Genomic DNA, 279,557 nt, shown 5'->3' with positions numbered 1-279,557 from the left:
TGAAGTGTAAAACTCCTTCTTCCTGCTCCTGGGAGCATATATCAGGGCGTCTGAAGTGTAAAACTCCTTCTTCCTGCTCCTGGGAGCATATATCAGGGCGTCTGAGGTGTAAAACTCCTTCTTCCTGTTCCTGGGAGCATATATCAGGGCGTCTGAAGTGTAAAACTCCTTCTTCCTGCTCCTGGGAGCATATATCAGGGCGTCTGAAGTGTAAAACTCCTTCTTCCTGTTCCTGGGAGCAGATATCAGGGCGTCTGAAGTGTAAAACTCCTTCTTCCTGTTCCTGGGAGCATATATCAGGGCGTCTGAAGTGTAAAACTCCTTCTTCCTGTTCCTGGGAGCATATATCAGGGCGTCTGAAGTGTAAAACTCCTTCTTCCTGTTCCTGGGAGCATATATCAGGGCGTCTGAAGTGTAAAACTCCTTCTTCCTGTTCCTGGGAGCATATATCAGGGCGTCTGAAGTGTAAAACTCCTTCTTCCTGCTCCTGGGAGCATATATCAGGGCGTCTGAAGTGTAAAACTCCTTCTTCCTGTTCCTGGGAGCATATATCAGGGCGTCTGAAGTGTAAAACTCCTTCTTCCTGTTCCTGGGAGCATATATCAGGGCGTCTGAAGTGTAAAACTCCTTCTTCCTGTTCCTGGGAGCATATATCAGGGCGTCTGAAGTGTAAAACTCCTTCTTCCTGTTCCTGGGAGCATATATCAGGGCGTCTGAAGTGTAAAACTCCTTCTTCCTGTTCCTGGGAGCATATATCAGGGCGTCTGAAGTGTAAAACTCCTTCTTCCTGTTCCTGGGAGCATATATCAGGGCGTCTGAAGTGTAAAACTCCTTCTTCCTGTTCCTGGGAGCATATATCAGGGCGTCTGAGGTGTAAAACTCCTTCTTCCTGTTCCTGGGAGCATATATCGGGGCGTCTGAAGTCACCAGCAGCTGTAAAACTCCCCAAAAACACAACCCTGGTATTTATTTAGTTCCCTTTGTGTGAAAGTTCCTCATTTAACGAGCCGTTCTGATTTTCATCTCTAAAGTACGTCACTCCTGTTGATAAAAGGCTCTTTATGAGACGAGGACGCCATCATCAGGTATTCAGGTCAGACTCGGCAAGAACAACCAGCCAGAAAAGCCAGAAAAGAACCCTGAAGAACCTCTTTTAAGGTCAGTTTTTGTATAATCTGAAAGGCTGAAAGTATCAGATACGATTTTAGACTTTTCAAGTCAGTGGGGACCCACTGTGGCATTTTCCTTTAAAGGTGACATATTCAGTAAAAACTCCTTCTTCCTGCTCCTGGGAGCAGATATCAGGGCGTCTGAAGTCACCAGCAGCTGTAAAACTCAACCCTGGTATTTATTTAGCTCCCTTTGTTTGAAAGTTCCTCCTTTAACGAGCCGTTCTGATTTTCATTCCTAAAGTACGTCACTCCTTAAGTTGGCTCCGCCCCCTCTGTTAAGCCCCGCCCACTCACCTCCACCCTGCTGGACGGATGAAGCCAGCTTCTGGTGGAAATGTTCTGCTGTCAGCTGTACTGAGGAGCATGCATCTTCCATCCAGCAGCAGCCTCAGAGGATATAAGAGCCCAGTGGATAAACTATATCTGAGGCTAATGTTCCAGCAGAGTTAGCTAAAGACTGTGAATGTGCAGCAAACACTTTTCATCCCACTGTTTTAACAACTTGGTCCAGTTCAACGCTGGACTGAAGGAACTGAGCCACAAAGAGGATCAGTTCCAACTCTCAGAGCCTGAACTTCAGAGCAGGGAAATGGAAGCATCTGAGAAATAACTCCTCATGGTTTATTTACTGATTTATTTCTTCCTTTTGCAGATCTTCGGCTAAATAACAAAACATTTCATTTTGTTATTTAATGGCTTTCATATTTTCTGTTCCCAAACATTTGACCCCTGCAGCAACAACACATTTCAGCTGTTTCTGATTCTGTTGCATCGCCCCCTTCCAAGAAGGAATAATACAAAACAACTGGAGGCCTAAAGATGGATGATCCTCTTTGGTTGTGTCCACCGATGAATGCAAAGGTAGGAACCGCGTGATTCTGAACCTGTGATTGGATCGGGGGCCAACATCATTTTATTATGTCCTGATGCATAAAAACTTTAAAACCAACCGTTTAACTGGTTTAAAATCTGAGTTTTCACTTGGCTCTAAGCCCCTCCCCCCCATCTTCTCTCTGATTTAATCTGTTGGTGTGCTGGGGATCAGTCCTTTTGAATGGTTCAGCTCCATTTCAGACAGATGGTCGAGCATTGGACACGATGCAGAATTCATCTGCTCTTTCTGCCGGTTTCTCTGCAGAAAGAAGAAATCTTTCTGATTGGAAAAGAAAAGACTCAGGGTCACAAATCCGATGGTCTTTCTTCACACCTGAAACATAACATGCAGGTAAAAAGAGATTCTGAGAGGCCCGGTTTGTCTCTGATTTATGGGCAAACGCCAACACATCGATCAGAATCTAAAATTATCAGAGGAGCAGAGACGGGAGGAAGAGGAGGAGGAGGGGTGAGACCTGTCAGATGGAGAAAGGGCAGAGATGACAGGCTGAACGCCGACGCACCATCTGTCCCGTGACAAAGACTCGTCACAATCAGCGTCTCTGCGCACGCCGTCCTTCAGCCGCAGCCCGTCCTGACCGACTCCCACGCTGCACATGCTCAGACCTGCAGACTTTAAGCAGACGTGACAGCGCGATTCCTTTCATTAAAACATTCACAGGAGTCTGAGATCCATCAGGACACCATGAACACATGAAGTTGTGGCGATGCAGAAGAAAGACGAGCAGAGAAGAGAGGAAGTGAAGGACGACACCAACGGCATCTTTCCACCATCAATCTCACGACATCCCAACTGTTTTAAGTCTGTTCTCAGGTCTCAGGTGTAGCTGCTTCGCGTCTCTTTGCTTCGCGTCTCCTGTTAGTGCAGTTCGTGCACCTGTAGTGTCAGCTGTCTTCTTCTTCTTCTTCTTCTTCTTCTTTATTTAAAAGGCATCAGTACCGAACAGAAAGGTTCTCCCTTAACCCAGGGGTCGGGAACCTTTTTGACTAAGAGAGCCATGAAAGCAAAAAATTTGGAAATTTATTTCAATGAGAGCCATATAATATATTTTAAAAGTGAATTAAACTAAATGTCAGTATAATAAGCCTCTGAATTTATTAGCATATTATATTAGCATATATTAGCATATTATTTATTAGCATACTCGCCATCTGTGAATGGTTTTCCGTTCCTCACTATTGCTAAAGATCCAGCAAAGCTAGCAGAATTATAGTCACCTTGCCGGGTTGCTGCTGGCTGCTTGTACCCTGCTCAGTAGCTCTAGCTTGTACCCTGCTCAGTAGCTCTAGCTTGTACCCTGCTCAGTAGCTCTAGCTTGTAACCTGCTCAGTAGCTCTAGCTTGTACCCTGCTCAGTAGCCCTAGCTTGTACCCTGCTCAGTAGCTCTAGCTTGTACCCTGCTCAGTAGCCCTAGCTTGTACCCTGCTCAGTAGCTCTAGCTTGTACCCTGCTCAGTAGCCCTAGCTTGTACCCTGCTCAGTAGCTCTAGCTTGTACCCTGCTCAGTAGCCCTAGCTTGTACCCTGCTCAGTAGCTCTAGCTTGTACCCTGCTCAGTAGCTCTAGCTTGTACCCTGCTCAGTAGCTCTAGCTTGTACCCTGCTCAGTAGCTCTAGCTTGTACCCTGCTCAGTAGCTCTAGCTTGTACCCTGCTCAGTAGCTCTAGCTTGTACCCTGCTCAGTAGCCCTAGCTTGTACCCTGCTCTGTAGCTCTAGCTTGTACCCTGCTCAGTAGCCCTAGCTTGTACCCTGCTCAGTAGCTCTAGCTTGTACCCTGCTCAGTAGCTCTAGCTTGTACCCTGCTCAGTAGCTCTAGCTTGTACCCTGCTCTGTAGCTCTGGCTTGTACCCTGCTCAGTAGCTCTAGCTTGTACCCTGCTCAGTAGCTCTAGCTTGTACCCTGCTCGGTAGCTCTAGCTTGTACCCTGCTCAGTAGCTCTAGCTTGTACCCTGCTCAGTAGCTCTAGCTTGTACCCTGCTCAGTAGCTCTAGCTTGTACCCTGCTCAGTAGCTCTAGCTTGTACCCTGCTCAGTAGCTCTAGCTTGTACCCTGCTCAGTAGCCCTAGCTTGTACCCTGCTCAGTAGCTCTAGCTTGTACCCTGCTCAGTAGCTCTAGCTTGTACCCTGCTCAGTAGCTCTGGCTTGTACCCTGCTCAGTAGCTCTAGCTTGTACCCTGCTCAGTAGCTCTGGCTTGTACCCTGCTCAGTAGCTCTGGCTTGTACCCTGCTCAGTAGCTCTTGGCACGCTTTCTTTCTGCTGTCTCCTGCCGGGTATTTTGATGCAAAGGTAGCATGGCGCGTGTCGAAGTGCCGCTTTACATTCGACCGTTTCATCGAATTTTGTCTTTGCAAATTAGACACACCGCAGAATTTGCTCTCTCCACAAAGGCGAATTCTTCAGTCCATTCGGGGGCCTGAAATGTACGATACTCGTCATCTTTTTTTCTTCGTGGAAGGGTTAGCTTTGAGCTAATGACCGAGCAGACTGATTCAAAAGGGGGCGTTTACCTGTTTTACGCTGCCAACGTAGTCCAGTATCATCCAATTAAAATAATGGACAATTGCTCCTGCAGCCCTGAACAGGACATGAAAAATCCATGGATGGATTAAAACAAGTGAGAATATTTAGTTTTATCTGCGAGCCAGATGCAATCATCAAAAGAGCCACACCTGGCTCGCGAGCCATAGGTTCCCGACCCCTGCTTTAACCCTTTAGGCGCCAGAGGTTTTTTTTTGAAAATCCTTGATTTTGACAAATAAATTTCAGAAGGCTATATCTATATTAAAACTGATAGGAGATGGAGACTTTCTGTAAATTAGAGAAATGTTAAGGATGACCCAAAGTTTATGTAGGAAGCAAAGTTACACACCTATTTTGCATATTATGACGTCATGGCGTGGCGGCCATCTTGGATTGTAGAATTTTTATGACATTTTCATGTTTCAATGATGAAATGCAGCCTTTTTCCCCAAATGTGTCCCTATGAATGTCTGTGCTATATTCAATATTCTATATTCAATGCGCTAGACAATGCAAAATGTTCAGGGAAATAGCAAAGAGTAAACCAACACTGTAAATTATTTCTAGTAAATGCACATGAGCGATAACCATTAATTGTTAAAAGCAGCTGAAGCTCTTTCACAGTTTTTCTTTGGACATTTTCTGCTTTTTCCCTCATCTTCAGTCCTTGTTCCTGAGCATTTTCAGTGTTTTTTCTTTGTTGAGCCACTTAACTCTGAGCTATGAAGCATTCAGGCAGGAAAAAGGCTCCTAACTCAAGGGATGAACCAGTGTTGTGTCGACACAGAACAGACAACTTAGCAAAGAAGCCATTTTAAACTGGATCTTTAGGCACTTTGTTACCAGCAGCCTGTCACAAAGACACATCATTTGTTCCCATTTCTTTAGCTGCATCTATGAAAAACAGCAAAGAAAACACAGTTTGACAGACAGAAAATAGGATTTCTGCAGCAACAAGGTGATTCCCAAAGAGCTATTAGCTGAAAACTTGGCATATCTCAGATTTTAAGCCCCAGTAGATGATACCCTGTGTAATTAAACGTGTTTCTCAGATAATTTATCTTCCTTCTCTGCAGAATCTCGTCATTGTTCAAACATGTGCAGCTGAGTTTCAGCAGAACTGAACATTTCTTCTGTTTTTCCTTGACAAAACCTTTGATATGAACAGTTTTGAGGATGACTAACTCCTGCAGTGGGTATTTAAAAGAAAAAAGGAATAAATGCAGCTTTCGTGTGTTGCTTATTTTCATGAAACTTGCATCATATTTTGTATCTTTGTGAAAGTTCCTGTTCTTTTTGCCTGTGTCATATTAATAAAAGCAGCTTGAGTTCAGTCATTTTGTGCCACAATAATCTGAGTTGTGGGTTTACTTCATATGATTTATTTACTTTGATTTATTAAATCACATTAAATATTCACATTCCTAATATCAGTTCATTTTCAACAAAGAAATAAACTTGATAAATGAATTCTCTTCCCAGTATAAACACACAATGAACATATTCAGTATAGATATATATTTAAATATGCATGGAAGTGAATTATTATTATCTATTCCTCCACTTAATGGCAGGATGGTTGATTTAGTCCAGTTTATTGAGTAATCTGATATATTTGAGAGCTGATGAAGGAGCTTTATCACTTATTGCAGTGAACTGGAGGTAAAATAAAATGTTCTCTGCTCTGAAGCTCATCTTCTGATGGTAAATGGAAACATGGATGTCTTGGATATTGTGATTCTGCCGCATTTTAACCGCTGAAGGTGCCATGAATAATGCAAATAGTGGTGGAGAGATTGGGCATCCCTGTCTCACTCCTCTGTGTAAAACGAATGGTTTTGATATTATTCCATTCCTTATAATATTAATATTATTATAGACGGGAAACATCTGAGGGATAAAACACTTTAAGGTGTAAAGGGTTGATCTAACTCCTCTAATAGAAAACACGTAAAGCAAAGAGAAAACGGATGAGGCGTGAATGGAACTGGCTCCGTCTGATTAGAGCAGGTGTGCGTGCAGGTGAGCGCGCAATCAGCGGGACCCTATATCAGTTGCGGCTCACTGCATCCTGGACAAACTGCGACGCTGGAGTCCGAACTGAGTTGTGTTCGGCTCCTGAGGACTGGAGACGCATCCCAACAGGTAAGAAATACGTTTTATTTGGACACTTTGGCGCTTCTGGGTGGTGTTTCTGTGCTTGTTTATGACGTAAAGCTGCGTGTTAACAGAGCTTTAAAGCAGCTCACCTGCAGGTTTGAGAGGGGCCCTCAATCATTTTCTAATCCAAGGCGGATCATAGCAGAACAGCCGCTTTAAGTCCGCAAAATGCGTAAATTCGCCTGTTTGTTACAGATAAGCCGATAGGTTAAATGTTTGAGGAACTAATTGTTGCAGGTTACAAAGAGAAATGTTTTCATTCACAAAGGGAACCGATGACAGGAAGTAACACATTTTCCCTCCAAAAGCTTGTATTTCCCGCGTGCTCCCGCAGCTTGTTTCCTGTTTCCAGTGAGCCGCAGGTGCACCTTATCTTATTCCCTCTTTAATAAGTCCAGTTTACATGTTAACCTGCTTAAAACGGGCATTTTAAGAATGCAGTTTGTCTTAACTTCAGACATCCTACATGAGACTTGAAGAGCTTCCATGTTGACACACCTGCGCTGTAAAGCGCGTGCACGATAAGATCTGATCAGCTGTTTGCATCTGATCTGTTTAATTGATTATTATCAGCGTCACTAAACATGCTTTAATTCATATTGATCAGTGTAAACTGCTGTAATGCTTTATCAGCAGGATCATCCAAACAATCAGCGGGATGGCTTCAACTCCTTCAGAGTTCCCACACAAACTCGGGCATTTGAACTCATCACTAAAGTTCCTCTTCTGGCTGCCTGTAAAATACAGAATAAAGTGGCTCATAAAGCATTAAACTGTTTGGGCCCTCGGAACATCAGTTACATCCAGTTTTATTTATAAATCACCAAATTACAACAAATGTCTCCTCAAAAGCTTCAAAGTTTCAGCCCAATTCATGAAATTTGAATTGATCCAATTCATACAGAGACAACTTTTTAAAAAGTAGCCGACAGATTGCACTGAAACTGTTCTTTGGTCCAATGTGTCTGAACTTGGTGTAACGTCTTGGTTAGATGTGGTTTTAATGCTCTGATTCTCATCAACAGAACTGTGCTGGACTGACTGCACCTGAACGCATCGCACAGTAAGCGGAGACAAAAGGCAGAGAAAGAAGAACCAGAGGTACTTACATTCTGTTTAATTTGATTTCATCAAACATTCCCTGACTGGTTATCGGCCTTTTGTTGGGACCGGATAACCCGTTAAGGTTCTGTTCATGGCTCAGCTGACATTTTACATGAATTCTGAGAATTTGCCTGAAGACAAGATGGCTGACGTTTAAAGAAGGCATCGAACACACCTAAAATGGATCAATTATTGGTCCCAAAGTTAATGAAGCGCTTTAACTGTGTCCGTTCAGATATTAAGTCAAAGTCAAATTTATTTGTAGCACATTTCATATACAAAACAATTAAAGTGCTTTACATAAAATAAAATCTATGGAAGTGAATCGTGACCATAATTTAAATTAAAACGCATTTGCAGAAATGCTTTTTCATTTTAAGAATGTGGCTGCATTATTGGACTCATAAATTAAATTGATAATCAATTTTTTAATTTTGTTCTTCAAGAGGGCTCAATCGAAAAGAAATAGACATTTTCAGATTTAATTTTCAAAACAAATTTCCAGCAAATAGATACCAAAATTCAATTTGAAATGTAAAATTTGAAAATTCAAGTCCATTGAAAGCCATTTATTGAATGGTTTAAAAATAAAGGAAATGGACGACCATCCTACGCCGAACAGCTCCGCTGTTTCCTTTATTCTTAAACCATATAATAAATAGCTTTAAATGGACTCAAACGGGATGTTGATGGTTGGTCGTCCTCGTCCCATTTGAAGCTCCACAGCATCCAGCCGTTCCAGGACTGAACAGGTTTACTGGCAACCTCATTAATGTGTAAATCTGTGACGGCAGAGTATGCAAGCTCTCCGACTTGTTCTGCTCGGCCACAGGCATCAGATATATTATTAGATTCTACCTGCTCAGCTAATTCTAACAGTGTTTGCACAGTTTGAGGGAGCGCCATGATCTGTGATGCGTCCTCTAAAGACCCGGCAATTCAATTCAATCAGTTTCCCGACATATTTGGCTGTGAAGCAGAGCAGGGTGTGAGAATCTCATGAAGACATCATAATGAGGTTGTTTGAACATTTTTAGGGGGCGCCACTGAGCCATTTAGCTCCAGTCACACACAATATTATTTACATAAGTATGAGGTTGTCAGCGTGGACGTGTGTAACATTTCATGACCTTGCAACGATGATTTCCAACCACCAGCAGGTGGTGCTACAGGCGAGTGTCAGTTTGTGCTTATGTATGCATTCAGGGCGGAGTCCCGGGCAAGCCTATGAAGTCTGGTGAAGATCGGACAATGTATGGAGAAGTTACAAGTGACTTATTTGGCCACCAGCAGGTGTCGCTATAAGCCTGTGTAAATTTGGTCTTAAGTATGTGTTCTGGGTGGAGCCCAAGTGCAGCCTATGAAGTTTGGGGTAGATTAGTTAATGTTTGTGGGAGTTAAAAGCTTCTGTTTGTCATGGCGAGCAATGCCCAGTCGTCAAACTTTGAGGCGTTGCCACGGCCGCACGCTTTAAGGTTTGAGAAAGATTTCCATAACTTTTAGTCCCCCATGGGTGGCACTGTTATTATCGCGCTCTGCAAAATGTACAAGTTCTTAATTCTAATGAACCTGTTGCCCCCATTTCTCCCCCATACCCCTCTGACCTCCTCCATATCAACACCCCTTCCCGGCCACTTATGTCAACCTCTTCTATAAGCCTCATGCCTTTGTCTTGGCCTCGGGCCCTTCACCCTTTTTGGCCGCCGCGCCCTTCATCCTTCTTGGCCTCTGTCCTCTCGCCTCTTGGCCGCCGCGCCCTTCATCCTTCTTGGCCGCAGGCCTCTGTCCTCTCGCCTCTTGGCCGCCGCGCCCTTCATCCTTCTTGGCCGCAGGCCTCTGTCCTCTCGCCCGCCGCGCCCTTCGCCCCCTTTTTGGGCACTGAGCCCTCTTCTTTTTTTTATTTTTCATACTCACAAAGCTGGTGTTTATATTTGGGTTCTCGCTGGTGTCCGTAGTCTTTTATAAGACACACTGTTATTATCGCGCTCTGTAAAATGTACAAGTTCTTAATTCTAATGAACCTGTTCCCCCATTTCTCCCCCATACCCCTCTGACCTCCTCCATATCAACACCCCTTCACGGCCACTTATGTCAACCTCTTCTATAAGCCTCATGCCTGTGTCTTGGCCTCGGGCCCTTCACCCTTTTTGGCCGCCGCGCCCTTCATCCTTCTTGGCCGCAGGCCTCTGTCCTCTCGCCTCTTGGCCTCCGTGCCCTTCACCCCCCTTTTGGGGACTGAGCCCTCTTCTTTTTTTTTATTTTTCATACTCACAAAGCTGGTGTTTATAGTTGGGTTCTCGCTGGTGTCCGTAGTCTTTTATAAGACACACTGTTATTATCGCGCTCTGCAAAATGTACAAGTTCTTAATTCTAATGAAGCTGTTGCCCCCATTTCTCCCCCATACCCCTCTGACCTCCTCCATATCAACACCCCTTGCCGGCCACTTATGTCAACCTCTTCTATACGCCTCATGCCTGTGTCTTGGCCTCGGGCCCTTCACCCTTTTTGGCCGCCGCGCCCTTCATCCTTCTTGGCCGCAGGCCTCTGTCCTCTCGCCTCTTGGCCACCGTGCCCTTCGCCCCCTTTTTGGGCACTGAGCCCTCTTCTTTTTTTTTTATTTTTCATACTCACAAAGCTGGTGTTTATAGTTGGGTTCTCGCTGGTGTCCATAGTCTTTTATAAGACACACTGTTATTATCGCGCTCTGTAAAATGTACAAGTTCTTAATTCTAATGAACCTGTTCCCCCATTTTTCCCCCATACCCCTCTGACCTCCTCCATATCAACACCCCTCGCCGGCCACTTATGTCAACCTCTTCTATAAGCCTCATGCCTGTGTCTTGGCCTCGGGCCCTTCACCCTTTTTGGCCGCCGCGCCCTTCATCCTTCTTGGCCGCAGGCCTCTGTCCTCTCGCCTCTTGGCCGCCGCGCCCTTCGCCCCCTTTTTGGGCACTGAGCCCTCTTCTTTTTTTTATTTTTCATACTCACAAAGCTGGTGTTTATATTTGGGTTCTCGCTGGTGTCCGTAGTCTTTTATAAGACACACTGTTATTATCGCGCTCTGTAAAATGTACAAGTTCTTAATTCTAATGAACCTGTTCCCCCATTTTTCCCCCATACCCCTCTGACCTCCTCCATATCAACACCCCTTCACGGCCACTTATGTCAACCTCTTCTATAAGCCTCATGCCTGTGTCTTGGCCTCGGGCCCTTCACCCTTTTTGGCCGCCGCGCCCTTCATCCTTCTTGGCCGCAGGCCTCTGTCCTCTCGCCTCTTGGCCTCCGTGCCCTTCACCCCCCTTTTGGGGACTGAGCCCTCTTCTTTTTTTTATTTTTCATACTCACAAAGCTGGTGTTTATAGTTGGGTTCTCGCTGGTGTCCGTAGTCTTTTATAAGACACAGTTATTATCGCGCTCTGCAAAATGTACAAGTTCTTAATTCTAATGAAGCTGTTCCCCCATACCCCTCTGACCTCCTCCATATCAACACCCCTTGACGGCCACTTATGTCAACCTCTTCTATAAGCCTCATGCCTGTGTCTTGGCCTCGGGCCCTTCACCCTTTTTGGCCGCCGCGCCCTTCATCCTTCTTGGCCGCAGGCCTCTGTCCTCTCGCCTCTTGGCCGCCGCGCCCTTCATCCTTCTTGGCCGCAGGCCTCTGTCCTCTCGCCTCTTGGCCGCCGCGCCCTTCGCCCCCTTTTTGGGCACTGAGCCCTCTTCTTTTTTTTATTTTTCATACTCACAAAGCTGGTGTTTATATTTGGGTTCTCGCTGGTGTCCGTAGTCTTTTATAAGACACACTGTTATTATCGCGCTCTGTAAAATGTACAAGTTCTTAATTCTAATGAACCTGTTCCCCCATTTTTCCCCCATACCCCTCTGACCTCCTCCATATCAACACCCCTTCACGGCCACTTATGTCAACCTCTTCTATAAGCCTCATGCCTGTGTCTTGGCCTCGGGCCCTTCACCCTTTTTGGCCGCCGCGCCCTTCATCCTTCTTGGCCGCAGGCCTCTGTCCTCTCGCCTCTTGGCCTCCGTGCCCTTCACCCCCCTTTTGGGGACTGAGCCCTCTTCTTTTTTTTATTTTTCATACTCACAAAGCTGGTGTTTATAGTTGGGTTCTCGCTGGTGTCCGTAGTCTTTTATAAGACACACTGTTATTATCGCGCTCTGCAAAATGTACAAGTTCTTAATTCTAATGAAGCTGTTCCCCCATACCCCTCTGACCTCCTCCATATCAACACCCCTTGCCGGCCACTTATGTCAACCTCTTCTATAAGCCTCATGCCTGTGTCTTGGCCTCGGGCCCTTCACCCTTTTTGGCCGCCGCGCCCTTCATCCTTCTTGGCCGCAGGCCTCTGTCCTCTCGCCTCTTGGCCACCGTGCCCTTCGCCCCCTTTTTGGGCACTGAGCCATCTTCTTTGTTTTTTTATTTTTCATACTCACAAAGCTGGTGTTTATAGTTGGGTTCTCGCTGGTGTCCGTAGTCTTTTATAAGACACACTGTTACTATCGCGCTCTGCAAAATGTACAAGTTCTTAATTCTAATGAACCTGTTCCCCCATTTTTTTCCCCCATACCCCTCTGACCTCCTCCATATCAACACCCCTTCCCGGCCACTTATGTCAACCTCTTCTATAAGCCTCATGCCTGTGTCTTGGCCTCGGGCCCTTCACCCTTTTTGGCCGCCGCGCCCTTCATCCTTCTTGGCCGCAGGCCTCTGTCCTCTCGCCTCTTGGCCGCCGCGCCCTTCGCCCCCCTTTTGGGCACTGAGCCCTCTTCTTTTTTTTTATTTTTCATACTCACAAAGCTGGTGTTTATAGTTGGGTTCTCGCTGGTGTCCATAGTCTTTTATAAGACACTGTTATTATCGCGCTCTGCAAAATGTACAAGTTCTTAATTCTAATGAACCTGTTGCCCCCATTTCTCCCCCATACCCCTCTGACCTCCTCCATATCAACACCCCTTGCCGGCCACTTATGTCAACCTCTTCTATAAGCCTCATGCCTGTGTCTTGGCCTCGGGCCCTTCACCCTTTTTGGCCGCTGTGCCCTTCATCCTTCTTGGCCGCAGGCCTCTGTCCTCTCGCCTCTTGGCCTCCGTGCCCTTCACCCCCCTTTTGGGCACTGAGCCCTCTTCTTCTTTTTATTTTTCATACTCACAAAGCTGGTGTTTATAGTTGGGTTCTCGCTGGTGTCCGTAGTCTTTTATAAGACACACTGTTACTATCGCGCTCTGCAAAATGTACAAGTTCTTAATTCTAATGAACCTGTTCCCCCATTTCTCCCCCATACCCCTCTGACCTCCTCCATATCAACACCCCTTGCCGGCCACTTATGTCAACCTCTTCTATAAGCCTCATGCCTGTGTCTTGGTCTCGGGCCCTTCACCCTTTTTGGCCGCCGCGCCCTTCATCCTTCTTGGCCGCAGGCCTCTGTCCTCTCGCCTCTTGGCCACCGTGCCCTTCGCCCCCCTTTTGGGCACTGAGCCCTCTTCTTTTTTTTTATTTTTCATACTCACAAAGCTGGTGTTTATAGTTGGGTACTCGCTGGTGTCCGTAGTCTTTTATAAGACACTGTTATTATCGCGCTCTGCAAAATGTACAAGTTCTTAATTCTAATGAACCTGTTCCCCCATACCCCTCTGACCTCCTCCATATCAACACCCCTTGCCGGCCACTTATGTCAACCTCTTCTATAAGCCTCATGCCTGTGTCTTGGCCTCGGGCCCTTAACCCGTTTTGGCCGCCGCGCCCTTCATCCTTCTTGGCCGCCGCGCCCTTCATCCTTCTTGGCCGCAGGCCTTTGTACTCTCGCCTCTTGGCCACCGTGCCCTTCGCCCCCCTTTTGGGCACTGAGCCCTCTTCTTTTTTTTATTTTTCATACTCACAAAGCTGGTGTTTATAGTTGGGTTCTCGCTGGTGTCCGTAGTCTTTTATAAGACACACTGTTACTATCGCGCTCTGCAAAATGTACAAGTTCTTAATTCTAATGAACCTGTTCCCCCATTTCTCCCCCATACCCCTCTGACCTCCTCCATATCAATACCCCTTGACGGCCACTTATGTCAACCTCTTCTATAAGCCTCATGCCTGTGTCTTGGTCTCGGGCCCTTCACCCTTTTTGGCCGCCGCGCCCTTCATCCTTCTTGGCCGCAGGCCGCAGGCCTCTGTCCTCTCGCCTCTTGGCCACCGTGCCCTTCGCCCCCCTTTTGGGCACTGAGCCCTCTTCTTTTTTTTTTTTTTTTTCATACTCACAAAGCTGGTGTTTATAGTTGGGTTCTCGCTGGTGTCCGTAGTCTTTTATAAGACACACTGTTATTATCGCGCTCTGCAAAATGTACAGTTCTTAATTCTAATGAACCTGTTGCCCCCATTTCTCCCCCATACCCCTCTGACCTCCTCCATATCAACACCCCTTCCCGGCCACTTATGTCAACCTCTTCTATAAGCCTCATGCCTGTGTCTTGGCCTCGGGCCCTTCACCCTTTTTGGCCGCCGTGCCCTTCATCCTTCTTGGCCGCAGGCCTCTGTCCTCTCGCCTCTTGGCCACCGTGCCCTTCGCCCCCTTTTTGGGCACTGAGCCCTCTTCTTTTTTTTTTTATTTTTCATACTCACAAAGCTGGTGTTTATAGTTGGGTTCTCGCTGGTGTCTGTAGTCTTTTATAAGACACACTGTTATTATCGCGCTCTGTAAAATGTACAAGTTCTTAATTCTAATGAACCTGTTCCCCCATTTTTCCCCCATACCCCTCTGACCTCCTCCATATCAACACCCCTTGCCGGCCACTTATGTCAACCTCTTCTATAAGCCTCATGCCTGTGTCTTGGCCTCGGGCCCTTCACCCTTTTTGGCCGCCGCGCCCTTCATCCTTCTTGGCCGCAGGCCTCTGTCCTCTCGCCTCTTGGCCACCGTGCCCTTCGCCCCCCTTTTGGGCACTGAGCCCTCTTCTTTTTTTTATTTTTCATACTCACAAAGCTGGTGTTTATAGTTGGGTTCTCGCTGGTGTCCGTAGTCTTTTATAAGACACACTGTTATTATCGCGCTCTGCAAAATGTACAAGTTCTTAATTCTAATGAACCTGTTGCCCCCATTTCTCCCCCATACCCCTCTGACCTCCTCCATATCAACACCCCTTCCCGGCCACTTATGTCAACCTCTTCTATAAGCCTCATGCCTGTGTCTTGGCCTCGGGCCCTTCACCCTTTTTGGCCGCCGCGCCCTTCATCCTTCTTGGCCGCAGGCCTCTGTCCTCTCGCCTCTTGGCCGCCGCGCCCTTCGCCCCCTTTTTGGGCACTGAGCCCTCTTCTTTTTTTTATTTTTCATACTCACAAAGCTGGTGTTTATAGTTGGGTTCTCGCTGGTGTCCGTAGTCTTTTATAAGACACACTGTTATTATCGCGCTCTGCAAAATGTACAAGTTCTTAATTCTAATGAACCTGTTCCCCCATACCCCTCTGACCTCCTCCATATCAACACCCCTTGCCGGCCACTTATGTCAACCTCTTCTATAAGCCTCATGCCTGTGTCTTGGCCTCGGGCCCTTCACCCTTTTTGGCCGCCGCGCCCTTCATCCTTTTTGGCCGCAGGCCTCTGTCCTCTCGCCTCTTGGCCACCGTGCCCTTCGCCCCCCTTTTGGGCACTGAGCCCTGTTCTTTTTTTTATTTTTCATACTCACAAAGCTGGTGTTTATAGTTGGGTTCTCGCTGGTGTCCGTAGTCTTTTATAAGACACACTGTTATTATCGCGCTCTGTAAAATGTACAAGTTCTTAATTCTAATGAACCTGTTCCCCCATTTTTCCCCCATACCCCTCTGACCTCCTCCATATCAACACCCCTTCCCGGCCACTTATGTCAACCTCTTCTATAAGCCTCATGCCTGTGTCTTGGCCTCGGGCCCTTCACCCTTTTTGGCCGCCGCGCCCTTCATCCTTCTTGGCCGCAGGCCTCTGTCCTCTCGCCTCTTGGCCGCCGTGCCCTTCGCCCCCCTTTTGGGCACTGAGCCCTCTTCTTTTTTTTATTTTTCATACTCACAAAGCTGGTGTTTATAGTTTGGTTCTCGCTGGTGTCCGTAGTCTTTTATAAGACACACTGTTATTATCGCGCTCTGCAAAATGTACAAGTTCTTAATTCTAATGAACCTGTTGCCCCCATTTCTCCCCCATACCCCTCTGACCTCCTCCATATCAACACCCCTTGCCGGCCACTTATGTCAACCTATTCTATAAGCCTCATGCCTGTGTCTTGGCCTCAAGCCCTTCACCCTTTTTGGCCGCCGCGCCCTTCATCCTTCTTGGCCGCAGGCCTCTGTCCTCTCGCCTCTTGGCCGCCGCGCCCTTCGCCCCCTTTTTGGGCACTGAGCCCTCTTCTTTTTTTTTATTTTTCATACTCACAAAGCTGCTGTTTATAGTTGGGTTCTCGCTGGTGTCCGTAGTCTTTTATAAGACACTGTGATTATCGCGCTCTGCAAAATGTACAAGTTCTTAATTCTAATGAACCTGTTCCCCCATTTCTCCCCCATACCCCTCTGACCTCCTCCATATCAACACCCCTTCCCGGCCACTTATGTCAACCTCTTCTATAAGCCTCATGCCTGTGTCTTGGCCTCGGGCCCTTCACCCTTTTTGGCCGCCGCGCCCTTCATCCTTCTTGGCCGCAGGCCTCTGTCCTCTCGCCTCTTGGCCGCCGCGCCCTTCGCCCGCCTTTTGGGCACTGAGCCCTCTTCTTTTTTTTTATTTTTCATACTCACAAAGCTGGTGTTTATAGTTGGGTTCTCGCTGGTGTCCGTAGTCTTTTATAAGACACTGTGATTATCGCGCTCTGCAAAATGTACAAGTTCTTAATTCTAATGAACCTGTTGCCCCCATTTCTCCCCCATACCCCTCTGACCTCCTCCATATCAACACCCCTTCCCGGCCACTTATGTCAACCTCTTCTATAAGCCTCATGCCTGTGTCTTGGCCTCGGGCCCTTCACCTTTTTTGGCCGCCGCACCCTTCATCCTTCTTGGTCGCAGGCCTCTGTCCTCTCTCTCCTCTTGGCCTCCGTGCCCTTCACCCCCCTTTTGGGCACTGAGCCTTCTTCTTTTTTTTATTTTTCATACTCACAAAGCTGCTGTTTATAGTTGGGTTCTCGCTGGTGTCCGTAGTCTTTTATAAGACACACTGTTATTATCGCGCTCTGCAAAATGTACAAGTTCTTAATTCTAATGAACCTGTTGCCCCCATTTCTCCCCCATACCCCTCTGACCTCCTCCATATCAACACCCCTTGCCGGCCACTTATGTCAACCTCTTCTATAAGCCTCCTGCCTGTGTCTTGGCCTCGGGCCCTTCACCCTTTTTGGCCGCCGTGCCCTTCATCCTTCTTGGCCTGCAGGCCTCTGTCCTCTCGCCTCTTGGCCACCGTGCCCTTCGCCCCTCTTTTGGGCACTGAGCCCTCTTCTCTTTTTTTATTTTTCATACTCCCAAAGCTGGTGTTTATAGTTGGGTTCTCGCTGGTGTCTGTAGTCTTTTATAAGACACACTGTTATTATCGCGCTCTGCAAAATGTACAAGTTCTTAATTCTAATGAACCTGTTCCCCCATTTCTCCCCCATACCCCTCTGACCTCCTCCATATCAACACCCCTTGCCGGCCACTTATGTCAACCTCTTCTATAAGCCTCATGCCTGTGTCTTGGCCTCAAGCCCTTCACCCTTTTTGGCCGCCGCGCCCTTCATCCTTCTTGGCCGCAGGCCTCTGTCCTCTCGCCTCTTGGCCGCCGCGCCCTTCGCCCCCTTTTTGGGCACTGAGCCCTCTTCTTTTTTTTATTTTTCATACTCACAAAGCTGGTGTTTATAGTTGGGTTCTCGCTGGTGTCCGTAGTCTTTTATAAGACACTGTGATTATCGCGCTCTGCAAAATGTACAAGTTCTTAATTCTAATGAACCTGTTCCCCCATTTCTCCCCCATACCCCTCTGACCTCCTCCATATCAACACCCCTTCCCGGCCACTTATGTCAACCTCTTCTATAAGCCTCATGCCTGTGTCTTGGCCTCGGGCCCTTCACCCTTTTTGGCCGCCGCGCCCTTCATCCTTCTTGGCCGCAGGCCTCTGTCCTCTCGCCTCTTGGCCGCCGCGCCCTTCGCCCGCCTTTTGGGCACTGAGCCCTCTTCTTTTTTATTTTTTTTATTTTTCATACTCACAAAGCTGGTGTTTATAGTTGGGTTCTCGCTGGTGTCCGTAGTCTTTTATAAGACACTGTTATTATCGCGCTCTGCAAAATGTACAAGTTCTTAATTCTAATGAACCTGTTCCCCCATTTCTCCCCCATACCCCTCTGACCTCCTCTATATCAACACCCCTTGCCGGCCACTTATGTCAACCTCTTCTATAAGCCTCCTGCCTGTGTCTTGGCCTCAGGCCCTTCACCCTTTTTGGCCGCCGCGCCCTTCATCCTTCTTGGCCGCAGGCCTCTGTCCTCTCGCCTCTTGGCCACCGTGCCCTTCGCCCCTCTTTTGGGCACTGAGCCTTCTTCTTTTTTTTATTTTTCATACTCACAAAGCTGGTGTTTATAGTTGGGTTCTCGCTGGTGTCCGTAGTCTTTTATAAGACACACTGTTATTATCGCGCTCTGCAAAATGTACAAGTTCTTAATTCTAATGAACCTGTTGCCCCCATTTCTCCCCCATACCCCTCTGACCTCCTCCATATCAACACCCCTTCCCGGCCACTTATGTCAACCTCTTCTATAAGCCTCATGCCTGTGTCTTGGCCTCGGGCCCTTCACCCTTTTTGGCCGCCGCGCCCTTCATCCTTCTTGGCCGCAGGCCTCTGTCCTCTCGCCTCTTGGCCGCCGCGCCCTTCGCCCGCCTTTTGGGCACTGAGCCCTCTTCTTTTTTTTATTTTTCATACTCACAAAGCTGGTGTTTATAGTTGGGTTCTCGCTGGTGTCCGTAGTCTTTTATAAGACACACTGTTATTATCGCGCTCTGCAAAATGTACAAGTTCTTAATTCTAATGAACCTGTTGCCCCCATTTCTCCCCCATACCCCTCTGACCTCCTCCATATCAACACCCCTTGCCGGCCACTTATGTCAACCTCTTCTATAAGCCTCATGCCTGTGTCTTGGCCTCGGGCCCTTCACCCTTTTTGGCCGCCGTGCCCTTCATCCTTCTTGGCCGCAGGCCTCTGTCCTCTCGCCTCTTGGCCGCCGCGCCCTTCACCCCCCTTTTGGGCACTGAGCCCTCTTTTTTTTTTTATTTTTCATACTCACAAAGCTGGTGTTTATAGTTGGGTTCTCGCTGGTGTCCGTAGTCTTTTATAAGACACTGTGATTATCGCGCTCTGCAAAATGTACAAGTTCTTAATTCTAATGAACCTGTTGCCCCCATTTCTCCCCCATACCCCTCTGACCTCCTCCATATCAACACCCCTTCCCGGCCACTTATGTCAACCTCTTCTATAAGCCTCATGCCTGTGTCTTGGCCTCGGGCCCTTCACCCTTTTTGGCCGCCGCGCCCTTCATCCTTCTTGGCCGTAGGCCTCTGTCCTCTCGCCTCTTGGCCTCCGTGCCCTTCACCCCCCTTTTGGGCACTGAGCCCTCTTTTTTTTTTTATTTTTCATACTCACAAAGCTGGTGTTTATAGTTGGGTTCTCGCTGGTGTCCGTAGTCTTTTATAAGACACACTGTTATTATCGCGCTCTGCAAAATGTACAAGTTCTTAATTCTAATGAACCTTTTGCCCCCATTTCTCCCCCATACCCCTCTGACCTCCTCCATATCAACACCCCTTGCCTGCCACTTATGTCAACCTCTTCTATAAGCCTCATGCCTGTGTCTTGGCCTCGGGCCCTTCACCCTTTTTGGCCGCCGTGCCCTTCATCCTTCTTGGCCGCAGGCCTCTGTCCTCTCGCCTCTTGGCCGCCGCGCCCTTCACCCCCCTTTTGGGCACTGAGCCCTCTTTTTTTTTTTATTTTTCATACTCACAAAGCTGGTGTTTATAGTTGGGTTCTCGCTGGTGTCCGTAGTCTTTTATAAGACACTGTTATTATCGTGCTCTGCAAAATGTACAAGTTCTTAATTCTAATGAACCTCTTGCCCCCATTTCTCCCCCATACCCCTCTGACCTCCTCCATATCAACACCCCTTGCCGGCCACTTATGTCAACCTCTTCTATAAGCCTCCTGCCTGTGTCTTGGCCTCAGGCCCTTCACCCTTTTTGGCCGCCGCGCCCTTCATCCTTCTTGGCCGCAGGCCTATGTCCTCTCGCCTCTTGGCCTCCGTGCCCTTCACCCCCCTTTTGGGGACTGAGCCCTCTTCTTTTTTTTATTTTTCATACTCACAAAGCTGGTGTTTATAGTTGGGTTCTCGCTGGTGTCCGTAGTCTTTTATAAGACACACTGTTATTATCGCGCTCTGCAAAATGTACAAGTTCTTAATTCTAATGAACCTGTTGCCCCCATTTCTCCCCCATACCCCTCTGACCTCCTCCATATCAACACCCCTTGCCGGCCACTTATGTCAACCTCTTCTATAAGCCTCATGCCTGTGTCTTGGCCTCGGGCCCTTCACCCTTTTTGGCCGCCGTGCCCTTCATCCTTCTTGGCCGCAGGCCTCTGTCCTCTCGCCTCTTGGCCGCCGCGCCCTTCACCCCCCTTTTGGGCACTGAGCCCTCTTTTTTTTTTTATTTTTCATACTCACAAAGCTGGTGTTTATAGTTGGGTTCTCGCTGGTGTCCGTAGTCTTTTATAAGACACTGTGATTATCGCGCTCTGCAAAATGTACAAGTTCTTAATTCTAATGAACCTGTTGCCCCCATTTCTCCCCCATACCCCTCTGACCTCCTCCATATCAACACCCCTTCCCGGCCACTTATGTCAACCTCTTCTATAAGCCTCATGCCTGTGTCTTGGCCTCGGGCCCTTCACCCTTTTTGGCCGCCGCGCCCTTCATCCTTCTTGGCCGTAGGCCTCTGTCCTCTCGCCTCTTGGCCTCCGTGCCCTTCACCCCCCTTTTGGGGACTGAGCCCTCTTCTTTTTTTTATTTTTCATACTCACAAAGCTGGTGTTTATAGTTGGGTTCTCGCTGGTGTCCGTAGTCTTTTATAAGACACACTGTTATTATCGCGCTCTGCAAAATGTACAAGTTCTTAATTCTAATGAACCTGTTGCCCCCATTTCTCCCCCATACCCCTCTGACCTCCTCCATATCAACACCCCTTGCCGGCCACTTATGTCAACCTCTTCTATAAGCCTCATGCCTGTGTCTTGGCCTCGGGCCCTTCACCCTTTTTGGCCGCCGTGCCCTTCATCCTTCTTGGCCGCAGGCCTCTGTCCTCTCGCCTCTTGGCCGCCGCGCCCTTCACCCCCCTTTTGGGCACTGAGCCCTCTTTTTTTTTTTATTTTTCATACTCACAAAGCTGGTGTTTATAGTTGGGTTCTCGCTGGTGTCCGTAGTCTTTTATAAGACACTGTTATTATCGTGCTCTGCAAAATGTACAAGTTCTTAATTCTAATGAACCTCTTGCCCCCATTTCTCCCCCATACCCCTCTGACCTCCTCCATATCAACACCCCTTGCCGGCCACTTATGTCAACCTCTTCTATAAGCCTCCTGCCTGTGTCTTGGCCTCGGGCCCTTCACCCTTTTTGGCCGCCGCGCCCTTCATCCTTCTTGGCCGCAGGCCTCTGTCCTCTCGCCTCTTGGCCTCCGTGCCCTTCGCCCCCCTTTTGGGCACTGAGCCCTCTTCTTTTTTTTATTTTTCATACTCACAAAGCTGGTGTTTATAGTTGGGTTCTCGCTGGTGTCCGTAGTCTTTTATAAGACACACTGTTATTATCGCGCTCTGCAAAATGTACAAGTTCTTAATTCTAATGAACCTGTTGCCCCCATTTCTCCCCCATACCCCTCTGACCTCCTCCATATCAACACCCCTTGACGGCCACTTATGTCAACCTCTTCTATAAGCCTCATGCCTGTGTCTTGGCCTCGGGCCCTTCACCCTTTTTGGCCGCCGTGCCCTTCATCCTTCTTGGCCGCAGGCCTCTGTCCTCTCGCCTCTTGGCCTCCGTGCCCTTCACCCCCCTTTTGGGCACTGAGCCCTCTTCTTTTTTTTTATTTTTCATACTCACAAAGCTGGTGTTTATAGTTGGGTTCTCGCTGGTGTCCGTAGTCTTTTATAAGACACACTGTTATTATCGCGCTCTGCAAAATGTACAAGTTCTTAATTCTAATGAACCTGTTGCCCCCATTTCTCCCCCATACCCCTCTGACCTCCTCCATATCAACACCCCTTCCCGGCCACTTATGTCAACCTCTTCTATAAGCCTCATGCCTGTGTCTTGGCCTCGGGCCCTTCACCCTTTTTGGCCGCCGCGCCCTTCATCCTTCTTGGCCGTAGGCCTCTGTCCTCTCGCCTCTTGGCCTCCGTGCCCTTCACCCCCCTTTTGGGGACTGAGCCCTCTTCTTTTTTTTATTTTTCATACTCACAAAGCTGGTGTTTATAGTTGGGTTCTCGCTGGTGTCCGTAGTCTTTTATAAGACACACTGTTATTATCGCGCTCTGCAAAATGTACAAGTTCTTAATTCTAATGAACCTGTTGCCCCCATTTCTCCCCCATACCCCTCTGACCTCCTCCATATCAACACCCCTTGCCGGCCACTTATGTCAACCTCTTCTATAAGCCTCATGCCTGTGTCTTGGCCTCGGGCCCTTCACCCTTTTTGGCCGCCGTGCCCTTCATCCTTCTTGGCCGCAGGCCTCTGTCCTCTCGCCTCTTGGCCGCCGCGCCCTTCACCCCCCTTTTGGGCACTGAGCCCTCTTTTTTTTTTTATTTTTCATACTCACAAAGCTGGTGTTTATAGTTGGGTTCTCGCTGGTGTCCGTAGTCTTTTATAAGACACTGTTATTATCGTGCTCTGCAAAATGTACAAGTTCTTAATTCTAATGAACCTCTTGCCCCCATTTCTCCCCCATACCCCTCTGACCTCCTCCATATCAACACCCCTTGCCGGCCACTTATGTCAACCTCTTCTATAAGCCTCCTGCCTGTGTCTTGGCCTCGGGCCCTTCACCCTTTTTGGCCGCCGCGCCCTTCATCCTTCTTGGCCGCAGGCCTCTGTCCTCTCGCCTCTTGGCCTCCGTGCCCTTCGCCCCCCTTTTGGGCACTGAGCCCTCTTCTTTTTTTTATTTTTCATACTCACAAAGCTGGTGTTTATAGTTGGGTTCTCGCTGGTGTCCGTAGTCTTTTATAAGACACACTGTTATTATCGCGCTCTGCAAAATGTACAAGTTCTTAATTCTAATGAACCTGTTGCCCCCATTTCTCCCCCATACCCCTCTGACCTCCTCCATATCAACACCCCTTGACGGCCACTTATGTCAACCTCTTCTATAAGCCTCATGCCTGTGTCTTGGCCTCGGGCCCTTCACCCTTTTTGGCCGCCGTGCCCTTCATCCTTCTTGGCCGCAGGCCTCTGTCCTCTCGCCTCTTGGCCTCCGTGCCCTTCACCCCCCTTTTGGGCACTGAGCCCTCTTCTTTTTTTTATTTTTCATACTCACAAAGCTGGTGTTTATAGTTGGGTTCTCGCTGGTGTCCGTAGTCTTTTATAAGACACACTGTTATTATCGCGCTCTGTAAAATGTACAAGTTCTTAATTCTAATGAACCTGTTCCCCCATTTTTCCCCCATACCCCTCTGACCTCCTCCATATCAACACCCCTTCCCGGCCACTTATGTCAACCTCTTCTATAAGCCTCATGCCTGTGTCTTGGCCTCGGGCCCTTCACCCTTTTTGGCCGCCGCGCCCTTCATCCTTCTTGGCCGCAGGCCTCTGTCCTCTCGCCTCTTGGCCGCCGTGCCCTTCGCCCCCCTTTTGGGCACTGAGCCCTCTTCTTTTTTTTATTTTTCATACTCGCAAAGCTGGTGTTTATAGTTGGGTTCTCGCTGGTGTCCGTAGTCTTTTATAAGACACTGTGATTATCGCGCTCTGCAAAATGTACAAGTTCTTAATTCTAATGAACCTGTTGCCCCCATTTCTCCCCCATACCCCTCTGACCTCCTCCATATCAACACCCCTTCCCGGCCACTTATGTCAACCTCTTCTATAAGCCTCATGCCTGTGTCTTGGCCTCGGGCCCTTCACCCTTTTTGGCCGCCGTGCCCTTCATCCTTCTTGGCCGCAGGCCTCTGTCCTCTCGCCTCTTGGCCGCCGCGCCCTTCACCCCCCTTTTGGGCACTGAGCCCTCTTCTTTTTTTTTATTTTTCATACTCATAAAGCTGGTGTTTATAGTTGGGTTCTCGCTGGTGTCCGTAGTCTTTTATAAGACACTGTTATTATCGTGCTCTGCAAAATGTACAAGTTCTTAATTCTAATGAACCTGTTGCCCCCATTTCTCCCCCATACCCCTCTGACCTCCTCCATATCAACACCCCTTGCCGGCCACTTATGTCAACCTCTTCTATAAGCCTCATGCCTGTGTCTTGGCCTCGGGCCCTTCACCCTTTTTGGCCGCCGCGCCCTTCATCCTTCTTGGCCGCAGGCCTCTGTCCTCTCGCCTCTTGGCCGCCGCGCCCTTCGCCCCCCTTTTGGGCACTGAGCCCTCTTCTTTTTTTTATTTTTCATACTCACAAAGCTGGTGTTTATAGTTGGGTTCTCGCTGGTGTCCGTAGTCTTTTATAAGACACTGTTATTATCGCGCTCTGCAAAATGTACAAGTTCTTAATTCTAATGAACCTGTTGCCCCCATTTCTCCCCCATACCCCTCTGACCTCCTCCATATCAACACCCCTTGCCGGCCACTTATGTCAACCTCTTCTATAAGCCTCATGCCTGTGTCTTGGCCTCGGGCCCTTCACCCTTTTTGGCCGCTGTGCCCTTCATCCTTCTTGGCCGCAGGCCTCTGTCCTCTCGCCTCTTGGCCTCCGTGCCCTTCACCCCCCTTTTGGGCACTGAGCCCTCTTCTTCTTTTTATTTTTCATACTCACAAAGCTGGTGTTTATAGTTGGGTTCTCGCTGGTGTCCGTAGTCTTTTATAAGACACACTGTTATTATCGCGCTCTGTAAAATGTACAAGTTCTTAATTCTAATGAACCTGTTCCCCCATTTTTCCCCCATACCCCTCTGACCTCCTCCATATCAACACCCCTTCCCGGCCACTTATGTCAACCTCTTCTATAAGCCTCATGCCTGTGTCTTGGCCTCGGGCCCTTCACCCTTTTTGGCCGCCGCGCCCTTCATCCTTCTTGGCCGCAGGCCTCTGTCCTCTCGCCTCTTGGCCGCCGTGCCCTTCGCCCCCCTTTTGGGCACTGAGCCCTCTTCTTTTATTTATTTTTCATACTCCCAAAGCTGGTGTTTATAGTTGGGTTCTCGCTGGTGTCCGTAGTCTTTTATAAGACACACTGTTATTATCGCGCTCTGCAAAATGTACAAGTTCTTAATTCTAATGAACCTGTTGCCCCCATTTCTCCCCCATACCCCTCTGACCTCCTCCATATCAACACCCCTTCCCGGCCACTTATGTCAACCTCTTCTATAAGCCTCATGCCTGTGTCTTGGCCTCGGGCCTTCACCCTTTTTGGCCGCCGCGCCCTTCATCCTTCTTGGCCGCAGGCCTCTGTCCTCTCGCCTCTTGGCCGCCGCGCCCTTCACCCCCCTTTTGGGCACTGAGCCCTCTTCTTTTTTTTATTTTTCATACTCATAAAGCTGGTGTTTATAGTTGGGTTCTCGCTGGTGTCCGTAGTCTTTTATAAGACACTGTTATTATCGTGCTCTGCAAAATGTACAAGTTCTTAATTCTAATGAACCTGTTGCCCCCATTTCTCCCCCATACCCCTCTGACCTCCTCCATATCAACACCCCTTGCCGGCCACTTATGTCAACCTCTTCTATAAGCCTCATGCCTGTGTCTTGGCCTCGGGCCCTTCACCCTTTTTGGCCGCCGTGCCCTTCATCCTTCTTGGCCGCAGGCCTCTGTCCTCTCGCCTCTTGGCCACCGTGCCCTTCGCCCCCCTTTTGGGCACTGAGCCCTCTTCTTTTTTTTTTATTTTTCATACTCATAAAGCTGGTGTTTATAGTTGGGTTCTCGCTGGTGTCCGTAGTCTTTTATAAGACACTGTTATTATCGCGCTCTGCAAAATGTACAAGTTCTTAATTCTAATGAACCTGTTGCCCCCATTTCTCCCCCATACCCCTCTGACCTCCTCCATATCAACACCCCTTGCCGGCCACTTATGTCAACCTCTTCTATAAGCCTCATGCCTGTGTCTTGGCCTCGGGCCCTTCACCCTTTTTGGCCGCCGCGCCCTTCATCCTTCTTGGCCGCAGGCCTCTGTCCTCTCGCCTCTTGGCCGCCGCGCCCTTCGCCCCCCTTTTGGGCACTGAGCCCTCTTCTTTTTTTTTTTTTCTTCATACTCACAAAGCTGGTGTTTATAGTTGGGTTCTCGCTCGTGTCCGTAGTCTTTTATAAGACACACTGTTATTATCGCGCTCTGTAAAATGTACAAGTTCTTAATTCTAATGAACCTGTTGCCCCCATTTCTCCCCCATACCCCTCTGACCTCCTCCATATCAACACCCCTTCCCGGCCACTTATGTCAACCTCTTCTATAAGCCTCATGCCTGTGTCTTGGCCTCGGGCCCTTCACCCTTTTTGGCCGCCGCGCCCTTCATCCTTCTTGGCCGCAGGCCTCTGTCCTCTCGCCTCTTGGCCGCCGCGCCCTTCGCCCCCCTTTTGGGCACTGAGCCCTCTTCTTTTTTTTATTTTTCATACTCACAAAGCTGTTGTTTATAGTTGGGTTCTCGCTGGTGTCCGTAGTCTTTTATAAGACACTGTTATTATCGCGCTCTGTAAAATGTACAAGTTCTTAATTCTAATGAACCTGTTGCCCCCATTTCTCCCCCATACCCCTCTGACCTCCTCCATATCAACACCCCTTGCCGGCCACTTATGTCAACCTCTTCTATAAGCCTCATGCCTGTGTCTTTGCCTCGGGCCCTTCACCCTTTTTGGCCGCCGTGCCCTTCATCCTTCTTGGCCGCAGGCCTCTGTCCTCTCGCCTCTTGGCCGCCGCGCCCTTCGCCCCCCTTTTGGGCACTGAGCCCTCTTCTTTTTTTTTATTTTTCATACTCACAAAGCTGGTGTTTATAGTTGGGTTCTCGCTGGTGTCCGTAGTCTTTTATAAGACACACTGTTATTATCGCGCTCTGCAAAATGTACAAGTTCTTAATTCTAATGAACCTGTTGCCCCCATTTCTCCCCCATACCCCTCTGACCTCCTCCATATCAACACCCCTTCCCGGCCACTTATGTCAACCTCTTCTATAAGCCTCATGCCTGTGTCTTGGCCTCGGGCCCTTCACCCTTTTTGGCCGCCGCGCCCTTCATCCTTCTTGGCCGCAGGCCTCTGTCCTCTCGCCTCTTGGCCGCCGCGCCCTTCGCCCCCCTTTTGGGCACTGAGCCCTCTTCTTTTTTTTTTTTTCTTCATACTCACAAAGCTGGTGTTTATAGTTGGGTTCTCGCTCGTGTCCGTAGTCTTTTATAAGACACACTGTTATTATCGCGCTCTGTAAAATGTACAAGTTCTTAATTCTAATGAACCTGTTCCCCCATTTCTCCCCCATACCCCTCTGACCTCCTCCATATCAACACCCCTTCCCGGCCACTTATGTCAACCTCTTCTATAAGCCTCATGCCTGTGTCTTGGCCTCGGGCCCTTCACCCTTTTTGGCCGCCGCGCCCTTCATCCTTCTTGGCCGCAGGCCTCTGTCCTCTCGCCTCTTGGCCGCCGCGCCCTTCGCCCCCCTTTTGGGCACTGAGCCCTCTTCTTTTTTTTATTTTTCATACTCACAAAGCTGTTGTTTATAGTTGGGTTCTCGCTGGTGTCCGTAGTCTTTTATAAGACACTGTTATTATCGTGCTCTGCAAAATGTACAAGTTCTTAATTCTAATGAACCTGTTCCCCCATTTCTCCCCCATACCCCTCTGACCTCCTCCATATCAACACCCCTTGCCGGCCACTTATGTCAACCTCTTCTATAAGCCTCATGCCTGTGTCTTTGCCTCGGGCCCTTCACCCTTTTTGGCCGCCGTGCCCTTCATCCTTCTTGGCCGCAGGCCTCTGTCCTCTCGCCTCTTGGCCACCGTGCCCTTCGCCCCCCTTTTGGGCACTGAGCCCTCTTCTTTTTTTTATTTTTCATACTCACAAAGCTGGTGTTTATAGTTGGGTTCTCGCTGGTGTCCGTAGTCTTTTATAAGACACACTGTTATTATCGCGCTCTGCAAAATGTACAAGTTCTTAATTCTAATTAACCTGTTGCCCCCATTTCTCCCCCATACCCCTCTGACCTCCTCCATATCAACACCCCTTGCCGGCCACTTATATCAACCTCTTCTATAAGCCTCCTGACCCCCCCCCCCCCCCCCCAGGAGTCTTTATTTGACTTTATTTTAATGGTTTGCTGTGACGACTGGACCTCATTAAAATTTATTATCAGTCAGAAAGAACCAAACGGTCGTGTGAGTTGCTGGTTAGTCCATGAAATAGGTTTCATTCGGATCTGGGATAAAAGGTATGGCACACCTTTTCAGGTTCGATCTAGATCTCTAAGGTTACTGGGCTAACTTGACTTTTCTTTCAGGTTGGATCTGGATTCCCCCCAGGAGTCTTTATTTGACTTTTTTTTTACAGGTTTCCTGTGACGACTGGACCTCATTAAAAGTTATTATCAGAAAGAACCAAACGGTCGTGTGAGTTGCTGGTTAGTCCATGAAATAGGTTTCATTAGGATCTGGGATAAAAGGTATGGCACACTTTTTCAGGTTGGATCTAGATCTCGAAGGTTAGTGGTCTAACTTGACTTTTCTTTCAGGTTGGATCTCAAAGGTTAGTGGTTTAACCAGATTTTTTTACAGGGTGTCTGAGTGACGACTGCACCTCATCCAAGAAGACCCATCCGTCATATCAAAACCGTTTAGTTGCTAATTTGTCCGTAATGAGGCCGTGTGGCTCGTTAAAGACCTATGGCCCGACGAGACAAGGCAGCTGACATCGTCTTTAAAACTTACCTATCATTTCTCTTACCTAGGATGTTACCGTGAGGCTGTTTGGCTCATTCAAGACCTAGAGCCAGACGAGACAAGGCAGCTGACATCGTCTTTAAAACTTACCTATCATATCTCTTACCTAGGATGTTACCGTGAGGCCATGTGGCTCGTTAAAGACCTACGGCCCGACGAGACAAGGCAGCTGACATCGTCTTTAAAACTTGTTATATCTCTTATCAACACAAGACATCTTTTGTCGTCTTTGACTCTTATCTAAGATGTTGCCATGAGGCTGTGCGAGTTTGTTCAATGACCTACGGCCCGACGAGACAAGGCAGCTGACATCGTCTTTAAAACTTACCTATCATTTCTCTTACCTAGGATGTTGCCATGAGGCCGTGTGGCTCGTTAAAGACCTATGGCCTGACGAGACAAGGCAGCTGACATAGTCTTTAAAACTTACCTATCATATCTCTTACCTGGGATGTTGCCATGAGGCCGCGTGTCTCGTTAAAGACCTACGGCCCGACGAGACAAGGCAGCTGACGTCATCTTTAAAATTTACCTATCATATCTCTTACCTAGGATGTTACCGTGAGGCTGTGTGGCTCGTTAAAGACCTACGGCCCGACGAGACAAGGAATCTGACATCGTCTTTAAAACTTGTTATATCTCTTATCTAGACAAGGCAACTTTCGTAGTCTTTAACCCTTATCTAGGATGTTGCCATGAGGCTGTGCGAGTTTGTTCAATGACATACGGCCCGACGAGACAAGGCAGCTGACGTCATCTTTAAAACTTACCCATCATATCTCTTACCTAGGATGTTGCCATGAGGCTGAGTGGCTCGTTAAAGACCTACGGCCCAACGAGACAAGGCAGCTGACATCGTCTTTAAAACTTACCTAATATATGTCTCATCAACACAAGGCAACTTTCGTCGTCTTTAACTCTTATCTAAGATGTTGCCATGAGGCTGTGCGAGTTTGTTCAATGACCTACGGCCCGACGAGACAAGTTAGCTGACATAGTCTTTAAAACTTACCTATCATTTCTCTTACCTAGGATGTTGCCATGAGGCCATGTGGCTCGTTAAAGACCTACGGCCCGACGAGACAAGGCAGCTTACATCGTCTTTAAAACTTGTTATATCTCTTATCTAGACAAGGCAACTTTCATAGTCTTTAACTCTTATCTAGGATGTTGCCATGAGGCTGTGCGAGTTTGTTCAATGACCTACGGCCCGACGAGACAAGGCAGCTGACATTGTCTTTAAAACTTACCTATTATAACTCTTATCAACACAAGTCAACTTTCGTAGTCTTTATCTCTTACCTAGGATGTTACCGTGAGGCCGTCTGGCTCGTTAAAGACCTATGGCCTGACGAGACAAGGCAGCTGACATCGTCTTTAAAACTTACCTATCATATCTCTTACCTAGGATGTTGCCATAAGGCTGTGTGGCTCGTTAAAGACCTACGGCCCGACGAGACAAGGCAGCTGACATCGGCTTTAAAACTTACCTAATATATGTCTCATCAACACAAGGCAACTTTTGTCGTCTTTAACACTTATCTAAGATGTTACCGTGAGGCTGTGTGGCTCAATCAAGACCTACAGCCAGACGAGACAAGGCAGCTGACATCGTCTTTAAAACTTACCTATCATATCTCTTACCTAGGATGTTGCCATAAGGCTGTGTGGCTCGTTAAAGACCTACAGCCCGACGAGACAAGGCAGCTGACATTGTCTTTAAAACTTACCTATCATATCTCTTACCTAGGATGTTGCCATAAGGCTGTGTGGCTCGTTAAAGACCTACGGCCCGACGAGACAAGGCAGCTGACATCGTCTTTAAAACTTGTTATATCTCTTATCTAGACAAGGAAACTTTCGTAGTCTTTAACTCTTATCTAGGATGTTGCCATGAGGCTGTGCGAGTTTGTTCAATGACCTATGGCCCGACGAGACAAGGCAGCTGACATCGTCTTTAAAACTTGTTATATCTCTTATCTAGACAAGGAAACTTTCGTAGTCTTTAACTCTTATCTAGGATGTTGCCATGAGGCTGTGCGAGTTTGTTCAATGACCTACGGCCCGACGAGACAAGGCAGCTGACATTGTCTTTAAAACTTACCTATCATATCTCTTACCTAGGATGTTACCGTGAGGCTGTGTGGCTCGTTAAAGACCTACAGCCCGACGAGACAAGGCAGCTGACATCGTCCTTAAAACTTGCCTATCATATCTCTTACCTAGGATGTTGCCATGAGGCTTTGTGGCTCGTTAAAGACCTGCAGCCCGACGAGACAAGGCAGCTGACATAGTCTTTAAAACTTACCTATCATATCCCTTACCTATGTTTCCATGAGGCTTTGTGGCTCGTTAAAGACCTATGGCCCGATGAGACAAGGCAGCTGACATAGTCTTAAAAAATCTATCATATCACTTATCAAGGATGTTGCCGTGAAGTGTGTGAATATTTTCAGTTGAGCATGTGACTGAAACCCATCCGTGGGTAAAACCTGTTGTCCAGTAGCCTCGGTTGGGCCATCAGAAATCAGAGTAATCAGGGGCTGTGAAGGGGCGGTCACTCCCCTCTCTGAAACCACTTCTTGGTTATCTCTCGGTGGGCGGTCCTCTCACTAAAGCAACAGCTTTAAAAACTCACTACAGCACACTGAAAGTATCGGAACTGCAGGGATAGAGCCTTGTGTGTCTGCTAGTGTAGGTTTTTCTAAGTTTCTTTGCTAAGATCAGTACTTTCTTTGAGCAAGTGACTGAAACCCATCCGTGGGTAAAACCTGTTGTCCAGTAGCCTCGGTTGGGCCATCAGAAATCAGAGTAATCAGGGGCTGTGAAGGGGCGGTCACTCCCCTCTCTGAAACCACTTCTTGGTTATCTCTCGGTGGGCGGTCCTCTCACCAAAGCAAGAGCTTTAAAAACTCACTACAGCACACTGAAAGTATCGGAACTAAAGGGATAGAGTCTTGTGTGTCTGCTAGTGTACGTTTTTCTAAGTTTCTTTGCTAAGATCAGTACTTTCTTTGAGCAAGTGACTGAAACCCATCCGTGGGTAAAACCTGTTGTCCAGTAGCCTCGGTTGGGCCATCAGAAATCAGAGTAATTAGGGGCTGTGAAGGGGCGGTCACTCCCCTCTCTGAAACCACTTCTTGGTTATCTCTCGGTGGGCGGTCCTCTCACCAAAGCAAGAGCTTTAAAAACTCACTACAGCACACTGAAAGTATCGGAACTGCAGGGATAGAGCCTTGTGTGTCTGCTAGTGTAGGTTTTTCTAAGTTTCTTTGCTAAGATCAGTACTTTCTTTGAGCAAGTGACTGAAACCCATCCGTGGGTAAAACCTGTTGTCTAGTAGCCTCGATTGGGCCATCGGGAATCAGGGGCTGTGAAGGGGCGGTCACTCCCCTCTGAAACCACTTCTTGGTTACCTCTCGGTGGGCAGTCCTCTCACTAAAGCAAGAGCTTTAAAAACTCACTACAGCACACTGAAAGTATCGGAACTAAAGGGATAGAGTCTTGTGTGTCTGCTAGTGTACGTTTTTCTAAGTTTCTTTGCTAAGATCAATACTTGCTTTTAAGCAAGTGACTGAAACCCATCCGTGGGTAAAACCTGTTGTCTAGTAGCCTCGATTGGGCCATCGGTAATCAGGGGCTGTGAAGGGGCGGTCACTCCCCTCTCTGAAACTCCTTCTCGGTGGGCGGTCCTCTCACTAAAGCAAGAGCTTTAAAAACTCACTACAGCACACTGAAGGTATCGGAACAGCAGGGATAGAGCCTTGTGTGTCTGCTAGTGTAAGTTTTTCTAAGTTTCTTTGCTAAGATCAGTACTTTCTTTGAGCAAGTGACTGAAACCCATCCGTGGGTAAAACCTGTTGTCTAGTAGCCTCGGTTGGGCCATCGGAAATCGGAGTAATCAGGGGCTCTGAATGGGCGGTCACTCCCCTCTCTGAAACCTCTTCTGGTATCTCTCGGTGGGCGGTCCTCTCACCAAAGCAAGAGCTTTAAAAACTCACTACAGCACACTGAAAGTATTGGAACTGCAGGGATTGAGCCTTGTGTGTCTGCTAGTGTAAGTTTTTCTAAGTTTCTTTGCTAAGATCAGTACTTGCTTTGAGCAAGTGACTGAAACCCATCCGTGGGTAAAACCTGTTGTCTAGTAGCCTCGGTTGGGCCATCGGTAATCAGGGGCTGTGAAGGGGCGGTCACTCCCCTCTGAAACCACTTCTTGGATACCTCTCGGTGGGCAGTCCTCTCACTAAAGCAAGAGCTTTAAAAACTCACTACAGCACACTGAAAGTATCGGAACTAAAGGGATCGAGTCTTGTGTGTCTGCTAGTGTAAGTTTTTCTAAGTTTCTTTGCTAAGATCAATACTTGCTTTGAGCAAGTGACTGAAACCCATCCGTGGGTAAAACCTGTTGTCTAGTAGCCTCGGTTGGGCCATCGGTAATCAGGGGCTGTGAAGGGGCGGTCACTCCCCTCTGAAACCACTTCTTGGATACCTCTCGGTGGGCAGTCCTCTCACTAAAGCAAGAGCTTTAAAAACTCACTACAGCACACTGAAAGTATCGGAACTAAAGGGATAGAGTCTTGTGTGTCTGCTAGTGTACGTTTTTCTAAGTTTCTTTGCTAAGATCAATACTTGCTTTTAAGCAAGTGACTGAAACCCATCCGTGGGTAAAACCTGTTGTCTAGTAGCCTCGATTGGGCCATCAGTAATCAGGGGCTGTGAAGGGGCGGTCACTCCCCTCTCTGAAACTCCTTCTCGGTGGGCGGTCCTCTCACTAAAGCAAGAGCTTTAAAAACTCACTACAGCACACTGAAGGTATCGGAACAGCAGGGATAGAGCCTTGTGTGTCTGCTAGTGTAAGTTTTTCTAAGTTTCTTTGCTAAGATCAGTACTTTCTTTGAGCAAGTGACTGAAACCCATCCGTGGGTAAAACCTGTTGTCTAGTAGCCTCGGTTGGGCCATCGGAAATCGGAGTAATCAGGGGCTCTGAATGGGCGGTCACTCCCCTCTCTGAAACCTCTTCTGGTATCTCTCGGTGGGCGGTCCTCTCACCAAAGCAAGAGCTTTAAAAACTCACTACAGCACACTGAAAGTATTGGAACTGCAGGGATTGAGCCTTGTGTGTCTGCTAGTGTAAGTTTTTCTAAGTTTCTTTGCTAAGATCAGTACTTGCTTTGAGCAAGTGACTGAAACCCATCCGTGGGTAAAACCTGTTGTCTAGTAGCCTCGGTTGGGCCATCGGTAATCAGGGGCTGTGAAGGGGCGGTCACTCCCCTCTGAAACCACTTCTTGGATACCTCTCGGTGGGCAGTCCTCTCACTAAAGCAAGAGCTTTAAAAACTCACTACAGCACACTGAAAGTATCGGAACTAAAGGGATCGAGTCTTGTGTGTCTGCTAGTGTAAGTTTTTCTAAGTTTCTTTGCTAAGATCAATACTTGCTTTGAGCAAGTGACTGAAACCCATCCGTGGGTAAAACCTGTTGTCTAGTAGCCTCGGTTGGGCCATCGGTAATCAGGGGCTGTGAAGGGTGGTCACTCCCCTCTGAAACCACTTCTTGGATACCTCTCGGTGGGCAGTCCTCTCACTAAAGCAAGAGCTTTAAAAACTCACTACAGCACACTGAAAGTATCGGAACTAAAGGGATAAAGTCTTGTGTGTCTGCTAGTGTACGTTTTTCTAAGTTTCTTTGCTAAGATCAATACTTGCTTTTAAGCAAGTGACTGAAACCCATCCGTGGGTAAAACCTGTTGTCTAGTAGCCTCGATTGGGCCATCGGTAATCAGGGGCTCTGAAGGGGCGGTCACTCCCCTCTCTGAAACTCCTTCTCGGTGGGCGGTCCTCTCACTAAAGCAAGAGCTTTAAAAACTCACTACAACACACTGAAGGTATCGGAACAGCAGGGATAGAGCCTTGTGTGTCTGCTAGTGTAAGTTTTTCTAAGTTTCTTTGCTAAGATCAGTACTTTCTTTGAGCAAGTGACTGAAACCCATCCGTGGGTAAAACCTGTTGTCTAGTAGCCTCGGTTGGGCCATCGGAAATCGGAGTAATCAGGGGCTCTGAATGGGCGGTCACTCCCCTCTCTGAAACCTCTTCTGGTATCTCTCGGTGGGCGGTCCTCTCACCAAAGCAAGAGCTTTAAAAACTCACTACAGCACACTGAAAGTATTGGAACTGCAGGGATTGAGCCTTGTGTGTCTGCTAGTGTAAGTTTTTCTAAGTTTCTTTGCTAAGATCAGTACTTGCTTTGAGCAAGTGACTGAAACCCATCCGTGGGTAAAACCTGTTGTCTAGTAGCCTCGGTTGGGCCATCGGTAATCAGGGGCTGTGAAGGGGCGGTCACTCCCCTCTGAAACCACTTCTTGGATACCTCTCGGTGGGCAGTCCTCTCACTAAAGCAAGAGCTTTAAAAACTCACTACAGCACACTGAAAGTATCGGAACTAAAGGGATCGAGTCTTGTGTGTCTGCTAGTGTAAGTTTTTCTAAGTTTCTTTGCTAAGATCAATACTTGCTTTGAGCAAGTGACTGAAACCCATCCGTGGGTAAAACCTGTTGTCTAGTAGCCTCGGTTGGGCCATCGGTAATCAGGGGCTGTGAAGGGGCGGTCACTCCCCTCTGAAACCACTTCTTGGATACCTCTCGGTGGGCAGTCCTCTCACTAAAGCAAGAGCTTTAAAAACTCACTACAGCACACTGAAAGTATCGGAACTAAAGGGATAGAGTCTTGTGTGTCTGCTAGTGTACGTTTTTCTAAGTTTCTTTGCTAAGATCAATACTTGCTTTTAAGCAAGTGACTGAAACCCATCCGTGGGTAAAACCTGTTGTCTAGTAGCCTCGGTTGGGCCATCGGTAATCAGGGGCTGTGAAGGGGCGGTCACTCCCCTCTGAAACCACTTCTTGGATACCTCTCGGTGGGCAGTCCTCTCACTAAAGCAAGAGCTTTAAAAACTCACTACAGCACACTGAAAGTATCGGAACTAAAGGGATCGAGTCTTGTGTGTCTGCTAGTGTAAGTTTTTCTAAGTTTCTTTGCTAAGATCAATACTTGCTTTGAGCAAGTGACTGAAACCCATCCGTGGGTAAAACCTGTTGTCTAGTAGCCTCGGTTGGGCCATCGGTAATCAGGGGCTGTGAAGGGGCGGTCACTCCCCTCTGAAACCACTTCTTGGATACCTCTCGGTGGGCAGTCCTCTCACTAAAGCAAGAGCTTTAAAAACTCACTACAGCACACTGAAAGTATCGGAACTAAAGGGATAGAGTCTTGTGTGTCTGCTAGTGTACGTTTTTCTAAGTTTCTTTGCTAAGATCAATACTTGCTTTTAAGCAAGTGACTGAAACCCATCCGTGGGTAAAACCTGTTGTCTAGTAGCCTCGGTTGGGCCATCAGAAATCAGAGTAATCAGGGGCTGTGAAGGGGCGGTCACTCCCCTCTGAAACCACTTCTTCCTCAGATCATCGGACCCCCTCCTGTGGATTATCGGACCCCCTCCTGTGGATCACTGGACCCCCTCCTGTGGATTATCGGACCCCCACCTGTGGATCACTGGACCCCCTCCTGTGGATCACCGGACCCGACCTTTCAGGGATCTCAGGATGTCGCTGGCTGTAAGTTTTAAAACTTTCTCATCTGAACTTCATTTCTGTGGATAAACGAATAATAATTTTCATCATTTTTTAATGTGAACTGTTCTGATTTATAACTTCTAGTTGGGACCAATGGACCTGACGGGACCTGCAGTTCTGAAGAAGCTTTGGATCATGGATTCCACAACTTTCTGAATTTGTGTTTAACTGAGAATAAATTGTGACTTTTTATTTCTGTGTTTTCTCCTTCTTTTAAATACAAACCAGCTGCTTTATCACATCATGTTCTCTCCAGCTCTCCAGTTTGAGGCCCAAAGAGAGCAGATGGTAAAGGTCATGAACAGCGTCTTTATCCCAGAACTACATGGTGAATTATGGGCTGGAGGAGGGTTCTGAGCTCCCTACTGTCTTTAAACATGTTGGACCTGCATCTTTATCACAAACATGCTGATCCAGAGATGGACTCATGGGAGAAGATCTGTGACTTTGTGCCTCAGAAAGCTCATTAGAGCCTGAACTTCAGAGCAGGTTCAACTTATTCATCTTTAACACAGTGAAGCTCTCACTGAGCGGTGCTATGATGCTGGTTATCAGCTCAGTAAGGGTTCTTGTGAACAGTACATGTATTCATTTGGGTTTAGATTTTCCTCCTGAAGAAGGAACAAAGGTTCCAGAAGAAACCTCAGATCCATTTCACTGGGAGCTCGGCTTTAAATGATGCTCATGGTGACCTTTGTGATGACCCCTTAGGCCCTCTTGTGGTTGGTTGTGGTATTAATGAGTGTCTGTTTGTTCTGCTGGGAGGTGATTTGTGTGATTTAGGACATCTGAGGCTCCTTCCCTCTTATTTTGGCTGCTTTAGTCCTGATTTCAGTCTGATTACCCTCCTCTCCACAGATGCTGCTATCTTGGTTAATGTGTTGCTATAGTTTAATTTTCTGATCTATTTGCTCATTGTTTTCTTTTTTTGAGGCTGCTATTTGCACATATTGTACTCAGTTACTTGTTATTTTATGTTGGCTTTATTTTGTCTTACTTTTATTTATATTATTATATTTTATTTATTTTATTTATTTAAATGATGTCCACAGCCCATAATACAAAGCTTTGATTTGGTGTATTGATTCAGTCTGATGTGAGTGAATAAAATGATCCTTTAACTTGAATTGATGGTGTGTCTCTGTTGTTGTGTCCATGTGAGTCGGGTCCAGATGTTGTTCTGTTTGAGTCTTAAAACTGTTTAAAAGCATTTTAACCATTCAGAGCCAAAGCTTTAAAGTCCTTCTGAAACCTGAGGGGGGCTGAAAACTAACAACTGTCCACTGAAACTTTGATTCTCAGCCTCTGAAGAAACTAAAACATGAAATTCAATAAAGACGGACACATTTGAGCAGTGAAACCTCTTTTTAAACCAGACTTTGGCGTCGTGTTGATTCATTCATATCCAGAGGAGTTAATGGTGACTGCAACACCACAGCATCTCAGTCAGGCTGAGGTCTGGACTCTGACTTCTGCTGTAGATCTGCTGCTGTGTTTGGGATCTTTGTCCTGTTGATGAGCCAGTTTCAGCCCAGCTTTAGCTGTGGGACAGATGGCCTCACATCTGACTCTAGAATACTTTGGTATCCAGAGGAGTTCATGGTGGACTCAATGACTGCAAGGTGCCCAGGTCCTGTGGCTGCAGAACCAGCCCAGATCATCAGCCCTCCACCACCGTGCTTGACAGCTGGTATGAGGTGTTTGTGCTGATATGCTGTGTTTGGTTTCCTCCAAACGTGCTGCTGTGCATTAGGACCAAACATCTCCACTTTGCTCTGGTCTGTCCAAAGGACATTGTTCCAGAAGTCTTGAGCTTTGTTCAGATGCAGCTTTGCAAACCTAAGCTGTGCTGCCATGTTCTTTTTAGAGAGAAGAGGCTTTCTCCTGCAGCCCTTCCAAACAAGCCATCCTTGTTCAGTCTTTTTCTAACTGTGCTGCCATGACCTTTAACCTTTAACATGCTAACTGAGGCCTGTAGAGTCTGAGATGTAGCTCTGGGCTTCTTCACCTTGGGGTGACCTTTAACCTTTAACATGCTAACTGAGGCCTGTAGAGTCTGAGATGTAGCTCTGGGCTTTTTCACCTTGGGGTGACCTTTACCCTTTAACATGCTAACTGAGGCCTGTAGAGTCTGAGATGTAGCTCTGGGCTTTTTCACCTTGGGGTGACCTTTAACCTTTAGCATGCTAACTGAGGCCTGGAGAGTCTGAGATGTAGCTCTGGGCTTTTTCACCTTGGGGTGACCTTTAACCTTTAACATGCTAACTGAAGCCTGTAGAGTCTGAGATGTAGCTCTGGGCTTTTTCACCTTGGGGTGACCTTTAACCTTTAACATGCTAACTGAGGCCTGTAGAGTCTGAGATGTAGCTCTGGGCTTTTTCACCTTGGGGTGACCTTTGACCTTTAACATGCTAACTGAGGCCTGTAGAGTCTGAGATGTAGCTCTGGGCTTTTCTGCAGTTTCTGAGCATTTCAAAGTCTGACCTTTCTTTCACGTGATTTATTTAGTGATCAAAGATTAATTTTCTTAAGAAAGATGTCTTGTTCATCCATTCCAGTTCTCTTATAACTGCTATATAACCCCCCCCCCCCCCATGCCATTTAGTAATAGCTGAATGTCCCATTGAGTCCAATAATGCACATTATTAAAATTAAAAAGCATTCTGCAAATGAAAAGATTCGCTTCCATACTTTTAATTCAATGTTGTTTTAAAGTTGTTATTAAATTCTTTTATTTTGGATAATTGTCACCTTTTCTTGTTTTACTATAATTAATCTAATCGTCTTCATTTAATCTTTTATTGACAGAACTTCTTCTGCTTAAAGAACTTTTTCATTTGTTGATCCTTCGAACGTTTCTGATGTTTCACCTTCTTATAAATAGAGATTTATAAGATCTATCTGTGTCCTCAGCTCTTGAATCCCTTGATTGAATCTTTTATTCAGTCTTTCGGTATAGATTAGGACCGGGGGGGTTATTCTTTATTGATACTGTTTTAAAGACACACTGTGATACATTCTGTTAGTAAGAAAAGAACAAATCCTTCCTGACGGATCATTATTGTTTGTATCGTTTTATCTTTCTATTATCCACTCATTGTTCATCACAGAGTTAAATTAGCTTCTTTTGCTTTGATTTATCACTTGTAAAACACTTTTAATTACATTTAAATTAGTTTGTGGTGCTGTTTGACTTAAGTTTGATTGACTGATGACTAACTTGCTTCAGGTGAACATTAAAGTTAAAATAAAGCTGAGATTTGTTTCTGTTTCTGTGTGTTTGATAAAACATCTTCAGGTTCAGTACTTTCAGCGATTAAAGAGACACGAAACCAAACATCAGCGCTGCTGCAGCACGTCGTCGTGCCTTTTTCTTGTTTGTGATCACAGCGACGTCACATGACCTAAAAACAATCAAGTTGATCTTTTCCACTAATTTCATTGCTTTTATCGTTAAGTTTTTGCCTTTTATGTCAATTTTTGTGACACCTTCATTTCTTTTTAAAACAGTAGATGTACCTGGGCTCTGGGGAGGATTCATCCCTCCATAAGACCTGCTGCCACTGATTTTCAGTCCACTTCTTGTGTCATTTGGCACAGCTCAGCCTTTTCTCCCTGTTTCCCTTCCTTAAGAACGGCTTCTTGACAGCCACCCTTCCATGGAGACCATTTCTGATGAGGCTTGGGCCAACAGTAGATGGATCAGCTGAAGGTCCAGATGCATCTCTCAGGTCCTGTCAGGTCACAGCTGGATTTTTTCCTCTTTCTTAAGGACATCACTTTCAGATCCTGTTCATCTGCTGGAGATAGTTTTTTAGGCCTGACACTTCTTCTTTTGTCCTCCACTTGTCCAGTTTCCTCAAATGTTTTAAGGACACACTGCACACCATGCTGAGATATGCCAAGTTTTCAGCTAATAGCTCTTTGGGAATCACCTTGTTGCTGCAGAAATCCTATTTTCTGTCTGTCAAACTGTGTTTTCTTTGCTGTTTTTCATAGATGCAGCTAAAGAAATGGGAACAAATGATGTGTCTTTGTGACAAAGTGCCTAAAGATCCAGTTTAAAATGGCTTCTTTGCTAAGTTGTCTGTTCTGTGTCGACACAACACTGGTTCATCCCTTGAGTTAGGAGCCTTTTTTCTGCCTGAATGCTTCAGAGTTAAGTGGCTGAACAAAGAAAAAACACTGAAAATGCTCAGGAACAAGGACTGAAGATGAGGGGAAAAGCAGAAAATGTCCAAAGAAAAACTGTGAAAGAGCTTCAGAAAGCTGCAGAACTATTGATCAGGACACTTTAAAGGTTTCAGAAAGCTGCAGAACTATTGATCAGGACACTTTAAAGGTTTCAGAAAGCTGCAGAACTGTTGATCAGGACACTTTAAAGGTTACAGAAAGCTGCAGAACTGTTGATCAGGACACTTTAAAGGTTTCAGAAAGCTGCAGAACTATTGATCAGGACACTTTAAAGGTTACAGAAAGCTGCAGAACTATTGATCAGGACACTTTAAAGGTTTCAGAAAGCTGCAGAACTATTGATCAGGACACTTTAAAGGTTACAGAAAGCTGCAGAACTGTTGATCAGGACACTTTAAAGGTTTCAGAAAGCTGCAGAACTATTGATCGGGACACTTTAAAGGTTTCAGAAAGCTGCAGAACTGTTGATCAGGACACTTTAAAGGTTACTGAAAGCTGCAGAACTGTTGATCAGGACACTTTAAAGGTTTCAGAAAGCTGCAGAACTGTTGATCAGGACACTTTAAAGGTTTCTGAAAGCTGCAGAACTGTTGATCAGGACACTTTAAAGGTTTCAGAAAGCTGCAGAACTATTGATCAGGACACTTTAAAGGTTACAGAAAGCTGCAGAAATATTGATCAGGACACTTTAAAGGTTTCAGAAAGCTGCAGAACTATTGATCAGGACACTTTAAAGGTTTCAGAAAGCTGCAGAACTGTTGATCAGGACACTTTAAAGGTTACTGAAAGCTGCAGAACTGTTGATCAGGACACTTTAAAGGTTTCAGAAAGCTACAGAACTGTTGATCAGGACACTTTAAAGGTTACAGAAAGCTGCAGAACTATTGATCAGGACACTTTAAAGGTTACTGAAAGCTGCAGAACTGTTGATCAGGACACTTTAAAGGTTTCAGAAAGCTGCAGAACTATTGATCAGGACACTTTAAAGGTTTCAGAAAGCTGCAGAACTGTTGATCAGGACACTTTAAAGGTTACTGAAAGCTGCAGAACTGTTGATCAGGACACTTTAAAGGTTTCAGAAAGCTGCAGAACTGTTGATCAGGACACTTTAAAGGTTACTGAAAGCTGCAGAACTGTTGATCAGGACACTTTAAAGGTTTCAGAAAGCTGCAGAACTGTTGATCAGGACACTTTAAAGGTTACAGAAAGCTGCAGAACTGTTGATCAGGACACTTTAAAGGTTACAGAAAGCTGCAGAACTGTTGATCAGGACACTTTAAAGGTTTCAGAAAGCTGCAGAACTGTTGATCAGGACACTTTAAAGGTTAAAGAAAGCTGCAGAACTGTTGATCAGGACACTTTAAAGGTTACAGAAAGCTGCAGAACTGTTGATCAGGACACTTTAAAGGTTTCAGAAAGCTGCAGAACTGTTGATCAGGACACTTTAAAGGTTTCAGAAAGCTGCAGAACTGTTGATCAGGACACTTTAAAGGTTACAGAAAGCTGCAGAACTGTTGATCAGGACACTTTAAAGGTTTCAGAAAGCTGCAGAACTGTTGATCAGGACACTTTAAAGGTTACAGAAAGCTGCAGAACTGTTGATCAGGACACTTTAAAGGTTTCAGAAAGCTGCAGAACTGTTGATCAGGACACTTTAAAGGTTTCAGAAAGCTGCAGAACTGTTGATCAGGACACTTTAAAGGTTACAGAAAGCTGCAGAACTGTTGATCAGGACACTTTAAAGGTTTCAGAAAGCTGCAGAACTGTTGATCAGGACACTTTAAATGTTAAAGAAAGCTGCAGAACTGTTGATCAGGACACTTTAAAGGTTACAGAAAGCTGCAGAACTGTTGATCAGGACACTTTAAAGGTTTCAGAAAGCTGCAGAACTGTTGATCAGGACACTTTAAAGGTTTCAGAAAGCTGCAGAACTGTTGATCAGGACACTTTAAAGGTTTCAGAAAGCTGCAGAACTGTTGATCAGGACACTTTAAAGGTTACAGAAAGCTGCAGAACTATTGATCAGGACACTTTAAAGGTTTCAGAAAGCTGCAGAACTGTTGATCAGGACACTTTAAAGGTTTCAGAAAGCTGCAGAACTGTTGATCAGGACACTTTAAAGGTTTCAGAAAGCTGCAGAACTGTTGATCAGGACACTTTAAAGGTTTCAGAAAGCTGCAGAACTGTTGATCAGGACACTTTAAAGGTTTCAGAAAGCTGCAGAACTGTTGATCAGGACACTTTAAAGGTTACAGAAAGCTGCAGAACTGTTGATCAGGACACTTTAAAGGTTTCAGAAAGCTGCAGAACTGTTGATCAGGACACTTTAAAGGTTTCAGAAAGCTGCAGAACTGTTGATCAGGACACTTTAAAGGTTTCAGAAAGCTGCAGAACTGTTGATCAGGACACTTTAAAGGTTTCAGAAAGCTGCAGAACTGTTGATCAGGACACTTTAAAGGTTACAGAAAGCTGCAGAACTGTTGATCAGGACACTTTAAAGGTCTCAGAAAGCTGCAGAACTGTTGATCAGGACACTTTAAAGGTTACAGAAAGCTGCAGAACTGTTGATCAGGACACTTTAAAGGTCTCAGAAAGCTGCAGAACTGTTGATCAGGACACTTTAAAGGTTTCAGAAAGCTGCAGAACTATTGATCAGGACACTTTAAAGGTTTCAGAAAGCTGTAGAACTATTGATCAGGACACTTTAAAGGTTTCAGAAAGCTGCAGAACTATTGATCAGGACACTTTAAAGGTTTCAGAAAGCTGCAGAACTATTGATCAGGACACTTTAAAGGTTTCAGAAAGCTGCAGAACTATTGATCAGGACACTTTAAAGGTTTCAGAAAGCTGCAGAACTGTTGATCAGGACACTTTAAAGGTTTCAGAAAGCTGCAGAACTGTTGATCAGGACACTTTAAAGGTTACAGAAAGCTGCAGAACTGTTGATCAGGACACTTTAAAGGTTTCAGAAAGCTGCAGAACTGTTGATCAGGACACTTTAAAGGTTTCAGAAAGCTGCAGAACTATTGATCAGGACACTTTAAAGGTTTCAGAAAGCTGCAGAACTGTTGATCAGGACACTTTAAAGGTTTCAGAAAGCTGCAGAACTGTTGATCAGGACACTTTAAAGGTTACAGAAAGCTGCAGAACTGTTGATCAGGACACTTTAAAGATTACAGAAAGCTGCAGAACTGTTGATCAGGACACTTTAAAGGTCTCAGAAAGCTGCAGAACTGTTGATCAGGACACTTTAAAGGTTTCAGAAAGCTGCAGAACTGTTGATCAGGACACTTTAAAGGCTTCAGAAAGCTGCAGAACTGTTGATCAGGACACTTTAAAGGCTTCAGAAAGCTGCAGAACTGTTGATCAGGACACTTTAAAGGCTTCAGAAAGCTGCAGAACTGTTGATCAGGACTTTTTGTTTGTTAAATGAATTAAAAAGTTCACTTTTCTTCCCATCTGTGGGATAACCTGAGGACTTCTGGTGCTGCTTCACTGATCTCAGATCAGCTCTGACAGCTTCAGACCAATGCTGCCATCTAGTGGCCAGCAGCAGCCTCTGCGTCACTCTCTGATCCGTCGACCCTCTGAGCTTCTTCCTGTTTTCATGAACTTCCTCATCGTGTGGAAAAACTGCCCGAAAGCGAAAACATCCGGTTAATGAAATGAGTCAGAATATAAGCTACTTTCAACATGAGAAAAAGCCCCTCAGAGGAGCTCATTCTCCCACAGGCAGCTGCTCAAACCATTGGCATCGTCCAACATGTGAGCAGCAGCTCACCTGCAGGTGGCACCGTTCCTCCTCACCTGTTTCTGTTGGTTTGATCCAGTTTACTCCAGCCGAGAAGCTTCTGCTGACCGTCAAAAGGTGTAGAAACAGCAGATCAGGTAACAAAGATCGGGCCTGAACTTCATCACACCTGCAGTCAGTCCATCCTCGGTTAACTACAAGTTTACCACCTGTAAAAAACTAACAACTCGTTTCTTTTAGTGGTAGAAAAGCAGCTTTTAAAGTGGATTCTTTGTATTTTTGTGCTGAAGTGGAACAACTTAAAGTATATTTAGTGCACGGCTGCATGTGCACTGACTGTTTGATCAGTAAAAATAAGTTTAATTACTTTGTTTTATAAAAATACTAAAAACTTCCCCAAATATTAAGAAAATAATGTTCTTATTTTATCATTAATGCGCTGACTCGCACTTTTCTCACATTTCTGTTGGTAAAAATTAGGATTCAATAAAAAACTTTAAGCTCGTAAAATATATATTTAAAATATATATTTAAAGCTCACTGCAGATTTGTATTGATCAGGCTCTGGTTATCTATGACTGTTGGCTGTAGTGTTCATATTAATTCAGCTTTAATCAGAAATGGGAGCCAAGCTTCAGTCAGTTCGTGGACTGATTCATGAAGCTCTGCTTCGGCCTTTAAACACCTGTGATGGTCCACTGCATCACACCTCTGATTTCAGCACCTCTGAATCTGCCACCTGCAGAAGCTCAGAAAGATGCTGCAGATCTTCCTCCAGTCTGTGATGGGATCTGCTTTGCTGCAGTCTGCTGGGGAGCAGCACCAGGATCAACACGCTGATATGCAAGGCTGGCACAGTTATTGGACTGAAACTGGAGACGTTTGAGTCAGTGATGAGCAGGAGAACAAGCTGCAGGGACAGCGGAGCTCGTTCTCCAACAAACTGATGCAGCTCTGCTGCCACAAAGGTTCCAGAAGTCTTTCTGCCGTTCACCATCAGACTCTTTAGCAGTTTGCACATTTCTATCTATTACTTTATCCTGTGAATACACATTTATTTTTAGTATTTTTATATTATGTATATATCTCTTGTCTTATTCTCTATTTTTGTTGTCTTATATAACTTGGTTTATATGTGTTTACTGTTTGTTGCATCAGGAGCATTTCATTTAATGAAATACTTTTATTTGATTTGTTTTATGATTTTATTTAATTTAATTTAATTTTGTTTCATTTTGTATTATTTTTATTTATTAGTTTAATTGTATTATTATATTTTATTTTATTCATTTTATTTTATTTATTTTATTTTATTCATTTTATTTTATTTTATTCATTTTATTTTATTTATTTTATTTTATTCGTTTTGTTTTATTTTATTTATTTTATTTTATTTTATTTTATTCGTTTTGTTTTATCTATTCGTTTTATTTTATTATATTTTATTTTATTTATTCGTTTTATTTTATTCTATTTCATTTCATTTAATTTTTTTTATTTAGTTTTATTTCATTATATTTTATTTTAATTTGTTTCATTTTGTTTTTTATTATATTTTATTTTATTTATTAGTTTATTTAATTCTGTTTTGTTTCATTTAATTTAATTTCATTTTGTTTAATTTAGTTTAGTTTTATTTTATTCGTTTTATTTTATTTTGGCTCCAGGGTGTTCTGCCATGTTTCATCCAGCAGGTGGCGATGTTCCCTCAGTTTGGTCCATCCTGCAGACACTTTAAAGACATCACTTATTCCATCACTAACAGCCAGGTGCACATAAACAAGGAGCTGATCAGTGGTTGCACAGAAACATCCTTCAGGCTTTCAGCTGATTCTCTGCAGTTTTCTGACTCTTCGGTTCATTTTCTGATGAGTTAAAAAGATAAAAAGTAAATGATTCCATTTTCTGAAGCCCGGCATTTAAATTCAGTCCCGACCCGTTTGGTTCAGTGCTGAATCCTGAACTTCTTGAGCTGCCTGAGATGAAATTTGGATCCAGAAAGCTGCTTAATTCACATATTTACAGCTTCTGGTTCCGGTTCATTTGCATCAAACAGGAAAAGTTGCTGCAGGTGAGTCCATTTAAACTGCACAAACATCCCATTTTAAAATAAGCAGCACCAAGTTCTGAGCACGCCAGAAGTTGGATCATCAGAATTCAGCAGCTCGCTCTCCTGAAACTGCAGCTGCTGGCGTCAGGAAGTGAAACAGCCGTGACTCATACTTCCCATCAGACCCTGCCCTCCCTCAGCCAGACAAACTCAGCTCGCTCTGGGCCGCGTTTCCTGCCGGCCTCCAGCTCTCCCAGAGGCTGTCGCACCAGAACCGGCAGAACCGGACCCGAGCCTTCATTTAACCTGAATCATACGAGTGAACTGCATGTTCAGCCTGTTAATGAGACACTGACCCAGCCTGAAAGCTCACAGATCCCGACCAGATCAAGCATCTGCTGCAGCAAGCCGGGTCCCTGGGGGCCCCATCCTGGTACCAGACGGCACAGGACCGCCATCAGCTCACAGCAGCGCTGAAACTGGACTTAACGACCCGGTTATTATTAATCAGCTGATGAAGACGTTGACTTGGATGGACTTCGGTGTCTTTGTTCTGTCTGGTCCCAACGAGGCAGAAAGTTCAGTAATAATCAGACGTCACATTCAGCCCATAGATGGAAACATTGTCCAGTTCCACAGGGATCGCTTTCAGGACCTTTATCTTTTCCATCAGACTCTGACTTTCAGCTCAAATATGCTTCGGAAATTCTTCTGTAATTAAGGCTGAATGTGTTCAGTTTGCTCAGAATCTTCGACTAAAGGCCAAACCTCACTGACCTGATTTGGTTTTTGGGTTAAACGGAGCAAGAAGGCTAATGGGTAACCATGGTAACCATCACCGGAAATATAACCGTCAGTTTAGAGCAATTTATTTAGTGAAAAGTCGGATTATCACAGAACCCGAACTATTTGAACCAATGCTCCAACTTTAATCTTTTAGGCTTTTCTGTGTATTTATTTTTTTTTAAATAACATGAAACATGAACAGAAGTCGGTTGCATCGCCGTGGCAACACGTCTCTGACCTGCTGTCCTGTGATTCCTGTTCATTGGATCAGCGTTAACGGAGTAAAAATCCACACGAGACAGAAATGGTGCAATGAGCCTTTAATTCACAACATGCAACAACTTTAAATAACTTTAAAAGACTTTAAAAAAGGTAAAAAAAAAGCATGTGAGCGCTTTGTGACGTGACTTTTAAAGCGGCGGCCATCTTTTCTCCATCTCACACAAACTGCAGCCTCCTGTTCTTCAGGCTCCGCCCACCTGACCCGTCCACACACCAACAGAACATTAAGGCACTTTGAAGAACGACCTCGATAATCAGAACCACGGGGGTGTCTGAGTCCACTTTGTTAGCGCGCACGTGCTCACGTGCACTGATCCAGAACGGCGGGCAAAGCAAACAGAAGTCAGAAGTTTTAGTGATGGAGATGACGTCACATCGTGGTTCTTTCTGGACCCGGAACAAACGGTTTCGGGTCCAGAAAGAACGGGATAATATTCCCTCTCTCTGGACCTCTTCATTTGGTCACTTCGGATCTTTTCTGGGGACATCTGCCCCCGTTTTTCTGGGTTCTTCTGGGTCTTTCTACTGTTCCTGAGTCTGTTCTCGGTACCGAACCGAACCGCTCGGCCCAAACACTCAAACTTATGAACAGCAGCTGACAGTTTAAATAACGGAAGCTGAACATCTCAAAGGGAAGTGAAGGATGAAAAATGATCATCCGAGTCTGACGACAGAACACGGACAGACGAGCCGGTCCACATCACCAGAACTTCTGCACGTGTTCCGACTTCACTTCACCTCAGACATGGAGGCAGACACACCTGTTACAGGTGAGACCGATTTCCACTGATGGAAGGAGCCTTTTTCGGATCATCATCACTGATAAAAGCTCCCGATGCTGAATGCGTGGCCCGGTTCTGGATCAGCGTTTTCAACATTAAACCCCGGCGGACATCAGCCGACCCTCGGGTCCGTTTCCAGGTGGGAATACCATCATTCAGCATCAGTGGATACATACATGCCAGAATAAATAACGTAAACAGTCTGGTTCTGCCCGGCCCGGAGCCAGAATCAGCCTGATCAGAGTTCATGCTGTAAACAGAGTTCTGGCTCCGGCGGCCTCCTTCTGGGTCTAAGATCAACTTCCAGGAACAGAAAATGCAGCTTAAGGCTCAGAAAATAAACAAGCAGCAATAAAAAAGCTCAAATTCAATCCTGAACCAGTGCTTCAGGTCCTCGTGAACTGGGTCAGAACTGGGTCAGTTCTGTCAGTGCATCAGAAACAGCTTTTCATGTCAGAGAGGCGCCGACACAAAGGAAAGAAGCAGCTCGTGAACATCATGGAAACAACACGTGAAATGTGCCACATGACCGTAAAACTGGGAGGAGCCAAACACACTGTGTGATTCTGGGCCGTCTCTGAGGTCCATTACATCTGGGGGGGGGGGGGGCACTGCTGCTGAAACCACTGCAGGAACGTTCTGTTCCTTTAAATGTACAGTTTCAAGCTCACTAAATTTACTTCCTGAGGTCTGTTACATTAAAGGGGAACTCTGGTGTTTTTAAACCTTATTTCTGGCATGAAATACGTTCATCTACTCACTGAGAACAGTTTGGTGAAAGTCGGCGTCCTTCAGAAGATATTTAGATAATTGGAGATCCATATAACGGAGAGAACGGGGCTTAGAGGATGCAGCCTCTAAATAAGGCATTATCTGTCTTTATTTCACCAATACTTTAAGAAGAATGAATGAATGAACGTGTGCTATAGCTCTGTTAGCTCATAGCTCTGTTAGCTCATAGCTCTGTTAGCTCATAGCTGCTGTTAGCTCATAGCTCTGTTAGCTCATAGCTCTGTTAGCTCATAGCTGCTGTTAGCTCATAGCTGCTGTTAGCTCATAGCTCTGTTAGCTCATAGCTCTGTTAGCTCATAGCTGCTGTTAGCTCATAGCTCTGTTAGCTCATAGCTGCTGTTAGCTCATAGCTGCTGTTAGCTCATAGCTGCTGTTAGCTATAGCTCTGTTAGCTCATAGCTGCTGTTATGTGGCTACTTGCAGCTATAGGAGAGCTAACGGAGGGATTTCTACACAGGCACTCTACTGGGACCACTGAGCTAACAGAGCTATGAGCTAACAGCAGCTATGAGCTAACAGAGCTATAGCACACGTTCATTCATTCATTCTTCTTAAAGTATTGGTGAAATAAAGACAGATAATGCCTTATTTAGAGGCTGCATCCTCTAAGCCCCGTTCACTCCGTTATATGGATCTCCAGTTATCTAAATATCTTCTGAAGGACGCCGACTTTCACCAAACTGTTCTCAGTGAGCAGATGAACGTATTTCATGCCAGAAATAAGGTTTAAAAACACAGGAGTTCCCCTTTAATGTTACTGACTAATTTATCTGATCTTAACACGGTTTTAAACAGGACGTGAAAGCTTATTTCCATGAATGAACATCATGTTCATCTGGATTTGGAGCTGATTTAAACTAGATTGTGTGAACTGAGCCTTTAAATAGCAACAGTTCAGCAGTGTGAGTGAACCTGTTGGGCTGCTGTTATCACACAGTGTGAAGGGCCTTCAAGATACAAACCAGAAGTAAGAAAACAGCCTGTATCTAAAGCAGTTATATTTGTCCAATAAACCCAAACTTCTATAGTAAAACAGTTTGAATCCTTTCAGTTCGATGTAAATCATTCATTCTGTGCCAAGTCAGTGGAAACGTAAGACACATTCAGTGTGACATCAGAAGCATCACACGAAGATTTTTTGGCATTTGATCAACAGTAAGGCAGTCGTTTTAGGATTTCTAACCAAACGTTTAGTTTCATAGACATTTTTTTAGTTTTTTTCTTAGGGTAGAAAAGATTCTCGGTGAATCAAACATACTTTTCTTTCAGTTCTGCTCGAGTCAGTAAAAGTTTTAGCTGCTCAAACATCTGCCAAGCGGCTGCAGCAGTTAAACATCTGCAAGCAGTTCGCTAACTCGTAAACTAGCATAAACCTGGAAAAAGAAAAAAAAACATTTATATTTGTTTAGGTTAGAAGATCCAAAAATCTTATTTTGTCATCAAATGAAACATTAACAGTATCAGATCATTATTCAAATGCAATCATCTGTACTTTAAAGTAACATTTAATAACTCCTGTTGAACAATTATTTTGACTGCCAGATTATGCTAATGCTAGCTTGCCTGCTCAGGCGAGAATGGATTTAAAATTAAAATTTACTTTAAATTTCCTTGAATGTAAACTGAAGCAGTTTGAAACACACAAAATAATATTACTGGTAAAACCAAAGCTTTTTAAAAGAAAGTTTTTAATGGAATAAACAAGATAACAACATTAGCATATTTAGCATATGTAACGCTTTTTTGGTGTGTGCCAAACTTCACTTCAGACTGTCCTGAAAAGTTAGAATTGAATGTCTGGTTAAACACATGAACTCCTTTGTTCTTGATAATATATTTTCTTAATTTAATACATTTTTGCCCATTTTTTGGTATGATCATATCCACAACAGAGTCTTGTGATGCTAGCATCTTAGCAAAAGCTAAAATGGAACTGAATTCTTATTTTCTTTTTTTATGATTAATACTATTATAATAATTATCATTAAACAACATAAAAGGTCCATATTGAAAAATAAGAATGTGTAAAACGTGTTTTGCTCGTTTAGCTAAAGGGTTGTAAGGAGTAAACAAGCTAATATTAGCCAGTTAGCTACTTTTAAAGTACTGTGTCAGGTACTGAAAGTTGGCATCAGATGATTGGTTAGATTAATAACTGCTCCTTTGTTTTGATGTGATTGTTTCTAATTTAAATAAACAAAACAAAACAAATCTACATTTCAGTTAGGTGAAGCTAATATTAGCCTTTTGGGCTAAATCTAAATCAAAGTATCACAATAGTTTAATTCCAACACATCGTATCACTGCTGATAGTAAGGCCATCTTTTCAAGCTAATGAAAGCTAACTAAGCTAACTCTGATGTCCACTGAAACACGACTAATTTATGATCCACAGTCACCTTTTACATCTTTTCCACTTTACAGTTTTCTGTTTACTTTCAATTAAACTTACAGTCAATAAGAATGAAGAAGAACTGGATTTTAATCCTGCTTTCTGTTGGTGCTCAGCAGCATGACACCTCCCATCAAAACTTCAGGTGTGGATTTCAGGTGCACAGATCAATAAATATTCAAACCCACTGAATGAAAACACAGACCAATAAGAATGAAACTCAAAACTTAGCATGCAAGGCTAACAAACAGGCCAAGAGTGGTATTGTGGAGTGTATTTTGTGCTTTAACAGTCACAGAGATTAAAAACTGGTGATCATGCTGTAACTTTTCTATTTGGTGCAGACAGTCAGGTTTTTATAGCATTTTCCCTTTTATCAATCTGTGTTTTCATTGAGCTGGTTTAGCAGATTAAAGCTTTATTTCTAACATTTAACACTTTTATTCAGACAGCGAGACGCACATCTTCCAAAAATAAGATAGACAAGTCCATCTTCTACATTCTTTAATTTAAATTAATGTGTTTTATTCATTTGTGCTTTAATCAGTTAATCCTTTTATTTTATTTGGTTTATTCATCCATTTTTATGTCTTTAATCTGCGCAAACACTGCGTCTAAACCAGGTAAACGTTAGCTAACGTACATGAAATGCATCTATGCTGAATGAATCCACTGCTTTATGAATCTGTGCCGTCTGATTTCCACACGAGAGCGTAGAAACGCAGAAAGTTAAATCAATTTTCAGCCTTTAAAAGGGCTTCTGGAGTAAAGGATGAACACTGAAGGTGGAACTGAATCTAAACAGTGAAGAGTTTGTTTCTGTAAAAGCACCGAGGAAACAGTCTGGAGTGGAAATTAAAGCCAATCTGAGCGACTGAGGCGGTTCTCTGACTCATTTTAGGGGTTTAATTGATTTTAGCCACAAACTGGTCATTTTACCAGTCTTATATGAAACTAATCTTTAACTCTTTAACTGTGACACAGCAGTAAAATCAGTGTTTGAAGGAAACTGTTGGTGTAAACTCTTCTTTCTGTCAACAACACCCACATGAACACTTCCAATAATCTGTTTTCTTCTGCTAAAAGCTTCAGACCTGCTGCTTCCTTCTCAATCATTTTGTGAAGGGTCAGTAAATTATGTATTTCCTATGAACTACTTTGATGCTTTCAGTTAAATCATCATTTTGGTTTATTTCCCACCGATACGTCGGCCCTTTCTGACATTAACGGCTTTAAATATCCGTTAACATGTCGGCATTCGCTCATTGGTCGCGTTCATGGTCCTTAAGACTTAATTCAGACAGAAGATGGATTTTTTCTGCCATTTTTAACTCGCATTTAGAAGACGTGAATGAAAAGAATTTGACTGGAATGTGCCAAAAAATGTGTTTTTGTAGGTTTTTTTGTGTAATTTTGAAGAAGACTTGATGCACAACAGGAAACAATAATATCCCAGTTATGACATCATATCCCAGTTATGACATCATACCCCAGTTATGACATCATACCCCAGTTATGACATCATATCCCAGTTATGACATCATACCCCAGATATATCATATCCCAGTTATGACATCAGTTATGACATCATACCCCAGATATGACATCATATCCCAGTTATGACATCATACCCCAGTTATGACATCATACCCCAGTTATGACATCATACCCCAGTTATGACATCATATCCCAGATATTCCCAGAGATTAAAGTCATTCCTGAAGAAGAGCTCTCATTTTCCTGTTGTGGATGTCCACCACAGCTGTTCTTTTTTCCTGCTCCAGGTTTGTTTCCTGTTAGAACAACTACTTCTTCTACTGAACTACAGCCAGTAACAGCGCAGCCTGCAGCGCCCCCTCTGGTGACGCCACACAGCCGAGTTTATTCACTTCAAACCACGTGTCGGATTCATTTGAAACGTTTCTGTTTTCAGTCCAGACACCTGGAATCTACATTTTCCTGACTGTATCATGGATTTAACACCTATTTATTTCCACAACAGAACCAGCTTTTAAAACAGGTCTAAGTGGGGTCTGTTGACAAAAAGAAGAAGAAGTTACCAACACATTTGAGCTGGAGTCGTATTTTTCTCTTAGTTTGTTTGCTTTGTTAACATGCTAATTATTCTTATTTTTTATCCCCTGAGTAATGATTTGGCATGCAAACAACAATAATATACGAGTCATTTTCAGCAGAACCAGCTATGCTGCGGGACATCTGTGGTCCAACCTGATTAATCAAGCCTCAGGAATATCCAAAGTACAGTAAAAAATGGAAAGAATGGGAACAAAAATCAAGCATATGAAGCTGTAAACTGTCGGGGAAGGAGAGGAAAAGCTGTTTAAAAGGACTTGGGTTTGATTTATGGCACAGAACAGATGGTGGAAAGAGGGTAAAACTGATTTTAAACATGTTTTTCTCCCGGTTCGGAGGAGGATGGAACATGGTGACTGATTGTTTTCACCGCTGCGATGCCTTACCGATACACTGATGGTTAAAATGTGACACAGAGCACCTTTAACATGTATGTTTGAAGTGATTCAGAAGTCCTGTCAGCGTTTACCATGATGACCTGGGATGTTTCTGCCCTGGATCGGCTCCTCTGCAGGATGACTTATGATCCAATCAGGCTGGTTACTGCCCACGCAGCCATCAGGTGTCTTCCTGACACTTTTTACACCGACGCACCTGGAGGGGAAGGACAGGGACACAGAGGCATTATGGGTACATGAGTGAGGGGGGGGCAGCTTGGTTTCCATCATGTGGCTCCAGCTCACATGTCTGCTTATCTCTTCTTTGTGGAACAGTCGCTTCACTGTTGGAGAGAAGTCTTCATAATCTGCCTGTTAGTTCCAGCTAACGCCTGATTAACTCTTTCCTGCATGAAACCAGGCCTCAGTGCGTCCGCATCAAACTCCGGACGTCCTCGGCTCCATGGCTTTTACATATTTAGCTCCTAAATGAAGTGTTTAGTCTGATCTGAGAGGAAGAGGAAGCTGTCAGATGGATATTGGGTCCAGCTCATAGACGCAGGGTGGAAATCTTTGTCAGGTGAGCTGCACATAAACTGAGCCGATCGGTGACTATGATGATGTCAGAGCAGTTCTGCTGTGGTACTGTTGGAGGTTCTCGGCTTCCTCCCGGTGAAGCATCCTGGTCCAGGTCAGTTTGGGGTCCACAGAAGCAGAACACCTCCCCTAACTGTCCCTGACTCTGTTCGACCCTTAAACAGCTTACTGCTGAAGTTTGAAAGGTGTTGCTCACGTATGGTTCACCAGTAAATGCAAACTACAGGTGTGCATGGAGGCTTCTTCATGAAGGTAAAGACACAAAGAAGGTGCAGGACCTACCAGACTGGGGGCCACAGGCCACACTGTAGGACGTCCACAAATTAACAGCCATCAGGAACGTTGTGATGAACCCGAACACCTGCAGAAACACACACACAAGGCAGAGTTTCAGCTTCAGCTTTAACTGCAGCTTTAGCTTTAGCTTCAGCTTCAGCTTCAGCTTTAGCTTTAACTTTAACTTCAGCTTTAGCTTTAACTTCAGCTCCAGCTTTAACTTTAACTTCAGCTTTAGCTTTAACTTCAGCTTCAGCTTTAACTTCAGCTTTAGCTTTAGCTTTAACTTCAGCTTCAGCTTTAACTTCAGCTTTAGCTTTAACTTTAACTTCAGCTTCGGCTTTATCTTTAGCTTCAGCTTTAGCTTCAGCTTTAGCTTTAGCTTCAGCTTTAGCTTCAGCTTTAGCTTTAGCATCAGCTTTAGCTTTAGCTTTAACTTTAGTTTCAGTTTTAGCTTCAGCTTTAGTTTCAGTTTTAGCTTCAGCTTTATCTTCAGCTTTAGCTTCAGCTTTAGCTTCAGCTTCGACTTCAGCTTCGACTTCAGCTTTAGCTTTAGCTTTAGCTTCAGCTTCGACTTCAGCTTCGACTTCAGCTTTAGCTTTAGCTTTAGCTTCAGCTTCGACTTCAGCTTCGACTTCAGCTTTAGCTTTAGCTTTAGCTTCAGCTTCGACTTCAGCTTCGACTTCAGCTTCAGCTTTAGCTTTAGTTTTAGCTTTAGTTTCAGCTTCAGCTTGAGCTTGAGCTTCAGCTTCAGCTTCAGCTGTTTGGCTGCAGGAAGCGACTCCTCAGACGAGCCGCCTTATCAGGGAGAAATTTAAAGCCACTTCCTGTGTAATTAGCAGCAGGAAGGACGGGGAGGTCTGCCGCTGAGGTCTCACTCTGCCTCCAATTCAGAACCACAGACGCCGGCACCGTCTGCCTGAACTGGACCCGGAGACTTTATTTAATCTTCCTCAGTTGAAGAGTTACGTACCGTCGCGACCACCAGCGCCGAAACTCCGGAACTCTTCGCTGCGGCGATGATGGAGGCGATGAAGATGAGGATGGTCCCCACCGTGTAATGGAAGAACTCCTGAAACAGCAGAAAGTTCATCGGATGTCAGAAACATTCCCAGAAAAGCTGGAGAGAACGCTGAGCTCCACCCGGTTATTCATCTGTGGAAGTTAAAACAGGACAGGAGAGGGGCTGGAAACTGGAAGGTGCTGTGGAATGATGAAGATTTAACAGGAAACACGATGTTTCATCACATCAGCAGAAGTTTCTCTCCTGTAAAGTGACTCACAGCTGAAGCTTCCTTCCTTCTTTTGGACCTGGCTGCAGCATGATGAAAGTTCCTGTGAGATAAACTGATAAACTGTGACACAAACATGCAGAATATCCTACAGGCAGCTCACCGTCAGCGGCCAGTTGATGCAGGGCATCTTCCCCTGCAGCCTGAACAGGTGCATGAGGAAGAAGATGAGGAGGGCGAAGAAGAACCACAGCGCCACCACCTCGAAGAACTGGAAAGCCGCCCAGCTGGGCCAGCCGCGGGCGCAGTGGACGCACAGGAAGGTGATGAGCAGCGCCAGCTGGGAGGAAACAGACAGAAGGCACGTCAGCACCCGGAGCGCCATCATTTACCACATCCTGCCGTCACAACCTGAAGTTTCTGCTGATGCGGATCTATCAAAGGAATCGTGAACGCAGCATCTCTGCGTTTCAGCCTGGGAGACGCAGCTTCCACCTCAGCTTCCACCTGAGCTTCACCTCAGCTTCACCTCAGCTTCACCTCAGCTTCACCTCAGCTTCCACCTCAGCTTCACCTGAGCTTCCACCTCAGCTTCCACCTGAGCTTCACCTGAGCTTCACCTGAGCTTCACCTGAGCTTCACCTCAGCTTCACCTCAGCTTCACCTGAGCTTCCACCTGAGCTTCACCTCAGCTTCACCTCAGCTTCACCTCAGCTTCCACCTCAGCTTCCACCTGAGCTTCACCTCAGCTTCACCTCAGCTTCACCTCAGCTTCACCTCAGCTTCACCTGAGCTTCACCTCAGCTTCACCTCAGCTTCACCTCAGCTTCACCTCAGCTTCACCTCAGCTTCACCTGAGCTTCCACCTGAGCTTCACCTCAGCTTCACCTGAGCTTCACCTCAGCTGATTCCAATCACAAACCTCTGGATGAACAGAGTTTCAGCTCGGAGCTGAAGAAGAAGACAATAATCTGTTTGAAGAGTTGAAAAGAGGTGAAAGCTGATGTAAAGAGTTCAGCTGGAGGTCAGACTCTGGTCCAGATGTTCTCACACTTTGGACCTCCTCAGCCAGTCTGAGATCAGACTGTGAGTCTCAGAGAAGCAGAGCCTCACAGCATCTTCTGCTCAGAGAAGCAGAGCCTCACAGCATCTTCTGCTCAGAGAAGCAGAGCCTCACAGCATCTTCTGCTCAGAGAAGCAGAGCCTCACAGCATCTTCTGCTCAGAGAAGCAGAGCCTCACAGCATCTTCTGCTCAGAGAAGCAGAGCCTCACAGCATCTTCTGCTCAGAGAAGCAGAGCCTCACAGCATCTTCTGCTCAGAGAAGCAGAGCCTCACAGCCTTTAAAGCAGAAAACCTTCCAGAATCTGCCTCCTTCACACATCTGTGGACGCCATAAGAAGCCTGGAGCTGATCCAGAGTCTGAACTGACAAAAACCTGCTGAACTCCAACAGTTAAAACAGTTAAATCCAAAATAAAATCCACTGAGGCAGCATGAAACCTCCAGGCATCTTCCTCCAGGTGTTGCTGCACTCGACTCACTTCTCTTTAACTTTTTATCTTAAAATATTTCAGGTATGTGCACGAGGGCCTGCAGCTGCCCTGATGTTCACCTCAGAGGTCTGACTGACTGCTGTGGCATCACATTATCGTCCCCATTGTCCTACGGTGGGGGGGCCCCTCACCTTAGGGCCCGGGGCCCCCCACCGTAGGGCCTGGGGCCCCTGCTCTGTCACGCTGTGTCCGTCTCTGAACTCACATCAGTGCCAGGAAACAATAATCCTCCAATACTGATGAATTATCTGCCCTCTGCCCGGCGCACACACATCAATAATAACTCTAATCATGAGCTTCTGAGAAGCAGCTCGCGCTCTGCCGGTAACTCTTCCCGGTAAAGATCCGCTCAGACTCCCCGTTAACGCGGCTCTGCGGCGCCGGGGTGTCCGTGTCTCCACAGCCGGCTCAGACACGGACACTCCCGGTACACCCAGCCGCACCACCCGCCACATTTCGGGGCGGACGGACTCTCACCAGCTGTCCCATCTTCAGCAGTCCCGGGATGGTATGGGTGTAGCCCATGTTCAGGAGGCCGTCACCGGAAGACCGGACCGTTGTGGTTGTCGTGACGACGGTGTGCGACATGTTTACGGTAAACAAAAACACGGTAAACAAATGTTCTGGACAAGTTAAGCCGCAGCAGAACCACCGTGGGCTGGAAGCTGTCCGTCGTTGTTTTATCACCGTCAAGCTGCGCCGGAGAACCCACCAACTTCCGGTGGGCATGTCAGAGTAAAAGCACTCCGCTATTCACCTCGTAAAGATCAGTTTTTCTGGTATCTGTCTGTTCCCATTAACCATTTAATTTACTTTAATTATTCTGGCCTTTAATAATTAACTGTGTTTGAGTTCAAACTGATCAGTATCACCCACATAAATGATCTGCTTCGTGTTAAAGAAACAACGTCACTGTGAGGCTCTTCGTTTATTTCACTGTAATACAAACAAAATATAATCATAATATATATATAATCAAATTAATACAAATGAGTCCGATGCATACAATGAGAATTAAAATAATCAAAACCAACAGACTGTCTGAAACACCAATCCCCCGTCCTGAGCTGCACGAGGCGGCTGTGGAGAGAAAAAACTCCCTTTTAACAGGAAGAAACCTCCATCAGAACCAGAACCAGGAAGGGTCCATCTGCCTGGACCAGCTGGGGCTGAGAGGACAGGAAAGAGGGGACAACAAGCAGCGTAACACCAGGCCAGAGACACCTGCTGAGAGAGAGAAACACAAGTTAATGACAGCAATGATGTCATCTGTACATGGAGGGAGGAGAGGTGCATCATGGGAGCTCCCCCAGCAGGCTGGGCCTATAGCAGCAGAACTATGGGATGTTTCAGGCTCACCTGAGCCATCCCTAACTATAAGCTTTATCAGAAAGGAGAGTTTCAGCCTGATCTTAAAGGTAGAGAGGGTGTCTGCTTCCTGAAGCCAAACTGGCAGCTGGTTCCACAGAGAGGGGCCTGATAACTGAAGGCTCTGCCTCCCATTCTGCTTTTAGGGGCCTGATAACTGAAGGCTCTGCCTCCCATTCTGCTTTTAGGGGCCTGATAACTGAAGGCTCTGCCTCCCATTCTGCTTTTAGGGGCCTGATAACTGAAGGCTCTGCCTCCCATTCTGCTTTTAGGGGCCTGATAACTGAAGGCTCTGCCTCCCATTCTGCTTTTAGGGGCCTGATAACTGAAGGCTCTGCCTCCCATTCTGCTTTTAGGGGCCTGATAAGTGAAGGCTCTGCCTCCCATTCTGCTTTTAGGGGCCTGATAACTGAAGGCTCTGCCTCCCATTCTGCTTTTAGAAACTCTGGGAACCACAAGGAAACCTGCAGCCTGAGAGCAAAGTGCTCTGTTGGGGAAATATCCAACTGTGAGATCTTTAAGATGTGATGGAGCTCGGTCATTAAGAGCTTTATATGTGAGGAGAAGAATCTTAAATTCTATTCTGAATTTAACAGGGAGCCAATGAAGAGAAGCTAAAACTGGAGAAACATGATCTCTGCTGTTAGATCTCATCAGAAATGCATGGACCATGTCTAATTATGTCTGTTGTCTATTACTTCACCCTGAGCTAAATAAATGCACTTTTATTCTCCTGTGGTAAAAGTAAAGCTGCTTTCATTAGTTCACAATAATATGTCACGAGGAAAAACTACAGAAAGTCTTCACTTTAAAGCACTAAAATATAATTTTCCATTTTCACCTGACTGAATCCACTGGTTAATGATAACTGAAGTGATCATTATTTAAATGAAACAACCAAAAGATGTTAAATGACCAAAAGCATCCGAAGAAGAGACACCACAAAGTGGAAAATCTTAAAAAAGGACATAAAACAATGGAAATATGGACGAGGAAAATAACCAAAAATACTCAATAACATGTTGATCAGAAAGGTTAGCCAACAAAAACACAGACTTACGATTTAATATGACAGAAGAAAAGGAAATTATCCTTCAGAAATATAGAAAATACTGATTTTTTTCGGTTTAATCAACTTCAAACTGATTGATTATCTCATTTTTGATTAGATGCCCCAGTTTGTTACAACATGATGCAGATTTCCAGAGGACAACTCCTGCAAAATATGTCTTATATAAGAAATGATGATGATTAGAACCTAATGATTATTTTAGAATATAAACTATGGTCAATACGGCGAGTTTACATCTTATATCTGCAGCTCTCATGCATGTGAGTCCCTCAGGGACCCGTCCTGGGACCCCCACAGCTTTCCTTTCCAAAGATGAAGAACACGAGGGCTGATCGGGACTTTTGCTCAGATGTTACTGATTCATGATTGTTTGAACAAGCTTAAGAAGAGTTGCTTGAATCTTATTTTCTTGATTTAACTGGATGAAAGTTTCAGTGTGATGGAAAATCTAATCAAACGATAGACTGGTGTTTCCCACCAGAAGAAGGTTTTCTGACCAATCAGGGTTTGTTTTGCTGTCCTGAGTGAGGCGACGCTGGGAGGTGCTTCCTCTTTCTGTCAGGCTTTTATTCTGAAGCGCACTTCCTGTGTGCGCGGGTCTCAGGCGGAGGACTGTGAGCTTTGACAGGTGTCTGCTGTGGAGAGGTGTGGTCTGTGTCAGGAAGCACTGCAGCAGCAGCATCCTGTGAAACATCCAGAGCCCCCGAACACACGATTGTTCTCAGATCAGCAGAGACAACAAACCCAGAGCTGCTGTCAGGGCGATTATCTGCGAATCAACACAACGTGCACACTCACACGACGTGCACGCTCACACAACGTGCACACTCACTGACACAGCTCCCACACATATTTCCATCACCACATGCTCGGCAGCAGCTGAAGTGATCATTAAAGGACAGTTTTACCGTTTATCTGCTGTAATTGCTCCTGTTTTCCATGCAGGATATTACAGGAGTGATGTGTTTTAAAAGATTAACAAACCAGAGGTGCTGTCCTCCCATGATGCACCTCTCACATATAAAGCTCCTAATGACTGAGCTCCATCACATCTTAAAGATCTCACAGTTGGATGTTTCCCCAACAGAGCACTTTGCTCTCAGGCTGCAGGTTTCCTTGTGGTTCCCAGAGTTTCTAAAAGCAGAATGGGAGGCAGAGCCTTCAGTTATCAGGCCCCTAAAAGCAGAATGGGAGGCAGAGCCTTCAGTTATCAGGCCCCAAAAAGCAGAATGGGAGGCAGAGCCTTCAGTTATCAGGCCCCTAAAAGCAGAATGGGAGGCAGAGCCTTCAGTTATCAGGCCCCTAAAAGCAGAATGGGAGGCAGAGCCTTCAGTTATCAGGCCCCTAAAAGCAGAATGGGAGGCAGAGCCTTCAGTTATCAGGCCCCTAAAAGCAGAATGGGAGGCAGAGCCTTCAATTATCAGGCCCCTAAAAGCAGAATGGGAGGCAGAGCCTTCAGTTATCAGGCCCCTAAAAGCAGAATGGGAGGCAGAGCCTTCAGTTATCAGGCCCCTAAAAGCAGAATGGGAGGCAGAGCCTTCAGTTATCAGGCCCCTAAAAGCAGAATGGGAGGCAGAGCCTTCAGTTATCAGGCCCCTAAAAGCAGAATGGGAGGCAGAGCCTTCAGTTATCAGGCCCCTAAAAGCAGAATGGGAGGCAGAGCCTTCAGTTATCAGGCCCCTAAAAGCAGAATGGGAGGCAGAGCCTTCAATTATCAGGCCCCTAAAAGCAGAATGGGAGGCAGAGCCTTCAGTTATCAGGCCCCTAAAAGCAGAATGGGAGGCAGAGCCTTCAGTTATCAGGCCCCTAAAAGCAGAATGGGAGGCAGAGCCTTCAGTTATCAGGCCCCTAAAAGCAGAATGGGAGGCAGAGCCTTCAGTTATCAGGCCCCTAAAAGCAGAATGGGAGGCAGAGCCTTCAGTTATCAGGCCCCTAAAAGCAGAATGGGAGGCAGAGCCTTCAATTATCAGGCCCCTAAAAGCAGAATGGGAGGCAGAGCCTTCAGTTATCAGGCCCCTAAAAGCAGAATGGGAGGCAGAGCCTTCAGTTATCAGGCCCCTAAAAGCAGAATGGGAGGCAGAGCCTTCAGTTATCAGGCCCCTAAAAGCAGAATGGGAGGCAGAGCCTTCAGTTATCAGGCCCCTAAAAGCAGAATGGGAGGCAGAGCCTTCAGTTATCAGGCCCCTAAAAGCAGAATGGGAGGCAGAGCCTTCAGTTATCAGGCCCCTAAAAGCAGAATGGGAGGCAGAGCCTTCAATTATCAGGCCCCTAAAAGCAGAATGGGAGGCAGAGCCTTCAGTTATCAGGCCCCTAAAAGCAGAATGGGAGGCAGAGCCTTCAGTTATCAGGCCCCTAAAAGCAGAATGGGAGGCAGAGCCTTCAGTTATCAGGCCCCTAAAAGCAGAATGGGAGGCAGAGCCTTCAGTTATCAGGCCCCTAAAAGCAGAATGGGAGGCAGAGCCTTCAGTTATCAGGCCCCTAAAAGCAGAATGGGAGGCAGAGCCTTCAGTTATCAGGCCCCTAAAAGCAGAATGGGAGGCAGAGCCTTCAGTTATCAGGCCCCTCTCTGTGGAACCAGCTGCCAGTTTGGCTTCAGGAAGCAGACACCCTCTCTACCTTTAAGATCAGGCTGAAACTTTCCTTTCTGATAAAGCTTATAGTTAGGGATGGCTCAGGTGAGCCTGAAACATCCCATAGTTCTGCTGCTATAGGCCCAGCCTGCTGGGGGAGCTCCCATGATGCACCTCTCCTCCCTCCATGTACAGATGACATCATTGCTGTCATTAACTTGTGTTTCTCTCTCTCAGCAGGTGTCTCTGGCCTGGTGTTACGCTGCTTGTTGTCCCCTCTTTCCTGTCCTCTCAGCCCCAGCTGGTCCAGGCAGATGGACCCTTCCTGGTTCTGGTTCTGATGGAGGTTTCTTCCTGGTTCTGGTTCTGATGGAGGTTTCTTCCTGTTAAAAGGGACTTTTTTCTCTCCACAGTCGCCTCCTGCAGCTCAGGACGGGGATTGGATCAGAGAGAAGTTTCTGTGTTACTTTCCTCTTTGTTTTCTTAGCTCGGAAACTCTTTTTTGGGTAAACTTGGATCTGAACTAATTTGACATTTTATTAGATTGTAATTGGCTTGAATTTGACTCTTTGAAGGCTTTGAAATGAAGTTTGTTGTGATTTGGTGCAACATAAATCAAACTGAATTCAACTTAAATTGGTTTATTGTTAATAAATAGCAGCACAGTGTGATGTGTTGTCATATTTAACTCATTCCAGGATCTTTATTATGTTCTGATTCATAAAACTTCAGGAAGAAGAAGAAGACACAGGATGAACTTTCCTTTTCCTATAACTGAACATGTCGACTGCTTCTGCGGCTCCACGTGTTGGACTGAAGGAAAATGAATTTCTGATTAAAAAATGCATTATATTCTATTTCTCTCTATTGTTTTCTGCTCACAGTTGGAAAGTGAAGCTTTGTGTTTCCAAATGATGAATAATTCACACTGATCCTGCTCAAAATGACACCAAAATGATGCAGAAATGACCCCCAAGAGGCACCAAACAGCCCCAATCAGATCAAAGGGCCACACTGAGAGGATCAATCAGCTGGTCAGAGGTTATTGGTTTGTTCATGTTCAGCGAAAGATTTGCTGCATTTCACACAAAGTGGAACCAGCCTGAAAATAAACTTCTGAACAAGCTTTAAAAAGAGGTTTTTTTCCTCCTCTGACTCACAGGAAGTGCTGTGAAAGAATCCATTTCCATCTGGAATAAAACGATGAACTAAAACAACATATTTCAGGCTAACCTTCAGCATCCTCCAGCTCTGTGTGAATATTTGTGATTTTTACTGTTCACACATGAAGCTTCGGTTCGAGCAGCTGGATGAAATAAAAGATTAAACATCCTTATACTGAGCAGACTAAAATGCTCAGAGATCTAATAAATAATTCAAACTGCTTCTTCAGAAACACGAGAGGAGAAAAACCATCAGGCTGCTGCAGAAGCTGCGACTGGCTGAGCTCGCATCAGAGTTAAAAACACATTAACTGCTCAGATGCACCGCGGCGCAGAAGCCGTCCAAGTTCCAGGCTGCAGAAAGACGGTGAAATGCACTTCCACCTGCTGCCACCAAACTTTACAGCCGAAGCTCTGAGCTTCAGCGACTCGCCACGTCCTCTGCAGTCCGACCGCTGCACTGCTGTCGCTGAATATGTTCCTTTCACACACAAAAAGTCCTCCTAAGTCCAAACAAGCAACCACAAAAACGTGAAATGATCAGAATAAGAAGCTAAATTATATAATGAGATAAAAAAATGACAAAAAGCCTGATGCAAAATCTAAAAATCCATGAAAGAGACACAAAACAGTAAAATGTGAACAAAAAAGGATGAAAAATGACACAAGAATATAATATAATATGACAAGAAACATCACAAAGAGACCCCAAATAACCACATTACAACACAGAGTATGAACAAAACAAGCTGATAAATGAAGAAAATGACAAATTGATGCACAACAAAGAGACACAAAACACAAAATTAATTAAATAAAATGCAAAATAACACAAAAGTACTAAAAAGTGATGCAAAAAGTGACCAAACTATGATCCAAAATTATCCCGGATGGTGGAGCTCCTCCCTCTGGATGAATAAGCTCCTCCCCCGGATGGTGGAGCTCCTCCCTCTTATGGTGGAGCTCCTCCCCCGGATGGTGGAGCCCCTCCCCCCAGATGGTGGAGCTCCTCCCCCTATCTCTAAGGCTGAGCCCCGCCCCCCTCTGCAGGAAACTCATTTCAGCCGCTTGTATCCTCGACCTCCTTCTTTGGGTCAGAACCCAGATCTGTGAGCTCAGGTGAGGGTTGGAACAAAGATGGAGCAGGAACCTGAAAGCTTCTCCTTCCGGCTCAGCTTCACCAAACGGACCGGAGCAGCGCCCTCATTCCTGCTGACGAAGCCCCGATCCGTCTGTCCATCTCTGATCCAACTCACCATCACTCAGAACCAGAACCAGAGATGCTGAAACTGCTCCAGCTGAGGCAGAGACTCAGCCCGACCCGGAGGTTCAGAACCAGGTCCAGAGATGCTGAAACTGCTCCAGCTGAGGCAGAGACTCATCCCGACCTGGAGGGTCCAGAACCAGGTCCAGAGATGCTGAAACTGCTCCAGCTGAGGCAGAGACTCATCCCGACCCGGAGGTTCAGAACCAGGGCCTCAGATCTGGAGGAGCTGACTTCCATCCCAGCTGAAGGTCATGGCCTGAAGAAGCCAACAGAACCACAGTTTCTCATAGTTTACTGTTAGCTTTGATGTTATATCCTCATTTGTAAGTCGCTTTGGATCAAATCTAAATACAGAAACAGAACCACAGAACCCTGAGGTTCCCAAACCAGACTGTGGAGGAGGAACGTTTGACCGGGTCGTTATTTTCTCCTATAATAACACAACCTGTCAGATCTATCTGAAAGGTGATAATGTTCTGCTGCCTCCATGTTAGCGGAACGCACAGCCTGTCTGAAAGGGGCTTTTGTTACCTGCCCTGTTAGTTAAGTGCGGTTCCAGCAGCTGAAGTTGTGTCAGTGTTTCCAGTAAACTGGTGCTGTGTGGGTCTGCCGTAGAGAGGTGTGAAAACCCGCCGATCAGAAAACATCAGAACAACAGAAAGCTGCAGCTCTGAATCTGAGGTGAACGCGTCTCCGTCCGACTGGATCAGATCCAGTACAACACACACTCATGATGAGCTGAAGCTGAAGGTTTGCACACATCCCAGAGCAAGCAGAAGATCAAACATGCCTTTAAGGGCTTTATGGGTCACCATGGAAACTCAGCATTGGATGCTTCACACTTTCAACCACATCCTGGAGTCACACGGTGGGTAAACACACAATGACAGAAATCATTTATTCACACGAGCAGCAGCAGGAAGTGAAGCTGAAACCTGCTGCAGCTCCTCGACTAAAAGTTTCAAACGAGCCGGCCTGAGTCTGACCGGAGGAGTCCGGGCGGCTTCACATCAGCACGGCTGTTTTTAGGTTTCAGGAGCCAGCTGCAGGGGAAGCCTCAGCGGCACCACAGAAGCTGATGTTCAGACACCAAACCGCATATGCACTTTGGTGTCTGAGGCTCTGGGTTTGTGGCGGGTTTGAAAAGAGATCTGAGAGATAAAATATCTACAACAGAGCCCCAACACCCACAAACAGCAGCTGTGTGGATGTTCTGCAGACAGTGTGGGGGTGTTGTCCTGTACTGATCTTCATGTTAATGTCCAACGTTAAAGTAGAATCAAACAAACACTTTTTACAGGATAAAGTCCTTTCATAGCAGCGTGATGGGAGTTTAGATTAAACTATGGCTCCCTCTGCTGGTGACTGCAGAGAAACAGCAAAGCTGGAGTCAGTGAACAATAACTAATCCCTGAGTTCATAAACAGACCTTTCTGGGTTTAGGGACTTAAATTACTGAGTAAAAGTATTGATCCAACACTGTGACTGAAATGGATAAATATGTGGACTGGGGGATGAGTGACAGCACGACATTTAGCTTTTAAATACTTTCTGTCCTTTTTTAGGTACGAGCTCGATGAGAAATATTTTCTAAACATATTATGTTCTATATTATCTCTAATCTGATGTATATTACTTGATGCAACACTGATAAAATCCCATCAGATGAAGCATCTTCAGTTGTTTCTGTAGAATCTTAAGTGAACATCTGGAAATTCAGAGGAGTCTCCTGGTCTCATTCTCACCTGTCTCCTGGTCTCATTCTCACCTGTCTCCTGGTCTCAGTCTCACCTGTCTCCTGGTCTCAGTCTCACCTGTCTCCTAGTCTCAGTCTCACCTGTCTCCTGGTCTCAGTCTCACCTGTCTCCTGGTCTCAGTCTCACCTGTCTCCTAGTCTCAGTCTCACCTGTCTCCTGGTCTCAGTCTCACCTGTCTCCTGGTCTCATTCTCACCTGTCTCCTGGTCTCATTCTCACCTGTCTCCTGGTCTCAGTCTCACCTGTGTCCTGGTCTCAGTCTCACCTGTCTCCTGGTCTCATTCTCACCTGTCTCCTGGTCTCAGTCTCACCTGTCTCCTGGTCTCAGTCTCACCTGTCTCCTGGTCTCAGTCTCACCTGTCTCCTGGTCTCATTCTCACCTGTCTCCTGGTCTCAGTCTCACCTGTCTCCTGGTCTCATTCTCACCTGTCTCCTGGTCTCAGTCTCACCTGTCTCCTGGTCTCTTTCTCACCTGTCTCCTGGTCTCAATCTCACCTGTCTCCTGGTCTCATTCTCACCTGTCTCCTGGTCTCATTCTCAACTGTCTCCTGGTCTCTTTCTCACCTGTCTCCTGGTCTCATTCTCACCCGTCTCAGGGCCTCAGTCTCACCTGTCTCCCGGTCTCATTCTCATCTGTCTCCCGGTCTCAGTCTCACCTGTCTCCCGGTCTCATTCTCATCTGTCTCCTGGTCTCAGTCTCACCTGTCTCCTGGTCTCAATCTCACCTGTCTCCTGGTCTCAATCTCACCTGTCTCCTGGTCTCAATCTCACCTGTCTCCTGGTCTCAGTCTCACCTGTCTCCTGGTCTCACTCACTTGTTGTCACTCAACTTTTCACCCTCTTGGTTGAGGATGTTGAGTGTAAAACATTCCCCACAGGTACTTTCTGTTCTTCTCTCTGCCTTTTATTGTCTTCATGTTAAACATGTTAGTTTGTGGTGTCCCTGCTGTTTGTTCTCGTTTTGTTTTTATCGGCTGAAGAAAATGTTTCTATGCTGTTAAAGAAGAAACGCCAGAACAACAGAGCTCACAGAATAATAACTAACTAGAAAATCTCTGAAGAAATTTTGATGGGTGCCAAGCTGCTGCCCGTCGAGACAGAGAGGCTGTGCTGTGCTGAGAGCTGCTAGTTGCCAGTAAAGCATGATATGATCATAATCCAGTCTGAAATATGAGATTCTGGCTTGTTCTGGTGAAATCCGCCTGCTTTAGACACATAAGGCCCAGCTGATCTGTTCAAAGTAATGGGAACATGTGATTGAGTGCGCCGTATCGCGCGCATTTGTGTTATGAGTGGCTGGCATGAACCTGTTATCACAGCTGATGTGTTCAGAATAGTTGAAACATATGAGTGAGTGCGCGCTATCACCCGCATTTGTCTCGTCAGAGGCTGGCATGAACCTGTTATCATACATAAGGCCCGGTTGATCTGTTCAGAACAATGGAAACATGTGAGTGAGTGTGCATTTGTCTCATGAGCAGCTGGCATGAAGTTGTTATAACAGTTTAACCATGTTGGCTTCCCTGCTTCTGCCCTGCTGCTGCTGCCCGCTGACAGACAGAGGCTGTCATGTTATATTATATTAGGAGCACAGATAAAACAGGCTGGCATAATGCTGTTACAACAGGCCAGCCATGTTGACTCTGCCCTCATCAGCCATCTTGGCTCTGGCTTCATCAGCTGTGATAGAACAGGGCAGCCATCTTGAGTGAGGTCATCATTAGTTGCTATGGGCAACAGCTGTGCCTTCCAACTGTCAAATCTGCACCTCACTTTGTCCCCTTAAAATCATGGGGTTTTCATTTTGAGGCACAAGTCTGGAACAAACGCTCGCTTTTCGAAAAGTAGAAGTCGTATCCGAATAATTCTTTCACCGTGAGCGCCAGAAGGGACGGGGGAAGCCAGCGGTGTCATTTTTATTCTTCTATCCCCCGTGGCTCCTTTTTTATGGCAGTTTTAAAATGAGTTTTGCGACTGATTTCATGGCTCGGCCGTTTTATAATGGGATGGAATGTTCCCTCTCTGCGCTCAGAGGTGATTTGTGAGAAATCTGTGAGGCCCAGCTCAATGACAGTCACATTGGGTGAAAGAGGACTAAAATACCTACGTTTTGATGTAAAATCTATCCAGATCAGGCAGATATTTTGGACATGAGAGGCATTTGTTTGAGAAACTTTTTTTTAAAGATTTTTAGAGTGGGAGTTAGAGTGTGAACGACATGAGATGAGCTCCTCTGGCCACCTAAAACGTAAACTGCCGTTGTGTCAAAGCCGTATAAGCTATTAACAAGCCCTTTACCACAGTTAAAGCTGAGTCTTTCCTGTCACATACAAACTTTGAATGATGTGTGTGTGACGCTGTATGGCTGAGTTAGGAGGCCTCCAAGGGGAGGAGCCTAGTTAAGGCCTTCTCAATGCATTTTCCCATTAGGAATTTGCCCGCTTTTTCCCAATTTTCCAGAATTCCGGTCGAGTAATGAGAGAGAAAAGTCATAGCACACTTCTCCAGATCGGCGCGCACGCAGCGATGTGTTTTTTATTCCAGTCGGACCATCGCTGCGGGAGGAGTAGCGCGCCGAAAAAAAGGGCGGAAACGGGAGAATAATAAGTATGCACAATAGTAATATGTGTGCCTTGCCTTTGGCATTGGCACCCATAATCATAATCATCTTTCATAAATCTTTCTGAGAGATGGAGGAAAGAAAAATCTTTGTTGCATAAATTCAAATAAAACTGGACTCATTTCTCTGCGATGAAGCTGTTTTATTGAAGAAAGTCAAATATTTTCTGCTCTGAACATGAACTCTGAACTTTGTGCTGTTACAGGAAAACTGCCTCAGTTATACCCTCACATCAGTTTGACATTTTCTCCGTCAGATTTCACACAAACACTGAAATGAAGACAACAGAAAACACTTTGTTCACTCCTTCAAAGTGGTATTTGCTGTGAAAATCTTCACTGGTTCTCACATTAAAGCTGATGAAGGATCTCCTGATTCCTGCTGATCCTGGAAATGACCGTTTCTGAGCACCTCAGAACAGACTTCCTCATCTGTTAGTTGATTTAGAAAACAGCAACAACATTTGATCTCTGAAACTAATCAAAGTCAGTGTAGCTCCAGAATAATTTTACATTTACAAAGTGATGAGATGTGAACAGAATCTGTGATAAAGGAAGGTCTGCTGATCTCTCTGTTGGGCTCCATGAAGTGGAAGAGAAACAACAACATACAGACACATCAACACAAGCATCCAACTAACATTTAGAGCTCAGAGAAGTTTAGATTTTCATGTGGAGAAATATTTCTGTGAATAAAACTCATCATTAGCAGTGATTTCCTCCATGGCTGCACAAACACAGGAAAAAGCAGCAAATAAACAGCAAAGAGCTGACAGGATACCTTTATTCCACTTTACACAACTCTGCTGTGTCTCCATAATAATGAGGCATAATCCCAGCATAGAGCGGCTGAGTGAATGTGGTCTGGACTCTGTGGAGCAGAGTCATGGTTCCAGAGACTCTGTAGAAGGACAGAATACCTGCTCTGTGATCCAGGTACACTCCGACTCTGGAGGATACAGGACCTGAGATGGAGGTTTTCTTGTTGTTGTACATAAATCTATAACTGTTTGGGTCACACTCTAATGCCCAAGATTTGTCATTATAACCAAATACACATTCACTCCCACCTCCTGCTCTGCTGATGTTCTTGTATGCGACTGCGACACCAACTCCTCCCCCTCTCCTCTCCACCTCCCAGTAACTACGTCCAGTCAGACTCTCTCTGCTCAGGACCTGCTGGCAGCCAGTAAATCTGTCTGGATGATCAGAATAAGACTGAGGTTGACGCATAAATGTCACTTTTCTGTTCCCCTCTGACAGGAACAGCTCTCTGTTTGCTGTGTTTGGATCCAGTTTGATTTCACATGAATATTTTAAGAATCCAGCTCTGCTCTTTGGTTCTGGTTCTGACAGTAAAACATCCACCTCAGTGCCTCTCAGGGAGATGTTGGTCCATTCCTCTCTCAGGATGTCCTGTAGTTTCTCTCTGAGCTCTGACACAGCTGCTGTCACAGCCTCAAAGTGCCTCAGAGGACGGATCTTGATGCTGGATGAGGGTGTAGACTCCCTGAGTGCTGACACTGAGGGGCAGTTCTGCAGAAACTGGGTGTGATCCTCTGTGTCTGAGAGCTGCTGCAGCTCAGCATCTTTCCTCTGCAGCTCAGTGATCTCCTGCTCCAGCTTCTCCTGAAGCTCTTTGACTCGACTCACTTCAGTTTCCTGCTGGGATCTGATCTGCTGCTTCACCTCAGAGCTTCTTTTCTGGAGGAGACGGATCAGCTCAGTGAAGATCTTCTCACTGTGCTCCACTGTTTTATCAGCAGACTGATTGATGGCCTCCACCTGCTGCTGAAGCAGCTTCACATCTTTCTCTCGGTCCTGGACTCTCTGCTGGATTTGCTGCCGACTCCCCCCCAGCTCTCTCTGCCTCTCAGTCCTTTCTGCTGCAGCTGACACTGTGTCGTGGCCTTTATGTTCCTCCACAGAGCAGAGATAACAGATAGACTTCTGATCAGAGCGGCAGAACATCTTCTTCACCTCATCATGAAGAGAGCAGATGTTCTCCTGGAGGTTCTTGGAGGGCTCCACCAGCTTGTGTTTCTTTAATGGAGCCACATCATAATGAGGCTGAAGGTGATTCTCACAGTAAGAGGCTGGGCAGGTTAAACAGGACTTGATGGCTTTCAGTTTTCTTCCAGAGCAGAAATCACAGGCCACATCTTCAGCTCCAGCATAGCAGTGATCAGCAGGAGCAGCTTGGAGTCCAGTCTTCTTCAGCTGCTCCACTAAAGCAGCTAACATGGTGTTCTTCCCCAGGACAGGCCTCGGTGTGAAAGTTTTCCTGCACTGAGGGCAGCTGTGGATTCCCTTCTGATCCTCTCCATCCCAGAAGCCTTTAATACAGTCCCTGCAGTAGCTGTGTCCACAGGGAAGAGCCACCGGATCCTTCAGCAGATCCAAACAGATCGAACAAGAGAAGCTTTCTCTGTCCAGCTGAACTCCTTTCTGAGCCATTTCTCCTCTCAGATCAGTGACTGAGTCGTCTGTGTTCCTCACAGCTGCTGCACCTTAAAGACTTTGGACTTTAACTTGTGTCATCAGGCTCTAATCTTTCCAGGAGGAGGAGAAACTTGAAATAATATCCAGTAAGTAATAAAAACTGAGTGGTTTTATTCACCATAAAGACATAAAAACAGCACAAAGTTCAGCTCATTGTGTTTGGATCTGATTTCAGAGAATGAACCGATGAACTTTTCTGAGATGATTAACAGGGTAAGAACAGAACCAGCTGCTGGTCACACCCATCATCAGCCTGCAGGTCTGCAGGGAGGGAACAAGGAAACATGGGCAGAGCGGAGCTGCTGTGTTTGAAGACTATTGCTCGAGCTCACTTTAAAAGATTACAGGACAGTCTGCCTGCTTGAAACAGAAAGACAAAGATCTGAATAAAAGGTTTCATGACTAAAAGACTGCATCCGCCTCCTGATGCAGACCGAGACGAACCTGGACTATATTTAATGAACCAGTGATTTCAGGGAAAGAAAGAACTGTGGCGTCTCTGTACCTCACAGTCAGTTTATTACAGATGATGCATGAGAAATGATGCAATAAAACAGGTCAAAAATCCAGAGCAGGAAACATTCAAAGAGCTCCAAACTAAAAATAAACCACATGTAACTTCAACATTTTTGTTTAATGAACCAGAAGAAGCTTCCCACCGTGCAGCAACTGGACTCTTCATCAGATTTCTCACATTTCCATCACAGCTGGAGCTTCAACTGAGAATATGTGACGCCTGAAATTACAGCCGTTCAACTGTTAAAACCAATTAATTCGGTTTGTTTCAGTTATACTCTGTACAAGTCGGATTTCTTTGGGATTCAGTCAGATTAAAAACTGAATCGAGCCCAAAATACAAGAAAATAATCACGACACATCTTTAAAAATGTGGCAGAGAAAATAAATGTGAGGTTTTAAACATAAGTAAGAAAACACTCACTTTCATCAACCTGCTGCTGTGTGGACAACGTGGCGTTCACCTGCGAAGCTGACAGAGACGACTCGTTAGACAAGAGCTCAGCAGCTAATTTACCATGAACACAAACAACAACAAAGCGACAGAAACGGGGCCCACCTTAGGCTGTCACAGCTAACACTTTCACCATAACTGCACAACTGACGGGAAATCATAAACGTGTCCAAAACTATGTTATGCTAGGTTTTGTCCTGACATGTTTAAATATACACAAACAGGTTCCCGTACAAATCTGTAAAATCTGTGTTAATAAGAGCACTTTTTCATGAACTATTAATGAACCTCCTTTATTTACCTACTGGACCTCCTTTGGTTACCTACTGAACCTCCTTTAGTTACCTACTGAACCTCCTTTGGTTACCTACTGAACCTCCTGTGGTTACCTACTGAACCTCCTGTGGTTACCTACTGAACCTCCTGTGGTTACCTACTGAACCTCCTGTGGTTACCTACTGAACCTCCTTTAGTTACCTACTGACCTTCCTGTGGTTACCTACTGAACCTCCTGTGGTTACCTACTGAACCTCCTGTGGTTACCTACTGAACCTCCTTTAGTTACCTACTGAGCCTCCTTTAGTTACCTACTGAACCTCCTGTGGTTACCTACTGAACCTCCTGTGGTTACCTACTGAACCTCCTTTAGTTACCTACTGACCTTCCTGTGGTTACCTACTGAACCTCCTGTGGTTACCTACTGAACCTCCTGTGGTTACCTACTGAACCTCCTTTAGTTACCTACTGAGCCTCCTTTAGTTACCTACTGAACCTCCTGTGGTTACCTACTGAACCTCCTGTGGTTACCTACTGAACCTCCTTTGGTTACCTACTGAACCTCCTGTGGTTACCTACTGAACCTCCTTTAGTTACCTACTGAACCTCCTGTGGTTACCTACAGAACCTCCTTTAGTTACCTACTGAACCTCCTGTGGTTACCTACAGAACCTCCTGTGGTTACCTACTGAACCTCCTGTGGTTATCTACTGATCCTCCTTTGGTTACCTACTGAACTACCTTTGGTTACCTACTGAACCTCCTTTGGTTACCTACTGAACCTCATGTGGTTACCTACTGAACCTCCTTTAGTTACCTACTGAACCTCCTGTGGTTACCTACTGAACCTCCTGTGGTTACCTACTGAACCTCCTGTGGTTATCTACTGATCCTCCTTTGGTTACCTACTGAACTACCTTTGGTTACCTACTGAACCTCCTGTGGTTACCTACTGAACCTCCTGTGGTTACCTACTGAACCTCCTGTGGTTACCTACTGAACCACCTTTGGTTACCTACTGAACCTCCTGTGGTTACCTACTGAACCTCCTGTGGTTACCTACTGAACCTCCTTTAGTTACCTACTGAACCTCCTGTGGTTACCTACTGAACCTCCTTTGGTTACCTACTGAACCACCTTTGGTTACCTACTGAACCTCCTGTGGTTACCTACTGAACCTCCTTTGGTTACCTACTGAACCTCCTTTGGTTACCTACTGAACCACCTTTGGTTACCTACTGAACCTCCTGTGGTTACCTACTGAACCACCTTTGGTTACCTACTGAACCTCCTGTGGTTACCTACTGAACCTCCTGTGGTTACCTACTGAACCTCCTTTGGTTACCTACTGAACCACCTTTGGTTACCTACTGAACCTCCTGTGGTTACCTACTGAACCTCCTGTGGTTACCTACTGAACCTCCTTTGGTTACCTACTGAACCTCCTTTGGTTACCTACTGAACCACCTTTGGTTACCTACTGAACCTCCTGTGGTTACCTACTGAACCACCTTTGGTTACCTACTGAACCTCCTGTGGTTACCTACTGAACCTCCTGTGGTTACCTACTGAACCTCCTTTGGTTACCTACTGAACCACCTTTGGTTACCTACTGAACCTCCTGTGGTTACCTACTGAACCTCCTGTGGTTACCTACTGAACCTCCTGTGGTTACCTACTGAACCTCCTTTGGTTACCTACTGACCTTCCTGTGGTTACCTACTGATCCTCCTTTGATTACCTACTTATCCTCCTGTGGTTACCTACTGATCCTCCTTTGGTTACCTACTGAACCTCCTGTGGTTACCTACTGATCCTCCTTTGGTTACCTACTGAACCTCCTGTGGTTACCTACTGACCTTCCTTTGTTTACCTACTGAACCTCCTTTGGTTACCTACTGACCTTCCTTTGTTTACCTACTGAACCTCCTTTGGTTACCTACTGAACTTCCTGTGGTTACCTACTGAACCTCCTGTGGTTACCTACTGAACCTCCTGTGGTTACCTACTGAACCTCCTGTGGTTACCTACTGAACCTCCTTTGGTTACCTACTGAACCTCCTGTGGTTACCTACTGAACCTCCTGTGGTTACCTACTGAACCTCCTTTGGTTACCTACTGATCCTCCTGTGGTTACCTACAGAACCTCCTTTAGTTACCTACTGAACCTCCTGTGGTTACCTACTGAACTTCCTTTAGTTACCTACTGAACCTCCTTTGGTTACCTACTGAACCTCCTGTGGTTACCTACTGAACCTCCTTTGGTTACCTACTGAACCTCCTGTGGTTACCTACTGATCCTCCTTTGGTTACCTACTGAACCTCCTGTGGTTACCTACTGACCTTCCTTTGTTTACCTACTGAACCTCCTTTGGTTACCTACTGACCTTCCTTTGTTTACCTACTGAACCTCCTTTGGTTACCTACTGAACTTCCTGTGGTTACCTACTGAACCTCCTGTGGTTACCTACTGAACCTCCTGTGGTTACCTACTGAACCTCCTGTGGTTACCTACTGAACCTCCTTTGGTTACCTACTGAACCTCCTGTGGTTACCTACTGAACCTCCTGTGGTTACCTACTGAACCTCCTTTGGTTACCTACTGATCCTCCTGTGGTTACCTACAGAACCTCCTTTAGTTACCTACTGAACCTCCTGTGGTTACCTACTGAACTTCCTTTAGTTACCTACTGAACCTCCTTTGGTTACCTACTGAACCTCCTGTGGTTACCTACTGAACCTCCTGTGGTTACCTACTGAACCTCCTTTGGTTACCTACTGATCCTCCTTTGGTTACCTACTGAACCTCCTGTGGTTACCTACTGACCTTCCTTTGTTTACCTACTGAACCTCCTTTGGTTACCTACTGACCTTCCTTTGTTTACCTACTGAACCTCCTTTGGTTACCTACTGAACTTCCTGTGGTTACCTACTGAACCTCCTGTGGTTACCTACTGAACCTCCTGTGGTTACCTACTGAACCTCCTGTGGTTACCTACTGAACCTCCTTTGGTTACCTACTGAACCTCCTGTGGTTACCTACTGAACCTCCTTTGGTTACCTACTGAACCTCCTGTGGTTACCTACTGAACCACCTTTGGTTACCTACTGAACCTCCTGTGGTTACCTACTGAACCTCCTTTAGTTACCTACTGAACCTCCTGTTGTTGCCTACTGAACCTCCTTTGGTTACCTACTGAACCACCTTTGGTTACCTACTGAACCTCCTGTGGTTACCTACTGAACCTCCTGTGGTTACCTACTGACCTTCCTGTGGTTACCTACTGATCCTCCTTTGATTACCTACTGAACCTCCTTTGGTTACCTACTGAACCACCTTTGGTTACCTACTGAACCTCCTGTGGTTACCTACTGAACTTCCTTTGGTTACCTACTGAACCTCCTGTGGTTACCTACTGAACCTCCTGTGGTTACCTACTGAACCTCCTTTGGTTACCTACTGAACCACCTTTGGTTACCTACTGAACCTCCTGTGGTTACCTACTGAACCTCCTTTGGTTACCTACTGAACCTCCTGTGGTTACCTACTGAACCTCCTTTGGTTACCTACTGAACCTCCTTTGGTTACCTACTGAACCACCTTTGGTTACCTACTGAACCTCCTGTGGTTACCTACTGAACTTCCTTTGGTTACCTACTGAACCTCCTGTGGTTACCTACTGAACCTCCTTTGGTTACCTACTGACCTTCCTGTGGTTACCTACTGAACCACCTTTGGTTACCTACTGAACCTCCTGTGGTTACCTACTGAACCTCCTTTGGTTACCTACTGAACCTCCTGTGGTTACCTACTGAACCTCCTTTGGTTACCTACTGAACCACCTTTGGTTACCTACTGAACCTCCTGTGGTTACCTACTGAACCTCCTGTGGTTACCTACTGAACCTCCTTTGGTTACCTACTGAACCTCCTTTGGTTACCTACTGAACCTCTTTGGTTACCTACTGAACCTCCTGTGGTTACCTACTGAACCTCCTTTGGTTACCTACTGAACCACCTGTGGTTACCTACTGAACCTCCTTTGGTTACCTACTGAACCTCCTGTGGTTACCTACTGAACCTCCTTTGGTTACCTACTGACCTTCCTGTGGTTACCTACTGATCCTCCTTTGATTACCTACTGATCCTCCTGTGGTTACCTACTGATCCTCCTTTGGTTACCTACTGAACCTCCTGTGGTTACCTACTGATCCTCCTTTGTTTACCTACTGAACCTCCTTTGGTTACCTACTGATCCTCCTTTGTTTACCTACTGAACCTCCTTTGGTTACCTACTGACCTTCCTTTGTTTACCTACTGAACCTCCTTTGGTTACCTACTGAACTTCCTGTGGTTACCTACTGAACCTCCTGTGGTTACCTACTGAACCTCCTTTGGTTACCTACTGATTCTCCTGTGGTTACCTACTGATCCTCCTTTGGTTACCTACTGAACCTCCTGTGGTTACCTACTGAACCACCTTTGATTACCTACTGAGCATTTTTTGGTGTGAAAGTTGTCAGCAGACATTTAAATGTTCCATAGATGCCTTAGCTAAACTTTGTAAACTTTGTTTTTGTGCCTTTATCTTCCAGGTATGGAGATGTTTTCTAGGCAAACTTGAAATCTACCTGAAAGTTTTCACTAAGGTTATGACACTCGAATATCTAAATGCATTTACGTATGTGTTAGCTGATGTTATGTTATAACTGGTGTCTCATAGATTTATGGACAAACAGGACTCACAGAAGTGAAGGTTATCGCTGAATAAACAATCTGAAGCTCTTGTGCTCCATCAGTCGGTGAGTTTGAGCTCTGCTGTCGACGATTTTTCTCTTCAGACATCACAAGACAACATGACAATGACAGAAAATATCAGTTATCAGTGTGTAGTTTGAGCTTTGTGACCAAACAGCAGAAAGATCTAACATCTCTTTTGTTTTTCTATAAAACCTGAGGCATTTGCACACAGACAGTCATGATTAGCGTTACAGGTGTGCACTTTATCTCTTAGGTCAGAACTGAAGATGAACTGTGACACACAAGCTGGAGATAAAATAACCATCTTTAAAAGCAGGAAACGGGCCAATGAGGACTGACAGAAACTCACTGAGGCAGTAAATGAGGATCACTGTTACTGTTACTATCATCAGCAGGACGCCGCCACACATGATCAGAATGATTCTCAGACCATCTCCATCTGGAAACAGCCTCTCTGCATCACCCAGACGGCTCTCAGCCCTGCAGGTGAACACCTGGGCCTCCTCCGCCAGGTACGGGACACAGCTGGTCTGGCGGTACGGTCCGGACTCCAAGGTCAAGCCCTGGTTCTCCAACTGGCGCCTGGAGGCCGACAGCCAGATGACTTTGGGTAGCGGGTTGCCTTCGACTTCACACTGCAGCCACGAGGGGGCGCTGCTGTCCTGGTTGCACGGCGTCTCCACCACAGAGACGCTCAGGATCTGAGGCGCAGCTGAAAGATTCAATCGATCCTCCGTTAGTTAAAGTTAAGATTTACGAGTGAAGGAGGACATTTTGAGGGGGCTGATATTCAAAATAAGAACACTTCTATTATGAATATACAAGAAACAAAAGTGCATTGTGGGAAACGGTAGGTGTGACACCTTCATCCATGATAGGAAAGTTGTACCTGGATCCATAAAGCATTTGTACAAATATTACTTAAATAACCAGAGTGCAGGTCTGCTGTTGAAGCTTCTGTGAGTTTCCTGCAGGTTTGTTCCAGGATTCTTTGCCTGTTTCATCCAAATTAAGAGATTGTTGTGTAATAAATGCAGTTTCTTCTCTTAACGTTAAACAGCAAAACACTATAAAGATAATCAGAATAAATTCAGATCTCTAACTGTCTAATCAGACAGCGGCTGCCGGATTTAGTGGTTAGAATAACCTCTTATGGGAAAAATCATGTCTATAATGTCCTAATTCAGCGGTTAATCTCAAGATAATTAGAATAAAAATTATTCAAACGTCTAAATAAGGCATCAAGTTGTTACAAAACAGGACAAGCAGAGAAAAGCTCTTACCGTTTACATAAAGATCAATCTTTTGCTGTAAATACTTTCTCCCCCAGGTTATAGCCTTGTCCACTTCCACTCGACAGAAGAAGGCGCCGATATCTGCCAGCTGTACTTTCCTGATGAGCAGCGACAGCTCACCCCGTCGAGGATCTCCGTTCAGGGAATACTTCGATCCAGGAACCTTACAGGGGTTGGCTGCTTCCACCGAGTCGTTTTTGACTGAACACTGAAAGAAGGGAGCAGGTTTCTGCTCTCTGGCCAGCCATTTAACAGTGATCATCCCTGAGTAGGCCTCCTCTCCTGCTGCGAAGGAGCAGCTGAGGACGGCGTCTTCTCCTCTGGAGGCGGTGACCACTGAAGAAACCGTCATCTTCCAGGAGGCAGAGCCTAAAGACGAGGGCCACACCTGCATGTTTAGGTCTAAAGTCTTAAGAGCAGCTCCAGTCATTGAGACCCCTCCTCTGAGGACCAAAACAGCTGCTGAGTTTCATTCTGACTGGAAATCACTGTTCAGGCTGAGTTTAACATTAAAACATCAGTAACAGGGAAAGGATCACATTCCTGATCACATTCCTGATCAATAAGATGGCTGAGGTTAGAACCTCTAAGTTCAGGGACACTGAGCCAGTGATCTGCTGCCTCCTGGTGTCACTTCAAGGCTTAAAACATTCATTTTTCATACATTTTATGATAGTTTGGGTTATTCTGCCACCAGGTGACTTTGGATGAAGTGTAAAGACGATGCGATGAGCTGCAGAGCGACTGAATTATAGAAAATAAATGTTCCCAGGATACCTTTAGTAGTTTTGCTGTTAATAACACTTTTGCTGTTTTCATGGCTTCTCAACTTTAGGTGTTTAATGACTCGGGGAAATGATCATCTTCCAGGAGACAGAGCCTAAAGACGAGGGCCACACCTGCATGTTTAGGTCTAAAGTCTTAAGAGCAGCTCCAGTCATTGAGACCCCTCCTCTGAGGGCTTAAACAGCTGCTGAGTTTCATTCTGACTGGAAATCACTGTTCAGGCTGAGTTTAACATTAAAACATCAGTAACAGGGAAAGGATCACATTCCTGATCAATAAGATTGGATAGTGGTATCATTGCCACATTTTGTGTGGGAGATCTGGGTTCAAATCCCCTGATCCAGTAGGGGTCCTCAGGCGAGACCCCCTCTGCCTGTCTGTAAGTCGCTTTGGATAAAATCATCTCCTAAATGCATAAACATAATAAGATGGCTGAGGTTAGAACCTCTAAGTTCAGGGACACTGAGCCAGTGATCTGCTGCCTCCTGGTGTCACTTCAAGGCTTAAAACATTCATTTTTCATACATTTTATGATAGTTTGGGTTATTCTGCCACCAGGTAACTTTGGATGAAGTGCAAAGACGATGCGATGAGCTGCAGAGCGACTGAATTATAGAAAATAAATCTAAAAACAAAGACACGAGTTCCCAGGATACCTTTAGTAGTTTTGCTGTTAATAACACTTAATGACTGTTTAATGACTGAAATTAGCCGTTTATCTCACATAAAGGTTCATCAGGAGCTCTGAGGTTTAAGGTAAAATGGTGCGATGAGCCAGTTATTAAGATGTCTGCTGAACATCTTTGGGTTGTTGTTCTTATGGATCAAATCAGATTTAAGATGCTTCAGAGTCGAATGTTTTCCCAGAAAATATGTAATCTGTTATCAATAAACACATAAATCTGTCTGCTCTTCATCAGGATGTGTCGTATGAATCAAAGAGTACTAACAGCAGAACTTAGATACAGAGAAATCTGAAGGTGAACCTTTAAGTTCAGTTTGATCCCGTCCAATCAGAACAGAGTAAAGAGTCTCACCTGAGATGCTCACAGACAGAATAAGGCAGAAACCCTGAGCCTGCAGCCACATCTTCAGCCTGATCAACCTGAAGTTCGAATAACGATAACAGGAAGTGGAACATGGTGAACTTGACTTTTCCGGTCGGCTGGAAAGAAGAAGTGAAAGCAGAAACAGAAGAAAACCCACCTCAGCGCGGTTTAACGGTGGCGTTTTAATGTGGTTCATCAGAAATGTGACCTCTGTCTTTGTGCCTAAACTTATGATCTTTGTGACCTCTGAAAAACCTGGAACTCCGTTTTAATTCTGTCTGTAAACCCAGAGAGAAAAAAGGAGATGATTTTCCAAAGGAACTTTTTCTGAACCCCACGCTCTGACTCACCGTATCCATGACAACGTCACAGGACGGATGACTGACACCCTGAATCACGGATGACTCTAAATTTAGCTGCACAGCTTTGTTTTGTTGTAATATTTTATTTTGAAGCACTTTGGTCAAACTTGGTTGTTCCTAAATCTACTTTATGAATAAATTTACTGAAATAAATGCATCAGGAGGAAGAATCAGTCTGAGAGTCTCAGTTTTTCTCAGTTCAGCTTCTACTTTCTGCTGTCTTAGTTTCCCAGACTCACCTGTATTTGTCCTCAGTCTAGTTTTATTCTGGTTTTATTCTGGTTTTATTTTATTCTGCTTTTATTCTGGTTTTATTCTGGTTTTATTCTGGTTTTATTTTATTCTGCTTTTATTCTCCTCTTTATTATTGGAGTTTGTACTCTTTTCTTTTTTTTTATTCTTTTTTCAGCGCTTCGTTTAGTTTCCTGTTTTATTTTGAAAGTCCGTTTCCTGTTACTCTCGTTCTAGAGTATTTGATGATATTGGCGTTATGTTGAATTCTGGTACTTTAGTATTTCAGAGGCGGCAGGTGAGAATAATTCAAATTATGCAGCTAAATGAGCAGAAATCAGAGGAATTGTTGAGTGATTTCAACTCATCGACTGGCTGCATGTGACATCTTCCAAAAGCACTCAGTCCCTTCAGCATCTGTTGCTTAAACCTGGAATTTAAATGGATATTTCAGAGTTTTTATCATGTGATTTAGTAGAAGATGGCCGTCTGCAGGCTGGATTTTATGTGGTGTCATATTCTTTCCATGTAGTGCTGCAGGTTTTATTGTTTTCCCCTTTGCTTTATTTGCTTTATGTCCTTTTCTTTTTAACTCCAGTGTCTGTACTTCTGTCTGTGTTTCTGATAAATTGTCAGTAAATGTGACCTCATGGAATTAAACCTGCATTATACTAAGAAATGAAGGTAAATTTAAACAAGCAAAACTTTAAGGTGTGAAACCACTGTTTGATGAACCAACTGTCAGAAGAAATATTTCACTAAACACTCTGACAGGAACAAAGTTATCAGCTTCTCATTTACATAATTGTAGTTTTATCACCAACAGACACTTCTGAGAATTTGACTTTCAAACTGTTTAACTACATTTACAAGCAGCCTGTGTTAAGCTCATATTACAACTCATCCATTTGTCTGTTACTGGTTCAAACATTTAACTATTCTCAACCAACACAGAGGCCAAATCCTGACTCCAGGATGAATTCTCTTATAAATTCCACAGAATTTATTTCTAAGAAGGTGAATTAGATCCAACAGAAACATCCAAACACAAAAACAGTGTTTCCTGGTTGTAAGTGACAGAGATACAGGATGTTAAATGGCTTAAATTCTAATGAAGCAAAGCCCTAAATATGGGCTCAGTCATAAGCAAACCCTGTGAGTTAATGTGACAGAATGAGACGGGCTGAACAGACAAATGTTTCACTTTTTAACACAGTTTATGCTGTTCGGAGGCCGAACCCTAACCCTAACCATCAGTTTTCCACGTGTTAAAGCTGCATGACCCAACCCAAAAACATCACGTAATTAATTAAATTGTGTGTTTTTAACTCGTGTTTCTGCAGCGAGGCTCATCGAGCTTTGGGAAGACAGAGTTTCAAACATTACTGTGGTTTTAGATGAAAAACTCAGGACACTTGGAGGCAGCATTTCGACCCTCAGGAACCTTTCAGGAAACCTTTCAGCGGTTGATCAGCAGCTGGAGTTCAGGGCTCAGACAGTAAATCCTGCATCGTCTTCACTGTAAACTACATCTTCCCTCATCAGCAAAGTGTTTAGCGGTGGTTTGTTGTTCCAAAATGCTTTGTGAATAACTCCAGTGTCTGTACTTCGGTCTGTGATTCTGATAAATTGTCAGTAAATGTGACCTCATGGAATTAAACCTGCATTATACTAAGAAATGAAGGTAAATTTAAACAAGCAAAACTTTAAGGTGTGAAACCACTGTTTGATGAACCAACTGTCAGAAGAAATATTTCACTAAACACTCTGACAGGAACAAAGTTATCAGCTTCTCATTTACATAATTGTAGTTTTATCACCAACAGACACTTCTGAGAATTTGACTTTCAAACTGTTTAACTACATTTACAAGCAGCCTGTGTTAAGCTCATATTACAACTCATCCATTTGTCTGTTACTGGTTCAAACATTTAACTATTCTCAACCAACACAGAGGCCAAATCCTGACTCCAGGATGAATTCTCTTATAAATTCCACAGAATTTATTTCTAAGAAGGTGAATTAGATCCAACAGAAACATCCAAACACAAAAACAGTGTTTCCTGGTTGTAAGTGACAGAGATACAGGATGTTAAATGGCTTAAATTCTAATGAAGCAAAGCCCTAAATATGGGCTCAGTCATAAGCAAACCCTGTGAGTTAATGTGACAGAATGAGACGGGCTGAACAGACAAATGTTTCACTTTTTAACACAGTTTATGCTGTTCGGAGGCCGAACCCTAACCCTAACCATCAGTTTTCCACGTGTTAAAGCTGCATGACCCAACCCAAAAACATCACGTAATTAATTAAATTGTGTGTTTTTAACTCGTGTTTCTGCAGCGAGGCTCATCGAGCTTTGGGAAGACAGAGTTTCAAACATTACTGTGGTTTTAGATGAAAAACTCAGGACACTTGGAGGCAGCATTTCGACCCTCAGGAACCTTTCAGGAAACCTTTCAGCGGTTGATCAGCAGCTGGAGTTCAGGGCTCAGACAGTAAATCCTGCATCGTCTTCACTGTAAACTACATCTTCCCTCATCAGCAAAGTGTTTAGCGGTGGTTTGTTGTTCCAAAATGCTTTGTGAATAACTCCAGTGTCTGTACTTCGGTCTGTGATTCTGATAAATTGTCAGTAAATGTGACCTCATGGAATAAAACCTGCATTATACTAAGAAATGAAGGTAAATTTAAACAAGCAAAACTTTAAGGTGTGAAACCACTGTTTGATGAACCAACTGTCAGAAGAAATATTTCACTAAACACTCTGACAGGAACAAAGTTATCAGCTTCTCATTTACATAATTGTAGTTTTATCACCAACAGACACTTCTGAGAATTTGACTTTCAAACTGTTTAACTACATTTACAAGCAGCCTGTGTTAAGCTCATATTACAACTCATCCATTTGTCTGTTACTGGTTTAAACATTTAACTATTCTCAACCAACACAGAGGCCAAATCCTGACTCCAGGATGAATTCTCTTATAAATTCCACAGAATTTATTTCTAAGAAGGTGAATTAGATGCAACAGAAACATCCAAACACAAAAACAGTGTTTCCTGGTTGTAAGTGACAGAGATACGGGATGTTAAATGGCTTAAATTCTAATGAAGCAAAGCCCTAAATATGGGCTCAGTCATAAGCAAACCCTGTTAATGTGACAGAATGAGACGGGCTGAACAGACAAATGTTTCACTTTTTAACACACTTTATGTCATTTGCAAAGAACTCTTAAGCTGTAGTTTTTTCTTGCATCTTTTGTTTTGTACAACTATATTGTAAAAATAATTTAAAACCTGAACTTGTCTTTTTGAGCTGCTGTAACGTGAACTTTCCCCACTGTGGGATCATGAAAGTTTTTATCTGTTTTAAGTAGATTAGTCACTCTTTTATTTTTTGAGCTCAGCAGAGAAGTCGATTTAAGGAGATTACACTCGAGAAAAACGGGTAATAAAATCTGCATTTGTGTTTTTAAGATAAGTCCACACGCTGTGACTGGAGGATCCATGTGCAGCAGCAGGCTGTGCACAGTATAAGAGGCACGTGCACACTCCTGCCACACAGAACGGCAGCCATGGCTCTTCTGAAGCTTCTTCTCTTGCTGTGGGTCGGTGAGTAATCAAGCGTTCTGCACAGCTCCAGCGTTTCTTCACTGGTTTTTCTGTTCATTTGCCTTCTTCTGGACAGAAATATCCCAGAGTTAAAAACATTGCTTTATTTGGACTTTTACTTTTCTTGTTAAGCTGCTTGTGAAGTGTTTTAAAGATGAATCTGGTGGTGATAGAAGCATTTATTCATTCATTTCTGGGTAAAAAAAGACGTTTTCTCATTCAGGTGATGTGGTGATCTCAGGGAGGAATCTGCAGAAGAGGATTATTGGGGGTCATGATTGTGACGAAAAAGAGCGTCTTTATCATGTGTTACTGGTACAAAATAATGGAACACATTGGGGATTCTGTGGCGGCTCTTTGGTCAGTGATAGGTGGATTCTGACTGCAGCTCACTGCTGGGACAAAGGATGGTGAGAAAGTTACGGTTTCATATAAAACATTATCACACTTTTCCTCTGAGGTATCGATCATTAATAGTTGGATCAACAGCACTTCCAAAGAGAAAACAGAATTATTCATGTTCATGATCAGAGTTTTTATCTGTAATAACCAGATGTTTGCTGTGTAGGACTATGGAAGCACATGTAGGGATTCATCCTGAGAGTACAACCAGAGTGACGATGGAAATCAGAGATGATCCTGTAATCTATGCTGATAAGAACGGCAAACATGACATCATGCTGCTGAAGCTGCCTTCCCCAACAAAGATTAAACCTGTAACAATTCCTGACTGTAAAAACCGTCTTAAAGTGTAAGTCTGAAAAGTCTCTTTAAAGTCTATAATGAACGTTTAAAGTCTTTAATGTACGTTTAAAGTCTGTTTAAAGTCTTTAATGTACGTTTAAAGTCTGTTTAAAGTCTTTATTGTACATTTAAAGTTCTGCAGTCTGTTTTCTGACGATGTTCTTTGTCTACAAACATGCATCAATGTCCCTACTTTTATTAATCTTGTTGTATTTCAGTGGCGACAAAGTTCAGATTGCAGGTAATGCAGCAACAACGATGGGCCCAAACAATGAAAGAAGTGAGAATAACTTTGATTTTATGACCACAGTTGCAGGTTTTTTTCATTTCCATGGTACAAAACAGTTTGGATCAGCTTTGGTTTTATTTACATCCAAAACAACTTGCCTGTGAGGACCGAAGAGGATTTACTTCCCTGGATGAGTTTGGGTCAGACTTTCAGTTCAGAAGGGTCTGAATATCATGTGTGCTCCAGAGCTCAGTGTGACCCAGACTGATTCATCCAGGCTAACAGCTGATAAATACTGATAAGATACTGCCTAACAGCTGACTTCTGCCTGCAAAGGAAAACTAAAGCAAATCATTAATTTAAATGAAATAAAATTAAAGCTGATTCAAACTGTATCATGTAAAGGAAAAGCACCGATACGTGATGTTTCTACTGTTTAAGTCCACAAAGAAAAAGGGAGGAAGTGATTTGTTTGTTAGATTTTACTCAGAAGAGTTTTGGTGCTGATCCGGATCCTTTAATGAATCCATTTATTTCATAAAGCAGAGGTTTGCTGCCTCAGGCTGCTTTTCATTGATAATTTAAATCATTAAATATCAGTAACTCCCTTTAAGGAACTCAACTCATATTTATTTTATTCTGAAACATTCTGAATAAACCTGATAAATAACTCAGGATAAAAATCTACAGCTTTTTATCCATTTAAATACTTTTACATGTAAAAATGTTTCATTTTTCCTCATTTTTCCTTCATCTACAATAGAACCAAACTTTACTTTAAAGCTTCAGTGTGCAGACATTGATGTTATTGACTGTAAGAAGCTCAGTGACGCTTTAAAGAGGAACGCCTACCAAAGACGGGTTTATCAAGATTGGTTCTGTGGTCAAACCCCCAACAAGGATGCATGTCAGGTCAGTCAGCCACCGAAGATATTCTGTACAATCAATGAAAAAAAAACATTTTTACATTTAAAGTAATAAACATTTTTCTTTCTCACAGGGAGACTCTGGTGGAGGAGTTCTGTACCAGGATGAGATTTATGGTGTGATTTCTTTCACTGGAGATCACAATAAAGCATGTTCTGAGCCAATTGGCTTCATGGATGTGTGTGAATATAAGACGTGGATAAAAGATACAATTAAAACATGGAAAGAGAAATTAGGAAATAAGATAAAACAGTGTCTCTGGTGTGGCTAAATGGAAACTTTACCAACACACTTATATTGTCAGGACACCAGCTGCTGTTTGACCTTATTGGAAAAAGTATGAAATAAAACATGATTTCCTCCTCAGATTGTTGTTTTTTTCTCTTTATATAAGAAATGAATTCATTCCTTTGTGTTGCTCGTCTGTGTCGATCGTTCAGAGTTATTCAGTCTTACTCTGATGCAACTATCTGTTCTCATGTTATTAACAGCAGGAGCTCTGCTCCTCGCCGGGTTTTTACTTCTCTTTCTGCTGCCGGTGGATTAAACACAAACTGATGGATTTATTCTGCTTTTCCATCATGTTTTACTCAGTTTTTGCTGCTTCCAGCATCACAGACAAAGTGATAAAACAGAAGCTGGAGGGAAGCAGAAATAAAAAAGGGAAACACATGAGTGGAGGCATGTCTGGGAGTTGGTGAGTCACTCAAACTCTGCTGCCGTGTCTTCGCTGGTCTCCTCATGGACGCTCGGTGGCTCTGCAGCTCTCTGAAGATGCTGCTGTTCGTCTCAGCAGGTGAGTCGACTCAACATCTGCAGGAGCTTTCTGTCGCTGTGGCTTCACTGTTGGACCAAAGGTGGGCAGCTTCAGAACAGCTAAAAGGGGAAAAACGCGCAGAAAACGACTTCTTACTTTGAGCTGCAGCAGGAGGAGGCTGCATGTTGCTGTAGAATCTCAGTCCTCCAGGACAGGTGGACTCGTTGCTTCTTGAAGACGTTTCACTTCTTCTCTGAAAGGCTTCAGCTCTAGTTGGTGGCATCAGCTGATGAGCAGTAAAGGAGCCGTTCACTCCGGTGGATAACCAAGCTGGGCCTCAAATCAGCAAAGAAATACGGACCAAACAGCACAATTAGAGAAGAGAAGAAGAACAGGAGCAGACATGTTGTAGTTCCATAAGTGGCAGGAGGGTCAGAGAAACTCAGAGAAACTGCATAAAATACTAAATCCAATTTGTTTGACTCTGATCAGTACCAACGGCGCCAGGATAGATCCTGTTTCTGCTGACGTTCAGCACGGTGAAGCTGATGCTGGCCACCTTTAAAAGATCAAAATTAACAGGAAAATCTGATCTAAGCAGTAAAAGGACCCAAACGTCAGTCAGGTGGTGACACATACGACCTTAAAGGGGAACTCCGGTAAGAACGTCCATCTTACTCAAAGTCCTCGTTCACGTTGTCAGAATCTGATAAATATCCTGCCATGTTGCACAAAACTATCAGCAGCAAACTCTGTGTGAAGTTAGCCGACTGTCACAGAGCACGGAGTGAATAAGCTGTGCTGCAGGGGGCCGTGTGGATGAAGTGGTCCCAGCAGAGTGCCTGTGTAGAAATCCCTCCGTTAGCTCTCCTATAGCTGCAAGTAGCCACATAACAGCAGCTATGAGCTAACAGAGCTATGAGCTAACAGCAGCTATGAGCTAACAGCAGCTATGAGCTAACAGAGCTATGAGCTAACAGAGCTATGAGCTAACAGCAGCTATGAGCTAACAGAGCTATGAGCTAACAGCAGCTATGAGCTAACAGCAGCTATGAGCTAACAGCAGCTATGAGCTAACAGCAGCTATGAGCTAACAGAGCTATGAGCTAACAGAGCTATAGCACACGTTCATTCATTCATTCTTCTTAAAGTATTGGTGAAATAAAGACAGATAATGCCTTATTTAGAGGCTGCATCCTCTAAGCCTCGTTCACTCCGTTATATGGATCTCCAGTTATCTAAATATCTTCTGAAGGACGCCGACTTTCACCAAACTGTTCTCAGTGAGTAGATGAACGTATTTCAGCCAGAAATAAGGTTTAAAAACACCGGAGTTCCCCTTTAAGACCCTTTTTCAACCAGCTCAGAACTGAAGAAGCCTTTCAGGTGAACAAAGAAGAAGTCCGGCTGATCTAACTGAAGTTCTTATGATCAATAAGGTTATTATCGGTGTGATTGAACTCTGGAGGAAAATAAACGGGCGTCACCTTTAAAACTGTTTTTACTTTAATCTGAAACAGTTGAAAGGGAAAAATGCAGCTTGTAATATGAACTCTTCTGGTTTGGGACATTTTTTCCTTTTCAAAAGGAACAGTAAATAATATATAATAATAATATATAGTTCTATGATAATAATAATAATAATTTTGTGGAATTCGAGCTTTAATCTGCAGGTCATTTTGTGGCGTTGGACCTCTTCGCTCTTCTTTTCCCTGCAGCGCTCAGCAGCTCCGGAGATGACGGCTGGTCCATGCATGTGCAGCCGGAGGTCCGAGGTATCGACGGCTACCCGGTGGTGCTGCCCTGCACCTTCAGCCACCCGCAGCACTCCCAGCATTCCTCGCTGCAGGTTCTGTGGCGTCTGGGCCACGGTCAGGGTGCCGCCGTCCTTTACCGCTGCACCAGCCGGGCCGGAGCCCCGGACTGTGTGCCGGGTCCGAAGCAGGACCAGCGCTATCGGCTGGAGGGCAACCCGAGGGAGCACGACCTTTCACTGCGCATCAACGGCGCCGCCCTGCAGGACAACGGCCGGTACTACTGCCGGGTGGAGGTCCAGGGACGAGAGCACATCAGCTTCGAGGACAAGATGGGGACCAGGCTGAGAGTGGAGGGTACGGTCCGAAACATCTCACAGTTAAAGGGTTAAAGCAGAGATCCAAACAGCAAAGTGCAGCTGAGTCTGGAGCTCATTTTAACCTCCTGCTGGGTTCTCTGGGCTCGGCTCCATCACTTGGTTTGGTTTGAACACAGAAGGTCAAAGGTCAACCTTTGGTTTCTGCATCATTATTCTGAGTGAATATGATAAAGCTGACCCAGTCTGTTCTGATAGAAACACGTCATTATAAGAGGGAGATGTCTTTAAAAACACGCCTGAAACGTTTCTGTGATTCATACAGAAAATTATTCCAGTGAGGAAATATAATTCCCATTAAAAGGTCATTAAATCTCCAGGCTTTCAGAACTTCTGCCTGGGTTTGCTTTGCTTTTTTAACCATCTGCTCGACTAACCTTTGGCTTCATGGAGCTCTGAGATGTCCTGTCCTGCTCATCTGGACCCAGCTCATTTGGACCCAGCTCATCTGGACCCAGCTCACCATCGTCTGTGCTTCTGAAAGCTCTGGAAACGGTCCAAATGTTGGCTGCACCGTGTCCCATCACGTGTTTTAGGATGGTCACGGATAATGAGCCCACGTTCTGTTCATTATAAGTCAGACAGCAGCAGAAACTAAACTCCTGTTTGTCTCACCCTAAAACATTTAGTCATAAGTTCTAATGAGAGCGTGTTGGAGCCGGAGCAGTAGATATTCAGTTATTACAGGTTTGAACCGTGTAAAAAGCTCTTCCTGGAGGATCATTGATCTCAGAAACCTGCAGAAGCTGCATCACGTGCTTCTGCAGCTTCTTTAAAACTTGTTCATCTCTAACTCTTGCCCCTCTGCTCCTGTGGCTGCAGCTCCTCCAAAGATCCTGGACCTGTCGGTGGACGGCAGCGAGCAGGCCGGGTTCAGAGCTCTGTGCCGGGTCCAGGGCTCCCCGCTGCCGGACGTCCAGTGGCTCGGTCCGGACGACCCGCTGGAGGGTTCCCCCGTGGGGTCGCTGCCTCAGGGCTCTCCGAGTCGCTACCACACGGTCAGCCAGCTGCGAGACGTGGAGCCGGGCCAGCAGTACACCTGCAGCGCCTCCAACCCGCTGGGCAGGGAGCAGGCCACCCTGTACGTCCTGGCGCCGCGGCCCCCGCCGGCGCTGAGCGGGGCGCCGCCGCTTCCCCTGCTCCTCCTGTCAGTCGCTGTTGGGGCCAAAGTGCTGCTGCTGGTGGGGATGGGGGTGTGGATGGTGCAGGGAGGGGCCCTGCAGGCACCCAGCTGCTGGAGGAAATAATCAGTGTTCAGAAAAGGCAGAATTCAGCTGTGAGATGTTCTTTATGGACATGTGTTGAGTTGAGTTAAAACTACATGGAAATATAATAAACTAATAACTAATGAAACGTCACAAGAGAACTTATTGTGTTATTTCAATGTTTCACAGCAATCTGTGTTTATAGCATATAAAATCATGAAAGAATTCACAAGATTTTTCTTTGATGTAACATGAAATAAAAGGTAATAAAATACTATTTATTCTATTTATGATATTATTTATAATAATATTTATTCATATACTAATTCTTCTCACTTTAATTGTAAAATATGATTTTTATTTACTATAATCTTAATAAATAACTATTCATAAATGTTTATTTTAGGTGAAAAAATACAAAAACAGCACCAGTAATCAGGCTTTTTATGAATCGTTTTGGTTCCTTGATTTAAACCAAACAAAGCGTTTAAATCAAAACTGTTTCACACAGAACTGGACTTTGGGTCTCAGGGTTCAAAGACTTTTGGCTGATACTGAAGTTTGGCTCCATTTTTGGACCATTTGGAGTGTTTCTGTTAAAACTGAGTTGGATAATAACAAAAAACAAAACGGTTTTACAGAAAATAACAAGAAGGCACATAAAAAGAAGGACTAAGGCTGGAGGGTGCTGCTCAAATCCATCTTTCCAGAGTTGTGGGGAGACTGGGAGCCTCTCATCGGGTGAGAGGCGGGGTTCCCTGGGTTCACCGTCCATCACAGGAACACAAAGAATCTGAGAGTTTTCCCTGCATCTGTGTCGTTATTGTAGAAATTAACATTATGATCTTGAATAAACCGAGCATGTAAACAGAGAACAGGAAGGGGCCAAGGACTGAGCCCTGTGGTACACCACACGTCAGCAGAGCTTTTAGGGAAATAAAGCTTCAGAATGACCAAACAGGTTGTATTCGGGAGATATTAGCATCATAAATAAAGAGCCAAAAAACTCCAAAGGCTACAATCAACTAAATTCAAACTTAAAACTGAGCTCTTTCTGCACTCAGCAGCATTCGGTCGGTTCCTAATAAGAGCTGAATCTGGGTTTCTGAAGCTGTTACAGTCACCTTCTCCAGAACCTTTGGTAGATGGAGCCGTTTGGAGATCGATCTGTAGTTCTTTAAAGATTAGGAGTCCAAGAAGGTTTCCAAAGCAGTGAATGAACATGTTTAAAACTGCCAGAAAACATCAAAGTTTACAGATAACACGGCTGACTGTGGGAAATACTTATTTATAGGGACAATATCTACAATTCAGGTTTTACTGGGACCGAAAAATCAGGACTGGAAATTCTGGAAGAATCAGGCAACATCTGAGTTTTGATATTTTTTCACTTTATTAATTATTAATAACATTTTCACAGGAAGTTCAGCGTCAGATTATTACAACAACTATGATTATTACAGGATTATAGCAGTGAGAAGTCAGTTAATGCTTAAAAATTTACATAATTATAATATAAAGTCATCATTTGGTTTTCTAGTTTCACACATTAAACATATTTAATCAAACAGCTTTTATCTGCAGCATCAAAAAACTGAATCATTGTCAAACCAAACAGCTCGAAAACTTCCAGCGTAAAGAAGTGAAGCGTAACAGCATGTCTGACGCTTTCAGGAGGCGCTCATCAGGCACGTGAGAAAACTTCTTCCTGAATCATTTCCCCAAAAAGCAGCTGACCGTGAATCACTCGTTTTTATTCTATTTCTGAATTATTTTACTGCTGTTTGTCCTAAACTAAACAAACCTGAAGGAAAAAGGACTTCATCAATGACACATTTCACATTTCCGTGGTGCTTTGAATGCAGCACGAGACGTTTAGCTGGAAGAAACTCATCTTTCAAAGTTTAAAACACCAAATTAATTAGAGTTATATAGTTAAAAGGTTTACAGTTAAACGTTAAAGGGGCATAAATCTCCTCTTCTTTGTGTTTCAGAGTTTCATCTCACAGAACCAGGGTGATTAAACGTGTTCCTCTTTATCATTTAGAGATAAAGTTCACAGTAAAATAATGTGTTTAAATAGTTTTATCTGGACTCAAACTGCCTTTACAGAAAAATAATTATTTTAATTGTTAAAAATAGTTTTTAAAAGTAGTAAAGAGTCATATCTGTGTGTCCTGATGTAGGTTAAAGTGTTTTTAGGAGGACAGATTCTTTCATTCAGATCATCTGATATTCAAACTGCTGCCACACATTCGACTGTAAATGTCATAAAGTAATAAATAAAATGTAATAAACAGAAAAATGTAATAAACAGAGAAATGTAATGAATAAAATGTAATAAATAAAATGTAATAAACAGAGAAATGTAATGAATAAAATGTAATAAATAAAATGTAATAAACAGAGAAATGTAATGAATAAAATGTAATAAACAGAGAAATGTAATGAATAAAATGTAATAAACAGAAAAATGTAATAAATTAAATGTAATAAAAAGAGAAATTCATCATATATTTCAGCGCTGAACCGTTTTTAAAGGCTTCGCAGAGTCAGGATTTATCAGACTTCCTTCTCCTTAGTTTCATCTATGCTCCTGATGGAGATAATTAATCATTAAAACAACCTTTCTGAGTGATTCTCGGTTAGTTTTATCTGAAGTTTCTGCTCTGAGGAGGATGCAGTGGAGCCTTTGGGTCACACAGGGAGCAGAATCGGATGCTTGTAGCACAGAGGACGGATGGCCTTGCAGCAGTCCTCATCCCTCCAGCCACAGCCCTTGTTTCTTGTCAGGCTCATAACAGCACACTGTCCCTCCTCCACCCCCCCGGGCTCCCCCTGCTCCCAGCCGCTGTAGTTAACGGGAGCATCATCCAGCCAGTACCACTCCCCTGAGGCGGAGCTGCGCCGCAGGCTGATCCACACCTCCTGCGGGCCGCCGTTGGCAGCCTGGGAAAGGAAGCTGCAGACCTGTTTGTGGAGAAACTCGTTTGGGAAACTGACCATCGTCAGGCCCCCGCTGCACGTTGTGATCGACTTCGGCCAACTGCCTGCATCTTCAGGGATGTTCACGACCTCCGGAGCCACGACACAACCTCTGGGGTCTGTGAGAGCCGAAGACAAAAAGCTGAGGACGAAGCTGAGAAGGAACCACAGTTCATGCATCGTGATGTGGAGGCCGAACCCTAACCCTAACTATCAGTTTTCCACGTGTTAAAGCTGCATGTGACCCAACCAAAAAGCATCACGTAATGAATTAAATTGTGTGTTTTTAACTCGTGTTTCTGCAGCGAGGCTCATTGAGCTTTGGGAAAACAGAGTTTCAAACATTACTGTGATTTTACATTAAAAACTCAGGACACTTGGAGGCAGCATTTCGACCCTCAGGAACCTTTCAGGAAACATTTCAGCGGCCGACCCGCTGATCAGCAGCTGGAGTTCAGGGCTCAGACAGTAAATCCTGCATAGTCTTCACTGTAAACTACATCTTCCCTCTCCAGCAAAGTGTTTAGCGGTGGTTTGTTGTTCCAAAATGCTTTGAATGAACCATTCATTTCTCTGTTTTAAAGACTTTACACTTGTGTCCTCCTCACCTGTCACTGGACTGATGATCGGTGCCGGGTTCCCAAAAAGAGTGCCGTTCTGTTTTCCCACGAAGTAGACGCCCATCCTGGAGGAAGCGTGCCAGATGACCGTCGTTTCTGACGACACTGTCAAGACTGTGGAGACGTACTCTGTCTTCTTCATCTCCTGCCAGGCTTCACTCTCCAGAGGATTTCTACCGACGTGAATCCCGTCTTTGGAATCTTTATGGACCACAATCACGGCATAGTTAACCTGCTCTGAGACTTTGGTGACCACATAACAGCTGGCGAAGTCCGTCTGTGGAATCAAAGTGAGGAGTAAACCTGGACGATGGAGGATGGCTGTGCCTGACGTCTCCACCACGGCTGAGTCTGGCTTAAAGGCTTCGACTCTGCTGGATCCCATCTCTGACAAAAGTACGACTGTGTTGTCCTCAGCACCTGTAGCCAGACCTGGAGGAATGGGGAACTTGAGCCTCTCATCTTTAGCTGGCTGCAGCACGGCGTACAGCAGCCCACAGGTGCACTGGAGTTTGAGAGCACAGGGGTGACCGAAGAGGACGGCCACCGGCTTTGCTGCTTCAACAACTCGCAGAGCTTCTGCCTCCTGGAGCCAGATCTGAGCTGCCTGTTTGGGCCGAAGCTTTACCTGCTTTGTCACTGCTTCCCCTGCAACAGTCACCGTGTTTTCTTCACCAGCGTTGACGATGAGGAGTCTGAAAGGACTTCTTTCTCTAGCAGAGACGCCGGCAGCTTCATAGACTGGTGGTACTGGAGGGATGAAATATTTCTTGCCGAGTTGGTCGGCAGGTATAACCAGAGCTGTCTGCATGCTTCTGCTTCTGGAACTGAAGGCCTGGACAACTATTCTTTTGTCGCTGGTGATGTGGAGGGTCTGGTCAGAAAGACTGAAACTCTCATTCAGGTTTTTGAACTCCTTGAGTTCAATGTTTACATCAAAACTGTGCGTCTGTCCGGCCTGCATCAGTCCTGGGTTCTGGCTTCCTGAAGTCAGATTGAGGGTTACTCTCGTCCCATCGTATAAGGCAGTGATCCAGACCTTGTTTTGGGGTCCAGCAGGATGATAGGAGGCGATGTTCTCTGGAAAAACAACAACGAACTCACGGCCAGTGTCGTTTCCTGCTGGAGTCGCTGTGGATTCTGGAAAAACAGGAAATAAAATATGCTGAAGCACAAACTCTACATGTGCCAGAGAAATGTCAAAATAACAGATTTAGCATTTAAATGTGGTACTTAAATAAAGATACAGCAGGAGAAACTTTATTAACCACTGCAAGGATCCATCTGTCCAGTCAGAAGGAAGCAGTGACATGAAAAGATAACTCCTGATGTCGAACGATCCGGCTCAGCTGGTCGTTTACACGCTGGCTCATAACCAACTGAGCGGGACCGAAAAGTTCCCAACTTCATGGTCAGACTGTTGAATCCAATGCTGTCTTATTCATTATAATCCAAATTATTATGTATTCATGCACGGCCAATTTACTTCAGGTGTCTGTGAACGGATCCCAAAAATACTTCAGTTCAGTTGAACCCAAGAAAACACAAATAATTCCAACATATTTGGAAAATTTAGCATAATTATGCATGAATAATTATGGGTGCCAATGCCAAAGGCAGGGCACACATATTACTATTGCTCATACTTATTATTCTTCCGTTTCCGTCAGTTTTTCGGCGCGCTACTCGTCCCACAGCGAAGGTCCGACTAAAATAAAAAACACATCGCTGCGTGCGCGCCGATGGGGAGAAGTGTGCTTGTATTTATCTCTCTCATTACTCGAAAGGAATAGCGGATAAATGGGAAAAAGCGGGAAAATTGTCAATGGGAAAATGAATGGAGAAGGCCTAAAAGAGGAGGATATTGGAGGCCTCTTAACTCAGCCATACAGCGTCACACACACATCATTCAAAGTTTGTGTGTGACAGGAAAGACTCAGCTTTAACTGTGGTAAAGGGCTTGTTAATAGCTTATACAGCTTTGACACAACGGCAGTTTACGTTTTAGGTGTCCAGAGGAGGTCGTCTCATGTCGGTTACACTCTAACTGTCACTCTAAAAATCTTTTTAAAAAGTTTCTCGAACAAATTCCTCTCACGTCCAAAATATCTGCCTGATCTGGATAAATTATATATCAAAACGTAGGTATTTTAGTTGTCTTTCACCCAATGTGACTGTCATTGAGCTTGGCCTCACAGATTTCTCACAAATCACCTCTGAGCGCAGAGAGGGAACATTCCATCCCATTATAAAACGGCCAAGCCCTGAAATCAGCCCACGGGGGATAGAAGAATAAAAATGACACCGCTGGCTTCCCCCGTCCCTTCTGGCGCTCACGGTGAAAGAATTATTCAGATCCGACTTCTACTTTTCGAACAGCGAGCGTTTGTTCCAGACTTGTGCCTCAATATGAAAACCCCATGATTTTAAGGGGACAAAGTGAGGTGCAGATTTGACAGTTGACAGTTGGCAGGCACAGCTGTTGCCCATAGCAACTAATGCTGACCACACCCAAGATGGCTGCCCTGTTCTATCACAGCTGATGAAGCCAGAGCCAAGATGGCGGATGAGGGCAGAGCCAAGATGGCTGATGAGGGCAGAGTAAACATAGCAGCAGATAGCGCGCACTAACTCATAAATTTCCATTATTCAGAACAGATTAACGGGTTCATGCCAGCCCCTGATGAGACAAATGCGCGCGATAGCGCACATTCACTCATATGTTTTCCATTATTCTGAACACATCAGTTGTGATAACAGCTTCATGGCAGCCCCTGACGACACAAATGCGCACGATAGCGTGCATTCACTCATATGTTCTCCATTATTCTGAACAGATCAACCGGGCCTTATGTGTCTAAAGCAGGCAGATTTCACCAGAACAAGCCAGAATCTCATATTTCAGACTGGATTATGATCATATAATGGTTGACCTTCAATTTGACCTTCAACTCTCAGCACATTAACTCATATGTCTCTGTGTGGACGGGCAGCAGCTTGGCACCCATCAAAATTTCTTCGGAAATTTTCTAGTTATATCTGCTTCTCAAAATATGTTGACAACACAAAGCTTATTTATGACATGGAATGGAAATAAAACTAATGAGATACTAATCACAATAAGTATAAAACAGGTTATCCTTCAGTTAGATAAAGAAAAATAAGAGCTTTTATTTTGTAGTGTCCGTCTGATCCTCAGCAGCTTCATTTTGGAGACACAGAGAAGCAAGTTTGAGCCTTAAAATTAAACATTTTTTAGCACTGCTCTTGAATGGTTTAGATTCTTCCTGCCAAGTTTTTCTGTCTGCCTGGATGGATCAGTGTCTCCCTTGTGGTGTTCCTCAAGGGTCTATTTGGGGGCCTATATTATTCTCCTTATACATGCTCTCCCTGGGATCCATCCTCAGAAAATATAACATCTCCTTCCACTGTTATGCAGATGATACACAGATTTACCTTCCACTAAAACAAAATGACTCCCATTCGTTCAAACGGTTATTAGACTGTTACTGGATGGCCTTAAATTTCTTAATTTTTAATGAAAACAAGCCTGAGGTCATTGTCTTTCCTCCCAGTGCTGCTTGTGGTACTCATGGTGACTTCGGCCCTCTTGAGCCATTTGTTAAAGACACTGTAAAAGACCTCGGTGTAATTTCAGACTGCAATCTTAAAATGGATAAACAGATAAGCTCAGTTGTTAGATCTAGCTTTTTCCAGCTAAGGTTTCTATCCAAGGTCAAGCCTTTTTTATCCCCTAAAAACTTGGCTATTCATGCCTTTGTATCGTCCCGCCTGGATCATTGTAACGCCCTTTATGCAGGAACTATGGCAGCCCGCCTTCTTACCAAAACTCCAGCATATTACACCTGTGCTTGCAGCCCTTTCCTGGCTCCCTGTCTGCTTTAGAAAACATTTACATTGGTCTGGCCCCTCTGTACATGTCAGAGCTCATAAAGTTGCAGACATCATCTGGGGCTTGAAGGTCAGCTGACCAACTGCGCCTGGCTGTGCCTCGCTCCAGGTTAAAGAGTAGAGGTTTTTGCACCAAATCTCTGGAACGAGCTGCCATTGGCTCCCTCCCTCGGTGGTTTTAAATCCCACCTAAAACCCATTTCTGTGCCCTGGCGTTTAACTCAGCTTGATGGTCTTATTTCTTTATTTATATGTGTGTGTTTTGTTCCCCTCACTTTCTGTTGTCTGTTCTGCTGGTTATCAGGTCTATTACCTTACCTGTCCAGCTGTTGGTGTTGTTTTTAGTGCTTTATCAATAAACGTGACTGATTCTCTTGTGTGTTACAGGTGAAGACAGACAGCAGCTCAGGTCAGGAAACACAATAAAACATCCAAACTGCACTGAAATAATGTTTGAATGCAGATATCATCTGAAGGCTCAGTCTGATCTTAAAAAGCTGATAAAACCGAAGGCTTCGGGTTATATTCGCAGCATTTATAACCACAACCAATGCCTGCAATATGTTCACCTTTGAATTTGTTCAGTGAATCCAACTCAGTTGGAACACGAGATAAGTTTGTGAAAAATGTGTTTCTGACTCATTCCCAGGTCTGAAACTGCCCCAAAGCGCCCGGGAGCTGAGCCTCTTCAGCATGACACCCAACTCATGTGTATGGCTGTGCACGTGCAGGGCTGTGCACGTGCAGGGGCTCACATGGGCTTTTATAGCAGTGCTGTTCCATCTCACAACTGTAGGGGGAGCCAAAATGAATTGAACGCCTGATATTTTGACTCCTGAAGGGCTGAGAAGAGGAGTTCAGGGGAGTCGAGTTTATTTGTAGCACATCTGCAGAATAATTCGGTAAAAGTTCTTTACATAGAATAAAAGCATTGCAGCGGGGAGCGGAAGAAGCATTAAAATACGTAAAGAATATAAAGAGAAAGAAATAATATGATTAAAATGAATTAAAACAAGCAACAGTCTCGATAAGTTAAAAGATATCGTGCAGATTTCATTTAGGCTGGACTCTGGACTGAACCAGCTGACCCGAGTCCTTGGATCTAAGAGCTCTGCTGGGTTTAAATTCTCTGAACATTTAAGACATTTAAATACAAATGTGCTGTGAGAGTTTACCTGCGTTCAGAGCTGCAGGCAGCAGCAGGAGGAAGAGGAGCGCCTCGGGACTCATGGCGCCGGAAGAAGCCAGAACTTCTCTCTGAGAAAGATGATGCTGCAGTTTCAGCTGTCAGAAGCATCCATTTCAGTAGAATAAATACAAATAAATGCAGTTTTACTTCAGTTAGTTCAGTCAAAACGAATAGTGAGTTCAGTTCATTCCATTTAATGTAAAAGAATCAATTTAATCAGAGTTTAAAGTTAGAATAATTAATTTCATATAATTCAGTTTATTTTACTCAGTTTAACTTAGTTAAAGTGTTCAATTGAATTTAACCTAATTATGTTTTAACTTAATTCATTCATAGAATAAAATTTACTAAAGTCAGATATTCTTTCAGCCTTACATTTAAAGTCAAATATCTCATAGTTTTTACTAAAACAGTCAAATATCTCATAGTTTTTACTAAAACAGTCAAATATCTCATAGTTTTTACTAAAACAGTCAAATATCTCATAGTTTTTACTAAAACAGTCAAATATCTCATAGTTTTTACTAAAACAGTCAAATATCTGCAGGATCCTCAGAAACACAAATGAGCCGTGAAAATAAATTAATCATCATCAAAGAATCTGAAAACGCGTGTAAACGCCGAAGAAGAAGAAATACAAAGAGTAGATTTGACATAATGATGAGTGTGTTTTACAGAGAAAAAGAAGAAGAAGAAGAGCCGTGAGCCTCACCTGCCCGTCAGACTGTTTAAAGAGAAGAAGAAGAAGAGGAGCCGTGAGCCTCACCTGCCCGTCAGACTGTTTAAAGAGAAGAAGAAGAAGAGCCGTGAGCCTCACCTGCCCGTCAGGTGGTCAGAGTGTTTTCCACACTCTTCTTCTCTCCTTTTCTTATGGAAACAGCACGTCAGACTCAGGCTGATTTGCATGCGGTGCACCTTTGTGTTTTTAAGCGGGCTGATGGTCAAACTGCAGCCGAGTTTCAGCTTCTGTCGTCAGAACAAAACTCTGCTGAACTGCAGGTGTTTTGTTGAATCAGCTAAATAGATTTTAACAGGTTAAAGGTCCTGACTAAAGGTTATTTAACACTCTTTTCCTGTTTCGGAGAGTGATGCTGATTCTGTTCAGAACATGTTGACATATTTTAGTTAATTGAACAGAACTGATTATTGATTATTATCTTTCTTTCCAGTGAGTTTGATTTAATTTGTTCTGTTTATATCACATTTAAACATCTTTTCCAGTAAGTTAAGGGTGATTCTCTAAGCTCAAAATGCAAATAATGATCCGTCCATCCATCTTCTATTGCCGCTCAATCTGTCGGGCGGGTCGCGGGGGGTGGAGCTTATCCTAACGGGGGGTGGGGCTTATCCCAACGGGGGGTGGAGCCTATCCCAGTTGTCATCGGGCGAGAGGCGGGGTTACACCTGGACAGGTCGCCATCACAGGCCACACAGAGACGAACTAAACAAACAACTCCACACAGACAGAACCAGCCGGGAATCGAACCTGGAACCTCTGCTGACCACCACAGCACAAATAATGATAATAATTATGAATCTGCCATTGATTGGTGTCCCATTGACAACTTATTGATGATTCTCTGATGGAGTTTGGCCCAAAGCGGTGAGCCACGACCCATCCTTGTTGGAGAGGCTGAACCTTTGGTGGAAGCTGCTTTTATACCCAATCCTGACACCCTCACCTGTCAGCAGGTAACCTGCTGCTTGGAGAAGCTCCAGAAGCTGTTGCTGTAGATTCTATAAACTTTCTGTCTTTCTTTGGCTCAGAACAGCTTTTACTGAGTGCTGCTGCAGCAGATTCTAACACAGAAACATAAATTAAATGTTTTTCAGAGACATTAAAAATCCAAAACTCTTCTTTTCTTGATACAAAAATAGTGTAAAATGTTTTAAAACTTCACGTGTTGGAAATAAAGACACGACGTTTCACACATGAAACCAAATTTAATGTAATTCCATTGAGTTTGTTCACAAACTCGATTCTTTTACAATGAAAATGATAAAAATATCTGAAACGGTAAAATATGGTCACACACAGGATCACTACTGTACTACTACTACTAGATTTAACCACCACAACAAGCAAAAAGAGCCTAAAACCAATAAATATAGTTAACTTTAAGGTCCCCGAACACCAGGAGATGTACATCATCATCATTAAAGAGTTATTACACGTTAAAAACTTAAATAATCAGGTTTTGACTGAATCATGGGTGTTTTTCCACTCAGAACCGTTTAAATCATATTAAAACACACGGTTGGTGGAAGACTTTACAGGAAGTGATGGTGAGGCGGCTCGCGAGGTCTGACTGGGTTCTGGGATGTGTTGCTTTCAAGATTCAAGATGGAAAAGATTTATTTCCCCAACGCTTCCGTTCCCTAACATCACTGGACTTTACGTTTCTGTGCAAAGTCCTGTTGGAAAGGCGGGAAGCAGCGCTGTCTGGGCCAGATGTTTATTCTACCCAGCGGGGGTGGAGCCTATCCCGACGGGGGGTGGGGCGGGAGACAGGGGGGTGGAGCCTATCCCAGCGGTCATTGGGCGGGAGACAGGGGGGTGGAGCCTATCCCAGCGGTCATTGGGCGGGAGGCAGGGGGTTGGAGCCTATCCCAGCGGTCATTGGGCGGGAGGCAGGGGGTTGGAGCCTATCCCGACGGGGGGTGGAGCCTATCCCAGCGGTCATCAGGTGGGGGGTGGAGCCTATCCCAGCGGTCATTGGGCGGGAGGCAGGGGGGTGGAGCCTATCCCAGCGGTCATTGGGCGGGAGGCAGGGGGGTGGAGCCTATCCCAGCGGTCATTGGGCGGGAGGCAGGGGGGTGGAGCCTATCCCAGCGGTCATTGGGCGGGGGGTGGGGCCTATCCCGACGGGGGGTGGGGCGGGAGACAGGGGGTGGAGCCTATCCCAGCGGTCATTGGGCGGGAGGCGGGGGGTGGGGCCTATCCCGACGGGGGGTGGGGCGGGAGACAGGGGGTGGAGCCTATCCCAGCGGTCATTGGGCGGGAGGCGGGGGGTGGAGCCTATCCAAGCGGTCATTGGGCGGGAGGCAGGGGGGTGGAGCCTATCCCAGCGGTCATTGGGCGGGAGGCGGGGGGTGGGGCCTATCCCGACGGGGGGTGGGGCGGGAGACAGGGGGTGGAGCCTATCCCAGCGGTCATTGGGCGGGAGGCGGGGGGTGGAGCCTATCCAAGCGGTCATTGGGCGGGAGGCGGGGGGTGGAGCCTATCCCAGCGGTCATCAGGCGGGGGGTGGAGCCTATCCCAGCGGTCATTGGGCGGGAGGCAGGGGGGTGGAGCCTATCCCAGCGGTCATTGGGCGGGAGGCGGGGGGTGGGGCCTATCCCGACGGGGGGTGGGGCGGGAGACAGGGGGTGGAGCCTATCCCAGCGGTCATTGGGCGGGAGGCGGGGGGTGGAGCCTATCCAAGCGGTCATTGGGCGGGAGGCGGGGGGTGGAGCCTATCCCAGCGGTCATTGGGCGGGAGGCGAGGTTACACCTGTTCCTTATTCATATTAAATCCTTTTGCATGAAGATGGTTATTAGTTATTATTTATTAGGGTTGTTAGACCTTTTAGACCTTTGATTAAGTGTCAGAAATGCCAACAAACTGATTTCATTATGATTGGAGTTTGGTGTGACTTACAACGGATTATTTTAAGTGTTTATGATGCATTTTTCCGCTTGAATTTGACCTTCTGGTTAACTGAATCTCAACTTTAAAGTTTTCAGAGCATCCCAAACCGACTATGATCATATTCTACAAACTCAAACTTCATTAAACTAAATGAACAATCTGAACAATTCTGCCAATCAGATGGGCTTTTTAGGGAACTTTTTCAGATAAAAACAACTTAAAGTTCATCTAAAGTTGCTCAATGGCAGGTTGCAGCCTCCATTCCTGAGTAAAATGTTTGCTTTTTACGTTTAATATGTTTAAGATTTAATTAATCATTTGCCTCTTTTTACCTGCACAAACCAACCATTTGATGCAGGACTAAACACAGATCAAACCATTTTCAGCCAGATGTGAGCAGCTGTGAGTGTTTTATTCATTCTTTTTACTGTCAAAGAGACCTCCTGAACAGCATTTCAGATCATCTCAGCTGTATTTTTACATGAACCAACTTTAATTTTGTAAGCTTTTAAGCCCTTTTAGGCTGTTAAATCTCCTCTCTTCGAATCCTATCAGTTTCAGAACACAGACAGTCTAACATCAGATAAATACCAGCAAATAAATGCCATCAATTTATGTTGTCGTTTGTACCAATAAGCCGATCTGCGGTCATCACGCTGAATAACTGCCGATGTTTGGCCGGTATATCTGTGCCCCTCGGATCCTAAGTGCTTGAGAAGGACTTAGTTTATTGGCATAAGGCCATACTAACACTTAAATATGTAGACCCAAGTGTGCTAACTTTTCTTTTCTTAGGTTTAAGCATCAAAAACAGGTGATTGAGTGTCAGCGATAAAAGCTACGGGGTTGGGATTAGGAAAGTATCCGCTCAAAATGGTCTTTACATTTTTGGATGAAGAGTATTTGTTTCTTACATGACTAATAAAGTTTTACATATGGAAAAAGGGACGATAGAGCATCACACACGGCGTTTTCCCTCCTGTCGGATCATTGTAACTCCAGGAGCTCTGACTGTCTGTAGCACAGAGGACGGATGGCCTTGCAGCAGTCCTCATCCCTCCAGCCACAGCCCTTGTTTCTTGTCAGGCTCATAACAGCACACTGTCCCTCCTCCACCCCCCCGGGCTCCCCCTGCTCCCAGCCGGTGTAGTTAACGGGAGCATCATCCAGCCAGTACCACTCCCCTGAGGCGGAGCTGCGCCGCAGGCTGATCCACACCTCCTGCGGGCTGCTGTTGGCAGCCTGGGAAAGGAAGTTGCAGACCTGTTTGTGGAGAAATTTGTTTGGGAAACGGACCATCTTCAGGTTCCCGCTGCACGTTGTGATCGACTTCGGCCAACTGCCTGCATCTTCAGGGATGTTCACGACCTCCGGAATCAAGGCGCAGCCCCTGTAGTCTGTGAGAGCCGAAGACAAAAACATCTGTTTTCAGTCCCGAATGATGGTTTTAAGGGTCTGTAAGATTAAAAACTGCTGCTCTGCTGTGTTTTAACTCTTTATTCATGCATAACAAGACGAATGAGAACACGACTTGTACTTTGGAATAATCACAGCCTCGCCACGGCTCCAGAGTGCAACTGTTTGTGGTCACATGTGCGACTAAAACTGGGATTCGACCAGGTTTTTCAGGCTCAAACTGTGCGACTAAAACTGGGATTCGACCAGGTTTTTCAGGCTCAAACTGTGCGACTGAAACTGGGATTCGACCAGGTTTTTCAGGCTCAAACTGTGCGACTCAAACTGGGATTCGACCAGGTTTTTCAGGCTCAAACTGTGCGACTAAAACTGGGATTCGACCAGGTTTTTCAGGCTCAAACTGTGCGACTGAAACTGGGATTCGAACAGATTTTTCAGGCTCAAACTGTGCTACTAAAACTGAGATTCGACCAGGTTTTTCAGGCTCAAACTGTCCGACTAAAACTGGGATTCGACCAGGTTTTTCAGGCTCAAACTGTGCGACTAAAACTGGGATTCGATCAGGTTTTTCAGGCTCAAACTGTGTAACTAAAACTGGGATTCGACCAGGTTTTTCAGACTAAAACTGTGCGACTAAAACTGGGATTCGACCAGGTTTTTCAGGCTCAAACTGTGCGACTAAAACTGGGATTCGACCAGGTTTTTCAGACTAAAACTGTGCGACTAAAACTGGGATTCGACCAGGTTTTTCAGGCTCAAACTGTGCGACTAAAACTGGGATTCGACCAGGTTTTTCAGGCTCAAACTGTGCGACTAAAACTGGGATTCGACCAGGTTTTTCAGACTAAAACTGTGCGACTAAAACTGGGATTCGACCAGGTTTTTCAGACTAAAACTGTGCGACTAAAACTGGGATTCGACCAGGTTTTTCAGGCTCAAACTGTGCGACTAAAACTGGGATTCGACCAGGTTTTTCAGGCTCAAACTGTGCGACTAAAACTGGGATTCGACCAGGTTTTTCAGGCTCAAACTGTGCGACTAAAACTGGGATTCGACCAGGTTTTTCAGGCTCAAACTGTGTGACTAAAACTGGGATTCGACCGGGTTTGTCAGGCTCAAACTGTGCGACTAAAACTGGGATTCGACCAGGTTTTTCAGGCTCAAACTGTGCGACTAAAACTAGGATTCGACCAGGTTTTTCAGGCTCAAACTGTGCTACTAAAACTGGGATTCGACCGGGTTTTTCAGGCTCAAACTGTGCGACTAAAACTGGGATTCGACCAGGTTTTTCAGGCTCAAACTGTGCGACTCAAACTAGGATTCGACCAGGTTTTTCAGGCTCAAACTGTGCGACTAAAACTTGGATTCGACCAGGTTTTTCAGGCTCAAACTGTGCGACTTAAACTGGGATTCGACCAGGTTTTTCAGGCTCAAACTGTCCGACTAAAACTGGGATTCGACCGGGTTTGTCAGGCTCAAACTGTGCGACTAAAACTGGGATTCGACCGGGTTTTTCAGGCTCAAACTGTGCGACTAAAACTGGGATTCGACCAGGTTTTTCAGGCTCAAACTGTGCGACTCAAACTAGGATTCGACCGGGTTTGTCAGGCTCAAACTGTGCGACTAAAACTTGGATTCGACCAGGTTTTTCCGGCTCAAACTGTGCGACTAAAACTGGGATTCGACCAGGTTTTTCCGGCTCAAACTGTGCGACTCAATCAGGGATTCGACCAGGTTTTTCAGGCTCAAACTGTGCGACTAAAACCGGGATTCGACGTGGTTTTTCAGGCTCAAACTGTGCGACTAAAACTGGGATTCGATCAGGTTTTTCAGGCTCAAACTGTGTGACTAAAACTGGGATTCGACCAGGTTTTTCAGGCTCAAACTGTGCGACTGAAACTGGGATTCGACCAGGTTTTTCAGGCTCAAACTGTGCGACTAAAACGGGGATTCGACCAGGTTTTTCAGGCTCAAAAAGTGCGACTAAAACTGGGATTCGACCGGGTTTTTCAGGCTCAAACTGTGCGACTGAAACTGGGATTCGACCGGGTTTTTCAGGCTCAAACTGTGAGACTAAAACTGGGATTCGACCGGGTTTTTCAGGCTCAAACTGTGCGACTAAAACTGGGATTCAACCAGGTTTTTCAGGCTCAAAAAGTGCGACTAAAACTGGGATTCGACCGGGTTTTTCAGGCTCAAACTGTGCGACTGAAACTGGGATTCGACCAGGTTTTTCAGGCTCAAACTGTGCGACTAAAACTGGGATTCGACCGGGTTTTTCAGGCTCAAACTGTGCAACTAAAACTGGGATTCGACCAGGTTTTTCAGGCTCAAAAAGTGCGACTAAAACTGGGATTCGACCGGGTTTTTCAGGCTCAAACTGTGTGACTAAAACTGGGATTCGACCGGGTTTTTCAGGCTCAAACTGTGCGACTAAAACTGGGATTTGACCAGGTTTTTCAGGCTCAAAAAGTGCGACTAAAACTGGGATTCGACCAGGTTTTTCAGGCTCAAACTGTGCGACTAAAACTGGGATTCGACCAGGTTTTTCAGGCTCAAACTGTGCGACTAAAACTGGGATTCGACCAGGTTTTTCAGGCTCAAACTGTGTGACTAAAACTGGGATTCGATCAGGTTTTTCAGGCTCAAACTGTCCGACTAAAACTGGGATTCGACGTGGTTTTTCAGGCTCAAACTGTGCGACTAAAACTGGGATTCGACCAGGTTTTTCAGGCTCAAACTGTGCGACTAAAACTGGGATTCGACCAGGTTTTTAAGGCTCAAACTGTGTGACTAAAACTGGGATTCGACCAGGTTTTTCAGGCTCAAACTGTGCGACTAAAACTGGGATTCGACCAGGTTTTTCAGGCTCAAACTGTGCGACTAAAACTTAGATTCGACCAGGTTTTTCAGGCTCAAACTGTGCGACTCAAACTGGGATTCAACCAGGTTTTTCAGGCTCAAACTGTGCGACTAAAACTGGGATTCGACCAGGTTTTTCAGGCTCAAACTGTGCGACTAAAACTGGGATTCGACCAGGTTTTTCAGGCTCAAACTGTGCGACTAAAACTGGGATTCGACCAGGTTTTTCAGGCTCAAACTGTGCGACTAAAACTGGGATTCGACCGGGTTTTTCAGGCTCAAAAAGTGTGACTAAAACTGGGATTCGACCGGGTTTTTCAGGCTCTTTTGTTCCCTCTGCTGCTGTCTTTTTAAACAAATGTTTGGGATCCGGATCTGATTTATCTTGTTTCGGGCTGTGTTGTCCCATCGGGACATTAAAGTTTTACTATATTCTTCTCAGACAAATATGATGACACATCCTGTATTTCAAAGACTGAACTCCTTACCTGGGTTTGGACTGATGATCGGTGCCGGGTTCCCAAAAAGAGTGCCGTTCTTTTCTCCCATAAAGTAGACGCCCATCCTGGAGGAAGCGTGCCAGATGACCGTCGTTTCTGACGACACTGTCAGGACTGTGGAGACGTACTCTGTCTTCTTCATCTCCTGCCAGGCTTCACTCTCCAGAGGATTGCTACCGACGTGAATCCCGTCTTTGGAATCTTTATGGACCACAATCATGGCACGATTAACCTGCTCTGAGACTTTGGTGACCACATAACAGCTGGCGAAGTCCGTCTGTGGAATCAAAGTGAGAAGTAAACCTGGACGATGGAGGACGGCTGTGCCTGACGTCTCCACCACGGCTGAGTCTGGCTTAAAGGCTTCGACTCTGCTGGATCCCATCTCTGACAAAAGTACGACTGTGTTGTCCTCAGCACCTGTAGCCAGACCTGGAGGAATGGGGAACTTGAGCCTCTCAGCTTTAGCTGGCTGCAGCACGGCGTACAGCAGCCCACAGGTGCACTGGAGTTTGAGAGCACAGGGGTGACCGAAGAGGACGGCCACCGGCTTTGCTGCTTCAACAACTCGCAGAGCTTCTGCCTCCTGGAGCCAGATCTGAGCTGCCTGTTTGGGCCGAAGCTTTACCTGCTTTCGCACTGCTTCCCCTGCAACAGTCACCGTGTTTTCTTCACCAGCGTTGACGATGAGGAGTCTGAAAGGACTTCTTTCTCTAGCAGAGAGGCCGGCAGCTTCATAGACTGGTGGTACTGGAGGGATGAAATATTTCTTGCCGAGTTGGTCGGCAGGTATAACCAGAGCTGTCTGCATGCTTCTGCTTCTGGAACTGAAGGCCTGGACAACTATTCTTTTGTCGCTGGTGATGTGGAGGGTCTGGTCAGAAAGACTGAAACTCTCATTCAGGTTTTTGAACTCCTTGAGTTCAATGTTTACATCAAAACTGTGCGTCTGTCCGGCCTGCATCAGTCTGGCTTCTGGGTTCTGGCTTCCTGAAGGCAGATTGAGGGTTACTCTCGTCCCATCGTATAAGGCAGTGATCCAGACCTTGTTTTGGGGTCCAGCAGGATGATAGGAGGCGATGTTCTCTGGAAAAACAACAACGAACTCACGGCCAGTGTCGTTTCCTGCTGGAGTCGCTGTGGATTCTGGAAAAACAGGAAATAAAATATGCTGAAGCACAAACTGAAAGCCTCACTTCTCTTTGTCAGGATACGTTCCTCCAATTATTTTGTGTCAGATTAATCTGACTGGAGTCATGTGACAACAAACTGCATTTATTTATCTTTAAGGTACAGATGAAGAGTCCCTGCAGAAGCACATCTGTGTGTGGAGCTCATGAACATGTTATTGGGACTAAAGGAACTGCATTAGGCTGGTTTAAGTCATATTTATCTGATAGATTCCAGTTTGTTCTTGTAAATGAAGAATCTTCCTCACACATTGGAGTAAGTCATGGAGTTCCTCAGGGTTCTGTGCTTGGACCGATTCTTTTTACTTTATACCTGCTTCCATTAGGTAACATTATTAGACAGCAGGGCATAAAGTCCATTATTATGCTGATGATACTCAGCTGTACTTATCTATGAAACCAGATGAAACCTACAGGTTGGTCAGACTACAAGCCTGTCTTAAAGACATAAAGACATAAAGATCTCTGTGTATGGATTGTAAAATCCTTCTTTCAGCTGTTCTCTGGGTCCCAAAAGAAGCTCAGATTTGCTCTGTTGAGTTTACCTGCCAGGAGGAAGAGGAGGAAGAGGAGGAGGAAGGGCGCCCCGGACCTCATGGTTCTGGAAAAACAAAGAATCAGAAACATCACTTTTATTTCACTAAATCTAATCTCATTTATCATCTAAGAATTTTATTTTTTCATCAACTTCGTGATTGATTCTATTTATTTAATTTAAAATGTTTTTCTGTAGAAATTTAATGATTTTTTTTAATTCAGTTAAATCAAATAAATCAAATCAAATTGAATTAAATCAAGTTTAACCCAGTTGGGTTTGTTGTAATCAATAAATTTACCTAAAATTTCTCATCTTAATTCAACATAACTGTGATTTAATTAATCTAATTAACTGTATAAAGTGGAATCTAATAAATCGGGACATTCAGACATACAGGAACTCGGGACCATGGCCCTCAGGAACTTACCGGAGTGTGAAGTGGTCCACAGCTAATAATAACTGGCTGCCTAAAGTCAGGTGTGCAGGGTCAGAACAACTGAGGAAATAAAACAGTACAAGACATGAAACAGAGATCCAACATGAACTAAACCACATAAAACAGAAAATCTGACACACAGGACCAAAAACCAGTCGGCCGCTTTCTCCCGGACAAACGCTGGAAGGAAGCTGGACGTCAGACACTCATGTGCCTCAGGACTGTGAGGAGATCAATACAGAATCAATCCCAAGAGCTGATCAGTTAACACACAAGCTCACAGAGCTCTGATCTGAACGATCCAGCGAATATCTGACAGCAACCAAAGGTTCAATGCTGAGAAATATCAAACTGCTGCTTTATTTTGAAGGGACAGATTTATTTCTCAGTTTCTTTGATTAGAAAACGGTTTAACAGAAGTACTTTACTTTGAAAATAAAAACGTTTATGACCACAATGACCTTTTATTTATCAGTAAAGCCGTCAGCATGGATCACTTTCAGGTTTTTTGCTCCTTTTTGTGTCGGATGCTCCTGTTTTTTTGGGAAAAAGCCTGAAGCTGCTTAATAAAAACAATTTATGCGTCTTGATTTGTCTTTTTTTATGCTGCTGCAGCCCATCTCCCAGCATGCACAGTGGAGCCCCCACAGATGGACCAGAACCCTTTAAAAGCCTCCACCGGCTGAGTCAGATCCAGTCCCTGATGCTGAGGCTTCTGGGTCTGCAGCAGCTGTTTAAACTCAGTCCTTCTCTTAGTCGCCTTCAACTGGTGCAAAACTCTGCTGCTGCCCGTCTTTAACCAACACTAACAGACCTGTGCACATCACTCCTGTTCTTAACTCCCTTCACTGGCTTCCTGTCCTTCATAGAACTGATTTTAAACTTTTAAAGTTTGGTTTTAAAGCTGTTAACGGCCTCACCCCATCGTATTTATCTGAGCTTTTAACTGTAACCCTGGCAGAGCTCTGAGGTCAACAAATCAACTTTTACTGGAAGTGTTCAGGTCGAAATAAAAGCCCTGGGGTGCCCCCAGGCTCTGGAATAAGCCCCCCCGCAGTCTTATTTCTGACCTGAGCCTCTTTAAATCAGGGCTAAAAACATACTTATTTCAGATGGCTTTTAATACCCAGTAGTATGGTGACACTTTTATATTATCTTATTCAATTTTGCTGTATTTTATTGCGTTTACTGTTATTTTATTGTTTTGTACTTATTCTTTTCTTTATTTATTATCTGCTGTAAAGCACTTTGGTACCGAAATGGATTGTTGTAAAGGGCTGTAGAAATAAATCACATTTACATTCTGGACCTCTGAGTTCCTCTCAGGACCCTCGTCTGGTTCTAGTTCTGCCATCCCTACAAACTGCCTGAGTCCAGTTCTGTGGTGATGGGACCAGATACCATCAGAGTAGAAGAGTCCCTCTCTGAATCTCTAGAGACTCATCTGCTGAAAACACCTCCAACAGGTTTTCTGACTGAACTGAGCCTCCAACGCTGTGTTGATCACGGCTTCCACTGAATAACTCGTGTAAAAATGTTGTTTATTTAGCAGAAGAGACAAGAAAAACAGAGAGGGAAGAAATCTGAGTCTTACCTGTTTATCAGGTCGGCAGCAGCTGGCAGACTGCTCCCCGGCCTCATCGCTTCTTAAGAAAACAGCGCATTTGTCAGTCAAACTCAGGCCGATTTGGAAGATATTTGCATGAGAACAGGGTTTGTGAAGGAGTGATGAGTCATGGTGCAGCTCCGAGTGTCTGGTTGGAACAACAGAAATCTATTAAACTGCAGGTGCTCTGACTTTGGTTTAACTGATCATATGCAGAAGTTATTTAATATCTGTAACAATTACAATTAAACAAATTAAAAATAGTTTTCAGGCTCTTTACTTTAAAGGCAAAAGTAAAGACTGAGGAAATGTTTTTGGAGCTCACTTCGTGGAGATGATATCAGTGGATTATAACTTTTAGAAACTAAACTAACATTTTATAACTATTATAAAGTTATTTGTGGACATTATTATTCCCACTGGGACAGAAATAAACCAGTGACCTGAAAAAGCTGCTGAACATCAAAAAGATGAGGAGTTATTGAGGACTGTTAAAAAACAGCCGAAAAAGAAGATAAAAAAAAGCTGGAAAGAAAGCTCCAGCAAAATAACATCAGGGATGAAAAAGATTCCAGGTTTAAAGGAGAACTTCGGTGTTTTTAAACCTTATTTCTGGCTGAAATACGTTCATCTGCTCACAGAGAACAGTTTGGTGAAAGTCGGCGTCCTTCAGAAGATATTTAGATAACTGGAGATCCATATAACGGAGTGAACGGGGCTTAGAGGATGCAGCCTCTAAATAAGGCATTATCTGTCTTTATTTCACCAATACTTTAAGAAGAATGAATGAATGAACGTGTGCTATAGCTCTGTTAGCTCATAGCTGCTGTTAGCTCATAGCTGCTGTTAGCTCATAGCTCTGTTAGCTCATAGCTGCTGTTAGCTCATAGCTCTGTTAGCTCATAGCTCTGTTAGCTCATAGCTGCTGTTAGCTCATAGCTCTGTTAGCTCATAGCTGCTGTTAGCTCATAGCTCTGTTAGCTCATAGCTCTGTTAGCTCATAGCTGCTGTTAGCTCATAGCTCTGTTAGCTCATAGCTGCTGTTATGTGGCTACTTGCAGCTATAGGAGAGCTAACGGAGGGATTTCTACACAGGCACTCTACTGGGCCCACTTCATCCACACGCCCCCCTGCAGCACAGTTTATTCACTCCGTGCTCTGTGACAGTCGGCTAACTTCACACAGAGTTTGCTGCTGATAGTTTTGTGCAACATGGCAGGATATTTATCAGGTTTTGACAACGTGAACGACGACTTTGAGTAAGATGGACGTTCTTACCGGAGTTCCCCTTTAAGGTCAAATGTGTCACTGAACCACCTGACCTACGTTTGGGTCCTTTTCCTGCTTAGATCAGATTTTCCTGTTCATTTTGATCTTTTAAAGGTGGCCAGCATCAGCTTCACCGTGCTGAACGTCAGCAGAAACAGGATCTATCCTGGCGCCGTTGGTACTGATCAGAGTCAAACAAATTGGATTTAGTATTTTATGCAGTTTCTCAGAGTTTCTCTGACCCTCCTGCCACTTATAGAACTACAACATGTCTGCTCCTGTTCTTCTTCTCTTCTCTAATTGTGCTGTTTGGTCCGTATTTCTTTGCTGATTTGAGGCCCAGCTTGGTTATCCACCGGAGTGAACGGCTCCTTTACTGCTCATCAGCTGATGCCACCAACTAGAGCTGAAGCCTTTCAGAGAAGAAGTGAAACGTCTTCAAGAAGCAACGAGTCCACCTGTCCTGGAGGACTGAGATTCTACAACATGGATGAAGTGGTCCACAGCTAATAATAACTGATGGTGGTAACTGGCTGGGTCAGAACAACAGCCCAAACTGAGGAAATAAAACAGTACAAGACATGAAACAGAGATCCAACATGAACTAAACCACAATAAAACAGAAAATCTGACACACAGGACCGAAAACCCAAAGATTGAAACAGTTCCACACGAAGCAGGAGATGTTTTCATCTGTTATGAGCCGTTATTTCCAAAAATACCCCAAAAAATACGAGTAGATCTTCAAGTCCTGGGACACGAATCATTGGCTTAAGGTTTTAAGGCAAAACACAGAAGCAGAAAAACTAAGTGAACCCTCACTAAGAGGAACTAAGAGCAGCAGCCAGGAGCTGCTGATCAATGCTCTGATTAACTGATCAATGCTCTGATTAACTGATCAATGCTCTGATTAACTGATCAATGCTCTGATTAACTGATCAATGCTCTGATTAACTGATCCTCAGTCAGTGTGAGCAGCTCTATAAAAGCAGGAGTTCTGTCAGTTTAACACGATGCCAAGGAGGAAAGACACCAGCAATGATCTCAGAGAAGCAGCAGCTGCTGCCCATCAGTCTGGGAAGGGTTATAAGGCCATTTCCAGACTATCTGGAGTCCATCATTCTACAGAGAGAAAGATTATTCACAAGTGGAAAACATTCAGGACAGCTGTCAATCTTCCCAGGAGTGGACGTCCCAGCAAGTTCACCCCAAGGTGAAGAAGCCCAGAGCTACATCTCAGACTCTACAGGCCTCAGTTAGCATGCTAAAGGTTAAAGGTCACCCCAAGGTGAAGAAGCCCAGAGCTACATCTCAGACTCTACAGGCCTCAGTTAGCATGTTAAAGGTTAAAGGTCATCCCAAGGTGAAGAAGCCCAGAGCTACATCTCAGACTCTACAGGCCTCAGTTAGCATGTTAAAGGTTAAAGGTCACCCCAAGGTGAAGAAGCCCAGAGCTACATCTCAGACTCTACAGGCCTCAGTTAGCATGCTAAAGGTTAAAGGTCACCCCAAGGTGAAAAAGACCAGAGCTACATCTCAGACTCTACAGGCCTCAGTTAGCATGTTAAAGGTTAAAGGTCACCCCAAGGTGAAAAAGCCCAGAGCTACATCTTAGACTCTACAGGCCTCAGTTAGCATGCTAAAGGTTAAAGGTCACCCCAAGGTGAAGAAGCCCAGAGCTACATCTCAGACTCTACAGGCCTCAGTTAGCATGTTAAAGGTTAAAGGTCACCCCAAGGTGAAAAAGCCCAGAGCTACATCTCAGACTCTACAGGCCTCAGTTAGCATGCTAAAGGTTAAAGGTCACCCCAAGGTGAAAAAGCCCAGAGCTACATCTCAGACTCTACAGGCCTCAGTTAGCATGTTAAAGGTTAAAGGTCACCCCAAGGTGAAAAAGCCCAGAGCTACATCTCAGACTCTACAGGCCTCAGTTAGCATGCTAAAGGTTAAAGGTCACCCCAAGGTGAAAAAGCCCAGAGCTACATCTCAGACTCTACAGGCCTCAGTTAGCATGTTAAAGGTTAAAGGTCATGGCAGCACAGTTAGAAAAAGACTGAACAAGGATGGCTTGTTTGGAAGGGCTGCAGGAGAAAGCCTCTTCTCTCTAAAAAGAACATGGCAGCACAGCTTAGGTTTGCAAAGCTGCATCTGAACAAAGCTCAAGACTTCTGGAACAATGTCCTTTGGACAGACCAGAGCAAAGTTGCATCTGAACACCTGCCTGATGATGAGGAAAACATTTGAGTCTTTTATCCATTCATTTCTTTATATTTTCTGGTGTTTCCTTTGTTTCTGTCGGGTAAATTAAAGGCAGAATCAGTGGAAACTCAGGGCTGATTTCCCACTTCTCTTCAGCTAACGAACTAAAGCTAAAGCTAAAGCTAAAACTGCTCATCTCTTGGTCTTTGTGGGAGTTTCTCTTCATCTCCAGAGACCTTGTTGAATATTAAACTTACAGAGTTTTTCTCTTTTATTTTCCCTAATAAATGTGATGGAGAACTTTTCCGTCTTTTTCTTCTTTTTTTTCTGAGCCACAGTTCGTGTCTGGTTGTTTTTCTGATGGTTCCTCTGTGAAAGGCGTGTGACTCGTGATGTTTAACAGTGATTCTGCAGTTCTGGAAGCAGCAGTAAAAGCTGCTGAAGGCCTCCCGGCTGCTCCTTTCGGCTGCTTTGTTTCCTGAGCTCATCTGGTTTAAGTTTGACAGTCAAATCATTTTGAGCATCACTGTCTCTGAGCTTCTCCTGAATCTCATCCCTTGTTTTTCTGTTCATTTGCATTTACCATCCAGCAGGTTTCAGAGCAACAATGGTGCTTTAATTGCATTCGGCTGTTTGAACTCGTTAGATTTTAGTATAATCATACAGGCACAGATTCACTTTGGACTCAAGCTTTGATCTGATCATTATTTGTATTTTACTGCACAATAACTGCCATAGTTTGAGTTAATATTCCCTGTTTGGTTTTATTGGATTTTGGTTTGGTCTCAGGGTCATTTGTAGTTCCCATGATGTCCACAAGATGGTGCTGTTTCCTCTGTTTATCAAACCCTGAGTGATGAATCCACCGGATCCTGTGTATGTGGTGTTTGATTGGTTCAAATGGTGAATGGTCCACAAATATGAGCTCCTATCATCTTTTCCTCTTTTCTTTCAACCAAATGGAAAAAGTCTTGAGGTGAAGCAAAGCGGAGCTGCAAGGATAAGCTTTCAGGTTCCTGCTCCATCTTTGGTCCAACCCTCACCTGTGGTTTCCTTCAGAGGGGGGCTGGGCTCAGCCTTAGAGATAGGGGGAGGAGCTCCAACATCCGGGGGGAGGAGCTCCAACATCCGGGGGGAGGGGCTCCAACATCCGGGGGGAGGAGCTCCAACATCGAGAGGGAGGAGCTCCACCATCCGGGGAGAAGAAACTCCACCATCCGGGGGGAGGAGCTCCAACATCCGGAGGGAAGAAGCTCCACCATCTGGGGGGAAGAAGCTCCACCATCCGGGGGGAAGAAGCTCCACCATCCGGGGGGAGGAGCTCCAACATCCGGGGGGAGGAGCTCCATCATCCGGGGGGAGGAGCTCCAACATCTGGGGGAGGAGCTCGGAGTAGAGCCGCTGCTCCTCCACATGGAAAGGAGTCGGCTGAGGTGGTTCCTCTGGTTAGGATGCCTCCTGGGAGGAGGCCCCGGGTCAGAACCAGAACCCACTGGAGGGTTTATATATCCCATCAGGCCTGGGAACACCTCGGGATCCTCCAGGAGGAGTTGGAGAGGGTCGCTGGGGAGAGGGATGTCTGGGTTTCCCTGCTGGACCCGTTGGTTCTGACCCGACCTCAGATAAGATGATGAATGGATCCTTAAATCCCATATCGATCAATAACTAATCATCACTCAGTGACATCCTGGAAGTGAAGACGGTTAAAAGACAGTTTGAAGCAGCTAATATCAGAATTTGACACAAGATTTGATGAGATTTTCTGTAACTTCGACCGCATTAAATTATGCTTCCAGTTCACAGCAGGAAACAATGAACACACACACGTGCACACACACGTGCACACACACGTGCACACACGCTCAGAGACTGTAACCCTCGACCTCCAACACATCTTTTATCATTTCCAGCTGCTGTAGTTGTGTAACTGTCAGAGTTTCCAAGGACATTTTTCAGCTAAATGGGGTGAAAATGGTTGTTTGGTCTGAAGAAAAGTTCAGTTTTTCATCACAGAAGGAGTCCTGAAGTGTGCGTATGATTGTTTTCCTTTAATAATCTGAATGTGTGACTCTAATCTTTAATCGGGGGGTAGATTACATGCAGGAAGTCTGCAGATGATCGTGAGCGTAAAATCAGACGTTTTAGGGACATTGAACTCATCACATTTCATAACAAAGATATTCAAACAAATTTTTTGATAAAAAGACAAATTGTGAGAACTTTCTGTCTTTATTCTTGTAGAATTATGATGAATTACGAGCATTTCACTGACTTTTTGAGATAAAATGGATGATATCACGAACAATCTTTACAAATACAGAAATCGGCTGATTGTTTTCCTTGAATACCCGACCTACATGTGTGTGTGTGTCTGTTTTTACTCTGAATGCATGAGTGTGTGTCTTTAATCTGTGTGTAGTTTACATCCTGCAGGAAGCCTCGTATAACGGCCTCATTGTGAGCGTGAAGCTCCGCCTCCTGGTGACATCCTCATAAAGGAGACTGACGGAGGTTTATCGGGCTCAGATGCTTCATCTTCCTCCAGCAACACCAGCAGAAAGCAGGATGGCAGCCTTCGTCTCAGTGAGTAAATCCACCCTCTGCTGTACTTTAACCACTGCTGGATAACATCTGCTCACATCTGGCTGCAGGCTCAGATCTGCTCACATCTGGCTCAGATCTGCTCACATCTGGCTGCAGGCTCAGATCTGCTCACATCTGGCTAAGATCTGCTCACATCTGGCTGCCGGCTCATATCTGCTCACATCTGGCTGCAGGCTCAGATCTGCTCACATCTGGCTACCGGCTAAGATCTGCTCACATCTGGCTGCCGGCTAAGATCTGCTCACATCTGGCTCAGATCTGCTCACATCTGGCTACCGGCTAAGATCTGCTCACATCTGGCTAAGATCTGCTCACATCTGGCTGCCGGCTCAGATCTGCTCACATCTGGCTGCAGGCTCAGATCTGCTCACATCTGGCTACCGGCTAAGATCTGCTCACATCTGGCTGCCGGCTAAGATCTGCTCACATCTGGCTCAGATCTGCTCACATCTGGCTACCGGCTAAGATCTGCTCACATCTGGCTGCCGGCTAAGATCTGCTCACATCTGGCTAAGATCTGCTCACATCTGGCTGCCGGCTCAGATCTGCTCACATCTGGCTGCAGGCTCAGATCTGCTCACATCTGGCTACCGGCTAAGATCTGCTCACATCTGGCTAAGATCTGCTCACATCTGGCTGCCGGCTCAGATCTGCTCACATCTGGCTAAGATCTGCTCACATCTGGCTGCAGGCTCAGATCTGCTCACATCTGGCTACCGGCTAAGATCTGCTCACATCTGGCTAAGATCTGCTCACATCTGGCTGCCGGCTCAGATCTGCTCACATCTGGCTCAGATCTGCTCACATCTGGCTCAGATCTGCTCACATCTGGCTGCAGGCTCAGATCTGCTCACATCTGGCTGCAGGCTCAGATCTGCTCACATCTGGCTGCAGGCTCAGATCTGCTCACATCTGGCTGCCGGCTCAGATCTGCTCACATCTGGCTGCAGGCTAAGATCTGCTCACATCTGGCTGCCGGCTCAGATCTGCTCACATCTGGCTGCAGGCTCAGATCTGCTCACATCTGGCTGCAGGCTAAGATCTGCTCACATCTGGCTGCCGGCTCAGATCTGCTCACATCTGGCTGCAGGCTAAGATCTGCTCACATCTGGCTGCCGGCTCAGATCTGCTCACATCTGGCTGCCGGCTCAGATCTGCTCACATCTGGCTGCCGGCTCAGATCTGCTCACATCTGGCTCAGATCTACTCACATCTGGCTGCAGGCTCAGATCTGCTCACATCTGGCTCAGATCTGCTCACATCTGGCTGCAGGCTCAGATCTGCTCACATCTGGCTCAGATCTGCTCACATCTGGCTGCAGGCTCAGATCTGCTCACATCTGGCTGCCGGCTCAGATCTGCTCACATCTGGCTGCAGGCTCAGATCTGCTCACATCTGGCTGCTGGCTAAGATCTGCTCACATCTGGCTGCAGGCTCAGATCTGCTCACATCTGGCTGCCGGCTCAGATCTGCTCACATCTGGCTGCAGGCTCAGATCTGCTCACATCTGGCTGCAGGCTCAGATCTGCTCACATCTGGCTGCAGGCTCAGATCTGCTCACATCTGGCTGCAGGCTCAGATCTGCTCACATCTGGCTGCAGGCTCAGATATGCTCACATCTGGCTGCAGGCTCAGATCTGCTCACATCTGGCTGCAGGCTCAGATCTGCTCACATCTGGCTGCCGGCTCAGATCTGCTCACATCTGGCTGCCGGCTCAGATCTGCTCAGATCTGGCTGCCGGCTCAGATCTGCTCACATCTGGAGGACTTTTACCCTTTTCTTCTGTGACATGCTGCAGAATTCTACTGTTTTAAATGAGATTATCCTTAAAGTTAGTGTTTTAAAGTAAAAGATGCCGCTCTGAAGTAAGGAAACTTTAAGAGATCTGCATTTTCCGAACGTGAGAACAGATTTGTGGACGTTAGAAACAGTTCTGAGAGGAACTCTTTGCTGGTGGTTTCTGACGAGGGGCAAAGCTGGCGGATGGTTTCAGGCTTTAATGATTTATTTAATCATGAAATCGTATCATTGGGGAAAAACAAGAGAGACGAGGAAATAAAACAAGATGCAGGAAATGAAGCCAAGATCCAACATTAAATCCAAAGTCAGCCGACAGACGCAGTTCATCAGTTTCTCTGTTGAAATAACTCATCTTAGCTGGAAAAACTCAGTGTGACTGAGCACAGCTCAGCTGGCCTCCCCCCCCCCCCCCCCCCCCACACTCTCTCAGTGCCCCCTTTCCTGTCCCAAAAACCTGAAAAACACAACTAACCGGAGTTTACAGCGGCTGAAAACACCAGCGTGCTGCTGCTGCCGTTAAAGGAGGACTAATTAAAGCAGAAGTAGGTCTTTGTTGGCCGAGGGGCCCCCGGGAGCCCCCCCCGGGAGCCGCCCTGCAGACACAGCTCTCAATTTAGACCCTCTGACATCAGCTGATTCAGTCCTGCAGTTCAGTGGATTCATGCAGACCAAACATGCCTGAAAAAGTGCACGTGTTGAGTCTATCTGCAGCTGAGTCTCTGGTGTTAAAGCTCCATCTTTTACACATTTCTGTTTCTGTGTCAGCTGGCCACGTGTCACCACTGTCCCATCACCTCCACCCGCCGTGGGCTCATCTACGGAGACTCTCTGTCGGCTCTGTCCAGGAACCTGAGGGGCCCGGGCTGCCCCCCCGGCCTCAGCCTGCAGGGCCTCCACAGCAGACACCGCTGCAGACTCACCAGGTAACGCACCGACCGTGCAGCAGCTTTCAAACCCGAGCGGAACCAGAAGAGCTTTGCACAACAAGAGCAAGACATCAACCTCAGAGAAAGATGAGAATAAAACACACCAAGAGCTGTGAAAGCTGCCAAACTGGCAGTAAAAGCCACAGTTCAAACAAAAAGAGTAAAAGTATATGAAGGATGAAGAAAACTAAATCAAATTTATGTTAAATAAGCAGCTCACAGTCTGTAAAGGTACCTTTAAAAGCTTTTAAAGTAGTTTAAACTCTTCAAATGAACCAGCTGCAGCATCAAAATGTTTCTGAAACAATGTAGTTTTAAACTGTGAGAAAAATAAGTAAATTTACTGCCTAAATGTGGTCCCGCGAGCTCTTTACTGTTTGAATGTTCCTGTAAATAAAGGATAAATAAATGTCCTGTCCCTCCGCACAGAAACGACCTCCCAAGATCTATCGCTCTGACTCGCCCAAAGCCATCAAGCAGCATGAAGCACCTGGTCCTGACTCACCTGAGGCGGCTGCTGATGCTGAGCCCCGCCCACCAGCAGAGAGGCCTCCGGCTGCCCGGCTGACCTCACGCCTCCTGCAGGTGGTCTGGACTGGAGGGACAGCTGCCGGACACCAGAGGGCGCCAACGACTGTCGGAGCAAGCAGCAGAGCCACAAAAACTGAACATCCTCATCCCGAGGAGGAGGGACTCGGTCAAAAGAAGGAGGCAGGTCGACCTTTTTCTGCTGCGAACATCATTTCAAAGGCTCATTCTATGAGGAAATATCATAACTTTAGCTCTTCATCTGCTCAGAATACAAACCTGAATACACAAGTCCTAATTTAACATTTCCTGGCTGATATTTCTGTGTTTTTATGGCCATTTTAACGTTGCTTCCAAAGCTTGAAATGTCTAACTTCCCATGTTTGTTGCTTTGTTCCATTGTTTGCTGCCATGAAGGTGATGTTGTGCTCATAAGCAGCTTCTGTCCAACACTGATAGTTCACTGGAGAGAAGTCGCTGCTGAAGGTTTTTCACAGAGTTAAAGACTCCAGATCAGCAGCTCTGTTGTGTCTTTTATAAACTTACCTCTGTTATGTGATTAATAACTGACGGAACGGTTATGATGTGGTAGTAAAGAAACAGTAAAGAAAGTAAAGAAACTGTAAAGAAACTAAAGAAATAGTAAAGAAAGTAAAGAAACTGTAAAGAAACTGTAAAGAAACTGTAAAGAAACTGTAAAGAAACTGTAAAGAAACTAAATAAACTGTAAAGAAATAGTAAAGAAAGTAAAGAAACAGTAAAGAAACTGTAAATAAACAGTAAAGAAAGTAAAGAAACAGTAAAGAAAGCAAAGAAACTGTAAAGAAACTGTAAAGAAACTGTAAAGAAACTGTAAAGAAACTGTAAAGAAACAGTAAATAAACTGTAAACAAATAGTAAAGAAAGTACAGAAACAGTAAAGAAAGTAAAGAAACTGTAAAAAAACTGTAAAGAAACTGTAAAGAAACTAAAGAAACGGTAAATAAACTGTAAACAAATAGTAAAGAAAGTAAAGAAACTAAAGAAAGAGTAAAGAAATAGTAAAGAAAGTAAATAAACTGTAAAGAAACAGTAAAGAAACTGTAAAGAAACAGTAAAGAAACTGTAAAGAAACTGTAAAGAAACTGTAAAGAAACTGTAAAGAAACTGTAAAGAAATAGTAAAGAAAGTAAAGGAAGTAAAGAAACTGTAAATAAACTGTAAAGAAACAATAAATAAACTGTAAAGAAATAGTAAAGAAAGTAAATAAACGGTGAAGAAAGTAAAGAAACTGTAAAGAAACTAAATAAACAGTAAATAAACTGTAAAGAAATAGTAAAGAAAGTAAAGAAACTAAAGAAACAACAAAGAAATAGTAAAGAAATAGTAAAGAAAGTAAAGAAACTGTAAAGAAACAGTAAATAAAGTGTAAAGAAACTGTAAAGAAATTGTAAAGAAATGGTAAAGACACTGTAAAGAAATTGTAAATAAACTGTAAATAAACTGTAAATAAACTGTAAATAAACTGTAAATAAACTGTAAAGAAAGTAAAGAAACTAAAGAAACAGTAAAGAAATAGTAAAGAAACTGTAAAGAAACTGTAAAGAAACTCTAAAGAAATTGTAAAGACATTGTAAAGACATTGTAAAGAAACTGTAAAGAAACTGTAAAGAAACTGTAAAGAAACTGTAAAGAAACAGTAAAGAAACTGTAAAGAAACTGTAAAGAAACAGTAAAGAAAGTAAAGAAACAGTAAAATAATGAAATGATCAGCAGCTTGAGGATCAAAATAAGATCTAAAATGTCTTAAAGTCTCTAAAATGTGGAATAAACACGAATCTGTTGCAGCTTCTGACCTTTTCCTGCATCGTTTGTTCATTATTGGCTGTTTATTGCTCCAAAAGTAACTAACAGGTAAGACCGGAAGGCATCATGGGAGTTTCAGTTGTTCAACCTTTAACTAACCAGAGAATACACCGAATGCAAAATTAAACATACACAGATGTCTTTAAAGGGAACTATTAACCATCATAAGCTGTAATGAAACCAGTTTGAGACGCTCAAAAAGATCAAACAATGTCCTTCAGTTCCAGGTGATTTAGCATTGTTTTCCAGGCGTTTCCATTGTTTTTAAGGTGACGGACGGCAGGATGAGTTATTTTCTTTCACGAGCAGGCTTTGACCAGGACTCAGCGCCTTAACTTAACAGGCTGAAACTGAGCTAAAACTGAAGAAATGTGCAGATATTCAGGTGAGTTTGTGCAGCTCAACATTCAGAGATCTGATATAAACCTACATTCATTCACTCGTCCTCTTAATGTTTAGATTTTAAAGATGTTTCAGACCATTTTGAGTGGAAATCAAACTCTTTCTCTCTGAAAGGATGGAACTTGTCTCAGGATTGGAAGTCCATCAGAAGTAAACTCTTTCAGTCTGAAGCACTGATCGTGTTCCAGCAGCAGACGTCTGCAGACACATCTTAGCAGGGATCGGGTGGAGTTATGCAACTCTCCGCAGGTCAAAGGTCGTCTGAAATATTCATTAAAATCCGCTCAGGGCCTCGTCTCCTGCACACACCTTTAATCAGCTTTACATGAGCTGTAATTATTTATCACTTTCTGATCATCAGATGTTCTCAGATGGAGAGATTTCATGATCTCTGATCATCTCTTTATTCTGCTTTCATACGTCAGAGATGTTAGATAATAAGAATTCAACTCAATTATGAGACAATAAGATTTCATATTCCAACAGTTTTTATCAGTTTGGGGATATTTTCTTCACCTTTTCCTTCACTTTTCTTTCTTTTCATGTGAAATCACTTCATCTCAATAAACTGTTTTACTTCTATTTCACTTTTCCAAAAAGCACTTTCACCCAAAACGTCACGATTTATAACATCGAGAAGCAAAAACACAGTGAACCCTTTCTAAATGAGCGCAGATATAAGAGGGAAGAAACGTTATATTAAGAGAGGTGAAGAAAGCAGATTTTCCCTCACGTGTCTGGGTGTAAAACATGGGTTTTTCTGAAGGGAAACCTGGAAAGAAAGCCTGTGAGGGCTGCCAGAGGGCTTTGTGGGAGCAACAATGGCTTTTCTGTAATGAAATAATCTGTCAGGATTATAGCAGCCGACAGGATCAGCGGGAGGAAAACAAACCAAACACGGATCTGCTGCTCAGAGATAAGCCGCTGAAAGACCCTTTGGCTGTGAAACGGTGTCAGACGCTTCTATGATTCACTGCAAATTCAACAATTCTCATTTTGTCTTCCATCGACAGAAAGATTTCATTAAAGTGCACCGAGTTTCCCACAGGAGGAGGATGGTGGTGCGTTCAAGAGCTGTTTTACAACCTGGGAAAAATGACCGCCAAGTTCACAAAGTCTTGTGCTTAAATCTCTGCTTAAAGCAGCTCTTCCAGATGTTTTTATGCCAAGTATGAAATCATAAATCGATGTGACCCTGCAGAACACGAACGTGGAGGCAGAAACTGCAGCTGTCCTCAGCTTTAGTGACCTTTCCATAGTTTTGATCCAGTGAAAAAATCATTTTTAGCTCCAGCAGGAAGCTCTAAAAAGCTTTTTTTAACAAGCAGCAAACAGAAAGAAGTCTGTGAACACAGACTGCCCACCAGCTGAAGAGATGCTCACATGTTTTAATGCAAAAAGTAACATCTTCCTGAGTGTGAGCAGCTCTATAAAAGCAGAAATTCTGTCAGTTTAACACGATGCCAAGGAGGAAAGACACCAGCAATGATCTCAGAGAAGCAGCTGCTGCTGCCCATCAGTCTGGGAAGGGTTATAAGGCCATTTCCAGACTATCTGGAGTCCATCATTCTACAGAGAGAAAGATTATTCACAAGTGGAAAACATTCAGGACAGCTGTCAATCTTCCCAGGAGTGGACGTCCCAGCAAGTTCACCCCAAGGTGAAGAAGCCCAGAGCTACATCTCAGACTCTACAGGCCTCAGTTAGCATGTTAAAGGTTAAAGGTCACCCCAAGGTGAAGAAGCCCAGAGCTACATCTCAGACTCTACAGGCCTCAGTTAGCATGTTAAAGGTTAAAGGTCACCCCAAGGTGAAGAAGCCCAGAGCTACATCTCAGACTCTCCAGGCCTCAGTTAGCATGTTAAAGGTTAAAGGTCATGACAGCACAGTTAGAAAAAGACTGAACAAGGACGGCTTGTTTGGAAGGGCTGCAGGAGAAAGCCTCTTCTCTCTAAAAAGAACATGGCAGCACAGCTTAGGTTTGCAAAGCTGCATCTGAACAAAGCTCAAGACTTCTGGAACAATGTCCTTTGGACAGACCAGAGCAAAGTGGAGATGTTTGGTCATAAGCTGCTGGATCAGGGTTCACTTAGTTTTACACTCTCTGCTGGTGTGATTTAGTTTGTTCCATAAATAATGGGACAGTGTGATACTGACTGTATTTCAACAACAAACAAAGCAGTTTCAGGACATTTCTTTTTCAGATTTATTTCAGTATTATTTGACCATTTTTAAACCGATAAATGAAAATCTCTTAAAAAGTTTCATAAGAATTGTACATTAGTTCTATGTTGATTCTGAATGTGTCGCCTGTAGTTCAATGTAGAGATTATTTTACTAATCTTTGTGCATCATTGTTTACCTTGTGATTTCTGAACAATATATAATATAATATTATATTATATTACATTATATTACGTTATATTACATTATATTACATTACATTACATTACATTACATAACATAATATAATGCACCGTATTTTAGTCCCTGTTGAACTTATAGAACACGTTTTTATTTGCCAATTAACAAGAGGTTTTTCTCTTTAAATGTAGGACAATAACAGTGGTACAAAACGTAGTAAATGTAGTCCATTCATTTCCTCCTCTGACAGCGGGGATAACATTAAGATTTATGGTATAAATTAACTGGTAACTACCAGCCATCAACTGAAAAGACCGAAGCGAAGCTCGCGTGCTTTGTTTCCGACAAGCTCCGCCCACTTCATGTTCCAGCTCTGTGATTGGTGCAAAAAAGACAATCAGTGCCACGTCAACGGATAATGCGGCTGCCAATCAAAGAGGGGGCGGGGTTTGGAGCTGGAGTTAATATATTCCGGGCAGTTGTAAAATAGTGGAGGAGAGAAGCGTTTGTAGAAGTAGAAGTAAACGGCGGTTTGCTAGCTAAACTTGAATGATCCAGCAGCGCGCGGAGGAGAGGAAGAGGAGTTTTAACTGTGTTCTGTGGAGATGGACGAAGACAGCAGCGAACAGATGAGACCGCTCCTCACATCTGTAAGTTCCCTCTCTCCTCTCCGGTGTACCTGTTAGCTGGCGGCTAGCGCCTCCTCAGCGGCTGCGAAGTGTGCCAAAGAGCCGCGGAAAGCGGAGGTTCCGACCCGGGATGGTGTCCGGGGCCAGGAAAAGATCCGTGTGTCCGAGCCCCGCTGTTCTGATCATGTTTGTTGGCGGGGACGTGTTCGACCTGGGGGGAACAAAGGTTGGCAGCCGACCGCTTTTGTTTTTAAAGACCACGCTGATGCCAGGAAGTGAGGCAGCGATGCGGACAGAGCGCGAGCAGCGACATCCCCTTTAAAAACGACGTAATTTTAGATTCAGATGCGCGTCGCTCCGCGTGTTTCTGTCAGAGAATAACACAACATGCACTTCTGATTCTTAATGGAGTCTGCTTTCTATCGGCTTACTTCACATCCACTTACATGTGCAGATGTCGCTGAAATTTCAGATTCTTTACGGGCTTATCTGTCATTTCCAGGACTGTCGGTGTCACATAAACTCTCAGCTTTCAACAGCTCAACACTGTCGTTGGTTTGTGGAGGAAAAAGACCCGGAACTAATGGGGTTTAACTCTTATCTTTCACTTTCTGAAGCCTTCTTTTGGGTCCTCGGTGTGAAAACGCCTCAGAGAAACTGTTGTCGGAGCACGTGGCGATGATGTGATTCGCCTGTAGTTTGGAGAGCATCCTGGTGGTCAGCGGGGAGAGAGGCCTGGAGGATGGAGCTGGCTCTGGTGCCGACCTTTGACCTCTGACCTCTGGAGTGGATGCACATTGGGGCTGTTGTTACAGCAGAGACAGGACATGACTGATGAAAAGTTGACTGAATAACAGGCCGCCTGCCTGAGGGTGAGATGCTGCTCTCTCTCAGTGAGTTTCACATGTACATTTTGGCTCTTTAACAGCACAACGTGACGCCTCTGCTCTCGGTTTCCCTCCTCGGATGAGGGCTGGAGCTCTCACCTTCCAGCTGTCTCATCATTTCTCCTGCTTTGTGTCAGTGTGTCAGACTACACCAGGTTAATTACACCAGGTTAACCCTTTTAACCGTGAAGAAAAGGTCTCAGAGCGCCACTTCTGATCGATAAACTCACACAAATTAGAGTAAAACTCTTTGCTGCAGGCTTGTGTCACAGCTGATTTCCCCATAAAGTCTGGAAGGACTAACGATAACTTGTTGCAGCTTCCCTAAAGTCAGATTTCTGAATGAATCATTTCAGGCGTTAGTTTTCAGTGACTGAAGGAAGACGTGAGCGACCTCCATCCTGGATACCTGCTGCGTGCCGTAGTTTCTGAATATGTAGCTCATCGTGTTCCAGCTCCTCCGTCAGTATATTTGTGTTTTTAAGGAACTGTTTCTGATGGACGTTGAGTCTAAACCAAATATTTGTTTTGGATTTAATGGATTAGAGTCATTGTTCGCTCCCTGCCAGTTTAAACAAAGCTCTGCTGCACATGAGCGGCTGTGAACCGAGCCGGCTGCTGTGAACCGAGCCGGCCGGCTGCTGTGAACCGTGCCGGCTGCTGTGAACTGTACCGGCTGCTGTGAACCTTACCGGCCGGCTGCTGTGAACCGTGCCGGCTGCTGTGAACCATACCGGCTGCTGTGAACCGTACCGGCTGCTGTGAACCGTACCGGCTGCTGTGAACCGAGCCGGCTGCTGTGAACCGTACCGGCTGCTGTGAACCGTACCGGCTGCTGTGAACCGTACCGGCTGCTGTGAACCGTACCGGCTGCTGTGAACCGTACCGGCTGCTGTGAACCGTACCGGCCGGCTGCTGTGAACCGAGCCGGCTGCTGTGAACCGTACCGCCTGGCTGCTGTGAACCGTACCGCCTGCTGTGAACCGTACCGCCTGCTGTGAACCGAGCCGGCTGCTGTGAACCGTACCGCCTGGCTGCTGTGAACCGTACCGCCTGGCTGCTGTGAACCGTACCGCCTGGCTGCTGTGAACCGTACCGCCTGGCTGCTGTGAACCGTACCGGCCGGCTGCTGTGAACCGTACCGGCCGGCTGCTGTGAACCGTACCGGCCGGCTGCTGTGAACCGTACCGCCTGGCTGCTGTGAACCGTACCGGCTGCTGTGAACCGTACCGGCTGCTGTGAACCGTACCGGCCGGCTGCTGTGAACCGAGCCGGCTGCTGTGAACCGTGCCGGCTGCTGTGAACCGTACCGCCTGCTGTGAACCGAGCCGGCTGCTGTGAACCGTACCGCCTGGCTGCTGTGAACCGTACCGCCTGGCTGCTGTGAACCGTACCGCCTGGCTGCTGTGAACCGTACCGCCTGGCTGCTGTGAACCGTGCCGCCTGGCTGCTGTGAACCGTGCCGCCTGGCTGCTGTGAACCGTGCCGGCCGGCTGCTGTGAACCGTACCGGCCGGCTGCTGTGAACCGTACCGGCCGGCTGCTGTGAACCGTACCGGCCGGCTGCTGTGAACCGTACCGGCCGGCTGCTGTGAACCGTACCGGCCGGCTGCTGTGAACCGTACCGGCCGGCTGCTGTGAACCGTACCGCCTGGCTGCTGTGAACCGTACCGCCTGGCTGCTGTGAACCGTACCGCCTGGCTGCTGTGAACCGTACCGCCTGGCTGCTGTGAACCGAGCCGGCTGCTGTGAACCGTACCTGAATCTCAATTTTAGAGTCACCGGTTAACCTAACAGCATGTTTTTGGACGGTGGGAGGAAGCCGGAGAACCGGAGAGAACCCACAGCTCCACACAGACAGACCCAGCCGGGAGTCGAACCTTTAACCTCTGCTGTGGGGCGACGCTGCTGACCGCCCTGCAGCCCCTGCAGCCCCCCTGCAGCCCCCCTGCAGCCCCCTGCTGACTGCCCTGCAGCCCCTGCTGACTGCCCTGCAGCCCCCTGCAGGCCCCTGCTGACCGCCCTGCAGCCCCCTGCAGCCCCCCTGCAGCCCCCTGCAGCCCCCTGCAGCCCCCCTGCAGCCCCCTGCAGCCCCCTGCTGACTGCCCTGCAGCCCCTGCAGCCCCTGCAGCCCCCTGCAGCCCCCCTGCTGACCGCCCTGCAGCCCCTGCAGGCCCCTGAAGCCCCTGCAGCCCCCTGCTGACCGCCCTGCAGCCCCTGCAGCCCCCTGCAGCCCCTGCTGACCCCCCTGCAGCCCCCTGAAGCCCCTGCAGCCCCCTGCTGACCGCCCTGCAGCCCCCTGCAGCCCCCTGCAGCCCCCACTTTCCCTGTAATCTTTGTTTGAACGAGTCCAGCTGAGCGCTTCAGGTGCTCATTCCTGGTGGATGAGTTTGTAAGAGGATGAATGCTGGCGTGAGGAGCGCCATCGTCCCGTTTTGTTCGCTCTCTAAGAGCCGTGCAGTGTCTGCTAAACCCTCAGAGCTGTTACTGCGATTGGACTCTGGATCAGATTTCATGTGTCGCCACCTTCTGTTTCAACGTCACAGACTCCAGACCCTTTTAAGGTTTTTAAGGTGCTGAACAGCCAAAAGATCAGAAAAATACCCAAGATGCTTTTTAAATAAGATTTTACAGAATAACCTGTTTAAATCATCGACAGAGGGCAGAACCACGCTTCAGTGGGAGAGGATTTAAGGTCCACTTGATGCCCCAGGGCAGCTTTTACCCCTGGAACGCTGGCAGGATGCAGGTTTGTCTGTGCTGAGTCTAAAAACTGTAACTTCCAGGTTTGTTGTGTGTATCCGACGCAGTTTGGAGCTTTTAGAGAGTCTCAACCAGGAAGTTTTCCATCTTCCAGCAGGTTTGTGAAGCAGCAGGAGGGTGTTGAGTTGTTGTGTGGCACAGTTTCAGAGATGCAGGAGCACAGGACTCACACCCAGGGAGTGTTTAACTCTCACAGTGATGCAGAGCGCCAGCCGGCTGCCCGTAAAGGGGCGATGCTGCGGGTGCTGCCGTCTCTGCAGCTGCTGTAAACCACAGATGTGTTTCCCTCCAGGCCTCGCTGTGCTCCAGCTGTGAGTTGTTGCTGCTCTGTGAGCATCATCCCTGCTGCTGACTTCCAGCCTGTCGACGCTCCATGGAAACGGAGGTGGAACGTTTTGCTCTCGCCATTCAAATGGGCCTCGGCTGTGAACAATGCGAGCGGCGTGGAGCCGTGAAGCTCACAGCTCTGACGGAGCGCTTATTGTTGGCTGCAGATGGAGCAGGAAGCTTTCAGCCCCACAATAATACCACATTTATTCGGCTCTTTGATGCAGCGGGTCGACCGCTGTCCTGAACCCAGCTGGATTTGGTGATTTTTCATTTAGACGGCCCAAATATGAGGGAAAAATCTTAGTATTTCCATATAAATCTGGAGCTCTGGTCCAAATTTATTAGTTTAAATCTTTATTTTACAGAGACGGTCCAAAGAAGTGAGTCTTCTCTGACCAGCTTCATTATATTTAGAAAACAGAACCAAATGTTCTGAGTCAAAGTTGTTCCAGAGTCCTGTTTCCCTTCAGCTTTGTAAGGCTTTGGGAACTGAGGATACTCAGGGATTTCAGCTGCTCACAGTCCGTGGTTGTTGTCGTCCGAGTCTCCTCCTCGTCCTCCCGCTGAAATAACCACGGACCTCCCAGTAAGAGATGGTCGCATCTGTCTACCCGTGCATCAGTGGCAGATCAGGGTTTGAGCGTCTCTCAGGTTCTTATCTGGACTAAAACTTTGGGTGGACAGAGACAATCCAACATCTCACAGTGGATGATGGAAGCAGTCCATCAGAGGCGTGTCCGGCAGGGTTTTATGGCGAGGGGGCGTAGAGAGGCGTGTCCGGCGGGGTTTTATGGCGAGGGGGGTGTAGAGAGGCGTGTCCGGCGGGGTTTTATGGCGACGGGGCGTAGAGAGGCGTGTCCGGCGGGATTTTGTGGCGACGGGGGGCGTAGAGAGGCGTGTCCGGCGGGATTTTGTGGCGACGGGGGCGTAGAGAGGCGTGTCCGGCGGGATTTTGTGGCGACGGGGGGCGTAGAGACGCGTGTCCGGCGGGGTTTTGTGGCGACGGGGGGCGTAGAGAAGCGTGTCCGGCGGGGTTTTGTGGCGACGGGGGGCGTAGAGAAGCGTGTCCGGCGGGGTTTTATGGCGACGGGGCGTAGAGAGGCGTGTCCGGCGGGGTTTTGTGGCGACGGGGCGTAGAGAGGCGTGTCCGGCGGGGTTTTGTGGCGACGGGGGGCGTAGAGAGGCGTGTCCGGCGGGGTTTTGTGGCGAGGGGGGGCGTAGAGAGGCGTGTCCGGCGGGGTTTTGTGGCGAGGGGGGGCGTAGAGAGGCGTGTCCGGCGGGGTTTTATGGCGAGGGGGGGCGTAGAGAGGCGTGTCCGGCGGGGTTTTATGGCGAGGGGGGGCGTAGAGAGGCGTGTCCGGCGGGGTTTTGTGGCGACGGGGCGTAGAGAGGCGTGTCCGGCGGGGTTTTGTGGCGACGGGGGGCGTAGAGACGCGTGTCCGGCGGGGTTTTGTGGCGACGGGGGGCGTAGAGACGCGTGTCCGGCGGGGTTTTGTGGCGACGGGGCGTAGAGAGGCGTGTCCGGCGGGGTTTTGTGGCGACGGGGGGCGTAGAGAGGCGTGTCCGGCGGGGTTTTATGGCGAGGGGGGGCGTAGAGAGGCGTGTCCGGCGGGGTTTTGTGGCGACGGTTCGTTGAGAGGCGTGTCCGGTGGGGTTTTGTGGCGACGGGGCGTAGAGAGGTGTGTCCGGCGGGGTTTTATGGCGACGGTTCGTTGAGAGGCGTGTCCGGCGGGGTTTTATGGTGACGGGGCGTAGAGAGGCGTGTCCGGCGGGGTTTTATGGCGAGGGGGCGTAGAGAGGCGTGTCCGGCGGGGTTTTATGGCGAGGGGGCGTAGAGAGGCGTGTCCGGCGGGGTTTTATGGCGACGGGGCGTAGAGAGGCGTGTCCGGCGGGGTTTTGTGGCGACGGTTCGTTGAGAGGCGTGTCCGGCGGGGTTTTATGGTGACGGGGCGTAGAGAGGCGTGTCCGGCGGGGTTTTATGGCGAGGGGGCGTAGAAAGGCGTGTCCGGCGGGGTTTTATGGCGAGGGGGGGCATAGAGAGGCGTGTCCGGCGGGGTTTTGTGGCGACGGGGCGTAGAGAGGCGTGTCCGGCGGGGTTTTGTGGCGACGGGGCGTAGAGAGGCGTGTCCGGCGGGGTTTTGTGGCGACGGGGCGTAGAGAGGCGTGTCCGGCGGGGTTTTGTGGCGACGGGGCGTAGAGAGGCGTGTCCGGCGGGGTTTTGTGGCGACGGGGGCGTAGAGAGGCGTGTCCGGCGGGGTTTTGTGGCGACGGGGGCGTAGAGAGGCGTGTCCGGCGGGGTTTTGTGGCGAGGGGGCGTAGAGAGGCGTGTCCGGCGGGGTTTTGTGGCGAGGGGGCGTAGAGAGGCGTGTCCGGCGGGGTTTTATGGCGACGGGGCGTAGAGAGGCGTGTCCGGCGGGGTTTTGTGGCGAGGGGGCGTAGAGAGGCGTGTCCGGCGGGGTTTTGTGGCGAGGGGGCGTAGAGAGGCGTGTCCGGCGGGGTTTTGTGGCGACGGGGCGTAGAGAGGCGTGTCCGGCGGGGTTTTGTGGCGACGGTTCGTTGAGAGGCGTGTCCGGCGGGGTTTTATGGCGACGGGGCGTAGAGAGGCGTGTCCGGCGGGGTTTTATGGCGACGGGGGGCGTAGAGAGGCGTGTCCGGCGGGGTTTTGTGTCGACGGGGCGTAGAGAGGCGTGTCCGGCGGGGTTTTGTGGCGACGGGGTGTAGAGAGGCGTGTCCGGTGGGGTTTTATGGCGACGGGGTGTAGAGAGGCGTGTCCGGCGGGGTTTTATGGCGACGGGGTGTAGAGAGGCGTGTCCGGTGGGGTTTTATGGCGACGGGGCGTAGAGAGGCGTGTCCGGCGGGGTTTTGTGGCGACGGGGCGTAGAGAGGCGTGTCCGGCGGGGTTTTGTGGCGACGGGGCGTAGAGAGGCGTGTCCGGCGGGGTTTTGTGGCGACGGGGCGTAGAGAGGCGTGTCCGGCGGGGTTTTGTGGCGACGGGGCGTAGAGAGGCGTGTCCGGCGGGAGTTTTGTGGCGACGGGGGCGTAGAGAGGCGTGTCCGGCGGGGTTTTATGGCGAGGGGGCGTAGAGAGGCGTGTCCGGCGGGGTTTTGTGGCGACGGGGGCGTAGAGAGGCGTGTCCGGCGGGGTTTTATGGCGAGGGGGCGTAGAGAGGCGTGTCCGGCGGGGTTTTGTGGCGACGGGGCGTAGAGAAGCGTGTCCGGCGGGGTTTTGTGGCGACGAGGCGTAGAGAGGCGTGTCCGGCGGTGTTTTATGGCGACGGGGCGTAGAGAGGCGTGTCCGGCGGGGTTTTGTGGCGACGGGGCGTAGAGAGGCGTGTCCGGCGGGGTTTTATGGCGAGGGGGCGTAGAGAGGCGTGTCCGGCGGGGTTTTGTGGCGACGAGGCGTAGAGAGGCGTGTCCGGCGGGGTTTTGTGTCGACGGGGCGTAGAGAGGCGTGTCCGGCGGGGTTTTATGGCGAGGGGGGGCGTAGAGAGGCGTGTCCGGCGGGGTTTTGTGGCGACGAGGCGTAGAGAGGCGTGTCCGGCGGGGTTTTGTGGCGACGGGGCGTAGAGAGGCGTGTCCGGCGGGGTTTTGTGGCGACGGGGCGTAGAGAGGCGTGTCCGGCGGGGTTTTATGGCGACGGGGCGTAGAGAGGCGTGTCCGGCGGGGTTTTATGGCGACGGGGCGTTTGTTACTCTGGAGTTGGTCACTTCTGACTCCTCCAATGGAAGCAGAGCGGCCTCGGCGGCGCCGGTTTGTGTGATAAGCGAGCAGAGATATGACTCCTCTGCTGGCGCCTCCCCGGAGTCATTACCGTAACCTGAGCTCTCTCTGACTCCTTGGAGATGCCTCCATGTTTGAGCTTTGTCAAACACACCTGGACAACTGAGGAAGTGCAGGGTTAAACAAACACTCCGGCTGTGTTTGCTGAGCAGGTCGTGTTGTTCAAGCGTCCCACGCGACCCGTGTTGACGTCAGCAGACTCGTCCCCGGGCGTCTCGCTGCTCTCTGGCGGGCTGTTAAACTGAGTCCCAGCAGGATGGAGGCTCGGTCTGACGAGACGCAGCAGAGGAAGAAAGTACTGAACAGGAGGAATCTTCTGTGGCTCGTTCACATGGAGTGAAAAGCAAACAACTGTTTTATCTCCTCTGTCTGTCTTTAGGCCTGCAGCAAGTGTTCATTAAAGCGGGAGAATCGGTTTGAACGTTTCTGACGGAGAAGAGAAGCTTGTTTCACAGTAATTCAGACAGTTTCTCATGTTGATGGAGAAGAAACTCCTGAAATTCAAACCGAATGAGCAGATAAGTCTGTTCAAAAAGAGGAAAAGATGCATCTGAAGGTTAATTTATCCCCAAAGATGGTGTTTAAGTTCTAAAAATCTAGAAACAACAAAGAAGTCATGATGATGAAAATAAGAAAGATAATAAATAAGAAATAAAAGGTGGAGCCATCCCCGTCCTTTCTGAGATGAGATATAAACTGATGATGGATAAATAACTGAGTGGAGTTCTTGTTGTTCAAAGATTAAATTAAAAGACCATAAAAGTCTGAGGAATTGGCTCTGGTGGCCAGTGTCTCTCTTTGAGTTCCCTCTGTGCTGCTGGAGGTGGTGCAGATGCTGCTGGAGGTGGTGCAGATGCTGCTGGAGGTGGTGCAGATGGTGCTGGAGGTGGTGCAGGTGGTGCAGATGCTGCTGGAGGTGGTGCAGATGGTGCAGGAGGTGGTGCAGGTGGTGCAGATGCTGCTGGAAGTGGTGCAGATGGTGCAGGAGGTGGTGTAGATGCTGCTGGGGGTGGTGCAGATGCTGATGGAGGTGGTGCTGGAGGTGGTGCAGGTGCTGCTGGAGGTGGTGCAGGTGCTGCTGGAGGTGGTGCAGATGCTGGTGGAGGTGGTGCAGGTGGTGCAGATGGAGCAGGAGGTGGTGCAGATGCTGCTGGAGGTGGTGCAGATGCTGGTGGAGGTGGTGCAGATGGAGCAGGAGGTGGTGCAGATGCTGGTGCAGGTGGTGCTGGAGGTGGTGCAGGTGGTGCTGGAGGTGGTGCAGGTGGTGCTGGAGGTGGTGCAGGACACACAGCTGGAGTCATTTAGTAAACCCCAGCTGAGCTGGAAAAGGTTTGTAAACTTTGAAAAAGGCCACTAGGAGGTGTAAAGATGAAAAACTAAGGACCCTAAACCCGATCCCTGGGGAACCCCTCAACATACTTCAGAGAGGCTGGAACCAACTGAGCGGAGGATGGATGTCAAACCGGTTCCAGGCAGTCCTGTGGGAACCCTCGGTCTATTTAAAAGCCTTTTGTGGTCAGCTGTAATGGAAGCAGGCAGCTCTGTGGGAATGAGCGTGCACGTGTTCTTACACAAGCACGCCCATGAATCATGGTCACATGGACAAAGCCGTAAGTTGTAGTTTTTAACAAGAAGAGTAAAACCATCGTTACGAAGGCCGACTGATTTAGCCACTTTAAAATGTCATATTAAACGTGAAATCTTACCTTTGTTCTGCTCAGCGGTCGTCCGGTTTCACAAAACGTGCACGTGCTGCGTTTGCAGCAAAGTCAGAGAAAAAAAGAGAGGAAAGATGTTTAAAGTTTGGAAGCATTCATTTCTGTGGCTAATTTCTGCTGAAATGTCACCAGAACTACCCGAACATATGCTGAACTGGCAGGAAAACTGCAGCTTTGAGACGTGGAAACTGTCGCTGCAGATGAAGTTAGTTTCACACAACAGCGAGCAGCACTTCTAACGCTCAGGAAAAGCTGAACTCTGATAGAAATGCTTCTTTAGTTGAATTAAAACTAAAGAAGCGTGTCAGAGGAGGCAGTAAACACGGCGCTGAACATCGGGTTCAGCAGATTAAACAAAACGCGAAACAACCTTGTGGAAAAAAACATTCTCTGAAATGTTCTAAAATGTTGAATTTAAACCCGAACCTTTACTTAACGGACAGGAGTCACCAGAACCCGCTAGCACAAGCACAGCATCGCATTGTCCTTAATGTGCCATCAGAGCAGCGAATGAAGTCAAAACGCAGACCGAATCGGCTGCGAATGAAGTCAAAACGCAGACTGAATCGGCTGCGAATGAAGTCAAAACGCAGACCGAATCGGCTGCGAATGAAGTCAAAACGCAGACCGAATCGGCTGCGAATGAAGTCAAAACGCAGACTGAATCGGCTGCGAATGAAGTCAAAACGCAGACCGAATCGGCTGCGAATGAAGTCAAAACGCAGACCGAATCGGCTGCGAATGAAGTCAAAACGCAGACCGAATCGGCTGCGAATGAAGTCAAAACGCAGACCGAATCGGCTGCGAATGAAGTAAAAACGCAGACCGAATCGGCTGCGAATGAAGTCAAAACGCAGACCGAATCGGCTGCGAATGAAGTCAAAACGCAGACCGAATCGGCTGCGAATGAAGTCAAAACGCAGACCGAATCCACAGAGAATGAAGTCAAAACGCAGACCGAATCGGCTGAGAATGAAGTCAAAACGCAGACCGAATCGGCTGCGAATGAAGTCAAAACGCAGACCGAATCGGCTGCGAATGAAGTCAAAACGCAGACCGAATCGGCTGCGAATGAAGTCAAAACGCAGACCGAATCGGCTGCGAATGAAGTCAAAACGCAGACCGAATCGTCTGCGAATGACGTCAAAACGCAGACCGAATCGGCTGCAAATGAAGTCAAAACGCAGACCGACTCCGCTGCGAATGAAGTCAAAACGCAGACCGAATCGGCTGCGAATGAAGTCAAAACGCAGACCGAATCGGCTGCGAATGAAGTCAAAACGCAGACCGAATCGGCTGCGAATGAAGTCAAAACGCAGACCGAATCGTCTGCGAATGAAGTCAAAACGCAGACCGAATCGTCTGCGAATGAAGTCAAAACGCAGACCGAATCGTCTGCGAATGAAGTCAAAACGCAGACCGAATCGGCTGCGAATGAAGTAAAAACGCAGACCGAATCGTCTGCGAATGAAGTCAAAACGCAGACCGAATCGTCTGCGAATGAAGTCAAAACGCAGACCGAATCGGCTGCGAATGAAGTCAAAACGCAGACCGAATCGGCTGCGAATGAAGTCAAAACGCAGACCGAATCGTCTGCGAATGAAGTCAAAACGCAGACCGAATCGTCTGCGAATGAAGTCAAAACGCAGACCGAATCGGCTGCGAATGAAGTCAAAACGCAGACCGACTCCGCTGCGAATGAAGTCAAAACGCAGACCGAATCGGCTGCGAATGAAGTCAAAACGCAGACCGAATCGGCTGCGAATGAAGTCAAAACGCAGACCGAATCGGCTGCGAATGAAGTCAAAACGCAGACCGAATCGGCTGCGAATGACGTCAAAACGCAGACCGAATCGGCTGCGAATGAAGTCAAAACGCAGACCGAATCGTCTGCGAATGAAGTCAAAACGCAGACCGAATCGTCTGCGAATGAAGTCAAAACGCAGACCGAATCGTCTGCGAATGAAGTCAAAACGCAGACCGAATCGTCTGCGAATGAAGTCAAAACGCAGACCGAATCGTCTGCGAATGAAGTCAAAACGCAGACCGAATCGTCTGTGAATGAAGTCAAAACGCAGACCGAATCGGCTGCGAATGAAGTCAAAACGCAGACCGAATCCGCTGCGAATGAAGTCAAAACGCAGACCGAATCGGCTGCGAATGAAGTCAAAACGCAGACCGAATCGGCTGCGAATGAAGTCAAAACGCAGACCGAATCCACAGAGAATGAAGTCAAAACGCAGACCGAATCGGCTGAGAATGAAGTCAAAACGCAGACCGAATCGGCTGCGAATGAAGTCAAAACGCAGACCGAATCGGCTGCGAATGAAGTCAAAACGCAGACCGAATCGGCTGCGAATGAAGTCAAAACGCAGACCGAATCGGCTGCGAATGAAGTCAAAACGCAGACCGAATCGTCTGCGAATGACGTCAAAACGCAGACCGAATCGTCTGCGAATGACGTCAAAACGCAGACCGAATCGGCTGCAAATGAAGTCAAAACGCAGACCGACTCCGCTGCGAATGAAGTCAAAACGCAGACCGAATCGGCTGCGAATGAAGTCAAAACGCAGACCGAATCGGCTGCGAATGAAGTCAAAACGCAGACCGAATCGGCTGCGAATGAAGTCAAAACGCAGACCGAATCGTCTGCGAATGAAGTCAAAACGCAGACCGAATCGTCTGCGAATGAAGTCAAAACGCAGACCGAATCGTCTGCGAATGAAGTCAAAACGCAGACCGAATCGGCTGCGAATGAAGTAAAAACGCAGACCGAATCGTCTGCGAATGAAGTCAAAACGCAGACCGAATCGTCTGCGAATGAAGTCAAAACGCAGACCGAATCGGCTGCGAATGAAGTCAAAACGCAGACCGAATCGGCTGCGAATGAAGTCAAAACGCAGACCGAATCGTCTGCGAATGAAGTCAAAACGCAGACCGAATCGTCTGCGAATGAAGTCAAAACGCAGACCGAATCGTCTGCGAATGAAGTCAAAACGCAGACCGACTCCGCTGCGAATGAAGTCAAAACGCAGACCGAATCGGCTGCGAATGAAGTCAAAACGCAGACCGAATTGGCTGCGAATGAAGTCAAAACGCAGACCGAATCGGCTGCGAATGAAGTCAAAACGCAGACCGAATCGGCTGCGAATGACGTCAAAACGCAGACCGAATCGGCTGCGAATGAAGTCAAAACGCAGACCGAATCGTCTGCGAATGAAGTCAAAACGCAGACCGAATCGTCTGCGAATGAAGTCAAAACGCAGACCGAATCGTCTGCGAATGAAGTCAAAACGCAGACCGAATCGTCTGCGAATGAAGTCAAAACGCAGACCGAATCGTCTGCGAATGAAGTCAAAACGCAGACCGAATCGGCTGCGAATGAAGTCAAAACGCAGACCGAATCGGCTGCGAATGAAGTCAAAACGCAGACCGAATCGGCTGCGAATGAAGTCAAAACGCAGACCGAATCGGCTGCGAATGAAGTCAAAACGCAGACCGAATCGGCTGCGAATGAAGTCAAAACGCAGACCGAATCCACTGCGAATGAAGTCAAAACGCAGACCGAATCGGCTGCGAATGACGTCAAAACGCAGACCGAATCGTCTGCGAATGAAGTCAAAACGCAGACCGAATCGGCTGCGAATGAAGTCAAAACGCAGACCGAATCCACTGCGAATGAAGTCAAAACGCAGACCGAATCGTCTGCGAATGAAGTCAAAACGCAGACCGAATCGTCTGCGAATGAAGTCAAAACGCAGACCGAATCGTCTGCGAATGAAGTCAAAACGCAGACCGAATCGTCTGCGAATGAAGTCAAAACGCAGACCGAATCGTCTGCGAATGAAGTCAAAACGCAGACCGAATCGGCTGCGAATGAAGTCAAAACGCAGACCGAATCGGCTGCGAATGAAGTCAAAACGCAGACCGAATCGGCTGCGAATGAAGTCAAAACGCAGACCGAATCGGCTGCGAATGAAGTCAAAACGCAGACCGAATCGGCTGCGAATGAAGTCAAAACGCAGACCGAATCGGCTGCGAATGAAGTCAAAACGCAGACCGACTCGGCTGCGAATGAAGTCAAAACGCAGACCGAATCGGCTGCGAATGAAGTCAAAACGCAGACCGAATCCACTGCGAATGAAGTCAAAACGCAGACCGAATCGGCTGCGAATGACGTCAAAACGCAGACCGAATCGTCTGCGAATGAAGTCAAAACGCAGACCGAATCGGCTGCGAATGAAGTCAAAACGCAGACCGAATCGGCTGCGAATGACGTCAAAACGCAGACCGAATCGTCTGCGAATGAAGTCAAAACGCAGACCGAATCGGCTGCGAATGAAGTCAAAACGCAGACCGAATCGGCTGCGAATGAAGTCAAAACGCAGACCGACTCCACTGCGAATGAAGTCAAAACGCAGACCGAATCGGCTGCGAATGACGTCAAAACGCAGACCGAATCGTCTGCGAATGAAGTCAAAACGCAGACCGAATCGGCTGCGAATGAAGTCAAAACGCAGACCGAATCGGCTGCGAATGAAGTCAAAACGCAGACCGAATCCACTGCGAATGAAGTCAAAACGCAGACCGAATCGGCTGCGAATGACGTCAAAACGCAGACCGAATCGTCTGCGAATGAAGTCAAAACGCAGACCGAATCGGCTGCGAATGAAGTCAAAACGCAGACCGAATCGGCTGCGAATGACGTCAAAACGCAGACCGAATCGTCTGCGAATGAAGTCAAAACGCAGACCGAATCGGCTGCGAATGAAGTCAAAACGCAGACCGAATCGGCTGCGAATGAAGTCAAAACGCAGACCGAATCGGCTGCGAATGAAGTCAAAACGCAGACCAAATCGGCTGCGAATGAAGTCAAAACGCAGACCGACTCGGCTGCGAATGAAGTCAAAACGCAGACCGAATCGTCTGCGAATGAAGTCAAAACGCAGACCGAATCCGCTGCGAATGAAGTCAAAACGCAGACCGAATCCGCTGCGAATGAAGTCAAAACGCAGACTGAAGTAAACCGAATCCGCTGCGAATGAAACCGAGAAGCTGCAGGAGGGAAGTTGCTCTGCAGGGGAAAGCAGACGCTCGGTGAGCAGCTGTCAGATAACATGTGCTGCTTTTGTTTTGCAGCGTTTCAGTGTGATAAAACGGTGGAAATGTGCACCGTGCTCATGTTGCAGCTTGTTGTTGATTCTTATTGGGATTCCTGAGCTGAGTGGAAAAACACCGGCATGAAGTGTGAGGCACCAAGGGAGAGAAGAGGGTTTCCAGAGTGTCTTTGTAGTAAATGGAAAGCAGTTATCGTTTGCAGATGCAAAACCACAGATTGCATGCAGGCAAATGGTGAAACAGGAAGCTACACATGCACAGAAACCTGAGAGGCCCTCAAATTAACGTATTCTTCTGCAACAAATTGGATCTATCCAACGTTTTCTCCCACAGCGATCAGGACACCAACATAAAGAAAGTCTGTGGAGTAAACTGCGGGGACAACAACAAAAGCCTGATTACTCCAGGAGAGCCGAGCTGTTCTGGTGCAAAGGAACAAAGTCATTCTTCATTTAAGACTTAAATGCTCCCAGTTGCACAGAGAAGAGCCCCTTCTCCTCAGATTTAAACCTCATAAAGACTTGTTTATGCCAGGAAAGTGATTTGGGACTAGATTTAGTGTTTGTTGACTCTGACACAGATGGTGGTTTAGTTTCTCACTCTCAGCTTTTAGCTTTATTGGTGCTGATGTGGCCTTAAAGTGAGACTTTTTAGTCTTAAGTTGTGTCTCTGCTGTTTGGCCTTCATGTAGGACTTCATACCCCAAAGAGAATTCATATTGTTGAAGCATAAACGATATTTAGATGATAATAAAAAGCAATAATCCCAGTTCTGTCCCTTCTTATAGACGGTCTCAGCGACGTATTTCCAGTCCAGCTGAACTTCCAGCTGTCTGTGGTCCTTCTCCATGTAGAGTTGCCACGATGCTCGGATTTCAGACTTGATGCTTGACACCATGAAAGCGTCCCACACACTGAGACGTTCCTCCTTTTGTTCGGTCCAACTGAACCGTACGTTTTCTGCCTCGTCGCCATGGTTACTTACACAGCTTCCCCTGCTTCCTGTTTGGAAGTGGCAACAGCGCTCGTGTTGGTTGAAAACGCAGAATGAGTCACTGAACAACACAATTTACACAAAACAAGACGAAAGACTTCTGATGATATCAAACGGGTTTGATTCTGATGTGAGAAATACCGCCTTAAAACAGCCTGGACTGACTTTCATGACCACCTTAAACCAAACGACTGAGATCAACTCTCTGAGATGGCGTCTTTGTGGCATCTTCAACGTGACAAATCCTCGTGTACGGCTGCGTCTGTGCAGGGTTCACATGACATGTTCCGTCTCTCAACTGTAGGGGGAGACAAAGAGTGGGAGATTAGCCAGATTTGTAGAGTTGATAGCTGTTTCACTAGTTTAACCAGCTGTTTCGCGAGTTAAACTGGCTGTTTCCTGACTTTAACCAGCTGTTTCACTAGTTAAACCAGCTGTTTCACGAGTTTAACCAGCTGTTTCACGAGTTTAACCAGCTGTTTTAGGAGTTTAACCGGCTGTTTCAGGAGTTTAACCGGCTGTTTCAGGAGTTTAACCGGCTGTTTCAGGAGTTTAACCAGCTGTTTCAGGAGTTTAACCAGCTGTTTCACTTGTTTAACCAGCTGTTTCGTGACTTTAACCAGCTGTTTCGTGACTTTAACCAGCTGTTTCCTGAGTTTAACCAGCTGTTTCACTAGTTTAACCAGCTGTTTCACTAGTTTAACCAGCTGTTTCACCAGTTTAACCAGCTGTTTCAGTAGTTTAACTAGCTGTTTCACTAGTTTAACCAGCTGTTTCCCTAGTTTAACCAGCTGTTTCCTGACTTTAACCGGCTGTTTCACTAGTTTAACCGGCTGTTTCCTGAGTTTAACCAGCTGTTTCACTAGTTTAACCGGCTGTTTCCTGAGTTTAACCAGCTGTTTCGTGACTTTAACCAGCTGTTTCAGGAGTTTAACCAGCTGTTTAATTAGTTAAACCAGCTGTTTCACTAGTTTAACCAGCTGTTTCACTAGTTTAACCAGCTGTTTCAGGAGTTTAACCAGCTGTTATAGGAGTTTAACCAGCTGTTTCGTGAGTCTACCCAGCTGTTTTACTAGTTTAACCAGCTGTTTCCTGACTTTAACCAGCTGTTTCCTGAGTTTAACCAGCTGTTTCACTAGTTTAACTAGCTGTTTCACTAGTTTAACCAGCTGTTTCACTAGTTTAACTAGCTGTTTCACTAGTTTAACTAGCTGTTTCACTAGTTTAACTAGCTGTTTCACTAGTTTAACCAGCCGTTTCACTAGTTTAACCAGCTGTTCCAGCTGCTGACTGACAGCAGACCACAGAGCTGTCCGTGGAACAGTGGAAAGGATCAGAAACTCCTCCAGGAAGGGAACTCAGCTCAGAGGCAGAAGATGTTGGATGTTCCCAGTCAGCTGCTCTGAGATTTAGAGCAAGAACAAAGAAGATGAGAAGCTTGTAAAAGGGAAACGTTCAGGTCAAAGAGTCGGGACAGAAAACTCAAAGCAACACGTCTGAGAACAGAAAATGTTCAACTGAAGAAGCAGGAGTTTGTCTGAACTGTAAGAAAGCAGCTGCAGGAAATGGGATTTCCATCCATCACATTTATTGACTCGTTGCTGATTAACCCGGGTTTTGCTCTTGGCCTTTTTGTTTTATGACCCGTGGCTCCGGAGTCACCTGATGCTCCTGACTAAAGTAACACTGTGGAGTTCAGACGCATCAGGAGGGAAGGAGCCGGTTCAGAAGTTCACTTTGATTTGCTCCGTTTGGCTTTTTCCGGCCCAGAAATGTGGATCACATGTCTGCCAGAGGCCCCGCCCCCTGCTCTTCTTCCCTCCTTGCTGTGTTTGCAGACCTCCAGGCCCGCCGGTCGGTGACGCAACGCACTCTGCTATAAATACATGAATCATATCTGAGGCTCAGCTGGCAGCACAGTATTCGCTTTCTGAACCCGGACCGTTGGCAGATCCATTTGTATCTGAGCTGCAGGCTCCCGCTGCAGCTTCTCTCTGCTTTTGGACCTTTTCTGATTCCTGGGTGCTGTTTGGAGCCAGAGGAGCGGTGCTATGGGAGACTTTTGGGGGGACTCTGCCAGTCGGAGGGTGGCCAGAGCTGTGGTATGTATCTGCTGCTGCGGGGCCCGTTTGGCTCTCATATTTGATTTGTTTTGGCGTGCTCGGAGCTCAGAACGCCACAAGTGCTTCGCATGTTTGACTTTATCTTGGTTTTGCAACATTAGAGGAAATGAGGAAGTCTGACAGGAGCAGAGCTGCAGCAGAACCGCTTTTATTCAGCCGATAAGCTGTGGAGAGCGTCGGGAAACCAAAGAAGAAGCTGAGTGTGAGCTCCTGAGAACGGAAAGCTGTTCAGTGCACGCCACAGACTGTCACTCCACCTGCAGCAGGTGTGGTCCGGGAGCTTTCATGACCCACAAACTCATTTTATCCACTGCTTAAATGTCCAAACACTCATTATCTCACACATTTAACACGATAAATGATTTAAATGGACCTGGGACTCAGGGGTTTCCAGAAGCTGAGGTCAGACTTTAAGGTCGTGGAGCGGGAAGTTCTGGACGTTTCGTCCTTCTGTACTTAAATCTGAAACCAGATCCTAAAATCTGAGCCGTCTCCAGATTCCTTCAGGGTGAAATTATATTTTTAGAAGCCTCAAACTGAATCTTTTTCCCAGGTATCCGCCCTTCCCTGCACCTTTTCCTCTTTGTTGTGCAGAAGCAGCTCAGTACGGAGAAATAATCTTTTTATTTGGCTCCTGCTGGAGGTGACGGTTCTGATCAGCTTCATTTCTTTATGTTTTAAATATAAACAGGAAGCAGCTGCAGAGATTCACTGAAACATGTTCAAACCTGAACATAAACCCAGAATCTGAGGCAGAAACAGAGTTTTTCTCAGTTCTCAGCAGCTTTAAAGTGAATCTCTGGTCTGAGCTCCTTTATTCTCCAACACAGCCTGAACCCTCTGAGACCAGCTTTCTGTCATTTCTTTAAGGAGTCTTCAGGAATAGTTCTCCAGGCTTCTTGAAGGACATCCCAAAGCTCTTCTTTGGATGTGGGCTGCCTTTTGTTCCGTTCTCTGTCAGATGATCCCACACTGCTTCAATAATGTTGAGGTCCGGGCTCTGGGGAGGATTCATCCCTCCATAAGACCTGTTGCCACTGATTTTCAGTCCACTTCTTGTGTCATTTGGCACAGCTCAGCCTTTTCTCCCTGTTTCCCTTCCTTAAGAACGGCTTCTTGACAGCCACCCTTCCATGGAGCCCATTTCTGATGAGGCTTGGGCCAACAGTAGATGGATCAGCTGAAGGTCCAGATGCATCTCTCAGGTCCTGTCAGGTCACAGCTGGATTTTTTCCTCTTTCTTAAGGACATCACTTTCAGATCCTGTTCATCTGCTGGAGATAGTTTTTTAGGCCTGACACTTCTTCTTTTGTCCTCCACTTGTCCAGTTTCCTCAAATGTTTTAAGGACACACTGCACACCATGCTGAGATATGCCAAGTTTTCAGCTAATAGCTCTTTGGGAATCACCTTGTTGCTGCAGAAATCCTATTTTCTGTCTGTCAAACTGTGTTTTCTTTGCTGTTTTTCATAGATGCAGCTAAAGAAATGGGAACAAATGATGTGTCTCTGTGACAGGCTGCTGGTAACAAAGAGCCTAAAGATCCAGTTAATGCTAATGGAAAGTGTCTGGATGGAGTTAACATTAAATGTTGTCTTTATCTGGCAGCAAAGAGTGGGACTGACTGCTGTCAGGATCGCTGAAAGCAGCAGCGGCCGCCACATGTCTGCACTTCCTGTTTCACTCGGTGTGATAACAGCCGCTGTGATGACAGGAAGGGAGGGATACTCTGTGTGTGTGTGTCCACCGGTCTGTGAAATCTATATTTAACCCCGATGAGCCGGACGCATCCATCACGCCGCTCTGCGCCTCTCGCAGCTTATTTGGACTTTGAGCTTCTACTTTTCTACTTGTCCCTCGCCGCTTCCCGTCAGGGTGAAGGTCCCGTGATGGAGAGGCTGAGTCCATCAGGACCCTCACTGCCCCCCCTCCTCTGCAAGGGAGCCATTCCAGTCCCGATCCTCCTTTCCTTCAGGGGTGGACAACGTTCAGGAGGAGTTCTGGACTTTTCCTCCTGACAGAACCTGTTCTGGCAGGCTTTCAGGAACCTGTCGGGATCCTCAGCATCTCTGACCCGGGTCTCAGTGGTCCCAGAACTTTGTCCCGGTGCTGCTGTGGAGCGTGAGGCAGCGGTTTCCTCCTCGTCTCGCCTCAGACGTATTGAGGTGAATCACAGCTGTGAGACGTAAACAGGGTTCTGCTCTTTGTCCACCGTGGTTTGTGGATGTGGGTTTTAATCAGTCTGTTTTTGGTCCTGGAAGCTGGATCTTTGAGGGCTTTCCCTCTGATCCTTCATTAGGCAAGGCGAGTTTATTTTACAGAACAATTCAACAACAAGGTGATTCACAGAGACGTTAAAACAGGAGAAATAAAAAGCAGGATTTAAAATTTAAACAAAAGAAAGAAATAAGAACAATAGATAAAATCAGGAGATAAAATCTGATTCCGTTTTGAAACTCAAGCTTATTCAAAAGCAGCTGAAAATAGATGTTTCTTCAGCCTGGACTTAAATCCTGAGTGTTTCAGCTGATCTGAGGCTTTCTGGGAGTTTGTTCCAGACATGTGGAGCATAGAAGCTGAATGCAGCTTCTCCAGGTCTGGTTCTGACTCTGGGAACTGATAAAGAACCGGATCCAGATGACCTGAGGGGTCTGGGAGGTTCATAGTGGGTCAGGAGGTCACTGATGTATTTTGGACCATTCAGAGCTTTATGGACCAGCATCAGAACCTTAAAGTCTATCCTCTGATGGACCGGCATCAGAACCTTAAAGTCTATCCTCTGATGGACCGGCATCAGAACCTTAAAGTCTATCCTCTGATGGACCGGCAGCAGAACTTTAAAGTCTATCCTCTGATGGACCGGCATCAGAACCTTAAAGTCTATCCTCTGATGGACCGGCATCAGAACCTTAAAGTCTATCCTCTGATGGACCAGCAGCAGAACTTTAAAGTCTATCCTCTGATGGACCGGCATCAGAACTTTAAAGTCTATCCTCTGATGGACCGGCATCAGAACTTTAAAGTCTATCCTCTGATGGACCGGCATCAGAACTTTAAAGTCTATCCTCTGATGGACCGGCAGCAGAACTTTAAAGTCTATCCTCTGATGGACCGGCATCAGAACTTTAAAGTCTATCCTCTGATGGACCGGCATCAGAACTTTAAAGTCTATCCTCTGATGGACCGGCATCAGAACTTTAAAGTCTATCCTCTGATGGACCGGCATCAGAACTTTAAAGTCTATCCTCTGATGGACCGGCATCAGAACTTTAAAGTCTATCCTCTGATGGACCAGCATCAGAACCTTAAAGTCTATCCTCTGATGGACCGGCATCAGAACTTTAAAGTCTATCCTCTGATGGACCGGCATCAGAACTTTAAAGTCTATCCTCTGATGGACCGGCATCAGAACTTTAAAGTCTATCCTCTGATGGACCGGCATCAGAACCTTAAAGTCTATCCTCTGATGGACCGGCATCAGAACCTTAAAGTCTATCCTCTGATGGACCAGCATCAGAACTTTAAAGTCTATCCTCTGATGGACCGGCATCAGAACCTTAAAGTCTATCCTCTGATGGACCGGCATCAGAACCTTAAAGTCTATCCTCTGATGGACCAGCAGCAGAACTTTAAAGTCTATCCTCTGATGGACCGGCAGCCGGTGGAAAGACCTCACAGCTGGACTGAGCTGCTCCACTTCTTTGGTCTCAGTAGGACTCCAGCAGCTGAGTTCTGGAGGAGCTGCAGGTGTCTGACTGACTTTTTAAAGATGCTGTTAGAATAATCATTAGTCCCTTAAAGGAGGAGGGAAAGCTTGCAGGTTCTGTTTGTCAGACGGGTCGGTTCAGTCGGCTGCAGCCTGGTTCCAGGGATCCAGAGACAAATGTCCACTTAAAGACTTTGGTAAACCACCATTTTTTGTGGCCAAAAACCCAAAAAATCAACAGCTGCGAGCTGAGTTGGCTTGGAATGAGTTTGAGTGCCGCTCTGCTCGTTTTCCAGATGTTCAAACTCTGTTTCACCGCCAGCTGCTGCCAACAGGAAGCTCAAGCTGTCAGAGCTTCAGCATTCACACAATGAGCAGACCGGCGGTGATGCTGCAAAGCTGCACTCTGGGAGCTTTCACTGCGAGTGTCGTTAACAGCAGAAGAAGTCCCTGAAAGCCCAGTAATTACAGTATGAAGGATGAAAGATCCGCCTGCAGAGCCTTCTTCAGGGGGAGGTGCGGGACCACCAGACCCAGAAATGATGTCTTCCCACGGGCCATCAGACACCGGATTCCCCTCCTGCTCGTTTTGGACTGTGCACCACATACATGCACATACATGCACATGCATGCACATGCATGCACATACATGCACATACATGCACATACATGCACATACATGCACATACATGCACATACATGCACATACATGCACATACATGCACACATCCACCGGACTGTTGAGCTGCAGGAAAAAGGCAGAAAACGAGACCAAACTACAGTAAATATTGGTGTCGCTTTTCCTCACTGGAGACACATTTTGTACAGGAAGGAACTGAGATCTGATGCAGAACTCGACTCTTTCTGGTGAGTTAAAAGCTCGTAATGTTGCTGTTTGGATCGGTGTAGCAGCGAGAGTGAGGAGAGGACCGGCGCTGTGTTGGAAACACCTTAAACACACAGCTGGGGACATTTTTTTCTTGTCATTTTAACGTTAATTTGGTTTAAAGACTCTCAGTTGAAGGGAAAAGTTGACGGTTTGTTTCCTGTCGTCTTCCTGCGGTGTTTCGGTGTCCTGCTGCAGGATCTGATGCTCAGCTGTCACCCCAAGTCCTGTGGACACATGGGGGGCTTTTACCTGAACTCCGTTTCAGGTTTATGTTGTTTATGTTTATGCATTTTTCTGCATTTTTGAATAGAATCGTTGCATCTTTTCTCTTGAACATCATAAAGTAGGACTCATCCAGTTATGTTTATGCATTTAGCAGACGCTTTTATCCAAAGCGACTTACAGGGAGGCAGGTAGGGTGGGGGGGGGCTTGCCTAAGGACCCTACTGGAGGTAGAACCTGTCATGCAGGGGATTTGAACCCAGGTCACCCTCTCAGGTCACAGAAAGGTTAAAGTTGAAGTACAGAAGAGCCTGACTGGGTGTGTAACTGCTGCTCTGCGGCAGCTTCAGCACACACTGAGCTGTGTGTGTTCAGGGAGGAAAGTTTGCCCCCGACACCTCAGTGCAGGCGGGGTTTGATCCAAAGGTTTTGCTCTACTTTAAATCTCAGATAAAAGCCTCCAGCTCTGCAGAGCTTCAACGCCTTCAGACAAACCTGAGGGGGAAATAACTGCCAACGGAGGCTCGTTGTGCGTTATGAGCACTGTGATTGGTCTGTTAACAGAGAGTTAACAACATAGAAATGATTAAATAAGGCAGGGAGGCTGGGCATCAAAGCTCAGCTGCTGTTAGCTGATCTCAGGCTGGTGGACTTTAAAGGTGAATGTCTGTGTTTCAGGGGAACGACGAGGAGGCGGTGTTGGACCAGGGCAAGACCAGCTCCACCCTCCATACCAACTTTGAAAAAGAGGAACTGGAAAGTGAGAACACGTGCACACTCCCACGTGCACAGCTTCTGTCTGAGCTCACAGCCAAACACAGACTAACACCAACTTTAGACTGAGTTTGACTTCCAGAAAGCCAACATGACGGCTTCATGGGAAGCTTTCAGGAGGTTTGAAACTCTGAGAAAATGCTGAAGCTCATTCAGTGTCGACAGAAAGAAATTTGATGTAAAAACAGAAAGAAAGCTTTGGTTTATTGGAGGATTGTTGAAACTCTAGTTCCCCACATTTGACCCGTAAACCTTCAGATACCAGCTTACAGCTTCAAAGTCGTAGCTTTTCATTTTCTCTGACATTATTTGAGTCCATATCAGAGTTGTTGGGTCTCCAGATTTATGAAAACCAGTCAGAAAAGGATAATTTGACTCCTGTGACGGGTCACCTGATCGATTAATTTCCCTCCAGCAGGCGGAGGTGGAAGAAGCAGACAGTTTATAATCCAACGATGGTGAGAGACTGATTCAGACCCTTTGTTCTATCGATTCTAATTATTGATCTTAGAATCACTTTAATTCAGCCGGTTAGCTTGGTTTATGAGAGACGAATGAAGTTTGTTTTTCACAGTTTGTTGGACATGAAGGCGTTTTATGCTATTTTTCCTCTAAAATGAATTAAATGTCACAATAATTAATGTTCTGGAGCTCAGATTCTGTAGTAAAATAGGTTTTAAATGTATTTCCATGTGCAACGGGCCACATTCGGACAGCTTAGCTCGCTCCCACGTCTTCTCTGTTCGTTATTAACCACAGATCTGAAATACTTTATTACTTTAAATTTGCATTTACACTTCAGACGCCTTTACAGACACTTTACAGCCACAAAATATCAGATTCAGATAATAATTCAGTATTTATCTGAAACCGCTGTGAAGTGTCACATAGAAAATAAATATTTGATTAAAAATGATATCTTCAAATCTCAATTAAGAGTAACAGGAAACATTTAAAATTCACAGAATAGTGATTTTATTTTATATCGATATATATCGATATCGTCTGATATTAAAAATAAATAAATATGGTGATTCTTCCCCCACATCGCCCTAAAGCGACATCATTTGTTCGTGTTTAGACAGAAAAGATGCTTCATTAACAGCTGCCTGCTACTGACCTCTGAACCGAGCCTTAAAGGCTCTTTCAGGCTCTTTCCCAGCTTCACTTTCAGCTCGTTTTTAAGAGTTTTGACTTGTCTCGGTCTCTAAGGTCACAGAGCCGTGTACGTGGGCGTGCACGTCCCGTTTGGCCGGCAAAGCCGGAGGCGGCACCGCCACCGAGGACACCGACATCACCGGAAACGACGCGACCGCTCGGACAGAGAAGACGGCTGCGAGTCGCCGTCATACGGTCAGTATTTGGAAGCGAGTCGCCGTCATACGGTCAGTATTTGGAAGCGAGTCGCCGTCATACGGTCAGTATTTGGAAGCGAGTCGCTCCTGGATGAAAGTCACGATGACATAATGTCGTGTTCTCTGCAGACACCCCGAGTCAGAGAGTCCAGTTCATCCTGGGCACGGAGGACGATGACGAGGAACACATGCCCCACGACCTGTTCACCGAGCTGGATGAGCTGGCCTTCAGGGAAGGAGACTTCCGGGAGTGGAAGGAGACGGCGAGGTGAGGACTCACTCCAACCTTTATTTAAACCGCCGTCAGGACGTCTTTTTGTTTAGAACGTCGGGCCTCAGGCGGGATGAACTGAGCTTCATCATTCTAACAGCTTTACTTCAGGCCAATGAGGAGCAGAATCATGAGGTGTTGGCTGGCCTTAACCAAACCAAACATGCAGAGTAATATTTCCACTGCAGAGTAAATGGGATCGACTCACATTTCTGCTAAGTTCCTGCTCTCTTCTATGAATAGGAGTCAGACTGAGAAGTTGAGCAGAGCCAGGAAAGCTGTGTTCACTCAGTGTGGCTTCGTGTTGTGTTCAGGTGGCTGAAGTTTGAGGAGGACGTGGAGGACGGCGGTGAGCGGTGGAGTAAACCCTACGTTGCCACCCTGTCCCTTCACAGCTTGTTTGAGCTGCGTTCCTGCATCCTGAACGGCACCGTGCTGCTCGACATGAGAGCCAACACCATCGAGGACATCGCAGGTGGGACCAGCCGAGTTCACCCAGCGCTGTGCACGAGCTTCTGCTGACTTTAGTTTATTATTATTCAGTTCAATTTAATCAGCTCAACATTTAGTGCTTCTCAAGGTCCAAGAAGGAGCCTTTGCAGCTACATTCCCCGAGTAACTCGATGAGGAAACTACGTATGATGTTGTTTGGTGCGTGATAAATACGATGAAGTACGAATTAGACTAAAACAAATATTTTTACGAATAACATTTATCAAAAAGTTGAGAAAAAACCCAAAACAAAACCGATCCAATGGCCTTTTTGAGCTGATAAAAGCTTCGTTTAACTCCCACCAGCATGCTCTGCTCAGCGTTGCACACGGACAGTTATCACACAACGTGCACGCACACGTGCACGTGCTGCGTTTGGAGCAGCTTGATTTGATGGAGAAAACAATTAGGAGCAAAATCAGAGAAAAAGAGGAAAAATGTCTCAAGTTTGGGAGCATTTCAAAGAAAAGAAAAGAGAAAATAGTGAACAGGGTAAAAGCCAGTTAGCTTAGCACGATAGCACAACATCAATGCTACAGCATCTCAGCAGAAAGCAGCCAATCACTGAGCTGTCTGATAACAGACAAACAAAACAGGAAAATAGGCTTTATTTGGATTTCAGCTGCATTAAAAGAGTTCATTAAGGCAGAGACAGCAGGAGAGAAGCTAACAGATGTTAGCACTGCTGGATGTTAGCTAGAAAGCTAACAGCTGCTGAGTTGCACGGTACCCTGCGGTGGCAAAACGTTACGGTTCCTACTACACTAGAAATACTAACTAACTAACTAACTAACTAACCAGTTTCGGTGATACTCTCACCACATGCTGCTCGCTTGTAAACAAACATGGACTCAGTTCCTGGTTATTGTATTTTCTCCTCTATGGTTTATTATGTTGAAGAAGAAGCATTATTGTCAAATAAATTTTTTTTTTCTGTTTTGTTCTGTTTTTTTTCAATTTTAACTTTTTGATAAATGTTATTTGTTTCAGTCTAATTCGTACTTCACCAGTTTTACGTTTATCACGCACCAAACAACATTATACGTAATTAATTAGCATTTATAACCTGTACAAACACAGTGCAGTTCATAATAAGAATAAAAAAAGGCTGCAGTATCGCGATAATACCCGGAACCGTGATACTTTGTCTGGTTTAGTATCATGGTGACTTATTTTGGACTCTCGCTGTTCTATGGTCCTGTTACCAGTATCAGGAGGACGGATGAAGCCGTTCCAGCTGTCGGTAAATAAAAAGGAGTTAAATAGTCGGAGTAATTATCAGGACAGATGTTTGTAGATAAATGGCTTTTTGACCCAGCAATAACATAAAAGTTGGTTCGTAATGTCAGGGCTGTTCCATTATTAATAATATTAACCTTTATTGATGCATTATAAGAGGAACCCCCGTGCTTATAAAGTGTAAGGAAGGATTATTTTCTAGGATCCAACCAGGGGAAGCACCTTTCGACTCCTTAATCAGTCGAGCAGTCATGAGTTCCAGCTGTCGGTGAATAAAAAGGAGACTGTTCGACAGTAATTATTACAGACTTGGATCATTTGTCCTCCTCCTCACTTGCAGACATGGTGATCGACAGCATGCTGGCCTCGGGTCAGCTGGAGGAGGGGGTCCGGGAGAAGGTGAGGGAGGCCATGCTGAGGCGTCATCACCACCAGAATGAGAAGAAGCTGAGTAATCGCATCCCGCTGGTCCGATCCTTTGCCGACATAGGCAAGAAACACTCCGACTCGCACTTACTGGAACGTAACGGTGAGGCCGCAGAGCTTTTGTCATTCTGATAGTTACTTACTGATCTGTGGGATGCAGCCGGGGAGCTGTGGTCACAGAGCAGACGACACGAGATAAGTATTTATAAGATGAGTTATAAGGTTCTGACTGTTCAGTCACAACAAGTGATGTATTTCAGTTTTCCCACCATTTTTCTCCAAGAAGGTGGTTGGAAATGGTGGCTCAGATCTGACCTGGTAAAGATTAAAGGGACATATTGTGTAAAACTCCTCCTTCCTGCTCCTGGGAGCATATATCAGGGCGTCTGAAGTGTAAAACTCCTTCTTCCTGTTCCTGGGAGCATATATCAGGGCGTCTGAAGTGTAAAACTCCTTCTTCCTGTTCCTGGGAGCATATATCAGGGCGTCTGAAGTGTAAAACTCCTTCTTCCTGCTCCTGGGAGCATATATCAGGGCGTCTGAAGTGTAAAACTCCTTCTTCCTGCTCCTGGGAGCATATATCAGGGCGTCTGAAGTGTAAAACTCCTTCTTCCTGCTCCTGGGAGCATATATCAGGGCGTCTGAAGTGTAAAACTCCTTCTTCCTGTTCCTGGGAGCATATATCAGGGCGTCTGGAGTGTAAAACTCCTTCTTCCTGTTCCTGGGAGCATATATCAGGGCGTCTGAAGTGTAAAACTCCTTCTTCCTGCTCCTGGGAGCATATATCAGGGCGTCTGAAGTGTAAAACTCCTTCTTCCTGTTCCTAGGAGCATATATCAGGGCGTCTGAAGTGTAAAACTCCTTCTTCCTGTTCCTGGGAGCATATATCAGGGCGTCTGAAGTGTAAAACTCCTTCTTCCTGCTCCTGGGAGCATATATCAGGGCGTCTGAAGTGTAAAACTCCTTCTTCCTGCTCCTGGGAGCATATATCAGGGCGTCTGAAGTGTAAAACTCCTTCTTCCTGTTCCTGGGAGCATATATCAGGGCGTCTGAAGTGTAAAACTCCTTCTTCCTGCTCCTGGGAGCATATATCAGGGCGTCTGAAGTGTAAAACTCCTTCTTCCTGCTCCTGGGAGCATATATCAGGGCGTCTGAAGTGTAAAACTCCTTCTTCCTGCTCCTGGGAGCATATATCAGGGCGTCTGAAGTGTAAAACTCCTTCTTCCTGTTCCTGGGAGCATATATCAGGGCGTCTGAAGTGTAAAACTCCTTCTTCCTGCTCCTGGGAGCATATATCAGGGCGTCTGAAGTGTAAAACTCCTTCTTCCTGCTCCTGGGAGCATATATCAGGGCGTCTGAAGTGTAAAACTCCTTCTTCCTGCTCCTGGGAGCATATATCAGGGCGTCTGAAGTGTAAAACTCCTTCTTCCTGCTCCTGGGAGCATATATCAGGGCGTCTGAAGTGTAAAACTCCTTCTTCCTGTTCCTGGGAGCATATATCAGGGCGTCTGAAGTGTAAAACTCCTTCTTCCTGTTCCTGGGAGCATATATCAGGGCGTCTGAAGTGTAAAACTCCTTCTTCCTGTTCCTGGGAGCATATATCAGGGCGTCTGAAGTGTAAAACTCCTTCTTCCTGTTCCTGGGAGCATATATCAGGGCGTCTGAAGTGTAAAACTCCTTCTTCCTGTTCCTGGGAGCATATATCAGGGCGTCTGAAGTGTAAAACTCCTTCTTCCTGTTCCTGGGAGCATATATCAGGGCGTCTGAAGTGTAAAACTCCTTCTTCCTGCTCCTGGGAGCATATATCAGGGCGTCTGAAGTGTAAAACTCCTTCTTCCTGTTCCTGGGAGCATATATCAGGGCGTCTGAAGTGTAAAACTCCTTCTTCCTGCTCCTGGGAGCATATATCAGGGCGTCTGAAGTGTAAAACTCCTTCTTCCTGTTCCTGGGAGCATATATCAGGGCATCTGAAGTGTAAAACTCCTTCTTCCTGTTCCTGGGAGCAGATATCAGGGCGTCTGAAGTGTAAAACTCCTTCTTCCTGCTCCTAGGAGCATATATCAGGGCGTCTGAAGTGTAAAACTCCTTCTTCCTGTTCCTGGGAGCATATATCAGGGCGTCTGAAGTGTAAAACTCCTTCTTCCTGTTCCTGGGAGCATATATCAGGGCGTCTGAAGTGTAAAACTCCTTCTTCCTGTTCCTGGGAGCATATATCAGGGCGTCTGAAGTGTAAAACTCCTTCTTCCTGTTCCTGGGAGCATATATCAGGGCGTTTGAAGTCACCAGCAGGTGTAAAACTCCCCAAAAACCCAACCCTGGTATTTATTTAGTTCCCTTTCTGTGAAAGTTCCTCATTTAACGAGCCGTTCTGATTTTCATTTCTAAAGTACGTCACTCCTTAAGTTGGCCCCGCCTCCTCTGCTAAGCCCCGCCCACTTACATCCACCCTGCTGGACGGATGAAGCCAGCTTCTGGTGGAAATGTTCTGCTGTCAGCTGCACTGAGGAGCATGCATCTTCCATCCAGCAGCAGCCTCAGAGGATATAAGAGCCCAGTGGATAAACTATATCTGAGGCTAATGTTCCAGCAGAGTTAGCTAAAGACTGTGAATGTGCAGCAGACACTTTTCATCCCACTGTTTCCTGTGGACTGGGCTGAAAAACTGTCTGAGATAACTGGGTAATAATCTTTGATTTGACGTCAGAGTGAGCGGCCGGTTGTCTCACAGATGGTAAAACGGACCTTTTTTCGTCAGGAACAGGGAGTCCACTCCTGTTTGCATCGGTTCTGACCGTAGCTGAAGTCGATAAATGACCACTGCAGAGTTGTTTGATGCAGGACTGTTAGCACGGACGTTAGCGGGTGTTTTTTCTGGTGTATTAGTTTAAAAGAGCTTAAAGACTCTTTGACCACCAAAGTATAAAGGGGACAAATGTTGGGGAAATCAGTTTTTCTCATCTCAGGATGTTTATTTAGTTCCCTTTGTCTGAAAGTTCCTCCTTTAACGAGCCGTTCTGATTTTCATTTCTAAAGTGCGTCACTCCTTAAGTTGGCTCCGCCTCCTCTGCTAAGCCCCGCCCACTCACCTCCACCCTGCTGGACGGATGAAGCCAGCTTCTGGTGGAAATGTTCTGCTGTCAGCTGTACTGAGGAGCATGCATCTTCCATCCAGCAGCAGCCTCAGAGGATATAAGAGCCCAGTGGATAAACTATATCTGAGGCTAATGTTCCAGCAGAGTTAGCTAAAGACTGTGAATGTGCAGCAAACACTTTTCATCCCACTGTTTTAACAACTTGGTCCAGTTCAACGCTGGACTGAAGGAACTGAGCCACAAAGAGGATCAGTTCCAGCTCTCAGAGCCTGAACTTCAGAGCAGGGAAATGGAAGCATCTGAGAAATAACTCCTCATGGTTTATTTACTGATTTATTTCTTCCTTTAGCAGCAGCTAACGCTAACAGCTTAGCTAATAAAATAACTCCTCATGGTTTATTTACTGATTTATTTCTTCCTTTAGCAGCAGCTAACGCTAACAGCTTAGCTAATGAAATAACTCCTCATGGTTTATTTACTGATTTATTTCTTCCTTTAGCAGCAGCTAACGCTAACAGCTTAGCTAATGAAATAACTCCTCATGGTTTATTTACTGATTTATTTCTTCCTTTAGCAGCAGCTAACGCTAACAGCTTAGCTAATGAAATAACTCCTCATGGTTTATTTACTGATTTATTTCTTCCTTTAGCAGCAGCTAACGCTAACAGCTTAGCTAATGAAGATGACGTACACCAACTTCTAAGGAGTTCCTGCTGCTCCTTTCTGAAAGATGAACATTATTGTTCCCACATTACTTTGTTAGCTGAAGCTAATGCTAACAGCTTAGCTAATGAAGATGACGTACACCAACTTCTAAGGAGTTCCTGCTGCTCCTTCCTGAAAGATGAACATTATTGTTCCCACATTACTTTGTTAGCTGAAGCTTTCTAGCTGAACGGTTCGGTTCTGTAACTCAGACAACCTGCAGCTGTGTTTAAGGTGTGTTTCCAACACAACACCGGTCCTCTCCTCACTCTCGCTGTGCTAACGTTACATTATCGGCATGTTTCTGATAAAGATGGAGGTCTCCAGGTACAACTGTTTAATGAGGTTAATATATCCAAAATGTTTAAACGCAGTAATTAACGGTTCACATGCATTACTACGAGTTACGCTGTGCACATCTCCAGCTTGGTCCATCACTGTTGATGAGAAAGCATCGTTTGCTAGCATCTGCTGCTAACTTACAGCTAACTGCTAGCTTACAGCTAACTGCTAACCTGTTTCCCTCTGGGATCAATAGAGTAACTATCTGTGTCTATATATAGAACTGGAGTGTTTCTGACTGGAGGAACAGCTTCATATGGGGGGTGGAGGTTGGATTATGACCCTCATTTTCATCTGTATTTAAAATTGTATTAAAGTCAGTGGTTTTACGTCTCATCAGGCTTGAAAGAAAAGCAGATCAATTATGTTCTTTGGTGTTTTTTATTAAACTATGACACATCGGCACAATTATAACTTTTAAAAACCTTTTCTTTTTGATGAAAATGAGATGTTAAATGAACAAATCTATATGAACACGACTTGTTAACAACACATTTTATGATGTGGCAGTTTAGTTGCCTCCTATGGCCTCGATCTAATGACACTTTTGGTGAACTTTCAGGTCAAAAAGCTGATTTGTGAGGACACTTTTATGTGAAAGTCAGAGCCTTATAATCCTCATGGCTTCTGTGTATTTCAGGGAACAGAGATTTTGCTCTTTCTCATGTTTATGTGCTGTTTGTTGTTCAGTCGTCTGTTGCCGGGCAGAGTTCAGAGTCTGTCTCTGCTGATTGGCTGAGGTAACAGGGTGACAAAGGGATGGGTCTCTGATTGGTGGATGGCATCCTGTTGGCATGATAACCAGCATGTGTGTGATTGGAGTGCTGATTCAACTTTGACTTTGTTTGATGAGAGCTCTGCGTTTTAGTTCATTAACCAAATGTTTGTGACCCTGGTTTTCTAACACGGTTTAATATTTACTGGAAGCCTGGTGTTGAGCTCAGCATTGGTCTGTTTGCTCCTGGTCAGCAGCGACCCACCTGCTGACTCAGTCCATTAATGACCAGCTAATCCCATGCTGGCGAGTCAGCTCTTTAAAACCCAAACTCATAATTCCAGGTTGAGGAATGTTCTAATAATGCTGCAACCTGCAGCTGCTCTTGTTGAATCCTGCAGACTCAGCGACTCATTCAAGGTTTCTTACTTCTGTCTGCTTGTTGGGAGTGCAGACCAAGGGTTCGATTGCATCTTTCTCCTCATGAAGTCTGTAGGTGACGACTCACGAGTCGTTTTTTTACCATCTGATTCATTCGGTGTCTCAGCAGTGGTTCTGGTGTGAAAGTAACTCCTGAGATGGATGGTTTTACACCATCAGACATCAGAGCTCAGACTCATCTCCACTCCTCCGCCGTCGTCTTTATTTCCTTTAGTTTAGCCACGAACTTCCCATTGAGACCTGATCTTTTCCCCCAGGGAGTCGCAGGCAGCAGCAGAAAGGTGTAAAAGTACTTCAGTACTAAGCCGTGCTTATTAGTGCTGTTCTGCTGTTTTTCCCTGAACTAAATCCTCTCTGAACTGTTGTTCTGAGGGATTCTTCAGCTGGTGAGGAGAGCGAGGAGCAGCCGGTCCTTTGTCTAATAAGAAATAAGTTGAGCAACGAGCAGACAACACAGATCGAAGGCCACAAACTCCACAGAGGTGCCAGTTTTAGCTTTAGTTCTCGGTCCCAGCGGACCAGATGGAAAGTCTCCTGGAAGGTTCCCCCAAAGCCGGATCTGCAGGCCACTGAGGACCCAACGCTTGGTGCTCACCTGTGGCAGGAAAGCACCAACTGTTGGGGTCCCAAAGGCTCATTGGCTAGATTAACGGACTGATTTGACTCTGGTTATTCGACCTCAGACTGACCAAACTCAGGAGTTCTTATTCAACAAACTCCGTGTTGCCTCGACCGACCTCGGCTTTGGGAAGAGCTCCGTTTCATTTTGGACGCCGATGGTTGCAAACAGCCATGGATCTGGTTTAAAGACCAACTAAAGTTGCAGTAAACAGTGTGTTTATGTCTGTGGTTGCTGCTCTTGGCTCCTTACGAACCTCTAGCTCCCTGCGGTTTAATTTCTTACTTCCTCAGTCCGTCTTAGAGCAAAACTGGCGCCAGAATTACACTTTTTCAAAGACCCGGGTCTCTACACGCGAACCCAAACGTGGGTAACGTTTCTGAGTCCAAGAAGTCTCGTAAAATAAAGGTTTTAAACAATCTAGTTTCCGCTCTCCGCCATCTTTGTAGTCCAAAACGCTCGATCGCCCAATAAATGGACTTTAGGTCAGGCTCAGTTGTGAAATACAACAACAAAACGATTATTTGAACAGATGAAGCCACGAAAGGCTGAGTCTTCATGGGATTTCCTCCACTGGAGTCCATTCATTTGGTCTTTGCTTACGGGGAAGGTTTCGTGCTTTAGAAGCAGCGAGTTTGATGCAAAACTTGAGAGAAACGGCGCTTCCATCGTAGTTCTGCTTTAAAAAGGAACGTTCGACGCGCTGCATTCACAAAAAGGCCGAAGTTCTGGTTTAGCTTTAAATGAGCTGGAGTCTCCTAGTAATCCTAGTCTTTTCAACATGCCTGAAACTCAGAAAAACCTTGAATGATGAAGCTCAGAGAATCCTTCGCTGAGTCTGAGGGAGGAAACACGCTTTCTCAGAGCTGGAGATCGATGGCTGTGATTGATCACTGATCGGTGGCCTGGTTACGAAGCATCTTTCTGTTTCTTCACCTCCTTTTTTTCCTCTTCTTCCTCCCTTCAGGGGAGGGCCTCTCGTCTTCCCATCTGTCCCTCCTCCATCGCTCCCCCGAGGCCTCGTATGACACCTCCACCCTTCCACCCTCCCCCCGCGTCTCCGTCCTGTTTGGCCGCCTCCTCCGGGGCCCCGCCTCATTGCCCGAGTCCACGCCCACGCTGTACCGTCATGGCCGCCACATGTCGGTTCCCTGCCGGCCGGTGCACGCCCCGCCCCTCCCTGCCTCCCACAACGACACGCCCCTCTTAGGCCACGCCTCCTCAGCTGAAGCCCCGCGTCGCAGCTCTGCTCCTGAGTGGCTGATCCCTGAGGTGGTGGTTTACCCCCCCGAGGAGGAGGAGGTGTTCAAGATGGAGGACGTGCAGGAGGAGCTCCACCATCAGGACCAGCGGTTTCCTCAGAGTCTCTCAGGCAAATACTGGCATGGCGTTTCCTGGCGTTTGTGCAGCTGTTCAGACTAACAACAGAAGAACAAACTCTGAACTAACGCATGCAGATTAAAGCGCTCTGTTTTTCAGAGGAGACCTGATGCGTCCTCTGATGACCGCTGAGCGCCATAACACGGCGCTTCGACCTGCGTCTGCTCTCAGGCTTCCACACATGGATGAACTCTGCACAGAGTTCAGATTCAGACCTGTGTCCTGTTTCCAACCAGCTCTTTGTGTTCCAGCAGCCTTAGAACAGCCAGGAAACTACACCGGAGGTTCGGAGCAGGATGAACCACCAGACAAAGTAAACCTTCTAAAACAGAGCCATGCTCCCTGTAGGCCCCCCTTTAGGTCCCTGTAGGCCCCTCTTTAGGCCCCCTTTAGGCCCCCTTTAGGCCTCCCTTTAGGCCCCCTTTACACCCCCTTTTGGCCACCTTTATGCCCCCTTTAGGCCTCCCTTTAGGCCCCCTTTAAGCCACCTTTACGCCCCCTTTAGGCCACCTTTAAGCCCCCTTTATGCCTCCTTTAGGCCTCCCTTTAGGCCCCCTTTAAGCCACCTTTACACCCCCTTTAGGCCACCTTTAAGCCCCCTTTATGCCTCCTTTAGGCCTCCCTTTAGGCCCCCTTTAAGCCACCTTTACACCCCCTTTTGGCCACCTTTAAGCCCCCTTTAGGCCTCCCTTTACACCCCCTTTTGGCCACCTTTAAGCCCCCTTTATGCCCCCTTTACACCCCCTTTAGGCCACCTTTAAGCCCCCTTTAGGCCCCCTTTAAGCCCCCTTTAGGCCCCCTTTACACCCCCTTTATGCCCCCTTTATGCTCCCTTTACACCCCCTTTAGGCCACCTTTAAGCCCCCTTTAGGCCTCCCTTTACACCCCCTTTATGCCCCCTTTATGCTCCCTTTACACCCCCTTTAGGCCACCTTTAAGCCCCCTTTAGGCCCCCTTTAAGCCCCCTTTAGGCCCCCTTTACACCCCCTTTATGCCCCCTTTACACTCCCTTTACACCCCCTTTTGGCCACCTTTAAGCCCCCTTTATGCCCCCTTTAGGCCTCCCTTTACACCCCCTTTATGCCCCCTTTATGCTCCCTTTACACCCCCTTTAGGCCACCTTTAAGCCCCCTTTAGGCCCCCTTTAAGCCCCCTTTAGGCCCCCTTTACACCCCCTTTATGCCCCCTTTACACTCCCTTTACACCCCCTTTAGGCCACCTTTAAGCCCCCTTTAGGCCCCCTTTAAGCCCCCTTTAGGCCCCCTTTACACCCCCTTTATGCCCCCTTTACACTCCCTTTACACCCCCTTTTGGCCACCTTTAAGCCCCCTTTAGGCCCCCTTTAAGCCACCTTTAGGCCCCCTTTACACCCCCTTTATGCCCCCTTTACACTCCCTTTACACCCCCTTTTGGCCACCTTTAAGCCCCCTTTAGGCCCCCTTTAAGCCACCTTTACACCCCCTTTATGTCCCCTTTACACCCCCTTTAGGCCCCCTTTAAGCCCCCTTTACGCCCCCTTTATGCCACCTTTATGCCACCTTTAGGCCACCTTTACGCCCCCTTTACACCCCCTTTAGGCCCCCTTTAGGCCTCCCTTTAGGCCCCCTTTAAGCCCCCTTTAGGTCTCCCTTTAGGCCACCTTTAAGCCCCCTTTAGGCCCCCTTTAGGCCACCTTTAAGCCCCCTTTAGGCCTCCCTTTACACCCCCTTTAGGCCACCTTTAAGCCCCCTCTGACCCAACCAGTGCCGAACAAAGGCTGAATGACCTTTTTAGATCAATAACAGTTAAGTTTGATCTGTTAAAAACACAAACAGCAAAGTTGGTGCCTCTGATGTCACAAAGCGAGCAGCAGCAGGAAGATCCTCCTGACGCCATGTGTTGGGCAGCAGGGAGGTCGCGCTGCTCCTCCTGTGCTTTACTGTCACTGACTCGCCTTCACCGTCTGAAGGTGTCCTTTTAATTCGTTGGGCTTCGGACTGTCTGCACTTTCACGTCTCCCTCTTTTTTTCACCGCTGTTATAGATGTCAGTTTATTCACCCTGGAAGCGTGTTGTTAGCGAGCTGAAAAAGAGTCCTGCTGTTAAAATAAAGACCCAGAGACCCCCTTTAACTGATCAGTGGCCAGTTAAACACGGAGCTTCTCTTTTTCCTCAGGTTTCAGCTGTTAATGTCTCCTGCTGAGGTTGGTCTGCCGGGACGTGCTGATGTGGTGGAAAACAAATGTTCAGTCTGTTAATCTGTCGGTGTGCTAATGATCTGGAAAGATGAGTGAAGCCGTTTATGTGCTGAAGCTTTAAAAAGTCAGGATGGAGTCTGAGAGCGTGACGACCAGCAGAGTCAGCATCACGCAGAGTTCGGACCGGCGTCCTGGGACCGGCGTCCTGGGTCCCGAGTCCTGGGTCCCGAGTCCTGGGATCCGAGTCCTGGGATCCGCGTCCTGGGACCGGCGTCCTGGGACCCGAGTCCTGGGATCCGCGTCCTGGGACCCGAGTCCTGGGTCCCGAGTCCTGGGTCCCGAGTCCTGGGACCGGCGTCCTGGGTCCCGAGTCCCATTTCTTTATTTCACAAAATGTGAAATAAAGAAATGTTCTGCTTTAATTTCACTTTGTGTTCCTTTAATTTTAGAAAATGAATTAATTTGAAAGCTAAATGACAAAGTAAATGAACATGAACACAAACTTAAATGAATTAATAATTTCAAATTTTATGACTTTCTTTTTTCATTTCATTGTAGTGGATTGTTTAAGCATCATGTTTTTAAGCTTCTGCAGTTTAAAAAAAGTGCCGATTCGGCTCGTTTTTACACCGAGGTCAGCGTGGCGACGGCTGTAAATCTGCTCTGAGCTCAGCTGGAGCGGGCCGCTGACATTTCACCTCATGTGTGGAAATCTGCAGACACCAGGCCGACGCAGGCTGTGATGTCACGGCATGGCTGTGATGTCACAGCGTGGCTGTGATGTCACAGAGTGGCTGTGATGTCACAGAGTGGCTGCATGCGGGTGTTTTCTCGGGTTGAAGCGGCGTATTTTGGGCCGTCGTCAGGTGTGAATCGATTCAACTCTGAAAGAAACCGTCGTCCTGATCAGCTTCAGCCAGAAGAAGAGTGAAGGCTCTTCTTCAGGGACAGATGAGCCAAACCCAGACTTTCTGAAACAGAAAAGCAAAGCAAACGGGTCTGATGTGACGGGCAGAAAGTCCTGAACCAGCTGATGTTGTTAGGAGGAGACGGGGGGGCAGTTTGTGTTGCATTCATCATTAAGTCTGTGAGTGAGACTGAGTTCCTGTCCGCAGGTCTGCTGGCGTCGCCTCAGTCGGCTCCTGGAAACCTCGACATCAGCAAAAACGCAGAGAATCGCATCAACGGAGGCAGCCGTGAGAACAGCACCGTGGACTTCAGCAAGGTAACGGCGGCTCGCATCCTCCTCCTGATCCATACCTCCTGATCCATACCTCCTGATCCATACCTCCTGATCCATACCTCCTGATCCATACCTCCTGATCCATACCTCCTGATCCATACCTCCTGATCCATACCTCCTGATCCATACCTCCTGATCCATACCTCCTGATCCATACCTCCTGATCCATACCTCCTGATCCATACCTCCTGATCCATACCTCCTGATCCATACGTCCTGATCCATACGTCCTGATCCATACGTCCTGATCCATACGTCCTGATCCATACCTCCTGATCCATACCTCCAGATCCATACGTCCTGATCCATACGTCCTGATCCATACGTCCTGATCCATACGTCCTGATCCATACCTCCTGATCCATACCTCCTGATCCATACCTCCAGATCCATACGTCCTGATCCATACGTCCTGATCCATACGTCCTGATCCATACCTCCTGATCCATACCTCCAGATCCATACGTCCTGATCCATACCTCCAGATCCATACCTCCAGATCCATACGTCCTGATCCATACCTCCTGATCCATACCTCCAGATCCATACCTCCTGATCCATACGTCCTGATCCATACCTCCTGATCCATACGTCCTGATCAAAAGTCCTGATCAGCTGCAGTTCTTTATGATTTATATAAAAACAGGAAGCAGCTGCAGAGATTCACTGAAACATGATCAAACCTGAACCTAAACCCAGAATCTGAGGCAGAAACAGAGTTTTTCTCAGTTCTCAGCAGCTTTAAAGTGAATCTCTGGTCTGAGCTCCTTTATTCTCCAACACAGCCTGAACCCTCTGAGACCAGCTTTCTGTCATTTCTTTAAGGAGTCTTCAGGAATAGTTCTCCAGGCTTCTTGAAGGACATCCCAAAGCTCTTCTTTGGATGTGGGCTGCCTTTTGTTCCGTTCTCTGTCAGATGATCCCACACTGCTTCAATAATGTTGAGGTCCGGGCTCTGGGGAGGATTCATCCCTCCATAAGACCTGTTGCCACTGATTTTCAGTCCACTTCTTGTGTCATTTGGCACAGCTCAGCCTTTTCTCCCTGTTTCCCTTCCTTAAGAACGGCTTCTTGACAGCCACCCTTCCATGGAGACCATTTCTGATGAGGCTTGGGCCAACAGTAGATGGATCAGCTGAAGGTCCAGATGCATCTCTCAGGTCCTGTCAGGTCACAGCTGGATTTTTTCCTCTTTCTTAAGGACATCACTTTCAGATCCTGTTCATCTGCTGGAGATAGTTTTTTAGGCCTGACACTTCTTCTTCTGTCCTCCACTTGTCCAGTTTCCTCAAATGTTTTAAGGACACACTGCTTCCCCCTGATTGGATGCTTGTGGTCAGGGTTTGACTGAGCTTTATGGTCCTAAACTGAATCAGCCGGGTTCATTCACCCATTGGAAATGTGTGTGACCCCTGTGAGGAGGCGGGGCTTTAAATCATGTGACCGTAGGAGCCAATCAGAAGCTGTGTGGGACGATGACCGGTTTGTGTCTCAGCAGGACTGCGACTGTGTGTGTTTGCTGCCGGCGGCTGGCAGGAAGCCCGCAGTAAGTCTCCTCACCTGTCAGCCACCGATTGGCTGTCCAATCAGTGGCCTGTGCTGTGACTCATCGTGGTGCTGCTGTGTGATTGGCTGTGTGTTAAAGCTCTCTGCCCATCAGCTGTGTTGTTTCAGTGTTTGTGATTTTATCTTATCGGTCCAGAATGGTCTGAGCCTCTGAGCTGCAGAACCACTTTGTCCCGGTACGATGTTTCCTGTCAGCCACAGTGAGGTGTGTGTCCACCTGTGTGTGTTTCAGGTGGATATGAACTTCATGAAGAAGATCCCTCCCGGTGCTGAAGCCTCCAACGTCCTGGTGGGTGAGGTGGACTTCCTGGAGCGTCCCATCATTGCCTTTGTTCGGCTCTCGCCGGCCGTGCTGCTGACCGGCCTCACTGAGGTCCCGGTTCCCACCAGGTGAGCTCCGCCTCCTGATTGGCTCACAGAGTCTCCCTCATTGGGACCGAAGGCATTCTGCAGCTTCGGGTCTCAGAACATCACACCACCAGAGCTCTTCTTCTTCTCTGTGCAGGTTTCTCTTCCTGCTGCTCGGCCCGTTTGGGAAAGGTCCGCAGTACCACGAGATCGGACGCTCCATCGCCACGCTGATGACTGACGAGGTGAGAGGAAGCAAAGCGTCGCGGCTCGGCGAGGAACACGTTGGATCCGTGCTGGACCAGAACTCATCACGGGTTCTGGTCCAGCACGGACGTGTGGTTTCGCTCTGCAGCAGCTGCTGCTGTCAGTGCTGACATCACGGCGTGCGTGGAGCCCGTTTGGAGTCACGGATCAGATCTGATCTAAGCTGAGTTGAACACCAGAACCGATGTGACGGCGTGGTGACCCGACACGTGGCGAGGGAACGTTTCTCAGGGGCTTCTGTTCTGTTGCAGATTTTCCACGACGTGGCGTACAAGGCGAAGGACAGGAACGACCTGCTGTCCGGCATCGACGAGTTCCTGGATCAGGTGACCGTGCTGCCTCCAGGTGAGTGGGACCCCAGCATCCGGATCGAACCTCCGAAGAGCGTCCCGTCCCAGGTGAGAACGCCGCGCCGAAGTCACGGACCCGAGGCCCGTGAACTGTGATGGTAACGCAGCTGATGTCCGTCTCTGCAGGAGAAGAGGAAGATGCCGACGCTGCCCAATGGCTCCGCCCACAGCTCTGAGACGGTGAAGGAGGCGGAGCATGACGCGGGCCCGGAGCTGCAGAGGACGGGCAGGTGCGTTTCGCTCAGGTCACGCCGTCTGGCGTGCGAAGCAGAAATGACGGCCGAGTCCTGGTGTCTCCCACAGGATCTTCGGAGGTCTGGTGAACGACATCCGGAGGAAAGCGCCCTTCCTGTGGAGCGACGTCAGAGACGCCGTGAGTCTGCAGTGCTTGGCGTCCATCCTGTTCCTGTACTGCGCCTGCATGTCGCCCGTCATCACGTTCGGAGGTCTGCTGGGAGAAGCCACCAAAGGAAACATCGTAAGAACCGCCGCCACTTTAAAGAGTAACGAGACGTAAAAGATAAATGGACCTCAGGACTGGACCTCAGGTCTGGACCTCAGGTCAGGACCTCAGGTCTGGACCTCAGGACTGGACCTCAGGTCAGGACCTCAGGTCTGGACCTCAGGTCAGGTCCTCAGGTCAGGTCCTCAGGTCAGGTCCTCAGGTCAGGTCCTCAGGTCTGGACCTCAGGTCTGGACCTCAGGTCTGGACCTCAGGTCTGGACCTCAGGTCAGGTCCTCAGGTCAGGTCCTCAGGTCAGGTCCTCAGGTCTGGACCTCAGGACTGGACCTCAGGTCAGGTCCTCAGGTCTGGACCTCAGGTCTGGACCTCAGGACTGGACCTCAGGTCAGGACCCAGAGAAGTCTCCTGCTCCCTGATTGGCCCCTACCTGTGCAGCTGTTTCAGTGAGCTGATCTCTTCTCTGACAGAGTGCCATAGAGTCTCTGTTCGGGGCGTCTCTGACGGGCGTGGCCTACTCCCTGTTTGCCGGGCAGCCTCTCACCATCCTGGGCAGCACCGGTCCGGTTCTGGTCTTTGAGAAGATCCTCTTCAAGTTCTGCAGGTGAGTCGGCAGCAGGCTGGTTTGGCCGCAGCGTCCCAAATCTGTCACATTGTGCTGTTTTTACTTTGTCAGTTTAATCACCGGGTCATCCGGTCAGAACCGGTCCAGCCGGTCAGAACCGGTCCAGCCTTTAGTCTCTGGGTGATCAGCAGCAGTTTCAACCCTTTTTTTCCTCATATTTCACCAACTTTTCACACCTGTAGGTCTGCCGTTTAGCTTTAAAAGCGACCCGTTTCTGCTTTCTGAGCTCTTAATGAAGGGTCTGTGACGCTTTCTGCCCTGACCGCCATCTCCGGTCAGAACCTCAGATGGTTCCGAGTCATAAATCGCCACACGGACCGGCTCACGCTCCAGTAAACATCGTATGCGTCACACATCTGCTTCATGCACCCTGAACCCTGCTCTGTTCTCACAGCATTAAGCAGCAGCTGGTTCTGGTCCAACAGAACCCTGCAGAACTGGATCACTGGATGACACATTTTCAGACCCAAACAGAGAGACGGGTTTGTTATTTTGGAGGTTTTTATTGGTTCTGGCTGCAGATATCACAGAAAAACACAGAGGAAGTGTTAAACAGCAGCAGCTGGTTCTGATCCAACAGAACCCTGCAGAACTGGATCACTGGATGACACATTTTCAGACCCAAACAGAGAGACGGGTTTGTTATTTTGGAGGTTTTTATTGGTTCTGGCTGCAGATATCACAGAAAAACACAGAGGAAGTGTTAAACAGCAGCAGCTGGTTCTGGTGGTTCTGGTGGTTCTGCTGGTTCTGATGGCGTAGCCGCGCGTCACGGATGCCGATGCTGGTCGCCTGCACACTTTGGACCGCTTTCACGTGATGGCGCCCCGTCAGTCCAGGAGGAGCCAACGTAAGATGCCTGATTTTCTTCTTCTGCTCCTTTAATTCGACTGTGAAATGGATTTGAAGTGACCCGGCATCATCAGGAGGGTCGGGCCGCCGCCGCCGCCGCCGCCGCCGCCGCCGCCGCCTCACAGCGGGAACAGCAGGAAGCCGCTGAAGGTGCTGTGGTGGTTGCTGTTGTCCCAGATCTGAGTCTCGTGCCACAGCTTCATGGCGAGCTGGTCGCCTGCCTGCAGCTGCAGGGCGGCGCCGTTGGACGCCGTGTCGCTGCCTTCGCCCGACTGCTGCTCGTGGGCGATCAGCTGGATCTGTTGGCTGTTTTTGTACAGAACGGCGCTCATGGGGTAGTCTGAGGGGGCGTTGGCCGTGAAGCGGATGCAGTAAACCCCACGAACGGGTGCAGTGAACACACCTGGAGAGGGGGCGGGGTTAATGACCGGCAGGTGAGGAAGGCGTTTCTGTGAAGCGGGAGGCAGCTCACCTGTTTCAGAGTTGTACGCCGCTCCGATGTTGGTCAGGACCTCTCTGTAGACGAGGTTTTTCATTCCAGAGGTCGTCTTCTGAAGCCCGTCGCCGCCGAGGGACGCCGCGAACGCCACCTTGGGCACGTCTTGGAAGAAAAACCCACAGAAACACGCTTTTAAACGTGGTTTTTAGTGCTCCGGATGCTTGAAATAAGAGGAATGAGCGATGATCTGTGGCTTTATTTACAGTAGTGTCACATTACAGGGAAACACCCAGAAGGGGGCGCTGTTCCACCACATTTTAAACCTCAGAAGGACGGTGCTCTGCCCACACCTTTGATCCTAACCCTGACCTGCAGAAGGCGCCCGTAACAGAGTTATCATCATCAACCACAGCTTTAACCTCCACCACTACAGTCTGCTGGCAGATGTTTGACCTTCAGCTACTTTTCAGGGTCAGAAAGATGTTAACAGTTGGGTTTGAAAGCATTTCTTTAACATCTGGAGCTTTGCACTCGGGTGTGAAAACAGTGGAAAGGAGACCAACCTCTCATCGCCTTCAGCTCCTTCTCTGTGGCCTGCAGCCTCTCTCGGATATCTGAACACAAAGTTATAAGCATTAAGGTTCTGTTGGGTCCAGATATATAAGTCAGCAGGTTCTGTTGGGTTCAGATATATAAGTCAGCAGCATTAAGGTTCTGTTGGGTCCAGATATATAAGTCAGCAGGTTCTGTTGGGTGCAGATATATAAGTCAGCAGGTTCTGTTGGGTCCAGATATATAAGTCAGCAGCATTAAGGTTCTGTTGGGTGCAGATATATAAGTCAGCAGGTTCTGTTGGGTGCAGATATATAAGTCAGCAGGTTCTGTTGGGTCCAGATATATAAGTCAGCAGGTTCTGTTGGGTCCAGATATATAAGTCAGCAGCATTAAGGTTCTGTTGGGTGCAGATATATAAGTCAGCAGGTTCTGTTGGGTGCAGATATATAAGTCAGCAGGTTCTGTTGGGTCCAGATATATAAGTCAGCAGGTTCTGTTGGGTCCAGATATATAAGTCAGCAGGTTCTGTTGGGTTCAGATATATAAGTCAGCAGGTTCTGTTGGGTGCAGATATATAAGTCAGCAGGTTCTGTTGGGTGCAGATATATAAGTCAGCAGGTTCTGTTGGGTCCAGATATATAAGTCAGCAGGTTCTGTTGGGTCCAGATATATAAGTCAGCAGCATTAAGGTTCTGTTGGGTGCAGATATATAAGTCAGCAGGTTCTGTTGGGTGCAGATATATAAGTCAGCAGGTTCTGTTGGGTCCAGATATATAAGTCAGCAGGTTCTGTTGGGTCCAGATATATAAGTCAGCAGGTTCTGTTGGGTTCAGATATATAAGTCAGCAGGTTCTGTTGGGTGCAGATATATAAGTCAGCAGGTTCTGTTGGGTGCAGATATATAAGTCAGCAGGTTCTGTTGGGTCCAGATATATAAGTCAGCAGGTTCTGTTGGGTCCAGATATATAAGTCAGCAGGTTCTGTTGGGTTCAGATATATAAGTCAGCAGGTTCTGTTGGGTGCAGATATATAAGTCAGCAGGTTCTGTTGGGTTCAGATATATAAGTCAGCAGGTTCTGTTGGGTGCAGATATATAAGTCAGCAGGTTCTGTTGGGTCCAGATATATAAGTCAGCAGGTTCTGTTGGGTCCAGATATATAAGTCAGCAGGTTCTGTTGGGTTCAGGTATATAAGTCAGCAGGTTCTGTTGGGTCCCTGTAACCGGGCTCTATGCAGCAGTACCTTTGCCCTCGGCCTTCAGCTCCTGCAGGGCGGCCCTCAGCTCCGTCAGATCATCCGGTCGGTCCAGACGCTGAGCCGAGCCGAACCGGGCCAGGCAGACCAGAACCAGCAGCAGGACGGGGAACCAGCGAGTCATTGTGTCTGTGCAGAGGGGGACGAGGCTGCGGCTCCTTATAGTCGGGGCCCGGTCCGTGTTGACCCACTCAGGACTTTGTCACGTGGAAGAGGCCGAGCCTGCTGCCATTTCAAATATTTACAGTCCTCCGACCTTTGACCTCTGAGCTCGCCTCCCCTACTTATTGATGCGACTGAACTCATTGGCCGGGAGGCCCGCGGTACCTCAGGGGCTCCGGCCCACAGGACAACCGTCAGCCGTGCACGCCGCAGATTGGGCTGATTGAGGGAGGCTGGAAGGAGGAGCTCAGGCCAAAGCTGGACCTGCGTGAGGCGGAAAGCCGACGCTCCCTGAACACACCGCCCCCCCACATGCTTTTCAGATGAATTGGTGAAGCTGTTCAGGGACTCTCGGTCCTTCCCGGTCACTGACACCTGACACCTTTTTTATGCTTTCTTTCTCCTTCTGAACAGAGCTGCTGCCTGTCTCTGCCAGGCTTTAATCCATAGGTGTCAAACTCTGGCCCGCGGCCCACATTTGGCCCACAGTGTAATTATATTCGGCCCACAAGGCAATTTCAAATGAATATTAGAGCTGCCCGCCAGTATCATACGGCGGCAGCGCCGTAACACCGCAGTCCACCGCTTATACTACAAATCCCATAATGCTCTGCTGTTGTTTTGGTTAGCACAGAGGCAGATCCTCCTCTGAGTCAGTAGCATCTATGCTAGCGGTCTTCTTGTGCCCCCCGCCTCTCCCCCAGACCTCAAACCACAGCTGTCACTGTTACCTACCAAAAAATGGCCAAAAGAAAGGCAGAAAATACAACTTTTCTGGACAGGTGGGAGACAGAATATCTGTTTATGTAAAAGACAGACCTGTTTGTCCTGTTTGTGGAGCCAACGAGTCAGTAACTAAGGAGTAACTAAGGAGTAACTAAGGAGTAACTTAGGAGTAACTGAGGCGTAACTGAGGGGTAACTGAGGGGTAACTAAAGAGTAACTAAAGAGTAACTAAGGAGTAACTAAGGAGTAACTAAAGAGTAACGAAAGAGTAACTAAAGAGTAACTAAAGAGTAACTGAGGAGTAACTGAGGAGTAACTGAGGGGTAACTGAGGGGTAACTAAAGAGTAACTAAGGAGTAACTAAGGAGTAACTAAAGAGTAACTAAGGAGTAACTAAGGAGTAACTAAGGAGTAACTAAAGAGTAACTAAGGAGTAACTAAAGAGTAACTAAAGAGTAACTAAAGAGTAACTAAAGAGTAACTAAAGAGTAACTAAGGAGTAACTAAGGAGTAACTAAAGAGTAACTAAGGAGTAACTAGGGATATAATATCAGATGACGCTATGAAAGGAAACACCAGGACAAATATAAGGACCTGGACACAGCTCAAAGGAGCCAGAAAGTAAAGGAGATGAAAAGAGGTTTATGTTGTTTTATTTTCACATTTATTAGCCTGTGTAAGAAGCTAATTTTGACATAAATCAGAAGGCTGCAAACAGAAAGGAGGCATTCAATTTTTATTTTAATTTAATTTAATATGCCATTGATATGTTTTTATTATTATTATTATTAGCAGCTCAATTTTGCAGCCTGGACTTTAAGGTTATATAAGCCTTGCTGGTTCAGTATTCATTGTTAAATCTAAACTTGTTCCATATTAAAAGGTTAATTTGTTCAACCTTGGCCCGCGGCTTTGTTCAGTTTAACATTTTGGCCCCCTGTGTATTTGAGTTTGACTCCCTGCTGTAATCTGTCCACCTCCAGGCTTTAGTCTGTCCACCTCCAGGCTTTAGTCTGTCCACCTCCAGGCTTTAACCCGTCCACCTCCAGGCTTTAACCCGTCCACCTCCAGGCTTTAGTCTGTCCACCTCCAGGCTTTAACCTGTCCACCTCCAGGCTTTAATCCGTCCACCTCCAGGCTTTAGTCTGTCCACCTCCAGGCTTTAGTCTGTCCACCTCCGGGCTTTAGTCTGTCCACCTCCAGGCTTTAACCCGTCCACCTCCAGGCTTTAACCCGTCCACCTCCAGGCTTTAGTCTGTCCACCTCCAGGCTTTAGTCTGTCCACCTCCAGGCTTTAATCTGTCCACCTCCAGGCTTTAGTCTGTCCACCTCCAGGCTTTAGTCTGTCCACCTCCAGGCTTTAATCTGTCCACCTCCAGGCTTTAGTCTGTCCACCTCCAGGCTTTAATCTGTCCACCTCCAGGCTTTAGTCTGTCCACCTCCAGGCTTTAGTCTGTCCACCTCCAGGCTTTAGTCTGTCCACCTCCAGGCTTTAGTCTGTCCACCTCCAGGCTTTAACCTGTCCACCTCCAGGCTTTAATCTGTCCACCTCCAGGCTTTAGTCTGTCCACCTCCAGGCTTTAACCCGTCCACCTCCAGGCTTTAACCCGTCCACCTCCAGGCTTTAACCCGTCCACCTCCAGGCTTTAACCCGTCCACCTCCAGGCTTTAACCTGTTCACCTCCAGGCTTTAACCTGTCCACCTCCAGGCTTTAGTCTGTCCACCTCCAGGCTTTAGTCTGTCCACCTCCAGGCTTTAGTCTGTCCACCTCCAGGCTTTAACCTGTCCACCTCCAGGCTTTAACCTGTTCACCTCCAGGCTTTAGTCTGTCCACCTCCAGGCTTTAGTCTGTCCACCTCCAGGCTTTAGTCTGTCCACCTCCAGGCTTTAATCTGTCCACCTCCAGGCTTTAATCTGTCCACCTCCAGGCTTTAACCTGTCCACCTCCAGGCTTTAGTCTGTCCACCTCCAGGCTTTAACCTGTCCACCTCCAGGCTTTAATCTGTCCACCTCCAGGCTTTAGTCTGTCCACCTCCAGGCTTTAGTCTGTCCACCTCCAGGCTTTAGTCTGTCCACCTCCAGGCTTTAACCCGTCCACCTCCAGGCTTTAACCCGTCCACCTCCAGGCTTTAATCTGTCCACCTCCAGGCTTTAGTCTGTCCACCTCCAGGCTTTAGTCTGTCCACCTCCAGGCTTTAACCTGTCCACCTCCAGGCTTTAACCTGTCCACCTCCAGGCTTTAATCTGTCCACCTCCAGGCTTTAATCTGTCCACCTCCAGGCTTTAACCTGTCCACCTCCAGGCTTTAACCTGTCCACCTCCAGGCTTTAACCTGTCCACCTCCAGGCTTTAACCTGTCCACCTCCAGGCTTTAACCTGTCCACCTCCAGGCTTTAATCTGTCCACCTCCAGGCTTTAATCTGTCCACCTCCAGGCTTTAATCTGTCCACCTCCAGGCTTTAGTCTGTCCACCTCCAGGCTTTAGTCTGTCCACCTCCAGGCTTTAACCTGTCCACCTCCAGGTTGAATAAAGGTGCTAAATGTTGTGCTAAATGTCTGTCCTCAGTGACTTCAGCCTGTCCTACCTGTCCCTGAGGACCAGCATCGGGCTCTGGACCGCCTTCCTCTGCATCCTGCTGGTGGCCACCGACGCCAGCTCTCTGGTCTGCTACATCACCCGCTTCACCGAGGAGGCCTTCGCCGCCCTCATCTGCATCATCTTCATCTACGAGGCTCTGGAGAAGCTGGTGCACCTGGGGGAGCTCTTCCCCATCAACATGCACAACCACCTGGACAACCTCACCTTCTACACGTAAGAGCGCACGTGCACAACCTCACCTTCTACACGTAAGAGCGCACGTGCACACGTGCACCTTTATCTGAGCTGTTCATGTCGAGCAGAGTGACAGAACAGAAGAGCTGTTCAGCCAGAGCAGGGAAGAGGAGCTGAGCTCAGAAATGAAGCTTCAGGTAGAACCACAGAGCCTCAGAGTCCGGTCCAGCAGCAGCTGCAGAGTCCGGTCCAGCTGCAGCAGCAGAGTCCGGTCCAGCAGCAGCTGTAGAGTCCGGTCCAGCAGCAGCTGCAGAGTCCGGTCCAGCTGCAGCAGCAGAGTCCGGTCCAGCAGCAGCTGCAGAGTCCGGTCCAGCAGCAGCTGCAGAGTCCGGTCCAGCAGCAGCTGCAGAGTCCGGTCCAGCAGCAGCTGTAGAGTCCGGTCCAGCAGAAGCTGCAGCAGCTGTAGAGTCCGGTCCAGCAGAAGCTGCAGCAGCTGCAGAGTCCGGTCCAGCAGCAGCAGCAGAGTCCGGTCCAGCAGAAGCTGCAGCAGCTGTAGAGTCCGGTCCAGCAGCAGCAGCAGAGTCCGGTCCAGCAGCAGCTGTAGAGTCCGGTCCAGCAGCAGCAGCAGAGTCCGGTCCAGCAGCAGCTGTAGAGTCCGGTCCAGCAGCAGCTGCAGAGTCCGGTCCAGCTGCAGCAGCAGAGTCCGGTCCAGCAGCAGCTGTAGAGTCCGGTCCAGCAGCAGCTGCAGAGTCCGGTCCAGCAGCAGCTGCAGAGTCCGGTCCAGCTGCAGCAGCAGAGTCCGGTCCAGCAGCAGCTGTAGAGTCCGGTCCAGCAGCAGCTGCAGAGTCCGGTCCAGCTGCAGCAGCAGAGTCCGGTCCAGCAGCAGCTGCAGAGTCCGGTCCAGCAGCAGCTGTAGAGTCCGGTCCAGCAGAAGCTGCAGCAGCTGTAGAGTCCGGTCCAGCAGAAGCTGCAGCAGCTGTAGAGTCCGGTCCAGCAGCAGCAGCAGAGTCCGGTCCAGCTGCAGCAGCAGAGTCCGGTCCAGCAGCAGCTGCAGAGTCCGGTCCAGCAGCAGCAGCAGAGTCCGGTCCAGCAGAAGCTGCAGCAGCTGTAGAGTCCGGTCCAGCAGCAGCAGCAGAGTCCGGTCCAGCAGCAGCTGTAGAGTCCGGTCCAGCAGCAGCTGCAGAGTCCGGTCCAGCTGCAGCAGCAGAGTCCGGTCCAGCAGCAGCTGCAGAGTCCGGTCCAGCAGCAGCAGCAGAGTCCGGTCCAGCAGCAGCTGCAGCAGCTGTAGAGTCCGGTCCAGCAGCAGCAGCAGAGTCCGGTCCAGCAGCAGCAGAAGCTGCAGAGTCCGGTCCAGCAGCAGCTGCAGAGTCCGGTCCAGCAGCAGCTGCAGAGTCCGGTCCAGCAGCATCAGAACACAGAAGGAGGATGCTTTCACCTCTGGTTTTCCTCCAGAACCCGCGTCTGTTGGTTCTGAAACCTCAGATCAGTGTGTGGTTCTGCTCGACTCGTGTTGCTTTTCTCTGACCTTTGACCCCCGTGTCCCCGCCTATGTTTCAGGTGTCAGTGTTCTCCACCCGCCAACGCCTCGGCTGAAGTCCAGCGGGCCTGGAGCAGTAAGAACCTGACGTCTGACGGCATCGAGTGGGAGCAGCTGAGCACCGAGGTCTGACCCGGGAAGCTTTTCCATCACATCAGTCCACTTTAACTGCAGCTAGCCACCGCTGCTGGTTCTGTTTTCTCCAACCCAGCAGACGGATCAGAACCTTTTCTTGATCTCCCTCCTTCGCTCTCTGCCTGCAGGACTGTCGGGCTTTAAACGGCGAGTTGGTCGGCGCGGCCTGCGGCCACGGCGGGCCCTACGTCCCCGACGTCCTGTTCTGGTCCGTCATCCTCTTCTTCACCACCTTCTTCCTGTCGTCCTTCCTCAAACAGTTCAAGACCAAGAGATACTTCCCCACCAAGGTCCGTCCCAGGTGCCGGATGTGAAAACTGAGAGAAGTGGTGTTTCTCAGAATCTTCTGTGTCCGCAGGTCCGATCCACCATCAGCGACTTCGCCGTCTTCCTCACCATCATGATCATGGTGCTGGTGGATTATCTGGTGGGAGTTCCTTCGCCCAAACTCAACGTGCCCGACCGCTTCGAGGTAGATCCGTGGTTTAGTTCCTGTTTGTTGCTCTGAGCGCAGTGAGGGGAGGGGTCAGAGGTCACGGGGGGGCTGCTGCAGAACCTTCAGAACCTTCAGAACCTTCAGACTTTATGCTGTAACCTGCAGAATGTCGAGTAACCGAGAACCTCAAAGTTTCATTGATTTCTTTGTGGTTCCGACTGTTTTTCCTCCTGTTGCTGCTGGTTATTGTCGGCGCCGACAGCTGGACTTCAGTTCAACGCATCAGAAGCTTTTCTTTAAATTAGGGCTGATGTAAGTTAAACCGGGTCGGTGCAGCGCAGCCGTAGTTCCTCAAGTGGAGTCGGACCCTTGCATATAGCCTCTGCCCCCCTCTCTGCCCCCCCCTCTCTGCCCCCCCTCTGCTCTCTCTGGCCCTTTATCTGCCCTCACTGTTTTGGTTCTTTCAGCCCACCTCTAAGCACAGAGGCTGGCTGATCTCCCCCCTCTCTGCCCCCCCTCTCTGCCCCCCCCCTCTGCCCCCCCCCCCCCCTCTCTGCCCCCCCCCTCCTATCTCCCCCCCCCCCCTCTCTGCCCCCCCCCCATCTGCCCCCCCTGACCCGGTTCTCCACCCTTTCAGCCCACCTCTAAGCACCGGGGCTGGCTGATCTCCCCCCTCTCTTCCCCCCCCTGCCCCCTCCTATCTGCCCCCCCCTTATCTGCCCCCCCCTTATCTGCCCCCCCCTTATCTGCCCCCCCCTTATCTGCCCCCCCTCTGCTCTCTCTGGCCCTTTATCTGCCCTCACTGTTTTGGTTCTTTCAGCCCACCTCTAAGCACAGAGGCTGGCTGATCTCCCCCCTCTCTGCCCCCCCCTCTCTGCCCCCCCCCTCTCTGCCCCCTCCTTTCGGCCCGACCCCCCCCCCCCCTCTCTGCACCCCGCCCCCCCCTTCCCTCTCTGCTGCCCTCCTATCTGCCCCCCCTCCTATCTGCCCCCCCCCCCTCTGCCCCCCCTCCTATCTGCCCCCCCCCCCCTATCTGCCCCCCCCCCCTCTCTGCCCCCCCCCCTCTGCCCCCCCTCCTCTCTGCCCCCCCCTCTCTGCCCCCCCCCCCTCTCTGCCCCCCCCCCTCTCTGCCCCCCCTGACCCGGTTCTCCATCCTTTCAGCCCACCTCTAAGCACCGGGGCTGGCTGATCTCCCCCCTCTCTGCCCCCCCCCCTCTCTGCCCCCCCTCTCTGCCCCCCCCCCCTCCTATCCCCCCCCCCCTCTCTGCCCCCCCCCCCATCTGCCCCCCCTGACCCGGTTCTCCACCCTTTCAGCCCACCTCTAAGCACCGGGGCTGGCTGATCTCCCCCCTCTCTTCCCCCCCCTGCCCCCTCCTATCTGCCCCCCCCTTATCTGCCCCCCCCTTATCTGCCCCCCCATCTGCCCCCCCTCTGCTCTCTCTGGCCCTTTATCTGCCCTCACTGTTTTGGTTCTTTCAGCCCACCTCTAAGCACAGAGGCTGGCTGATCTCCCCCCTCTCTGCCCCCCCCTCTCTGCCCCCCCTCTCTGCCCCCCCCTCTCTGCCCCCTCCTTTCGGCCCGACCCCCCCCCCCCCCTCTCTGCACCCCGCCCCCCCCTTCCCTCTCTGCTGCCCTCCTATCTGCCCCCCCTCCTATCTGCCCCCCCCCCCTCTGCCCCCCTCCTATCTGCCCCCCCCCCTCTCTGCCCCCCCCCCCTCTGCCCCCCCTCCTCTCTGCCCCCCCCTCTCTGCCCCCCCCCCCCTCTCTGCCCCCCCCCCTCTCTGCCCCCCCTGACCCGGTTCTCCATCCTTTCAGCCCACCTCTAAGCACCGGGGCTGGCTGATCTCCCCCCTCTCTGCCCCCCCTCTCTGCCCCCCCCCCCCCCTCTCTGCCCCCCCCCCCCCCATCTGCCCCCCCTGACCCGGTTCTCCACCCTTTCAGCCCACCTCTAAGCACCGGGGCTGGCTGATCTCCCCCCTCTCTTCCCCCCCCTGCCCCCTCCTATCTGCCCCCCCCTTATCTGCCCCCCCCTTATCTGCCCCCCCCTTATCTGCCCCCCCCTTATCTGCCCCCCCTCTGCTCTCTCTGGCCCTTTATCTGCCCTCACTGTTTTGGTTCTTTCAGCCCACCTCTAAGCACAGAGGCTGGCTGATCTCCCCCCTCTCTGCCCCCCCCCCCCTCTCTGCCCCCCCTCTCTGCCCCCCCCCCCTCCTATCCCCCCCCCCCCTCTCTGCCCCCCCCCCCATCTGCCCCCCCTGACCCGGTTCTCCACCCTTTCAGCCCACCTCTAAGCACCGGGGCTGGCTGATCTCCCCCCTCTCTTCCCCCCCCTGCCCCCTCCTATCTGCCCCCCCCTTATCTGCCCCCCCCTTATCTGCCCCCCCATCTGCCCCCCCTCTGCTCTCTCTGGCCCTTTATCTGCCCTCACTGTTTTGGTTCTTTCAGCCCACCTCTAAGCACAGAGGCTGGCTGATCTCCCCCCTCTCTGCCCCCCCCTCTCTGCCCCCCCTCTCTGCCCCCCCCCCCTCTCTGCCCCCCCCCTCCTATCTCCCCCCCCCCCCCTCTCTGCCCCCCCCCCCATCTGCCCCCCCTGACCCGGTTCTCCACCCTTTCAGCCCACCTCTAAGCACCGGGGCTGGCTGATCTCCCCCCTCTCTTCCCCCCCCTGCCCCCCCCTTATCTGCCCCCCCTTATCTGCCCCCCCCTTATCTGCCCCCCCATCTGCCCCCCCTCTGCTCTCTCTGGCCCTTTATCTGCCCTCACTGTTTTGGTTCTTTCAGCCCACCTCTAAGCACAGAGGCTGGCTGATCTCCCCCCTCTCTGCCCCCCCCTCTCTGCCCCCTCCTTTCGGCCCGACCCCCCCCACCCCCCTCTCTGCACCCCGCCCCCCCCTTCCCTCTCTGCTGCCCTCCTATCTGCCCCCCCTCCTATCTGCCCCCCCCCCCTCTGCCCCCCCCCTCTGCCCCCCCCCCCCCTCTCTGCCCCCCCCCCTCTGCCCCCCCCCCTCCTCTCTGCCCCCCCCTCTCTGCCCCCCCCCCCTCTCTGCCCCCCCTGACCCGGTTCTCCATCCTTTCAGCCCACCTCTAAGCACCGGGGCTGGCTGATCTCCCCCCTCTCTGCCCCCTCCTTTCGGCCCCCCCTCTCTGCCCCCCCCACCCCCCTCTCTGCCCCCCCCTCCTATCTGCCCCCCTGACCTGGTTCTCCACCCTTTCAGCCCACCTCTAAGCACCGGGGCTGGCTGATCTCCCCCCTCTCTGCCCCCTCCTCTCTGCCCCCTCCTATCTGCCCCCTCCTTTCGGCCCGACCCCCCCCCCCCCCCCCCCCTCTGCCCCCTCCTATCTGCCCCCCCCCCCTCTGCCCCCTCCTATCTGCCCCCCCCCCTCTCTGCCCCCCCTATCTGCCCCCCTGACCCGGTTCTCCATCCTTTCAGCCCACCTCTAAGCACCGGGGCTGGCTGATCTCCCTCCTATCTGCCCCCCCCCTCTCTGCCCCCCCCTCTCTGCCCCCCCCCTCTCTGCCCCCCTCCTATCTGCCCCCCCCTCCTATCTGCCCCCCTGACCTGGTTCTCCACCCTTTCAGCCCACCTCTAAGCACCGGGGCTGGCTGATCTCCCCCCTCTCTGCCCCCCCCCTCCTCTCTGCCCCCCCCTCTCTGCCCCCCCCCCTCTCTGCCCCCCCCTCTCTGCCCCCCCCCCTCTCTGCCCCCCCCCTCTCTGCCCCCCCCCTCTCTGCCCCCCCCCCCCCTCCTATCTGCCCCCCCCCCCTCCTATCTGCCCCCCCCCCCTCTCTGCCCCCTCCTATCTGCCCCCCCCCTCTCTGCCCCCCCTGACCCGGTTCTCCCTCCTTTCAGCCCACCTCTAAGCACCGGGGCTGGCTGATCTCCCCCCTGGGCCCGAACCCCTGGTGGACGCTGCTGGCGGCCGCCGTCCCGGCTCTGCTCTGCACCATCCTGATCTTCATGGACCAGCAGATCACCGCCGTCATCGTGAACCGGAAGGAGAACAAGCTGAAGGTCGGTGCCGGAGCCGCGCGCCGCCGCGCCCTCTGCCGGGTCGTAGACCTGACCGTGCGTGTGTGTGTGTGTGTGTGTCGGCTGCAGAAGGGCTGTGGCTATCACCTGGACCTGCTGGTGGTGGCGCTGATGCTGGGCGTGTGCTCCATCATGGGGCTGCCGTGGTTCGTGGCGGCGACCGTTCTCTCCATCTCGCACGTCAACAGCCTGAAGGTGGAGTCGGAGTGCGCGGCGCCCGGCGAGCAGCCCAAGTTCCTGGGCATCAGAGAGCAGCGCGTCACCGGCTTCATGATCTTCGTCCTGATGGGCTGCTCCGTCTTCATGACGTCCGCACTCAAGGTGAGCGTCCGCCGCCGGCGCCCTTTACAGAAACACGAGTGTCAGCGGTGAGAGAAATGAAACGCTTGTGTTCCTGCAGTTCATCCCGATGCCCGTCCTCTACGGAGTCTTCCTCTACATGGGGGCGTCCTCGCTCAAAGGCATCCAGGTGGGTCTGCGCCGCCGTCCGTCTGCGCCGCCGCTCGCCGCCTCACAGCGCCTCACCCGTTCTGCCCTCTGCTTCTTCCAGCTGTTCGATCGGATCAAGCTGTTCGGCATGCCGGCCAAACACCAGCCGGACCTGATCTACCTGCGCTACGTGCCGCTGTGGAAGGTCCACGTCTTCACCGTGGTCCAGCTGTCCTGCCTCATCGTCCTCTGGACCATCAAGGCCTCGGCCGCCGCCGTCATCTTCCCCATGATGGTGAGAGCGGTGAGCGAGCTTTCAGCCTTTGTTCTGTAACGCGGCGACTCACCGCCGACCTGCGGCTCTGTGCAGGTTCTGGCTCTGGTCTTCATCCGGAAGCTTCTGGACTTCTGCTTCACCAAGAGAGAGCTGAGCTGGCTGGACGACCTGATCCCAGAGAGCAAGAAGAAGAAGGACGACGACAAGAAGAAGAAGGAGAAGGAGGTGAGGCGCCGAGCGGGACGGGGGAAACCATGTGACTCTGTTTCTGTGTCCTGACTGGCTGAGCTGTTTGTGTTTCCAGGACGCTCGGCGCATGCTGATGGACGTGGAGGAGGAACCGCCTTACGACCCGGAAAACATCCTCAAGTTCCCCATAAAAGGCCTGAAAGGACGGTGAGTGGCTGCCGCCACACGCTGACCCCTGAGGCCACGCCCCCCGCAGGGAGTAATGTGTGTGTGTGTGTGTGTGTGTGTGTGTGTGTGTGTGTGTGTGTGTGTGTGTGTGTGTGTGTGTGCAGGTCTGACCCGTCAGAAGTCAACATCTCTGATGAAATGGCCAAAAGTGGCATCTGGAAATCTGTTTCAATGCACCCTGAAGGCAGCAAAGGACTGAAACGCTGTTCCAGGTAAACGCCTCAAAAATACGTCTTAACGGGGGTGTTGGACTGGGGGGTGTTAAAGCCCCGCCCTCTCTGACTCGTCACTCTGAGGGAAATTCTCACCCTCTGTATCTTCAAAGATTTTGATTAATTTTCTCTAAATTTCACCCGAACATCTTCCATATAAACACTTCCTGTTAGCCGCATGAGCTGACGGTCAGACACTTCCTGTTAGCTCCATGAGCTAACGGCCAGACACTTCCTGTTAGCTCCATGAGCTAACGGCCAAACACTTCTTGTTAGCTCCATGAGCTAACGGCCAAACACTTCCTGTTAGCTCCATGAGCTAACGGCCAGACACTTCCTGTTAGCTGCATGAGCTAACGGCCAAAAACTTCCTGTTAGCTGCATGAGCTAAGGGTCAGACACTACCTGTTAGCTGCATGAGCTAACGGTCAGACACTACCTGTTAGCTGCATGAGCTAACGGTCAGACACTACCTGTTAGCTGCATGAGCTAACGGTCAGACACTTCCTGTTAGCTGCATGAGCTAACGGTCAGATACTACATGTTAGCTGCATGAGCTAACGGTCAGACACTACCTGTTAGCTGCATGAGCTAACGCCCAGACACTTCCTGTTAGCTGCATGAGCTAACGCCCAGACACTTCCTGTTAGCTGCATGAGCTAACGCCCAGACACTTCCTGTTAGCTGCATGAGCTAACGGCCAGACACTTCCTGTTAGCTGCATGAGCTAACGGCCAGACACTTCCTGTTAGCTGCATGAGCTAACGCCCAGACACTTCCTGTTAGCTGCATGAGCTAACGGCCAGACACTTCCTGTTAGCTGCATGAGCTAACGCCCAGACACTTCCTGTTAGCTGCATGAGCTAACGGCCAGACACTTCCTGTTAGCTGCATGAGCTAACGCCCAGACACTTCCTGTTAGCTGCATGAGCTAACGCCCAGACACTTCCTGTTAGCTGCATGAGCTAACGGCCAGACCCTTCCTGTTAGCTGCATGAGCTAACGGCCAGACACTTCCTGTTAGCTCCATGAGCTAACGGCCAGACACTTCTTGTTAGCTCCATGAGCTAACGGCCAGACACTTCCTGTTAGCTCCATGAGCTAACGGCCAGACACTTCTTGTTAGCTGCATGAGCTAACGCCCAGACACTTCCTGTTAGCTGCATGAGCTAACGGCCAGACCCTTCCTGTTAGCTGCATGAGCTAACGGCCAGACACTTCCTGTTAGCTGCATGAGCTAACGCCCAGACACTTCCTGTTAGCTGCATGAGCTAACGGCCAGACACTTCCTGTTAGCTGCATGAGCTAACGCCCAGACACTTCCTGTTAGCTGCATGAGCTAACGCCCAGACACTTCCTGTTAGCTGCATGAGCTAACGCCCAGACACTTCCTGTTAGCTGCATGAGCTAACGGCCAGACACTTCCTGTTAGCTGCATGAGCTAACGGCCAGACACTTCCTGTTAGCTCCATGAGCTAACGGCCAGACACTTCTTGTTAGCTCCATGAGCTAACGGCCAGACACTTCCTGTTAGCTCCATGAGCTAACGGCCAGACACTTCCTGTTAGCTCCATGAGCTAACGGCCAGACACTTCCTGTTAGCTCATGCAAAGACCATTTAAAGTGTTGCTTAAAGAGCCTGACAGGCTTTTTGATTTCAGAACACTTCATTTATCCAAATTTGTCTTGCAGTCAGGAGAAGCTGGCGAGCGTCGAGATAAGCGTGGAGAACGAAGACGGTCGCAGAGTCGTGGACGCTGAGACGGCGCTATGATCCATCAGCAGGCGGCTGGAGGAGGGCGGGGTCCGCCGTCCTGTCAGAGCGAGGTGAAACGTCACCGGAGGACCAATCAGCTTTCACCTCGAAGCGCGGCGCTTCTCTCTTCCTGCGTTTTCTCTGACGAGGTGAACGCTTTATTTTCTCATCGTTTTATGGTGAAACGCGGAGACTCCGACTCTGGGAGCAAACCGGCTGCTGGACGCAGCGTCCTCGGGTTTCTGTGGCCACCGTCACGCTGCGATCGGCCGCCAAACGGACGCCGCGGACGGCCGGTTGTTCCGACTGACGGTCTGAGAAACTCCTCAAGTTTAATTTTATCCTTCAACACGTTCAGGTTCTGAGGCTCTTCGCCTCCGGAGTTTTTAATTTAATCCATCATGCTGTTTCAGTTGAGTGTGTGTGTGTGTGTGCACGTGTGTGTGTGTGCACGTGTGTGTGTGCACGTGTGTGTGTGCGTGTCACTGCTGTGCCTCACCTTGTTGCCTGCAGCAGAAATCCTGAACCGTGTCACAGATGTCGTTGTTTTCGTTTCTTTGTACATTTTCAATAAAGCAGTTTGGTGGCGACGACCCGAGTCCGTCTGTTCCATAAAATCCATAAAATCAGTTCAAAGAGGAAACCTGCCGCTTGTTTAGAGAGAAGAGCTGCACAAAACTCTGTTTATTGAGGTTAATGTTTCGGTTTTTGTTATCTGCATCAACATGAAGAAAAAGCGATTGTCCCTAAACAAATAAGACCAAAAAAGAGCTCCAGAGGATGGAAATCAGGAGTCTGGGAATAATCCTGATGGGGAAGGTCCTCACAAAGATAGGAGCACAACTGCACGTGTGTTTAGATGCGACGTGACCAAACGCACGAGCGTTTCTTCACCCTGCAGAACGCCAACAAACATGTTTCTGTATTTATCAGACGCTTTTATCCAAAGCGACTTACAAATGAAGATATAACAGCTTTATAAAAGCTAACAAAAAGCTAACAATAAGCTAACAATAAGCTCCATAGAAGGAACCCAGGAGTCCGACTCTGTCAGAGGGGACAGAGTAGAGATAGGGTGCAGGCATAGAAGGAAGAGCAGAAAGATAAAGTGCAGAGATAGAGGGGGGAGGGAAGTACAAGGTAAGTGCTGGGATAGGAGATGCTCTCTGAAGAGCTGGGTTTTCAGGAGCTTCTTGAAGATAGACAGGGACGCCCCTGTTCTGGTAGCGCTCGGTAGGTCATTCCACCATCGTGGGACGACACATGAACAGAGTTTGGATTGTCTTAGGCGTGGTGTAGGAGCTGCTAGACGACAATCCTGGGACCAACGGAGGGACCCAGTTGGGACAGAAGCCTTTGCAAGAGCCTTCAAGTAGATGGAGCCGTTCCATTAAGCTCTTTGTAGCTAACATCAGGGACTTGGATCTGATGCTAAGGGCAGCCAGAGGAGCTCAATGAACAGAGGGGGGGCGTGTTCTTTTAGGCTGATCCAAGACCAGACGCACCGCCGCGTTCTGGACCATCTGCAGGGGTTTCACAGGCTGGAGACCAGTTAGGAAACCAGTTAGGAGACCAGTTAGGAAACCAGTTAGGAGACCAGTTAGGAAACCAGTTAGGAAACCAGTTAGGAAACCGGTTAGGAAACCGGTTAGGAGACCAGTTAGGAGACCAGTTAGGAGACCAGTTAGGAGAGCAGTTAGGAAACCAGTTAGGAGACCAGTTAGGAAACCAGTTAGGAAACCAGTTAGGAGACCAGTTAGGAGACCAGTTAGGAGAGCAGTTAGGAGAGCAGTTAGGAAACCAGTTAGGAGACCAGTTAGGAAACCAGTTAGGAGACCAGTTAGGAGAGCAGTTAGGAAACCAGTTAGGAGACCAGTTAGGAAACCAGTTAGGAGAGCAGTTAGGAAACCAGTTAGGAGACCAGTTAGGAGAGCAGTTAGGAGACCAGTTAGGAAACAAGTTAGGAAACCAGTTAGGAAACCAGTTAGGAAACCGGTTAGGAAACCGGTTAGGAGACCAGTTAGGAGACCAGTTAGGAGACCAGTTAGGAGAGCAGTTAGGAAACCAGTTAGGAGACCAGTTAGGAAACCAGTTAGGAAACCAGTTAGGAGACCAGTTAGGAGACCAGTTAGGAGAGCAGTTAGGAGAGCAGTTAGGAAACCAGTTAGGAGACCAGTTAGGAAACCAGTTAGGAGACCAGTTAGGAGAGCAGTTAGGAAACCAGTTAGGAGACCAGTTAGGAAACCAGTTAGGAGAGCAGTTAGGAAACCAGTTAGGAGACCAGTTAGGAGACCAGTTAGGAAACCAGTTAGGAAACCAGTTAGGAGACCAGTTAGGAGAGCAGTTAGGAGAGCAGTTAGGAAACCAGTTAGGAAACCAATTAGGAGACCAGTTAGGAGACCAGTTAGGAGACCAGTTAGGAGAGCAGTTAGGAGAGCAGTTAGGAAACCAGTTAGGAGACCAGTTAGGAGAGCAGTTAGGAAACCAGTTAGGAAACCAGTTAGGAGACCAGTTAGGAGAGCAGTTAGGAAACCAGTTAGGAGACCAGTTAGGAAACCAGTTAGGAGACCAGTTAGGAAACCAGTTAGGAGACCAGTTAGGAAACAAGTTAGGAGACCAGTTAGGAAACCAGTTAGGAGAGCAGTTAGGAGACCAGTTAGGAAACCAGTTAGGAAACCAGTTAGGAGAGCAGTTAGGAAACCAGTTAGGAGACCAGTTAGGAAACCAGTTAGGAGACCAGTTAGGAGAGCAGTTAGGAAACCAGTTAGGAGAGCAGTTAGGAGAGCAGTTAGGAGACCAGTTAGGAGAGCAGTTAGGAAACCAGTTAGGAGACCAGTTAGGAAACCAGTTAGGAGACCAGTTAGGAAACCAGTTAGGAGACCAGTTAGGAAACAAGTTAGGAGACCAGTTAGGAAACCAGTTAGGAGACCAGTTAGGAAACCAGTTAGGAAACCAGTTAGGAGAGCAGTTAGGAAACCAGTTAGGAGACCAGTTAGGAAACCAGTTAGGAGACCAGTTAGGAGAGCAGTTAGGAAACCAGTTAGGAGAGCAGTTAGGAAACCAGTTAGGAGACCAGTTAGGAGAGCAGTTAGGAAACCAGTTAGGAGACCAGTTAGGAAACCAGTTAGGAAACCAGTTAGGAGACCAGTTAGGAAACCAGTTAGGAGACCAGTTAGGAGACCAGTTAGGAGAGCAGTTAGGAGACCAGTTAGGAAACCAGTTAGGAGACCAGTTAGGAAACCAGTTAGGAAACCAGTTAGGAGACCAGTTAGGAGACCAGTTAGGAAACCAGTTAGGAAACCAGTTAGGAGAGCAGTTAGGAGACCAGTTAGGAAACCAGTTAGGAGACCAGTTAGGAAACCAGTTAGGAGACCAGTTAGGAGAGCAGTTAGGAGACCAGTTAGGAGAGCAGTTAGGAAACCAGTTAGGAGAGCAGTTAGGAAACCAGTTAGGAGACCAGTTAAGAGAGCAGTTAGGAGACCAGTTAGGAGACCAGTTAGGAAACCAGTTAGGAGAGCAGTTAGGAGACCAGTTAGGAAACCAGTTAGGAGAGCAGTTAGGAGACCAGTTAGGAGACCAGTTAGGAAACCAGTTAGGAGAGCAGTTAGGAGAGCAGTTAGGAAACCAGTTAGGAGAGCATTTAGGAGACCAGTTAGGAAACCAGTTAGGAGAGCAGTTAGGAGAGCAGTTAGGAAACCGGTTAGGAGAGCAGTTAGGCAACCGGTTAGGAGACCGGTTAGGAAACCGGTTAGGAAACCGGTTAGGAGACCAGTTAGGAAACCAGTTAGGAGACCAGTTAGGAGAGCAGTTAGGAGACCAGTTAGGAGAGCAGTTAGGAAACCAGTTAGGAGACCAGTTAGGAGACCAGTTAGGAAACCAGTTAGGAGAGCAGTTAGGAAACCAGTTAGGAGACCAGTTAGGAGAGCAGTTAGGAGACCAGTTAGGAGACCAGTTAGGAAACCAGTTAGGAGAGCAGTTAGGAGACCAGTTAGGAAACCAGTTAGGAGAGCAGTTAGGAGACCAGTTAGGAGACCAGTTAGGAAACCAGTTAGGAGAGCAGTTAGGAGAGCAGTTAGGAAACCAGTTAGGAGAGCATTTAGGAGACCAGTTAGGAAACCAGTTAGGAGAGCAGTTAGGAGAGCAGTTAGGAAACCAGTTAGGAGAGCAGTTAGGCAACCGGTTAGGAGACCGGTTAGGAAACCGGTTAGGAAACAAGTTAGGAAACCAGTTAGGAGAGCAGTTAGGAAACCAGTTAGAAAACCAGTTAGGAGACCAGTTAGGAGACCAGTTAGGAGACCAGTTAGGAGAGCAGTTAGGAAACCAGTTAGGAGACCAGTTAGGAAACCAGTTAGGAAACCAGTTAGGAGAGCAGTTAGGAGAGCAGTTAGGAGAGCAGTTAGGAGAGCAGTTAGGAGACCAGTTAGGAAACCAGTTAGGAGAGCAGTTAGGAGAGCAGTTAGGAGAGCAGTTAGGAAACCAGTTAGGAAACCAGTTAGGAGAGCAGTTAGGAGAGCAGTTAGGAGAGCAGTTAGGAGAGCAGTTAGGAGAGCGTTGCAGTAAGGTGGGAGATGACCTGCAGCAGGAGCTGGGGGGCATGTTGGGTCAGGTGAGAAGGGGCCGAGCTGCTCTGCCTTTGAACAGAACCTCAGAGAGCAGCCAGTTGTTCTTCTGTGGCTGAACTGCTGCTTTGACCCAGTTGTGACAGAAGGTTAAAAAGCGGAGCCGGAGGTTTGTTTGAGTCTGATGCTGCAGACCTGTTCCTGGGAGGGAGGCCCAGCAGCTCCCAGGTCAGATTTCCTGCAGCCGTCTGCTCAACGATGGACGAAACTGACACAACTTCATATTTTATGACACAGAACATTTTCAGGCACTTTGTTACAAACATTTTAATGTGAGCAGCATCCTTTACTCATTCATAACCAGTTCGTTCATCCATTGATGACCCGGAAACAACAGAATGAAAACGCGTTCAATTGTGTGTAAATTTATTTCATGCAGCCAACAAACTCCGGCAGAATGAAGCAGAAAATCCTGAGTTAGCCATTTGTTTCAGTAATTCCAGTGAGAAAAATGAGATGTTTGTGGTCTGATCCTGGAGCAGTTAGACCGTGAAAAGCAGCATCAACAGCAGCAGAGCGACAGACAGGGGAGCTCTCTGAGATCCTCCTGGAAACAGACACAAACATCTGATTAATGTGAGCTTTTCATCAGCTACAGAGCTGCTAACATGCTGCTTTAAAGGCGACACATTCTGCCTCTTTAAGGGGAAACAGCTGCAGGTTGTCTGAGTTACAGAACCGAACCGTTCAGCTAGAAAGCTTCAGCTAACAAAGTAATGTGGGAACAATAATGTTCATCTTTCAGAAAGGAACAGCAGGAACTCCTTAGAAGTTGGTGTATGTCATCTTCATTAGCTAAGCTGTTAGCGTTAGCTTCAGCTAACAAAGTAATGTGGGAACAATAATGTTCATCTTTCAGAAAGGAACAGCAGTAACTCCTTAGAAGTTGGTGTATGTCATCTTCATTAGCTAAGCTGTTAGCGTTAGCTGCTGCTAAAGGAAGGAATAAATCAGTAAATAAACCATGAGGAGTTATTTCATTAGCTTAGCTGTTAGCGTTAGCTGCTGCTAAAGGAAGAAATAAATCGGTAAATAAACCATGAGGAGTTATTTCATTAGCTTAGCTGTTAGCGTTAGCTGCTGCTAAAGGAAGAAATAAATCAGTAAATAAACCATGAGGAGTTATTTCATTAGCTAAGCTGTTAGCGTTAGCTGCTGCTAAAGGAAGAAATAAATCAGTAAATAAACCATGAGGAGTTATTTCATTAGCTAAGCTGTTAGCGTTAGCTGCTGCTAAAGGAAGAAATAAATCAGTAAATAAACCATGAGGAGTTATTTCATTAGCTTAGCTGTTAGCGTTAGCTGCTGCTAAAGGAAGAAATAAATCAGTAAATAAACCATGAGGAGTTATTTCATTAGCTTAGCTGTTAGCGTTAGCTGCTGCTAAAGGAAGAAATAAATCAGTAAATAAACCATGAGGAGTTATTTCATTAGCTAAGCTGTTAGCGTTAGCTGCTGCTAAAGGAGGAAATAAATCAGTAAATAAACCATGAGGAGTTATTTCATTAGCTAAGCTGTTAGCGTTAGCTGCTGCTAAAGGAAGAAATAAATCAGTAAATAAACCATGAGGAGTTATTTCTCAGATGCTTCCATTTCCCTGCTCTGAAGTTCAGCCTCTGAGAGTTGGAACTGATCCTCTTTGTGGCTCAGTTCCTTCAGTCCAGCGTTGAACTGGACCAAGTTGTTAAAACAGTGGGATGAAAAGTGTTTGCTGCACATTCACAGTCTTTAGCTAACTCTGCTGGAACATTAGCCTCAGATATAGTTTATCCACTGGGCTCTTATATCCTCTGAGGCTGCTGCTGGATGGAAGATGCATGCTCCTCAGTGCAGCTGACAGCAGAACATTTCCACCAGAAGCTGGCTTCATCCGTCCAGCAGGGTGGATGTGAGGGGGCGGGGCTTAGCAGAGGAGGCGGAGCCAACTTAAGGAGCGACGTACTTTAGGAATTAAAATCAGAACGGCTCGTTAAAGGAGGAACTTTCACAGAAAGGGAACTAAATAAATACCAGGGTTGTGTTTTGGGGAGTTTTACACCTGCTGCTGACTTCAGGCGCCCTGATATATGCTCCCAGGAGCAGGAAGAAGGAGTTTTACACTTCAGACGCCCTGATATATGCTCCCAGGAACAGGAAGAAGGAGTTTTACACTTCAGACGCCCTGATATATGCTCCCAGGAGCAGGAAGAAGGAGTTTTACACTTCAGACGCCCTGATATATGCTCCCAGGAGCAGGAAGAAGGAGTTTTACACTTCAGACGCCCTGATATCTGCTCCCAGGAGCAGGAAGAAGGAGTTTTACACTTCAGACGCCCTGATATCTGCTCCCAGGAGCATCAGACAGCTGGAGTTTAGCTTTTTTTTGGTGGCATAAATAATAATCTGTTGTTTTGATCATTTTTGCATCAGTCTGGAAACGTCTGAGTGAGCGTGTTCAGTTTTCAGGTTACTGCAGCATTTCAGCAGCTGAAGGAGAATTCAAACTCACCGTTATCCTGCAGCATGGCGTCCGTTACAGCCAGTGAGCCATTGTGTGGCGCCGGTTCGATCTGCAGCAGCTTGCACATCAGAGGGTAGATGTGGATGCTGTCGAACGGCTCCGACAAAAAGTTCTTCTTGAAGCTGGGTCCAAAGGCCCTGAAGATGGTCTTCATGTCCATCTCCCAGTTATGGAAGCCGTGGTCGCCTTTGTTCACGTAGACGATGAATCTCTGTGCAGAAGAAAAACAGAAGCTGAGTGTCGAGCAGTTTGACCTTTAATGACCTTCAGTGACCTTTAATGATATTTATTGACCTTTAATGACCTTCAGTGACCTTTAATGACCTTCAGTGACCTTTAATGACCTTCAGTGACCTTTAATGATCTTTATTGACCTTTAATGACCTTCAGTGACCTTTAATTACCTTTAGTGACCTTTAATGACCTTCAGTGACTTTTAATGACCTTTAGCGACCTTTAATTACCTCTAGTGACCTTCAGTGACCTTTAATGACCTTCAGTGGCCTTTAATGACCTTCAGTGATCTTTATTGACCTTTAATGACCTTCAGTGACCTTTAATGACCTTCAGTGACTTTTAATGACCTTTAGTGACCTTTAATGACCTTCAGTGACCTTTAATGACCTTCAGTGGCCTTTAATGACCTTTAGTGACCTTCAGTGACCTTTAATCATCTGACGCACAACGAATAAATCAAAGTTGTTTGACGGGAATCGATCATTGTGAAAAGTGTGTCCAGAATGGTGGAGGATCAAGTATCAGTTTCCCGATGAATCCAGAAGTTTGTGAACCTGTTCATGCTCCCAGCTTTCTGTCACACAGCGGGGGGTCTTTTAAATAGCTGCCACATCGATGCTGTGATGCTCCCACAGTCACCTCAGAATCACCAGTTAACCTGAGCGTCACGTTTACATGGTGATGAGAGTAGAAGCAGCAACCGTCCTGCTGCGAGGCGACGGTTCTGACCACCACAGCACTTTATTTACACCAGTTTATCAGTTTAACTGTAGTCTGGGATCTTTTCCTTGACCTGGATGGAAATTATTGATGGAATTATTCTGGAATAAGTCGAACAGATGATGAGCTGCGATGTGGCTCTGCAGCTCAGAAACTAGATAACCCTAACCCTAACCTTCCTAATGAGATCATCAAGGAAGCGTCGGAGCTCCTTTCCTCAGTATTTGGAGGATTCAGACGGCTGCTGCTCACATACTTCCAGCTCATTTCACCCAGTTAGGAAGGTTCTGAGTATTGGACCGGTCCCTGGGTCTGTTCAAAGACATCCTAAAACAACATGGTGCCTAAACACACCTCATTTCCATTTACCTGTGTGTTTTTACGCAGTCAGCTGGACTCAGGGTCACCATAACCGCTGACAGATGTGCAAAGCTCCACATTTGGTATTTTTCTGTCCAGAATTTGCCTGAAGCACACCCACATATTTTAACTTTCGGGGTGGATTTCAAAGAGAGAACCTACGGTACTGATCAGGCTCCGAACTTTAGCTGCATTTAGCCAGAAAAACTGCTGGCGTTAGACTTTCCTCTTGCTGCAGTTAATCCATCCCCAAAGTGCACTTCCTCATGCTGAACACTAGGGGGCTCCATCCTGAAATTACAAACCGAACACACGCCGGTGTTGACCCCCTGTCAGAAATGGCGTAGGAGAAGTTTGTCTCAGGTGATCCGTAGGTGTATATAAGGCACTTCTCTGTGGAAAATATAGGAATCTGAGTCTCTGACTGTACCTGCCGATAATTCAGACTTTGCTGCTGAGTCAACCAGGTCATGGGAAATATAAGAGCTTGAATAAGGGCAACTGGACTTCTTCTTGGTTGTTGGAAGACTTCATGAACTCGTTCACCTTCACAACCATTTGCACCTGGAGCCTGAGACTTAAACATGGTTTTTCATACAGGTGAAAGTCTGGTTCCCCTTATTCAAGCTCTTAGGACAGCCACTAATCCACGAAGCCGGCAGACGGCCGTATAAACAGGAATCACCTGATGCCGGTCACATTGGTGCTGATCACTTTGATTGATTGATTGATTGATGGGACACCTTTGTGGCTGTATCTTTGACCCTTACAGGTAAGGATGAAACTCACAGAGTTAAGGTTGAACCCCAGATCGGCGATGACCACGATGGGAGGCAGGCGCTCGCTTTTACCCAGATGGAAGTTTTCAGGCATCTCGTGTTTCTTGTAGACCGTCAGATTTGGAGCTTTGGACAGGGCGTCGAAAATCTCCTGCTCCTTTCCTGGCCGTGGCGTCAAGATGCCGAACCCTCCGTAGTCGAGGAGCTCAAAGCTGGCGAGCTTCAGAAGATTCAGGTAGTCCCTGAGGATGATCTCGTCCACTAGAGGTCGCTTTTTGACGGTGGTCATGCCGTGGTCTGAGGTGATGATGACGTCCAGGCTGTCAGTCAGGCTGTGGCGCTCTATGGCCTCTCTCAGGTAACCGATGGTGCGGTCGATCTGCCGGATGATCACCTTCCTGTCAGGATGGTCTGGACCCTTGGCGTGGCCCACGTTGTCCGGCTCGCCATAGTACAACGTCACCAGGTTGAAATCCTCCTGAGAGAACCAGTTCATCACCGCGTCGATGTTCTGACGCCACTCTGTCTCGTTGTCATCCGGAAATCCGACCTCCTCTACCAGGGCTCGGTTGACTGCTTGGCCGCTGTAGTTGGCTGCGCCTCCTGGGAAGTGGAACGAAGCCGTTTTCAGACCCTGAAACAGAAATGTTCAACCAAAGGATGCACATCTGAGCGTTCACAGCAGCAGTAAAGTGTTCATTCATCAGCCTGATCGATGACTCACCTGATTCTGAGCTGTGATCCATAACGGCAGCGCGCCGTTGTCCCACCACTCGGATCTGCTCAGCGTCTTTTTGTGGGAAACTTTCAGGTTCGTTTCAGTGTTATACATCATGTTGTGGACGACCTCGTGGTCCTCCACCCACCTGCCTGAGATGGACAAAGACATTTAACTTTAAAACGTAACTTTATGGTCCTACGTTACATTAAATCTTTAAGATGAAACTGTGAAGCAACACTTGAAAAGTTAGTGAACCTTAAAACTAGCTGCTTCTGAGTCTTTTCTCACACATTTGCTTTTGTTATGCACATTCGAGGGCCTGAAACTGCCTTAAACATGACAAAACTTAGATTTATATGGCTGCACGTGTGCAGGGTTCACACACAGATTTGTTGTCATGGTAGTGGTGTTACATCCCACAGCTGTAGGGGGAGCCAAAGAGCAATTAATGAGCCAAATTATCTTGTGTGACAGATTTGACCTCAAAGGGGAACTTTTAAACCTTATTTCTGGCATGAAATCCGTTCATCTGCTCACTGAGAACAGTTTGGTGAAAGTCGGCGTCCTTCTGAAGATATTTAGATAACTGGAGATCCATATAACGGAGAGAACGGGGCTTAGAGGATGCAGCCTCTAAATAAGGCATTATCTGTCTTTATTTCACCAATACTTTAAGAAGAATGAATGAATGAACGTGTGCTATAGCTCTGTTAGCTCATAGCTGCTGTTAGCTCATAGCTCTGTTAGCTCATAGCTCTGTTAGCTCATAGCTGCTGTTAGCTCATAGCTCTGTTAGCTCATAGCTGCTGTTAGCTCATAGCTGCTGTTAGCTCATAGCTCTGTTAGCTCATAACTGCTGTTAGCTCATAGCTCTGTTAGCTCATAGCTGCTGTTAGCTCATAGCTCTGTTAGCTCATAGCTCTGTTAGCTCATAGCTGCTGTTAGCTCATAGCTCTGTTAGCTCATAGCTGCTGTTAGCTCATAGCTCTGTTAGCTCATAGCTGCTGTTAGCTCATAGCTGCTGTTAGCTCATAGCTCTGTTAGCTCATAGCTCTGTTAGCTCATAGCTGCTGTTAGCTCATAGCTGCTGTTAGCTCATAGCTCTGTTAGCTCATAGCTCTGTTAGCTCATAGCTGCTGTTAGCTCATAGCTCTGTTAGCTCATAGCTCTGTTAGCTCATAGCTGCTGTTAGCTCATAGCTCTGTTAGCTCATAGCTCTGTTAGCTCATAGCTGCTGTTAGCTCATAGCGGCTGTTAGCTCATAGCTGCTGTTAGCTAATAGCTCTGTTATGTGGCTACTTGCAGCTATCGGGGGGCTTATAGAGGGATTTCTACTCACTCGTCTGTTATCGGTGAGCAGATAAACGTATTTTATGCCAGAAATAATAAGGTCGAGGTTTAAAAAAACCTAATTTCCCCTCAGCAGCTTGAAGTGAAGTTCTTATTTTTTAATTGACGATATTATCAGATTATTGATCCTGACACAAGTAGTTTCGATGGAAAATACTTTAAACTAATTTAGATTCTCTTTAGAATAGTAAAAGTTATTTATTTGTAGTTTTATTTCACATGAATACGTCGATATGAGGTACTTTAAGGTTGAACAGCAGCAGTAGTACCTGTGATGGTGGTGAAGTGGGACGGGGATGTCATGGTCAGCATCGGGGGGGTGAGGTATTTGGCTTTGACCCCGTCCACAGCCAGCTGGTCCAGGTTCGGAGTTTCCACGTCCTGGTCATAGTCCCACCTGAAGCCATCGAAGGAGATGAGCAGCAGCTTCTTCTTCTTGTCGGTCTTTGTCAGCGGCGTACCGGTGGCACAGATCACCACGGCGAGGACGAGCAGGAGCTGTCGCCTCATCTTCAGCTTCTCTCTGACTGCCTGCAGGTCAGCTGGATCTCACCTGCACAGGTGAAGTTAATGTGTGACTGAGGCTGTTGATAGAAATCTGCTGATGAGCCGTGAAGGACGAGACTTTCGACTGAGCACATCAGGGCTAATTTCACAGATCACCTTGATATCAGCTTTAAAGTCTGACTGATAAGCAGCTTTGGCTGATTCACATTTGTGTTATCAGCTGGAAAATACCTGATAAGCAGCAATAAAGTAACACATTATTAGACGGCTTCGTGTTCATGTTCCCAACTTCAGGGTCGGGTCATTGGAGGGTTCAAGGCAGAGGAACCGTGAAAACAAACGCGTTCTAATGACGGCGGAACTTCAGGATTTGGATTGCAAAGAAGAAGAAGAAATTAGGTTCATCCACTTTTTATCAAGAAGGGTTTCAAATACTTTACCTCAACATATTTATAGACGTACTCTGGCTTTTTGTTAGCACCTCTCTGCTGACATGTGCACTTATCAAAGGTTTCTGGTGGTGAAAAACATAAAGCAGCCTGACCGCCTGCTTCCTCTCAGGGGCTTTATTGCACTTTCAGTAAGCAGAGAAGTTATCAGCTGGAGAAAGACTTTATCTTTTCCTTCACGCTGTGTTCAGTGGTGTTTCTGTTCTGTGTCACACAGAGAGGATAACCGAAAGCCAGTTTCAGTCATTGTCAGTAGCCGCTAGCTTGAACCTTCCTTGGGTTAACTGTCAAATAAATAAGACATCTATCATGTTTGATACATTTTCTATTAATAAAAACAGAATTTAAAAGTTTGTATTTTATCCATCATCCATCCATCTATTTATCATCCATCCATCCATCCATCATCCATCCATCCATCCATCCATCATCCATCCATCCATCTATTTATCATCCATCCATCCATCATCCATCCATCCATCATCCATCCATCCATCCATCCATCTATTTATCATCTATCCATCCATCATCTATCCATCCATCCATCCATCCATCTTCCTCCAGAGCAGCGGCTTTACTCTGACTTCCCTATGGAGCTACACAAAAAAAGGCAAACTTTTCATTTCCATTTAAATTGATAGAATATTTATTAAAACAATAGATAATCTAGTTTATTTGACAGTAAACCCAAATAAAGAGTCCAACAGTCACTGTCATCAGCCTTTGCTTTTCTTTCTTTCAAAAATCATTACCAAAAAAGGTTTGACGTTGTGGATAAACTTCAATTAAAAATGTGTTATTTTGTTTATGTCGAACCAACCCGGAAAGACTTCCGGGAGCACTTCCGGGTTGGCTGAAGAATTACTTCCGGTTTATATGGGTCACGTTCACGCTGTGTTGTGAAGTCCTTGATGTTTACCTCACTTAAAATGTTATAAATGGTTTGAAATCGGAGATTATAGGTTATTCTTATTAAACCGGGTATTCTCCGTAATTCTGACGGTTTATTCGGGATTCTCTGAGCAGGTTCGTACATTTACACAATAACAATTTAACGTCTGAGTTGAGTCCCGGAGGCTACGTAACGTAAGCCGTTAGCTATGTTGTCTGTGGTAGAAACTTTTAAAATGTTATTTCACAGAATATTTCAATAGTGTTTAGTGATCTTTTCGTTTTCCGGTGAGTTTGGTAAAAAGCTCCGTTCTGTTTGCATGAGCGCAACGCTCCAAACTCCATTGAGAAAATATGACATTGAAGTGATTTAGCTTATAAGTAAGTCCCTGATGGTTAATCAATAAAACTTCGAATATTATTAAAATACTTGGAAGTTACTTTATATTTCGGCATGTGTGTTCAACCCACAGAGTTAATTTGAGGAGGTCAAACCTCCCACAGCAGGTGTAAATTGCTGCTGGAATTCAACACCTCTTCAGCCTTCTGACAGCACCGTGGAAGCAGGTGAAGTTGTGGCTGAAACTCTGGATCATCCAAAGATGAAAGTCAGTCAGCCAGAGTGACTGTGTTGGATTTCAGGAGGTCACCCTGAGATCTTGATCTGAGATATATTGTTAATTATTCCTTTTTTTAGTGTTTTGCAGGGCAGAACTTCTTAGATTTTTTGTTAAATAATCGTACAAATCCTGAAATTACTTTATTTTTTACTTTGGTTGAGTATTTTATTTAAGCAGCTTTGATATTAGACACTGTTGTTGTAAGGTGCAATATAAATAAATGCTGATTGGTTGATTGATTGGTAATACACTGTTGGATATTATGCAGGTTTTTAAGTTTGCATCACAATTTAAAGGTGATGACAAAAAGTTAATCATTGAAACAAATCCAAAGAGATGTTTAAAAGAAGAAGAAAAACCCTTTTTTTTTATCGTTTCCTGTTTGATTTCAGAGATGTCGTCATTATGGAGCCTGAGACCAGCGCTGACATCACTGATTCAAGGTGAGCCTGTCAATATTCTGGCCTGCTTACACAAATGAAAGCAGAGTCCCGACCCAGGGTCGGTTCAGTCCTTGTACCTGAGCATTTTCAGAGGAGTGTTTTTTTTGTTAAGCCACTTCAGTGATGTAAAAACTCTCCTTTCTGCCTCATTCTGTGTTTATATTCATGTTTCAGTGTTCGCTGCAGCTGTTTCCTGTTTTATATGTAAAGGAATGAGGGCTGATCATAGAGCGGTGTGTCAGTTCTTCTCAGTCGTACATGTATATGTGTGTATGGGGGTGGGAGGGGTGGCATGTTTTATCATTGTTGGGTATCAACCTGTTCACGGCTGTCCCCTCTGCAGCATCCCAGCTCGCCTCCTCCTGGACAGGCCCCCTCCTCTCCAGGACCATGGCCACCCTCAACCAGATGCACCGACAGGGAAAACCCAAACTGCCCCCTAAGTCTGTGGGCGCCATGTTCGGCCGGCCCCAGCTGAAAGCCGTGGTTCTGAAGACCATGATCCGTAAGCCCAAGAAGCCCAACTCAGCCAACAGGAAGTGTGCTCGGGTGCGGCTGTCCAATGGGAAGGAGGCGGTGGTGTTCATCCCCGGGGAGGGACACAACCTGCAGGAGCACAATGTGGTGCTGGTGCAGGGCGGGAGGACGCAGGACCTCCCCGGAGTCAAACTCACGGTGGTCAGAGGCAAATACGACTGCGCCCACGTGGTGAAGAAGAAGCAGTAGAAGCAGAGACAGACGCTGCTGTGATGAGACAAGTTCCTAAACTCTGACCAGACGTGTGCTGCTGCCCAGCAGGGACGGATGTTAGTGAGGTCCAGCTGTGATGTCAGAGGAAAACATCTGGTTCTCTCTTTTTCTTTGCTCAGTTCATCCATCTTCTCCACAATAAACACATCATGGTTAGAAGCTGATGGAAGTCTGGGTTGTTTCTTCAGTTCTCTGAACAGATGCCTTAAAATGAGTCAAATGAAAACGAGTGAAGTCACCACGCATAGATTAGTTCCTGATCTATTTTATTTTGTTGGAAACATCCCAAAACTATTCAACAGTCAAACAATGGCTTTGAAAAAATGTTTTTCTTAGATCAAGTAGAGAAAAAGGTGTGGAGTCATCCTGTAACTTGCATTTCTAAAACTAATACCTGCATGAGTGTAAATATGTAAATGAGTCTGCAGTTAACAGCTGTTTCACCAGTTTAACCAGCTGTTTCGTGAGTTTAACCAGCTGTTTCACCAGTTTAACCAGCTGTTTCCTGACTTTAACCAGCTGTTTCACCAGTTTAACCAGCTGTTTCCTGACTTTAACCAGCTGTTTCCCTAGTTTAACCAGCTGTTTCACCAGTTTAACCAGCTGTTTCGTGAGTTTAACCAGCTGTTTCACCAGTTTAACCAGCTGTTTCCTGACTTTAACCAGCTGTTTCACCAGTTTAACCAGCTGTTTCCTGACTTTAACCAGCTGTTTCACCAGTTTAACCAGCTGTTTCAGGAGTTTAACCAGCTGTTTCACCAGTTTAACCAGCCGTTTCCTGACTTTAACCAGCTGTTTCACCAGTTTAACCAGCTGTTTCCTGACTTTAACCAGCTGTTTCCCTAGTTTAACCAGCTGTTTCACCAGTTTAACCAGCTGTTTCGTGAGTTTAACCAGCTGTTTCACCAGTTTAACCAGCTGTTTCCTGACTTTAACCAGCTGTTTCACCAGTTTAACCAGCTGTTTCCTGACTTTAACCAGCTGTTTCCCTAGTTTAACCAGCTGTTTCACCAGTTTAACCAGCTGTTTCGTGAGTTTAACCAGCTGTTTCACCAGTTTAACCAGCTGTTTCCTGACTTTAACCAGCTGTTTCACCAGTTTAACCAGCTGTTTCCTGACTTTAACCAGCTGTTTCACCAGTTTAACCAGCTGTTTCAGGAGTTTAACCAGCTGTTTCACCAGTTTAACCAGCCGTTTCCCTAGTTTAACCAGCTGTTTCCTGACTTTAACCAGCTGTTTCACCAGTTTAACCAGCTGTTTCCTGACTTTAAGCAGCTGTTTCACTAGTTTAAGCAGCTGTTTCCTGACTTTAACCAGCTGTTTCCTGACTTTAACCAGCTGTTTCCTGAGTTTAACCAGCTGTTTCACTAGTTTAACCAGCTGTTTCCTGACCTTAACCGGCTGTTTCACTAGTTTAACCAGCTGTTTCCTGAGTTTAACCAGCTGTTTCCTGACTTTAACCGGCTGTTTCACTAGTTTAACCGGCTGTTTCCTGAGTTTAACCAGCTGTTTCACTAGTTTAACCGGCTGTTTCCTGAGTTTACCCAGCTGTTTCGTGACTTTAACCAGCTGTTTGACTAGTTTAACCAGCTGTTTCGTGACTTTAACCAGCTGTTTCGTGAGTTTAACCAGCTGTTTCACCAGTTTAAGCAGCTGTTTCCTGACTTTAACCAGCTGTTTCCTGACTTTAAGCAGCTGTTTCACTAGTTTAACCAGCTGTTTCCTGACTTTAACCAGCTGTTTCCCTAGTTTAACCAGCTGTTTCCTGACCTTAACCGGCTGTTTCACTAGTTTAACCAGCTGTTTCCTGAGTTTAACCAGCTGTTTCCTGACTTTAACCGGCTGTTTCACTAGTTTAACCGGCTGTTTCCTGAGTTTAACCAGCTGTTTCGTGACTTTAACTAGCTGTTTTGTGAGTTTAACCAGCTGTTTCACTAGTTTAACCAGCTGTTTCGTGACTTTAACTAGCTGTTTTGTGAGTTTAACCAGCTGTTTCACTAGTTTAACCAGCTGTTTCGTGAGTTTAACCGGCTGTTTCCTGAGTTTAACCAGCTGTTTCACCAGTTTAACCGGCTGTTTCCTGAGTTTAACCAGCTGTTTCACCAGTTTAACCGGCTGTTTCCTGAGTTTAACCAGCTGTTTCACGAGTTTAACCAGCTGTTTCACCAGTTTAACCAGCTATTTCACTAGTTTAACCAGCCGTTTCACTAGTTTAACCAGCTGTTCCAGCTGCTGACTGACAGCAGACCACAGAGCTGTCCGTGGAACAGTGGAAAGGATCAGAAACTCCTCCAGGAAGGGAACTCGGCTCAGAGGCAGAAGATGTTGGATGTTCCCAGTCAGCTGCTCTGAGATTTAGAGCAAGAACAAAGAAGATGAGAAGCTTGTAAAAGGGAAACGTTCAGGTCAAAGAGTCGGGACAGAAAACTCAAAGCAACACGTCTGAGAACAGAAAATGTTCAACTGAAGAAGCAGGAGTTTGTCTGAACTGTAAGAAAGCAGCTGCAGGAAATGGGATTTCCATCCAGAGAAGCCAAAGTGAAGCATCAGTAACACCTGAAGAGGAGAGAAGCAGCTCACAGCCTTCATCAGAAATCACATTATTTAGGCTCTGGACTAGTTTATCTCACAGCTATTTAAAGACAGTATGGAGTGTGAAAAATAAAAGTTCCTCTGATCAGAAATAGAAGCTGAAAGAGTCTTTTTCTGTCTGAGATAAGGTGGGACAGATTTGAGCAGTTTGGATTTTGATCTGGACCTGGTCTGAACTGGTTTATAAGTAAAAAACAGAACAAAGCCCAGTGAAATGCTCCTTTTTTCACAAATGCAATAAACATAAATCACATAATGTGTGGGGTTTTTTTTTTGGTTCTACTATCTGTTTGATAAACTGCTCCATCCCACCACTCTGGGGTACTTCAGTTTTACAAGGTTTTTTAGATGAAATAAAGTGGTCTATGTACAAAAAAACTTCACAAAAGGAATGAAGATTGAAAATAATTAATTTGTTTGAAATCATTTCTATTATCTGCGCAAAAATCTGATAGGTTAGGAAATTGTTTCGATACGGAAGTCGTTTTAAGGGGTCTTGATGCAGTAAAAATGGTGAAATGGCCCTTTTCGCTCTCCACCAATCAGAAACGATCTCGGTCAGCGCTAGCATCACAGCCCAAAGAGCTTCTGTTAGCATCAGCTGACAGTTCAGCCAAAGTCAAACAGCTGTGGAGATTCTCACTCGTCCAGAGGCGTCGTTTTTCATCTTTCAGGCCAGTTTATTTGCTCCATCTCTTCGGTAATGAACGTTAACGATAAATGTTTTAATTTAGTCTTCATAAGCTAACTGTCAGCAGTCATTTAGCTGCTATTATAAACCAACGCTTGCCTGCGCCTCTCTCTGTGATTGGTCGAATCGATGATAAACGCGTCACTTCTGCGTCTCAGACGATCGAAAGATCATTCTGCGATTATAAAAGGTTCAAATGAGTCAATAATTACTGATCTGATAGAGCTGCCAGTTCACTAATTATTTTTATCAGAACCTGAACTCATCCGACCCACAGGAGCCGCACCGGGTCTGCAGTTTTCATGGTTTGGTTATTGATTAATCTGTTCTTTCAAACTGATGGTTCTGAACTAAAAAGTCTGTTTTTGAGATTAAACGCAGCTGATTTTTTAATTTCTGCATTAATACTGAATGCTGCAGGATCATTAACTGTGTGTCCGCCTGTTTCAGAGGTCTGGAGGAGACGCATCCACCTTCAGGAGGAAGAGGAGATGAATGGAGTCAAGGTGGAAGAAGCACAAAAGGGCTGTGAGCAGCTTCCTGTTGGAGGTCAGGGGTCATTACTCACACCAAGATGGTGCTCACAAAGCCCCCAAAAGAACAAATTAATGTTCAAGTACTCTGCTTTCCAGAAAGTTTGCTGCTGGTTAACCTTCAGATTAGTTAAGTTAACCATCGAGGAGGAGGAGCTGTTTTCTGCTGGTTAACCTTCAGATTAGTTAAGTTAACCGTTGAAGAGGAGGAGCTGTTTGTTGCTGGTTAACCTTCAGATTAGTTAAGTTAACCATTGAAGAGGAGGAGCTGTTTGTTGCTGGTTAACCTTCAGATTAGTTAAGTTAACCATCGAGGAGGAGGAGCTGTTTTCTGCTGGTTAACCTTCAGATTAGTTAAGTTAACCATCGATGAGGAGGAGCTGTTTTCTGCTGGTTAACCTTCAGATTAGTTAAGTTAACCGTTGAAGAGGAGGAGCTGTTTGTTGCTGGTTAACCTTCAGATTAGTTAAGTTAACCATTGAAGAGGAGGAGCTGTTTGTTGCTGGTTAACCTTCAGATTAGTTAAGTTAACCATCGAGGAGGAGGAGCTGTTTTCTGCTGGTTAACCTTCAGATTAGTTAAGTTAACCATCGAGGAGGAGGAGCTGTTTTCTGCTGGTTAACCTTCAGATTAGTTAAGTTAACCATCGAAGAGGAGGAGCTGTTTTCTGCTGGTTAACCTTCAGATTAGTTAAGTTAACCATCGAGGAGGAGGAGCTGTTTTCTGCTGGTTAACCTTCAGATTAGTTAAGTTAACTGTCGATGAGGAGGAGCTGTTTTCTGCTGGTTAACCTTCTGTTTTCTGCTGGTTAACCTTCAGATTAGTTAAGTTAACTGTCGATGAGGAGGAGCTGTTTTATGCTGGTTAACCTTCAGATTAGTTAAGTTAACCATTGATGAGGAGGAGCTGTTTTCTGCTGGTTAACCTTCAGATTAGTTAAGTTAACCATCGAAGAGGAGGAGCTGTTTTCTGCTGGTTAACCTTCAGATTAGTTAAGTTAACCATCGAAGAGGAGGAGCTGTTTTCTGCTGGTTAACCTTCAGATTAGTTAAGTTAACCATCGAAGAGGAGGAGCTGTTTTCTGCTGGTTAACCTTCAGATTAGTTAAGTTAACCATCGAAGAGGAGGAGCTGTTTTCTGCTGGTTAACCTTCAGATTAGTTAAGTTAACCATCGAAGAGGAGGAGCTGTTTTCTGCTGGTTAACCTTCAGATTAGTTAAGTTAACCATCGAAGAGGAGGAGCTGTTTTCTGCTGGTTAACCTTCAGATTAGTTAAGTTAACCATCGAAGAGGAGGAGCTGTTTTCTGCTGGTTAATCTTCAGATTAGTTAAGTTAACCGTTGATGAGGAGGAGCTGTTTTCTGCTGGTTAACCTTCAGATTAGTTAAGTTAACCATCGATGAGGAGAAGCTGTTTTCTGCTGGTTAACCATTGATGAGGAGAAGCTGTTTTCTGCTGGTTAACCTTCAGATTAGTTAAGTTAACCATCGAGGAGGAGGAGCTGTTTTCTGCTGGTTAACCTTCAGATTAGTTAAGTTAACCATCGAGGAGGAGCTGTTTTCTGCTGGTTAACCTTCAGATTAGTTAAGTTAACCATCGAGGAGGAGGAGCTGTTTTCTGCTGGTTAACCTTCAGATTAGTTAAGTTAACCATCGAGGAGGAGGAGCTATTTTCTGCTGGTTAACCTTCAGATTAGTTAAGTTAACCATCGAGGAGGAGGAGCTGTTTTCTGCTGGTTAAACTTCAGATTAGTTAAGTTAACCATCGAGGAGGAGGAGCTGTTTTCTGCTGGTTAACCTTCAGATTAGTTAAGTTAACCATCGCTGAGGAGGAGCTGTTTTCTGCTGGTTAACCTTCTGTTTTCTGCTGGTTAACCTTCAGATTAGTTAAGTTAACCATCGATGAGGAGGAGCTGTTTTCTGCTGGTTAACCTTCAGATTAGTTAAGTTAACCATCGCTGAGGAGGAGCTGTTTTCTGCTGGTTAACCTTCTGTTTTCTGCTGGTTAACCTTCAGATTAGTTAAGTTAACCATCGATGAGGAGGAGCTGTTTTCTGCTGGTTAACCTTCAGATTAGTTAAGTTAACCATCGAGGAGGAGGAGCTGTTTTCTGCTGGTTAACCTTCAGATTAGTTAAGTTAACCATCGAGGAGGAGGAGCTGTTTTCTGCTGGTTAACCTTCAGATTAGTTAAGTTAACCATCGAGGAGGAGGAGCTGTTTTCTGCTGGTTAACCTTCAGATTAGTTAAGTTAACCATCGATGAGGAGGAGTTGTTTTCTGCTGGTTAACCTTCAGATTAGTTAAGTTAACCATTGATGAGGAGGAGCTGTTTGCTGCTGGTTAACCTTCTGTTTTCTGCTGGTTAACCTTCAGATTAGTTAAGTTAACCATCGAGGAGGAGGAGCTGTTTTCTGCTGGTTAACCTTCAGATTAGTTAAGTTAACCATCGAGGAGGAGGAGCTGTTTTCTGCTGGTTAACCCTCAAATTAGTTAAGTTAACCATCGAGGAGGAGGAGCTGTTTTCTGCTGGTTAACCTTCAGATTAGTTAAGTTAACCATCGATGAGGAGGAGTTGTTTTCTGCTGGTTAACCTTCAGATTAGTTAAGTTAACCATTGATGAGGAGGAGCTGTTTGCTGCTGGTTAACCTTCTGTTTTCTGCTGGTTAACCTTCAGATTAGTTAAGTTAACCATCGAGGAGGAGGAGCTGTTTTCTGCTGGTTAACCCTCAAATTAGTTAAGTTAACCATCGAGGAGGAGGAGCTTCTTTACTCAGCAGAAATCAGAATATTTCCTGTCCAGCAGCTTTGTTGATGTAAACGGTTTTAGTTAAACTAATCAGGGCTTAGTTTCCAACACAGGTGACCTGTTGGTTTTCTCCGGTAAGATGGAGGTCTGCTGCTTAGATTTGAATGTTTTCCTGCAGGCGGGGGGCCTGATGCTGACACAGCGAGTCCCGCCACAGCAGAACAACCTGCATCGGATCAGAGGTCAAAACGCCGCCACCGATGTTCCGTCTGCGGCCGGGAGTTTTCTCGCCCGTCCCGGCTGGCGGATCACGTGGCGTCCCACTCTGGCTACAAGCCGCACAGCTGCTCCGTGTGCGGCAAACGCTTCACGAAGAAGATCAACGTGTTCGTCCACCAGCGCGTCCACACCGGTGAGAAACCGTACTCCTGTCCGGACTGCGGGGCGAGCTACGCCCAGCCGGGCTGCCTGCGAAGGCACCGCCTCCAGCACGCCGCGGAGAAGCCGCACCGCTGCTCCGTGTGTGGGCGAGGCTTCGTCCAGCGGCGCCATCTGGTCCAACACGAACGCACGCACACCGGAGAGAAGCCCTTCTCCTGCTCGCTGTGCCCCAAACGCTTCGCCTCCAGGAACGGCCTCATCGACCACCAGAGGAGCCACGCGGAGCAGAAGCTGCACTCCTGCTCGCTGTGCCAGAAGGCGTTCTCCTCCGCCTCGTCCTTCAGGGACCACGTCAGACTCCACACGGGACAGAAGCTGCACCCCTGCTCGCTGTGCGGGAAGAGCTTCAACCGGCCGGGGCTGCTGAGGAAACACCTGCAGAGACACGCCTCAGAAGGGGGCGGCGCTGCTGGCGAGGTGAGAGGCTGAACCCGGGTTAAGACACGCCTGCGGAATTTGTGAAGCTGCTCAGATTTAGTTTGCTGTTAAACTCCTTTGATCCTCAGGATCCAGCTCCTCTTCACTGCTTCCTCTGCCAGAGAGATTTCCCCTCCGCCGAGCAGCTGGAGGAGCACCAACAGCTCCTCCACGCCGCGCCGCAGTTCCCCTGCGACATCTGCGGGCGAGGATTCTCCAGGGCGTCCCGGCTGGCCGACCACGTGAGGACCCACACCGGCGAGAAGCCGTTCCAGTGCGACGTCTGCAAGAAGCGATTCTCGGCTCAGAGAGTGCTGAGGAAGCATCAGGAGATCCACAACAAGAAGCAGCGTGGCGCCGCCGCCGCCGCAACACCTGGCGCCGGGTCGCCAGGGGCGGACGAACAGGTGAGCACCTCCACCTGCCGCCCATGTCAGAGCTTATCCTTCTGTTCTCAGGACATCCGAAGAAACGTTACCACAAAGAAACTCTTTACTTTAAGCTTTACTCTTTACTTTAAGCTTTACTCTTTACTTTAAGCTTTACTCTTTACTTTAAGCTTTACTCTTTACTTTAAGCTTTGCTCTTTACTTTAAGCTTTACTCTTTACTCTTTACTTTAAGCTTTACTCTTTACTTTAAGCTTTACTCTTTACTTTAAGCTTTACTCTTTACTCTTTACTTTAAGCTTTACTCTTTACTCTTTACTTTAAGCTTTACTCTTTACTTTAAGCTTTACTCTTTACTTTAAGCTTTACTCTTTACTTTAAGCTTTACTCTTTACTCTTTACTTTAAGCTTTACTCTTTACTTTAAGCTTTACTCTTTACTTTAAGCTTTGCTCTTTACTTTAAGCTTTACTCTTTACTTTACTCTTTACTCTACTTTAAGCTTTACTCTTTACTTTAAGCTTTACCCTTTACTTTAAGCTTTACTCTTTACTTTAAGCTTTACTCTTTACTTTAAGCTTTGCTCTTTACTTTAAGCTTTGCTCTTTACTCTTTACTTTAAGCTTTACTCTTTACTTTAAGCTTTGCTCTTTACTTTAAGCTTTGCTCTTTACTTTAAGCTTTACTCTTTACTCTTTACTTTAAGCTTTGCTCTTTACTTTAAGCTTTACTCTTTACTTTACTTTAAGCTTTACTCTTTACTTTAAGCTTTACCCTTTACTTTAAGCTTTACTCTTTACTTTAAGCTTTGCTCTTTACTTTAAGCTTTGCTCTTTACTTTAAGCTTTACTCTTTACTTTAAGCTTTACTCTTTACTCTTTACTTTAAGCTTTGCTCTTTACTTTAAGCTTTGCTCTTTACTTTAAGCTTTGCTCTTTACTCTTTACTTTAAGCTTTACTCTTTACTCTTTACTTTAAGCTTTACTCTTTACTTTACTTTAAGCTTTACTCTTTACTTTAAGCTTTACCCTTTACTTTAAGCTTTACTCTTTACTTTAAGCTTTGCTCTTTACTTTAAGCTTTACTCTTTACTCTTTACTTTAAGCTTTGCTCTTTACTTTAAGCTTTGCTCTTTACTTTAAGCTTTACTCTTTACTTTAAGCTTTGCTCTTTACTCTTTACTTTAAGCTTTACTCTTTACTTTACTTTAAGCTTTACTCTTTACTTTAAGCTTTACCCTTTACTTTAAGCTTTACTCTTTACTTTAAGCTTTGCTCTTTACTTTAAGCTTTGCTCTTTACTTTACTCTTTACTCTTTACTTTAAGCTTTGCTCTTTACTTTAAGCTTTACTCTTTACTCTTTACTTTAAGCTTTACTCTTTACTCTTTACTTTAAGCTTTACTCTTTACTTTACTTTAAGCTTTACTCTTTACTTTAAGCTTTACCCTTTACTTTAAGCTTTACTCTTTACTTTAAGCTTTGCTCTTTACTTTAAGCTTTGCTCTTTACTTTACTCTTTACTCTTTACTTTAAGCTTTGCTCTTTACTTTAAGCTTTGCTCTTTACTTTACTCTTTACTCTTTACTTTAAGCTTTACTCTTTACTCTTTACTTTAAGCTTTACTCTTTACTTTAAGCTTTACCCTTTACTTTAAGCTTTACTCTTTACTTTAAGCTTTACCCTTTACTTTAAGCTTTACTCTTTACTTTAAGCTTTACTCTTTACTTTAAGCTTTACTCTTTACTTTAAGCTTTACTCTTTACTCTTTACTTTAAGCTTTACTCTTTACTTTAAGCTTTACTCTTTACTTTACTCTTTACTCTTTACTTTAAGCTTTACTCTTTACTTTACTCTTTACTCTTTACTTTAAGCTTTACTCTTTACTTTAAGCTTTACTCTTTACTTTAAGCTTTACTCTTTACTCTTTACTTTAAGCTTTACTCTTTACTTTAAGCTTTACCCTTTACTTTAAGCTTTACTCTTTACTTTAAGCTTTACTCTTTACTTTAAGCTTTACTCTTTACTTTAAGCTTTACTCTTTACTCTTTACTTTAAGCTTTACTCTTTACTTTAAGCTTTACTCTTTACTTTACTCTTTACTCTTTACTTTAAGCTTTACTCTTTACTTTACTCTTTACTCTTTACTTTAAGCTTTACTCTTTACTTTAAGCTTTACTCTTTACTTTAAGCTTTACTCTTTACTTTAAGCTTTACTCTTTACTTTACTCTTTACTCTTTACTTTAAGCTTTACCCTTTACTTTAAGCTTTACTCTTTACTTTAAGCTTTACTCTTTACTTTAAGCTTTACTCTTTACTTTAAGCTTTACCCTTTACTTTAAGCTTTACGCTTTACTCTTTACTTTAAGCTTTACTTTAAGCAGAAGATGTTTCATCCTAAAGGAGCAGCAGCAGACAGTTCCACAGTTCTTCCTGGAAGATGATGGTTTCCAGGTTTTAATGCTCGGAGCAGCTTGTAACCAGCTGTCTCCTCAGCTGTTTGCCTGCTGAGGAACAATAATTTAAACTCTGAATCAGACATCTTTTCCTGCTGAGTTGAACCGGTTTCTAACGACTGAAGAACTGGAAAAGGACGAGTGGTGAGGGTTCAGCTGGTGGATGTTACCTGTTGGTGTTTGTTACAGAAACCAGACGAGCTGCTCGGTGGAAGCAGCGACCGTCAGCAGGTGGAGAACAGAAGTGAGGAGGAGGAAGAGGAAGCGGTGCGTTCACTGACCGGTGAGAAAAACGCTGAATCTAAATAAACTTCTCACAGAAACCTGTTTTATATGTGAGTCAGAGGACAGATCCTGGTCAGAAATAACTCCAAGGTTCCTCACGGTAGGACTAGAAGCCAAGGAAATACCATCTAGAGTAACTATATAACAGGACAGTTTCTCCCTGAAGCGCTCAGGTCCAAAGAGAACAACTTCAGTTTTGTCTGAATTTAAAAGCAGACAGTTCTGAGTCATCCAGGTCTTTATGTCTTTAAGACAGGCTTGTAGTCTGACCAACCTGTAGGTTTCATCTGGTTTCATAGACAAGTACAGCTGAGCATCATCAGCATAACAATGGAAATTTATGCCATGCTGTCTGATAATGTTACCTAATGGAAGCATGTATAAAGTAAAAAGAATCGGTCCAAGCACAGAACCCTGAGGAACTCCATGACTTACTCTGGTGTGTGAGGAAGATTCTTCATTTACAAGAACAAACTGGAATCTATCAGATAAATATGACTTAAAGCAGCCTAATGCAGCTCCTTTAATCCCAATAACATGTTCAAGTCTCTGTAACAGAATGCTGTGATCGATCGTATCAAATGCAGCACTGAGATCCAACAGGACAAGCACAGAAACAAGTCCGCTATCAGAGGCTAACAGGAGATCATTGGTAACTTTCACCAGTGCTGTTTCTGTGCTATGATGCACTCTGAATCCTGACTGAAACTCTTCAAACAGATTATTTCTATGTAAATGATCACAAAGTTGAGCTGAAACTATTTTATCAAGAACTTTAGACAAAAAAGGGAGATTGGATAATTATTATAATTGGTCGATAATTAGCCAACACTTCTGAATCAAGAGTAGGTTGGAAATGTCTACGTGGGAGTGTCTTACTTTGAGTAAAGTCTTAAATCAGAATGTTGGTGTAAATGTTGCTATAAGCTTTATGAGAAAGGAAAGTTTCAGCCTGATCTTAAAGGTAGAGAGGGGGTCTGCTTCCTGAAGCCAAACTGGCAGCTGGTTCCACAGAGAGGGGCCTGATAACTGAAGGCTCTGCCTCCCATTCTGCTTTTAGGGGCCTGATAACTGAAGGCTCTGCCTCCCATTCTGCTTTTAGGGGCCTGATAACTGAAGGCTCTGCCTCCCATTCTGCTTTTAGGGGCCTGATAACTGAAGGCTCTGCCTCCCATTCTGCTTTTAGGGGCCTGATAACTGAAGGCTCTGCCTCCCATTCTGCTTTTAGGGGCCTGATAACTGAAGGCTCTGCCTCCCATTCTGCTTTTAGGGGCCTGATAACTGAAGGCTCTGCCTCCCATTCTGCTTTTAGGGGCCTGATAACTGAAGGCTCTGCCTCCCATTCTGCTTTTAGGGGCCTGATAACTGAAGGCTCTGCCTCCCATTCTGCTTTTAGGGGCCTGATAACTGAAGGCTCTGCCTCCCATTCTGCTTTTAGGGGCCTGATAACTGAAGGCTCTGCCTCCCATTCTGCTTTTAGGGGCCTGATAACTGAAGGCTCTGCCTCCCATTCTGCTTTTAGGGGCCTGATAACTGAAGGCTCTGCCTCCCATTCTGCTTTTAGGGGCCTGATAACTGAAGGCTCTGCCTCCCATTCTGCTTTTATGGGCCTGATAACTGAAGGCTCTGCCTCCCATTCTGCTTTTAGGGGCCTGATAACTGAAGGCTCTGCCTCCCGTTCTGCTTTTAGGGGCCTGATAACTGAAGGCTCTGCCTCCCGTTCTGCTTTTAGGGGCCTGATAACTGAAGGCTCTGCCTCCCATTCTGCTTTTAGGGGCCTGATAACTGAAGGCTCTGCCTCCCATTCTGCTTTTAGGGGCCTGATAACTGAAGGCTCTGCCTCCCATTCTGCTTTTAGGGGCCTGATAACTGAAGGCTCTGCCTCCCGTTCTGCTTTTAGAAACTCTGGGAACCACAAGGAAACCTGCAGCCTGAGAGCAAAGTGCTCTGTTGGGGAAATATCCAACTGTGAGATCTTTAAGATGTGATGGAGCTCGGTCATTAGGAGCTTTATATGTGAGGAGAAGAAGGTTTTGGACGGGTCCATATCAGGAACATGTTGAATGTAACAGTTTAGCCTTTAAACTGGATTCATGCAAAGCTCACAATGAGTTAAAATCTGCCTTTTTCCATGTTTTTATGGTTTTATTTGCATGTATTTTAGTGTTGGAGGGAACAGGAAGTGTCGTTCAGTACTGGTCAGAACCCGATGTCTGCATCCTCTGCATGTTTCCTGTCACAGACGCTGAGACTCTGCTGCGCTGCTCCGTGTGCACGAAGTCCTTCACCAGCACCGGCAGCCTGAGCGTGCACGAGAGGAGCCACGTGGCCGGCCGACCTCACCCCTGCAGCATCTGTCCGAAGAGCTTCCTGAAGCCCTGCCTGCTGCGCAAACACATGAGGATCCACATCAGGGACGGGCTGATCGCAGACCCTGCTGACAAGGTGACCCTCAGGAGATCCTGGGGAGCCGCTTCAGAACCTATTTAACACACATCACCCTGAGAGCGTGTTTCACCTCTTATCCGAGCCCCTTCACATCTGAACCAGTTCTGGTTCAGGTCTTTGAGCTCAGTTTAAAATGCTCGGAGCCTAAAGCCACAGCTGGAATCAGGAGAAAGAACGCAGTTTGTTGTGTTTCAGGACTTTTGGCTCCACATGCGAACTGATGAGGCCGAGAAGGAAGACGGGCGCACGCAGGTGAGTAGATTCCTCCTTTTCACACCGTTTCAGCTCTGGTTCCGGACCAGATCTGTCTGTTTTCACAAATCCAGAGCTTCAGAAGACCAACTGGTGCTGCCAGTGCAGCTAATCCATAAAACCGGTTCAGTGTGGGCTCGTGTTGAGCTGAATTAATGTCACCTGCTGGAGTTTATCGCTTCCTGCCTTTTAATGCATCGTGTTCTCTGTTTAGCTCCTTAAAATGAGTCATTTTCTCACCCAATAATCCTGCAGGACTCAGAGGACCTTTGCACCGCCTCCCCACCGCTGCCCGGTGACCACGGCAGGCACCACGCTGTCGCAGAACCGTGTGAGGGGGGAGATGTCGGCGGTCTGATAAACTCGGATGGAGAGGAGGAGCAGTGGCGGCCGGCGCCCGACGGTACGGTCCAATAACACAGGAGGTTTCTGTCTGAAAAGGTCCTGATGAAGAACTCCTCTTTTATCCTTTCTGATTTATTCCGTCATGAGCTCGGTTACTGCTGCACAGAACTTCTGAATCCGGCTCATTCTCAGGAGCCCGATGGTGTGTTTGAGCTGTACGACAGGCTTTCTGATCCTCCTTCCTGTCTCAACAGACCCAGACGGCCCAGAACCGCCCGCAGACGGCCCAGAACCGCCCGCAGACGGCCCAGAACCGCCCGCAGACGGCCCAGAACCGCCCGCAGACGGCCCAGTCCCGCCCGCAGACGGCGGTTCTGACAGCAAGAGCAAGCACAGCTGCCCGGTCTGCGGGCGGGACTGTTTCAAAGCGTCGGCGCTGCAGAAGCACCTGCGGGTCCACTCCGGAGAGCGGCCCTTCCAGTGTCCCACCTGCAGGAAGAGCTTCATCCAGCATGTCCACCTGACGGAGCACCAGAGGATCCACACCGGAGAGAAACCCTACACCTGCTCCCACTGCGGCAAGAGCTTCACCTTCTCCAACGCCCTGCGCCGGCACCAGCAGCTGCACACGGACGCCCGGCCGTACCACTGCCCCGTCTGCCAGAAGACCTTCAAACAGCTGTGCGTGCTCAAGAACCACCAGCTCACCCACTCGGGCGTCCGGTACCAGTGTCCGCTGTGCAGCAAGAGCTTCAGCCGCGCCCTGGAGCTCACCTACCACGTGGACGTGCACTCGGACGCTCGGCCGTACTTCTGCAACATCTGTGAGAAGAACCTGAGCGGAGCCAGAATCTTCCGCAGCCACATGAGGAGGCACGAGGCTCAGAACTCGGCGCCACGGGCTGGACCGTCCCAGACGTCTGAAGACCCCCGTTCACCGAAAGGGCCTTCGACACCTCAGCAGCCAATCACAGGAGGGCGAGAAGGAGCTTCATGCTGACGGCCGGGTGGCCACACCGCGACATCACAGGTTCCACTTCTGTTGACGGAAAACTGTAAAACGTTTCATTATCACCATGAAAGCAGCGCGCCGCTCGTCCTCTGAACCGCGTTGCTACAGAAGCTCAGAAGGGACAAACCCAACAGCTGCTGCAACATTCTGGTGCTTCAGAGTGCCAGAGGGCAGAAATGGTCACCGTGGAGACCGAGAAAATGGATGCAAAGCAGATCTATGGATTTAATTTCAGTCCATATTAAATGATGAATAAGCCAATGAAAAGAATTCTGAATGTAAATAAGTTGGTTAGTGCTAAAACTAAAAATCGCACATTTGTCAGATTTATTTTCTGGACTGAAACCGTTCTAAGCCATTTAAATCCTGAGCCGTGTCCTCGCGGTTGAACCTTTCCCGCAGTTTTCTTCCCACAGCACAGAAATGTGCTGACTGGGTTAGTTGAGAAGAAGAAGAAAAAGAAGAAGAAAAACAGTTTCAGGAGCTCAGCTGCTGCAGTCTGTGATCAATAAATGTTTCATCCAGATTCAGACGTGTCGCTCTCTGCTTTAACGCCTCGTATTGATTTAACTGTTTATTATGCACAATTAATCGTATTTGGATCGTGATCACGATGTTGGTGGCCACAACTAAATGAACCTGATCGTCAACGATATTTACATTCAAAAAGCAGCTCTGCTGCCTGCATCTGACCACATGTTCTGAACCAGTAGTCCCCCAACCACCAGGGGGCGACAGCATGGTTAAGGCTTCATGAAGCTGCCGAAATAACAAGCGCGCAGTCACCAAAAGCGGCGTGAGCGGCCAGCTGCCGTTCATTTTCAATGTAAGCTGGCGTCGATGAGCGGCGCGTTGTGAGCTTCGTGAGTTGAGAGAGGCTCAACTTTATGCAAATGAGCAGTGACGCGACGCGACGACAACCAATCAGAGCCGATCTGGATTCCGAAGGCGGAAAAAAAAGAGCTGCAAACACAAAGAAACACGAAGAAGGCTGCCAAGAGTACGATCCATGGTGAAAGAGGGAAAATGGATGGATTATTATGTATACATATATAATATATATATGTATATATAGAGAGATACATATAAGCCCCGCCCCTTTGGCCGCTTCCGGCTTCTCTGGCCGCTTCCGGCGGCAGAAGAAGTACAAGCGGCGGCCTGCAGGCAGCTGGTTAGACAGTCTATGAGAGCAAGAGAAAGCCGAGAAGAATACAGCAGCATGTGGGGACGGCGAGGAGCTTGACTTCCATTGTCTGGACTTGTGTCGGATTCAGAGAAAGTGACGTTAAACAAGAACAAGTTATTTACTAAGAGTGCCCCAGAGTAACACCACCAATTTATTAAACCACCTGAAAAAACATCACTAACCTAAATATGAAAGAAGGCCAAAGCTAATGTTAATTCCCAAAATCCCGTCCGTGTCCAGCACCGACCCAGAGAACCTTTACAGAACCCGATCCATCCACCTCCCAAAGACACGCAGGAATAACAGCCATAACTTTTCATTTGGCCAAAGATCAATACAGTTAGTGCTTTAAAATGATTGGGTTTTTGTTTTAATTTCACATTATTTATCATTTATTCTAATTTAAAGTTTAATTTTTCACTAAAACTTGTTTGTTTATAAATGCTGCAATAAAAATCCATGTTTTTCCAGACATGATGAATGATCGTGATTATGATTTTGGTCATAATCTGCAGCTCTACTGTTTATTAATGAACTGGGAGATTTTCAGTTTTTAGAAGCTTTGGACTTTTATTTCCAGGCAGAAAAAAACTAAATCAGACAAAAAACAGTAAATTAGATGATAAAAATGACCGAGTCGGTCTGATTTATTCGCTTGTTGTTTAATTTCAACACTTTGTTAAAGAAAAAAAACAGAAATTACTTCACGTAATACTTCGTTTTCTCAGAATTTCTCCAAATAATCTCACATTTTAACCCGTGGAATTATTGAAATCTGTACAAACTAATTATTTCCAGCAGGTGGCGCCAAGAGGTAAATATCTACAGCTCTGTTTCCCATCACTTTGACGTTTTTGTTCTCATTTCTTTATGAATTTCCAGGAAGTGAAGAGTGTAAAACATTCCCAGCAGGTCCTTTCTGCTCTTCTCTCTGCCTTTTATTGTCTTCATGTTAAACATGTTAGTTTCCCTGCTATTTGTTCTGGTTTTGTTTTTATCGGCTGCAGAAAATGTTTCTTTGCTGTTAAAGAAGAAACGTCAGAACAACAGAGCTCACAGAATAAAAACTAATCATCTGAAGCATGTGGATCAAATCTTTCTGAGAGACGGAGGAAAGAAAAATTCAAAGAAAACTGGACTCATTTCTCTGCGATGAAGCTGTTTTATTGAAGAAAGTCAAATATTTTCTGCTCTGAACATGAACTCTGAACTTTGTGCTGTTACAGGAAAACTGCCTCAGTTATACCCTCACATCAGTTTGACATTTTCTCCGTCAGATTTCACACAAACACTGAAATGAAGACAACAGAAAACACTTTGTTCACTCCTTCAAAGTGGTATTTGCTGTGAAAATCTTCACTGGTTCTCACATTAAAGCTGATGAAGGATCTCCTGATTCCTGCTGATCCTGGAAATGACCGTTTCTGAGCACCTCAGAACAGACTTCCTCATCTGTTGGTTTAGAAAACAGCAGCAACATTTGATCTCTGAAACTAATCAAAGTCAGTGTAGCTCCAGAATAATTTTACATTCACAAAGTGATGAGATGTGAACAGAATCTGTGATAAAGGAAGGTCTGCTGATGTCTCTGTTGGGCTCCATGAAGTGGAAGAGAAACAACAACATACAGACACATCAACACAAGCATCCAACTAATATTTAGAGCTCAGAGAAGTTTAGATTTTCATGTGGAGAAACATTTCTGTGAATAAAACTCATCATTAGCAGTGATATCCTCCATGGCTGCACAAACCCAGGAAAAAGCAGCAAATAAACAGCAAAGAGCTGACAGGATACCTTTATTCCACTTTACACAACTCTGCTGTGGATTCATAACAACCATAAACCCAAAGTCCAGCACAGAGCGGCTGAGTGAATGTGGTCTGGACTCTGTGGAGCAGAGTCATGGTTCCAGAGACTCTGTAGAAGGACAGAATACCTGCTCTGTGATCCAGGTACACTCCGACTCTGGAGGATACAGGACCTGAGATGGAGGTTTTCTTGTTGTTGTATATAAATGTATAACTGTTTGGGTAACAATATAAAGCCCAAGATTTGTCATTAAATCCAAATGCACATTCTTTCCCTCCTGCTCTGCTGATGTTCTTGTATGCGACTGATACAACAACATATCCCCCTCTGCTCTCCACTTCCCAGTAACAGCGTCCAGTCAGACTCTCTCTGCTCAGGACCTGAGAATATTCAGTGAATCTGTCTGGATGATCAGAATAAGACTGAGTTTGTTCCATTAAAGTCACTTTTCTGTTCCCCTCTGACAGTAACAGATGTCTGTTTGCTGTGTTTGGATCCAGTTTGATTTCACATGAATATTTTAAGAAGTCAGCTCTGCTCTTTGGTTCTGGTTCCTGCAGTAAAACATCCACCTCAGAGACTCTCAGTGAGATGTTGGTCCATTCCTCCCTCAGGATGTCCTGTAGTTTCTCTCTGAGCTCTGACACAGCTGCTGTCACAGCCTCAAAGTTCCTCAGAGGACGGATCTTGATGCTGGATGAGGGTGTAGACTCCCTGAGTGCTGACACTGAGGGGCAGTTCTGTAGAAACTGGATGTGATCCTCTGTGTCTGAGAGCTGCTGCAGCTCAGCATCTTTCCTCTGCAGCTCAGTGATCTCCTGCTCCAGCTTCTCCTGAAGCTCTTTGACTCGACTCACTTCAGTTTCCTGCTGGGATCTGATCTGCTGCTTCACCTCAGAGCTTCTTTTCTGGAGGAGACGGATCAGCTCAGTGAAGATCTTCTCACTGTGCTCCACTGTTTTATCAGCAGACTGATTGATGGCCTCCACCTGCTGCTGAAGCAGCTTCACATCTTTCTCTCGGTCCTGGACTCTCTGCTGGATTTGCTGCCGACTCCCCTCCAGCTCTCTCTGCCTCTCAGTCCTTTCTGCTGCAGCTGACACTGTGTCGTGGCCTTTATGTTCCTCCACAGAGCAGAGATAACAGATAGACTTCTGATCAGAGCGGCAGAACATCTTCTTCACCTCACCGTGACCAGAGCAGATGTTCTCCTGGAGGTTCTTGGAGGGCTCCACCAGCTTGTGTTTCTTTAATGGAGCCACATCATAATGAGGCTGAAGGTGATTCTCACAGTAAGAGGCCAGACAGACTAAACAGGACTTAAAGGCTTTCAGTTTTCTTCCAGAGCAGAAATCACAGGCCACATCTTCAGCTCCAGCATAGCAGAGATCAGCAGGAGCAGCTTGGAGTCCAGTCTTCTTCAGCTGCTCCACTAAAGCAGCTAACATGGTGTTTTTCCCCAGGACAGGCCTCGGTATGAATGTTTTCCTGCACTGAGGGCAGCTGTGGATTCCCTTCTGATCCTCTCCATCCCAGAAGCCTTTAATACAGTTCCTGCAGTAGCTGTGTCCACAGGGAAGAGCCACCGGATCCTTCAGCAGATCCAGACAGATCGAACAAGAGAAGCTTTCTCGGTCCAGCTGAACTCCTTTTTGAGCCATTTCTCCTCTCAGATCAGCGACTCACTGAGTTTCACTTCCTCATAAATGAAACTAGTCTGAGCTCTGAGCCAATCAGTGAACCAGCTGCTGGTCACACCCATCATCAGCCTGCAGATCTGAAGGGGAGGGAACAAGGAAACATGAGAGCAGAGCGGAGCTGTGAGAGCAGGAAGTGTGTTGAAGCTGTTTCACACCAGTCTTCATGGCTAAAATACTCCACTGCACACCATGCTGAGATATGCCAAGTTTTCAGCTAATAGCTCTTTGGGAATCACCTTGTTGCTGCAGAAATCCTATTTTCTGTCTGTCAAACTGTGTTTTCTTTGCTGTTTTTCATAGATGCAGCTAAAGAAATGGGAACAAATGATGTGTCTTTGTGACAGGCTGCTGGTAACAAAGAGCCTAAAGATCCAGTTTAAAATGGCTTCTTTGCTAAGTTGTCTGTTCTGTGTCGACACAACACTGGTTCATCCCTTGAGTTAGGAGCCTTTTTTCTGCCTGAATGCTTCATAGCTCAGAGTTAAGTGGCTGAACAAAGAAAAAACACTGAAAATGCTCAGGAACAAGGACTGAAAATGAGGGGAAAAAGCAGAAAATGTCCAAAGAAAAACTGTGAAAGAGCTTCAGAAAGCTGCAGAACTGTTGATCAGGACACTTTAAAGGTTACAGAAAGCTGCAGAACTGTTGATCAGGACACTTTAAAGGTTTCAGAAAGCTGCAGAACTATTGATCAGGACACTTTAAAGGCTTCAGAAAGCTGCAGAACTGTTGATCAGGACACTTTAAAGGTTACAGAAAGCTGCAGAACTGTTGATCAGGACACTTTAAAGGTTTCAGAAAGCTGCAGAACTGTTGATCAGGACACTTTAAAGGTTTCAGAAAGCTGCAGAACTGTTGATCAGGACACTTTAAAGGTTTCAGAAAGCTGCAGAACTGTTGATCAGGACACTTTAAAGGTTTCAGAAAGCTGCAGAACTGTTGATCAGGACACTTTAAAGGTTTCAGAAAGCTGCAGAACTGTTGATCAGGACACTTTAAAGGTTTCTGAAAGCTGCAGAACTGTTGATCAGGACACTTTAAAGGTTTCAGAAAGCTGCAGAACTGTTGATCAGGACACTTTAAAGGTTTCAGAAAGCTGCAGAACTGTTGATCAGGACACTTTAAAGGTTTCAGAAAGCTGCAGAACTGTTGATCAGGACACTTTAAAGGTTACAGAAAGCTGCAGAACTATTGATCAGGACACTTTAAAGGTTTCAGAAAGCTGCAGAACTATTGATCAGGACACTTTAAAGGTTTCAGAAAGCTGCAGAACTGTTGATCAGGACACTTTAAAGGTTTCAGAAAGCTGCAGAACTGTTGATCAGGACACTTTAAAGGTTTCAGAAAGCTGCAGAACTGTTGATCAGGACACTTTAAAGGTTTAAGAAAGCTGCAGAACTGTTGATCAGGACACTTTAAAGGTTTCAGAAAGCTGCAGAACTGTTGATCAGGACACTTTAAAGGTCTCAGAAAGCTGCAGAACTATTGATCAGGACACTTTAAAGGTTTCAGAAAGCTGCAGAACTGTTGATCAGGACACTTTAAAGGTTTCAGAAAGCTGCAGAACTGTTGATCAGGACACTTTAAAGGTTACAGAAAGCTGCAGAACTGTTGATCAGGACACTTTAAAGGTTTCAGAAAGCTGCAGAACTATTGATCAGGACACTTTAAAGGTTTCAGAAAGCTGCAGAACTGTTGATCAGGACACTTTAAAGGTTTCAGAAAGCTGCAGAACTATTGATCAGGACACGTTAAAGGTTTCAGAAAGCTGCAGAACTATTGATCAGGACACTTTAAAGGTTACAGAAAGCTGCAGAACTGTTGATCAGGACACTTTAAAGGTTTCAGAAAGCTGCAGAACTGTTGATCAGGACACTTTAAAGGTTTCAGAAAGCTGCAGAACTGTTGATCAGGACACTTTAAAGGTTTCAGAAAGCTGCAGAACTGTTGATCAGGACACGTTAAAGGTTTCAGAAAGCTGCAGAACTATTGATCAGGACACGTTAAAGGTTTCAGAAAGCTGCAGAACTATTGATCAGGACACTTTAAAGGTTACAGAAAGCTGCAGAACTGTTGATCAGGACACTTTAAAGGTTTCAGAAAGCTGCAGAACTGTTGATCAGGACACTTTAAAGGTTTCAGAAAGCTGCAGAACTGTTGATCAGGACACTTTAAAGGTTACAGAAAGCTGCAGAACTGTTGATCAGGACACTTTAAAGGTTTCAGAAAGCTGCAGAACTATTGATCAGGACACTTTAAAGGTTTCAGAAAGCTGCAGAACTGTTGATCAGGACACTTTAAAGGTTTCAGAAAGCTGCAGAACTATTGATCAGGACACTTTAAAGGTTACAGAAAGCTGCAGAACTGTTGATCAGGACACTTTAAAGGTTTCAGAAAGCTGCAGAAATATTGATCAGGACACTTTAAAGGTTTCAGAAAGCTGCAGAAATATTGATCAGGACACTTTAAAGGTTTCAGAAAGCTGCAGAACTGTTGATCAGGACACTTTAAAGGTTTCAGAAAGCTGCAGAAATATTGATCAGGACACTTTAAAGGTTTCAGAAAGCTGCAGAAATATTGATCAGGACACTTTAAAGGTTTCAGAAAGCTGTAGAACTGTTGATCAGGACACTTTAAAGGTTACAGAAAGCTGCAGAACTGTTGATCAGGACACTTTAAAGTTACAGAAAGTTTCAAGTTAACTTTAAGCCTGAGACAGGCTGCTAATAACTGCCAGCTGGTTTGTTCAGATAAATTCACCAGGATTCTGTTCTGTTATCTCACTTCAGATGTGAAAGCTGGATAACTTCGTGTTTTAGCTGCTCACAGCTCAGTTTAATCATAAAAGAAAGCTGGATTTAAGGAGGTTTTAGTTCAGGAGACCAGTAAAGTTATCCTGTTTACTTCCAATTAAAGTCATGAAGGTGGCGCCAAAGTCAAACATCCGGTCCGACTCTGCTCTCCAGATCCAGCTCCACCAGGTGGGTGGAGTCATATCTAAACCCCGCCTCCTGTGTGAGCTGCAGGATAAAGCCTGGTGCCATCAGGCTGCTGCATCCTGATCTGCATCTCTTTCCCATCCATCAGTCAGCATGTTGCACGCAGAGAGTTTGAGCAACAGCAGCCAGAAAAACACCACCAGAGCTCAGGACTGGACGGAGGTGAGTTCACAGCGACTCTGTGAGGAAGGTAATCAGCATTTAAATTCAGTCGCAGAGTCACAGCAGGCGAAGGTGCAGCTGATTTATCAGGAGATATTCATCACCTTCCAGATCTGAAGGGTTTGCTGCTTCACATCAATCAATAGAGCAACTCAGCAGGATCAGAAAGGTCCATTTAAGTTTTATCAGGATGTGAGAAGACGAGCAGGAAATGATCCGCAGTTTCTGATCATTTCCTGTCGATCGATCAATGATTTCAGCTCCAGTTTGACCTCATTAATCATCTGACCTGCTTCTTTTCTTTCTTTGGATTTATTCTAAATGATTTCTGGTTATTTTAAGGGCAGGTGGGGCCAGGTGTGGCCGATCGGTGGGTTTTTGTGCCCTGAGCACAGACTTGCAGCATCAAACTGTCAGTTTTCAGTCACTCAAAGTGTTGAAACTAAAATCTCTCTTAAATCACTTCTGTTTTTGATTATTTTAGATCTCAAACTAACCATAAACATGATTCAAGGTGGCGCAGAGTTCACGCCTGCCAGTGGAAACGTTCCGTTTCTGTCTTTGACCGAATCACTTCCTCAGGGGTTTTTATGACTTACATACAGCTCGTATTCTTCTCTATTTTTAACACTTTCACTCCTCACATCTGCAGATAAAATGAACTGAACTTAAAAGAAAAACAGTCCCTTAGAAAAGCCCCATTTCAGGTTTTATCTGTTCTCTGAATATTTAGATGAGAATTCCACACGCTTCCAGCTGTTAGTGTCAGCTTTCACTTCTGTTCCCTTTGTTTAAGATGCGTGATCGGCGTGTTAATGCAGCCCGTTGTTTGTCTGCAGGTGTATGAGGCTGTCAGGTGGATCCAGCTGGCCATGGCCCTGCTCAGGTCAGTCCCTGCTTCATCCTGAACCTTTTCCCACTTTGTGTCCTTCTGCCAACACTTAAAGCCGTTCTGACTCTGAGGAAACCAGGTGATGCAGAGTTCCAGCTGTTATTTTGTCCCATTCTTCCTTAAACAGGTCTGAATACCAATAATGACAAAATTACACCAAATAATGACCGAATTACACCAAATAATGACCGAATTACACCAAATAATGACCGAATTACACCAAATAATGACCGAATTACACCAAATAATGATCAAAATATACCAAATAATGACCAAATTACACCAAATAATGGCCGAATTACACCAAATAATGACCGAATTACACCACATAATGATCAAATTATACCAAATAATGTCCGAATTACACCAAATAATGATCAAATATACCAAATAATGACCAAATTACACCAAATAATGTCCGAATTACACCAAATAATGACCGAATTACACCAAATAATGACCGAATTACACCAAATAATGACCGAATTACACCAAATAATGTCCAAATTACACCAAATAATGTACGAATTACACCAAATAATGATCAAAATATACCAAATAATGACCGAATTACACCAAATAATGTCCGAATTACACCAAATAATGTCCGAATTACACCAAATAATGACCGAATTACACCAAATAATGACCGAATTACACCAAATAATGATCAAAATATACCAAATAATGACCGAATTACACCAAATAATGATCAAAATATACCAAATAATGACCGAATTACACCAAATAATGATCAAAATATACCAAATAATGACCGAATTACACCAAATAATGACCGAATTACACCAAATAATGACCAAATTATACCAAATAATGACCAAACACTTTGTTTCCTTCTGCCAACACTTAAAGCCGTTCTGACTCTGAGGAAACCAGGTGATGCAGAGTTCCAGCTGTTATTTTGTCCCATTCTTCCTTAAACAGGTCTGAATACCAATAATGACCAAATTACACCAAATAATGTCCGAATTACACCAAATAATGACCGAATTACACCAAATAATGACCAAATATACCAAATAATGACCAAATTACACCAAATAATGACCAAATTACACCAAATAATGTCCGAATTACACCAAATAATGACCGAATTACACCAAATAATGACCGAATTACACCAAATAATGATCAAAATATACCAAATAATGACCGAATTACACCAAATAATGACCGAATTACACCAAATAATGATCAAAATATACCAAATAATGACCGAATTACACCAAATAATGACCGAATTACACCAAATAATGACCGAATTACACCAAATAATGATCAAAATATACCAAATAATGACCAAATTACACCAAATAATGACCAAATTACACCAAATAATGACCAAATTACACCAAATAATGTCCGAATTACACCAAATAATGACCGAATTACACCAAATAATGATCAAAATATACCAAATAATGACCAAACACTTTGTTTCCTTCTGCCAACACTTAAAGCCGTTCTGACTCTGAGGAAACCAGGTGATGCAGAGTTCCAGCTGTTATTTTGTCCCATTCCTCCTTAAACAGGTCTTAAGGTGTGCAGCAGGGCGGGGGGGTGGTTGTTTCTCTGCTGGGGACAGGTCAGGACTGCAGGCAGCCAGTCCAGCACCCGTACCTCTTCTTCCTCAGCCAGGCCTTTGGACTGTGGCAGAATGTGGTTTTCCATGGTCTGCTTGAACAATGCTGGGACGTCCCAGGAAAAGATGTGGCCCTGAAGGCAGCATATGTTGCTGTAAAATCTCAGTGAGCTTTTCTGCACATTGGCTCCGTCCCAGCTTGTTTGTGGAATGTGTTCAAAGCCTTAAATGCAAAAAAATGGATGTTTATTGACAAATGAAATAAGTTTATGAGGCATAAGAAATATCTCTGGTTCATTTTGTCCCAACTTTTTCTGATTGATCACATGAAATCTTTCATGGGACTTTATTTTACAGCTTGTGCTGTGAGTGTGTTCGACTCAGCATGGTTCAGAGGTCAGAGGTCGCAGCAGGAGGGAAACTGGAGCTCATTCTCACATCTTTCATGCCGCCTTTAGCAACGCAGAGCTTCACCCGTTGAGCTGCTTCCTCCGATGATAAACTCTCACTTTGTGTGGTTGCTTGCAGCATTCTGGGGTCGGGCTCCATCATCACCTGCCTGCTGTTACAGAGGCTCGGCAGGAGGCCGGAGGTCAGTGCTCGCTTCATTCTTTGTGTTGAAAATAGATCATCTTCAGCTCTTTGGGTTCGACCTTTTTTTAAAGCTCCAAACCTAAAATAATAATGGTGAAGATGCTCCTGACAGCATCAGGACAGTCGAAGGTGGCTGGATCTAAATGTTGTGTTGTGTGCAGCTGCAGCCTCTGTTCCTGCTCAGCGTGGCCGACCTCCTGCTCGCCGCCTGCTGGCTGATCGGCGCCATCCTCTTCTCTCAGCACCGCAGAAGCCTGAGCCCGCACTGCTACAACCTGCACACTGTGGAACAGGTAACACGGCGACGCCACGGCGACGCCACGGCGACGCCACGGCGACGCCAGCAGCAGCTAACCGGCCGCTTCATCAGGAAGTTGTCCCGCTTCCTCCTGACTCACACAGAACCTCTGCGGTCGGAAAATCTCTGCTTCCTCCATGAAAACGTGTCTGAGACCTGAACCTCAGCCCGAGAACCACCAACAAACCCAAACAGGTTCACGTTAAAGCTCGTCTCCAAGGGGTGTCGCAGCTGCTGGTGCACGGAGCATCAGAGCATCTGCAGAAATGAACTTCATGGCGTCATACGATCGGAATATCCGGGAAGACTCTTTCAGCTAATCTGTCTCCGGCTTTTAGAGCGAATTAAACTCTGAAAGAAGGTCATTTTACAGCCTCAGGTTAGCCTCTGCGCTCCAGACGGATGTCATGACGGGGTTAGGCTAAAAAAGCTCATTATGATGTCATTATGATGTCATACTGAACACGAAGCGTCTTCATTGGGTCGATCTGTGTTCACCCGAGGGGAAACAGATCCGTGATGTCGGAGACCTCATTCCGTCGGCCTGCTTGGGCTCATTCGGCCCAGACGACCCGATGCAGAACCGGGCCTGAACCATCAAAGGGATGAAATAGAGCAGCAGAATCGGGACGGAGCGCAAACCGAGTGTAAAGAGGCGCAGAGAAACCCCAGAAAGCATTCCTGACCTACATCTATTGTTCAGAAACACGGCGCTCGTGCCCGGGTCGGTCCATCTGAGCGGGCTCCAGCCGCTCGGCTGTTTCTGTGCCATAAAAGTGAGATTTCACCTCATCCCAAACTGTGTTTCAGGTTCTGTACATGGCCTCCTTCTTCTACACCCTGAACTACGTGTGGAACCTCCACGCAGGAATCAGAGAGAAGTTCCACAGCTGCCTGGATGGATATTCTGTACAGGTACATCCAGCCCGTCTGCCTCCGGTACCGGGTCCAGTGTAACCCTGCAGCTTTGCTCCATTAAATGGAAGCCGCAGGTCCTCCTGGTGTTAGCTTAGCATAGCATAAAGCATCTCATTAACGACACCAGAAACCAGAACAGAACTAGGACGAGCTTCGGAGCTCATAAAGCGGGCTTTGGCCTGCAGGGAGGAACCCGAACTCGGCCCAGAAGCTGCAGAACTCACCGACTGATGTGAGACGTCGGTTTAAAAACCGAGGAGACGATCTGAGATTTTAGGAGGAGCTCCCCAGAGGATGCACTTCCATCGTTAGCTCAGAGCTTTTCACGCCCAAACAGCCTTCATGGAACGGGTTTAATGACCTTTTCCTGCTGGAGAAGCTCAGTCCGTTTCATCTGAGCCTCGCCCCTCTGAGGCCCAACCCTGAAGATCAAAGATTCAACCACAGAAGGGAAGAAAAAGCTTCTGACTGAAGCAGTTTCTCTGTTAGACTTTATTTAAGGTCCCACTGCTACTAAAACCAAGTTTTAACATGTTTGTGAGATGTTTTTATCACCAAAATCAGCCGGTTTCTCTGTAGCATCAGCAGGTTGGGTTCAGACAGCCTGAATGTTCCCTGAGGAACACCAGAGGAACCAGTGAACTGAGAGCTCAGCTCAGGCTGGGGTCAGCAGGTAGCAGCTCTCCTGGTCTTTTTATGGCCGGTGGGATGTGGGCGGGGCCAGACTAGCATATTCTGGCTAATTTGACTGAATATTCATAGATCATCCTTCACTCGTCACTTTAAAACCAGGAGAAGTCCAACTTTGAGGAGCTCGGATGGAACTTTACTCCAAATCTCTGGAGCTTTTCTTTCCTTTGTCTCATATTTTAACATTTTGTACTGCGAGCACATTTTTTTGGTGACCATCAACCGTCTGAAACTGGATCAGAACTGTCATTTAACTTTAGTTTTTCTGGTTAGAAATGATTCTATTTTACTGCCTCCTGAAAAACTTTCCAAACAGACTTGAAGCAAAAGTTTGATCAAAGCGAAACTGAAGCCGTTAGCTTAGTTTAGCTTAGCATAAAGTTTGAAAATGGAGGGAAAGTTTATTTAAGGTTGGGGTTATATTTATAAGTCGCCTGAATGTGAGAAACTGTCTCAACAATCTGAAACAAATGTGTTTTCGTGCAGTTTTCCAACAGAGTGAGCACAGCAGGTAAAATCACGGCGCTGCTTTCATGGTGAGTCCAAACGAAAGATTCCCGCCATCAAGCCTCCGTGTTAGCCGCCAGGTGCTAATGCTGATCTTCTCTGTCTGCAGTCTGGTTCCTGGGCTGCTGATGACACCTGTGCTCATATTCGGAAACATGCGCCAGTGTCAGGCCAACTTCAGCCAACCCTACAGGTGAGGACACAGGCCGAGGGTCAAAGGTCAACTGGTGGAGGCTCAGAGAGCGTCACTGATATGTTCTGTGACTCCAGATGTCTGCTGATGCACACCGGAGCGCTGTACCGGACCTCCGGGCACCAGCAGCTGAGCAGAACCTGCAGCATGCTGCACACCTACCACACCGTGGTCTTCCTCGCCACCTTCGTCTTCACGCTCCTCAGCATCACGGTGAGTTCACAGAACCCGACTCGAGTTACTCTGCGAGACGTGCCGAGGCTGCAGGTAAATCTGGAACTTTCTGCGATGACTCAGCCAGAAACGTACAGCCAAAAAACAGCCGGGCTCGGCTCGGCTCGGCTCGGCCCGGGTCGGCCTGTTTTGTTCTGGTTTTGTTCCGGTTCTGTTCTGGTTCTGTTCTGGTTTTGTTCTGGTTTTTAGCCGGGCTCGGGTCGGGTCGGGTCGGGTCGGGTCTTTCCGGTTCTGTTCTGGTTTTGTTCTGGTTTTTAGCCGGGCTCGGGTCGGCTCGATTCGTTCCAGTTCTGTTCCGGTTCTGTTCCGGTTCTGTTCCGGTTCTGTTCCGGTTCTGTTCTGGTTTTTAGCCGGGCTCGGCTCGATTTGTTCCGGTTCTGTTCTGGTTTCGTTCTGTTTTTTAGCCGGCTCGATTCGTTCTGGTTCTGTTCTGGTTTTGTTCTGGTTCCGGTTCTGTTCTGGTTCTGTTCTGGTTCTATTCCGGTTCTGTTCCGGTTCTGTTCCGGTTCTGTTCTGGTTCTGTTCCGGTTCTGTTCTGGTTCTGTTCTGGTTCTGTTCTGGTTCTATTCCGGTTCTGTTCCGGTTCTGTTCCGGTTCTGTTCTGGTTCTGTTCTGTTCCGGTTCTGTTCTGGTTCCGGTTCTGTTCTGTTCCGGTTCTGTTCTGTTCCGGTTCTGTTCCGGTTCTGTTCCGGTTCTGTTCTGTTCTGGTTCCGGTTCTGTTCTGTTTCCGGTTCTGTTCTGTTCCGGTTCTGTTCTGTTCCGGTTCTGTTCTGTTCTGGTTCCGGTTCTGTTCTGTTTCCGGTTCTGTTCTGTTCCGGTTCTGGTTCTGTTCTGGTTTTTAGAGCCCTGGTTACTCAGGAGCAGGTAAACTGCAGAGCTGCAAAGTTTAATTTCGCTGCCCTCCAGGTGCTGGTGGTGAAAGCTCGCCGTATCTACAGGAGGGTTGTGACGTCATACGGTTACCTGGGCAACGAGCAGCGGGCGCTGTTCCGTGTGATGGACCGGCGGATGCTGCTGTACCCGCTGATCTTCGTCCTCTGCTGGGGTCCAGGTCTGAGTCTCGGTTCTGATTGATCTCGCTGGCCGCAGAGCTCAGACGGGAGTGTTCACGCCCTTTGTGTCTGTGTTGCTTCCTCAGCGGTGGCGCTGGCGTTCCTGCGGCTGGCGACGCCCTCGGCGGGTCACGGCGCGGCGGGGGTCATCCTCTACATCTCTCAGGTCAGTCGCTACCAAGGCACTCGGCTCATTTCTGTCGTTTTGTGCATCACCTGCTGTTAAATCGTACTTTTCAACCAGCTTTGGGTCCAGCAGCTGACCTCAGCGAGGCTCCAGAGGAGTTCTGAGGAACTGACTGGTGTTGAACTTAAAGCAGCTCGGACTGACCTCTCCTCTGGCGTCTCTTCTGTCCTCAGGCTTTCACCTCGGCCTCTCAGGGCTTCCTCAACTGTCTGGTGTACGGATGGACTTGTGTGCACTTCCGCCGCCTCGGTCGGATGGTTTTATCTCGAGACGTGAACACTCAGACGCCTCTTCTGCGCTCTCAGCAGATCAGAAACTACCACACTCTGAGGACCTTCTGCTGAGGCAGGCCGGCACCGAGCCGGTTTTCTTTCCTGTCAGGGGAACTTTCCCTCTCAGTCTGAAGAAGAACTTTCCCTCTCAGTCTGAAGAACAACTTTCCCTCTCAGCCTGAAGAAGAACTTTCCCTCTCAGCCTGAAGAACAACTTTCCCTCTCAGTCTGAAGAACAACTTTCCCTCTCAGTCTGAAGAACAACTTTCCCTCTCAGCCTGAAGAACAACTTTCCCTCTCGGCCTGAAGAAGAACAACTTTCCCTCTCAGCCTGAAGAAGAACTTTCCCTCTCGGCCTGAAGAACAACTTTCCCTCTCAGTCTGAAGAAGAACAACTTTCCCTCTCGGCCTGAAGAAGAACAACTTTCCCTCTCAGTCTGAAGAACAACTTTCCCTCTCGGCCTGAAGAAGAACAACTTTCCCTCTCAGCCTGAAGAAGAACAACTTTCCCTCTCAGTCTGAAGAAGAACAACTTTCCCTCTCAGTCTGAAGAAGAACAACTTTCCCTCTCGGCCTGAAGAAGAACAACTTTCTCTCTCAGTCTGAAGAACAACTTTCCCTCTCGGCCTGAAGAAGAACAACTTTCCCTCTCAGTCTGAAGAACAACTTTCCCTCTCAGCCTGAAGAAGAACAACTTTCCCTCTCAGTCTGAAGAAGAACAACTTTCCCTCTCAGTCTGAAGAACAACTTTCCCTCTCGGCCTGAAGAACAACTTTCCCTCTCAGTCTGAAGAAGAAGAACTTTCCCTCTCAGTCTGAAGAACAACTTTCTCTCTCAGTCTGAAGAAGAACAACTTTCCCTCTCAGTCTGAAGAACAACTTTCCCTCTCGGCCTGAAGAAGAACAACTTTCCCTCTCAGTCTGAAGAACAACTTTCCCTCTCGGCCTGAAGAACAACTTTCCCTCTCAGCCTGAAGAAGAACAACTTTCCCTCTCAGTCTGAAGAACAACTTTCCCTCTCAGCCTGAAGAAGAACAACTTTCCCTCTCAGTCTGAAGAAGAACAACTTTCCCTCTCAGTCTGAAGAACAACTTTCCCTCTCAGTCTGAAGAACAACTTTCCCTCTCGGCCTGAAGAACAACTTTCCCTCTCAGTCTGAAGAAGAACAACTTTCCCTCTCAGTCTGAAGAAGAACAACTTTCCCTCTCAGTCTGAAGAAGAACAACTTTCCCTCTCAGTCTGAAGAAGAACTTTCCCTCTCAGTCTGAAGAAGAACTTTCCCTCTCAGTCTGAAGAAGAACAACTTTCCCTCTCAGTCTGAAGAACAACTTTCCCTCTCAGTCTGAAGAAGAACTTTCCCTCTCAGTCTGAAGAACAACTTTCCCTCTCAGTCTGAAGAACAACTTTCCCTCTCAGTCTGAAGAACAACTTTCCCTCTCAGTCTAAAGAAGAACAACTTTCCCTCTCAGTCTGAAGAAGAACAACTTTCCCTCTCAGCCTGAAGAAGAACAACTTTCCCTCTCAGTCTGAAGAAGAACAACTTTCCCTCTCAGTCTGAAGAAGAACAACTTTCCCTCTCAGTCTGAAGAACAACTTTCCCTCTCAGTCTGAAGAACAACTTTCCCTCTCAGTCTGAAGAACAACTTTCCCTCTCAGTCTGAAGAACAACTTTCCCTCTCAGTCTGAAGAAGAACTTTCCCTCTCAGTCTAAAGAAGAACAACTTTCCCTCTCAGCCTGAAGAACAACTTTCCCTCTCAGTCTGAAGAACAACTTTCCCTCTCAGTCTGAAGAAGAACTTTCCCTCTCAGTCTAAAGAAGAACAACTTTCCCTCTCAGTCTGAAGAACAACTTTCCCTCTCAGTCTGAAGAAGAACAACTTTCCCTCTCAGCCTGAAGAAGAACAACTTTCCCTCTCAGCCTGAAGAAGAACAACTTTCCCTCTCAGCCTGAAGAAGAACAACTTTCCCTCTCAGCCTGAAGAAGAACAACTTTCCCTCTCAGTCTGAAGAAGAACAACTTTCCCTCTCAGTCTGAAGAAGAACAACTTTCCCTCTCAGTCTGAAGAAGAACAACTTTCCCTCTCAGTCTAAAGAACAACTTTCCCTCTCAGTCTAAAGAAGAACAACTTTCCCTCTCAGTCTGAAGAAGAACAACTTTCCCTCTCAGTCTGAAGAACAACTTTCCCTCTCAGTCTGAAGAAGAAGAACTTTCCCTCTCAGTCTGAAGAAGAACTTTCCCTCTCAGTCTGAAGAAGAACTTTCCCTCTCAGTCTGAAGAAGAACTTTCCCTCTCAGTCTAACGAAGAACAACTTTCCCTCTCAGTCTGAAGAAGAACAACTTTCCCTCTCAGTCTGAAGAAGAACTTTCCCTCTCAGTCTGAAGAAGAACTTTCCCTCTCAGTCTGAAGAACAACTTTCCCTCTCAGTCTGAAGAACAACTTTCCCTCTCAGTCTGAAGAACAACTTTCCCTCTCAGTCTGAAGAAGAACAACTTTCCCTCTCAGTCTGAAGAACAACTTTCCCTCTCAGTCTGAAGAACAACAACTTTCCCTCTCAGTCTGAAGAACAACTTTCCCTCTCAGTCTGAAGAAGAACAACTTTCCCTCTCAGTCTGAAGAACAACTTTCCCTCTCAGTCTGAAGAACAACAACTTTCCCTCTCAGTCTGAAGAAGAACTTTCCCTCTCAGTCTGAAGAAGAACAACTTTCCCTCTCAGTCTAAAGAACAACTTTCCCTCTCGGCCTGAAGAACAACTTTCCCTCTCGGCCTGAAGAAGAACAACTTTCCCTCTCAGCCTGAAGAACAACTTTCCCTCTCAGCCTGAAAAAGAACAACTTTCCCTCTCAGTCTGAAGAAGAACTTTCCCTCTCAGTCTAAAGAAGAACAACTTTCCCTCTCAGCCTGAAGAACAACTTTCTCTCTCAGCCTGAAGAACAACTTTCCCTCTCAGTCTGAAGAACAACTTTCCCTCTCAGCCTGAAGAACAACTTTCCCTCTCAGTCTGAAGAACAACTTTCCCTCTCAGTCTAAAGAAGAACAACTTTCCCTCTCAGCCTGAAGAACAACTTTCTCTCTCAGTCTGAAGAACAACTTTCCCTCTCAGTCTGAAGAACAACTTTCCCTCTCAGCCTGAAGAACAACTTTCCCTCTCAGTCTGAAGAACAACTTTCCCTCTCAGTCTGAAGAAGAACAACTTTCCCTCTCAGTCTAAAGAACAACTTTCCCTCTCGGCCTGAAGAACAACTTTCCCTCTCAGTCTGAAGAACAACTTTCCCTCTCAGTCTGAAGAAGAACAACTTTCCCTCTCAGTCTAAAGAACAACTTTCCCTCTCGGCCTGAAGAACAACTTTCCCTCTCGGCCTGAAGAACAACAACTTTCCCTCTCAGTCTGAAGAACAACTTTCCCTCTCAGTCTGAAGAACAACTTTCCCTCTCAGCCTGAAGAAGAACAACTTTCCCTCTCGGCCTGAAGAACAACTTTCCCTCTCGGTCTGAAGAAGAACAACTTTCCCTCTCAGCCTGAAGAACAACTTTCCCTCTCAGTCTAAAGAACAACTTTCTCTCTCAGTCTGAAGAACAACTTTCCCTCTCAGTCTAAAGAACAACTTTCCCTCTCAGTCTGAAGAACAACTTTCCCTCTCAGTCTAAAGAACAACTTTCTCTCTCAGTCTGAAGAACAACTTTCCCTCTCAGTCTAAAGAACAACTTTCCCTCTCGGCCTGAAGAACAACTTTCCCTCTCGGCCTGAAGAACAACAACTTTCCCTCTCAGCCTGAAGAACAACTTTCCCTCTCAGCCTGAAGAAGAACACGGTCGTTGCTTCCACCTCTGATCATCAACCACTCGAGTGTAAAAAGGGGAAGAGGAAGCACGGGGGGAGTTTACAGCGAGAGGAAGAGAAAACAGGATTTGAAAAGGCTTCATCCACGCAGAGCCTCTCGGTGGTTGGTTTCTGACTCTCCCGGCTGGTCACATGACGTCCGCGGCGCATCAGGTGACCTGCTCTGAGGCAGCCAGCCAATCAGCAGCTGCTCCTCTGAGCATTTCAACAGCTGTCACCTGATCACATGCGCTGATGCGCTGGTTTCTCAGCCCCTGATTGGCTCTCAGCCAGTGATGCTGTGGCCCGAGTGAGTCACCTGTGATGGGATCTCTCTGGATGTAAAGAAGCTCGGTTCGGCTGCTTTTTATGGTTTAAATGCTGGAGAACAGGATGTTCTGCTTCTTCTTTTGTACTCTCATGAAACGGGAAGAAGCAGACAACCACGCTGAGGAAAAGGAAATGTTAGACGCTCTAAAGGTTGTATTTCTTTAATCCCAACATGTGTGACAGCCGTGGTGCTGCAGGACGAAGTGTTTCTCAACCCGTTTGCTTCCTTTTATCCATCCGACTCTAATTAAAAGGATATAAGAACATTTGTTTGTGTGTGAGCACAGGTTTCAAACAAAGAATCCCCACATGAAGCGGGTAATGGTGCAGAAACTCCATCTGACCTCATTATGGGACGCCCCCCGGCACCACCCACCTGCTGCTGTGGGCGTTCAGCCAGAAGCTGCAGAACAATGGATTTCCTCTTCAGTCAAACCCGTTTATCTGAAACCCTGCAGTGAAATGAAGTGTCAGAGTTTCACATGATGAGCAGATGAAACAAATGTCTCTGAAGCTTTGCAGTAACTCGGCCATTAAAGGGGAACTCCGGTGTTTTTAAACCTTATTTCTGGCTGAAATACGTTCATCTGCTCACTGAGAACAGTTTGGTGAAAGTCGGCGTCCTTCAGAAGATATTTAGATAACTGGAGATCCATATAACGGAGTGAACGGGGCTTAGAGGATGCAGCCTCTAAATAAGGCATTATCTGTCTTTATTTCACCAATACTTTAAGAAGAATGAATGAATGAACGTGTGCTATAGCTCTGTTAGCTCATAGCTGCTGTTAGCTCATAGCTCTGTTAGCTCATAGCTCTGTTAGCTCATAGCTGCTGTTATGTGGCTACTTGCAGCTATAGGAGAGCTAACGGAGGGATTTCTACACAGGCACTCTACTGGGCCCACTTCATCCACACGCCCCCCTGCAGCTCAGTTTATTCACTCCGGTAAGAACGTCCATCTTACTCAAAGTCGTCGTTCACGTTGTCAAAATCTGATAAATATCCTGCCATGTTGCACAAAACTATCAGCAGCAAACTCTGTGTGAAGTTAGCCGACTGTCACAGAGCACGGAGTGAATAAACTGAGCTGCAGGGGGGCGTGTGGATGAAGTGGTCCCAGTAGAGTGCCTGTGTAGAAATCCCTCTGTTAGCTCTCCTATAGCTGCAAGTAGCCACATAACAGCAGCTATGAGCTAACAGCAGCTATGAGCTAACAGCAGCTATGAGCTAACAGAGCTATGAGCTAACAGAGCTATGAGCTAACAGCAGCTATGAGCTAACAGAGCTATAGCACACGTTCATCCATTCATTCTTCTTAAAGTATTGGTGAAATAAAGACAGATAATGCCTTATTTAGAGGCTGCATCCTCTAAGCCCCGTTCACTCCGTTATATGGATCTCCAGTTATCTAAATATCTTCTGAAGGACGCCGACTTTCACCAAACTGTTCTCAGTGAGCAGATGAACGTATTTCATGCCAGAAATAAGGTTTAAAAACACCGGAGTTCCCCTTTAAGACCCTTTCTGTGCAGGGAATTCTGATGTAATTCTCTGGAAACGGGATTAAATAGCAGCAGATGTAGGAAATAATGCAGAAGAAATGGAATTCCGAGTTGGCGTCTGCAGCTTTTCTCACAAGTCGACCTTCATGTGTTTGAATGAAAGCGTTTGTGGATCATGAATCTTTAATCATGAAGGTTTAAAAATACCGGGGTTCCCCTTTAAAGAAAAAGTGATGAAACTCGACTCGGAGGATGTTCATTAAGCTGTTTCTGCCATAAAACCATTTCATGTACCATCAGAACCAGACCCAGACCCAGAACCTGAGTCCAGACCCAGTTCTGAGTTTCTTTGTTAAACCAGTTAATTAACTCCTCCAGGAGCTCAGACCAGAGATTCACTTTAAAGCTGCTGAGAACTGATAAAAACTCTGTTTCTGCCTCAGATTCTGGGTTTATGTTCAGGTTTTATCATGTTTCAGTGAATCTCTGCAGCTGGTTCTGATCAGGACTCTGAACAGAAGTGTATAAATGTACAAACTGCTCAGTTTCTTCTTCTAAAATAAAATCCTGCTGAAATGTTCAAACTTCTGCCTGAAAAGCTCTTTATTCAACATGTCCACAGCTGTGTTTTCCCACTGTGTCCGAACTCATCGTCACATTCTTCCTAAAATCAAGTTAAATTCCAGTTTGAAACAAAAGATCTTCACACAAAAACAGTTCAAATCAATGTTTAATGTATAAATTACATGACATTCGGCTTCTGATTAATGAGAAAAAAGGTTTAATGGAGCACGTTTAAAAAAGTGTTTCATCCCCGCTGCGAGCGTGCACGGCTGCGAGCGTGCACGGCTCCCACACATTTAACCGTGTTCTTATGAGAAAATGTTTGAAACAATCAGAGTCAGGTGACCTAAAGGTGATTGGAGCTGGAAACAGCAGCAGAAGATTTTACAAATAAATTAATTCTACAAGGAAAAGGCCCACGTCTCCCAGAAAGCACCGCGGCCGCTCCGGGTCGACCCGGTGCCGAACACCAAGCGAGTCCGACTCAAACTAACGGATCCGAGCACAAAGCTGACGGTAAAGGGCTTCTGTCACCAAAACGGCTTCTCTAAGGCACCGATGAGGAAGCGTTTGGACCCTGAACACACCGCTGGCGCCGCTCACCAGGCCCAGTTCCACGTTTGGCATCAGGACAGAACCAGAACCCAGAGGGGGCGCCCGGATCACAGAACCAGGACCCAGAGGGGGCGCCCGGATCACAGAACCAGGACCCAGAGGGGAGGTGTAACGGTACCGAGGTTCATCGGAGTTGCAGGTCCGAATGATGAAATATTTACCAGAATCAGTGCAGCTGATCTCACACACACGCCCACGTGCACGCCCCCCCCCCACACACACGCCCACGTGCACGCCCACGTGCACACACACACACACACGTGTATAAATGTAGGAAACCCGATCGGCAGCTTTGGAGGATTCTTTTCGTGTTGAATTTCTTCTTCAGTGCAACAAATAAAGGAAATAAAACCAAACCTGGAATCAGAACCGGGTCGGTTCCGGAGTTCCTGAAACAAGAAGAAAACGCCTTTTGTTCCTCATGTCAAGCGAGCTGAAACGTCCCGTCTGTGCAGCGAATCGCCCCCCCGCTCTACGCGTTCAATCTGCAGTTCGAGCTGCACGTGTCATTTCTGCGCCCCTGAACGCCTCACGTGAGCAGGTTCTGTTCCCACCCAGCAGGGTGAGACAGAACCGTCTGCGGGCCGCAGCCCGAGATCCGATCTCTGAGCTCGGATCTCTGAGCTCGGATCCTTGAGCTCGGATCCTTGAGCTCGGATCTCTGAGCTCGGATCCTTGAGCTCGGATCTCTGAGCTCGGATCTCTGAGCTCGGATCCTTGAGCTCGGATCTCTGAGCTCGGATCTCTGAGCTCGGATCCTTGAGATCCGATCTCTGAGCTCGGTTCTCTGAGCTCGGTTCTCTGAGCTCGGATCCTTGAGATCCGATCTCTGAGCTCGGTTCTCTGAGCTCGGTTCTCTGAGCACGGTTCTCTGAGCTTGGTTCTCTGAGCTCGGATCCTTGAGCTCGGATCTCTGAGCTCGGATCTCTGAGCTCGGATCCTTGAGATCCGATCTCTGAGCTCGGTTCTCTGAGCTCGGTTCTCTGAGCTCGGATCCTTGAGATCCGATCTCTGAGCTCGGTTCTCTGAGCACGGTTCTCTGAGCTCGGTTCTCTGAGCACGGTTCTCTGAGCTCGGATCCTTGAGCTCGGATCTCTGAGCTCGGATCTCTGAGCTCGGATCCTTGAGATCCGATCTCTGAGCTCGGTTCTCTGAGCTCGGTTCTCTGAGCTCGGTTCTCTGAGCTCGGTTCTCTGAGCTCGGATCCTTGAGATCGGATCTTTGAGCTCGGATCTCTGAGCTCGGATCTTTGAGCTCGGTTCTCTGAGCTCGGTTCTCTGAGCTCGGTTCTCTGAGCTCGGTTCTCTGAGCTCGGTTCTCTGAGCTCGGATCCTTGAGATCGGATCTTTGAGCTCGGATCTCTGAGCTCGGATCCTTGAGCTCGGATCTTTGAGCTCGGTTCTCTGAGCTCGGTTCTCTGAGCTCGGATCCTTGAGCTCGGATCCTTGAGCTCGGATCCTTGAGCTCGGTTCTCTGAGCTCAGATCTTTGAGCTCGGCCATCAGCGGGTGGATCAAATCGCAGCAGTTTGGTTCCTCAGCAGAACCGTTTCAGATCACATCTCATCAGTTTGTGTGTAAAAGTAGAAAAAGTGTCATTTAATCTGTGATGTCACGCGTCAGGCGCCAACCCGCCGGCGTGTGGAATGTTCCTTTATGTGCCTTTGAACTCCGACTGTTCGGAGTCTAAAAGTTTGTATCGTTACACCTCCGCCTCGCCGCCATTAACGCAGCTAAAGAGGAATAAAACACGCCATCCTGCAGGAGAAAGCAAGCAGAGGAGGGGTCAACACCTTCTGAGTGACAGGATAAAAGAGTGCACGGCCACGTGCACACGTCTGTTAGTCCTAAACGAGGAGCCGCATCACGTCAGGACGGGGGGGGGGCAGAGCCTAGCAGCTGCTGCTGCGGATCCACGCCGCCAAGAGCGATGTGAGATCTCCCAGCAGCTGCCACGACCTCCCAGAGAGACCCCCAGTGAGACCCCCAGAGAGACCCCAGAGTGACCCCCAGTGAGACCCCCAGAGAGACCCCAGAGTGACCCCCAGAGAGACCCCCAGTGAGACCCCCAGAGAGACCCCAGAGAGACCCCCAGAGAGACCCCCAGAGAGACCCCCAGAGTGACCCCCAGAGAGACCCTCAGAGTGACCCCCAGAGAGACCCCCAGAGAGACCCTCAGAGTGACCCCCAGAGTGACCCCCAGAGAGACCCTCAGAGTGACCCCAGAGAGACCCCCAGAGAGACCCCCAGAGAGACCCCAGAGAGACCCTCAGAGTGACCCCCAGAGTGACCCCCAGAGAGACCCCAGAGTGACCCCCAGAGTGACCCCCAGAGAGACCCCCAGAGTGACCCCCAGAGAGACCCCAGAGTGACCCCCAGAGAGACCCCAGAGTGACCCCCAGAGTGACCCCCAGTGATCCCCAGAGTGACCCGAGTCCAGTCCACCAACCCCAGCCCCTGGAACAGGGAGCCCCCCCCAGCTACAGAACAGTTTGTCTGAAGATTTCAGAGGAAAATCCAACGAGTCTTTGCAGTCTGAATGAGTCGGTGCCATCAGGGGTGAGATCCTGCAGCCACCAGAGTCCCACCACCTTCATCCTCCTCTTCAGCCTCCAAACCTCAGTCAGTGAGGGGGGAGGGGGGGGGGGGTCATACATCCAGGAAGCAGTCGGCGGGGGGGCTCCTCTCAACCCCCCTCAACCTCTCCACCTTCTTGATGATTTCAGACACAACGCACACCGAGGAGGTGAGGGTCACCAGGAACAGCAGGTCTGCGGGAGCAACACAGACGTCAGCGCGCCGCACAACAAACAAACAAACAACCGCACAAACAAAACAAACAAACAAACCAAATAAACAAAAAAATAAACAACCTCAAATTATGAAAAAAACAAAAAATAAACAACCTCATAAATGATAAAAACCAAGGAAACAAGCAAACAAACAAAAACAAATAAACGAACAAATAAACAAAAAAATAAACAACCTCATAAATGATCAAATCCAAAGAAACAAACAAACAAATAAACAAAAACAAACAACCTGTTAGAAAAATTCTATAGTTCTACTATGAGAAAAGCTGCAAGAATAAGAGTTTCTGTGATGGGGGGGGGGGGGGGGGGGGGGCCTCCTCCTGTCTTTTGGTTCTCATAACTCTATGCAGCAAGCAAAAGGGTTTTGACTGTCTGAACTCGTCTTCCCATGACATTAAAGGGCCAGTAATGCCTTTTCCCATAACATTGTGTGGCCAGCAAACATAAACATTATAAATAGCATTGGCACCATTTAGTTGTCAGACAACTCTGAGCAGCTTCCTGACAGGTTGTGCCGACTTGACTCTTTCTTGTAAGAAATAAATGTTTTGTGTTCATCGTCTCCAGCGACTCTGAGCCTAATTTTGAGAGAATACAAACACCCTCATAAATAAACAAACAAACAACTTCACAAACAAACAAAAAACACAACCTAGCAAACAAACAACCTCAAACAGACTCGCAAACAAACAAACAACCTCATAAACAAACAACCTCATAACCAAACAACCTCAAAACAAACCTCACAAACAAACAACCTGATAAACAAACAAACATCCTCATAACCAAACTCGCAAACAAACAACCTCATAAACAAACAAACAAACTCACAACCCCATAAACAAACAATCAAACTCGCAAACAAACAACCTCATAACCAAACAACTTCAAAACAAACCTCACAAACAAACATCCTCATAAACAAACAACCTCGCAAACAAACAACCTCACAAACAAACAACCCCATAAACAAACAAAGAAACTCACGAACAAACAACTTCCTAAACAAACAAACAAACCCAAAACAAACAACCTCATAAACAAACAAACAAACTCATAAACAAACAACCTCACAAATAAACAAACAACCTCGCAAACAAACTCACAAACTCATAAACAAACAAACAACCTCACAAATGAACAAACAAACTCGCAAACAAACAACCTCATAACCAAACAACTTCAAAACAAACCTCACAAACAAACAAACTCGCAAACAAACAACCTGATAAACAAACAAACATCCTCATAACCAAACTCGCAAACAAACAACCTCACAAACAAACAACCTCATAAACAAACAAACTCGCAAACAAACAAACAAACTCACAACCAAACAACCTCATAACCAAACAAACAAACTCACAAACAAACAACTTCATAAAAAAACAAACCCAAAACAAACAACCTCATAAACAAACAAACAAACTCATAAACAAACAAACAACCTCATAAACAAACAACCTCATAAACAAACAAACTCGCAAACAAACAACCTCATAACCAAACAACTTCAAAACAAACCTCACAAACAAACAAACTCGCAAACAAACAACCTGATAAACAAACAAACATCCTCATAACCAAACTCGCAAACAAACAACCTCACAAACAAACAACCTCATAAACAAACAAACTCGCAAACAAACAAACAAACTCACAACCAAACAACCTCATAACCAAACAAACAAACTCACAAACAAACAACTTCATAAAAAAACAAACCCAAAACAAACAACCTCATAAACAAACAAACAAACTCATAAACAAACAAACAACCTCACAAACAAACAACCTCATAAACAAACAAACTCGCAAACAAACAAACAAACTCACAACCAAACAACCTCATAACCAAACAAACAAACTCACAAACAAACAACTTCATAAAAAAACAAACCCAAAACAAACAACCTCATAAACAAACAAACAACCTCATAAACAAACAAACAAACTCATAAACAAACAAACAACCTCATAAACAAACAAACAACCTCAAAACAAACCTCAAACAAACAAACAACCTGATAAACAAACAAACATCCTCATAACCAAACTCGCAAACAAACAACCCCGTAAACAAACAAAGAAACCCAAAACAAACAACCTCATAAACAAACAAACAAACTCATAAACAAACAACCTCACAAATAAACAAACAACCTCACAAACAAACTCACAAACTCATAAACAAACAAACTCACAACCTCATAAACAAACAAACTCACAACCTCATAAACAAACAATCAAACTCATAAACAAACAAACAACCTCACAAATAAACAAACAACCTCACAAACAAACTCACAAACTCATAAACAAACAAACAAACTCACAACCTCATAAACAAACAACCTCACAAATAAACAAACAAACTCGCAAACAAACAACCTCATAACCAAACAACTTCAAAACAAACCTCACAAACAAACAAACTCGCAAACAAACAACCTGATAAACAAACAAACATCCTCATAACCAAACTCGCAAACAAACAACCTCACAAACAAAATACCTCATAAACAAACAAACTCGCAAACAAACAAACTCGCAAACAAACAACCTCACAAACAAACAACTTCATAAACAAACAAACAAACCCAAAACAAACAACCTCACAAATAAACAAACAACCTCACAAACTCACAAACTCAAACAAACAAACAAACTCACAAACTCATAAACAAACAAACAACCTCATAACCAAACAACTTCAAAACAAACCTCACAAACAAACAAACAACCTGATAAACAAACAAACATCCTCATAACCAAACTCGCAAACAAACAACCTCACAAACAAACAACCTCGCAAACAAACAAACTCGCTAACAAACAACCTGATAAACAAACAAACAAACTCATAAGCAAACAACCCCATAAACAAACAAACAAACTCACAAACAAACAACTTCATAAACAAACAAACAACCTCACAAACAAACATCCTCATAACCAAACTCGCAAACAAACAACCTCGCAAACAAACAACCTCATAAACAAACAAACAAATTCGCAAACAAACAAACAAACTCACAAACAAACAACCTCATAAACAAACAATCAAACTCATAAACAAACAACCTCACAAACAAACAACCTCACAAACAAACAAACCAACCTACCTCAGAAACAATAAAACACAACCTGGAAGTTGTCCTCAACCGTGTGGGACAACAGAAACTCACCAGAGGCGCTGAGGCTCTCCGTCTGGAAGATGTTCTGCAGAGGAGGGAAGTAGATGACGAGCAGCTGACCCATGATGGAGGCCAGCACGGCGTAGCAGAAGGTCCTGTTGCTGCACAGCCCCATTTCATGGACCATCCGAGTCTGAGGACACACGAGGCACGCTGAGGACTGAACCCACTACAGAAGGCTTTGGCTGTCTGGGACGGCGGTTACCTGCGAGCGTGAGCTGAGAGCGTTGAACATGTCGAAGAAGACGAAGCAGGTGAAGGTCATGGTGGTGTCCCGGGGAGTGATCAAGTTGTCCCGCAGCTGAAACAGAAAGCAGCGCCCTGAATCAGTCGAATCCCGCCGCGAGCGTCGGTTCAGCACAGAAAGCCTGAGGCGGCGCACCTCTCTCCAGAAGACGAACAGCGTCCCGCAGACGATGATGAGCGCCGACACCAGAACCTTCACGATCAGACTGCGGGTGATGATGCTGTCTCGCACGTTTCGAGGCGGCTTCCTGATCACGTCACGGTCCACAGGCTCCACCCCCAAACTGCCAACAGAATCAGCACCGTCACAAACACCCCGACGCTTCCCCACATTTCATTCAATTACCACAGTTGTGTTGTTAAATCCTTCCTGGGAGTGTCTGAAGTCACCAGCAGGTGCAAAACTCCCCAGAAACACTTTTCTTTTAGTGCATACGACTCATTTAGACCTCAGAAATGATGTTAAACTGTTATAAAACACACAATGTGCCCCCTTTATCACTGGGATCCAACAGAAACTACACTTCCCATGATGCCGCTGTACCTCTGAGCGGGCGGTCCATCCATGATGATGTTGATCCACAGGATCTGCATGGCGTTCAGCGGGTTGGGGAAGTTCATCAGGGTTGCCAAGGAGATGAGAGTCAGCGCTGCAATGCTCCTGAAGGCCAGCAGGGGGAGACAGACCCATTGAAACCAGCTGCTGACCAACAGCAGCCACTGGAACTGTGCTTTTACTCACGTGCTCAGCTGGAAGCGCACAAAGTTTTTGATGTTGTTGTAAATCCCTTTTCCTTCCTCGATGGCCGACCTGGAAGCAGAGCAGCAACAATCAGCCCATTTAGTGACTCAAGAACCACATTTCCCACCCACAAGGTGTGGCGTTTGCTGCGTTATTCAGAGTAAACAGGATGTTCAGGAGTCAAAGCAGCAGTTCAGCCACAGAAGAACAACTGGCTGCTCTCTGAGGTTCTGTTCAAAGGCAGAGCAGCTCGCCCCCTTCTCCCCTGACCCAACATGCCCCCCAGCTCCTGCTGCAGGTCATCTCCCACCTTATTGCAACGCTCTCCTAACTGCTCTCCTAACTGGTTTCCTAACTGGTTTTCTAACTGGTCTCCTAACTGCTCTCCTAACTGCTCTCCTAACTGGTTTCCTAACTGGTTTCCTAACTGGTTTCCTAACTGGTCTCCTAACTGCTCTCCTAACTGGTTTCCTAACTGGTTTCCTAACTGGTCTCCTAACTGGTTTCCTAACTGGTCTCCTAACTGGTCTCCTAACTGGTTTCCTAACTGGTTTCCTAACTGGTCTCCTAACTGGTCTCCTAACTGGTCTCCTAACTGGTTTCCTAACCGGTTTCCTAACTGGTTTCCTAACTGCTCTCCTAACTGGTTTCCTAACTGGTCTCCTAACTGGTCTCCTAACTGGTTTCCTAACTGCTCTCCTAACTGGTCTCCTAACTGGTCTCCTAACTGGTCTCCTAACTGGTTTCCTAACTGCTCTCCTAACTGGTCTCCTAACCGGTTTCCTAACTGGTTTCCTAACTGCTCTCCTAACTGGTTTCCTAACTGCTCTCCTAACTGGTCTCCTAACTGCTCTCCTAACTGGTCTCCTAACTGGTTTCCTAACTGCTCTCCTAACTGGTTTCCTAACTGGTCTCCTAACTGGTTTTCTAACTGCTCTCCTAACTGGTCTCCTAACTGGTCTCCTAACCGGTTTCCTAACTGGTTTCCTAACTGCTCTCCTAACTGGTCTCCTAACCGGTTTCCTAACTGGTTTCCTAACTGCTCTCCTAACTGGTCTCCTAACCGGTTTCCTAACTGGTCTCCTAACTGGTCTCCTAACTGGTTTCCTAACTGGTCTCCTAACTGCTCTCCTAACTGGTCTCCAGCCTGTGAAACCTCTGCAGATGGTCCAGAACGCGGCGGTGCGTCTGGTCTTGGATCAGCCTAAAAGAACACGTCCCCCCTCTGTTCATTGAGCTCCTCTGGCTGCCCTTAGCATCAGATCCAAGTCCCTGATGTTAGCTACAAAGAGCTTAATGGAACGGCTCCATCTACTTGAATGCTCTTGCAAAGGCTTCTGTCCCAACTGGGTCCCTCCGTTGGTCCCAGGATTGTCGTCTAGCAGCTCCTACACCACGCCTAAGACAATCCAAACTCTGTTCATGTGTCGTCCCACGATGGTGGAATGACCTACCGAGCGCTACCAGAACAGGGGCGTCCCTGTCTATCTTCAAGAAGCTCCTGAAAACCCAGCTCTTCAGAGAGCATCTCCTATCCCAGCACTTCCCTTGTACTTCCCTCCCCCCTCTATCTCTGCACTTTATCTTTCTGCACTTCCTTCTATGCCTGCACCCTATCTCTACTCTGTCCCCTCTGACAGAGTCGGACTCCTGGGTTCCTTCTATGGAGCTTATTGTTAGCTTTTTATTAGCTTATTGTTAGCTTATTGTTAGCTTTTTGTTAGCTTATTGTTAGCTTATTATAAAGCTGTTATATCTTCGTTTGTAAGTTGGATAAAAGCGTCTGATAAATACAGAAACACTCAGCTGCAGCCAGACCTCCCATCATGCCTCAGGTTTCTGCTGCATCTCAGCTTCTGACTCACATGATGGTCTGGAAGTCGTCGTCCACCAGGATCATGTCCGCCGCCTCCTTGCAGACGTCGGTGCCCGTCTGGCCCATCGCCACGCCGATGTCGGCGGCCTTCAGAGCCACGGCGTCGTTCACCCCGTCGCCCGTCATTGCCACCACGGCGCCGAGGTTCTGCAGGGACTGCAGAGAGGCAGAGCGTTTACAGCTGGCCCGAGCTGAGGTTAAAGGTCAGCGGCTTGGCTGCTCACCTTCACGATCTTCAGCTTGTGTCGGGGACTCGCTCGATAAAACACGGCGATCTGTGGACAGAAGTTTGAGTTTTTACACGGCTGCTGCTCAGCCCTACAGACAGGTGAACATCTCTGAGTTCTCACTCTGGGGACGATCTGCGACAGCTCCTGCAGGTCCAGCTGATCCACCTCCTCTCCAGACAGACACTGGCATCCTTTGGAGTAAAGACCCAGGCGGCTGGCTGCAAAACAAAGCTTTTATTCCACTTTTCTGAGAGCAGCCACATCCCTGCCTCTTCTCTTCAGACTCAAGCTGCTGAGCCTCACTGTTCCACACATTTAAACGTCTCTGACGCTCCTGCCTTCTTACAGAGGAGCTGCATCCTCAGACTGGGGTTAGTTTCATGGAAAAACACTTTGCAGAACCCCAGCGTTTCCCCACAGGTAAGCTAAAAGCTACTAAAAGTGGGGCCATCCCATAAAATACTGTGCATGTTGAGGATCTCCTGGTTTAATCTGGGACGGATCACCCGGTTTAATCTGGGACGGATCTCCTGGTTTAATCTGGGACGGATCACCGGTTTAATCTGGGACGGATCACCTGGTTTAATCTGTGACGGATCACCTGGTTTAATCTGTGACGGATCACCTGGTTTAATCTGTGACGGATCTCCTGGTTTAATCTGGGACGGATCTCCTGGTTTAATCTGGGACGGATCTCCTGGTTTAATCTGGGACGGATCACTTTGTTTAATCTGGGACGGATCACTTTGTTTAATCTGGGACGGATCACCTGGTTTAATCTGGGACGGATCACCGGTTTAATCTGGGACGGATCACCTGGTTTAATCTGTGACGGATCACCTGGTTTAATCTGTGACGGATCACCTGGTTTAATCTGTGACGGATCTCCTGGTTTAATCTGGGACGGATCTCCTGGTTTAATCTGGGACGGATCTCCTGGTTTAATCTGGGACGGATCACCGGTTTAATCTGGGACGGATCTCCTGGTTTAATCCGGGACGGATCACCTGGTTTAATCTGGGACGGATCACCTGGTTTAATCTGGGACGGATCACTTTGTTTAATCTGGGACGGATCACCTGGTTTAATCTGGGACGGATCACCGGTTTAATCTGGGACGGATCACCTGGTTTAATCTGTGACGGATCACCTGGTTTAATCTGTGACGGATCACCTGGTTTAATCTGTGACGGATCTCCTGGTTTAATCTGGGACGGATCTCCTGGTTTAATCTGGGACGGATCTCCTGGTTTAATCTGGGACGGATCACCGGTTTAATCTGGGACGGATCTCCTGGTTTAATCTGGGACGGATCACCGGTTTAATCTGGGACGGATCACCTGGTTTAATCTGGGACGGATCACCTGGTTTAATCTGGGACGGATCACCTTGTTTAATCTGGGACGGGACGGGTCTCCTGGTTTAATCTGGGACGGGACGGGTCTCCTGGTTTAATCTGGGACGGGTCTCCTGGTTTAATCTGGGACGGATCACCTGGTTTAATCTGGGACGGATCTCCTGGTTTAATCTGGGACGGATCTCCTGGTTTAATCTGGGACGGATCACCTTGTTTAATCTGGGACAGATCACCTGGTTTAATCTGGGACGGGACGGGTCTCCTGGTTTAATCTGGGACGGATCACCTGGTTTAATCTGGGACGGGACGGATCACCTGGTTTAATCTGGGACGGATCACCTGGTTTAATCTGGGACGGATCTCCTGGTTTAATCTGGGACGGATCTCCTGGTTTAATCTGGGACGGGACGGGTCTCCTGGTTTAATCATTGAAAATCAGAAACACTTTGCAGAACCCCAGCGTTTCCCCACAGGGAGCTGAAGCTAAAAGCTACAAAAAGTGGGGCCATCCCATAAAATACTGTGCAACCGCATGTTGAAGATTTGTGCCCCATGCAGCCGGGTCACCGAACTAAAGGAAGTGATGTCACTGATGCTTAAAGCGAGCTGCTTACACTGTGGAAGCAGTTTTATTCTTTCTACTTCTGTAATAATCCTGCGGAATGAGCCTTTACTGAGGCTGACCTATAGACACAGCCGTCTCCTGGGAGTCTCCGGTGATCATCTTGATGGCGACGCCGGAGCTGATGAGCATGCCGATGGCCTCTTTGACTCCGGACCGGGGCGGGTCGATGATGCCCACCAGGCCCAGGAAGGTCAGGCTCCCCATCTGGGAGCCCGATGCGAACGCCAGCACTGGGAGAAACACAGGTGAGATGTTAACGTGCCGAACAGGGAAACAACAAGTGGAAGCGGGGTCTCGGGTTTGTGTTGGACCTCTGAGCCCGGCGCTGCCCATGTAGCTGAGCTGCTGCTGGTACAGCTCCCTCTGCTGGTGGTTCAGGGACAGCGCAGCTCCTCTGCTGTTGTAGGAGCTGCAGAAGCGAATCACCTGCTCGTAAGCTCCCTTCACGAAGTAAACTCCGGTTTTATCCTGAGAGACGGGACACAGACAGGTACCAGACAAACTTTAATGTGCCTAAACAGCAGAAAAGCCAGAGTCTGAGCTTTGAAGCTCCACCTCCAGGTCAGCTCAGGTCACTGTGTGCAGCTTCAGCAGCTGATTTAGGAGAACCGACCTGCTGCGTGCGGTGAACACAGCGAACAGCCATCCACTTCTGCTCCGAGGTGAACGGGTGCTCCTCCAGGCGGACGTACTCCTTCTGCAGGCTCTCCAGGCCCATCTGGGTCACACAAACACACACAAACCCTGCTGTGAGCACCTCGGCGGTTTGAAAGGGACAGTTTAAACAGCTGCTGCAGAGCCTGAAGCCTCAGCATCAGGGATCTGACTCAGGCAGCCGGTGGAGGTCCAGGAGGAGAGGGGGTCAGGAGAGAGTTTATCTGTCATTGTAAGAGGAGAAGTTATGTGGACCCAGCTGCCGGTTTGGGTTCAGGAAGATTCAGCTGTTCTGGTTTATTCGGACAGTTTGAGTCCAGCTCAGCACGCTGTGCGTTTTTACCTTCATGGCGAGGGCGATGAGCGCTCCCTCTGTGGGCCGTCCCAGCAGGTTCCGATTCCTGATGACCGAGTCGTTGCACACACAGCCCACCTGGCAAAACAAGCGCACGTTAAAGGTTCTGCTGCTGAGCACAGCTCTGATCAGGGGTTAGGGTCTGAGATGAGCTTTACCGACTGAAAGTTAGACAACTTCTGGATTAGTGACCGTATTTCCCAGGGCAGGTTGGGGACTGAATAGGACAGGACCTGCATTACGGATGCTAACGGGAGGACGTAGTGTTGGAAGCTGAAGGAGGAGGCCTTTCGTGCTTGGTTGTCACTCGAAGCAGCTGACGGTACCGAGCTCGTTGTTGCTGAACCTAAAACTCAGGCCAAGGACGAATTTGACGAGACTGTGAAGAAGGACTTTCAGTTGGAGGTCCTGGGACTGTTGAGCCTCAGATTCAGGAGGAGCAGATCTTTACCCTCAGAGTTACCATCCAGTCTACATGTGCTGGAGAGTGTTGCTCCACATCCAGCATGATGCCGGATTTGTGAAAACCTGCTTTTACTTTATTATTTTCCCTCTCCGTCGACTCACCTCCACAACTTTGGCGATTGAAGGGCAGGAAAAGCCGTGGATGATATCTCCGTCCAGTAAAACCTCTCCAGCTCCATTGTAGCCGACGCCCGTCACCTGTAAGACAACACCGTGGGAAAAACAGCGCCGTGGGTAAAACAGCTGCTTAATGAAAGCAAAGGCAGACCTCTCCCCGTCTCCACCTCAAAGACATTTTCATGCTGGCAGGTTTAAACCAGGATCGGTCCCCTGGTCCTCAGTCACCTGACCCATTTTCCAGCAGAACAGCTGGGACTTCCAGGTGAAGGAACTGGGTCGCTCTGTTCTGAGGTGGAAACTTTGATGTATTTTTAAGGCAACGGTCTAATTTATGGCCTCTGATTTCAGCTCAGAGTTTTTTAGACAATCAGTAAATCAGATGAACCGAATCTTTTAGAAGAAGAGCCTCAGTCTCCTCTTTTTTTTTTTTTTTAATCTGGTTTAATCTGGGACGGATCTCCTGGTTTAATCTGGGACGGATCTCCTGGTTTAATCTGGGATGGGACGGATCACCTGGTTTAATCTGGGATGGGACGGATCACCTGGTTTAATCTGGGATGGGACGGATCACCTGGTTTAATCTGGGACGGATCACCTGGTTTAATCCGGGACGGATCACCTGGTTTAATCCGGGACGGATTACCTGGTTTAATCCGGGACGGATCAACTGGTTTAATCCGGGACGGATCTCCTGATTTAATCCGGGACGGATCACCTGGTTTAATCCGGGACGGATCTCCTGGTTTAATCCGGGACGGATCACCTGGTTTAATCCGGGACGGATCTCCTGGTTTAATCTGGGACGGATCAACTGGTTTAATCTGGGACAGATCTCCTGGTTTAATCCGGGACGGATCTCCTGATTTAATCCGGGACGGATCACCTGGTTTAATCCGGGACGGATCTCCTGGTTTAATCCGGGACGGATCACCTGGTTTAATCCGGGACGGATCTCCTGGTTTAATCTGGGACGGATCAACTGGTTTAATCTGGGACGGATCTCCTGGTTTAATCCGGGACGGATCACCTGGTTTAATCCGGGACGGATCTCCTGGTTTAATCTGGGACGGATCTCCTGGTTTAATCTGGGACGGATCTCCTGCTTCTACGAGTCAGGATGATGCTGCTTGAACCTGACCTTTATTTACAACTGTCTCCCTACAAACTTTACATGCTGCTGTTCAGCTGAAATTGTTGTTTTAACGGCTACTTTATCAGGTTCAGGGACAATGTGGTTCATCTATAAATTAATGAAGCCTTATTTTTACTTACTATCGATAATTAATATTAAGTTTTACACCGTTTAAAAAAATGGAATCAATATCTAAAGTCAGACCTCGGCGTGGAGTCCGTCTGAGGTGAACAGCTGCGTGACGGTCATCTCGTTCTTAGTCAGAGTTCCAGTCTTGTCTGAACAGATGACGTTACAGCAGCCTGACGGAAACAGCAAGAACAACGGTTAAAACCCACAGAGCGCCGCCGCCGCTGCAGAGCATCAACAAGTCGCCACAAGACGGTAAAACGCCAAATCTGCTCAGGAACCTTCTGACTGATATGAGTGAAAAGAGCTTTGAGAGAAGCAGCCATGATCAGAGCTGTCCGAATCCTCCAAATACTGAGGAAAGCTTCCTTAAGGATCTCCTTTAGGAAACACCGGACCGTCCTTTAGGAGAGAAAGGAGCTCCGACGCTTCCTTAAGGATCTCCTTTAGGAAACACCGGACCGTCCTTCCTGAGAGAAAGGAGCTCCGACGCTTCCTTAAGGATCTCCTTTAGGAAACACCGGACCGTCCTTCCTGAGAGAAAGGAGCTCCGACGCTTCCTTAAGGATCTCCTTTAGGAAACACCGGACCGTCCTTTAGGAGAGAAAGGAGCTCCGACGCTTCCTTAAGGATCTCCTTTAGGAAACACCGGACCGTCCTTCCTGAGAGAAAGGAGCTCCGACGCTTCCTTAAGGATCTCCTTTAGGAAACACCGGACCGTCCTTCAGGAGAGAAAGGAGCTCCGACGCTTCCTTAAGGATCTCCTTTAGGAAACACCGGACCGTCCTTTAGGAGAGAAAGGAGCTCCGACGCTTCCTTAAGGATCTCCTTTAGGAAACACCGGACCGTCCTTCCTGAGAGAAAGGAGCTCCGACGCTTCCTTAAGGATCTCCTTTAGGAAACACCGGACCGTCCTTCAGGAGAGAAAGGAGCTCCGACGCTTCCTTAAGGATCTCCTTTAGGAAACACCGGACCGTCCTTTAGGAGAGAAAGGAGCTCCGACGCTTCCTTAAGGATCTCCTTTAGGAAACACCGGACCGTCCTTCCTGAGAGAAAGGAGCTCCGACGCTTCCTTAAGGATCTCCTTTAGGAAACACCGGACCGTCCTTCCTGAGAGAAAGGAGCTCCGACGCTTCCTTAAGGATCTCCTTTAGGAAACACCGGACCGTCCTTCAGGAGAGAAAGGAGCTCCGACGCTTCCTTAAGGATCTCCTTTAGGAAACACCGGACCGTCCTTTAGGAGAGAAAGGAGCTCCGACGCTTCCTTAAGGATCTCCTTTAGGAAACACCGGACCGTCCTTCCTGAGAGAAAGGAGCTCCGACGCTTCCTTAAGGATCTCCTTTAGGAAACACCGGACCGTCCTTTAGGAGAGAAAGGAGCTCCGAGGCTTCCTTAAGGATCTCCTTTAGGAAACACCGGACCGTCCTTCCTGAGAGAAAGGAGCTCCGACGCTTCCTTAAGGATCTCCTTTAGGAAACACCGGACCGTCCTTCAGGAGAGAAAGGAGCTCCGACGCTTCCTTAAGGATCTCCTTTAGGAAACACCGGACCGTCCTTCAGGAGAGAAAGGAGCTCCGACGCTTCCTTAAGGATCTCCTTTAGGAAACACCGGACCGTCCTTCATGAGAGAAAGGAGCTCCGACGCTTCCTTAAGGATCTCCTTTAGGAAACACCGGACCGTCCTTCAGGAGAGAAAGGAGCTCCGACGCTTCCTTAAGGATCTCCTTTAGGAAACACCGGACCGTCCTTCCTGAGAGAAAGGAGCTCCGACGCTTCCTTAAGGATCTCCTTTAGGAAACACCGGACCGTCCTTCCTGAGAGAAAGGAGCTCCGACGCTTCCTTAAGGATCTCCTTTAGGAAACACCGGACCGTCCTTCCTGAGAGAAAGGAGCTCCGACGCTTCCTTAAGGATCTCCTTTAGGAAACACCGGACCGTCCTTCCTGAGAGAAAGGAGCTCCGACGCTTCCTTAAGGATCTCCTTTAGGAAACACCGGACCGTCCTTCATGAGAGAAAGGAGCTCCGACGCTTCCTTAAGGATCTCCTTTAGGAAACACCGGACCGTCCTTCAGGAGAGAAAGGAGCTCCGAGGCTTCCTTAAGGATCTCCTTTAGGAAACACCGGACCGTCCTTCCTGAGAGAAAGGAGCTCCGACGCTTCCTTAAGGATCTCCTTTAGGAAACACCGGACCGTCCTTCCTGAGAGAAAGGAGCTCCGACGCTTCCTTAAGGATCTCCTTTAGGAAACACCGGACCGTCCTTCAGGAGAGAAAGGAGCTCCGACGCTTCCTTAAGGATCTCCTTTAGGAAACACCGGACCGTCCTTCATGAGAGAAAGGAGCTCCGACGCTTCCTTAAGGATCTCCTTTAGGAAACACCGGACCGTCCTTCCTGAGAGAAAGGAGCTCCGACGCTTCCTTAAGGATCTCCTTTAGGAAACACCGGACCGTCCTTCCTGAGAGAAAGGAGCTCCGACGCTTCCTTAAGGATCTCCTTTAGGAAACACCGGACCGTCCTTCAGGAGAGAAAGGAGCTCCGACGCTTCCTTAAGGATCTCCTTTAGGAAACACCGGACCGTCCTTCCTGAGAGAAAGGAGCTCCGACGCTTCCTTAAGGATCTCCTTTAGGAAACACCGGACCGTCCTTCCTGAGAGAAAGGAGCTCCGACGCTTCCTTAAGGATCTCCTTTAGGAAACACCGGACCGTCCTTCAGGAGAGAAAGGAGCTCCGACGCTTCCTTAAGGATCTCCTTTAGGAAACACCGGACCGTCCTTCCTGAGAGAAAGGAGCTCCGACGCTTCCTTAAGGATCTCCTTTAGGAAACACCGGACCGTCCTTCATGAGAGAAAGGAGCTCCGACGCTTCCTTAAGGATCTCCTTTAGGAAACACCGGACCGTCCTTCCTGAGAGAAAGGAGCTCCGACGCTTCCTTAAGGATCTCCTTTAGGAAACACCGGACCGTCCTTCAGGAGAGAAAGGAGCTCCGACGCTTCCTTAAGGATCTCCTTTAGGAAACACCGGACCGTCCTTCCTGAGAGAAAGGAGCTCCGACGCTTCCTTAAGGATCTCCTTTAGGAAACACCGGACCGTCCTTCCTGAGAGAAAGGAGCTCCGACGCTTCCTTAAGGATCTCCTTTAGGAAACACCGGACCGTCCTTCCTGAGAGAAAGGAGCTCCGAGGCTTCCTTAAGGATCTCCTTTAGGAAACACCGGACCGTCCTTCATGAGAGAAAGGGGCTCCGACGCTTTCTTAAGGATCTCCTTTAGGAAACACCGGACCGTCCTTCCTGAGAGAAAGGAGCTCCGACGCTTCCTTAAGGATCTCCTTTAGGAAACACCGGACCGTCCTTCCTGAGAGAAAGGAGCTCCGACGCTTTCTTAAGGATCTCCTTTAGGAAACACCGGACCGTCCTTCCTGAGAGAAAGGAGCTCCGAGGCTTCCTTAAGGATCTCCTTTAGGAAACACCGGACCGTCCTTCAGGAGAGAAAGGAGCTCCGACGCTTCCTTAAGGATCTCCTTTAGGAAACACCGGACCGTCCTTCAGGAGAGAAAGGAGCTCCGACGCTTCCTTAAGGATCTCCTTTAGGAAACACCGGACCGTCCTTCCTGAGAGAAAGGAGCTCCGACGCTTCCTTAAGGATCTCCTTTAGGAAACACCGGACCGTCCTTCCTGAGAGAAAGGAGCTCCGACGCTTCCTTAAGGATCTCCTTTAGGAAACACCGGACCGTCCTTCATGAGAGAAAGGAGCTCCGACGCTTCCTTAAGGATCTCCTTTAGGAAACACCGGACCGTCCTTCCTGAGAGAAAGGAGCTCCGACGCTTCCTTAAGGATCTCCTTTAGGAAACACCGGACCGTCCTTCAGGAGAGAAAGGAGCTCCGACGCTTCCTTAAGGATCTCCTTTAGGAAACACCGGACCGTCCTTCCTGAGAGAAAGGAGCTCCGACGCTTCCTTAAGGATCTCCTTTAGGAAACACCGGACCGTCCTTCCTGAGAGAAAGGAGCTCCGACGCTTCCTTAAGGATCTCCTTTAGGAAACACCGGACCGTCCTTTATGAGAGAAAGGAGCTCCGAGGCTTCCTTAAGGATCTCCTTTAGGAAGCACCGGACCGTCCTTCCTGAGAGAAAGGAGCTCCGACGCTTCCTTAAGGATCTCCTTTAGGAAACACCGGACCGTCCTTCCTGAGAGAAAGGAGCTCCGACGCTTCCTTAAGGATCTCCTTTAGGAAACACCGGACCGTCCTTCATGAGAGAAAGGAGCTCCGACGCTTCCTTAAGGATCTCCTTTAGGAAACACCGGACCGTCCTTCCTGAGAGAAAGGAGCTCCGACGCTTCCTTAAGGATCTCCTTTAGGAAACACCGGACCGTCCTTCCTGAGAGAAAGGAGCTCCGACGCTTCCTTAAGGATCTCCTTTAGGAAACACCGGACCGTCCTTCATGAGAGAAAGGAGCTCCGACGCTTCCTTAAGGATCTCCTTTAGGAAACACCGGACCGTCCTTCATGAGAGAAAGGAGCTCCGACGCTTCCTTAAGGATCTCCTTTAGGAAACACCGGACCGTCCTTCCTGAGAGAAAGGAGCTCCGACGCTTCCTTAAGGATCTCCTTTAGGAAACACCGGACCGTCCTTCCTGAGAGAAAGGAGCTCCGACGCTTCCTTAAGGATCTCCTTTAGGAAACACCGGACCGTCCTTCCTGAGAGAAAGGAGCTCCGACGCTTCCTTAAGGATCTCCTTTAGGAAACACCGGACCGTCCTTCCTGAGAGAAAGGAGCTCCGACGCTTCCTTAAGGATCTCCTTTAGGAAACACCGGACCGTCCTTCAGGAGAGAAAGGAGCTCCGACGCTTCCTTAAGGATCTCCTTTAGGAAACACCAGACCGTCCTTCCTGAGAGAAAGGAGCTCCGACGCTTCCTTAAGGATCTCCTTTAGGAAACACCGGACCGTCCTTCCTGAGAGAAAGGAGCTCCGACGCTTCCTTAAGGATCTCCTTTAGGAAACACCGGACCGTCCTTCAGGAGAGAAAGGAGCTCCGACGCTTCCTTAAGGATCTCCTTTAGGAAACACCGGACCGTCCTTCATGAGAGAAAGGAGCTCCGACGCTTCCTTAAGGATCTCCTTTAGGAAACACCGGACCGTCCTTCCTGAGAGAAAGGAGCTCCGACGCTTCCTTAAGGATCTCCTTTAGGAAACACCGGACCGTCCTTCAGGAGAGAAAGGAGCTCCGACGCTTCCTTAAGGATCTCCTTTAGGAAACACCGGACCGTCCTTCAGGAGAGAAAGGAGCTCCGACGCTTCCTTAAGGATCTCCTTTAGGAAACACCGGAGTTCTAATATGATTTATATGACATAATCAGATGAAGCATTTGTTTCTGGAGAACATTTATTGAACATGGAGTTTTCCCTCTTCAACCCCACGATGCTTTTCTCAGTTTGAGACTCAATGAGCAGATTTGTGTTTCAAACCGATTCTGCAATCACAATTAAGTTGGAGTACAATACCGAGTGTTTCTACGATGGGAAGCTTCTTCACGATGGCCCTCTTCTTCACCATACGCATCACGCCAAGCGCCAGCGTCACGGTCACCACGATGGGTAAACCCTCTGGGATGGCTGCTACTGCCAGGCTGAAGGAGAAGAGAAGGAACCAGAAATCAGACTTCAGCTTCTTTCCTTGAACCGTTTCATCACGCTTTACTCGTCACTTTGACCAGCTGACAGAATCTGGAAAGCAGTGAAACTGCATTTCAAAGGTTTGGCTCCCTAAAAGCATGACAGCACCTGATACTCTGATGAGGAGTGAACAGAGCAGCAGAGAAACATCTTTCTGACCGTCACAACCCTGGGTTTGAAGATTCCCTCTGTGAAGACTCTGCGTTTCATGCTGATAACAACGATAACTTTATTTAAAAGTGCTCTGACAGACCAGAGAGAGGAAACTGAGCCAAACCGATAAGACCAGAACCAGAGAAAAGTTCACAGGAACGCTGGGCTGTAAAAGTGCGAGTCTCATCTCCTCCGAAGGCCCGACAGGTGGGGGCCAAACCCACGAGCTTTAAAGGGCTTTTAAACCTTATTTCTGGCATGAAATACGTTCATCTGCTCACAGAGAACAGTTTGGTGAAAGTCAGCGTCCTTCAGAAGATATTTAGATAACTGGAGATCCATATAACGGAGTGAACGGGGCTTAGAGGATGCAGCCTCTAAATAAGGCATTATCTGTCTTTATTTCACCAATACTTTAAGAAGAATGAATGAATGAACGTGTGCTATAGCTCTGTTAGCTCATAGCTGCTGTTAGCTCATAGCTCTGTTAGCTCATAGCTCTGTTAGCTCATAGCTGCTGTTAGCTCATAGCTCTGTTAGCTCATAGCTCTGTTAGCTCATAGCTCTGTTAGCTCATAGCTGCTGTTAGCTCATAGCTGCTGTTAGCTCATAGCTGCTGTTAGCTCATAGCTGCTGTTAGCTCATAGCTCATAACCCAGAACAGCTGCAGCACAGTTTATTCACTCCGGTAAGAACGTCCATCTTACTCAAAGTCCTCGTTCACGTTGTCAAAATCTGATAAATATCCTGCCATGTTGCACAAAACTATCAGCAGCAAACTCTGTGTGAAGTTAGCCGACTGTCACAGAGCACGGAGTGAATAAACTGTGCTGCAGGGGGGCGTGTGGATGAAGTGGGCCCAGTAGAGTGCCTGTGTAGAAATCCCTCCGTTAGCTCTCCTATAGCTGCAAGTAGCCACATAACAGCAGCTATGAGCTAACAGAGCTATGAGCTAATAGAGCTATGAGCTAACAGAGCTATGAGCTAACAGAGCTATGAGCTAACAGAGCTATGAGCTAACAGAGCTATGAGCTAACAGCAGCTATGTGCTAACAGCAGCTATGAGCTAACAGAGCTATGAGCTAACAGCAGCTATGAGCTAACAGAGCTATGAGCTAACAGCAGCTATGAGCTAACAGAGCTATGAGCTAACAGCAGCTATGAGCTAACAGAGCTATAGCACACGTTCATTCATTCATTCTTCTTAAAGTATTGGTGAAATAAAGACAGATAATGCCTTATTTAGAGGCTGCATCCTCTAAGCCCCGTTCACTCCGTTATATGGATCTCCAGTTATCTAAATATCTTCTGAAGGACGCCGACTTTCACCAAACTGTTCTCTGTGAGCAGATGAACGTATTTCATGCCAGAAATAAGGTTTAAAAACACCGGAGTTCCTCTTTAAAGTGATCAGTAAACTTACAGGGAGCCAGAGCAGAGGTCAGAGGTCACTGACACCATCGGTTAGAAGTAAATTTGGTTTCTTGTTTGGATGCGAGTTGCTGAAGCTAAAGTTCTACGTGAAACTGAGCCTGGATGAAATGTTGGGACAGAAGGAATGATGCTCTGATGCCTGTCGGACCAGCACAAAAACACAGAATCCCGACTCAGAAACATGGATTTGCAGTGACCACCGGGTCCCGTAGGGTTTTATATCACTGGGTAATATCCACACACAGCTCTGCAGAGCAGGGTTACATGAAGCTACCTGACGCCGATGGTGAACATGTCCAGGATCCTCTTCCCCTGCAGCCAGCCCACCAACATGATGACCCCTGAAACACAACAAACAGACGACTCTGAGCACGGCGGCGGCGCCGAGGAGGCGTTCGGCTCTGCAGGGACGACACTCACCGATGATGCCGAAGGAATAAAGCGAGAGCTGCTTCCCCAGCAGGTCCATGCTCTTCTGCAGAGGAGTTTTAGGAGACTGAACACAACAAACAGAAGACACGACGGCGCGGTTAGGAGGCGAGCGCGGTCCTCAGAGCGGTGACACACATGTTCCAGGACTCATTTCTAACAAGAGAAGTGCCGAGTTTAATCACAAACCTCCTCAGCCTGCATCATCTTGAAGATCTCCCCAAACTCCGAGTTCTCCCCGGTTCCAATGACGATGCCCTGAGAGAAAAGAAACACATGAAGACGAGCGTTTCTGCACCTCCTGCCTCCGTTACAGCCTGACAGAGACCGGACCTCTGAAGGAGGCCGGCATGTTTCCAGGGGTTTCCGTTTTCAGTCAGAGTGAAGACGGGAACCATCTCAGAGAGCTGTGGCGCTCCTGTGAGCTGCCGGTGGGTTTAAGGCGGTCACACGTCTCAGTCCAGGCTGTTTTAAGGCGGTATTTCTCACAACAAATCGTCTGTCAGTCGTTCTGCGCTGCTGTCACTTCCAAACAGGAAGCTGTGGCTGACCGTAACCGTGGCGATGAGGCAGAAAACGTACTGGCCCGAACAGAAGGAGGAGCAGCTAACCGCCTTATGGAAACGGCACGATTTCATCTGCACTTAAAGCTGTGGCCAAAAGCTGCCGATCGGTCGACTTCATTGGTTTCCACCAGGTGCATGATGGGAAATAATAACCGTGACCCTGTAAGGTCTGTGGCGCCGTCTGAAAAGCCTCGTTGCTAAGAAGTGTCGTGTTCGGGAGGCTGTACGGACCAGCCGTTTGTTTTCCTTTTATCTCCTTCCTTTACTCAGCGACACATCAACAGTTCATCGTATTTTTCTGCTTCAGGTGACCTGAACATCAGCTTCATCGTAATTCTGCCTCATTTCCAAACACTCCTCCCACGTACACAGCCCACATCTGGCTGCAATCAGCTGCTTTCTGACTGAAAAACCCTCAAAGGGAGGTAAAAAGCTGCCGGTACCTTGGCTTTGCCGCACCGCACCAGCGTCCCCATGAAGGCGATGTTGCTGCGGGAGGCGATGTCTCCGTTGGTGGCTGCCGGCTGGTGGGAGGTGAACTTGGAGCAGGGGGCGGTCTCCCCCGTCAGACTGGACTCATCCACAGACAGGTCGGACGCCTGGGGGGTGAAAGCAGAAGCTCAACAGATGAGGAGGCCAAGACCTGCAAGTTTGTTGCTGCTCAGCTGGATAAAGTACAGGAAAACTAACCAAAACTCAGGTTTAAACTCTGAAATAAACAACAATAATGTGAAAAAGACATAACTCAGAAGAAAGTTAAAGACAATAAACCAAATAAAGGCAGAACTCAGAATAAAATCATCTAAAAGGATGTCAGACTGGAGCGGAACAGCCAAGAAGAAGAAGAGATGTGAGCTGAAAGTTCAGCTCAGGAACCGGGAGGGGAACCGGGTGGGGAACCGGGTGGGGAACCGGGAGGGGAACCAGGTGGGGAACCGGGACGGGAACCATATGGGGAACCGGGTGGGGAACCGGGTGGGGAACCGGGTGGGGAACCGGGAGGGGAACCGGGAGGGGAACCGGGTGGGGAACCGGGAGAGGAACCGGGAGGGGAACCGGGAGGGGAACCGGGAGGGGAACCAGGAGGGGAACCGGGTGGGGAACCAGGAGGGGAACCAGGAGGGGAACCAGGAGGGGAACCAGGAGGGGAACCGGGTGGGGAACCAGGAGGGGAACCAGGAGGGGAACCAGGAGAGGAACCAGGAGGGGAACCAGGAGAGGAACCAGGAGAGGAACCAGGAGAGGAACCGGGTGGGGAACCAGGAGAGGAACCAGGAGAGGAACCGGGAGGGGAACCGGGAGAGGAACCAGGAGAGGAACCAGGAGAGGAACCAGGAGAGGAACCAGGAGAGGAACCGGGAGGGGAACCGGGAGGGGAACCGGGAGGGGAACCAGGAGGGGAACCGGGTGGGGAACCAGGAGGGGAACCAGGAGGGGAACCAGGAGGGGAACCAGGAGGGGAACCGGGTGGGGAACCAGGAGGGGAACCAGGAGGGGAACCAGGAGGGGAACCAGGAGGGGAACCAGGAGAGGAACCAGGAGAGGAACCAGGAGAGGAACCGGGTGGGGAACCAGGAGAGGAACCAGGAGAGGAACCGGGAGGGGAACCGGGAGAGGAACCAGGAGAGGAACCAGGAGAGGAACCAGGAGGGGAACCAGGAGAGGAACCAGGAGAGGAACCGGGTGGGGAACCAGGAGAGGAACCAGGAGAGGAACCGGGAGGGGAACCAGGAGAGGAACCAGGAGAGGAACCGGGTGGGGAACCAGGAGAGGAACCGGGAGAGGAACCAGGTGGGGAACCACTGAAGGACTGTTTCAGCTCCTCTGGGGCAGAGAAGGCGTTACCTTGGTAACTCTCACTGATAAAAACTCACAACCTTTTTCTGTTTTTAACACTTTCCTTCCTGCAGTTAATTTCTCTTCATTCGTCTTTCAGCTTCTTTAAAACCACGCTGTCAGACAGAGAGCCTCGTTCACACCCATTCAAGTCGTGCCTTTCTGGACACAGCCGTCAGAAAACGTACAAATAACTTCCAACACGCTGGACTTAGCTACGATAAGCTGTTGGCTCTGCAGGATTAGATCTGTGTTCACTCAAAGTCTCTTTACCCCCTTCTGTCTCATCACAGCTGGTCTGAGGCCATCATTTGCACATTAAAACTTGAGCAACATTCTGATATCTGCCTCAAACACTGAAAAAGTTGTGCAACCGGCAGATTTCACCTTTGAAGGGATTAGCTATAGATCCATTTCATATTGGGGCATGTTCAAAGATGCATCCAAGCTCAGCAGAAGAAGGAGAGACAGCACTTTAAAATGTAGAAGCAGAGCTTTAAATACTCTGCTGTTATCCGTCTGCTTTCTGCTGCCCACTCATAGCAAAGCTGAAGGACCAACAACAGCTCCAACTCAACCAAGAGCAGCTCACAGCTAAGACTGTTCCCCGTGTTTCTGAACACGTTGGAATTACCGGTTCTATAAAGGTCGGTTACTGATGAGGATGACGTCTTATTGACCGATTCCTAACACAGAGCTTTAGAGCTTTTGTGTCCTTTTTTTGTACCTCGAAGAGTCGGAGGTCTGCTGGGACCCTCTCCCCCACCGACAGGCAGATGGTGTCTCCAGGAACCAGATCTCTGGCCAGCAGGTGCTCCAGGTTCCCCTCCCTGATACTGAGGAGGGGCAGAGAGAGTGAAACCGTTAAAGCTCCAGCTTCAGTCAGAGAAGGCAGGCGTACATATAATCGGTTAGATTTAGTTAAGTCTGAGGACAGACTGCAGAATAAACAGCTTCTTTAGTCTGAAACAGTTAAATCAAATATAATCAAACAACGAGGTAAAAGAAGAAGAGTAAAATAAAAACTTTTCCCTCCAGCTTCTCCACTGTTGAAACAGTCTCAGATGGCGGTTGATGAAGCCACATGTGACCCTCTCAGGTTACAGGCCTGCTGTTTGAGGTTCTGCTGATGTGTGCGTTCTCTCCGTTACTTGAAGAAAAAATGTGGGAGGAGCACTGAGACCTCTGATCGGGGCCAGAGGTCGTGTGATGGGGCCAGAGGTCGTGTGATGGGGCCAGAGGTCGTGTGATGGGGCCAGAGGTCGTGTGATCGGGCCAGAGGTCGTGTGATCGGGCCAGAGGTCGTGTGTGATGGGGCCAGAGGTCGTGTGATGGGGCCAGAGGTCGTGTCATCGGGCCCGAGGTCGTGTCATCGGGCCCAGAGGTCGTGTCATCGGGGCCAGAGGTCGTGTCATCGGGGCCAGAGGTCGTGTCATCGGGGCCAGAGGTCGTGTCATCGGGGCCAGAGGTCGTGTGATGGGGCCCAGAGGTCGTGTGATGGGGCCAGAGGTCGTGTGATGGGGCCAGAGGTCGTGTGATGGGGCCAGAGGTCGTGTGATGGGGCCAGAGGTCGTGTGATGGGGCCAGAGGTCGTGTGATGGGGCCAGAGGTCGTGTGATGGGGCCAGAGGTCGTGTGATGGGGCCCAGAGGTCGTGTGATGGGGCCAGAGGTCGTGTGATCGGGCCAGAGGTCGTGTGATCGGGCCAGAGGTCGTGTGTGATGGGGCCAGAGGTCGTGTGATGGGGCCAGAGGTCGTGTCATCGGGCCCGAGGTCGTGTCATCGGGCCCAGAGGTCGTGTCATCGGGGCCAGAGGTCGTGTCATCGGGGCCAGAGGTCGTGTGATGGGGCCCAGAGGTCGTGTGATGGGGCCAGAGGTCGTGTGATGGGGCCAGAGGTCGTGTGATGGGGCCAGAGGTCGTGTGATGGGGCCAGAGGTCGTGTGATGGGGCCAGAGGTCGTGTGATGGGGCCAGAGGTCGTGTGATGGGGCCAGAGGTCGTGTGATGGGGCCCAGAGGTCGTGTGATGGGGCCAGAGGTCGTGTGATCGGGCCAGAGGTCGTGTGATGGGGCCCAGAGGTCGTGTGATGGGGCCAGAGGTCGTGTGATGGGGCCAGAGGTCGTGTGATGGGGCCAGAGGTCGTGTGATGGGGCCAGAGGTCGTGTGATGGGGCCAGAGGTCGTGTCATCGGGCCCGAGGTCGTGTCATCGGGCCCAGAGGTCGTGTCATCGGGCCCAGAGGTCGTGTGATCGGGCCAGAGGTCGTGTGATCGGGCCAGAGGTCGTGTGATGGGGCCCGAGGTCGTGTGATGGGGCCACAGGTCGTGTGATGGGGCCACAGGTCGTGTGATGGGGCCAGAGGTCGTGTGATCGGGCCAGAGGTCGTGTGATGGGGCCAGAGGTCGTGTGATCGGGCCAGAGGTCGTGTGATCGGGCCAGAGGTCGTGTGATCGGGCCAGAGGTCGTGTGATGGGGCCCAGAGGTCGTGTGATGGGGCCAGAGGTCGTGTGATGGGGCCAGAGGTCGTGTGATGGGGCCAGAGGTCGTGTGATGGGGCCAGAGGTCGTGTGATGGGGCCAGAGGTCGTGTGATGGGGCCAGAGGTCGTGTGATGGGGCCCGAGGTCGTGTGATGGGGCCAGAGGTCGTGTGATGGGGCCAGAGGTCGTGTGATCGGGCCCAGAGGTCGTGTGATGGGGCCCGAGGTCATGTGATGGGGCCAGAGGTCGTGTGATCGGGCCCGAGGTTGTGTGATGGGGCCACAGGTCGTGTGATGGGGCCAGAGGTCGTGTGATCAGGGCTAGAGGTCGTGTGATGGGGCCAGAGGTCGTGTGATCGGGCCAGAGGTCGTGTGATGGGGCCAGAGGTCGTGTGATGGGGCCAGAGGTCGTGTGATGGGGCCAGAGGTCGTGTGAATGGGCCAGAGGTCGTGTGATCGGGCCAGAGGTCGTGTGATGGGGCCAGAGGTCGTGTGATAAGGCCCAGAGGTCGTGTGATCGGGCCAGAGGTCGTGTGAATGGGCCAGAGGTCGTGTGATGGGGCCAGAGGTCGTGTGATCGGGCCCAGAGGTCGTGTGATGGGGCCCGAGGTCATGTGATGGGGCCAGAGGTCGTGTGATCGGGCCCGAGGTCGTGTGAGGCCATGGGATCAGATCTGGGGACTAAAAACTGATCTTTTTAAACTTGCTTTGGGTTACCTTTTGCTTTAATGTTGGAGCATTTTGCTGTTAAGCTCTTTGTGACGTTTATCCTGAAAGCTGCTGTACAAATAACACTTTACTTCCGTTTGATTTGGGTTGAACTGTTATTTAACCCGACTTTTTGACTTGGACTCGACTCTCTTGTCTCAGTCCTGAACTTGAAAACCTTTTTGAGCTGCTTGAACTCATCTTAGACCACATGGAAACAGCCAAAGTCGAATTGTAAAGTGTGGACAGCTTTGTCACCGTCAGCCTTGGCAGGATCCCAGTAACCACAGAAGAAGAAGGAGGAAAAGGACGAGGATGACTGAGTAAACGCACCAGTGACATTCTGGAGGCACCAGCTTCCCGAGCTCCTCCAAAGACTTCTCCGAGCGGTACTCCTAAACACAAAAGGACAACATAAACACTCATCAGCACTGTTCAAACAGCTCGAAGCTCCACAATCCAACCGTGTGCTCTGAGGCAACAACTGTCAGCACCTCTGAGGCGCTGGTCAACAGAGAGAAAACTGCTCTGAGGCAACACACCACACCCAGCTCACACAGAAACTCAGTAAGAGTTCACAGGTTTCCTGTTCTCACGCAGACGTACCTGGACGAAGGCGACCGTCACCACAATGATGATGGCCTGTAACAAAACATCAGGAAGTTATTCTCCAAACAAAGAAACTGCTTTTAGATCCTATTTAACGTCATTCTAAAGCAGGGGTCGGGAACCTATGGCTCGCGAGCCAAGTGTGGCTCTTTTGATGACTGCATCGCAGATAAAACTAAATATTCTCACTTGTTTTAATCCATCCATCGATTTTTCATGTCCTGTTCAGGGCTGCAGGAGCATTATTTTAATTGGATGATACTGGACTACGTTGGCCGTTGTAAAACAGGTAAACGCCCCCTTTTGAATCAGTCTGCTCGGTCATTAGCTCAAAGCTAACCCTTCGACGAAGAAGATGGCGAAAAGAAAAAAAGAGTATCGTACAATTCAGGCCGAATGGACTGAAGAATTCTCCTTTCTGGAGAGAGCAAATTCTGCGGTGTGTCTAATTTGCAAAGACAAAATTACATCGATGAAACGGTCGAATGTAAAGCGGCACTTCGACACGCGCCATGCTACCTTTGCATCAAAATACCCGGCAGGAGACGGCAGAAAGAAAGCCTGCCAAGAGCTACTGAGCAGGGTACAAGCTAGAGCTACTGAGCAGGGTACAAGCTAGAGCTACTGAGCAGGGTACAAGCTAGAGCTGCTGAGCAGGGTACAAGCTAGAGCTACTGAGCAGGGTACAAGCCAGAGCTACTGAGCAGGGTACAAGCCAGAGCTACTGAGCAGGGTACAAGCTAGAGCTGCTGAGCAGGGTACAAGCTAGAGCTACTGAGCAGGGTACAAGCCAGAGCTACTGAGCAGGGTACAAGCTAGAGCTGCTGAGCAGGGTACAAGCTAGAGCTACTGAGCAGGGTACAAGCTAGAGCTGCTGAGCAGGGTACAAGCTAGAGCTACTGAGCAGGGTACAAGCTAGAGCTGCTGAGCAGGGTACAAGCCAGAGCTACTGAGCAGGGTACAAGCTAGAGCTACTGAGCAGGGTACAAGCTAGAGCTACTGAGCAGGGTACAAGCTAGAGCTACTGAGCAGGGTACAAGCTAGAGCTACTGAGCAGGGTACAAGCTAGAGCTACTGAGCAGGGTACAAGCTAGAGCTACTGAGCAGGGTACAAGCTAGAGCTACTGAGCAGGGTACAAGCTAGAGCTACTGAGCAGGGTACAAGCTAGAGCTACTGAGCAGGGTACAAGCTAGAGCTACTGAGCAGGGTACAAGCCAGAGCTACTGAGCAGGGTACAAGCCAGAGCTACTGAGCAGGGTACAAGCTAGAGCTACTGAGCAGGGTACAAGCTAGAGCTACTGAGCAGGGTACAAGCTAGCCAGCAGCAACCCGGCAAGGTGACTATAATTCTGCTAGCTTTGCTGGATCTTTAGCAATAGTGAGGAACGGAAAACCATTCATAGATGGCGAGTATGCTAATAAATAATATGCTAATATAATATGCTAATAAATTCAGAGGCTTATTATACTGACATTTAGTTGAATTCACTTTTAAAATATATTATATGGCTCTCATTGAAATAAATTTCCATGGCTCTCTTAGTCAAAAAGGTTCCCGACCCCTGCTCTAAAAGGTCAAATGTGACTTTATTCATTCAGATTTATCATAATTAAGACTTCAATCGCTCTAAACTTCACATTAAAATCACTTTTAACTTTGCAAAAACATTTAAATGTGAGAAAAGGCTAAAAAATCTGACCAATCAGATGAGCTCATACAAAGTTTGGAACAGAAAAGCAGCTTTAAAGCCTCCTGGTTGTGATTTATTCCACACTCAGGGGCCAGATGCCGTGTTTTCATGGATTTGTTGCTCAGTTTAACATCAGCCACAAATGCCTATTTATCTGTTTTTACTCGGAGTTTTAAACCTTTTTAAACCTTTCTGTGGTGTCGTTTTTCATGTTTTTACTGAGTGCAACAGGTTAGCAGAGTTTTTTTTATAGTTTTAACTCGTGTTTTTGACCTGTTTGGTGCTACTTTTACTGTCCCTGGTTTTATCTGTGGTGTCAGATACAGAAAGACTGAAAAAGCTCTTAAATTTTCTTGTAGGAGAGGCTAAACTGTCCATTTATCTGACCCACAGGGAGGATGGACCCTGGATGCTGTGACTCTGGAGGTTAAAGCCAGAGTCACCGGAAACATGGCTGAATTTACACATCAGGGGGCTCATGGGGGGATTTTTGCACCTTTTCTAAACCGATTGATTGATCCTTTTATTATTAAGTCAATTGTGTGAAATGTTTTGATAAAAAGTGTAAATAAAGTGCTGTTAAAAATAAAAAAAAAAGAAGAAACCATTTGTGAAAGTGAACGTTTGAGCTTCTGTGTTGTTTTAGTCTGACATCATTTGTTTTATGGATTCTTTTGGGTAAATAACACGTGGGAACCTGCCAGGTTTCTGTTTTACTAACCGCTTCGTGTCATCTGCCGTTCCTCAGCACTTTCATGATGTTTATCTGCGTTTCTCTTCTGTTTAACGTGTCGTGTTTGATCTCACCTCATGGGTCCGTTCAGCTGAACCCGGACCTGAGCTTTCAGCCCAATAAATAAAAGTTAAATAAGTGTCTGATGACATCATGTTAGAGTTAGAGAAGAAGCACGTCAGGAGGTAAAGATGAAGGTCTATGAGCCTGAAATATAAAGTTCCACATGCAGGTGGCGCCATTTGGGCCAGAACCAAAGCTGAAACAAGCGGCTCATTTGGGCCAGAACCACAGCTGAAACAAGCGGCTCATTTGGGCCAGAACCACAGCTGAAACTAACGGCTCATTTGGGCCAGAACCACAGCTGAAACAAGCGGCTCATTTGGGCCAGAACCACAGCTGAAACAAGCGGCTCATTTGGGCCAGAACCACAGCTGAAACTAACGGCTCATTTGGGCCAGAACCACAGCTGAAACAAGCGGCTCATTTGGGCCAGAACCACAGCTGAAACTAACGGCTCATTTGGGCCAGAACCACAGCTGAAACAAGCGGCTCATTTGGGCCAGAACCACAGCTGAAACAAGCGGCTCATTTGGGCCAGAACCACAGCTGAAACAAGCGGCTCATTTGGGCCAGAACCACAGCTGAAACAAGCGGCTCATTTGGGCCAGAACCACAGCTGAAACTAACGGCTCATTTGGGCCAGAACCACAGCTGAAACTAACGGCTCATTTGGGCCAGAACCACAGCTGAAACAAGCGGCTCATTTGGGCCAGAACCACAGCTGAAACAAGCGGCTCATTTGGGCCAGAACCACAGCTGAAACAAGCGGCTCATTTGGGCCAGAACCACAGCTGAAACTAACGGCTCATTTGGGCCAGAACCACAGCTGAAACTAACGGCTCATTTGGGCCAGAACCACAGCTGAAACAAGCGGCTCATTTGGGCCAGAACCACAGCTGAAACTAACGGCTCATTTGGGCCAGAACCACAGCTGAAACTAACGGCTCATTTGGGCCAGAACCACAGCTGAGACTAACGGCTCATTTGGGCCAGAACCACAGCTGAGACAAGCGGCTCATTTGGGCCAGAACCACAGCTGAAACAAGCGGCTCATTTGGGCCAGAACCACAGCTGAAACTAACGGCTCATTTGGGCCAGAACCACAGCTGAGACAAGCGGCTCATTTGGGCCAGAACCACAGCTGAAACAAGCGGCTCATTTGGGCCAGAACCACAGCTGAAACAAGCGGCTCATTTGGGCCAGAACCACAGCTGAAACTAATGGCTCATTTGGGCCAGAACCACAGCTGAAACTAACGGCTCATTTGGGCCAGAACCACAGCTGAAACTAACGGCTCATTTGGGCCAGAACCACAGCTGAAACAAGCGGCTCATTTGGGCCAGAACCACAGCTGAAACAAGCGGCTCATTTGGGCCAGAACCACAGCTGAAACAAGCGGCTCATTTGGGCCAGAACCACAGCTGAAACAAGCGGCTCATTTGGGCCAGAACCACAGCTGAAACAAGCGGCTCATTTGGGCCAGAACCACAGCTGAAACTAACGGCTCATTTGGGCCAGAACCACAGCTGAAACAAGCGGCTCATTTGGGCCAGAACCCCAGCTGAAACTAACGGCTCATTTGGGCCAGAACCACAGCTGAAACAAGCGGCTCATTTGGGCCAGAACCACAGCTGAAACAAGCGGCTCATTTGGGCCAGAACCACAGCTGAAACAAGCGGCTCATTTGGGCCAGAACCACAGCTGAAACTAACGGCTCATTTGGGCCAGAACCACAGCTGAAACTAACGGCTCATTTGGGCCAGAACCACAGCTGAAACTAACGGCTCATTTGGGCCAGAACCACAGCTGAAACAAGCGGCTCATTTGGGCCAGAACCACAGCTGAAACAAGCGGCTCATTTGGGCCAGAACCACAGCTGAAACAAGCGGCTCATTTGGGCCAGAACCACAGCTGAAACTAACGGCTCATTTGGGCCAGAACCACAGCTGAAACTAACGGCTCATTTGGGCCAGAACCACAGCTGAAACTAACGGCTCATTTGGGCCAGAACCACAGCTGAAACTAACGGCTCATTTGGGCCAGAACCACAGCTGAAACAAGCGGCTCATTTGGGCCAGAACCACAGCTGAAACAAGCGGCTCATTTGGGCCAGAACCACAGCTGAAACAAGCGGCTCATTTGGGCCAGAACCACAGCTGAAACAAGCGGCTCATTTGGGCCAGAACCACAGCTGAAACAAACGGCTCATTTGGGCCAGAACCACAGCTGAAACAAACGGCTCATTTGGGCCAGAACCACAGCTGAAACAAGCGGCTCATTTGGGCCAGAACCACAGCTGAAACTAACGGCTCATTTGGGCCAGAACCACAGCTGAAACAAGCGGCTCATTTGGGCCAGAACCACAGCTGAAACTAACGGCTCATTTGGGCCAGAACCACAGCTGAAACTAACGGCTCATTTGGGCCAGAACCACAGCTGAAACAAGCGGCTCATTTGGGCCAGAACCACAGCTGAAACAAGCGGCTCATTTGGGCCAGAACCACAGCTGAAACAAGCGGCTCATTTGGGCCAGAACCACAGCTGAAACAAGCGGCTCATTTGGGCCAGAACCACAGCTGAAACAAGCGGCTCATTTGGGCCAGAACCACAGCTGAAACTAACGGCTCATTTGGGCCAGAACCACAGCTGAAACAAGCGGCTCATTTGGGCCAGAACCACAGCTGAAACTAACGGCTCATTTGGGCCAGAACCACAGCTGAAACAAGCGGCTCATTTGGGCCAGAACCACAGCTGAAACTAATGGCTCATTTGGGCCAGAACCACAGCTGAAACTAACGGCTCATTTGGGCCAGAACCACAGCTGAAACTAACGGCTCATTTGGGCCAGAACCACAGCTGAAACAAGCGGCTCATTTGGGCCAGAACCACAGCTGAAACAAGCGGCTCATTTGGGCCAGAACCACAGCTGAAACAAGCGGCTCATTTGGGCCAGAACCACAGCTGAAACAAGCGGCTCATTTGGGCCAGAACCACAGCTGAAACAAACGGCTCATTTGGGCCAGAACCACAGCTGAAACAAGCGGCTCATTTGGGCCAGAACCACAGCTGAAACAAGCGGCTCATTTGGGCCAGAACCACAGCTGAAACAAGCGGCTCATTTGGGCCAGAACCACAGCTGAAACAAACGGCTCATTTGGGCCAGAACCACAGCTGAAACAAACGGCTCATTTGGGCCAGAACCACAGCTGAAACAAGCGGCTCATTTGGGCCAGAACCACAGCTGAAACAAGCGGCTCATTTGGGCCAGAACCACAGCTGAAACTAACGGCTCATTTGGGCCAGAACCACAGCTGAAACAAGCGGCTCATTTGGGCCAGAACCACAGCTGAAACTAATGGCTCATTTGGGCCAGAACCACAGCTGAAACAAGCGGCTCATTTGGGCCAGAACCACAGCTGAAACTAATGGCTCATTTGGGCCAGAACCACAGCTGAAACTAATGGCTCATTTGGGCCAGAACCACAGCTTGGAACCGGCCCGATGTGGGCTAAACAACCAAAATGAGACGGTTTTCTGCTGCAACTTGTGATGTGAAACAAACTCACGGCAAAGTTTTACGACTGAAGAAGTTTTAGAGATTTTAATGATCTACTGGTAAATCTGAAGGAATGTCAGCGTCATGGCAACACGATGGCGTGACGCGATTGGTCAGAGAAAATGAAGCGCTTTCTGTCTAACATCCGGCAGGAAAAGCAGCTGAAAACGCTTCATTCATCAGATTTTCTGTGAACACAAAGCATGACGGCTGGAGGCTGCAGAGTCGGAACCTACCACCGTGATGCTGATGGCGTCGTCCAGCTGGTGCATGAGGATGCTGATGACCGCCGAGGCCAGCAGGAGCAGGATGAGCGGATCTTTGAACTGCAGAGAAGAGGAGGTTAGGAGGAGCGCTCTGAGGTGCTCACAGGCTTTAACACGATGCCAAATTCTCCTCGTAGACCTTTGAACGCCTGACATTTAATATGAACCAGAGCCACGACCTTCAGGTCAGATATTTGGACCCCTGCTGTGCTGGAACTCCTCAGTCTGCAGCTCAGCTCTGAGCGGCTTAGAGTCAGAGCTGAAACATCTGCTGAAGGCCCTCAGCCGCCTCCTGTCTCTTTGGCCTGCTTCTCCTCACATCTCTCCCCTCTCTTTCTATTTTTAACCTCCCAGTTGTGCACAGCAGCAGCTGACAGAGCCTCCCTGAGGCAGCTCTCGCCGCTCCGAGCTGAGCCTCTGCTCTGGTTTCTGGTACAATGACCTCAGAAATGACCTTCTGAGTTCTCCGTGTTCAGGCTGCAGGAGGCGGCTGAATGGGAATGTCAGCATCATGTGACCACAGCTGTACAGATGTCTGGAGCCTCTGGGAACACGATTAAAACAACTCTGACAGCTCAGCAGACTGTTTAAAGCCGAAGCTTCTGTTACCTGTGAGATGTATTTCCTCCATAGCGGCTCCTCTTCACCGATGTCGAACTCGTTCCAGCCGTGGTAGGCCCTCCTCCGACTCACCTCGTCGTTGGTCAAACCCGACTGCAGGTCAGCCTGATTAACGAGGTCATCGTTAACATCGTTAACATCGTTAGCATCGTTAGCATCATTAGCATCGTTAGCATCGTTAACATCGTTAACATCGTTAGCATCGTTAACATCGTTAGCATCATTAACATCGTTAGCATCATTAACATCGTTAACATCGTTAACATCGTTAGCATCATTAACATCGTTAACATCGTTAGCATCGTTAGCATCGTTAGCATCATTAACATCGTTAGCATCATTAACATCGTTAGCATCATTAACATCGTTAGCATCATTAACATCATTAACATCGTTAGCATCGTTAGCATCGTTAACATCATTAACATCGTTAGCATCGTTAGCATCGTTAACATCATTAACATCGTTAACATCGTTAACATCGTTAGCATCATTAACATCGTTAGCATCGTTAACATCGTTAACATCGTTAACATTATTAACACTTTCTTTGTCAAAACAAGGTCAACAAATGAAGAAATGGAGGCTGAAGAAGAACCGAATTCAACGAGCGAACAAACAAAAAGAAGCAGATCAGAGGAGAATCGAACACTGTGGCCGGCTGGCCCAAAGCAGCACTTTTAACCGTTTAATTTAAAACAGGCTGTCTGAAGTTAGCCGGCAGCAGCTCCTCTGAGGTGTGAAACCTCTCAGCTCCCATGAAGCCGGACAAACCCGGACGCTTCAGAGGAAAAACTCTGTATTTCTCTCTTTATCAGAGTAAGAACTTTAACTCATTTTTGACCCAATCAATAGATTTAGCTTCGTATGTGACGGTAGTTTAAGTATAAATCTGGACACACCGGCTCAGAGGAAACACACATCAAAGGAATCAACTCATCAGACTAATATCTGGAGTTTCCATCAAGGTAAACACCTGCTGCTCACCTGCAGGACGCACGCTACTTCATTAACCGGGAGTTCACTGGCTTTTCTGGAGGTTAGTACTGGGACCATGGTCTCATCTTCACTGGAGGGTTGGCTCTCGGAAAGCTGCAACACAGGAAAGGAAGCTGTAAGGAAGCTTCAAGGAAACTTCAAGGAAGCTGTAAGGAAGCTGTAAGGAAGCTTCAAGGAAGCTGTAAGGAAGCTTCAAGGAAGCTGTAAGGAAGCTTCAAGGAAACTTCAAGGAAACTTCAAGGAAGCTTCAAGAAAGCTGTAAGGAAGCTGTAAGGAAGCTTAAAGGAAGCTTAAAGGAAGCTGTAAGGAAGCTGCAAGGAAGCTGCAAGGAAGCTGCAAGGAAGCTGCAAGGAAGCTGCAAGGAAGCTTAAAGGAAGCTTAAAGGAAGCTGCAAGGAAGCTGCAAGGAAGCTGCAAGGAAGCTGCAAGGAAGCTGCAAGGAAGCTGCAAGGAAGCTGCAAGGAAGCTGCAAGGAAGCTGCAAGGAAGCTTAAAGGAAGCTTAAAGGAAGCTTAAAGGAAGCTTAAAGGAAGCTTAAAGGAAGCTTAAAGGAAGCTTTAAGGAAACTGTAAGGAAACTGTAAGGAAGCTTAAAGGAAGCTTAAAGGAAGCTGTAAGGAAGCTGTAAGGAAGCTGTAAGGAAGCTTAAAGGAAGCTTAAAGGAAGCTGTAAGGAAGCTGTAAGGAAGCTGCAAGGAAGCTTCCTTGAAGCTGCAAGGAAGCTGCAAGGAAGCTGCAAGGAAGCTGCAAGGAAGCTGCAAGGAAGCTGCAAGGAAGCTTAAAGGAAGCTTAAAGGAAGCTTAAAGGAAGCTTAAAGGAAGCTTAAAGGAAGCTTAAAGGAAGCTTAAAGGAAGCTTAAAGGAAGCTTAAAGGAAGCTTAAAGGAAGCTTAAAGGAAGCTGCAAGGAAGCTGTAAGGAAGCTGCAAGGAAGCTGCAAGGAAGCTTAAAGGAAGCTTAAAGGAAGCTTAAAGGAAGCTTAAAGGAAGCTTAAAGGAAGCTTAAAGGAAGCTTAAAGGAAGCTTAAAGGAAGCTTAAAGGAAGCTGCAAGGAAGCTGTAAGGAAGCTGCAAGGAAGCTGCAAGGAAGCTGTAAGGAAGCTTAAAGGAAGCTTTAAGGAAACTGTAAGGAAACTGTAAGGAAGCTTAAAGGAAGCTGCAAGGAAGCTGCAAGGAAGCTGCAAGGAAGCTGCAAGGAAGCTGCAAGGAAGCTGCAAGGAAGCTGCAAGGAAGCTGCAAGGAAGCTGCAAGGAAGCTTAAAGGAAGCTTTAAGGAAGCTTTAAGGAAACTGTAAGGAAACTGTAAGGAAACTGTAAGGAAGCTTCAAGGAAGCTTCAAGGAAGCTTCAAGGAAGCTTTAAGGAAGCTTTAAGGAAGCTTTAAGGAAGCTTTAAGGAAGCTTCAAGGAAGCTTTAAGGAAGCTTCAAGGAAACTTCAAGGAAGCTTCAAGGAAGCTGCAAGGAAGCTGTAAGGAAGCTTCAAGGAAGCTTCAAGGAAGCTTCAAGGAAGCTTCAAGGAAGCTTTAAGGAAGCTGTAAGGAAGCTGTAAGGAAGCTTCAAGGAAGCTGTAAGGAAGCTTCAAGGAAACTTCAAGGAAGCTTCAAGGAAGCTGTAAGGAAGCTTCAAGGAAGCTTCAAGGAAGCTTCAAGGAAGCTGTAAGGAAGCTGTAAGGAAGCTGTAAGGAAGCTTCAAGGAAACTTCAAGGAAGCTTCAAGGAAGCTGCAAGGAAGCTGCAAGGAAGCTGTAAGGAAGCTTCAAGGAAGCTTCAAGGAAGCTTCAAGGAAGCTTCAAGGAAGCTTCAAGGAAGCTGCAAGGAAGCTGTAAGGAAGCTTCAAGGAAGCTTCAAGGAAGCTTCAAGGAAGCTTTAAGGAAGCTGTAAGGAAGCTGTAAGGAAGCTGTAAGGAAGCTTTAAGGAAGCTTAAAGGAAACTTTAAGCAAACTTTAAGCAAACTTTAAGCAAGCTTTAAGGAAGCTTTAAGGAAGCTTTAAGGAAGCTTTAAGGAAGCTGTAAGGAAGCTGTAAGGAAACTTTAAGGAAGCTTTAAGGAAGCTTTAAGGAAGCTTTAAGGAAACTTTAAGCAAACTTTAAGCAAACTTTAAGCAAACTTTAAGCAAACTTTAAGCAAACTTTAAGCAAACTTTAAGCAAACTTTAAGCAAGCTTTAAGGAAACTTTAAGCAAACTTTAAGCAAACTTTAAGGAAACTTTAAGGAAACTTTAAGCAAACTTTAAGGAAACTTTAAGGAAGCTTTAAGGAAGCTTTAAGGAAACTTTAAGGAAGCTTTAAGGAAGCTTTAAGGAAACTTTAAGGAAACTTTAAGCAAACTTTAAGCAAACTTTAAGGAAACTTTAAGGAAACTTTAAGGAAGCTTTAAGGAAGCTTTAAGGAAACTTTAAGGAAGCTTTAAGGAAGCTTTAAGGAAGCTTAAAGGAAGCTTTAAGGAAGCTTAAAGGAAGCTTAAAGCAAACTTTAAGCAAACTTTAAGCAAACTTTAAGCAAACTTTAAGCAAACTTTAAGCAAACTTTAAGCAAACTTTAAGCAAACTTTAAGGAAACTTTAAGCAAACTTTAAGGAAACTTTAAGGAAACTTTAAGGAAACTTTAAGCAAACTTTAAGCAAACTTTAAGCAAACTTTAAGGAAACTTTAAGGAAACTTTAAGCAAACTTTAAGGAAACTTTAAGGAAGCTTTAAGGAAGCTTTAAGGAAACTTTAAGGAAGCTTTAAGGAAGCTTTAAGGAAGCTTAAAGGAAGCTTTAAGGAAGCTTTAAGGAAGCTTAAAGGAAACTTAAAGGAAACTTTAAGGAAACTTTAAGCAAACTTTAAGGAAACTTTAAGGAAGCTTTAAGGAAGCTTTAAGGAAACTTTAAGGAAGCTTTAAGGAAGCTTTAAGGAAGCTTAAAGGAAACTTTAAGGAAGCTTTAAGGAAGCTTTAAGGAAGCTTAAAGGAAGCTTTAAGGAAGCTTAAAGGAAGCTTTAAGGAAGCTTTAAGGAAGCTTAAAGGAAACTTTAAGCAAGCTTTAAGGAAGCTTTAAGGAAACTTTAAGGAAGCTTTAAGGAAGCTTTAAGGAAGCTGTAAGGAAACTTTAAGGAAGCTTTAAGGAAGCTTTAAGGAAACGGAAGCAAACTTTAAGCAAACTTTAAGCAAACTTTAAGCAAACTTTAAGCAAGCTTTAAGGAAGCTTTAAGGAAGCTTTAAGGAAGCTTTAAGGAAGCTTTAAGGAAGCTTTAAGGAAGCTTTAAGGAAGCTGTAAGGAAACTTTAAGGAAGCTTTAAGGAAGCTTTAAGGAAGCTTTAAGGAAGCTTAAAGGAAGCTTAAAGGAAACTTTAAGCAAACTTTAAGCAAACTTTAAGCAAACTTTAAGCAAACTTTAAGCAAGCTTTAAGCAAGCTTTAAGGAAGCTTTAAGGAAGCTTTAAGGAAGCTTTAAGGAAGCTTTAAGGAAGCTGTAAGGAAACTTTAAGGAAGCTTTAAGGAAGCTTTAAGGAAGCTTTAAGGAAGCTTTAAGGAAGCTTTAAGGAAACGGAAGCAAACTTTAAGCAAACTTTAAGCAAACTTTAAGCAAACTTTAAGCAAGCTTTAAGCAAGCTTTAAGCAAGCTTTAAGGAAGCTTTAAGGAAGCTTTAAGGAAGCTTTAAGGAAGCTTTAAGGAAGCTGTAAGGAAACTTTAAGGAAGCTTTAAGGAAGCTTTAAGGAAGCTTTAAGGAAGCTTTAAGGAAACGGAAGCAAACTTTAAGCAAACTTTAAGCAAACTTTAAGCAAACTTTAAGCAAGCTTTAAGGAAGCTTTAAGGAAGCTTTAAGGAAACTTTAAGGAAACTTTAAGCAAACTTTAAGCAAACTTTAAGGAAACTTTAAGGAAACTTTAAGGAAGCTTTAAGGAAGCTTTAAGGAAACTTTAAGGAAGCTTTAAGGAAGCTTTAAGGAAGCTTTAAGGAAGCTTAAAGGAAGCTTTAAGGAAGCTTAAAGGAAACTTTAAGCAAACTTTAAGCAAACTTTAAGCAAACTTTAAGCAAACTTTAAGCAAACTTTAAGGAAACTTTAAGGAATCTTTAAGGAAGCTTTAAGGAAGCTTTAAGGAAGCTTTAAGGAAACGGAAGGAGGCGGAGACGCGTTCACAGCGCCGTCACGCAACGCCAAATCTAACCGGTTTCACCGCTTTTCTCACGGCTCACTTTAAGCCGCCAAACGAGCCGTTTAAAGTGAAGAAGACCAGCAGAAACAAAGGGCTGCAGAATCTTTTAGAACTTTAAGATTTAACCCAACAAGCCTTTCATTTACAGGTGTGGCCAACATCTGGCTTCTAATAAAACATCTGGACTGGTGCTGTAACCGCAGGGAGCTCCGGTTTCCTGCTCTGCTGGTTTCTAAATCCAGCTGGAGAGCGAAAAGGCAGCCTCCAGGTGAGCTGGTGTTGATAAGGACAGGATCCAAACGGTACTGATCCAGTTCATCAGTCCCATCAACGCAGGACAGAGTTTCTACTTCCTGACAGAGATTTTAAAGTGAAACAGATAGTTTTACCTGAAAGGGCCTCAGTGAAGTCAGCTTTTATCTTACAGACCGGATCCAAACGGTACTGATCCAGTTCTGGTGTTGTTTTTACTTCCTGACAGAGATTTTAAAGTTAAACAGATAGTTTTACCTGAAAGGGCCTCAGTGAAGTCAGCTTTTATCTTACAGACCGGATCCAAACTAACGTTTCCACCTGAGGAGCAGAACAGCCCGTTTAAGGCTCCTCCCTCTGACCTGGAAGCAGCTCCAGAACCCTAACAGAACCTCCTCAGACTGGACCGGGGAGCTCTGGGATACCCACCACATACCGGGCCTGCTGTGCAGAACCTTCCGCTGCAGGGAAAGGAGACTGATCCAGGAGCATAGGGAGCCGGGCCCAGCCGGGCCCAGCTGGACCTGCTGGAGGTCCCAAACCTCCCAGATTAAAGCGCTAAGACTTCACGGCTAAACTCCCTCACTGCGACGGCGCCGACCTGCGCGTTCAGAACCGAACAGTCAGCCCAGGAGTCCGTAAGGTTGGAATATCAGCGCCAGAATATCAGCCGAGCAGCGCCAGAATATCAGCCGAGCAGATCCAGAATATCAGCCGAGCAGATCCAGAATATCAGCCGAGCAGCGCCAGAATATCAGCCGAGCAGCGCCAGAATATCAGCCGAGCAGCTCCAGAATATCAGCCGAGCAGCACCAGAATATCAGCCGAGCAGCGCCAGAATATCAGCCGAGCAGCGCCAGAATATCAGCCGAGCAGCGCCAGAATATCAGCCGAGCAGCGCCAGAATATCAGCTGAGCAGATCCAGAATATCAGCCGAGCAGCGCCAGAATATCAGCCGAGCAGCACCAGAATATCAGCTGAGCAGATCCAGAATATCAGCCGAGCAGATCCAGAATATCAGCTGAGCAGCGCCAGAATATCAGCCGAGCAGCTCCAGAATATCAGCTGAGCAGCTCCAGAATATCAGCTGAGCAGCGCCAGAATATCAGCTGAGCAGCGCCAGAATATCAGCCGAGCAGCTCCAGAATATCAGCTGAGCAGATCCAGAATATCAGCTGAGCAGCGCCAGAATAAGCCGGATCTCTGGTATTTCCCACCTCCTCCCAATATTTACTCAGTCTGACCGACAGAGAGCTGAGACCCAAATGTTCGGTGGCTGACCCGACACCCGAGAGGTGGAGAAGCTCTCATCCAATCAGACGACAACACATTAACCCGGTTAACTAGTATCATTAACTTTTATAGCCAAGTTAGTTAGTTAGTTAGTTAGTTACTTATAGTTAAATACAGAAACAATCAGAGCTCACAGCCAGCAGGACCAGAGCAGGTCCATCCTGATGCAGCGAGGCAGCCCTCATGCACGCACACATGCACACACACACATGCACTCCCACACACATGCACACCCTCACACATGCACACCCTCACACATGCACTCCCACACACATGCACACCCTCACACATGCACGCCCTCACGCATGCACACCCTCACACATGCACACCCTCACACACGCACACACATGCACGCCCTCACACATGCACACCCTCACGCATGCACACCCTCACACATGCACACCCTCACACATGCACGCCCTCACACATGCACGCCCTCACACATGCACGCCCTCACACATGCACGCCCTCACGCATGCACACCCTCACGCATGCACGCCCTCACACATGCACGCCCTCATGCAGAGACTCAAAGGTGGAAACAGGCGAGGAAGCCCTGATTCACGCCCTCACACATGCACGCCCACATGCACACAAGCATGCACATGCACGCCCACATGCACGCAGTCACACACATGCACACCCTCACACACACACACACACACGCACACATGCACGCCCTGATGCAGGGACTCTCAGAGGTGGAAACAGGTGAGGCAGCCCTGACGCCCACACACGTGCACGCCCTCACACGTGCACGCCCTCACACGTGCACGCCCTGAACACTGCATCGTCAGCAAAAGCCGATCCGTGTCCCGTCTGAACCACAGTGGGAGCAGAACGGTTCTGAGAGTCTTTATGAAAAAACACAAACTGCTCATCAGTCCTCATCATTTATGATGAAACATCTGAATAAAACCCAAACGATAGAATCTGGATGAAGAACATCGCTGAGACGCAGAAACTCTGACAGACTCAGAGGATTTTACACATCACCACTCTGCTCAGGTGCCTTCACCTGTCAGGAGGCTGAAGTCAGCAGCCCGGGTTCATCTGGACTCCTCAGAGCAAACGTCCTTCCTCTGCTCTACAGAAGCGTCCTGAGAGCAAAGGAGCTGAGAGGATTGTGTCTGATTAGCAGCTGGAGCTCAGAGGAGCTTCCTGCTGCTGGATCCTCAGTCTGCCCCCTGGAGGACAGGAGGGCAACATGCTCAGGAGGGCAAAGGTCACCAGGTCAGATTCAGAGGAGCTTCCTGCTGCTGGATCCTCAGTCTGCCCCCTGGAGGACAGGAGGGCAACATGCTCAGGAGTGCAAAGGTCACCAGGTCAGATTCAGAGGAGCTTCCTGCTGCTGGATCCTCAGTCTGCCCCCTGGAGGACAGGAGGGCAACATGCTCAGGAGGGCAAAGGTCACCAGGTCAGTTTCAGAGGAGCTTCCTGCTGCTGGATCCTCAGTCTGCCCCCTGGAGGACAGGAGGGCAACATGCTCAGGAGGGCAAAGGTCACCAGGTCAGTTTCAGAGGAGCTTCCTGCTGCTGGATCCTCAGTCTGCCCCCTGGAGGACAGGAGGGCAACATGCTCAGGAGGGCAAAGGTCACCAGGTCAGTTTCAGAGGAGCTTCCTGCTGCTGGATCCTCAGTCTGCCCCCTGGAGGACAGGAGGGCAACATGCTCAGGAGTGCAAAGGTCACCAGGTCAGATTCAGAGGAGCTTCCTGCTGCTGGATCCTCAGTCTGCCCCCTGGAGGACAGGAGGGCAACATGCTCAGGAGTGCAAAGGTCACCAGGTCAGATTCAGAGGAGCTTCCTGCTGCTGGATCCTCAGTCTGCCCCCTGGAGGACAGGAGGGCAACATGCTCAGGAGGGCAAAGGTCACCAGGTCAGATTCAGAGGAGCTTCCTGCTGCTGGATCCTCAGTCCGCCCCCTGGAGGACAGGAGGGCAACATGCTCAGGAGTGCAAAGGTCACCACGTCAGTTTCAGAGGAGCTTCCTGCTGCTGGATCCTCAGTCTGCCCCCTGGAGGACAGGAGGGCAACATGCTCAGGAGGGCAAAGGTCACCAGGTCAGATTCAGAGGAGCTTCCTGCTGCTGGATCCTCAGTCTGCCCCCTGGAGGACAGGAGGGCAACATGCTCAGGAGGGCAAAGGTCACCAGGTCAGTTTCAGGGGAGCTTCCTGCTGCTGGATCCTCAGTCTGCCCCCTGGAGGACAGGAGGGCAACATGCTCAGGAGTGCAAAGGTCACCACGTCAGTT

At 47.1% G+C, this 279,557-nt stretch overlaps 14 protein-coding genes across 19 annotated transcripts in view; 6 read left to right on the top strand and 8 right to left on the bottom strand.

Annotated features, from left to right (window-relative positions):
• Positions 1-49,719: 49,719 nt before the first annotated feature.
• cmtm7 (CKLF-like MARVEL transmembrane domain containing 7) lies at positions 49,720-58,387 on the bottom strand. The gene is made up of 5 exons (XM_072393501.1): positions 58,173-58,387; positions 56,305-56,481; positions 55,883-55,981; positions 54,916-54,994; positions 49,720-54,253 (listed from the first exon to the last, which is right to left on the bottom strand). The coding sequence occupies exons 1-5, from the start codon at positions 58,281-58,283 to the stop codon at positions 54,240-54,242; spliced, it is 480 nt and encodes a 159-aa protein (XP_072249602.1). The 5' UTR covers positions 58,284-58,387; the 3' UTR covers positions 49,720-54,239.
• An 11,583-nt stretch (positions 58,388-69,970) lies between these two features.
• LOC140315880 (tripartite motif-containing protein 16-like) lies at positions 69,971-71,967 on the bottom strand. Its single transcript, XM_072393476.1, has one exon. The coding sequence runs from the start codon at positions 71,965-71,967 to the stop codon at positions 70,294-70,296; it is 1,674 nt and encodes a 557-aa protein (XP_072249577.1). The 3' UTR covers positions 69,971-70,293.
• Positions 71,968-72,493: 526 nt separating this feature from the next.
• On the bottom strand, positions 72,494-79,744 carry siglec15l (sialic acid binding Ig-like lectin 15, like). Its single transcript, XM_072393378.1, has 5 exons — positions 79,303-79,744; positions 78,369-78,731; positions 78,005-78,093; positions 72,953-73,000; positions 72,494-72,748 (listed from the first exon to the last, which is right to left on the bottom strand). Exons 1-4 carry the CDS (start codon positions 79,742-79,744, stop codon positions 72,989-72,991), a joined length of 906 nt encoding a protein of 301 aa, XP_072249479.1. The 3' UTR covers positions 72,494-72,748; positions 72,953-72,988.
• Positions 79,745-85,320: 5,576 nt separating this feature from the next.
• Positions 85,321-87,804, top strand: LOC140315798 (trypsin-2-like). Its single transcript, XM_072393377.1, has 7 exons — positions 85,321-85,357; positions 85,581-85,767; positions 85,926-86,108; positions 86,320-86,381; positions 87,094-87,242; positions 87,331-87,439; positions 87,749-87,804. The coding sequence occupies exons 1-7, from the start codon at positions 85,321-85,323 to the stop codon at positions 87,802-87,804; spliced, it is 783 nt and encodes a 260-aa protein (XP_072249478.1).
• A 194-nt stretch (positions 87,805-87,998) lies between these two features.
• LOC140315797 (sialic acid-binding Ig-like lectin 15) lies at positions 87,999-91,392 on the top strand. The gene is made up of 3 exons (XM_072393376.1): positions 87,999-88,053; positions 89,733-90,125; positions 90,968-91,392. The coding sequence occupies exons 1-3, from the start codon at positions 87,999-88,001 to the stop codon at positions 91,390-91,392; spliced, it is 873 nt and encodes a 290-aa protein (XP_072249477.1).
• Positions 91,393-104,661: 13,269 nt separating this feature from the next.
• On the bottom strand, positions 104,662-112,271 carry LOC140315796 (uncharacterized). The gene is made up of 4 exons (XM_072393375.1): positions 112,225-112,271; positions 110,202-110,257; positions 108,455-109,612; positions 104,662-105,085 (listed from the first exon to the last, which is right to left on the bottom strand). The coding sequence occupies exons 1-4, from the start codon at positions 112,269-112,271 to the stop codon at positions 104,676-104,678; spliced, it is 1,671 nt and encodes a 556-aa protein (XP_072249476.1). The 3' UTR covers positions 104,662-104,675.
• Positions 112,272-126,624: 14,353 nt separating this feature from the next.
• Positions 126,625-184,797, top strand: LOC140315877 (sodium bicarbonate cotransporter 3-like). Of its 5 annotated transcripts, XM_072393472.1 has the most exons (25): positions 144,354-144,492; positions 150,009-150,090; positions 151,317-151,457; positions 151,589-151,727; positions 152,045-152,205; positions 153,802-153,990; positions 164,473-164,582; positions 166,399-166,556; positions 166,672-166,759; positions 167,033-167,179; positions 167,258-167,361; positions 167,435-167,609; positions 168,062-168,195; positions 174,772-175,017; positions 176,536-176,641; positions 176,779-176,940; positions 177,009-177,122; positions 180,936-181,097; positions 181,185-181,436; positions 181,516-181,584; positions 181,666-181,839; positions 181,915-182,046; positions 182,126-182,217; positions 182,343-182,450; positions 184,143-184,797. In XM_072393472.1, the coding sequence occupies exons 1-25, from the start codon at positions 144,442-144,444 to the stop codon at positions 184,222-184,224; spliced, it is 3,378 nt and encodes a 1,125-aa protein (XP_072249573.1). In that variant the 5' UTR covers positions 144,354-144,441; the 3' UTR covers positions 184,225-184,797. The 5 variants fall into 5 exon arrangements, with proteins under 5 accessions (XP_072249572.1, XP_072249571.1, XP_072249573.1 ...); XM_072393471.1 differs by lacking the exon at positions 144,354-144,492 and adding an exon at positions 126,625-126,824 and having other exon boundaries at positions 181,516-181,839; XM_072393470.1 differs by having other exon boundaries at positions 144,348-144,492; positions 181,516-181,839.
• On the bottom strand, positions 168,855-171,586 carry LOC140315879 (complement C1q-like protein 4). The gene is made up of 4 exons (XM_072393475.1): positions 171,305-171,586; positions 170,071-170,121; positions 169,541-169,669; positions 168,855-169,471 (listed from the first exon to the last, which is right to left on the bottom strand). The coding sequence occupies exons 1-4, from the start codon at positions 171,438-171,440 to the stop codon at positions 169,188-169,190; spliced, it is 600 nt and encodes a 199-aa protein (XP_072249576.1). The 5' UTR covers positions 171,441-171,586; the 3' UTR covers positions 168,855-169,187.
• On the bottom strand, positions 184,229-196,002 carry LOC140315794 (ectonucleotide pyrophosphatase/phosphodiesterase family member 7). The gene is made up of 7 exons (XM_072393374.1): positions 195,762-196,002; positions 194,146-194,291; positions 193,432-194,055; positions 191,314-191,536; positions 189,314-189,372; positions 184,420-184,512; positions 184,229-184,264 (listed from the first exon to the last, which is right to left on the bottom strand). The coding sequence occupies exons 1-7, from the start codon at positions 196,000-196,002 to the stop codon at positions 184,229-184,231; spliced, it is 1,422 nt and encodes a 473-aa protein (XP_072249475.1).
• Positions 196,003-197,314: 1,312 nt separating this feature from the next.
• mrps12 (mitochondrial ribosomal protein S12) lies at positions 197,315-199,316 on the top strand. 2 transcript variants are annotated; one of them, XM_072393203.1, is made up of 4 exons: positions 197,315-197,474; positions 197,813-197,906; positions 198,352-198,402; positions 198,746-199,316. In XM_072393203.1, exons 3-4 carry the CDS (start codon positions 198,354-198,356, stop codon positions 199,126-199,128), a joined length of 432 nt encoding a protein of 143 aa, XP_072249304.1. In that variant the 5' UTR covers positions 197,315-197,474; positions 197,813-197,906; positions 198,352-198,353; the 3' UTR covers positions 199,129-199,316. The 2 variants fall into 2 exon arrangements, with proteins under 2 accessions (XP_072249304.1, XP_072249303.1); XM_072393202.1 differs by lacking the exon at positions 197,813-197,906.
• Positions 199,317-202,254: 2,938 nt separating this feature from the next.
• On the top strand, positions 202,255-213,986 carry LOC140315793 (uncharacterized). Its single transcript, XM_072393373.1, has 9 exons — positions 202,255-202,444; positions 202,886-202,984; positions 205,894-206,573; positions 206,663-206,980; positions 209,605-209,698; positions 211,943-212,145; positions 212,344-212,400; positions 212,656-212,803; positions 213,000-213,986. The coding sequence occupies exons 1-9, from the start codon at positions 202,255-202,257 to the stop codon at positions 213,743-213,745; spliced, it is 2,535 nt and encodes an 844-aa protein (XP_072249474.1). The 3' UTR covers positions 213,746-213,986.
• Positions 213,987-216,096: 2,110 nt separating this feature from the next.
• Positions 216,097-218,450, bottom strand: LOC140315876 (tripartite motif-containing protein 16-like). Its single transcript, XM_072393469.1, has one exon. It carries the CDS (start codon positions 218,414-218,416, stop codon positions 216,743-216,745), a length of 1,674 nt encoding a protein of 557 aa, XP_072249570.1. The 5' UTR covers positions 218,417-218,450; the 3' UTR covers positions 216,097-216,742.
• A 2,869-nt stretch (positions 218,451-221,319) lies between these two features.
• On the top strand, positions 221,320-229,128 carry tmem116 (transmembrane protein 116). The gene is made up of 11 exons (XM_072393372.1): positions 221,320-221,616; positions 222,456-222,502; positions 224,640-224,703; positions 224,867-224,998; positions 225,814-225,918; positions 227,098-227,147; positions 227,228-227,311; positions 227,389-227,524; positions 228,452-228,596; positions 228,684-228,763; positions 228,958-229,128. The coding sequence occupies exons 1-11, from the start codon at positions 221,548-221,550 to the stop codon at positions 229,126-229,128; spliced, it is 1,083 nt and encodes a 360-aa protein (XP_072249473.1). The 5' UTR covers positions 221,320-221,547.
• A 9,171-nt stretch (positions 229,129-238,299) lies between these two features.
• Positions 238,300-279,557, bottom strand: part of atp2c1 (ATPase secretory pathway Ca2+ transporting 1) — a 47,650-nt gene continuing 6,392 nt past the window's right edge. Inside the window, exons 2-27 of the mRNA XM_072393498.1 lie at positions 271,626-271,730; positions 270,627-270,743; positions 269,988-270,077; positions 263,705-263,740; positions 263,432-263,493; positions 260,642-260,750; positions 258,522-258,677; positions 257,702-257,770; positions 257,504-257,579; positions 257,358-257,424; positions 255,326-255,450; positions 249,901-249,998; positions 248,547-248,642; positions 247,968-248,057; positions 247,584-247,688; positions 247,282-247,438; positions 247,030-247,200; positions 245,109-245,206; positions 244,983-245,033; positions 244,748-244,914; positions 242,883-242,951; positions 242,685-242,801; positions 242,277-242,424; positions 242,100-242,195; positions 241,886-242,027; positions 238,300-238,655 (exon numbers count right to left, since the gene is read on the bottom strand). Of these exons, the coding sequence (XP_072249599.1) occupies positions 238,534-238,655; positions 241,886-242,027; positions 242,100-242,195; positions 242,277-242,424; positions 242,685-242,801; positions 242,883-242,951; positions 244,748-244,914; positions 244,983-245,033; positions 245,109-245,206; positions 247,030-247,200; positions 247,282-247,438; positions 247,584-247,688; positions 247,968-248,057; positions 248,547-248,642; positions 249,901-249,998; positions 255,326-255,450; positions 257,358-257,424; positions 257,504-257,579; positions 257,702-257,770; positions 258,522-258,677; positions 260,642-260,750; positions 263,432-263,493; positions 263,705-263,740; positions 269,988-270,077; positions 270,627-270,743; positions 271,626-271,730 (2,739 nt within the window). The 3' untranslated portion in view covers positions 238,300-238,533. The remainder of the gene's footprint in view (positions 238,656-241,885; positions 242,028-242,099; positions 242,196-242,276; positions 242,425-242,684; positions 242,802-242,882; positions 242,952-244,747; positions 244,915-244,982; positions 245,034-245,108; positions 245,207-247,029; positions 247,201-247,281; positions 247,439-247,583; positions 247,689-247,967; positions 248,058-248,546; positions 248,643-249,900; positions 249,999-255,325; positions 255,451-257,357; positions 257,425-257,503; positions 257,580-257,701; positions 257,771-258,521; positions 258,678-260,641; positions 260,751-263,431; positions 263,494-263,704; positions 263,741-269,987; positions 270,078-270,626; positions 270,744-271,625; positions 271,731-279,557) is intronic.

The sequence above is a fragment of the Leuresthes tenuis genome, unplaced genomic scaffold (assembly GCF_036924035.1).
Source record: "Leuresthes tenuis unplaced genomic scaffold, fLeuTen1.0.hap1 SCAF_10, whole genome shotgun sequence".
Lineage (NCBI taxonomy): Eukaryota > Metazoa > Chordata > Actinopteri > Atheriniformes > Atherinopsidae > Leuresthes > Leuresthes tenuis.
This window is presented reverse-complemented; position numbering and strand designations above follow the sequence as displayed.

What these genes read in the sequence shown, in the direction of transcription:
- cmtm7 (XM_072393501.1), bottom strand. Translation starts at nt 58,283, where the DNA reads ATGTCGCACACCGTCGTCACGACAACCACAACGGTCCGGTCTTCCGGT. An exon ending in TGCTGAAGATGGGACAGCTG is followed by an intron (nt 56,482 to 58,172) that starts GTGAGAGTCCGT and finishes GTTTCCTCCCAG; the next exon opens with CTGGCGCTGCTCATCACCTT. An exon ending in CGGCGCTGGTGGTCGCGACG is followed by an intron (nt 54,995 to 55,882) that starts GTACGTAACTCT and finishes GTGTTTCTGCAG; the next exon opens with GTGTTCGGGTTCATCACAAC.
- LOC140315880 (XM_072393476.1), bottom strand. Translation starts at nt 71,967, where the DNA reads ATGGCTCAGAAAGGAGTTCAGCTGGACAGAGAAAGCTTCTCTTGTTCG.
- siglec15l (XM_072393378.1), bottom strand. Translation starts at nt 79,744, where the DNA reads ATGACTGGAGCTGCTCTTAAGACTTTAGACCTAAACATGCAGGTGTGG. An exon ending in GATTGATCTTTATGTAAACG is followed by an intron (nt 78,732 to 79,302) that starts GTAAGAGCTTTT and finishes TGAATCTTTCAG; the next exon opens with CTGCGCCTCAGATCCTGAGC. An exon ending in GATCCTCATTTACTGCCTCA is followed by an intron (nt 78,094 to 78,368) that starts GTGAGTTTCTGT and finishes TGATGTCTGAAG; the next exon opens with AGAAAAATCGTCGACAGCAG.
- LOC140315798 (XM_072393377.1), top strand. Translation starts at nt 85,321, where the DNA reads ATGGCTCTTCTGAAGCTTCTTCTCTTGCTGTGGGTCG. An exon ending in TGTAAAAACCGTCTTAAAGT is followed by an intron (nt 86,109 to 86,319) that starts GTAAGTCTGAAA and finishes GTTGTATTTCAG; the next exon opens with TGGCGACAAAGTTCAGATTG. An exon ending in CCAACAAGGATGCATGTCAG is followed by an intron (nt 87,243 to 87,330) that starts GTCAGTCAGCCA and finishes TCTTTCTCACAG; the next exon opens with GGAGACTCTGGTGGAGGAGT.
- LOC140315797 (XM_072393376.1), top strand. Translation starts at nt 87,999, where the DNA reads ATGGACGCTCGGTGGCTCTGCAGCTCTCTGAAGATGCTGCTGTTCGTC. An exon ending in GCTGCTGTTCGTCTCAGCAG is followed by an intron (nt 88,054 to 89,732) that starts GTGAGTCGACTC and finishes TTTTCCCTGCAG; the next exon opens with CGCTCAGCAGCTCCGGAGAT. An exon ending in GACCAGGCTGAGAGTGGAGG is followed by an intron (nt 90,126 to 90,967) that starts GTACGGTCCGAA and finishes CTGTGGCTGCAG; the next exon opens with CTCCTCCAAAGATCCTGGAC.
- LOC140315796 (XM_072393375.1), bottom strand. Translation starts at nt 112,271, where the DNA reads ATGAGGCCGGGGAGCAGTCTGCCAGCTGCTGCCGACCTGATAAACAG. An exon ending in GCTGCCGACCTGATAAACAG is followed by an intron (nt 110,258 to 112,224) that starts GTAAGACTCAGA and finishes TTGTTTTTCCAG; the next exon opens with AACCATGAGGTCCGGGGCGC. An exon ending in CCTCCTCTTCCTCCTGGCAG is followed by an intron (nt 109,613 to 110,201) that starts GTAAACTCAACA and finishes CTGTTTTTCCAG; the next exon opens with AATCCACAGCGACTCCAGCA.
- LOC140315877 (XM_072393470.1), top strand. Translation starts at nt 144,442, where the DNA reads ATGGGAGACTTTTGGGGGGACTCTGCCAGTCGGAGGGTGGCCAGAGCT. An exon ending in GACAACCTCACCTTCTACAC is followed by an intron (nt 175,018 to 176,535) that starts GTAAGAGCGCAC and finishes CCTATGTTTCAG; the next exon opens with GTGTCAGTGTTCTCCACCCG. An exon ending in AGAAGAAGAAGGAGAAGGAG is followed by an intron (nt 182,047 to 182,125) that starts GTGAGGCGCCGA and finishes TTGTGTTTCCAG; the next exon opens with GACGCTCGGCGCATGCTGAT.
- LOC140315879 (XM_072393475.1), bottom strand. Translation starts at nt 171,440, where the DNA reads ATGACTCGCTGGTTCCCCGTCCTGCTGCTGGTTCTGGTCTGCCTGGCC. An exon ending in GGAGCTGAAGGCGATGAGAG is followed by an intron (nt 169,670 to 170,070) that starts GTTGGTCTCCTT and finishes TTTTCTTCCAAG; the next exon opens with ACGTGCCCAAGGTGGCGTTC. An exon ending in GGCGTACAACTCTGAAACAG is followed by an intron (nt 169,472 to 169,540) that starts GTGAGCTGCCTC and finishes CCCCCTCTCCAG; the next exon opens with GTGTGTTCACTGCACCCGTT.
- LOC140315794 (XM_072393374.1), bottom strand. Translation starts at nt 196,002, where the DNA reads ATGAGGCGACAGCTCCTGCTCGTCCTCGCCGTGGTGATCTGTGCCACC. An exon ending in CCACTTCACCACCATCACAG is followed by an intron (nt 194,292 to 195,761) that starts GTACTACTGCTG and finishes TGTCCATCTCAG; the next exon opens with GCAGGTGGGTGGAGGACCAC. An exon ending in TGGGGTTCAACCTTAACTCT is followed by an intron (nt 191,537 to 193,431) that starts GTGAGTTTCATC and finishes TCTTCTGCACAG; the next exon opens with AGATTCATCGTCTACGTGAA.
- mrps12 (XM_072393202.1), top strand. Translation starts at nt 198,354, where the DNA reads ATGTCGTCATTATGGAGCCTGAGACCAGCGCTGACATCACTGATTCAA. An exon ending in GCTGACATCACTGATTCAAG is followed by an intron (nt 198,403 to 198,745) that starts GTGAGCCTGTCA and finishes TCCCCTCTGCAG; the next exon opens with CATCCCAGCTCGCCTCCTCC.
- LOC140315793 (XM_072393373.1), top strand. Translation starts at nt 202,255, where the DNA reads ATGGTGAAATGGCCCTTTTCGCTCTCCACCAATCAGAAACGATCTCGG. An exon ending in TTATTTGCTCCATCTCTTCG is followed by an intron (nt 202,445 to 202,885) that starts GTAATGAACGTT and finishes CGCCTGTTTCAG; the next exon opens with AGGTCTGGAGGAGACGCATC. An exon ending in GGGGCGGCGCTGCTGGCGAG is followed by an intron (nt 206,574 to 206,662) that starts GTGAGAGGCTGA and finishes TTTGATCCTCAG; the next exon opens with GATCCAGCTCCTCTTCACTG.
- LOC140315876 (XM_072393469.1), bottom strand. Translation starts at nt 218,416, where the DNA reads ATGGCTCAAAAAGGAGTTCAGCTGGACCGAGAAAGCTTCTCTTGTTCG.
- tmem116 (XM_072393372.1), top strand. Translation starts at nt 221,548, where the DNA reads ATGTTGCACGCAGAGAGTTTGAGCAACAGCAGCCAGAAAAACACCACC. An exon ending in ATCACGGCGCTGCTTTCATG is followed by an intron (nt 227,148 to 227,227) that starts GTGAGTCCAAAC and finishes CTCTGTCTGCAG; the next exon opens with TCTGGTTCCTGGGCTGCTGA. An exon ending in TCATCCTCTACATCTCTCAG is followed by an intron (nt 228,764 to 228,957) that starts GTCAGTCGCTAC and finishes TTCTGTCCTCAG; the next exon opens with GCTTTCACCTCGGCCTCTCA.